Raw genomic sequence first — 288,358 nt, 5'->3', positions numbered from 1 at the left:
GGCTGCCATTGCTCATTAACTACGGTGGTTCGTCTCACGGGGCAAAATCGTTCCTCTAATTTGGCACAGTGATTACAATTTGCACTGCATGGTCGTCTCGAAAGGGCATCAGCATGTGAATGAACTCTTCTGGCCCTGTGTTCTATCTCATAATCATATTCTTGCAGTCATTCTAACCATCTTGCCATCTGGCCCTCTGGATTACGGAATTGTATGAGCCATTTTAGAGCAGCGTGATCTGTTCGAAGAAGGAACTTTCTGCCGTACAAGTATTTATGGAAATGTGCGCAAGCCTTCACTACACCCAGCAGTTCTCTTCTGGTAACGCAATAGTTTCTTTCTGGTTTCGACAGGACTTTGCTGAAATAAGCGATGACTTTTTCCTGTCCATCCTGGATTTGTAAGAGAACAGCTCCTATGGCACTGTTGCTAGCATCGGTATCCAAAACAAATTTTCCTGCCTGTCCCGGGTAGCTTAATATCGGTGCACTGATCAGAGCCCTTTGTAGTTGTTCGAAAGCTTTTTGACACTCCTCACTCCATGTATATTCTTTGCCCTCCTCCGTCAACTTTGTTAGGGGCTTGGAGATATTGGCAAATCGTTTGACAAATCGTCGGTAATATGTACATAGGCCAAGGAAACTTCTAATTTCATGTTTATCTTTTGGTACTGGCCAATCTTTAATTGCTTCAATCTTTTCAGGATCAGCTGTTACACCATTACTCGATACAATATGTCCCAAATACTTAACTTCTCGTCGAAACATGTGACATTTCTTCGGACTTAACTTCAAGTTCGCTGCCCTCAATCGTTGAAAAACTTCTATTAGATTCTTGGCATGTTCCTCAAAGGACCTTCCAACCACAATTACATCATCCAAGTAAACCAGGCATGTTTTCCATGTTAGACCTCTTAAAACTGCCTCCATTAATCTTTCAAATGTGGCAGGGGCATTACATAAACCAAACGGCATAGCCGTAAACTGCCAAAGCCCTGATCCTATCGAAAATGCGGTTTTCTCCCGATCGGCTGGCTCCATGTCTACTTGCCAATATCCACTTTTTAAATCGAGTGTGGAAAACCAAAGAGAACCGGAGAGAGTATCCAATGTATCGTCTATTCTGGGCAAAGGATAACTATCTTTTTTTGTTACCGCATTGAGCTGGCGGTAGTCGATACAAAAACGCGTTGAACCATCTTTCTTCTTTACCAGAACTACTGGTGATGTCCATGGACTGTTCGATGGTTCAATTACCCCTTGTTTGTCCATATCCTTGATAATCTCTTCGGCTTCATCTCTTTTCGCAAATGGAAGTCGTCTAGGCCGTTGTCTGATTGGCTGAGCGTCTCCGGTATTTATTTTATGCGTTACTATGCTTGTTTTGCCCTTATCCTTCGTGTCAATAGCAAAAACATCTTGATACTCTATCAGCATAGACGTCACTGTTTCCGTTCGTTCATGATCAAGATCTTGGCATCTTTCAATGATCATCTCAACAAGCTCTTTTGGATACTTCGCCTTCGATGATTTCTCATTGGTATTCACAGAGCAAATTGAAGCCACGGGAACACACTGCCCGATCAAAGCTCCTCTACTTAACTTGATAGCAGTTTCCCTTAAATTCATAACTCTTACAGGGATCACATCTCGAACTTTTACCAAAGTTTTCGCCGTTAGGAACTCGACATTATCCACATCTTCGACCATCCTTAAACTTTCCTCTCGGCAGTGTCCATCAAGCATGGTCATCAGAATTTCCTCACTATTACCGGGTATGGTTACGTCGCATGTAGTAAGTAAGCGGATGACATCTTTGTCGTCGTGAAAAGGCAACTCTTCACCATTGATCTTGAGAACTCCATTTTGAACATCCAATATTGCCCCCACTTTCCTTAGTACGTCCATCCACAATATGAATTCGTCGGAGATCTCGGCAATTAATACTTGATGTTCAACTGTGGTCTGGCCAATGGATACTGACATATTAGCCTCGCCATATGTATTAATTAGCTCACCAGTCGCTGTTCTAAGCTTTACTGTTGCAGGTGATAATTTATTATGGTCTCGTACTACATCTGGACGTGCGATAGTTCTCGTTGCACCTTTATCCACCAAAAATGATCTACATCTATTACTGATACGACCTTCGATGTATAAGTTGTGGATTTCACCGGAGGACGTAAGGTTGACAGTTACTATGGGGGCTCTAGTTCTCGAGGTCGGCAGTTGCCCCTTGGTGTCGACCCGCTCTAGTTTTCCGACGGCTGTACGATCTTCTTACAATTACGACGAATGTGGCCTACGTCTCCACAATTCCAACATCTAGGCTCGCTTCTCTTTGGCATCTGATTACTTAATACTCTCCGTATCATTTCCTCCAGACGTTCATCGTTGTGTTCGTCACTTTCTTCAATGGTTCTTACTCTATGGCCTCGTGAAGTTTGACTAGCCGTTTCGTGTTCCAATGCAATAGCAAGTGCTTCATCTAAAACTTTCGGCCTTGCTAGTCGTAAAGCTTTCTGTAGTTCATTATCTTTCAGCCCATTGACGAAGGTATCTACTGCAATTTCTTCTAAAACGCTGTCTGGCACCTCTGGATAAGCCAACCGCACCACACGAGCCACATCTGCTTCAAATTCTTGCAGATTCTCACTTGCTCGTTGACTTCTACTTCGCAGTTGTGCTTTGTATACTTGTTGTAGATGGGCATCTCCATAGCGTTTTTCTAGACGAGTGAACAAGGTCTGGTAACAATTTTCTTGACCCTTAGGAATTGATCTTAATATATCTGCAGCATCACCTCGCAAAGCAGCAGTCAAGGAAACAGCCTTTTCCTGTTCGGTCCAATGATTGGCGGTCGCAATAGCTTCGAATTGTCTAAGGTATATGGACCAAGAGGACTTTCCATCAAATGGTGGTAATTTGAATCTCATATTATGCGACATTTCGTCTCTCGGTAGTTCATCTTTCACTACAGGATCTAAAGCTACTGTATTAACTGACGGTTGCACTTTTGTATCGGTTATCATGCTTTCTAATTCTTTGATCTTCTCTTCTACGGCCAAAACTACTGCATTCACTGAAGGTAGAACTTTCGTATTGGTTACCATAGTCTCTAGTTGTTTGATCTTCTCTTCTAACGTTTCTTTATTGTCGTCTACACTTTTCTGTATCTTATCGAATGTTCTAGAAACTTCTTCAAATTTCTCATTGTTCTATTTACAAACTTCTTCAAGTTTTTCGTTGTTTTGTCTACAGACCTCTTTAAAAGTTTCATCAATCTTTTGAGAAGTCTCGTCGAATCTTTTAGCAACGTTTTCGAATTTCTCGTCGCTTTTTCTAGAAGTTTCATCGATCGTTTCAGAAACAGTTTTTAATTTCGATAAGATTGCTTGTTCTGCTGACTGGAAGTGGAACGTCTTTGGGTCTTCTCCGTTCTTCGTGAGGACATCCTCCAGTCGTGCTTGTAGGACTATCTTGAGCCCACTGCTGTCCAGATCCCGTTCCTCTAGCTGTTCACGGAGCTGTTTTACTGTAAGTTCTTGTAGCAACATCTTTGGTCGGCACACACGTACTTTCCAAAATGTCTTTTAACAGTCTTTCCGAATACCGAACAATCAACGCACTTTAACTATTCCCGACGAATAAAGTCCAAAAGTCTTTTAAAGTCTTTCCGAATATCGAACAATTAACGCACTCCGGTTATTCCCGACGAATAAAGTTCAAAAGTCTTTTAAAGTCTCTCTGTAATTCACTTATTTATATCGCACTAAGTTTACCGAACACCGACACCAACTGTAATAAACGAGCGTTCGGGTATTTATATACGACTTTATTATTTATTTATACAAGTCTACTTTACAAACTTTAGCTTAAGACCAAACTTTATTTACAAATATGTCCGTATTTATACCCAGTTGTTATTCTGGAACAATCGACGCCCATCTCTAGCTATCAGCGTGTTCCGCCTACGGGTCGTACGTTCGAGAAGTTCCTCCTCCTTACCGCCGAGGCCTAGATCATTCGATGACGTCATTCTCGAGGTGTTTACTGTTATACGGCGGTCGGCCAAGATTTCTCTTTTGTTACAATATTTTAAAATAATTGTATATGCTATGTACTTATAATATTGTAAATATTTTTGTAAATAAAAAAAAATTGTAAATATTTTTTTTTATTACATGCATATTTTCTAGATAAATATGCATATTTTTGCATAAAATACTGCATATTTATGCGCATATTTCATACTTTTTTATTTGCATATTTGCCTAAGTCTAGTTATGTGGATAGATGAAATCAGAAAAGAAGTCAAAAAGAAAGAATTGACAATGGAGAGCGCAAGAAACCTAACAAAAGATCGGAAATCATGGAGACAACAATGCGAAACTCAACTACACCAGCCCTACATCTAATGTGAGTAAGGCTTAGGACTAAGAAAGTAAGTATGAAAAAAAAAACCTAAGTATAAAATATATCTACCTAAGTATTTTTTCAGTTTCGAATTAGACGTTTATAAATCTGTAAATTTTTATTCTCATCTGAAATGACAAAACCGTCTGGAAAGATCAAAGGATGCGATGTGATATTAACCCTAACTAAGAAATTCTGTTTTTCCGTAAACAAGTACATAGCATTTTATGATCTCCAATAATGTGGTGTAATAATTTGTTATTGTTATATTGAGACCGTTTATTTCGATCGTGATAATAATGTGTTGTGCAAAGGATTGTAAAATGTGATTAAGAAAAACCCAAAAATGAAATGGAAAACAAATATGTCTAAATATTTATCGAGAAAATCTGTCACGATGTACTACCGCAGAAAATTGAAATACTATTGTAAAATAATATTTCAGTTAACTACACTCACCGGCAAAAAATTCCGCTACCCAAAATTTTTGATTAAGTTTGACAATCTATAACTTTATTATTTGTACTCCAATTTTCAATATTCTTGCACCAGTTTGTAGGTACACGTATTGATGTCGTTTGTTATTATTCCGGTAATAAAAATTTTTTTAGATGGCATTATAAGGGGTGAATGGAAGCGTTGTATTTTCTCCTAACTTTAAAAAATTCTGTGGAAAAATTGGAGGGCTGATTATGTTCCATACTCCTTTTGTGATATCCTGGAGGTATCACTAAGGTTTTTTTAATTATCCAAATATCGCTTTTATTATAAGAGCTGTAAATACAAACTTGCTTTGAAGGTTTATTTAATTAAAATTATCAAGCGCACTAAAATTAACAAAACAAAACGAAATTAACAACAAAACAAAACAGTTCAATAGCGGGTATGTCCACCCCTTGCAGCAACGACTGCTCGCAATCTGTTTCGCATGGAATAAGTATGTGTTATCCTTGCCTGGGGAATAGCTTCCTCTACGGCGGTCATGTCTGTACCAAATTTTCTTGAGGCCTAGGATGTCGGCGAATAGCTTTTTTTAATTCATCCCATAAATGCTCAATAGTAGTGAGATTTGGGCTGCATGCGGGCCATTCTAATCTTATCAATCCAACCTCTATTTTATGAGTCAATCAGTGTTTTTATTTACAAAATTTTAGTGATTCCTCCGAGATATTATGACAGGACTATAAAACAAAATCAACTCTTCCATTTTTCCACAGAATTTTTTAAATTTAGGAGAAAACACAACGCTTCCATTCACCCCTGTATAATGCCAGGAAAGCAAACTTTTTATGTTATCGGAATAATATAATACCAAACGATACCAATACATGTACCTACAAACTGGTGCAAGAATCTTGAAAATCGGAGCACAAATAATAAAGTTATAAATTGTCAAACTTAATCAAAAATTTTAGGTGGCGGAAATTTGTGCCGGTGAGTGTATGATAATCATCGTTTATGCTATACCTACTACTAGCCTAGCGCAGTCTCTCGGTTGTGAGTACGTATTATCTAAATCAAAAATATAAACGATGATGATCTAGATTTAGGCAAATCTAGTAAAGCGATCTAGATTTGGTACGGTCATACAGGGGCGTCATTTGATAAAGTCAGAGGGGAATTTTTCGGATGACATTTGAAAAATCCACCTATCTTCCTTTGACATGTTGTCATAAATTTTCAGGCACCAATCTGTCTAATCAGTTCATTGTAAACCTCTCACCTGATCACAACAACCTTGTGCAATTTCCGAGCAAGGATGACATACATCCACAAGTGATATTTATAATCTTAAGACATTGACTTAATGTCGACTACTATATAGTGAGCGGCCGTGGAGTAACGGCATAAACGCTGGCCTCATACGCCAGTAGACGTGGGTTCGAGCCCTGTCAAAGACAAACCATTTTCATTTCCAATAATGACACGAGCCCTCTCACCGTGCCTCGGAGAGCACGTAAAGCCGTCGGTCCCCCTGGGCTAGTGTACATCGGCACTAGTTACTTAAAACAGGGTTAAAGATGTAAATGGCGCCGGAACTATCCGAAAGTATCTCCCCGGCAAAAATGGCATACGATATTATTATTATACTATATAGCATATTGTAGCAATAATGTTATTTAGAGGTTTCTACACCTACTGAAGTGGCTAGTTTCAATTACTTGTACACTGGACGTAAGTAACCACATTTTCTATTTTAAACTGTCAAAATTTCACCCTTTTGCATTTCAATCTAAGTGGTTCACTTATTTCCAGGTTTACATTGATGATGGTCAGTTTGACCGAAAACGTTTTGTACTTCCACTCCCTTGTGGATAATTTTTAAATATAAAGAATACCATTGAGTTTTAATTTCAATATTTTTTAAATGCTAGAATATTCCACAGAGTGTTCCGAACTTTGAGGAAAAAACACAGTATTATTGTTACACCTGGTATATAATGACATTTAAATGTTCAGCAACAATATTACTAAATCGAGATTCTTAAAGAATAAGTCTAAAACATACTAAAAAATCACTAAAATCGGACAACAGGTTTAGGAGATTCGAGACATCAAATATGACCCATTTTAAAGTGTCCCAATTTTTTTGGTCAGGAGTATATGTTTAAAACAGTTTAAACATAGACATTAGGAGACAAATAGGAGACGTACTTTCGCAAAATAATTTTGAGTCGATGATTTTGCACCCAATTGTAGTATATTATTTTTATATTTATTCTTATTTTAAAGAGTTAGGCACAAAATCTTGGTCCAATGCTATTTAAATGCATTCAGTTTTTTTTCGAATCCTGAGAAAACTAATAAATATTTTTGAAAAATTTAAACACAGAATGAAAGACTATATTATTACCGAGTGCCGAAAGTCCCTTATAAACAAAATGTTTCTTTTGAATGAAATATTTGAAATTAAAAACCACACTAAATTTTCTCTTTCCCTTCACCCACTTCACCCCTATAACTTATTAAAATAAACAAACAAGTTTTCAGGGACTTTCAGCCCTCGGTCATAAAAAAACTATTAGTTTTCTCAGGATTCGAAAAAATAAATGCATTTAAATAGCAAATTGTCGCGCATTCCCCTTAATATTATGTTAATTCTCAAAAAAAAATCCACATTACACTAAAAATGCTAAACTACTAAATTTTGAAATAATAATAATATATTTTTATTTATGTTTGTATATATTTGTTATATTATTTTGTATGTACATATTTTTTTAGAATAAACATTTTGTGACTCACCACAATAAAGTTTATTATACTAAACCATTCATTTTGATCAGAGTGTAGTAATATTGTCAATTAATTAAAAAATATTTTATCTATCATTTTCCACAATTAGCTCAAAACACGCAACCGAAAATTTCATTAATAAAACAATTGAATATTACCAATAACTTGCTAATAGCATTCAATTATCTAGACATTTAAAATTCCTTCTGATAATGCGTTCATTATAACCTTCACTGTATTCAAACACTATCCAAAGCAAAATATTAAAAATAAAAATTTTACTTTTACTGTAAGTCTGCAGGTTAGTTTGAATTTGACAGTGAGTGTAGAGACAATGTTATATTATAGCCGAAATGTGTTAGTTATTAGTTTTTAATGGTATTGGTTTTAAAGTGCGGAAAAAAACTAACTGAATTAATGGTAAAAAGATTTTTATTTATAATGTATGATTACGGCATGGGCTTCATTTTATATACTGAAATACATTTTTCAGGCCCTATAGAAAAATAAGTAACTACTATACTAAATTTACAATCAAGATGCAGCAGAAATAAACAAACCAAGACACGTTAAATGCTACTAGGAGCACTCCCGAATCATAATTTAGAATGTATAAACTTTGGAAATCATGATTTGGGAATCATCATACAATGTGTACAGGGTGTCCCCGAAAATAGTGCGTTCCTTAAAGGTATAGGTAAAAGGCACAATGTAGAGCAAAAAAGTCTTATAAAATTTTTTCCTAAATTGATCCGTTTGACCAAAAAACGAAAATACATTTTGATATGCAAATTAAAGTCTGGCAACAACGCGCAACTCAAAAATCTAAAGAATAAAAAAGTAGGTTTGTAGGTCAGTTGCATCTGGTAGGTAAAATAATGTAAATATCAACCAAACCCATATCCACTATTTTGCAGGTAGGTACCTACAATGTCAACAACCCCAAAAATCACACCTCAAAGTAAATAAACAAGGGGTTATTAGTTAAATTTCCACAGTCACAGCAAGTTCTTCTAAGCTACGTTGCCATGTCGTTCAAATTTATGAAAATAGAAATTCACTTATATGGAGAACAATGTCATTTTTTTCTTGGAAACGGTCAACTTAAAAAAATGTTATAGAACTTTCTTGTTCCAAATTGTGTATTATATCCATACCTTAAAGGAACGCACTATTTTCGGGGACACCCTGTATATATTGTAAATTATGATTCGGGAGTGCTCCTAGTAGCATTAACGTGTCTTGGTTTGTTTATGCCTACTGCATCTTGATTGTAAATTTAGTATAAGTAAGAAACTAAAGAAAATTCACTTATTTTACCCAAGAAAAATGTAAAATATACCGGCTAAACCCGATTTCAGGACAAATTATATTCGCTTAGGCTAAACTAGTTCTTCCTATACACGACAGGATCAATAAGAATTGGTATAGAATAGAGTATAGACTATAGTCCGTATTATATGTTGTGCCTCTTTTTAAACCAAGAGGAGTAATTCAAATTTACCGCGCCGTAATGCTTGTTTATAATTATTGGTCCAACCTCAGGCAAATTTACTCCACCGTTATGAAATTTTGACACTAATCACATTTATGAAATTCTGACACTACTGGCATTTCATAGGTTAATTAAGTTATATCGGCGATTTTTTGTGTTTTCTGCGTTATTCCTTTAATTTTTAGCGTTTTAATTTACTTTTATATAAAAATTAGTTTAGACCTGGATCCCGCGTACCAAAAAAAAGTTTATTAATAGCGAGCTGAAAATTTGTTAATAGCTTAACAGTGTCTAGTCAGACAACATTTGATGTATGGGAACACTGGAACAGGAAATGTTTTAATTGTGGAACGTGGTTTAATTGTGGAACGTCTCATCCTGACAAGTTTATGAGTGTGAAAACTAACAGGTTGTTCTTAAGTTTATTCCATAGCAAACTTTATATAATATATGAAAAAATTTTTGCTCGACAAAAATATATTCGGCGTTTTCATAATAAGTCCGACACGTAGAACATTTCTAATGACAGGAATTATGCTGGTGATGACTAGCAGTCTGATTTTTATTGTATGAGAGTTTAATAAAAGGGTAACAAATCAATTGGAAGTTCTGTCCTATAAAATACATGGGAAGTTTTCGTAGTCTGACGTTCGAAACCTGTAACCTGTTCCACAATTAAAACTTCCCTTGTTCCAATGTTCCCCTTCATCAAAGTTTAGACATCGTTAAGCTATTAACAAATTTTCGCCTTGCTATTAATCAACTTTTTTTTTGTACGCGGTATCCAGGCCTAGTTATTTTTAGGACTCTTTAGCGACGTATTAGTATTGGTGTGAGTTTTTATTGAATCTCACACCAACAGTGGCGAAAAGTGTTTAATTATTACCTTCTGCCTAATTGGACATAGGTGAATATTTTAGGACCACACGCATATGTCCCAAAGCATAGAGTCCTTCGATATTAACAAACTAGTGAACTTTTAGGGCGAATGGTTCTGAGAATTTATTTGGTTTGGTTTTATAGTTATAGATGTGGATCCCGCGTATGAAAAAAATTGATTAATAGCAAGCTGAAAATTTGTTAATAGCTTAAGGGTGTCTAGTCGGACAAACTTTGATATATGGGAACACTGGAACAAGGGAGGTTTTAATTGTGGAACAGGTTAAAAATTTGGAACGGCCAGACCACGAAAACGGCACATATATTTTATCCGACAAACAGACTTAAACTCTCCGAACAGAGATCAAACTCTCATACAAAAATCAGACTGCAAAATTTATCACCAAATGGGCGTTTTAATGAGTGGAACATGTAGAATATGTCAAATGACAGGAATTATGACAGGTGATAAATAGCAGTCTGATTTTTGCATGAGAGTTTAATCTCTGTTCGGAGAGTTTAAGTCTGTTCTGTCGGACAAAATAAATGTGCCGTTTTCCTGGTCTGAGCGTTCCAAATTTTTAACCTGTTCCACAATTAAAACTGCCCCTGTTACAGTGTTCCCATATATCAAAGTTTATCCGACTAGACACCCTTAAGCTATTAACAAATTTTCAGCTTGCTATTAATCAACTTTTTTTTCATACGCGGGATCCAGACCTGTTACTAATAAACACGATAGAAAGGATTGTGCAAACAAGAAATAAAAGTGTTAAGCGAACAAAACATTTATTAACAACAACGAGTTTAACAAATGAGGATGGATTCGTGGACCTTAAGAAGGCATTCGACAGGGTCAAATTAAAGGAAGTTATCCAATTATTGTACGCAAGAGAGGTACCTCTAGGAATAATTAAAACGATCGAAAATATCTACCAGAACAACACAATAAAAGTAAAAGTAGATGATGAACTAACTGACCCAATTGAAGCTGGCAATGGGATAAGACAGGGAGATTCCCTGAGTCCTCTATTTATCAACCTGATCATGGACGAAATAATAAAAAAAGTAAGAACAAAAAAAGGATACCAAATGGGAGAAAAACAACTTAAAATAATCTGCTATGCAGACGACGCAATACTAATCTCTCAAAGTGAAGATGATTTACAACGTATGCTGCACGAATTTAATATAACCGTTAGAAAATTTAACATGTTAATTTCCCCAAAAAAGACTAAATGCATGGTTATAACAGCAGATCTAATAAGGTGTAAATTAGAGCTGGAGGGTCAAATAATAGAACAAGTAATGGAGTTTAAATATCTAGGCATCACACTATGCAGCTACGGAAAGCTCGAAACCGAAGTGGAAGATCAGGTGAATAAAGCAAACAGAGCCGCAGGTTGCCTGAATGAAACAATATGGAGAAATAAAAACATCGGAAAAGAAGTGAAAGCCAGAATTTAAAAAAACAGTCATCAGACCAATAATGACATACGCGGCAGAAACACGACCTGATACAGAAAGGACAAAAATAATGCTAGAAACAGCAGAGATGAAAACATTGCGAAAAATCGATGGTAAGACGATGTGGGATAGAGCTAGAAGTGCAGATATACGAAGGAGATGCAAGGTGGACAACATTAATAACTGGGTGAAAAGCAGAAGAGTAGAATGGAACGACCACATAAGCCGAATGACAACAAATAGAGTAGTAAGGACGGCGAGAGACGGTTCCCCAATAGGAAGACGATCAGTGGGAAGACCACGAAAAAGATGGAATGACAACTTACTGGAGGCACATTGAAAAACAGACAGAGTAATTTCTATATAAAAAGAAGAAGAAGAAGAAGAAGAAGAAGAAGAAGAAGAAGAAGAGTTTAACAGATATGCGGAATTAACGATAAATTTTCTTAATAGCGAAAGAGAAAGAGTATTTTACCTAATTATTGCGGAAAGCGTAACGTATCTGCACGGCGAAAAGAGGAACACACGCGAACAGAAGTGTCCACCGCTGAGAACTAAAAGGGACTGCTCCAATTCTTTTCAAAATCACTGCAATAAAATCTTAATTTACACTTTCCTGTCTGAAAAAGGGCGACACACATGTTTTTCTTAGTTCGCAAGTCAGACGTCTCTTCTAATGGCAACCACATGTGCGTTAGACTTGGTGCCTCCATAACACAAACTTTTGAGAGAACTAAAATATATTTTACCCACATACAGATTGTCCCAAAAATTTAAGAGCGATATTTTTTACATTAATGCGAATTAACTTAACTGTTGTTTTCACAACATACTCCCCCGCGTTGAAGCGCTGGATTTAATATAAACCTAACCTAACATAAATCAACTTATAACATTACTAAGCGAAAACACTAAACTTAACTTAATTTCAGCAGTCATATGGTAGAGGACACAATTTAATAATAGAGCGCTTGAAGACTCCATCTTTAGTTTTAACCGATGCAACTCTAACTCGGCCATCCTTTCCAGGAAAGACATCAATCACTCTTGCTAGAGCCCAGTAAAGAGGAGGAGTGTTGTTTTCAATCAACAAGACGGGATCGTTGGGCTCTAGGTTCTTATGAGGAAAAAACGTTTAGGGCGATCTTGGGGCTGTTCAAGTAGTCGATTGACCATTTTTTCCAAAACATTTGCTAGAGTTTAGAGAGATGTTGCCATAAACTTGATCTATTTTCGGGAATGTGGATCACATCCCTTTCAGGAAATGACGTGAGAGATTGTCCAATCAACAAAAGTCCAGGGGTAAGATAGGTTAGATCAGAGGGATCATTTGAGAGGGAGCAAAGCAGTCGAGAATTGAGCACAGCTTCAATTTGAGTGAGAACAGTGGTAAATTCTTCAATAGTGAGCTTAATATTACCCATGAGTCTACGGATATGATGCCACCCAGATGCCACTATGATGGGGGGCTCGAGTAACTATGGTTTTCCAGGGAATATGGGATGATGCCAAAAATTCATTAATAGAGCGAGAGTTTTCTTTTTCTTTTAAAAACTTATGAAGTTCAAACAACTGATTATGAGCACCCAAAAAGTTTGTAGCGTTGTCACTGCATATAGTCTGAGGGAGGCCTCTACGACTAATAAAACGTTTTAGAGCGAGACGAAACGTCTCTGTAGAAAGGCCGGACACGACTTCAATGTGAACAGCTCGAGTCGATAGACAAACGAAAAGAGCAATATAAGATTTTATCAAAGGAGCCTTGCGGAGTTTGGAATCCTTAATCTGAAAGGGACCGCTAAAATCTAATCCGACATGAGCGAATACTCGAGAGGATTGCAAACGTTTCTTTGGTAAATCTGCCAAAATCTGAATAGCGGGTTTGGTACTAAACCTAAAACAAACCATACATTGGTGTATGACCTTTTTGACTTCATATAGTCCATTTAAAGGCCAATATTTAAGTCGAATTTGAGATAAAGTATTTTGAGGATCAGAGTGACAAAGTCTGATATGTTCTCTGTGAAGAATGAGGCGTACTACACGATTTTGTGAGGAAAGGAGAAGACGATATTTTTGGTCAAATGTAACGTCTGAGTTACCAAGGCGACCTCCTACCCGCAGCATTTAATTTTCATCCAACAAGGGGTTTAAGCGTAAAAGAGACTTATTGGGTAGAGCTTTACCTTTCTTAATCTCAGAAATCTCAATCGAGAAAGAAGAGTACTGAAGCATCTTAACAATCTTCTGTTGAGCGTTTTAAAGTTCGCTTACTTTAACAGTATTTGATAACTTGCGAGAAGGCAATTTAGCATTACTGGCAAACCTGAATATAAATGCTAAATTTCTTACAAACCTTGAAAAATTAGAGAACTTATCAGAAAGACAGGCGAAAAAATATATTTGATCATTTCGAACGTGAAGAGCTACTTTCCTTTCTTCAGGTAACTTGGAGGTATAAACTTTTGCATTGTATTTCAATAAATCCAACCGAGATTGATTCAAAAATTGAGGACCATGAAACCACAAAGAAGATTTAAGTATTTCAGAGGGTAGCATTCCTCGGGAGAGTATGTCGGCAGGATTCTCTTTGGATCGTACGTGCCTCCAGTGAGCGTTAGGAGAATTATCTAAAATTTGTGCAACCCTATTTGCTACAAATGCGAACGAAGCCAAGCGAGAACAATTTCTGAATCCGACCACATATTTATAGAGTCTAAGCGAAAGAGTTTTTCTTCAATAATATCAGCAATTCTTGCTGTGAGCATACTACACAATAGCGCACCCATGAGTTCCAATCTTGGGAGAGTCACGGATTTTAGCGGAGCGACACGACTCTTAGATGCTAAAAGTAAACAAGATACTTGTTCTGATTTATAAATCACACGTAGGTAGATGCAAGCTCCATAAGCCTTTAAACTTGCATCCGAGAATGAGTGAATCTCAACACTAGTGATTTCTTGACTTAAAAAGAGATACCGAGGTATATTTAAATCCTTAAAATGCGAGAGACTGCGAACAAAATTTAGCCACTCATTCAACATATCTGCGTCTATGATATCGTTTCAATTAATTTTGGAAATCCAAATTTTTTGCATGATTAGTTTAGCGACAATTGTAACTGGGTTAATTAGGCCTTGAGGATCAAATATTTGGACAATCATTGAGAGTTTTTCTCTCTTGGTGTGTAAGTCCTTTAGGGTAAAATTTGGGAGAGAGATTGAGAAGGTGTCAAGAATAGGATTCCAACATAAACCTAAAACCTTATTGGAGTCATTATCTGGAGCTATTACATAAGTAGTGTTCGAAGAGACAGATGAGATATTTTTTAAAAACAAGTCTGAGTTAGAACACCATTTATGGATAGAAATACAAGCGTTTCCAAGCAAACTAGTTATTTCCTTATGAGCTTTAAGGAGAGTCTGTACATCAGCAGCGCCATAGAGAGTGTCATCAATGTAACAACTATTTTGAAGAGCATCACTGGCCAGAGTATACTCAGTCTGATGAGTTTGTGCCAGTTCCATTAAACAGCGAGTACTCTGAAAGTTGGCGCTTTTAGTTCCATACGTGACGGTTTGCAATTCAAGACACTCAATGTCTTTATCAGGGGAGTCACGCCAGAGTATGTTTAAAAGAAAGGTTTGAGAAGGATTTATTTTAACCTGTCTATACATTTTTTGTATATCAGTTGTGAAAACGAAGGAATACAATCTAAACCGTAGCAAAATGTCAAAAAGTTCCGGTTGAAGGGTAGGACCATTGAGTAGAATGTCATTGAGCGAATAACCACTAGAGATTTTCATCGAACCATCAAAAACAACCCTAAGCTTTGTTGTCAAGGATTCTTCCTTAAATACACAATGATGCGGTAGAAAGTATTTATTTTCTAACTTTCCGTTGGTTAGAGAGAGGCACTATTTTCGCATGTTCGAGAAGAAGATATTCATTAATGAAAGACTTATACTGAGCGTATGTACTTTCGTTTTTAAAGAGGCTATTTTCTAAATTCATAAATCTTTTAAGAGCCATTTTAAAAGATTCACCTAACATTTTATTAGCATTTTAAGAGATAAGTGGAAGATTTACTTGAAAGCGACCTATAGGTAACACAAGAGTGGTTTTACTAAATATTTGTTCCGCCAATTCTTCATCGGGAGTTAATTTACTAGCGGGGGGAACTTCTTCAATTTCGAAAAATTGTTGAATCAACTTATCCAACTTATTCTCTTCGGGTTCGGACTGAACAAAGAGAGAAATGTTTGACTGAGAGATAGCCAAATGTGAATTACGGTGAAAAACATGAGGATTAAGTGTACCAAAATTAACATAGACTAATTAAGTATTCTGAAGAATGGGAAGATTTTTTCCTAACCGTATAAATCCATCCGTCAATAATTCACTATAGATATCACCAGTTAGAAGCAAATCAATTTTACCCGGAAAAGAATACGAGGGATCTGCGAGATTGAGATCGTGTGGGACGTTTATTTTACTTCCATTTATAGTAGCTCTAGGAAGCCTACAAGTTATACTATCGAGTACAGCGAAGAAAGTTTTAAAATATCTGTCCTTTACATTATAGGGGAAAAATTCTAAATTTAACATTCCGTTTGAGAGTGAGGTGTTTTCGGATATGGTTGATATCTGTAACAGTTTAAAATAAGGGATGTGCTTTAACTTCTCAACCAAATCACGAGAAATAAACGAATGCTGGCTCCCATTATCTAGGAGCGCTCTGGCATGCATGGGTCTGCCGTCTTTCGAATAAACTGTTACTAAAGCGGTAGCCAACAATACATCAGTTTTAACTGATAAAGTGGAGAGAGACGTGGCTGCCTGAGAATCCGGAGATTTTTGCACATCTAAAGGAGGTCTGAGTGAGCTAGTAGAAGCTTCATTTTGGCTGCGATTATTAAAATAATTCTGAGTAGATATGGGAGCGACAATACGAGAAGCACCTTGAGAATTATGGGGAGTTTGAGCATTGCGTTCACGAGAGAGATATTGCCATTGATGTTCCTAGAAGAAGAGACATTTTCAGAGGTACCATGGAGGGATGAGTGATGACGACCCCCAACCGAAGTACATGATCGAGTAGAGTTGCAATCTTGAGAGAAATGTTTACTACCCAAACAATTAAAACACAGTTTCTTATCTTTTACAAAATTAAATTTTTCGTGTAAAGAGATGCCGCACTTGCCGGTATTTTAACAATCGTATTAGGTTACCTACTCATTGTAAATTAGTAATTTCAGAACTTAAATTATTTGTTTGATTCTGCCGATTAACGATTGCTCACAGATAGTATATTGGAATAATAAACGATTCTGCCGATTTTAGCGCTTTCTTCACTGTCATATATCTAATTAAAAAGTAAACGCTCTGTATGTCACACGTGAAGATCAATATTAAAGGAGTGAAAATATCTGACTAAAATTTAGTGTTCCTAACTTTTAGGATGTTTCCCAGTACAGTCCGTAAAATATAGATACAGTTGTACGTCATTATCTACGTCAGAGATCTAAGTTGATATTGTTGACCAATTACAAAAAATTCTTGAATTCATTTTAAATCAAATATATCACATAATTATTGCGAAGTCGATTATTAATTTTCTATGTAAATAAATAAAAATATTAGAAAAAGAGAACAAGAATTAAGTTATAATCTTACGTTAATGTATTATTATAAATAATAAAAACAACAAATGTAATGTCAAATAAACGTCAAACTGAAATTACCGATTAAAATCTGCTCCCAGTAAAATTAATTTTTCTGTGGATATTTACCGGCTCTTTCGTTCAGTACGCGTCAATTTTAATTTATCTAAAACCAATTTATTTATACTCAAAAGTTTTGGTAAATTTATAAAGTGAATTGTTCAGTTCACTATAATGGGGGAAGAAGATCCCCCTGAGGAATAGAGAACACACAATATGGACTTGGAAAAGAGTTTGGAGATCCAAAATATACCAAATAATGCTCAAGTTGAAAATAATGCTGTCGTTGATAAGGAGTCATCCAAAAAATTGTTTAATTTGCAGAAAGCTCATTTCTATTCTAATAAGGTGTATATTTTCATTGAAAAATCAAATAAAGAAGAGAATATGGATAAAATTCACGCAATGAATGTAGGTCACATTCTCCATAAGGTTCTTGCTGTCCAAAACATAATTAGCGTCAGTAGTGTAGGTAAGAATAGAGTAAGAGTTGACTTAAAATCAATAAAAGATGCTAATAAATTAATTCATGACAAACGTTTACAAGACCATAGTCTAAATGCTTTCATTCCTAATAATTTGTTGCACAGAAAAGCCATTATCCGAAATGTTGATAAAACTTTTAATGATAAATATCTGATTGAAAATATTATCTCTCCTATAACTATAACAGAGGTAAGTAGATTTAAAAGAAAAATAATCGTAGACGGAGAAAATGCCTATATACCAAGACAGATGATTTTATTGTATTTTGAAGGCAATGTACAACCTACACATGTTTTTCTTAACAGTGTTTCATGTGCAGTCGAATCTTATATACATAAAGTTGTTCAGTGCTACCGGTGTCTTGAACATGGACACATAACAAAAAATTGTCGCAGCACTAAAACTCTCTGCCTTAATTGTACAAAAGAAAAAGACGACAAACATGAATGTAGAGATCCGCAAGATAGTTTCTGCAAACATTGTAAGACTGACCAGCAGAAATCTATTTCTAAAGGTTGTCCTAGATTCATTGAGCAAAACAAAATTAAAACATTTATGGCGGAGCAAAGTTTAACATTTTTGGAAGCAAAAACTAATCTTCGGAATAACTACTCTTCAGTTTTAAATACAAATAATAGATTTGCAGTTTTGGATACACAAAACGTGGATAGCTTCCCTCCTCTTCCTTAAGTAAAAACAAATGCCTACAACTTCATTAATAAGCCTAGAGCTTCCTCCAAAAACCCAACTACTTCACAGCAGAACAAAACCACCACAGTTCCTGTGTATCCTTATTCGCAAACTACGGAACCAAGAATCTCGGCTAAAGGAAAGGAATTGTCTCCTCCTGTAGAAACTCCAATGTTCCCTTTTACGTTTGGGCCCAGTAAACCTTTGCCTTCAATTGATAAATCTAACCTTGAAATTAATTCTAATGATTTTGTGTCCATGTTTCTTTACATTTTTCAAAGTGTTTTAGATGATATTAATTCTTTTGATGATCTTAAAAACATTGATACTGATCTTATTCGCAACAAAATAGGCCACTTTTATGGAAATGGTTAACAAAGGAAATAATAAATTAAAATTTTTGCAATGGAATGCTCAATCAGCAGTTTCTAATAAGATAAGTTTAGTGAAATGTTTAGAAGGACATCAAATTGATATAGCTTTATTATCCGAAACTTGGTTTAGGTCTGACCGACAGATTTCTATTCGTGGTTACAATATTGTACGCAAAGATAGGGATAACGGTTACGCCGGTGTTGCAATCCTAATAAAGAAATCTTTTAACTATACTCTAGCTAATGTTCGTCAAAATTTTTCTAATGAAATATTAATGTGTGGTATAAGACGGTATAAAAGGAACTCAGGTATAAGACGTTCTTGAGAATACTGATCTAGTGCTTTTGAATACTGGAGAACCTACCAGATTTACAAGAAATAACATTAGATCTGTGGTTGACTTAACATTTTCGTCATCAGATCTTGCTATTTATTGTGAGTGGTATACACTTAAAGATGTGATGGGATCAGATCATTTTCCAGTTATTATCGAAATAGACAAACATTTACATCCAAATGATACAACTTTCAACCCTAAGACTAAATGGAATCTACGCAAGGCAAACTGGGATATATACGAAGATACAGCGTGTACATTTTTTACAGAAAATCATCCTACGCAATCTAAATACGATTTTTTAATAGAAGGAATTAATGCTGCGGCTTCAATAGCAATACCTATAAACAAGGCTCCTAGAAATAAATTTACAAAAGTTTTACCACCTTGGTGGGACAACGAATGTGAGACAGCTATAAAGAAAAGAAAATATAAATTGCATATTTCTAAAACAAATAGCACTCTGGAAAATTACATAATGTGCAAAGAAGTTATAGCCAGAGTTAAGAAGTATCTCAAAGAAAAAGCTAAATATAACTGGCGTATGTGGTGTGCGAATATAAACAAAAATACTCCAGCTACGTAGCTCTGGACCCAAGCAAAAAAAATGCAAAGACATACTAAATCCACTAAGAAATCTGGTAATTCTAACGATCAAGATCATTTTTTCGATATAATAGCTCCTCCAATGGTGTATAACAATATAAACCTTTTAATGACCAAGCGAGAAAAAAACAAGAAAAATCATAGTATATTTTTAGAGCCTATAGGTTTAAATGAAATTGACTTTGCTTTAGATAATAGAAAAAATACCTCTCCTGGATATGATGAAATTCGATATCCTATGCTTTATCATTTACCAATTAATGCTAAAATATTTTTAACCCAAGTAATGAACGACATTTGGATACGCGGTGAATGTATCGAAGAGTGGAAAAAAGTTATTGTTGTTCCTATTCTGAAACCCGAAAAAAAACCAGATGAAAGCGAATCATATAGACATATTTATTTGCTACCATGTATATTAAAAATGTTTGAAAGGATTGTCAAAAACAGATTAGAATAGTGGTTCAAGAACACAAATTCTTTTCCTCAAAGTCAGTACGGTTTTAAAATAAATTATGGCACTGGTGATGCTGTTGGTCAACTGGTTACAGACATACAGCTGTGTCTTTCTCGAAACGACTACCAAGCTTCATTATTTCTTGATATAAAAGGAGCTTATGATAGTGTAGACTGGACTATACTACGAAATAAAATGATCAACTTACAAATTCCAGAAGAATTAGCGGACACCATTTTTAAACTCTACATAAATAGATCAGTAGTAATCAGAAAAGACAACAGCATCATTTCTGAATATCGTTTGGTAACAAAGGGTTTACCTCAAGGATCGGTTTTATCACCATTACTTTTCAATATATACACCTATGATTTACACGATATTTCACCTAATGCAAATATTATTGAGTACGCTGATGATTTTGTCTTTTACACACATGCAAGAAGTTATGATAAAAGTTTACAAAGTTTGAATACAGCAGTTACACCTTTCATCCAGAATATAAATAATCTAGGTTTTGATTTATCTCCGCACAAATCAAAAGTGGTCATTTTTACCAGACACAATATTCCAAATTGTACGACCATACAGCTGAATGATAATAATTTTTCTTTAGCCAACCAAGTAAAATATCTCGGAATCACTCTAGCTAGATAAAAAATTAACCTTTAAAGCACACATTGAAGAAATTTTACAAAAATGTAAAAAGAGATTAAACTTCTTGAAATGTATTATGAGGACATGGTGGGGACGGATCCCCAAACAGCCTTGACTTTATATAAATCATATATAAAATCCATTATAGATTATGGCAGCTTCCTATATTGCAGTTCTAATAAAAGCTTATTAAAAAAATGAGATACTTTACAAAACAAAGCTTTGCGACTCTGCATTGGTGCAATGAAATCAACTCCAATTGAACCGTTAAGAGTAAAAACTCTGGAACGTCCGTTAGAGCTGAGAAGGCAATTATTGGCAGAAAAAATGATAATCAAGTGCAAAGTCAAAAATTCATCACTTACTCAAAAGATCTTCACCCTAAATATTCAGGACCTTACAGGATCATACTGGACTAATAGAAACTCACCTCCTTTATGTGAAGGATTTAGAAACACAATAGACTTCACCCCTACAACAGTTAAAGTCAGCTTAGATGTTTTATTGTTGAACATTCAGGTAATTATACCTGGATATTCTGAATTAAGATATTTTAATAATGAAATAATGAATCAGAACAAATATCAAATGTATACTGCTATTTACACAGATGCATCAAAAAATCCTTATGGCACAGGAGCGGCGTTTATTGTCCCACTGCAAGTATAACGCAGATTTAAATTGAGTAGAAAAACATGCATTTTTACAGCAGAAGCGTTTGCTATTTTGAAAGCTATAGAATTTATAATGGAAAATAACATTTCATACTCCATAATTTTTTCTGATTAACTTTCGGTTTTAAATAGTTTACAATCACATTTACACATCAACTCCGCATATAGTCATCCTTACAGAGCCAAAATAAAAACTTTGCTCTTTCAAATGCAAAAAACTAGAAAACTTATTTTTGTGTGGGTAAAAGCACACTCAGGTATCACATTCAATGAACAAGTTGATAAAGCGGCTAAAGAAAGCATACAGTTGGGAGAAGATGTTACACCCTTATTAACATTAGATGAGAGAATAAATATTGCTAAGGATAATTTATATAAAAAATATTCTAAACAATACAAACATTTCATTTTGAAAAAAAGCCCCAAGATATACATTGCTAGAACCCGATATTCGAAAAAATTATTGGTTTAAAAATTACGACTATCCGAGAAGTTCCATAACAACCATATCTCGGATGAAGTTTGGACATGCTTGCTATCCGGCACATTTATACAAAATAAAAATAATTGATAACAACTTTTGTGATATTTGCAATGAAACGGCAGACTTAGATCATATATTTTTTAATAATTGTAAGAAGTACACACATCAGTCGGACATTCTCACAAAAAATTTAAGAAGTTTAAACGTTTACGTTCCCTATAATGTTATGTGTCTTTTGGCTCTGAGTGATAAACGTATTTTTGACTTTATTTTGTTTTTCCTATATGACTGTAAAATTAAGTTATAGAAGACTAGATTAGGCTTGTAACCTTAAATGTCTTTCCTTTTGATTTCCTACATGCCTGCTTTACCGTGTGGGGTGGGTATGTAGGTAATCAAAATCAATAATTAATAAAAAATGATAAGAAAAACCCTTGGATGAGAAAAGTGTGACCCTTGTCCTTATCCCAAAATTTTTATTAAGTTAAGTTAACATATTAAATAATGTTAACATGTTAAGATATTAAGACATAAGATATTAAGATTAATTTAAAAAAAATTCACTTTGAAAAAAAATGTTTAATAATAATATATCTATTCTTAACAAAAAGTTCGGTCAGACTTAGATAACCTTAATTTAGATTACTATTTAGATAATTTAGATAAGATATATTATGTTAACTTATGTTTTGTTTATATTATGTATATTTGTTTTGTTTGTGTTATGTTTATATTATGTACTACTTACAAATGTTGCCAATTTATGCCAAAATGTCACCTTCCTTCGATCGCAGTTAGAGTGTAATCTGAACAAGAGTGTGCTTTATAAAAATGCTTTATATTCCACTTATACAAATTAAATGAAACACGTTAGGGTATGTTTCTTTAAATGTACATTAATAGAAATCTTCCAATATTATTTCTACGCGTATATAATAAAATATGTCTATACTAAGTTTACAATCAATATGCAGTAGAAATAAACAAACCAAGACACGTTAGATGTATAAACTTTGGAAATTATGATTTGGGATTTACAATGTATGTACATTGTAAATTATGATTCGGGAGTGCTCCCAGTAGCATTTAACGTGTCTTAGTTTGTGTATTTCTACTGCATCTTGATTGTAAATTTAGTATAGTTGTATAATGGTTATAATTCCAGTGGAGTCGGCTTAACGATTCTAAAAGGGAACACACCTAGGACAAATATTTTGTGTTGGTATCATGTGACGTCACGTGCTATGACGCGGATGACGTGCAACGGTATCTATATTGTACGACTGTACATAGTTTTGCTTATTTATTTACTTATGGCATATTTACTTCGAATTGTCATATTTTTGCAATATTTTACATACAATCTTGAAAAACATTATGAAAATTTAAGGAGACTCCATAAATTAAAAAACAAAAAGATAAAATGTGCTTATTTGAATATTGACGTTCATTAAATATAAATTACATATTTTAAAAGCACTTATACTTTACCCTTTTACGTCAGTAAATTTAACGAGATCACTCAGTACAATTAATTAAGCTTTTAAGTTAAAAATAGTTGTTACTGTAAATATCAGAAAATATAAATATGAAACGTCACCAAAAAGTGAACAAATTTCAACAATGGTCACTTTGGTGTTTATATTGTTAGTTATGTTGTTTCTTACAGTTGAGTGCAGGGTTCCTTACCCGTGTGTCATTAATACCTGGCTAGATATAACACGTACTTTTTACCTAGCATCATTGTCTTTCACGCATGAAACTAAAGACAAACCAGCTACTGCCTCTTATTAAGTAAAGACAGATGTTATTTTTATGAACGCTCTAGACTCAGTTGGGACGTTTTCAGATTTTAAGTACAATTTGTGACTTTTATTGTTTGTTTACTTACTTGTCACTATAAGTTTGTTGGATTTTTTCTGTTTTTGGTCGTGTTTTTACATTTAGGAGTTATTTATATTACACGAACAGTTGTCTTCACAACTAATTTTATATTGGAGTTTGAAATTTTATGGTAAGTGTATTTTATTTTGCATTAATTTACATACACAATTAATCTCATTCACAGTTAACGAATGGTTTTGTTTAAGTTTCCGCAAAAGTTAAATAAATAACAAAAACAAAATACAGGGTGGGGCATTAGTGTGACAAAGTCCAATTACTCGTTTGTCGTAAGAGACACGGAAAAAGTTATTAACGTAAAAGTTGGGACATGAATAGGACTATAATTTAAAAATATTTTCAGATATACAGGGTCACCCGTATTGACAGGGTGACACAAACTTATGTTTTTTTAAATAGAACACCCTGTATATTTTTACATTTTTGGATTCTCCTCGATGTCCTCTTTCTCAAAATATAGTGTTTTGTAATATTGTACGAGGTAGTTTAAAAGATAATTACCTTTAATTGTTAATTTCGTAGCAATATTCACACCCTGTAGAATTGTAGTAATTTGACATCAAAGTTTCTATTTATGGTCAAACGCTTTTTAATATAGTCTATTATGGTTAAACATTAATAATATAGAGAAAAGTTTAATATTAATATACAGGGTTGGTCAAAACTCGGAATGAGTATTTTCTGAGTTTTCTTAAATGGAACACCCTGTATTTTAGTATTCTAATGAAATGATATTTTATGGTACTTTTTTATTTCTTAAGCATTCCCTATACCTAACTGCTTTAATTTTTGAGTTATTCGTGATTCTTTAATCCAAACATTAATTGCAACAAAAATTACGTGAAATTTTATTAGGTGGCTGTGCAAATATTCAATCAAAAATAATTTTTCGAAAAAAAAGTAGATATTAATCTAGACTGATCCTTAATTTATTAATTTTGGATGAGATATCCAAATACCTACGTAGTCAAGATTGTTGGTGCGTAAAATATAAATAAAAACATACAAGATTCGACCTAGTTGGCTATGACAATAAATTTGCTAAAACATTTGACATTATACTATTTTTATAGTTCCAGTTGCTTGGTTACCATTACTAATATTAATTTTAACTGATGAGTAACTGATCAAAATGGTTTCTATGCTAGGAGAGTATAACAAAAATGTGCTACTAACAATAAGAATTTTTCATCAGCAATTCCCTGATAGACGAAAACAAAGAAGAGAATCTTTTGAAAGTATACTAAAACGGTTTCAATGTACAACTTAAATTACGAGAAACCTGATCGAATAAAACTATTGTAAATGAATAAAATGAATTAAATGTAATCCTTAGTGTAACTGAGGATCTGCATATTAGGAAGAACGTTCTTATAATATAACTATCTAGACCTAAACTGTTGAAATCGTGTTAGTGTACTTTAAAAAGTTTCTCTTCTTGGTTTTCGTCTATCAAAAATTGCTGATGAAAAATTCTTATTGCTAGTAGCACATTTTTTGTTGTACTCCCATAGCACAGAAACCATTTTGATCAGTTACTCATCAGTTACTCATTAAAACAATTAATATTAGTAATGGTAACCAAGCAACTGGAACTATAAAAATAGTATAATGTCAAATGTTTTAGTAAATTTAGGGTCATAGCCAACTAGGTAGAATCTTGTATGTTTTTATTAATATTTTACGCACCAACAATCTTAACTACGTAGGTATTTGGATATCTCATCCAAAATTAATAAATTAAGGATCAGTCTAGATTAATATCTACTTCTTTCCGAAAAATTATTTTTGATTGAATATTTGCACAGCCACCTAATAAAATTTCACGTAATTTTTGTTCCAATTAATGTTTAGATTAAATAATCACGAATAACTCAAAGATAAAAGCAGTTAGGTATAGGGAATGCTTAAGAAATAAAAAAGTACCATAAAATATCATTTCATTAGAATACTAAAATACAGGGTGTCCCATTTAAGAAAACTCAGAAAATACTCATTCCGAGTTTTGACCAACCCTGTATATTAATATCAAACTTTTCGCTATATTATTAATGTTTAACAATAGTAGACTATACTAAAAATCGTTTGACCATAAATAGAAACTTTGATGTCAAATCACTACAAATCTACAGGGTGTGAATGTTGCTACGAAATTAACAATAAAACGTAATTATTTCTTAAACTACCTCGTATAATATTACAAAACCTATATTTTGAGAAAGAAGACATCGAGGAGAATCCAAAAATGTAAAAATATACAGGGTGTTCCATTAAAAAAAACAAAAGTTTGTGTCACCCTGTCAATACGGGTGACCCTGTATATCTGAAAATATTTTTAAATTATGGTCCTATATGTGCCCCAAGTTTTATGTAAATAACTTTTTTTCGTATCTCTTACGACAAACAAGTAATTGGACTTTGTCACACTAATGCCCCACCCTGTATTTTATTTTCAAGTATTTATATTACATATAACAAATATTTAATATCACAAAGGAAGAGTAGAGGGGAAAAACAAGGAATGTCACTTTTTCATTAATTTTGGCTTTTTTCGCCATATGGTAGCAAAAACTGAGCACTATCGACTAGGCTATCGATTTAGGACAATAAACAGAAAGATCAGTCTATATAAATTTTCTAAGAATTTCTATCCATGCGAAGGACCAGGATTGTCCGCACGCCACTGAACAAAAATAAGGAGTGTTAGCAGTTTTTTGGTAAATACATTATTAAATAAATAAGTTAATGTATATTCATATTATATTAAAATTATAGAATAAAACTTGCTAGAAGTCTGCTAAGAATCTCCAAAGTAATTTTTAGATTTCATAAGAATTAAACCTTTATTGGTGTTTATCTCAATATGTATAAAATATGACATTCCTTGTTTTTCCCCTGTACTCTTCAAATGATATTAAAAGAATTTATTAAACTACTTTAAATGTAGCTGTAATTCTGCACCAAAATTTTGAAAGCAGAACTATCATGTTAGATTCTATTTTAATAACGTCATATTTTATAATATAATCCGTGATCGGTGCAATAGTCACTTTCTGTCACTTGCTGTTACGTGACATATATTTCCGATTTATTTTGTATGCTTTAAATTTAAATGATGGCGCACGGGTAAAGAATCATGGACTTAACTGTATTCTGGCTATTTGTTCTATTTTCTTATGGATTATTCATTTATCATTTTTTTTGTAAAATCCTTGGTCCTCACCTATCTCTGTTGTTTATTTATTTTTGCCTTAATTACTTCTGCTTTTCTCAGCAGGTACCTATAATGTATTTCTTTATATTTTTTTTTATCTCTGTTCTTGTAGATACTGTGTACTTTAATCCGTCAACTCAAGATTCTCTTTCGTCATCCAGGGTTTTTTTTGCTGTTTGTTGCATTCTTCTTTCTTTCAAGTGCATTGTCCGGTCTCTTTGACGTTAGAAATCACTATAGCAAGACTTGTTTTTTGTGTCATGGGGAAAAGCTGTTCAGCACTTATAAAGTCTGTCTGTTCCTTAATGTTTCGGAACCGCAATTTTCGTTTTCTTCAGCTTTAGTAAGTAATATTTTTCTTCTCTTAGTACGCCATTTTACGCTCAGTACATGTTCCAGAATATTTTTTTGTACTTTATTCTGGTCAATATATATTTTTTTAATATTACCCTTCTGTAGAACAACTGTATTATATACATGTTCTGCCTATTTTTTATATCGTTTTTAAAAACTGAATTGTAAATAACTAATAGATATTCTACGAAAAACAGATATTGACGATAAGGATATTTGGATTCTGGCAAATCCTGGGGATCACACAGCAATAGCAAAAATAGTCAATCAACGTACTGAAAGTATGGAGATCAAAAGAGGTGTCTGACAGGGGTATATCTTATCCCCACTTCTCTTCAATATTTAGTCCTAGGTGATATTTAAAAATGTGTAGATAATGTAACAAAGGGCATAAAAATAAATGAAGAGTTCAGAGACGGTGAGACAAGTTGATTATTTCCAGTAGCATAGATGCATTACAACAGGCAATGGAAAGGTTTAATGAAGTCAATAAGGAGCCTGAGTCTCAATTTCCAAGAAGACAAAATAGATGCTGATATGCAAAAAGCAACAATAGATGCTAATAACATACTAATTTGCCATGAAGGATCTTGAAGTTGCAACAAACCTTATCTATGTTTTCTCGTAACATGACCAAGATATTCTAATTTGCGCTCTTTGACTGTAATCTTGCATTTCTTGTTCTTTATGTATTTAAATGGGAGATATTCAAACTCATACAATCAATCTCTATCTATTGCCGTTCATTTGTCCAAAGTTGAACGTAGACCTCCCACTTATTTTTCCACTCTTTCTCGATTCGGTGCTAATGGTATCCATCTGATCCCTGCGTACCTTTAAGGTCATCAGACCATCTCATCTGTGGCCTGCCTCTTCCTGTTTTGTAGTCCCAAGGTCTCCAGTGAGTTATCACTTCATTCCATCTTCCGTCTTTTTGTCTGCTGTTGTGTCCTGCAAATTTCCATTTGAGAGTAGCTGCATGTTTGTTTACGTCCTTTACTTGGGTTTTATTTCTGATGCATGTGTTTTTCTTTCTATCACTTAGCTTGATACCCAGCATCTGCCTTTCCATTACCTTTTGAGTCTTGGCCATCTTTTTCATATTTTTATTTGTGAAGGTCACACATTGATTATATACTTTTGTGCGGAGGTATTGGGCATGTTTCTGGTTTTTCAGGATATAGCTCATTTTTCCAAATGTCACCCATGCTAGTATTATTCTCATTTTTATCTCTGCTGTTTGGTTTTCTTTCCTGTTTCATTATTTGCCCTAGGTATAATATATTTACTCCTTGACTTTCTGTATTGTACTTGTTCCTATATGCATAGTTTCGTTGGTGTGAATGTTTTACTGTGATTGTTGGTTTTTCGTAGATGCTTTTCAAAATCTACAAAAGCAATATATAGCGGTATTCTGTACTTATTAGCGCGATTCAATGAGTATTTTCATTGTTAGCAAGTGGTCTGTTGTGCTGTATCCCTTTCTGAATCTAGCTTGACATCGACATTGGTATCCGTCTAGCTTTTCTGTTAATCTGTTAATAATTTTTGTAAGCAGTTTATGCATGGTGTTCAGTAGTGTTATTGGTCTATAGTTGTTCAGATCACACTTGGCTCCCTTTTTGAATAGAAACACTGTTATTGCTTTATTCCAGTTTTCTGGTATTCTTTTCTCTTGAAGTATTTTGTTCAACAGTATCTCTAGGGTTTTTCTAACTAAGCTTCCTCCGTTTTTCAACATTTCCACTGTTACCCCATCTTGACTGGGTGTCTTATTGTTCTTCATTTCTCGGAGGGTTTTATCTCACTTTTGCTAATTTCGGGTTGCAGCTCAGAATTTACTTTCCGAATTTTGGGTGTAAGTTTTTGTTGTACATTTTCTGTATTTTATTTCCACAAATTCTATGGATTTTCGTTTTCCTTCTCTTAAAAGAATTTTTCTTTTCTCCATGAGGTACTCTGTTTCAGTCGATATAAATGTTTTTCTTATTTGGTTTGTCGTTGCTACTTGTTTAGTTGATTCAATCAAAGTTTTTTTTAGTTGTTCTGCAATCTCCTCTATATTCTTGCTGTTCATGTTTATATTTTCCATTTTTGTTTGATTTTTTTCTTGTATTTATGCTTGTTTCGTTTTAGTTGCTGCATATCTATCCTTTGGTTCTTGGTGTTTGATTGAGTGCAAATGCTTCTTTTATCCTCAATCTTGCCCTTAACTGTCGATGGTCGCTTCCCGTTGAAAATTCATTCAATACTGTAATATCTACTATTATTTCTTTCGTGGTACTTAAAATGTAATCTATTTCGTTCTTGGTTTTACAGTTAGTGTTTTACCATTAGTGATTTTACGTGTTCACTTCCTTTGTGGCTTCTTCTTAAAGAATGTATTTATTGCAAATCCCCCCTGCTGTTACGTTATCCATATCCAAATTTTCCAATTTTTGTTTTTTCTTGATTTAACTACATCCCGAGCTTAGCATTGGAGTCGTCGATAATTATAGGGTTAGGTATCTCTGTTTTTGTTCTACCATGACGTATGTGATTTGTTCATAGAATAGTTCCACTGTTTCCTCGCAGAGGCGTGCGGTCCATGGAAGCGGAGGAAGCGCCGCTTCCCTATTTATTCGTCGATATAAGAAAATATATTATTAATTAATATTTAATAATAAAATTTTTTCCCTAATCCAAATAATCTACATATTACCTAGCCAATAGGCATTGAAAAATATTAAAAATTAATCGCGTACTAACGAACTCAATATGCACACAATTAGCCCAGTAAATGAACGGGAAATTCGGTGATACCGTGTAATTTTCAGGGGCAACTCCGAATTGCATGAAAATTTGGATTTAGGTTCTACTTACCCTCCACTTCAAAGTTGAAATTGTGCCGTTGGTTGCTTTTACTTGGGGGGTGACAGTCACCCCTTCTCGGGGTTGAAAAAACATACGTTCAAGATAAGACCGGAAATTGATAAATTGGCTGATTTTAAGCAACTTTTGTTCTATAAAGTTTTTTAACTAAGTCAATACTTTTCGAGTTATTTGCCATTGAAAATGTTGATTTTTCGACAAAAGAACTACGTATTCAGACGGTTTTTCTCAAATAACTCAAAAAGTAAATATTTTATCGAAAAAAATATCCTTAGCAAAAGTGTATCTTATAAAAAGCCCAAAAAAATGGTGTATCATTAAAGTCTATTATTCAAATAAAAACAAAGTTGTAGCTCATGAAAAATACGTTCTTATTAGTCTAATTCCAAATCGAATATTTCAAGCGAAAAATTAAGCACTTCTCGGGAAAAACCCATTTAAAATTTTTTAAAGTGTTTATAAAAAGCTTTGTTTTAATTGTTAACAAAAGTTTTAGCATTAAAAATAAGTGAGTTACGTTCAAAATGAAGTTGGCCCTCTTTTTTTTTTGTAAAAAATCATGAAAATCTCGCCGTGTTTAGCTCCCCAAATGAAATTAATCGCTACCGCTTTACAAACAATTTATTTACCTATTTATTTTTTATATCATCTCTCAGTCTCACCGGTTTAAAGTGTTTATTTTTGAAAGGGTTATAATTAAGAAAGCTTGAATGGGTCACTAATCACGAGTGTATGCAAATTTGAACAGTCATATCTTAACCAATTTTTGTCTTACGGAGAAACAAAATAAAACTAGCATATTTATAATAGCAAAACCTACATTTTTTTACTCTTTAAGATTTTTCTTATCACTAATACTTTTTAAGTTATTTTGAAACAATGAAATTTTTCAAAAATTTTTAGAAATTTTTTTTTACTATTAAACCAAATGTTTTCAAAAATAAGCACTTCAAACCAATCAAACTTACAGACCATATAAACAATACACATACAGTTAAAATAGATGGTAAAGCCAAACGATTAATTTCATTTAGGGTGCTAAATAGGGGGAGGTTTTCACGATTTTCTTTACAAAAAAAAGGGGCCAACTTTTTTTCAGTGTAACTCGTTTATTTTTGAGGCTGTAAACTTTTGTAAAAACAAATAATAAGCATTTTTTCGATACTTTAAAAATATTAATAAGGTTTTCCCGAAAAACTCTTCTTTCTTCGGTGATTTCGCGTTGAATTATTCGATTTGGAATTAGACGAATAAGAACGTATTTTTGATGAGCTACAACTTTGCTTCTACTCAATTTGTAGACTTTACTGGTACACCATTTTTTTCGTTTTTTTATAGGCTACACCTTTGCTGAAAATATTTTTTTCTATAAAATATTTACTTTTTGAGTTATTTGGGAAAAACGGTCTGAAAACGTAGTTTTTTTGTCGAAAAATCAACAATTTAAATCGCGAATAACTCGAAAAGTATTGACTTACGTAAAAAACTTTATGGAACAAAAGGTGCTTAAAATAAGTCAATTTATCCATTTCCGTCCTTTTTTTAAAGACCCGTTTTTCACCCCTCGAGAAGGGGTAAATGTCACCCCCCAAGTAAAAGCAACCAACGGCACAAATTCAACTTTGAAGTGGAGGGTAAGTAGAACCTAAATCCAAATTTTCATGCAATTCGGAGTTGCCCCTGGAAATTACACTCCAAAACGGTCATTTATTGGGCTAAATTCAACTATTTGGTCCAGACCTGGCAGAAGCGCATTTCAAAATCGCCGCTTGTCATGCAGTTGTCCCTTTTAAAATTGGTCAGGGTTCAATGACCGCAGCCACTAGTCGCGCGAATTTTGGTATGCCATGGAAGCGCTCGTCGTATCGCCTTCCCGAAAGTGAGATGCTCCGACTGTTACTGCTGCTAAGGGGTGCTTAGCGAACGGCTCCACGAGCGAGAAATTGACGCTAGCAGTAGCAGTAAAATGAACTTAAGATTCCGCGGAACGGAATAGGAATAGCCGAACTGTACCGACTACAGGACTTGTGCGTAGTCGGTTCAGTTTGGCTATTCGCATTCCGTTCCGCGGAACCGTAAGTTCATTTTACTGCTACTGCTAGCGTCAATTTCTCGTCCGTGGAGCCGTAGCCTTAGGTGTTACATACATTCGCTTAAAGAATATTTCGATTTAAATTTTTTGCAGGGATATTTCCTTTTACTGATCTTTTATTTGACAGTTTACAGAAATCAAATGGTATTGCATTTTGTATAAGACAAATTGATGATTTTATTAATACGATAATTAAAAAAACGAGAGCAGTTTAAAAATATTTGGGATAAAACTAAACATATGGGGTTTGAAAGAAAAATAATGAAGATTGATAATTTCGGAGACAGAGAGACAGAGAAAACAGAGGAAACAAAGAGACCTTTTGATAATATTCTACAACAAATGAATTCTAGCTTTCAAAATTTTAACGATTTAAAATTTGTAGAATTATATATAATCTTAATATTTCTAATTATAATTCATCAAAATTTCGCAAAGAGGAATTTATGTCCTTACGATTAAATAATGAAAATTTTTTGATATCCCAGCTTTGCATTCTCAGTTAAGTATCATTTATGAAACAACTGACATGAATGATAAAGAAATACCCAGAAATCTGGGATTCCTTTATAACTACTGGTTTAAACAAGTCGCTGTGTGAAGTGGTCAAGTTGTGTGAATTAGTACTACTAACTATCCCAGCCACAAGTGCATCAGTGGAACGAAGTTTTGCAGTATTAAGATGCATTAAAAGTTTCAAATTAAGAGTTTAAAAGAAATTCAACAAGCGAAGACAGTGAAAGTTAGCCCTATTATCCATTAAAAAAGACTGCATTCAACAATTATCAGAAGTTGATAGGAGAATAGACCTCGAGTATAAATAAGTGTCATTTTAGTGAAAGTTGTGTGTTGTGGAAAATGCCTCGGAGTATATTTTTTTTAAATATGATTCTTCTTTAGAAAACCAAGCCCGGCGCGAGGACTCAAGGCCCGAGCTAGCAATACAGATCAATGATAGGTCACTAGTCACTAGAAATAGCGGGAATAGAGTGCCTCACGTGTCACGAATTTAGTGTGTGAGTCCTTGTACGCAGGACGTCTCACATAATTAAGTACTTTGCTGATAGAAAGCCCCTGCGCATCAGAGTGTTATCAGGTGGAAAGTTGCTCGACCCTCGACCCTTAAGAAAATATTTTTATATCCTTATTGAATCGCTTCCCCTTTCGAAAAAGTCACCGCACGCCACTGTTTCCTCGTCATATTCTGATGTAGGCGCGTATACTTGGATGATTTTTATGTTGTTTCTTATGAGTAGCATTATATACAGTATGGTGCAAATGCCAGGAATAATTTCGGTATTTCGTAAACTGGCGACTTTTGGGAGAAATCTCGAAACAGATCGACTTTTTTTAAATTAGAATATTTTGGCATATATTTTATACGAGTAACGTCATCCATATAGACGTGATGACGTAATCGATGATTTTCTTTAATAAGACTAGGGGTCGTGTGATAGCTCATTTGAAAGGGTATTCAATTCTGTATTCAGTAATATAACTATTATTCTGTTTTACACAGTGTCCAAAAAAAAATTTTTTTAATAAATTAATTGAAAAAAAGAAGAATGGTAATGTGCCGCCGTTACCGTAATGGACTTCACCTGTAACCCTAGGCAAGGGACCCTTCACCGGCACTAGCTCCCTAGCTCCCCAGGTCAGGAAACTCCTGGAATCTGCAGTAGGCAGGGATTGATTCAGTTTGCCTGAATAGGACTGTCCATGTGGAGTTCCTCCCCGCTACCTGTTTCAAACTTATACAATATTAAACTAGAAATGTAAAATATACATTAAAGTAATAAAAGAGGAAAGAAAAGTTAGAATCCAAAGATTATTGTTAGTGTACACACGAACGGAGACATGCCATCTGACACACTACCGTTTTTTATAAGAAGATATTAACCGCGTAAATCAATTTTTTAAATTTATTTATTAATATAGAACGTATACATCATAATATGTTGACGTATATATATTATGTTGATTAGATTTTTCTTCTTTCCGCGATGGAGGTCGGCAATCATCATAGCTATTCGCACTTTAGAGACGGCTGCTCTGAAAAGTTCATTTGATGTACGTCGGTACCATTCTCTCAGGTTGCGCAGCCACGATATTCTGCGTCTCCCTATGCTTCTTTTTTCTTATATCTCTCCCTGCATAATCAATTGGAGCAAGTTGTAAATATTCTGGTTTTGATGGTATTTAAGATTTTTATTTCTTTGGTTAAGGTCATACTTACAACATCGTAAATTCCTAGTAAAAATCGATAATAAGAAGTCATCTGTTTTTAATATTGATCAAGGTGTACCGCAGAGCTCCGTATTGGGACCCTTAATATTTCTATTACATGTCAATGACTTGATAATTTTTTTAACTGCAGATCATACAGTTCTCTATGCAGATGATTCAACAGTTTTAGTTGACGCTTCAACTGAAGTTGAACTCATATCTAAAATGAACTTGGTAGCACAGGAATTTACAACCTGGTGTAAAAGGAACTCTCTAATGGTAAATGCAAAGAAAACTGTATGTATGTAGTTTTACTCGCGCAGTAAGCCATCCCATGATTATAAGGTCACAGTTAGTTCTGAGGAAATACCTTTTAGTGATAAAACATTATTTCTTGGTAGCATTCTAGAAAGTAATATGACATGGGATGAGAATGTTACTAAAGTCTGCAAAAATATGACTAAGGGTTACTATGCAATCCTCCAGTTGAAAACTTTGTTTAATACCAATCAATTGGTAAGTGTGTACTATGCATTGGTTTACTCAGATATGGCCTATAATGTTGTCCTGTGGGGAAACTCTAGGAACTCTTCCAGAGTTTTTATAACTCAAAAGAAAATTCTTAGACTGATATTGAATATTGATAATAGACAATCATGTCGTAAATATTTTATTGAACAAAGACTGTTGACTTTCCATGCTTTATATATTTATAAGTGTATTATTCATGTTAAAACTAAATTTCAAAATTTTACCCTCAACTCTGATTATCATAGTTACCCGACAAGGCACGGGAGGTTGATAAGCGTGTGTAAACATTCCACAACTCTTTTTGAAACTAGCCCTGATTTTGCAGGATCTAAGTTTTACAACTGTTTGCCACTTGTTATGAGAAATGAAAATAATATTCAAAAATTCAAAAATAAATTAAAATCATGCTTGATCCAATTATGCGTTTACAACTTAAATGATTACTTTGACTTAATAAAAGACTACAGGGAATGAGGACCGACGGGGTTCAGAAACGCTCTATATTGCATATCTTTTTTTATTATTAAATTGTATTTTGTTGATTGTATTTTATTTAATTGTCCTATGTGACTTTTGTTTATGTTTTATGTACCTATATGACATGTCCTATATCACATTGTGATCGAATTGGATAAATATAGGTATTCTATTCTATTATGATAGAATCTCGAAACAAATGCCTGTGAATGAAAAGCCCTATACCCATAAAAATCAGGTTACTACGATGTTATATCTTTCCTATATTGTTGAGTCGTGGACTCTCACAGACGCCGCGCCACCTGCAAGAAAATTGAGGCTTTTGAAATGTTGCTTTCTCGTCGAATCCTGAAGATATCTTATACCGACCACGTAACTAATCAGGGTGTTCTGCTGAGAATACAAAAAGACAAAGATCTGTTAACCACAATAAAAACATCCAAAATCAAATACCTCGGTCGCATCATAAGGAACAGCGAAAGACATGGACTGCTGCAACGAACCTTGCAAGGAAAAGTAGAAGGAAAACGCGGACCAGGAAGGTGAAGGATTTGCTGCCTGAAAAATCTACGTATGTGGTTCAACATAACAACCATAAATCTTTTTAGAGTAGCAGTGTACAAACTACAGATTGCCAATTGATTGTACCTCTATACTCTGGGTATTGAGATTTCTGAAGAAAAGAACTGACGAACTATGGGTGAAATAGGAGAGAAGAGATTTAAGACAAAAATGAAGAGTGGCTTAGGTCAGAAGGAAAAATCAAAAGGGCAGAGAGACACTAAATCTCAAGTGAGTATTCGGGCTAGCTTCAATACACTAAATATTGTCTTTAGAGATATAAAATGATAGATGGGATAATGAAATGAGGGAGACAAGGAAGAAAATGAGACCTGTTAATACGAAAATTTAATACAACTAGATAAGACCACTGGAACTAGATCAATCTAATCGATGGTCACCAAAATCCAAAACGGATAGGCACTACAAGGTGAAGAACTGTGAGCTACTCTTTACACAAGTTTTTCTTGTGTGTGTGTGTGTGTGTATCAATATTACATTTGTACAAATTCATTTTTGGATCATACGATTTAAAAGTATCTTTTTTTTTATCTAAAGATATCACCATTTTATCACAGGTTTAATCTTTGAAGTACCGTTTGCAGATCTTAAAGATTATTTTTTTATTGACGACATCACTTGAGAATCGCATGTTTCTCGTTCGTTTATTATACAAGGTGTCCCAAAAGTAATGGAACGGTCTAATATTTTGCGAACCAAATATCGGATCGATAAACTGAAACATGTTTTTAATTATTTTTTAAAATCTATCCAATGACATCAAATACGATTTCCCACTCCACCTCTTGGAGGAAAGGTGGGGGGAAACTTTAAAATCCTAAATTGAAACCCCATTTTTTATTGCAGATTCGGATTACTTATGTAAAAGTAAGAAATTTTATTGGAGACAATTTCTCGAATTACGGATAGATGGCGCTAAAATCGGAAAAAACCATTTATTGTGGTAATATCATAGGTAAATTATAGAAACGGGCTAATATCTCGAGAAATGCACTTCCAAATGAGAAACCAAAAAATACGTTTTCAATATTTTTCAAAAACCTATCGGATAAAACTATGAACATGACCCTCCACCCCACCCCCTAGAGGTGGGGTGGGGGGTAATTTTAAAATCTTAAATAGCAACCTACCTTTTTTATTGCAGATTTGAATTTGTCATGAAAAATTACGTAACATTTACTTGAAACATTTTTTAGAATTGTTAATAGATGACGCTATGACTGGAAAAAGACGATTTATCAGCGCCATCTATCAACAATTCTAAAAAATATTTCGAATAAATGTTGTTTACTTTTTCATGACAAATTCAAATCTGCTACAAAAAATGGAGGTTGCTATTTAAGATTTTAAAGTTACATATTTTAAAGTTACAAACCTCTAGAGCAGTGATTCCCAAAGTGGTCCAGGTGGACCGCCAGGGGTCCACGAGAGACTCAACGGGGGTCTACGTTGGCGTGAAATAAAAATGGGGGTTCACAAGTTGTAAGTGGGGGTCCACGAAAATTTTATAGTGATTTGGTATTTATTTAAACAAATTTGCATTTTTTATCGTAAAATATCAATGGGAAAAAATGTTTTAATAGTAGGGATTTAAAAATGTCATTAAAATATATTATAACAAGTTATTTTGATTAAAAACAAGTTTTTGATCAAATTTTAGTGTAGAAAACTTTAAAATGCCGTTTTTTACATGGGTCGAAGGGTGCATGTTTAACAAGTTTTTTTTTTAATCAGTTTTAGAGTTTCTGGAAAGTAAAGATCCAGATTTAAAGGAAAACCTGATCAAATGAAAAGCAGACATCGCGTTTTTGACAGATTTGTTCAAAAAATTTAATGACATTAACTTGCAGTTACAAGGGGGTAACCTAAATTTAATAAAAACAAAGAGTGTAGTTTCGGCTCTTCTTGGAAAATTGAAATTTATGAAGCAAAATATTAGTGACGCGAATTCTCAGTTTCCAAACTTGTCACATACATCTTGATGAATATATTCAGACATACGTTCAATATTTAAATGCGCTGCATGATGACTTCAAAAACAGATTTGAAGATATTTTGATAATGGAAATACCACCATGGGTCATAAATCCATTTGATGAAACGGAAGTGGCGGATGTGGTATTACAAGAGGAACTACTAGAGCTCAGCACCAATGAAGAACTGAAGGTGCAATTTTAAAAAGGCTATCAAACATTTTGGCTGCAGGCAGAAATACCTGAAAAATATCCTGGGCTGTGGGAAATTGTGAGAAAACTTTTGATAGCGTTTACCTCGTCATACCTTGTCGAAAAAAGTTTTAGTGTCGTTACAAACCTATTAACAAAAAAAGGAGCACATTAAACATTACAGAACAGGGAGATTTGCGGTTAATCCTTACAAAACTGAAGCCAAATATTGATAATTTGCTGTCAGTCCATCAAGTACATATCTCCCATTAAAATTATGGGTATTTTTTTTTATTATTGATTTGCATATTTAAAGTTACATAACGTTATTAGTGTTTCATTTTAATTCTTTTAAGTCTGTTATCATTATCATTTTAATAAACAGATCGTAAGAAAATATACCTACTATTTTTTCTTTATTTTTACCATTCCGAATTTGTCACTATTTTCGAAGACGAAGAACAGGAGTTACCGATGTAATTTCCCGAATTGCCACCCTGAAATGGAACTGGGCCGTACACGTCGCCCGAATCAGTGATGAGAGGTGGACGGAGAGATTATTTGAGTGGAGGCCGAGATTAGACAAAATAACTAGAGGAAGACCACCTACTCGTTGGACTGACGATATCAAGAAAATGTCAAGAAATTGGATGCAAACTGCCAAAAATAGAGCACAATGGACAAAAATTAGGGAAGCCTATGTCCAGCAGTGGACGCAAAGAGCTGGGTAATGATGATGAATTTAGGGTTGGAACTCACCCGCGACTCCAATTTCCATCGTTAGATCTTCACATTTGGGACGAGTTTTGGGAATATGGTAAAAATGTAGCAGCAGGGGGTCCACCGAAACCAGTAAATTTTTAAAGTGGTCTACGAGAAAAAATAGTTTGGGAACCTCTGCTCTAGAGGGTGGGTTGGAGGGTCAGGTTTAGCGTTGTTCAATAGGTTTTTTAAAAATATTAAACACATGTTTTTTGGTTTTTCATTTCAAAGTGTATTTCTTGAGATATTAGACCGTTTCTATAATTTACCTATGATATCACACGATAAATTGTTTTTCCCACTACAACGCCATCTATCCATAATTCGAAAAAATGTCTCGAATAAAAGTTGCTTACTTTTACATATGGAATCCAAATCTGAAATAAAAACTGGGGTTTCTCTTTAAGATTAAAAAGTTACCTCCTACCCCACCTCTAGGGGATGGAGTGAAAGGTCGGGTTTGGTGTCATTCGATAGATTTTTGAAAATTATTGAACACTTATTTTTCAGTTCTTCGATACGATGTTTATTTCGAGAAATATTCTACCGTTCCGCTACTTTTGGGACACCCTATATATTTGTTATTTTAAGATAGTGGTATTTTTGTCTGTATTTTTCTTTGAATTATGGGTATATATTTACAGAGTGCGGCATCAGTGGAAATAAGTAAAATTTCTCATTTGCTGTAAGTGATGCGAAAAAAATTCTCAAGCTAAAAGTTAGAGCGTAGATAGGATCATACTTTGAAAATATTTCCAAATATACAGGGCCGTCCACATTGCGAGCTTCTCAACGAAAACTGTCTTGAACTTGTCCAGTAGTAGAATATAGCGTTTTAAATAATTTTGAAAGTGATACCCTTTAATTATTTAATTACTACTACTGCATTTTTTATTTAACTAACTTCTGTCAAGAAATACTAGGGGAGTCAATAGAGATTTTGACTACAAAAAAAATCAAACAAGATAGAACTTTTTGTAATTTGATTAAGAAATGTTTAATAAACAACATATCAAAAAGTTCTACTCCAGAGGTGGGTGCTTAATTTTTTATTAAACAAATGAACTGGGAAATTAGCTTTTTAAATAGCTCCGAAAATACAGGGTGTCCCGAAAAGATTGGTCATAAATTATACCACACATTCTGGGGTCACAAATAGTTCGATTGAACCTAACTTACCTTAGTACTAATGTGCTCATAAAAAAAGTTACAGCCCTTTGAAGTTACAAAATTAAACTCGATTTTTTCAATATATCGAAAACTGTTAGAGATTTTTTTATGGAAATGGACATGTATCATTCTTATGGCAGGAACATCTTAAAACAAAATTATAGTGAAATTTGTCCACCCCATAAAAATTTTATGGGGGTTTTGTTCCCTTAAACCCCCCCAAACTTTTGTGTACGTTCCAATTAATTCATTAATGTGGTACGATTAGTTCATCACAACGTTTTTAAAACTTTTTTGCCTCTTAGTATTTTTTCGATAAATCAGTTTTTATAGAGATCCGGCTTATTTTTTAATATATTTACATCAAAATTTTATGGGAGTTTTGTTCCTTTAAACCACCCAAATGTTTGTGTACGTTCCAATTAAACTATTATTTTGGTACCATTAGTTAAACACAATGTTTTTAAAACTTTTTGCCGCTTAGTGTTTTTTTGATGTCACCTTTTATCGAGATGTGGCTTCTTTTTCAAAATATACCTAAAAATGTAAATTATAAATAAATTTTCAGATTATTAACAGGTCTCTATAATCGTACTTACCATATACAAATATGTGGTGGATTCGACAAATATTCAAAATATCTCGATAAACAGTGGCTTATCGAAAAAGTCATAGGAGGCAAAAAAGTTTTAAAAACATTGTGTTTCACTAATGGTGCCACAATAATAACTTAATTAGAACGTACACAAAAGTTTGGGGGGGTTTAAGGGAACAAAACCACCATAAATTTTTTATGGGGTGCACAAATTTCACTTTAATTTTTATTTAAGAAGTTGCTGCCATAATAATGCCACATGTCCATTTTCAATAAAAAATCTCCAAGAATTTTCGATATATGAAAAAAAATCGATTTTCATTTTGTAACTTCAAAGGGCTTTAACTTTTTTTGTGTGCACTATTGTATATAGGTAAGTGAGGTTTAATCAACCTATTTTTGACCCCAAAATCTGTGGAATAATTTATGACCAATCTTTTCGGGACACCCTGTATAAATCTTAGAAAATATCTGACTTGACCATTGAAAAACATTGAAAATATTACAAAAAAAAACCTTGTATAAAGATTTATCTAAAATTAAATATATAGCTCCTATAATTTTTTATTTATAACGCTAAAGTCACCCTTCTCACAAACATAGACGCACTGTAAACTAGAGTTCGGCGAAGTGCACGGTTTAGTTATTTTAAGATAATTCTTCAACTGGTGGATTAAATGAAATATTACTAATTGGACATGAAAGAAAAACGATTGGGTTATCTTATGATAATAATAAAAAGAAATAAAATGTATGGGCATAAGTACGGTGTGGGCGGAAAATGAGACTTAAACGAATTTTGTTTAAAAATGTGTAATAGCTATTTGTATAACAAGGGAGTAAATTGCTACTTTTCCTCCCGAGAATGAAGTTTACTGCCCGACGCGTAGCGGAGGGCAGTAATCATTCAAAGGAAGAAAAGCCACTTTACTCCCATGTTATACATATGGTTTTTCCACCTTCCTCAAATGACAAGTCATTTTTTCATTTTTACTTAATTTATTTATGTAACTAACCAACAACATTTATTAGAACTAACACTAACAAGTAGGTATAATAAAACTGTCAACTGTCAAATATAAGTCTAATTATTAATGTAAACATTGTTAAATCAGAATAACAATTTACTGTTTTTTACCATTCTGCAAAATACAGAGTGTTTTTAAATAAACGTTAAAATGTATAGATACTTACGTAATAGAGAATAGATATTGTACAGGGCGTCAATAAGTTATATTCCATGAATGAAATACCATGACGTCACTTTTATTTTTCCTCCCTAGGGAGGAAAAATATTTTCCTCCCTAGGGAGGAAAAGTACAACTTTGCTCCCTACAATCAGATCCGGAAAAGTATACTTTCGGTAGAGGTAGGTGGAAAAACAATTTACATTATAACTATCAAATTTGCACAACTTACCTTTCAAATATCTTACTAAATGATGTTTCATTCAAAAAAAATCTCAAAAATTTTATTCAAATGCTACCACGTCTCAAAAAATTTAATTTTTGAAAACTTCGTAGTGTTACAGAATTACTACCACTGTAAGAGAGTATTACTTAAGTTTGAACATATACATTACAATTTTATCGGTGCTTTTTTAAAGCTTAAGATGCAGTCTTTGAAATGCACTACATTATTTCGCTTTAAACAACTGTTTACACCATAAGTTGCAGTGATACATTTTCAAAATGCCAGGAATTGCTCATTTACATTTAATATTACCAAGCAAAGACATTTTGCTTTTTCCAAATGATGAAATTTTCATACATCTTTGTTTTACGTATTGTTGTATGTTGTATTTACTCGTAAATAAAAATTAATATAATATTTGGCCGTCCAAACGTACAGCCCTAGAAAAATTATTGTTCCTAACTCATGCGGAAAGTTCTTTCCCGCACTCGAATGCTTGCCCGAACTTCGCTATCGCGTCGTCGGGTCCACGGCAGTCGCATGCTATCACTTTCCGCACTAGTTAGGTAAATACATATTTCCTAACATACTTACTCCGCGAACATACTTATCGTTATTGTCTATTGATTTGACTTTTAAATATTTAATGTTGTTCTGAAATATATATAAATGTATCTATATTTTTTAAATATTGTCAAAATAATTTTGTTTCATCGAATTATCGCGTTATTTTCACTAGTAATACCACTAGAGGTCAAATTATTTCCGGAAATTTTTTTGAAATCATGAATATTTTGAAAATTTCCCGAGTCGCAGACGAGGGAAATTTTCTAAAAATATTCATGATCAAAAAAAAATTTCCGGATATTAATTTGACTTCGCGTGGTATTCGGTAAGAAAATTCCACACCAAATTTGCATTTGAAAATCCATAGCTGCATGAACAGATTAATAGCGCGCCATAGCTTTGTCAGCAATTATTTAGGCTTTCAAATTCGTAATTTCTACTCATTGTAGTTGCATGGGAATACCATTTCAAGATAGAAAATAGTATATTCTTCAATTTTACATAAGTTTTGAGTAACTACAAGTGATAGAAAATTATTTTTTGGCGTTTTTAAAACTAAACTACGCAAAGTTGAAAGTACTGAATGGGAAAAAGGTAAATAAATTAGTGTCTAAATATTATATATATTTTATTAGACATAGAAACTTAATTGAAAACATTCAAAGTCCTGCATTTTCGCCATTAAGAAGAGAGGAGGTGTCCGAAGAATATAGAAAACATCTTAGCTTTGTAACTAAAATGAATCAAAACTAAATTATGTAAACAAATAAAAACCAGTCTGTCAAAAATGTTCTGTTATTGTAAACGTCAAAAAATTTCCACTATAATTCGCTGTTGGGTACCCCACGAGCAAAAAATTTCCGATAAAATACCTCCGTTGCCATGGTGATCTGTCAAAATAACGTATTTTGATTGGTTCAAAATTACAGGTGTGGAATTTTCATTAAAACATAAACACAATAAGATATAGACTAAGTTTTAAATCTAATAGCACATAAAATAATACTAAAAATATTACTCTATATCCCACCAGACTGAAAAAAATGGGAACCTTCTTTGGTTACACCTCCGAGGTTTCTAAAATTTGTAAACCATAACGGATGCTAAGACTAAAGAAGATGAGGGAATTTTACAAATTACAATTCACTTCCCATCTGCTCAGCGCGGTAAAGTTCCAACGAGAATGGTTCCCTTCGTACTCCAATCAGAGTAAACATGTAAATCAAAAATGAATAACCATTTTCAATTTCACATTGCAACACGAAATTACAGCCGCATCATATTCTAGTTCAATCAAAGAGTGCAGCAAGCACCTCATCAGGAGGCACATATGTTGCTCTCTCTGACCTAACCAGGACAAACCCCGGCGTGCAGTTACGAATTGCAACGAACGAAATGGCAGGGATGCCCTAGCTGCAACTGCTAGCAAAAGACTAACTATCTTCTTCTTCTTCTTATAATAGGCCTCTTCGCCTGTTCCTTACCGATTTTGAGCTTGTATTTGTAGCTGTGATGTTGACTGCCAGCTACCTCGCCACCTTTTAAAGGGCCTTCCTATTGGTCTCTTGCCTGTTGGCTTCGAATCCCTGGCTATACGGGCTATTCTCTCGCTGTCCATTCTCGTCACATGCTGATTCCCCTCTCGTCGTCTCTGTCTTCCCCACCGGACTATATCTTGTATATTACAGAGATCTCTTATTCTCTCGTTCGGTATTCTGTCTCTCAGTGTTTTCCCAGTTATTGACCTCAGCGTTCTCATTTCTGATGTTCTCAGTATCCTCTTGGTTTCTGGTGTGTCACATCTTGTTTCTATCGCGTACGTCATGATCGGTCTTACACATGATTTGTATATGCGTACTTTCCCTTCCAGCCTCATATCTTTGTTTCTCCAGATGATATTCCTCAGACTTCCTGACACGTAATTGGCTTTATTTACTTGCTTTCGGATGCTCTCTTTATCATCTCCATAACTACATATTTCGATTCCCAGATATTGGAATCTCGAGACTTGTTCAATTAGTTCGTTGTTAATTACTAATTTGCCTCTTATGGGTTTCCTTGACAGTACCAGGGATTTTGTCTTGGCTATTGATATTTTCATGTTGTAGTTCTTCGCCACTATATTGAAAGTTTGTGCCATTCGCTGTAGGTTATCCTCGTTATCCGAGATTAAGACTGCGTCGTCAGCATAACAAAGGATTTTTATTTGTTTTTCCGCCATCTTATATTCTTTTCCAGTACCTTTAATGTTTTCTATGATTTTGTCCATGACTAAATTAAAAAGTAATGGGCTCAAGCTATCCCCTTGTCTGATTCCCGAGTAGATTTCTACTTTCGATGTTAGTTCATTCTCGACTATTATTCTGGTTTTGTTCTTCGTATTAATGTCTTTATTTATCCTTTTCATCTTGTTGGGCTGATTTTTCTCCTTTAGCAATCTTAGCATAACTTCCAATCTTACACATTCGAAGGCCTTAGTCAGATCTATAAAGCACATAAATGCAGGTTTACTATATTCCAGTGCTTTCTCAGCAATTTGTCTGGCTATGAATATGGCGTCTATTGTGGACCTATTTTTCCGAAAACCTTGTTGTTCCTCACTAATTGTGTATTCTTTATTTATTTTATTGGCAAATATTTTTGTTAAGAGTTTAAGAGTTGTGCTCAGCAAGGTAATGGTACGGTAGTTGCTAGGGTCTTTGCTGTTTCCTCTCTTGTGTATAGGTATTGTTATACTCGTCCTCCACTAGTCTGGTACACGCTGGCTACATATTATTTCTTGAAAGAGGATCTCTATGTTTTCGACTAAGGTTTCTCCTCCGTATTTCAGGAGTTCATTTGGTATCCCATCGGGTCCTGGCGCTTTTCTGTTTTTTAATTTACGTATGTTATTCCTTATTTCTTCTTTTCTGATTTCTAGTTCTGTGTCTATGTTGGATTTGTCTTCATTTCCTGTTTCTTCCTCTTCTTCAGGTACTGTAGTATCTTCCTTATATAGTTCTTCTATATAGGCGGTCCATTGTTCTGCTTCTATTTTATTTAAACTTCTATATTCGTTAATGGGTTTTTGCCTATTTTTTAGTATTTTCCAAACTTTTCTTTGCGCCCCATACAAATCGTGTTCCATTTCTTTGGTAAAGCGTGTCCAATATTCCCTTTTTATATTTCTTATCTTAGAATTGATATAATTTCTTGTGTCTCTGTATTGTTGGTAATTGTTTAGTGTTTTGTTAGTGCAGTATTGTAGGTATGCTTTCCTCTTCTCATACGCTAGATCTCTTATTTCAGTATTGAACCAGGGCTTTGATATTTTTGTTGCATTCTGGTTAATTTTTCTGAACCCTATGCTTTCCTTTGCGGCTTGTAATATATTATATTCTATTTTTGCCCATGTCTCATTTACTCATTCACCTGTTGTTACTGGGTTTATCTCAAAACTTTGTTCTAAACGTCTTTTTTACAGCCATTTTGTGTTTTAGTTCTCTAGAGACTCAATGCTTGTTTTGTGGTATTTTGAACAAAAATTTTCCAAACACAATTTTATGGTCTGATCCGATATTATTGGGCGATGTTAATACTTTTACGTTTAGTGTTTGTTTAGGTATGACTTCTCTATTTGTAATTATATAGTCTATTGTTAATTGTTGGCCTTGCGTGTTTTGCCACGTGTAGTTGTGTTGGGGTTTGTGTGGAAAAAACGTGTTGTTTATTCTCAAAAAATTTTGGGTACAAAATTCAACAAGGTATTCTCCATTTCGGTTCAATGTATCTTCGTTAAATCGTTGTTTGATATTACCTATGCTGTCGTTCAATATTCTTGCATTAAGATCTCCAAGAATAATTATTTTTTCGTTCTTCTGTATCTTGTCGATTACATCCTGTAGTTTATTATAAAAGTCTTCGGTCTCCCCCTCGGGTTTACTTATATCTGGTGCGTAGACTGATATGATGTGGAGTTTAGTGTTTTCCATATTCAAAGTCGTCATCAGGATTCTATGGTTGATATATTCGATGTTATCTATGCTCTTTTCAAATTTCGTGTGGATTATAAGGCCCACTCCTGAGCTAGCATAGTCCCCCTTGTCTTTTCCGCTGTATATGAGTAGGAAATCTTGGTATTTTGAAGTTCCCTTTCCTTTCCTTCTGGTTTCGGAGAACGCGCATAAATCTATTTTGTGGGTGTTCAACTCCGTCTATCCGCTGTTGGGTGAACTGAGTAGCTCAGCAGCGGGTTGCCGCTCCCAAGACCGGATAAAGGAGGAGGGTTCGAGGGTGAGGCTAGCGACCTACCACGGTAAAAACGAAAATGCTCATAGAACCGACCACCAAGCCTCGGAGACTAACTATAGACTTTGTAAATCATGATTTGAGATTTATACAATGTATATACATTGCAAATAATAATTTGGGAGGCTCCTCGTAACATTGAAGTGTATTGGTTTGTTTATTTCTACTCTATCTTGATTGTGAATTTAGTTTACTCTCTCATCAGGAGGCACATATGCTGCTCTCTCTGACCTAACCAGGACAAACTCCGGCGTGCAGTTACAAATTGCAACGAACGAAATGGCAGGGATGCCCTAGCTGCAACTGCTAGCAAAGGACTAAGTTTTCAATCTAATAGCACATAAAATAATACTAAAAATATTACTCTATATCCCACCAGACTGAAAACAATGGGGACCTTCTCTGGTTATACCTCCGAGGCTTCTAAAATTTGCAAGTCATAACGGATGCTGAGACCAAAGAAGATAAGGGGATTTTACAATGTATAATTCGCCACTCATCTGCTCAGCGCGGTCAAGTTCCAACGAGAATGGATCCTTCGTACTCCAATCAGAGTAAACATGTAAATCAAAAATGAATAACCATTTTCATTTTCGTACGAAATTGAAAATTTTACGAAATTGAAAATGGTTATTCATTTTTGATTTACATGTTTACCCTGATTGGAGTACGAAGGGATCCATTCTCGTTGGAACTTTACCGCGCTGAGCAGATGGGACGTGATTTATAAATTGTAAAATTCCCTCATCTTCGGTAATATCAGCATCCGTTAGGATTTGAAAATTTTAGAAGCCTCGGAGATGTAACTAGAGAAGGTTCCCATTGTTTTCAGTCTGGCGGGATATAAATTAATATTTTTAGTACCTAATGGCTATTAGATTGAAAACTTAGTCTTTTACTAGCAGTTGCCGCTAAGGCATCCCTGCCATTTCGTTCGTTGCAATTTGTAACTGCACGCCGGGGTTTGTCCTGGTTAGGTCAGAGAGAGCAGCATATGTGCCTCCTGATGAGAGAATAATAAGTTTCGAAACCGGTAGAGGTGTTTGCTACACTATCTAATTGAACTAGAATATGATGCGGCTGTAGTTTCATGTTGCAACGAAATTGAAAATGGTTATTCATTTTTGACAATAAGATATATTTGAAATAAATGTGTAAATAATATCTAAATATTAGTTTTTCTATTCTCATACTATAATATATCAATTATGATGTCACTATCTGTATCATAATTAACTTCATTATGATACAGATTTTCATAGAGATACAGATTTTTAACCAATAGAATCGCGATATGGCATTCGCGATAAAGGTAGTACACGCGCAGTGATTTTGAACATTAATAAATTTGAATATGTTTTTTTTTTGTGAATGATCATATAAAAAATAGTTATGACATTTAATTATCATTATGTAGCTCGTACTCTATACAAAACTCGCCGCACACGGCTCGTTTCGTAACCCTCATACTCGCTTCATAATGGCCATCATTAAATGCTCGTCGGATAATATACTATTATTGCATGTATTATAATATAATTATTATAAAGCCATATTACAAGGTATTCTACTTTCCCACACGGGTGCCTTCAGAAAGGAAATGCGTGCGGGAATGTGGCTGTTTTAGCACGACCGTAGAAAAAATAAATATCTATGCGATTTTACTTTTTCTAACTACATAGTTTGACCAAAATTTGAGACACATCGAACTAATGTTCAAAAGTTATAACGAAGAGAAATTTCAGTCAAAATTCAAAAGTCGTCCTATATTATTCTTAAACAATGAGAGAGACACTCTGGTCATTTGTCATTCTCCATTTATAGGGGTTTCATACAAGATATATGTGTATGTACAGTTCCTCTTGACTTATCTTGTATAATATGTGATATGATTGGCAACTGATTCATCACAAATTATTATCTTATTTACACACCGAATTAGCACCAAATTCAAGAAATCGAAAAGTTTCCTATTCTCCATTATTGATGTAAGGATTTTTGTATAAGTCTATTATTAGTCCATTAGTATAAATAAACAAGTTTTCATTTTTAAATGTAAATTTACTAATCACTATCACCAGGTATTATTTCATTTAAAAAATTGGTTAGTTAAGAATATATAAGTGTTTAGAATTATAGAAGCGATTTTTATCTTGTAGCATACCGTACTTATTGTAAAGGGTATTACTAATGACGTCAATTGTCAAAATAAACGATTTAATTCAAGTTCAAGTAATTTTATAAATAATAACTGAACGATCACTGTCAAGTACTTTCGTGTAATGAACACTGTAAAAAGTACAGCGTCATGGGTTAGCACCGAGTGTTTGTTAACATTATCATTGGTTACGTAGATTTTTTCAAATATTCAATTACCTCAATTGAATGATAGCAACGATTACAAACTGATTTTTAGAAAAAACTGAACACAGCCCAGAAGCTGATGAATTTGAATGTGGCTAAATTGAACGAGATGGGTTCAATTTAATTGTGAAGACATGAATATGCACATTATGCACATTCTAAAGAAGAAAATGGTTAGGTAAATGATACCCGAAAACTGCCCTAATTCCCAGAACTCATTTTTTTTCGTTTTTTTACGTTCTATGGGGTTTAAAAATAATATTCAGAGCAATTTTAACCCGCCACGCTTCCACCCCCTATCCCCTACCAACAAAAACGCCATTTTTTCGTTTTCTATTTTTTTTAATACAATCAATTTAAAAATGTCAAAAAATTCACACGCATGGCTGAGGCTTTTACAAAACATAATTACAATTTTTTGTGAGGTCGATATTATCCAAGTTCTTCTTTTTTTATATAGACATGACTCTGTTTGTTTTTTCAATGTGCCTCTAGTAAGTTGTCGTTCCATTGTTTTCGTGGTATTCCCACTGATCCTCTTCCTATTGGGGAACCGTCTCTCGCTGTCCTGACTACCCGATTTGTTGTCATTCGGCTTATGTGGTCATTTTATTCTATTCTTCTGTTTCTTACCTAGTTATTAATGTTAACCACCTTGCATCTCCGTCATATATCTGTACACCTAGCTCTGTCCCATAGAGTCAGTCTTACCATTTATTTTTCGATGGGTTTTCATCTCCGCTGTTTCGAGCAATCTTTTTGTCCTATCTGCGTCGGATCGTGTTTCTGCCGCGGATGTCATTATTGGTCTGATGACTGTTTTGTAAATTCTGTCTTTTATTCCTTTTCCGATAATTTTATTTCTCCATATTGTGTCATTCAGGCAACTTGCGGTTCTGATTGCTTTATTCACTTGATCTTCCACTTCTGTTTCGAGCCTTCCGTAACTAGATAGTGTGATATCTAGGTATTTAAACTCAATCACTTTTTCTATTATCTGACCTTCCAGCTCCAATTTAAATCTTATTGGAACTGCTGTTATAACCATGCATCTTGTTTTTTTTTGAGAAAATTAACATGTTAAATTTTCTGGCGGTTATGTTAAATTGGTGCAGCATACGTTGTAAATCGTCTTCACTTTGAGAGATTAGTATTGCATCGTCTGCATAGCAGATTATTTTAAGTTGTTTTTCTCCCATTTGGTATCCTTTTTTAGTTCTTGCTTTTTTATTATTTCGTCCATGAACAGGTTTTACGATAAAGGACTCAAGGAATCCCCCTGTCGTATCCCATTGCAGGCTTCAATTGAGTCAGATAGTTTATCTTCCACTTTTACTTTTATTGTGTTTTTCTTGTAGATGTTTTTGATCGTTTTAATTATTCCTAGAGGTACCTCTCTCGAGTATAACAAATGGATAATGTCCTTTAATGTGACCCTCTCAAATGCTTTCTTAAGGTCCATGAAACATAAATATGCCGGTTTTTTGTATTCCAACGATTTCTCTTGAACTAACTGAAAGTAAATGAAATAAGCGTATTTTCTTATACCTGCGGAGGACAGTATCGTAATCAGCATTTTGCAGCCTAGCTATTATGGGTTGTTTAAAAAAATGTATCGTTTAAAAAATTTTATTATACATAAATTTCTAGAGTAGGGAATTTCTGTATTATATAAATCAGTTTACTCTATACATAGTAACATCTAAACCGCTAGAAATCAGTTGTATCTATGGAATGCCAGATTACTTTTCCGTTTTTTCAAAATACAAGAGAAACTAAAAATATCAAGGTCAATGATAAAAAAGTGTGTATAGTATGTATAGTATAGTATTTAAAGTATGTATAGTATGTATGTATTAGGGTGGAGTGAAAAAATCGACTTTCAAATAATAATTTGCCTATATGCGGAAAAGTTGTCTAGTATTGAATCTTAACGTGTGTTTTTTTTCTTAAAATTTTTGCTCAATCGGATGATATTTAGTGTGCTTTATATTCAAATTTGTGAATAGACGCTTTCTCTTCTCGGTCGGTCATGCGCGTGCTTATGAGTAAACCAGTTTGAGGTGGTCTAGCGTCAGTATTGCACGTATTTTTATGCAAACTGCGAAATCCTTAAATTACAACTTGTTTTGTGTTGTTTTTTGTGAATTAGTGGAAATTTAATAAAACAAAAAATGTAATTTTAATGTGTAAACATGGCAAACACTGGAAAAAAGACTGAATGTATTATATTTGGTGCCCCATCACAATTAAAAGACAATGTTTTACCTACTTACGCAGATGTATGAAAAAAAATTTTATGGATAAGACATTCATTAAAAGAAGCATCTCCAAATAAAGAAGAACCGTTATTAGGTAATAATTTTTTTAACTATAATAACGTACTTACTAAATTTGAACTATTGTTTGTTAGGTAATATAGCTACAATTTTAATGGCGGAAATCAAATTATTATGGACAAAAGCATCATTATCAATAGTGTCCGATCAACAAATACTGCATTTAATTAAGAAATATTTCGAAAAAGTACGAAACATCAAAAAACCTATTAAATCAAGAATAACAGATGCACTTAAAAAGAAAATAGCCCATTTTAAACAAAATGCAGAAAATATGTTATTTGACATTTGCGCTTGTAAATTTGTTAATTTTTCATGGTGTACTTGCAAACAAATAGTACCAAAAATAGAACGAAAGTTTTTGGAAGATCAAAGATCTGAAAGAAAAATGGCTATTGGTTCAATTGACCTTTTGTCGACTAAAAAAAGTGAAAGATCATTGTATAGAAGACAAATAGAAAGTTCTGCAACTTCTACGAGTACATCGCCAAAAATCAGTTTAACAAGTGGACATTTGACATTATCAAAGAGAGAAAATATCAAACCACATGGTTGTGTAACTTTAAACTAAGCTTAAACTAAGCAAATGCGAATTCGGTTACCAAGCTTAGCACAAGCATGTGACAGAACTGGCGTTTATGGCAGATCGACTGCTATTAAGTATAGTAAGTTCGGTTCTTCAAGATATCGGAATGGTAACAAATGTTGAAAATCAAAACATTGTCGACAGAAGTAAAATCAGAAGAGAACGAAAAAGAACTAGAAAATCTTTAATTTATAAAGAAGACCAGAATATTTTGCACGGTATCTATTTTGATGGTCGTAAGGATAAAACGTTAGTTCAAATCCAAGTTGACAATCGAGCACAAAAGAGAACCATAACCGAAGAACATATTGTGTTAGTTTCAGAACCAAACTCTAAGTATTTTGGACATCTTACTTTACAATCTGGTCCAGCAAAAATTATTGCAGACAATTTATTCAATTTCTTAAAATCGAAATGTGCCTTTTCGACTTTGGTTGCAATTGGATGCGACGGAACAGCGGTAAATACTGGCGTTCACAATGGTGCAATTCGAAAATTAGAACCTCAAATTAGGAAACCATTACAGTGGTTCATTTGTCTTTTACATGGAAACGAGCTGCCATTACGACATTTGATAAAGTATTTAGATGAAAGCTTTTAGAAACTTGTGAAATCCTACCTGTTTTTGAATTTCGAAAAATTCAAAGTGAACTTCCTGAATTAGATATGAATACATTACGTACAGACCAAAAATATTTGTACGAAATAAGCAAAGCTGTAAGTAATGGTACCGTATCAGAGAACTTAAAATATCGACAACCGGGAAAGATGGCACATTCGAGGTGGATTACAACAGCAAACAGAATACTGCGACTTTATGTAGGAACTTTCAATCAGAGTACCAATTTAAATATTTTGGCAACTTATCTGCAAAAGGTGTATGTTCCCACTTGGTTTTCAATCAAAGTAAAGCCAGAAGTTAAATATGGGTCAATTCATTTATTTAATATGACAATCCTTGCAATATTTACCACTAAGACTAAAGAAAATAGTGAACAAAGTCATTCGAGGTAATGGATATTTTGCACATCCAGAGAATATTCTCGTGGCCTTGTTGGGTGATAAACGACCCCACATCCGAGAGCTAGGTTTGAGGCGCATATTAAAGTCTAGGAACGGACAAGAGACCAAAGAAATTCGCCAGTTTAAAATTCCAACTATAAATTTTGAAGCTAAAGAGTATTTTGTCTTAATTAATTGGCAAACTACTGTAATATCAGAACCACCAATAACAAAACAATTGTCAACAGATGAACTTAAAAAATGATTGATGACTCTAGTTCAAATAAATTTAAAATTCTTAAATTTCCTTGTCATTCGCAAGCAGTGGAAAGATGTGTCAAACTAGTGACAGAAGCATCATTATTAGTATGTGGGGCTGAAGCAAGAGATGTGTTCATAAGAAATCGAGTTTTGTCCAGACAAGAACCTAAGTTACCTAAGATTGAAACAAAATCCGATTTTTTTGAAACTTAACAGTAAATAATTAAATAAACTATTTTGTTGTAAGTTCTGAGTTGTAAACAAGCAAAAATAACATTAATATAAAATAAAAAAGTTATGTTTATTTTTCAATATTTTTTTTAATTTGCAAATTTTTAAAGTTCTGGAGGCACCGGAAGATATGGTTCTATAAATCCCAAATTTTGGATAACATTTTGCAACTACATATATCTAAACACTTTTCCGCATATAGGACATATCAAGTTGTAAAAAAATTTTTTTTTCTTGTTTTTCTCCCCACCCTAGTATGTATACATTAAAAACCGAACAAAAGACCAAAACGGCGAAAAAATAATGTGGTTAAAGATAAAAAGATAAGATTAGTGAAAGGAGAACAAACACAATCTATTTGAATTATGACATGTCAAGAAACTTCATTCCTTTATTGATACTGCCCGGCAGTCAACAAGAAAAAAATAAGCTGAGTTATCAACTAATATAATCATGCTTATGTTAGTTGATAACAACTTAAGCAACTTTATGATGGAACTTCGCCAACTAGCATAGCAAAAAACAGATATGTGTTACAGATATTTGATATTATACGGAGTAGAGGCCTGGAGATTTTCCGAAGCTTCTTTGAGAAAACTCAAGGCATTCGAAATGTGGTGATACAGACGCATGTTAAGAATTTCGTGGGTGGATCGTGTGACTAATGTTGAGGTCCTACGTAGAATGGGCAAGGAATGCGAGATGACTAATACCATCAAAAGCACAAACTAGAATATCTTGACCATGTTATGAAGTTATGAGGAATGAACTAAGATATGGCTTGTTGCAACTAAATCTTCAGGGCAGGGTATTTGGAATGAGCGGACCAGGTAGAAGAAGAATATCTTGGCTTCAAAACTTGAGAAAGTGATTTAGTACATCGACAACCGGACTATTCAGAATAGCAGCAAGCAAAGTTTGGATAGCCATGCTGATCGCCAACATCCGGAACGGATAGGCACCATAAGATGAAGAAGAAGATTTGATATTAGGATGATAGCGGAGGAATAAAACAGGTGGTATATTACTCTGATGCCATTGGCATCTGACAACATCTTGTCAGAGCAATAATAATCTTGTCAGGCATTTTAATATGTCCGACCCGTAGAAGGTGTCAAATGAAAGGAATTATGTTGATGATAAATTAATAGCAGTCTCATTTTTGCATGAGAGTTTAATGAAAGGGTAACAAATCAATAGGGAACTTGGATAAATTTTTAAATTCGAAAAAAATGTTATAAATCACAACAGAACATAATTTAAAACATGGATCAAAGATAAAAAAGTTTTGTTTGTCTTTCGTTTGGCCCCTAAAGACGATTAAAAATTCAAATTAAAACAGGTGGTCCAAAATGCGTCGTGACGTCACTTGGTTTTACATGTACATTTTTCCAATAAAGTAAACAGAATTTTAAATTAGACGTTATAAACGTCAGTAGAAAATACATTTATGTGACGTTACAAGTGTTTTTGATCGTTAGACCTATTCATAGAAAATTTGTACTTTTACAAAATGGTTTTATTTTCAATAGTAAACCTTCGTTCCTTTCCTTCAAAAACAGTATAAAACTACAATTTTAATAAACTGGTATATATTATTACAATGATATACGATAAATGTCATTAGAATATAAATATTTTTGACTTATTCCACGACGATGAGCTTGCCAAATACCCAAGAAGGTGGAGGCCAATAAACTAAAGAAGGAGAAGAAGAATATACCTAAATATAAGGTTGTGTCTAGGTGTACGCTAACGTGTACGCAATTAAAAAAGTTAGTGTCAGTGATTTCTTATTTTTTATTTGTTTAGTGTTTGTTTTTAAATTAACTACGGAGTGTGGACAATTATTTAGTTCTTTTAATGAGTTTAAGAACATTTTAAAACAGTACGAAAAAGATAAGAGACTATAAATTAATATATATTTTTTTTAGTTATAAATGAAATAGTATTACCGTAAAAGATTAAAATATAAGGAAGACCTAAAGCTTTCACAATAATAATTAACTTGTTCTGAAGCTATTATTCTTGTGGCATTTTTGTAATCAACTATTCTAAATGAGAACTAAGCCACAATTTAACTAAAAAATTGATTTTATTAACGTTTCGACTTCTAAACCGGATGTCGTTGTCAAAATACAAAATATTATTAAATTAAACAAAAATGTTGTTGCTTAGTACAAAATTTTTCTAATAATTTATTTACTCTGACTAATTTTTGTATTTTGACAATGACATCCGATTTGGACGTCTAAACGTTAATAAAATATTTTTTTTAGTTAAAGTGTGGCTTATTTTGCATTTAGAATAGTTGATTATAATAATTCACTTACGTATAAAAATTATTTTAACAATATTATGTACCTACATGTCATGTAAACTAAATACATATAATTATTTTGCTAACCTAAATATATACTTTTATATTATACATTGATTTATTACAATTAAGTTTGAAACATCTCAATAGTTCTGCTTCCCTTCCCTTAACAAATATGTTTCTATCAAACAAACACTAAACATATCAAAATAGCATGTACCAAAATATATAGTCACTGCGCAAGCTAAATAATGACGTCACTGGCTTGATGAAGTTTAATTCGCGTCTACCTAACTTTTTTATTTGCGTACACGTTATCGTGTACCTAGACACAGCGAAATATAACCATAATAAAAACTAATGCAAAACTATGTGACGTCACGGGCCGTTTGAACTACTTTATACCGCAGAAGACTTTAAATATGTATTTCTAAGTTATTACGAGTTTTTGAAGCGTGAAATTTTGGAAATCTCATTTTTAAACAAAACTGAACATTATTATCTAATAAAAAAAATGTGCAAGTTCCCTATTTTGGAAGATGTGTCCGACAAAATAGATGGAACCTTTTCGTAGTCTGACGTTCGAAACCTGTAACCTGTTCCACAATTAAAACTTCCCCTGTTCTAGTGTTCAGCAGATGATATTGCAGTAAATGGACAACTTATAATCAATATTAGATATTCAGAGCATACAGTATTGGTGGCAGATTGTGCACAGGGGCTCCAAAGGATGGTGGATAATGTTGTAGAAGCATGTAACAAAAACTGCCTAAAACTAACGAGCTGCTGTGAATAGGGCTTTTCATCGGTTGTCATTTGTTTCGAGCTTCTGTCATATGATGTATAATCTGTGTATGATATTAATATACACGGATTATACGACATGTGTCAGAAGCTCGAAACAAATGACTGTGAATAAAAAGCCCTATGGAATCAGATGGGTCAATGTGGTCGCCAACATCTCCAGAAGATAGGCACCATTAGAAGAAAGCAGCTCGCCACGCAAGGTCAAATGTTATCCCGACTGAACTATAGAGTGCAAACGGGAAACAGTATATGCCATATCATATTTCGATTTATAAAATTTTTTTCAATTATAAATTGAAGACATGAGTTGATAAAGGTGCTATGTCCATTTTTTTTCAAAATATGACTTATTTGTATATTTGGTTACCTAAAGTCGTAATACAACCCCTGAATAACTCAAGATTCTTAAATTGTTAATAATAAGGATTATTTTAATTGATAAAGGTACTATGTCCTATGACTAAGTACCCTTTTTATTATATAAAGGTGCTATGTCCATATTTAAGGACATAGCACCTTTATCCATTAGATAGTGGGAAAGTTTTATTTACATGGTAGGTGCCATGTGACATTTTAAGGTTATGTTTGTTATTTATCACATCTTTCAACATGGGTTCGAGAAGTAAAAGAATGTTAGAATTAGTAAAAAACAAGAAAATATGTGTTTCAAATAAAGGTAAGTCCGAATAGAGAATTTTTTTGTAGATAGAAACTGTATTTTGTACTTCTCTAGAGGTCAATACCAATGCGGTGATTTTGGAGCAGCCAAGCACTAGTGGACTTCAAAAGAAGGTCAACTCTAAAGCAGGTAAGCATATTAAAAAATTTTTTACTACCTTTATTAATTAATCATCTCTTTTTAATAACAATTTACCCCCTCTGCGATTCAATTTTTTATTTAAAAAAATATAGATATAATATACACTACTTGAGTTATTATTACATACATACCTACCTATGTACATAAATTAAATTTTTAGACTATATGGATAATTGTACTGATGAAAGTGTTAAATCAGGCAGCGAATATTCCCCTTCCAGTGAAGAAGATTCAGAAGAGTTTCCCCTGATAACTCAAATATTTCTTATTCGACGAGTCTCATAAACAAATATCCGGATGTTGATAGAGTCAAATGTAAAATGTTTTCTGATAACCAAGAAATTAAAAAGGTAAAGCTAAAAAAAGTTAAGATTAAGAAATAAAAATAGAAATTAGAAATAAGTATAAATTTAATAAATAACTAAGATATTTTTAAGGTTCCGACAAACAGCAGGGAAACCCCGGATAGGATTGACGAAGTGCAGGAGGAAATACCTCGGGAAATACGTTAAGAAGACCATAACCAGCAATTCCATGTTACTGCCGATGAAATAAGTAGAAGAGAAATTGTTAAACCAGTTTTAAAAATAACTAAAAAAAGAGTCCGGAAACCTGATAATTGGAAACGAAATAAAGCTGCAAGGTTAAGACAACAAGGTAAAGAATATATTTCTCAAAAGACTGGTAAAGTGATGGAAGAAAAACAATTAAAAGAGATTTACTGTGTAAAGAAAAATGTAGGCTAAACTGAGAAGTTTAGTATTGCAAGCAGAGAAGAAATTCTAAGAAAATTTTATAAGCTAGATACAAATTCCAAAAATATTTTAATTTTTAAAAGTATTAAGATGCAGGAAGTTAATCGTCACCGCCCTCGTAATAATATAAAAACGAAAGCTTACAGCTTTAAATATTTTATTACGTGTGATAAAGAAAATACACTAGTGTGTAAAGATGCTTTCTGCTCTTTATACCGAATTGGACGAAAAAAAGTTTTTAAAGCTCAAAATGACTTAAAATCTGGCCAGGTAATGCCCTCACCACATAAGCAAGGGCATCACAACAATCCAAAAAAAATATCCGATGAAGTAATAAACTGCATTGAAAATCATATCAAGCAGTTTCCTTCAGAAGAATCACATTATTCTAGGACTAAAAACCCACATAAAAAATACATTTCCCCTTTACTAAATATTAACCGAGTTCATCAACTGTATATAGAGGATTGTCAAACAAAAAAGCTCGAAACTAAATATTTCGTAAAGGCCTCTTTTTACAGACATATATTTGAAACAAGGTTTAACTTATCTTTTGGTGTACCAAAAAGTGATACTTGCAGTTTATGCGATGCTGGAGAGAACTCTTTAGAGCACTCGAATAATTTTCAACTTGCTTTTGCGCAGCAGAAAGTTGACCGCGAAGCAGTAAAAATTTCCAAAGAAAAATGTTACATAACAATGGATCTTCAACAAACGATGCCTTTGCCAAAGCTATCAACGTCAAAATCTTTTTACTTAAGACAAATGTGGCTATACAACTTTGGAGTCCACTGTTTAACCAGTTCTGGTCATAAGTCCTATTTTTTTACATGGACTGAGGATATTGCCAATAGGGGAAGTAATGAAATAGCAAGTTGTTTGCTACGATTTTGTCTGCTTCTTAAAGAAGAAAATCCCCAAATTGATCATTTAATAATTTGGTCAGATCAATGTGGGGGACAAAACAAAAACTTCTCCATTATTAACCTTTTTCAATACCTAATATTAAATAAAATATTTAAGATCATTGACCATAAATTTCCCGAAGTTGGTCACAGTTACCTTGACTCTGACAGAGACTTTGGAAGAATAGAAAAGGTTCTTAGAAAACATCAGAATATTTATATACCAGACCAATATCGGGAAATTATTAGATCTGCGAGTACCAAACAAAGTGTATGCCTTAACATGGAACATTTTTTTTATTGCTTTGAAACTCTACCTGCAAAACTTCATTTAAACAAAAGACTCACTAATAGTCTTGACCAAAAAATAAATTTTCGAGATAAAGTGAAGTGGCTAAGAGTAAGTTGTTTTGGAAAATACTTTTACAAAACTAGTTTAGATCCGTTTACCCCATTTATTGAAGTTGACTTACAAAAAAAAAGAGAACTGATAGTACAAAGTAATCAACTTGTTTTACAAAAGTTACCTAAATGCGGTGGTTTGACTTCTGAAAAAATTTAAAATCTACAAGATCAACTTAAGTTTATTCCAGCAGAGTATAAATGGTATTATGGTATTGTTTTAGAAGAATGTTTGAAAAACCCTAAGAAAAAACGTAATTCATGTTAAATTTAAATGTTTCTGTGTCTTTGTTTATAAATTTTTAATGTATCTTACTTTGCTTTTGTTAATCTGCAAATAAAATTTAATTTCCAGATTATTTAATAGTTTTTTTTATTACTTTTTTAAAATTTAAATACAACATAGGTGACATAACACCTTTCTCTACTCAAGTTTATACCAACATCTGCATAAAATGTTGGTTGATTAAGGTGCTATGTCCATTAAAATTAAAATTACTAAAAAAGTTTAAATTCTAGGAAAATAAAAAATATTATATAAAAAAGTACAAAACGATTCTAATCTAACAAGATATTGGTAATTTTTATAAAATTTATTAAAAAAAATATATAAGTGAAAACGCGTTTCCTTCAATTACTCAATATCTGAAAAAGTGGACATGGCACCTTTATCATCTCATGTCTTCAATTATAAAATACCTATATCTTTTTTTACATTCCTTTACATTAGGTAAATAAAGTAATGTATCCGTTTTAGTCCAGAAAGGCACCGTGCATCCGTTAGGAACAATATTCTGATTCTAATTTTTTGCACAATCTTACTCAAAAAGGACTCCTTTTAATAAATTGGAATGTTGCCAGGACCAAAAGGTGGTCAAAAAATTTTTAAACGTTTTTTTTTGTTTTTTTCCTAATTTTTTTTGCATCGAACAAAGTTTTTTTTAGGTTTTTTGAATCATTCCAAACAGAAAAGGTCTTTAGTGACTTTTCTCTAAAAATGATAGTTTTTGACATATAAGCGATTAATAATTGAAAAATTGCGAAATTAGCCATTTTTAACCCTCAAAAACTATGTGAAAAACTGAAAATTTGAATGTTACCAAACTAAGTAGATATTCTTTAAACATCGATTGATGAAATCCCGAAGATTTTTTTGCAATACAATATTCAAAACTCCTTTGTTTTTTAATTGCTAATCAAGCGTGCGCGACACTATTCTCCACCGACAGTATGAATAAATTCGTTATTTCGTAATCCGGCGACTTTAAGGAAAAATCCCGAAACAGGTCGATTGTTATTTTTATGTTCTGATATTGTGGCGTATATGGTATACTAGTGACGTCATCCGTCTGGGCGTGATGACGTAATCGATGATTTTTTTAAATGAGAATAGGGGTCGTGTGGTAGCTCATTTGAAAGGTTTTTCAATTCTCTATTCAGTAATGTAAACATTTACATAATTATTTATAACAGTCCTTCTACTTCTTTTTTTTGTCAAATAATTTAATTTAATAAAAATTTTTTGGACACCCTGTATAAATAATTATGTAAATGTTTCTATTACTGAATAGAGAATTGAAAAACCTTTCCAATGAGCTAGCACACGACCCCTATTCTTATTTAAGGAAATCATCGATTACGCCATCACATCCAGATGGATGACGTCACTAGTATACCATATATGCCACAATATCATAACTTAAAAATAAAAATCGACCTGCTTCGGAATTTGTCCTTAAAGTCGCCGGTTTGCGAAATATCGAATTTATTCCTTTCATTTGCACCATACTGTCGGTGGAAAATAGTGTCGCGCACGCTTGATTAGCAATTAATAAACAAAGGAGTTTTGAATACTGTATTGCAAAAAACTCTTCGGTATTTCATCAATCGATGTTTTAAGAATATCTACTACCTTGGCAGCATTCAAATTTTCAGTTTTTCACATAGTTTTTGAGGGTTAAAAATGGCCGATTTCGCAATTTTTATATTGTTAATCGCTTATATGTCAAAAACCAGCATTTTTAGAGAAAAGTCACTAACACCTTTTCTGTTTGGAATGATCCAAAAAACCTAAAAAAACTTTTTTCCATGCAAAAAAAATAATTTTAGTAAAAAAAAACAAAAAAAAAACTTTTAAAAACTTTTTGACAACCTTTTGGTCCTGGCAACATGCAAATTTGTTAAAAGGAGTCCTTTTTGAGTAAGATTGCGCAAAAACTCCGAATCAGAATATTTTTCCCAGTGGATGCGCAGTGGCTTTCTGGACTATTTACAAACATCCGTTTCTCAAAATTCAGTAAACTTTTAAATCATAATAATTATGTAATATTCTTAAATCATCACGATCATTCATTTTAATAATTATTTCTCTGAGGTATGTCTACGATGCACTATAAAACCGAAAATATTTTGAAGCATTGAATTAACATGTTAATTTTACCACTAAGGGAAATACTGTTAATCGGAAAATCTCGTATTTTAAATCTTTATTAACATTCCGCCAGTTAATGTCTTGAATTATTCCACTAAATATAAAACGTGAAATTTACAATATCTGAATCAAGTAAAAAGATCTGATTTTATAAGGAAGGTATTTATTCGCAAGAGAGTCACTGTTTATAAAGGAATTTTGTATGTAAATAACCAAATAAATAATATAACTAAAAATGGCAAGTTTCCGAGACGTTTCAGGAATATTAAATAATTTTATTAATCTCACACCGATAAACGCAGGACTTTTAGATAAACGTATAATAGTTATTTTCCTAACAAGTGTAGAAAGTCATACCTTTCCGCACGCGACTGTAGTTTCCGCGGGAGTTCGGCAAGCGAGAGAGTTCGGCAAGCGGAAAAGAGAGTTTCTGCAAGAGTTAGAAACAATATTTTTTCTACGCGTCTTTAAAAAATGACCAAATCTTAATCAATTAATTTAATTAATATGAAAATATATACACAAATTAACTTTTTGACAAGGTTGTCAAAACCAAACTTTCAGCATAATTGGTTAGCATGACGACGATCTTGGTTTCCATGACGACGATTCAAAACCACTGTTATTGTCTACTGATTTGACTTTCGAATATTATGTCAAAATAATTTTACTTCATCGAATTGTCGCGTTAATTTCATTAAAACAGGAACACAATAAGATATATTTGAAATAAAATAGTAAATAATATCTAAATATTAGTTTATTGCATGTATTATAATTATTTTAAAGCCATATTTGAAATATCTAAATGCATTGTGGAAAAGTAGTGCGGAAAAGTAAAACGCGTGCGGAAAATGAAAACGCGTGCGGAAAAGTAAAACTTTCTAAACTAAAACGCGTGCGCGAAAGTAAACATTTTTGCACGCTCGTAGAAAAAAAATTTTCAGTTAGGGGAGTCAATATCAAAAGAAAACATGCATTGTTTCGGAAAAATTCAAACAAGCTTGTATTTTTCTAAAACTATTTTTGTTAGTTTATATTATATGTAAAATATTTTATAGTTAGTAAGTGACAGTTTATATGTTAAAGTAAAAAGTTCTATTCACAGATTTAATTTGTCCTAAATGTTTAATAATAATTGTTTAAACAATAACAATTGTTTTGTATAAATAATTTTAGAAGTAACCTTGAATTCATCATTTTACTTTGATCAAATATGTTTCTATTTTGTTTCTAAAATTCTTATACAGTAGCTCTTATACAGTATGTCTGCGTAGCTAGGAACCATATGGGAAACTTTTTTATTATCAATTTTACGAAAAACGTTATTCTTCATAAAATGCTCTACATAGTCTAAAATCTAAATCTAAATCTATCAAATTTTATCAATTTTATGCAAGGTATATCAAAAATATGAATTTCGTTAAAGAGTAAAGTACCTTTTTATTCCAGACAATCAAAAATTCTTATTATGAAAAGTTTTTTGGAATTAAAAACTATATTTTAATATACAATTTTACCCATCTTCGTTTATTTACAATTATGATAACTATTTTATTATCAGTCTTACGAATAAAAGTTATTCTTTATAAAATCCTGTACTTGGTCTAAAATCGAAGATACAACCATCAGATATCAAAATTTTTCAATTTTATATGAGGTATGTAAAAAGATATGTAAGTATTTCGTTCATCAATTAAGTGCCTTTATAGTTCACAATATTTCAAATAGAAGGATTTAATTGAACATTGAAACATAGTTCTTAATTCCAAACATCTTTTCTAAATAACAATTTTCGAAATTGTGAAATATAAAGGTACTTTACTCCTTAAGGCCTGTGAAAGCTGTGAAATATAAAGTGAAATTTATATTATTTATATACCTCATATAAAATTAATAAAATTTAAAATCTGATGATTCCACCTTAGATTGTATACGATGCAGAGTATTTTACAAATAATAACTTTTTTTCGTAAAACTGGAAATAAAAAAGTTATCAATAGGTTCCGAGTTACGCAGACATACTGTACTATAATAACTAAAAAAATTTTTTTGTTGAACATTTATTATTGTTGAAGCTTATTGTTGTAAATGTATTTTAGGTAAGTTTTACAGAATAAAATTTTTATCGCTTTGTATAAGCATTATTTTAGCTGGTAATTTTCGATTTTTGTATTACATGTTTTATATTCCTTAATTTGCTCACAAAGAGATTGTTTCTTTAATTTCAAAAGTAAAATAATTAAGTGCATTTCAAAGATTACATCCTAACCCTTAAAAAACAGACAAATTGTAATAAATCTGTTCAAACTAAATCTGTTAAAACTAATTTTGCAAAACTACAAAGTTTACAAAAATTACATTTTTTGAGACGTGCCATATCATTTGAATTAAATATTTGAGATTTTTTTAAAGAAACATCATTTAGTAAGAAATTTTTAAAGGTTAGCTGTGCAAATTTGAGAGCTTTGTAGGTAAAATTATATTAGTTACACACTTTTAAACCTTTTTAAACAAAATTCATGCAAGTCTCATTTTCCGCCCACACCGTACTTATGCCCATAAATTTTATTCCTTTTTATTATAATCATAAAATAGCTTAGTTGTTCTTCTTTCATGTCCAATTTGTGAAATTTTATTTTATCTTATAGTTAAAGAATTATATTAAAATAACTCAACCGTACACTTCGCCGAACGGTAGTTTACAGTGTGCCAATGTTTGTAAGCAGGGTGACTTTAGAGTTATAAATAAAAAATTATAGAAGCTATCGATTTACCTTTAGAAAAATCGTTATATAAGGTTTTTTTGTAAAATTTTCTGAATTTTTCAATGGTTAAGTCAATTTTTTTTCTAAGATTTATATTTTTGAAATTATTTAAAAAAACAACTAATTCCGCAGTTCATTTGTTTAATAAAAAATGAAACAACAACTTCTGCAATATAACTTTTTGATATGTTGTCTATTAAACCTTTATTAATCAAATTACAAAAAGTTCTATCTTGTTTGATTTTTTCCGAAGTCAAAATCTCTAGTGACTCCCTATATAGAAATTTACAATATCTTCCAGTAGGAAATTTATTCGTAAGGGAGTCACTCCTCATTAAGGAATTTTGTATGTTAGCAACATAATAAATAATTTAACTAAAAAAAGTTTCCGAGACCTTTAAGGAATATTAAATTATTTTGTCAATCTCATACCGATAAACGCAGGACTTTTAGGAACGGTATACATAAAGCCACTAAGAAAGCAAGTAAAGTAGGCAGGTTACTTGCCATAAGTCACTTGCCTTTTATAAACGTTTACTTGAGTCATATTTTACTTTCCTTACCTTATAATATGACTCAAGTAAACGTTTACAAAAGACAAGTAACTTGTGACAAGAAACCTGCTCACTTTACTTGCTTTCTTACTGACTTTTATATAAGACATTTATATTCGCACTTAGATAGGTACAAGTATAAAAAAATTACTGCAAGGGAACACTTAATCACAAAAAAATACAAGAAAACCTTGGTTGTTACAAGATATCAAAATAAAGGCACAAAAACTGAAGCACATTTAAATTAAAAAAGTATTACAAAACAAACCGGAAAATTATAAATATAAAAAATAAGGGCTACAACTAAATGAAAACCAACTTTTAAAGACGGAAAAAGCTGACATGGAGATTTATTGGATCACACATACCAAATAAGTGAGTTGATTATATCTTTGTGAGATCGGTACCCACCGGAGGGTGCGCAGACGTTCGGTTACAATTAGCGTCTCTTTGTAAAGACGATGAAGTCGACTTTACGAAGTAACAAAACATTTACTCAACACACACTACACATTACACTATCTGGCTTGGAAATCTCTGTACCATGCCAATGGCCGTTAGTTGTCGAGGCATTAATCTAAATAAAAAAAATATGTCAGTTATAGAAATAAATGACAAAGATTTACAAAATTACTGAAACGAGATTTAAAGCTCCTAAACGAACTGTTAATGTATGGTTGAAAGTTGAAATATATTCACTGAACAACTAAGAACATCCATTCAAAAAAATTCCTAAATACCGTACAATACCTAACAGTTGGCGAACAAGTACCTTGATAATAATTATTATCAGTGGTCCTACATGCCTAATTAAGCCTCGACGTTCCCCTTTCTATTTTTGCAGTCGTTTTGTTTATCGTTAACTTTGCCAGTTTGCTGCTTCCGGCCTTCCTTGCGTCATCGTACATGCCATCCATCTCAGCTCTGGTCTCTGGTCTACCCCTATTGTCATGTCGAAGCCTACCTATTTTCATAAAAGATAATAAAACAGAGAAGCGACACACGCCTTTGATCTTTCTTGGCCACGCCGCCAATGACCTTCAAACCAACCTGAACAACCAGCGTACCAATAGTCAGTGGGCATATCACACAATATAAATTCGTAAATAAAATTAAGCATTTATGTTGACTTTCAATAAATATAAAATATTACACCGAAAAAAAAGTTGCGTGCAGGGCCGACTTTTGTTGGCATTCTTTATAATAATGGAATTATTTTTGATTTACAAAAGGTTGCAAATATATCGCACAATGCAAAGTAATGGTGAAAATCATATTGATTGAAACCATAAATGAAAATACCTTTTTGTTTATCCTGATTTTGGCATTGAAAGACCAATAATAAAATATACCTATTTCCTACGGTAGGTGTGACATTCACTGATTGTTTTTGGCTTGGGCTGATACAAGATATAATTTGTTCGTCGGGGTATTTCCTAATAAATTATATTTTTTAATATAGGTTATCGAAAAATAACACAGCCATTGTAACTTCCACGGAAATGTCACAAACTCTGAAAGCTCCAATTCTCTTTGGGTGACAAATGTTCGTGATCGATAACAAAACACTTTATGTTGAAATCGAATGTCAATATTGTTATTGTCTTGGAAACCTATACCTTCTCTGATATATCTTTGGAGCAAAAGTATGAAGACATTTTACATTTAATTCTCTTCATGTTTCATAATTTAACAATGTTTCTTTAAGTGGAATTTTATCTCTGTCACCTGTAAATATTTTAAATTGGCTCTAAGCAGTATAAATATTGTCGAACGTCAAGAACCTAAAGATTGTCACGCACGGGAAGCTATACTATAATATACGGTGATGAGTGCGCTAATACCCGAAAAAATAACGCAAAAGACGGAGCACATAATACGTTGTTAAATGAAACACAAGACTAAAATATAATATCGATGTATTCACCTTTGTACCTTTGCATCCACAAAAGACATGTTAAACTACAAAACCGTCTATTTTCTTTGTTTCTAAAGATATCAGGTACATTCAAAAAACAAACTATTCAGAAAACAACACTACAATACGATTCCGATGTATACTCCGATCCATATATTATATAGTTAACCTTTGTTATTTATATTTAAATAATTAAAAGTTGGCAGACAATTTTTGTATACTGCAGTGCAAAAGGTAGATAAGTATTTAGTTTTTTCATAATTGAATGTAAGTTTGTTTATTTGCAACCATGTTTTTGCAATTTTGAAGTCTTGTTCTGCTATAATTTTAAGATTTTCTCAATTATCGGCCCCAATTATGTTTCCAACAATTTTTGTTTGAATCGTATTTTGTTTTTGTCGTTTAAATCAGAAATTATCGTGTATAGAACTCTTTATATATTTTTATTTCGTAAAAATAGGATATCTTGGAGTGCGATGACACACGGAAAACATCTGTTGAATTTTTGACCTGGCTGACCCTTCATAGACTTCCGTCTGACACCAAATGTAATATTTTTATTTTGAAATATCCCTTGCTTGACAGAGCGAAGTTTAGTTTTTTATGCATTACGTAGGGGTAATTAAATTCAAGAAAATGAATCACTTTCGTTATGATTTATTATCAATAATATTTATTCAAGTCAAATTAAGACTATTAGATACGTAATAACTAATACTTATGTAAAAATTACAAAGCAAAAGCAATAATAATTACCTGTTATTATTCTTAGGAAATCTAAATAAACTTATTCCTCTTCCTGTCGCAGATGGACATCCGTGAAACACATACGAGTAACAAGACATTTTAACTATTATAATTATATAAATGCTCAAACAAACTTTTTAAGTCGAGTATTTACCATACACGCCTACGGATTACCGTAAAACAACCAGGAGGGACAGGATTAGCATGTTGGTGATACTTAAAGCAACCAGGTTCGCGCATGCGTCTTCAAAAACGGTACACGTTTTTAGTGCAGTTGTGTCGTTTCTCTGTGGTCCTTGTTCTCTGATAAAACTGCTCGTCAAAAGTTAGGGATATAGAAAATTATGCTCATTTTCATAGCTAATTTTTTCGAGAACAGATTAACGGATTCCGCAATTTTTTTTTATTTTAGATCTTTCTGTAGTATTTACACAGTTGTGTAAAGGTTTACTCAAACTTCTTTTTTGTACTTATACCGGGTGGAAGAAAAGAAATGTTTTTCTTATGTTAAGTTTGTGCCACCCTGTAGGGACGACGGGGTACAAATGTAAGTATTCATTAAAATTGTGTTGTAGCCTTATGTTTTGTGAACATTTTGTTTTTTGAATTTCCCTGATATCTTTGGAAACAAAGAAAATAGACGGTTTTGTAGGTTAACATGTGTGTTAACTAAAACGAAAGTTTGAGACGCCTTGTAGGGAGGAAAAGACACAAAGGTACATCGATATTATGTTGTAGTCTCATATTTTGCGAATATTTTCTTTTTTCAATTTTTCTAATATCTTTATTAAGAAAGAAACCAGACGGTTTTATTCTTTAGTATGTGTTTTAACTGACGACATGCGATACGTGAAGAGAACATGTCTTGTTGAAACTACACTAAGATGAAAGTGATATAAGTTTTCACTAAGATGAAATTATTTTCTACATATAGTGCGAAAGCAACAGAGTGTTTAAAGAAAAAATCTGTGTAATGTTCCTGTCGCCATTTAAAGAGCCTCCACGTAGACACAAAATCCGTACTTACTCTCAAGGAAATTACGCCCCGAAAACATCACGGGGCCTCCATTAAACAATCTCTTCTCTCTTATATTACGCTGTGCATACCGCTTACCTGGTCGACAAATAACTCTTATAGGTGTAGATAAGGATTGTTTACCTTATGTGCCTTTCTCTTTGTTAACTGTAATTTTTTATTGTTAATTTAGTTTTGCTTCAGTTAAAATACATGTTAAAGAGTAAAACCCATAATTTCTTTGTTTCTAAAGATATAAAGGACATTCGAAAAAGAAAATATTCACAAAACATAAGATTAAAATACAAATATTCCGATGTATACTAACATTTGTACTTCGTTCTCCCTACAGGGTGGCACAAACTTAACATAAGTAAAACATTTCTTTTCTTCCACCGGTATAAGTACAAAAAAAGAGTTTGAGTAAACCTCTGTACCACTGTGTAAATACTACAAAAAATCTAAAATATTAAAAAAATTAGCGGAATCCGTTAATCAGTTCACGAAAAATTCGACTATGAAAATGAGCATATGATTCCATATCCCTAACTTTTGACGAGCAGTTTATTATATACTAAGGATTTTCTCAGTTTTCACTGTATTCATTCACTCAACCGTTCTCTCCAGCTCTTCCTGTCCTGCCAATTCCGTTCTTGTAGAGTTCTTCTCTCCATTGCTTCGTCCACTTCTTCTTTGAGGGATCTTCGGGGTTTACCTCTCTTCCTTTTTCCTATCGGGCTCCACTCTGTTATTCGGTTTATCCAACGATTTTGATCTGCTCTTCTAACATGGCCGTACCAGATTAATCTCTTCTGTTCGATGTAGTTTATTATGTCTGAGTTCACTCCCATTCCTCTCTTAATCTCTATGTTATTTATTCTATCACGAGCAGTTTATATCTCTGCTATTTACGATTTCTTTATACTTCTCGCAAAGATCTAAATTGTAGCTGCTTATCCAAATACCATTCCTATATGATATCGTTGCAGATGATTTGCATAATTGAAAGATAAATTAAGTAAATTTAATGAAAAATTCTTCTTGGTAAAAGGTACATTAACTAATTTAAGAAGCCCTTAAAAGGGATACAAATATAAAAACAAAACGTTTTCGCTCTGTAACAAGAGCATCATCAGTGTTACAAGAACATGTTGAGCCACCCAAAAATAGTAAGGTTAAAACCTTTTAAAAATAGACTAAATGTCTTATAAAAGTGTATACATAATTAAATCCAAAGGACGGATATAATTCCTATGGATATGGCCTTAGGGTAACATATGACTCCCACACGTGGTACGTGGGTTGCTGGGTAAGAATTAATTAGATCATTACCTAGCAATCCACGTACCACGTGTGGGAGTCATATATGTTGCCCTTAGGCCATATCCAGGGGAATTTTATCCATCCTTTGGATTTAATTATGTATACACTTACACTTTACTTTTTTAATACATTTAGGGCCGGTTGTTCGAACGCTAATCAACAAATGATCATTATCAAATATTTAATTACTGTCACAACTGTCAATGTCAACTTTGATTGGGTTGCTGAAGACATAATTCTTGATTGCAATTATGAAATTAGCTAATCAATTATGTTAATAATTGTTATGTTAATTGATTAACTAATCTTATAATTATAATCAATTATGTTTTCAGCAACCCAACCAAAGTTGACATTGACAGTTGTGACAGTAATTAAATATTTGATAGTGATCATTGTTGATTAGCGTTCGAACAACCGGCCCTTAGTCTATTATTAAAAGGTTTTAACCTTATTATTTTTGGGTGGCTCAGCATGTTCTTGTAACACTGATGATGCTCTTGTTAAAGAGCGAAAACGTTTATATTTGTAGCCCTTTTAGGGCTTTTTAAATTAATATACCTTTTACCAAGACGAATTTTTCATTAAATTTACTTGTAATTAATGGTATACAGCCAGCTACAGGAAATTCTTCCTCGTAGATAGTAAGATAAATTAATAACAATATAATTAATAATAAGAAAAACCAAAAACCAATATCTCAAAACAACTAAGACAAAAAACCTACAGCCAAGTCGCTATAGATAAGCTAACAATTAATAGAACTAACGAAAAAGAGGGCTCTACCATTGAGCTCTGCTACCTCTTTAGCATGTTCTGGAAACACTAATCAAAATGAATAGTCTTTTTTGGAATTATGTACCAGATTAGAACATAGCGCAACAGGAACTATTCCTAAAAGCTTTAATGTCAGATAGTCTAAGTATGGTAGAATGGAATGCAACTAAACTTCTGTAAGGTCAGCAAGAATTGCAAACTAGTCATATATTAAAAAAATTACATAATATATCTCAATGCTGAAACTCACTTTACAAATAAATCCTATGTTCGTTTTAAAGGATATAAAGTATACAATAAGTTATATTTTAATAAAACCAGAAGTGGTAGCGACGCCGACGTCACAATAAAATAAACTATTATACATTAGAAAAAAATAAACTACAAGAGAGAAATGTTTCCAGGTATTTCCGTAACTATTAAGATAAACATTTAAGAGCTAATTGTTACTAGGGGGTTACTATGAGGTCTCCACCAATACGTAACTTCGCAAAAATTCATTATTTAGAATACTTAACTCTAACAGAGGTATAATCTAACAGGTACGGTGCATGACAAAAGAGGTCCAGTAAGAAGAAAAATCCCCTGGTTGTATAACCTACGAAACTGGTTTAACTTGGCCACCTCCGAAATTTCTAGGGCATCATCATCATCATCATAGTCATTAACATCTTAGTAGATGTGTTGTGGTTCATAATTGGGCTTCAGCAGCTCGGACAATTTGATTGATAATATTTCTCCACTGGTCGCGGTCATCAGTTACATGTATTGCCTCAGTATACTGTTTGTTGAGAAGCTTTTTAGTAATGTCCGCCCATCGCTGTGGAGATCTTCCGCGTTGGCGTTGAGTCTGAGGCCTTCCTTGGACCACCAACCGCTCCATTTTGTGATCACTTCGATGGATATGACCAAAGAACTTTAAAATTCTAGAGTAAATGGTACTGGAGAGACGCTGATCCGGTTTAATTTCTTCCAGAACCGAGATATTTGTACGGCGAGCCGTCCATGGAATTCGAAGCAGGTGTCTCCATGTCCACATTTCAAAGGCGTCTATACGTCGTCTATCTGATTCTTTGACTGTCCATGTCTCGCATGCATAGTAAAATATGGAAAAGATCAGAGTTGAAACGAGTCTCTTTTTGTTTGTCATAGTAATGTGACGATCACACCAGACCCCGTTTAGTTCACTCATTGCTGCTCTTGCTAATTGAATGCGTCTTCTAATTTCGGGTTCACAACTGCCTGTGTTGTTAACTAGAGCTCCAAGATATATCATAGATAAGACTACCTCGCATCCCGCAATAGTTTGGGTTTCAGGAAACTGTTGTTGGCGATCAATAACCATGATTTTGGTTTTGTTGTAGTTAACCATGAGTCCAAATTTAGCACTTTCTACCTCGAGTTTTTTTAATAATTCAGTAATTTCTTCTGGAGTAGAGGCTAGAAGTGTAGTGTCGTCTGCGAAACGCAAGTTAGATATCTTAACACCACCTAGGTTTACTCCTCCCTCCCAACCATCCAAGATTCTGCGCATTATGAACTCCGAATAAATGTTAAATAATAAGGGAGATAAAACGCATCCTTGGCGTACTCCCTTCTCCAAAGTGCATTTGTCAGACAGGTATCCGTCCATTCGAATATATGCCAGGTTATCTTGGTACAGTTTGCTAATAAGGTGAGTCAAGTGTTTAGGTACACCCATTGTCGTCAATATGTTCCATAGTTTGTCCCATCTAACATTATCAAAGGCCTTTGTATAATCGAAGAAACATATAAATATCGGGATCTGGTATTCTCTGGCTTTTTCTATGATGTTTCTTACATTAAGGATTTGTTCTCTAGTACCTCTGCCCTTTACAAATCCAGCCTGCTCAGGTGCTATTTGCCAACTTATGAAGTTTTCTAGACGCCGTTGCAGTATGTAGAGGATCACCTTACTTTCTAGGGCAGTAGTTAATAAAACAAAATAGCCATAAACGTGTAACGTATCGGTTACATCAGAAAAGCTCTTATTGTACCGCTGAGCGATACTATTATATTCAAAATTAATTGCCTTTATGGTAGGGGAGCAAAGTATGCTAAATGTGCAGTCACTCGAGCGCTTTGGGGACCTATTGGGTTGTGAAGAGTAGGTCCTAAAACCAAAAAAAGTTAAGTAAACTTTTCAATTTTAGTGGGCGCTTGCCATTTTTTAATTTAATTTTCCATTTCCAACAATCGTTTTTTCCGATTATAACACCATCTATCCATAATTCGAAAAAATATTTCGAATAAAAGGTACTTATTTTTACGTAAGAAATCCAAATCTGCAATAAAAAATGAGGGTTCCCATTTAAGATATTAAAGTAACCCCCCACCCCACCTCCGTGGGGGGTCGTGTTTGGTGCCATTCGATAGATTTTTCAAAAATATTAAATAAGTGTATTTTACAGTTTTTCGATCTGTCATTCATTTCGCGAAATATTCGCTTTTTTCTTGTGAAACTTTGGGACTCGCCCATTTCCTTACGCCCGGCTCAAATCGTCAGATTTTTGAAATATACACTCTTTTGCATGTAATTAACTTACCTTATCTTAATCTGACAATTTCGAGTTTTTTAAGGATAGATTTTTTTTCGGGCTCCCCTTAACGAACTCCCCTGTGTTAAGAGCCATTATATGGTAGAGGTACATCTACAGGGTACCAGGTTTCTCCCCATATGATAATCTGAACGCGCTCGAGTAACTACAAAAATTCCCGCTTGGGCTCCCCTACCATTACAATTAGCTAATAGACTAAATTTGCCCATCTTAATAAAAACTATCGAGATTGGACCCACACAACAGGGAATTATTTAATTCATCAAGCCCAGAACAGAGAGAAATTTGCCATATTGATCGCCAACCTTAATTAATAAGGCACTTAAGAGGAGGAGGAATAAAAACTAACGACATACCTAATTCGGAAACCTATCGTGAAGAAAAGAGAACTTATAAATGTTAATTATAACGTGTTTTATTCCATTGGAGTCCCCAATTACGCATATCAGTATTCATAACACAATCGAGTATTTTCCATTTCTTTACATCCTCCGTTCCTGGGGATTCCCCAAAATAGTAATCGAATTAAGATATGAATGGGTTTCTAATTATATACTAATTGGAGGGAATAGTACTTTTAGTTTTGGTATTTTAAAAAACTAATGAGATAATTATTTTATTATTAAACATGTTTGTGGAAAGAATAATAATTTCTTGTGGGTGTAAAATAACGATAAGAATAATTAGACTATTAATATTAGTATAAGGAAAGGTCTAGAGAACAAAAAATATTTATTAAAATTTTTTTTGAAAAGTATCTACTTAATTTGGAGTTGCTACACGAAATCTTCATAGCCAAATTATTTTAAAAAGTAGTACTTATATACTTAGATTTAGATACGTATTAAATTTAAAATCGGTTTTCTTGTGATATCGGTACTGACCTGAGGGACCTCAGATGTACGGGTACAATAAGCGTTTCTTTGTAAAGACAATGAGTCGACTTTACATAGTAACAAGACATTTACTCAACACACACAATACACATTACACTATAATCTGATTGCGAAATCAACTGTACCACGGCAATGGCCTTAGTTGTTGTGGTATTTAAGCTAAATAAAAAAAATCGGTTTTACAGAATAACAAGGAATAATAGTGATATTAGCGTACTCTGTATAGGGGAATGCATATATATTTTTACTTCGGAAAAAAATCAAACAAGATTGAACTTTTTGTAGTTTCATTAGAAATGTTTAATAAACAACATATCAAAAAGTTCTATAGTATTTTTACTACAAAAACGTTATTACGTAGGTCAAAAGTTTTGACGTAAGAGAACTGTCAAAACATTAGAATGTGACTTTTCATTATTGGCATGTTTATAATAAACATGGCGATAATGAAAAGTCACATTCTAATGTTTTGACAGTTCTCTTACGTCAAAAATTTTGACCTACGTAATAACGTTTTTGTAGTAAAAATACTATACTCGAGAAGTGGGTGCTTCATTTTTTATTAAACAAATGAATTACGAAGTTTAATGTTTTTTTAAATAACTCCGAAAATATAAATTTAAGAACAAAACTGACTTATTGAAAAATTCAGAAAATTTTACAAAAAAAACCTTATATAAAGAATTTTCTAAAATTAAAGCTGTATCTTCTATAATTTTTTATTTATAACGCTAAAGTCACCCTTCTCACAAACATTGGCGCACTGTAAACTAGCGTACGGTAAAGTGCACGGTTGAGTTATTTTAATGTAATTCTTTAACTAATGGATCAAATGAAATTTGACAAATAGAACCTAAAAGAAGAATAATTAAGCTATCTTATGCTTATAATAAAAAGAAATAAAATGTATGGGCATAAGTACGGTGGGGTCGGAAATTGAGCCTTACATGAATTTCGTTTAGAAATTATTTTATGTGTTCCTTCTAAAACTCTCAATTTTGCACAACTTAACTTTCAAGCGTCTTACTAAATGATGTTATGTTCAAAAAAAACCTCAAAAATTTAATTTAAATGATATGACGTCTTAAAAAATGTAATTTTTGAAATCTTCGTAGTTTTATAGAATTACCACCAATTTAAGACGGTATTACTCAAGTTTGATTAAATCTATTAGAGTCTTATAAGTGCTTTTTTAAAGCTTAGGATGTAATCTTTAAAATGCTTTAAATTATTTTATTTTAGAAATGAAATAGACTATTTCTTTTTGAGAAAATTTAGAAAGATAACAAAAATGTAATACAAAAACCGAAAATTACCAGCTAAAAAAATGTTTATATAAAGTGATCAAAACTTTTTTCTGTAAAACTTACCTAAAATACTTTTAATAATAAACTTCAGCAATAATAAATGTTCAGCAAAAATTTTTTTTTTACCTTTTATACAGTATGTCTGCCTAACTTGGAACCTACTGATAACTTTTTTATTATCAGTTTTACGAAAAAAAGTTATTCCTTATAAAATACTTTGCATCGTATAAAATCTAAGATGCGATCATCAAATATCAAATTTATTGAATTTTTAACGAGGTATGTCAAAAAATATAAATTTCACTCAAGAGTAAAATATAGTTAAATTCCACAATATCGAAAATTGTTACTAAGAAAAGTTGTCTGGAATTAAAAAATTTGTTTTAGTGTTCAATTACATCCTTCTAATTAAAATATTGTGAATAATAAAGGCACTCAACTAAGAAAAATTCATATTTTTACATACCTCGTATAAAATTAAAAAAGTTTAATATCTGATGATTGTATCTTAGATTTTAGACCAGGAACAGCATTTTATGAAGAATAACTTTTTTTCGTAAAAGTGATAATAAAATAGTTATCATAATTGTAATAAAATGATGATAAGTATCCGTAATTTGAGAAAAAATTGAATAAAATTTTTCGATAGAATAATGTAATTGTATATTTAAACATAGTTTTTGATTCCAAACAACTTTTCATTATAGCATTTTTTGATATTCTGAAATATAAAGGTACTTTACTCTTTAACGAAATTCATATTTTTGACATAACTCGTATAAAATTGATAAAATTTGATATCTGATGATTGAGTTTTAGATTTTTGACTATCCAGAGTATTTTATAAAGAATAACTTTTTTTCGTAAAATTGATACAAAAAAAGTTTTCCATGTGGTTCCTAGCTACGCAGACATACTGTATAAGAGCTTCTGTATAAGAATTTTCAAATTGCAATGCCATATTCGGATTCAGTATAATCAAAAACAAAATAGAAACACATTTGGTCAAAGTAAAATGATGAATTTAACGATATCTTTAAAATTATTAAGGCAAAAAAAATTGTTATTATTTAAACAATTAATAAACAATTAGCGGCCAAATCCGCGAGTAGAACTTTTTACTTTAACATGTATATAAACTAACAAAAAAAGTTTTAGAAAAATATAAGCTTGTTTGAATTTTTCCGAAACAATGCATGTTTTCGTTCTAATTGCACTCCCTAGTAGTTAAAACAGATTTTAAAACTGGAATACTTCGCTCAGTACAAAATAGGAAAGCTTTTATGCTAGATACTTCATTATAGCCCAAGAGCCCGTGGCCGCCAGGCATTGCACATTTTATAAAAGCTGAAAGTTTCTCTGCGTACGTACCCAACACAGGTAAACAAGATCAGTGAGTACGGACTTTGGATCGTGGTTATTTGAGCAGGTAATAGATAGCAAATGTGTGTAAAATATTATATTACTTTCCTTAAAGTATAAAAGCTCAGCTAAAATTTTGTAAAGAGTTTTCCCCCTTATTGTTATACTTATTAATCATTACTTTTGAAATTAAGTAAGCTGTAATATAAAATTGTCATGTGCATTTTTTTATTTTAACTTCCTCTCTACTATATGTTAAGTAGGAGTACTTTTCAGATGTGCATTTAATTAAAATAATTTTCAGATTTAATAAGTTTTCAACAAACATTTTGTATTGAAACTAATGTAGAAAAGATAACAGGTTAATTATTAGCATTTTGTACTATGATTATTTATTTTAAATTCAACAGTTTCCTTTCTACAAAATTGAAAATGTCTAAAAACTTCCTCAGCATTCAAAATATAAATTCCTAATTTTTAAAATTTTCTCAGTAACAATTTACAATACGGCTGTTTTCAAAATATACTGATAATAACATCAAAACAATACACAATGAATTTATATTTTACTTATTGTACCAGGAAAACTTACAGAAAAGTATACAAAAACCAAAAAAAGTCAGATATTAGTTTTCCTTTCCACATTAGTCCATGTGTGAGGCCACTTTCATATGAAACGTGTGTCTGACTCGATTTCTTTGCGGATTCCTGTTCAAAAATGTCCCCTTTACACAAATCAGAAGGGTGCCGGGTGAAACAATTTTTTAAGCAAATTCAAAATTATTTTTTGCTTCGAAAAATGTAGTTTTAGGTTTCTTGGGTTAAAAACAATATATTAAAAATTATAAACAATAAAGGTCTCTTGTCATATTTCTGAAAAGTTGATAGTTTTCGAGTTATAAGCGATTTAAAATTTGAAAAACGCGAAAATATGCATTTGCGATGCTTGAAAACTCTGAAGTATTAATAAAATGACAGATCTTTTTTATTTAAGATGTTTAGAATTTGTTAAAAAAAATAGAGTCGAACCCGCTTATTAGAATACCTGTTACAGGAATATCCTGGTTTAAGGAATAGAAATTTGAGGTCCCACAAAGTTTTTACTAGGCACATTCGGTTATTTATTAGAATATCATTGTTATACGAATACTTTTGCTTGGCACGAAGGCTATTCCAATAAGCGGGTTCGACTGTATTAAACAATTTCTGCCCAAAAATTTCGCCCGGCACCCTTCTGATTTGTTTATAGGGGATATTTTTTAACAAGACTCCACAAAGAAACCGAATCAGAACAGTCAGACACAGGAAGCATAAATCCGGACCCCGCAAGTGTTATAGATTTTCGAAACGGACCCTCAAGGAAACTAATTGGTGACCCCTGCACTAGAGTACTAGAGTACATATTATATTGTCTCGCGCTTGTACCTACAGTAGACTTTCAAAGCGTCCGGCAAGGTGAAGAAACCATTGAAACTGTCCGGCTACTGAGATGTTATCTTTTGATAGTAGTCCAAGTTAACATAATATATGAAATTCAGCTTTTATACTTTAAGGAAACTATTACAATATTTTACACAACTTTTGCTACCTATTATCTACTTAAGCAACCACGATCCAAAGTCCATACTCGCTGATCGTTTTCATCTGTATTGGGGACATGCGCAGAGAAATTTTCAGCTTTTATAAAATGTGGAATGCCTGGCGGCCACGGGTTCTTGTTCTATTAATTATAGAGTTGTTGATTGAATATGGCAAATACGTTACAAAGCTACATCAAAAGTGGCTCATTAAACGTACAGATTTGTCAATGGTAATGTGAATATTAGCTACCTAATCTCAACGTATAACACCATTATGCCCAAAGGATGCCCCAGGGAAGAATTGTTTGTTTTCTATGAGATGTCCAGAAAACGGGCGAATTCTGGGGGATTATAACCCTGGCATGATCTAAGTGCACTGCTGCACTTCGCTTCAACATAATGTGAGAATAATAAAGACGAAGTTGCAGAAGCAATCTCCAACCTCCCTGAAGATGAAACCTTATGAAAAAGATGTGAAAAAATAATGAACATGGAGACCGAACAAAGAAAGAACCTAACAGAGGAGAAGATGTAAGAAATTTGAAACGGAGTAAGAAATATGAAACTCCAAGATGTGGAATTTGTCTCTAATCTATTAATAGATTTAATGACTGCCAGCTTCGGCAACATTTAATGATGCTATGAGATGGTTTGATGATGCATTTGTACAAAACCTCTCTCTATGCCAGGTCCAAATAAAAGATCTATAAGCTAGTGATGGGGATTTAATATACTTATATCAGCTTTGTCCCAACTCCCGACCAGTTAGACATTTCAATATAAAATGTTGGAAAATATTGGAGTGAACAAAATTGGGGAGTTTCTGAATAACTCGAGGTTTTCAGACGACATAGTTCTTATTGCAGACTGGGTACATCTTGCCTGCAAACTTCGTTAAGACCTTCTTCAGGGTTCTTGTACATGAGTTGGACTTAAAATTAACTTTTTTAAAACACAATACATAACAACCAACCTTGTACTGACCAAAACATTTCAACTAATGGCACCCAAATAGAACAAGTGTATACCAATAAGTATCTGGGCAAAGAGATTAAATTGTGAAAGGACAATCAAACAACAGAGTTACACAGGAGAATAGGACTAACATGCGCAGCTTACGGAAAACTGGGGGAAATATTTTAGGTTATCTATTCCGATGTGTTTGAAAATAAAGTCCTTTGAACAGTGTGTACTTCCTATTCTAACGTATGGTGCAGAAAAATTAGCAATAACCAGAAAAGTAATCAATAATATTGAATAGATACCTCAGAAACAGACTTTCAAATCAAATAAATAGGAGTAAAACTGGTGTTCCGGAGACAGTTAAAAGGATTACAACGCTGAATTGGAACTGGGCGGGATATATTTCCAGACTCAGAGATGGAAGATGGACCAAAACAGTTTTAGAATGGAGACCCAGACACGATACCTATCGTAGAAGAGGTCGTCTACCCAATAAGGTGCTCAGACGACATCAGGCGCATTCAACACAACTGGATTTAGGGTGCTTAAGATCTAATGTAATGGAATTATTTACGGGAAACCTATGTTCCATTAGTGGACTAAGAATTGCCAATTATGATGATAATGAAGTTAGTGCCCCTTAGGTGTTTTTATAATTTAAGATGCATATGTAAACAAAATATGCGGTTGGGTTTAACTGTCAATTTGCTTGCAGTAACGAAAACAAATATTTCCTATAAATTATTAACGTTGCATCTTTAAGATAATAATAACTTTCAAATTATTGTATGTGAAAAAGATCTTTATATCGGGGTCCGAAATAAGAATGACGTAACTGCAAAAAGCCAAGTTTCTCAGGAGAGCAAAAAAAAACGATATTTAATATTTAAAATAGGTATTAAATAAGATATAATCGCCCAGGAGCATCGATGTGGTGTTTATTCTTACAATGATGGCTTTTATTTATATCCCTGTTGGTTCGCATTTCATTATATTAATTTATTCCCCCCATTTTCAACACTTTTTACAGTTGCGTCATTCTTAATCTAAAAATTTTTTATATATATAAGTAGTGGGGTCCCTACGGTCTCCTCCGCATCCCACATTTCGCCCGCCATCGTTTTCTATCCACCCATTCGTTTTCGTCAATAGCTCTATCTGCCATAGACTGTTCTATGCCTTTCTTCCATGTTTCTGTAGGCCTTCCTCTTCTTCTTCTATTTATGGGTGTGTAATTTAATGCTCTTTTTGGCCATCTTTCCTCTGACATCCTCATAACATGACCATACCATAGCAATTTCTTTGTTTCTATATGGTCAACCGTGGAATATAAACTATTTGTCCTTCGTCTTATTTCCTCATTTGGTACATGTTCTAATCTAGATACTCTGCATGCTCTACGTAAGTAATCCATTTCCGCTACTTCTATATTTTTTCTTTCCTTTCCTGTGAGTTGCCAACACTCTGCTCCATAAGTTATAATAGGTTCTACAATTGTTCTGTAGAATGCTGTATGTCTCTTTTTGTAGTTCCTTCTTCTGATATTATGCTTCCTAAATATCTATATTCCTTACATTTCCTTATATTTCTTAACTCTAATTCCGGATCTTCGGTTTCCTCTCCTATTCTCAAATATTCCGTTTTCTCCATGTTCATACATAGGCCCCATTTTTCATATTCGATCTGTAACTTTCTTAGCATATAATCCATATCATGTTCATCGTTGGCAAGAATTACTTGGTCATCAGCAAAAAACAAAGTTATTAAGCAGTTTTCTTCAATCATTGTTCCCATCCCAGCAACTTAAATTTTTTTTAATAATTAAAATAGTGATTAAATAAAGAGTAACCGTCCGGAGCATCGGTATGACGTTTATTCTTAAAATGATGGCTTTTAGTTTCATCCCTATTGGTTTGAATTTTTTTTCTTAATTTAATCCCCCCCATTTTCAACATTATTTACAGTTACGTCATTCTTGATCTTAAAATTTTTCTGTACAAAAAATTATTTAAATATTTAGTATGCCGTTTATTCTAGATAGAGACCGATGGAAGAAGTTGGCAGAGGCCTATGTCCAAACGTGGACGATAGAAGGCTAAGAAGAAGAAGAAAAAGCCGTTTATTCTTACAGAGATGGCTTTTTATTTTCATCCGTATTGGTGCAAATTTCATTTATTTATTTATTTTAATTTAATCCCTTCATTTTCAACCATATTTACAGTTGCGTCATTATTCATCGGAAACAAAGTCTAAACTGGTGCGTATTTCAATAACGACGCAACTACCCTGTAGTGGCTCAGCACATAGTTACAGTTCTGTCGCTTTTGTATCACCTTTACACAGTATTTTAATTAATTACGCAATAAACAGGAATTGACAAAATTTGCAGTTAGGTATGTCATTCTTATTCCGGACCGGCGATATTATCTTTCCATCATTATCGTCTCCATTTTAATTATTGCAGGTTAGGTAAGGTTAGGTTAGCTCATAAACAACATTTTTGGGTAATAAATAGTTAAAATAAATATTTATATTTTAGTAAACTTGATCAGTCGAATACCAGTTATTTGTATCCTGGTAAGTTTTTACTATCATGAAACATTTTATTAATTTCTTTAACACTATCTATAAATGTTGTTCTGAAGCTATTTTCTTGTGGCATTTTTACAATTTTAACTATTTAGAATGGGAAATAAGCCACAATATTATTAAAAAATGATTTTTATTAACGTTTCGACGCCCAAATCGGGTGCCGTTGTCAAAATACAAAATACTATTATAATAATAATAATTAATAATCAATAGTATTTTGTATTTTGACAACGGCACCCGATTTGGGCGTCGAAACGTTAATAAAAATCATTTTTTAATAATATTGTGGCTTATTTCCCATTCTAAATAGTTAAAACTATCTATAAAATACAAAATACTTATTTGTTTTTTAAATACTGGTATGATGGTAGGTTTTTTATTACTATTCTGAAATTTATCGAGACCAGCTAATTATATGGCTGTTTAATCTTTTGGTGGAATGAATTACATAAAACCGTTTCATTATTAGCCCAATACTATTATTGAAAAGAAGAGTCAAGCTTCTTGGAAAGTCAAGTAACACAATTTTCCAGGTTCATTGAATCCCCTCTCTCTACAAATACTACCTATATTATATTATGTAAAAAATGTTATCTATAGCTGAAGTAGTGTTTGTGAATGAAATCTTGTGGTTGGTTTATAGTAACTTCGTGGTAAGTCGAGCTAGTGTGTTAGCTAATTTAACTAAGTTTACTATAAGGCATTACTGAGTTTTTATTTTTTATTTGGTCTTAAGTTAAGACTACTTACAAAATATTTACAATATTTGGTATCCTACAGACCTGTGGTCCGATGTGTACGATTTATTTAAGGGGATGGGTACGTATTTTCGGCTACAATGATATTCAAATGGGGATTCTTTTTTTTTCGAATCCTGAGAAAACTGATAAGTATTTTTTAAAAATTTAAACGCAGAATGAAAGATTACGTTCTTACCGATGGCCGAAAGTCCCTGAAAACTTTTATAATATTTATTTTAATAAGTTACAGGAGTGAAAATCTAAGAGAAAATGTAGTGTGATTTTTAACTTCAAATATCTCATTCAAAAGAAACTTTTTATTTATTCTAAGGGACTTTCGGCCCTCAATAATAATTTAGTCTTTCATTCTGCGTTTAAATTTTTTTTAAATATTTATTAGTTTTTTTCCAGGATTCGAAAAAAAAATGGACACCATGTCCGTGGTGATATTGTCCAAATCGAACATTCGCTATCTTTGTCATACGCACTGAGTCAAATAGAATATGATGACAAGACAGTGACAGTTTTTAATATTTCACATGGCATTGGGAATATTTTGAGTTGTTGATTAAATAATATTGAGTGTATTTGATAAATAATTGATTTTAGGCGTGAACTTAATAAAAAGTTATTTATTGTTTATTATTTACGGAAGATCCAAGAAGCAGAGAATATATTAGGATACATTCTGTGATCCAAGTATTTTGTTGTTAAAGATGTTTAAAATTGTAAGCGTTCCATAGTAACAATTTATTATTAAAAAATCACTTAACAACTTTCTCTAACCTAACTTACATTATAATAAATATATTTTCGCAAACTAAGAGTCGTTTTTACAACTCATAATGGAAGGGAAATTGGAAGGAAGAAGAGGTCCAGGAAGAAGAAAATACTCCTGGCTGAGGAACGTAAGAGACTGGACAGGCATGGATACACATTCGATACTAAGAACAGCTCAAGATAGATACCAATTAGCGTACCTTAACGTCTAATTTAAAAGGTCTGAATTTATTGATACATTGTACGATTTCTACTGAGAACTTTTAACAATTTTAGTTAATTAAAATTATGCTTATTTTGACGTTTCGGTTTCCACTTCTAAAGCAGTTGTATTGAGATGTCATGGGAAAAGAGCTTCGGAAAATTATTGATTTTTCAGAGTGTTACTGAATTTGTCTTATGTAGAGTCTGGAGGATGTTGATATTCTTATGTTAAGTTAAACCAACCGTTGTTCATGGCTGCTGACAGTTTTGGATATCGTCAACGGTTTGCACCTCTATATTTCTGTGAAGATCATTGTTATGATTAGACTTAAGCAAATATGCAAAAAAAAATTATGAAATATGCACATAAATATGCAGTATTTTATGCAAAAATATGCAGTATTTTATGCAAAATATGCATATTTATCTACAAAATTTGCATGTAATAAAAAATATTTACAATATTTTTTTATTTACAAAAATACTTACAATATTAGAAATACATAACATGTACAATTATTTTAACATATAATAGTTATTTAGGAAACAGTTCGTGAAGTATGCCTTTTGCGAACGCACGCGATTTTTAGAGCACGAGCGACAACGGAGCGAGTGCTATAAATCGCGTAAGTTCGCAAAAAGTACTTCACGCAGAGTTTCATACAATATTTTATCTGCGATAAACAAATAAAAAACCTGTAACTCTTCGTCACTGGAATTCATTTCTATTCTACAATTTTTAGAACTTAGACATTTAAAAATTCTAACTATTTTCAAACCACAAAACTGTCAAAACTTTTGTTGTAATTCTTTGCTCATATTGTCATCACCATGACAACGCGAAAGTTAAGGATTGTCACCATGAAAACGTGAAAGTTAAAATCAGTGCGAAAAAGTAAGTCCCATTTAAAATACATTGTTACTTCACGCACACTTTAAATCCTTCACGCACTGCTATCTATAATGACAGTTTTCACAAATTAAAAACTTATACATAATATGACATAGAGTAGATAAATATTATTTTGAATTGTGGTAACAATAGATCTATCAAATGATGTTCAAAATTTTCTAATAAAAACTTGTGGCTTCTTTCTGAATACATGTGTAAATAGAAAAACTTCTTTCGACATTAACTGATGTAACTGGGGCATTTTTTAAATTTACTATGACAGATGTTCCTAAATTCAGTGGTTCGGAAAATGTCCCAGCTAGTACTTGAACCACTTCAGAAAGAACCTTGTAACCACTATTTTTTTCCATGGTTATTTTAAATTTTAAAAAATTTCCTTTCCAATAGTACCTTTAACGTTTTGACACAATGACTCAAATTCTTTTATTAAAACTCTACTCTCTGACAATGGTAATTTGGAGGATTCTAATTGAGTTATAATTTTCTGGACAAAATTATAATTTTATTTTATGAATGACAGTTGCTGTTGGAGGATGTTATTTTGGAAGGCTTGCTTAGCTTCCAATAAATATTGGCAGCTATCATCCGTTACAAGGTTAATTAATATTTAATCAACAAAATTATCAGCATAGAAATTAGCTGCTTCCAACCATGTTCCCCAACGTGCTAAAATGGGTTGCGGTGGCAGTGGAACAGCAGGAAGCATATCTCTGTAACATTGTATTCTTACAGGTGATTTCAGGAATACCTTTTTGACGCTCGCTATTAAACTGTTAACTAGTGAAAATTTTTTTCTTACTTCCTCCGCAATTCTGTTTATTCCATGCGCTAAACAAGTGACATGTATTAAGTTTGGATAAAATATTTTTAAACTTTGTCCTGCTTTCACCATATATGGTGCGGCATCAGATAAAATAAGCAATAATGTATTTAGGCACAGCAGCAGGAAGAAAAAAGTTTGCTAATGCTTCCTATAGAAACCGTGATATTGTTAGAGCGTTGGTTTTTTCCGTTTGCTTACAGGAAATTAAATACGATTTTGGAAAAGTTTCATCGCTAAGTATACCAATCAATAAGTGAACAACGTATCTTCCTGACGAGTCAGTGGTCTCGTCCACAAATATGTAAAAGTAATTATTACCTACTTCGGCTTTTATGTAGTGGATAACTGAGGAGTATAACAAATTGACATTATTTCTCTTTAGAGTTCGTTCACTGAGAATGTTGTGTTTGCAATATTTTTTCAAAAAAGGACTGAAGTTTTCATTAGATAATTTTGAAAGCGGTATATTAGAAGATACTAAGGCACGACACAAGTCTTCGTTAAAAGTTTCTTGTTCGGTTTGTTTTTTAGAACTTGACTGCAGTGGCGGCTCGTCAGAGGAGGCAAGGGAGGCTCAGCCTCCCCATAAATTTTTTACACACTCTATACTGTTTTGTTTATCATGAATCGCGAAAACAACAATTACTCTCGCTATTATACAACGTGTAAATTCCATATTATCACTAATTATCCATACGTACGGAGCATTAGCATTAGAACGCATGATCGCGTCTCAGTTTTATTACATTATTGTAGGCAGGACCGTGGGTTATCCCGAGATGCACGAACGGAGCCGAGAAGCCCAGCTTTCTCCGTTGCTAATGCTCCGTGCAGCGCAGCAGGCGTTTAAGGAGGCCCGGTCTCCTAACAGTGGCATCTACGGCGCCATCACACGCTGCCCGGAGATATACCAAGGGAGGCAGTGTAGCTTCTCAGCTCCGTTGGGTGGTTGGGTGCGTCTCGGGACAACGAATTTTAGGGTCCTGACTAAAAATAATGAAAAATCTAAAAGTGCGAATTTTGTTATGAAATTTGGTATGTGGGGTTATAATAATATTTGGAACAACTTGCTCAAATAACTTTTTCCGATATCTCTAACTCAAAGCAAAATATCGGTAATTTATCGTGTTTTTGAATTCGCAGTAGGCCGCGTTTAGAATTAAAAAAATTCAGTTGAGTATCTTAAAAAATTTGAAGCTTCATTATGTATGGACTGCAAAACTTCAAATCTGTATTTATTTTGATATGCATAGGTATCTATTTACAAATAGATGGAATTTTTAACAAATAAACGACACAAACTTTGGTATTAAACTTTTACTATTAGACTAACTATTTTTAAAATGATGATATCATGAAATTATGAATTAGGATGATATTATGAAATGTAAATAAAAAATGGTCAAAAGATGGGGCCTTAAATTACATTTTTTGGCGCATTTTTTTGCATTTTGCTAGTGCAAATTTGTCTAGATATTTTACAGTTAGGTATAGCCTCCCCTATTGTAAAAATCACGAGCCGCCACTGCTTGACTGAAAGCACGTGGACACTGAAGGTTGATATTTTCCACCGGATGTGGTTTTTACTTTTTTAGCTAAATGTTTCGCGGTTCTGACATGCTGATCTATTTGAAAGTTTTTTTCAGATGAAATCTAAGATTGTAGAAATAAACTAAAAATGATCCCTTTTTGCATAACAATTAAAATACTTAAATTAAATCAAATAAAAATCGGTGTAGTAATCTTGAAAATGTCAAGAAATGACTGTGCAAGAAGGAAGAACCCCCAAATATTTACAAGAGGCTCTTGGTCTTTTCTGTTTACATTTAAAGAAAAATAGTGTGAGTATAAATTAAAAGCACTTAATTAATTAAGTCCAATATATATGTTTTTGTTTTTAGCAAAATTAAAGAAAACTATGCTAGTGTTAGAAAAGATATGTTAGTGACCTTTCAGTAGACTATTGAATGATTTGAATTTTAAATAGGTATCCTTTTTTATCACAAGGAGATTAAAAAATGCTTGAAAAAAAATACATGGATTTATTGCGACCTAGCCTTGCGTCGGTACTTTCCTTAAACTTAATCTCCAATTTTAAAATCTTGGTTTGTACCACTGTGTAAATTTTTAAAATAAAATAAAAAATAATACGTATGTACTTACGGTTGTGCCACAACATGAGCAATAAACTTTATCCATATCCATAGATAGCTCTTTGTAAGGTTTTATCCAATTTGAAACATTGCTTATTTTCGACGTTTTCAAAGCACAATAATTATTCACAATTAGAAATACACGTTGTTTACGCCTCCAATTTTACAACAAAATTTAAACCAAGTGAAACTGACCGTCAAAATAAAAATTTTTAAAAACACAGCATGCCTAATCATTTAGAAATTTTATTACGGAAAAGTATTATTAGTTTACATCTTAAGTCATTTAATACATATTAACTAATTCACGGTTTTCGCCAATAAAATTTCTAAACAATTAAAATATTTCTTTTAGGCTATCTGATTTTTTTACCACAAATAAATGAACAGAAAACATCCTCAGCGTTGCACCCGCCATGTTTGATATAGCGTTGTATTGTATATTTTTATAGAAGACGATACATTCAGGAAACCTATTATAGTGGATATATAAATATACACATTTTTAAAAAGGTACTTATATGTATAAAGTTCTACAATTTCTGAAAGGCCCCGCAGTTGGCCTCATTTCTTAATATTTTCTGAAGCTATATATTATATCATTCTGTCCAAGCTTTATATTGTGGCTTATTTCCCAGTTAGAATAATAAGCTCCTTTCTTTCAGAGTTGTCCATCATTACACCTAAAAAGCATGTAAAGATACTTTATGTTACTTTTATAACCACTCGGATACTCAACAATATTATGATAACATCTTAAATTACCCAATTTACTTTTATTTAATACCTATATATGTAAGTACCTTCAAAATATCCGTTAATTTTTAAAGAACACCAACAAATCCAAAATCCATCTACATATATGAACATGAACTAATATCACGCTATATTGACAAACACTGACGAATAAATCATAAATAGTTAATCTGCGTAATTTTTTTTGTGGAAGAAAATCTCTTTCCAAATAACATTTCGGCTTAATGATAAAGTTTTTATTTTATAACCACAGTTACTACAGTGGGTTCTTCTGAAGAATTATTTCTTGTGGTTTAAAATATTTATTTGATTGCAAGAAAATTTCTTGTTCACAAATATAAATATGGAGATCTTGGTACTAGGGGTTGTTACTCGCGATAATGGGGTTGATTTGTTAAAACACTATTTAACCCTGCTGTCCCGTTCGAGTCAACTACACAAATGTACTGTTCGGGTCAATATGACCCAACTATGGTTTACGCTCCTTAATCGAAATAAAATAAGCTAATGGTGATAAATAAAACTTTACTAACAATAAATTATGGTTAACTAAACAAAAATTATGTTATTAATGTAACTTAAACCTTCTTAACAAAAACAAAAGACATTTTTTCTTTCAAAAAAGCCTAGTAACAAATATCTACAAAAATTTAATTCAGCTTACAACTGGGACATTAATAAAAAGAATGGATTTTACAAATATGTTTGTGATGTAATCCAATATAACAATTTGTCTTGTCATCGTTTTTACGGCAAGTTTACAGCGTGTTCGTTTAGCAGGCGGAGTTAGATTTAATAGACGGTTCACTAGCATTTCCATCTTGTCTACTTGTTCATTCTCGTGTCCTTTTTGCCAGTTCGTAAGAGCCTTTAGTTATTGGTGTATTTTTTCTGGAAATGATGACTAGATTCATTAGTTTTTTCCCAATTCCTCAAGAAAAATTCGCCGTTTTCCCAATTGATTGGTATTCCATTGGATATTTATTGATGCCCATAATACGAACGCGTTGTAGGCAGAAATGTCCAGTAGATTATAAAAAACAATCATTGGCCAGCGATTTATCTCTTCTCACATATATACGTGCCAACAAGCTAATCTAGAGTATCCATTGCTCCCTTATTGGAATTGTAATCTAAAATAATTTGGGGCTTTTTTATTTGATGAAAATGATGCATGATGCCTCGATTCATGATGCAAAGTACTCATAAGAACAACATTTTTATCATTTTTGGGAATATTGTCAAATCTTGCATGAAGCAAAAAAGACGAGCTATGAACTTCTCTATTCGCGATTTTTGCTGAAAGCTCCGGTTTATTTTACTTATAATCCCAGGCGTTGTATCTACTTTGTTTTAGAAGAAATTTTCCCAAATTTTACGATGAAAAAAAAGTTATTATACACGTAATATTGTGGCATTTCAAATCACTACTCAAGTCACACATCACACGCATTTCTGTATAGATCTTCAATTTTAGAGCATAAGAAGTTTTACTGTTCATAATTACATAAACCCTAAAGTTTTGTGCCATATTTCGCTGGCTTGCTGGAATATACCATTTGAAGGGAGAGCGGTTGCCTCTAAAGGCAACTAGTTGCTTATCGACGGTAACATTTTTATCAGGGTTAAAAGTTCTGTTTACATTTTCTACCCATGTTTCATAAATTTCACGTATTGCCGCAAGTTTATCAAAACGTCTTCTATCCTGTCTAGTAGTTTTGTTATCAAAACGTATTACTGGCAAACTTTCTGTAAATAGATCAAGCGACATTGTTGATCTAAATATAGTACGACCCGTTTCTTCATTCCATAAACTTTTAGTTGATTCACCATGGGACTTATAAACTCGAGCTAAAAATAAAAAACCAATGTATGCTTGGAAACCAACTTTATTTATGTCTTTCCAGTTGGTTCCAAATACATGCTGTCTGTCCATGTTGGTCATATTTATAATTTGGTTTGCAACATCGTCCAGCTACACTACAGTTGATTTTACAAGTTTTAGCTTGCAGTAACCTGTTTTTATTTACAGACGTATGCGGCTGACAAACACACAGGTACTGCTAATATAGAATACTGCCAACTAAACACACATACACAAGTAATTTTTAACGGTTTAAATACTCGGGTCACATTGACCCGAACGTACCATAGGTAACAATTTCATTTTTATCAAAAAAATCAGGAAGTTGATTGTTTATCTCATATGCAATTGAAAGACCTCATATTAGGTAATAAAGTCACGAAACACCAAATCGTTACGCCGCGTAATAATTTGTAAAATAAGAAATAAATTATTTTTTGGGTCAAATAGACCCGAACAGGACAGCAGGGTTAACAGAATATATTTATTTAGAACACTAAATACGACAGTAACTAGGTGGTGAACAACGTATCTGATCTAACTACGTCGATGTCTGAATAATGAATAATCTCTTCTTTACTTTCTCCGTATCTATAAATAAATCATAATTGTTTTGTTATAATTGACTACACCTGAATGTGACCGTGAAAATACTAATAGTAACATACCTGCTGACTCCGTTGTTTTCAAAACGAGTAGCCTACATTGCAGAAGCAATGCCACCCATTTACGTAATGTAAACAGTACATGTAAATAATATTTGTGTGAAACTTTAAAAATTAAATCGATATGGATTACTCTTATTTTTTTGGATGCTAATATAAATCCTGTACATGAATAAACTTAACATTATAATTCTTATACTGCAAAATATTTGTAGTTTTCAATTTCAGAAACAAAAACTTTAGGATAATAAAATTAAATGTAACCATTAATTCATTTCTTAGTATTGAAAAAATTATCCGTAAGAAATTATTAAGTTGTGTTTAAAAAACTCCTTTCTTTATATGTGAACCTAGACGAGGCAACGAAGCATTAAACTTAGGAATTTTGTGCAGTAAAATGAATGGTCATGCAGCATTTTGCATTCGATTCGAGAGAGTGTCAGGCAATTTTGTGAACTAAATTGATCTCCGGCAAAAATTTTTGTGCATAATAAAATGCATTTTCAAAATGCACCTCGAAGAGATGGAAAATGAAAAATTTAGAACTCAGGAAATATTGACGAAAATGAGTTCAATTTTTATACCTGGGGTTTTGGAGGTCACTGAACACGAATTTTATGACAACGATGGTCACCGAAGTACCTGGTGCCCACTATGGAACTCGTCGCCTGGGACGATCGAATAATTCATGAAATAAAGATTGGATCGAAAAACTGAAAAATACGTGTTCAATATTTTTCAAAAATCTATCGAATGACACTAAACACCCCCTCACTCCATCCCCTGGAGGTGGGGTGGGGGTAACTTTAAAATCTTAAATGAAAACCCCCATTTGTTATTGCAGATTTGGAGTGCTTACGTAAAAATAGGCAACTTTTATTCGAGACATTTTTTCGAATTGTGGGTAGATGAGGCTATAATCGGAAAAAACGATTTATCGTGATACCATAAGTAAATTATAGAAACGGTCTAATATCCCGAGAAATTCACTTCCAAATAAAAACCAAAAAATACGTGTTTAATATTTTTCAAGAGCCTATCGAGTACCATCAAACATGACCCTCCACTCCACCCCCTGGAGGTGGGGTAACTTTAAAATCTTAAATAGGAGCCCCCTTTTCTATTTCAGATTTGGATTTCTTACGTAAAAATGGCGTTATGGATAGATGGCGCTATAATGGGAAAAACACTATTTATTAGCGCCATCTATCAACAATTCTAAAAAATGTTTCGAATAAATGTTACTTATTTTTTCATGAGGAATCCAAACCTGCAATAAAACATGGGGATTAATATTTGATTTTAAAGTTACCCGCCACTCCACCTCCAGGGGTGGAGTGGAGGGTCGTGTTTGATGTTATTCGATAGGTTCTTAAAAAATATTAATTTTTTATTTAGAAGTGTATTTCTCGGGATATTAGACCGTTTCTATAATTTACCTATTGTATCACGATAAACGGTTTTTTCCGATTATAGCGCCATCTATCCACAATTCAAAAAAATGTCTCGAATAAAAGTTGCTTATTTTTACGTAAACAATACAAACTGCAATAACAATTGGGGGTTTCCATTTAACATTTTAAAGTTACCCACACCCCACCTCCAGGGGTTGAAGTGGGTGAGCGTGTTTAGTGTCATTAGATAGATTTTTGAAAAATATTGAACACGTATTTTTCAGTTTTTCTAATCCATTTTCATTTCGAAAATTATTCGATCGTTCCGCGAATAATTCGATCGCCCAGGCGACGAGTACCACCCTGGGCACCAGGTTCCTCGGAGACCATCGTAGTCATGAAATTCGTGTTCAGTGACCTCCAAAACCCCTAAATATAAAAATTGAACTCATGTCCGTCAATATTTCCTGAGTTCTAAATTTTTCATTTTCCATCTCTTCGAGATGCACTTTGAAAATGCATTTACTTATGCACAAAAATTTTTGCCGGAGATCAATTTAGTTCACAAATTTGCCTCTCTCGAATCGAATGCAAAAAGTTGCATGACGATTCACCTTACTGCACAAAATTCCTAGGTTTTGGGCTTTTTAGTGTTTCGTTGCTTCGTCTAACCGGTATGTTTAAATTAATATGATACATGTTAAGTTTTAAGAAAGATGGCTCAAAGAAATCAGTGTTTTAGGAGAAAAGAAATTGTTTTCTGGGTGTAGACACAAACCTTATGTACTGATATTTCGTTGCAAATTATATCTTTAGTTTATTTCATATAGAAACATCTTCAACAATAAAGTCTCCAGATAAAACAAACAATATTAACAATTGAATAACGCACTTATAATATTGTCTATATAATACTTGTATAAGCCAATCTTATCATTTCACTCATAAATAAATTTATAGCGATAATAATCAATTGGCACTCTTTAGATAAAACCCTACTTTTTGTTATAGATAGACATCGTAACGATAAGTGTTATAGTCAATACGAACAATGCTGTTTTTATAGTTAATTTTTCTAAACAGCCGAGGCAACATGTCAAGTGTCAAATTCCTCTGCTTGGTGTTCCTGGCAGTTGCGTGTTCATCGTGTTGTGCAGGTAGGTGAAATAATTATTATTTTTTGATTTGAGTACTGAAACTATTAGCAAGTTTTTTTAATCATATTTATTCACTCGCAGTCATACTTGTTTGTCTATTAAATCTTGTTCTGAAGCTATTTCCTTGTAGACCAGGGCGCATCTGTTTTGAGATGGACGTTGAGAGGTGACTTAAATTTTTTTGCAGAAATTGCTTGAAAATATCTTAAATAATAATATTTGAGTTATCCTCCCAATAAAAATGATCCGAAACATTGTTTAAATAATCAAAATATCAAAATATGAAGGAAAAATTCGATTCTTTTATTGGTTTTTGATTATAACTTTAAAACTATTCATTTCTGAGAAAAGTTTTACTGTTATCAAAGTTGCGTAATTAAATTTCCTACAACACAGAATTGGTGAAAAATTTAAAAAATAGTCACCCTTGTTGCAAAATAGCAATAATTGCGAAAAAAAAAACATACAAAAACAAGTATTCGCATTTTACGTTTTTCAACCATTTATGCTACATTTAGGACCTTCATATTTTACTCAGAAAAACTTTATGATATAGTAAAATAACACTGTAAATTTTATTAAGATCAGTTAAATAGATTTTGCAATCCAGCTTTCGCAAATAAAATTCATTTTTTTAAATGTTGCAGGACTGAAAATAAAGCAGGTATCAAGTTAAATTTTTTTTTGCTTATAGAAGTGTACTGTACCTTTCATTTGCAATTTACAAAATTAAAATAGATTAATTACCACGGCGTCAGGAAATTCTTTAAATAAACATTAATTTTTGGTGCTACGAGCAGGACAGCGTTGTACGATTCACACAAGTTGATTTACACCAAAATTTCTTCCAATCTTTATCTAATATATTATTTTCTTACTGTATATTTTGTTGTATTTTATTATTTTATTTCCACAAAAATCAAACTAATTATATTATTGTTTGTGAAATATTGTTTAAACAATTGCATATGTTTAAAAATAATAAACTTTTATTCTCTAAGTTAAAATATATGAACAAAAAAGTTTTTGCTAAAAAAGTGTTATTTCAAAGGATAGAGTATGTGTTTTTATTTTGTCATAAAAAATTTATTTATTTATATCGAAATGTAATAAAAATTAAAATGTATCAATCATTATCAAAGGTCATTGGAATGCCCAATCAGAGCAAACTATCCGTTATCCTGCGCGTAGCACCAATAATTAATGTTTATTTAAAAAAATTACTGACGCCGTGATAGTTAAAAGATTTTAGTTTTGCAAATTGTAAATGAAAGGTACAGTACACTTCTATAAGAAAAAAAAATTTTTAACTTGATATCTGCTTTATTTTCAGTCCTGTAACATTTTGAAAAAATTAATTTTCTTTGTGAAAGCTGGATTACAAAATTTATTTTGCAAAATGTGTTAATCCGATCTTAATGAAATTTAGAGTCTTGTTCTACTGTATCACAAAGTTTTTCTGGTTAAAATATGAAGGTCCTAAGTCTAGCACAAGTGGTTGAAAAACGTAAAATGCGAATACTTGTTTTTATATGGTTTTTTCGCAATTATTGCCATTTTAAAACAAGGCTGACTATTTTTTAAATTTTTAACCAATTCTATATTGTAGAAAATTTAATTATGCAACTTTTATATCAGTATAACTTTTCTCACAAATGAACACTTTTAAAGTTATAATAAAAAAACCAAGAAAAAAATCGAATTTTTCTTTCATTTTTTGACATTTTGATTATTTAAACTATGTTCCGGACTTTTTGAGAGGGAGGATAACTCAAATATTATTATTTGAGTTATTTTCAAGCAATTTCTGCAAAAAAATTTGAGTCATCTCTCAACGTCCAAATGTACTAATATTTTACAGATGCGCCCTGGCCTATTGTGGAATTTTTATAAGTAATTAACTATTTGGATGGGAAATAAGCCACAATTAAACTGAAAAAAATAATTTTATTAACGCTTCGACGCCCAAATCGGGTGTCGTTTCGAAAATACAAAATACTACTAAATTAAACAAAAATGTTGTTGCTTAGTAGAAAATTCTTCTAATAATTTATTTAATCTGACTCATTTATATCAGCAATTCAGACATATTATACATTTTAAAGTAGAAAACTTTAAAATTATATTGCCAATATTTATGAGTTGCGTTCCTGGGACGACTTTACTGAAATATAGTTCATTCGATTACATGAAATCAACTCCAACTCAAGAATATCCGCCACAAAAAAATCATAGCATTTGATCTGTCTTTAAAAAGACAACCAAATGCAACGGGGACAGTAAAATTCTCGCGTTATAGATTCCATAGTAAATCACGAGGGAAAACCATGAGAAAAACCAGGAGATAGATCTCAAATATGTCAACACGCATAGAATAATGAACACAGAGTTCAGTGGAGAGATTCAAGTATGGTCCTGAAAGAAACATATAGTAAAAAGAGAAAAATCAAAGAAGCGGCTCTAATTATGCTAAATGAAACCAATTGTGTCGCAAATTCCTCGGTAGAATGCAGTAGGATGTGGTTACCCATACTGAGAGAGGAAGTCAATAAAAAGAAAATACTACGATTAGTAAGTCAATAACATATCGAGTTAGTATATATTTTATATTTTAGTCTTACTTATATATCTATGTATTATTAATATTATTTCTAATTTAAATAACATATTATATTATAGTATATATTAAAGCCAAAGTCAGAATTTGGTATTAGTTTTGAGAGTAAACTAAATGTAAGACCAAATGCTTACTTAATTTAGTAGTATTTTGTATTTTGACAACGACACCCGATTTGGGCGTCGAAAGGCTAATACCTTTTTCAATTTAATTGTGGCTTATTTCCCATCTAAATAATGAACTATTAAATCTTCTTCAACTATTATTTAATATTTTTCGGAGAATACTAGAAAATATGAACTAATAACTCCATATCATAAAAAATACAATAATTAATAGTCCATTTACTCACGGTTTTTGCTTTGAATTTTAAAGAACCCTTTGGATTGACATCAAATTTGGCATCCACACAACTATCATGTCAATGAAAAAAGTGATATTGTGTTGATGTGTGTTTTTGCCCTGGGGGCGACTTTTACCCCTTTTCAGGGGTGAAAAATATACGTTTAAAATAAGTCCGGAAGTGAATACTGCCTAATTCTAAGCAACTTTTTTCTATAGTGCTTTTTTTACTAAGTCAACACTTTTATATGTTAATTTTTCAACAAAAACAAAACATATTTTTAGACGGTTTTTTGCAAATAAATTAAAAAGTAAGTATTTTATCGAAAAAGTCATTGTTAGCAAAAATATTGCTTAAAAAGACGTTAAACAAATTATGCACTTATGAGGTCTCTGGACTCAGTAGAAGCAAAGTTGTAGCTAATGAAAAGTAGGTTCATATTCGTCAAATCTCAAATCGAATATCTCAACGTGAAATATCCAAAAATGAAGCATTTTTTGGAGAAAACTCATCACAACTTTTTTAAAAAAGCAAAAAGTGTTATTGTTTTTTAAACAGTTTCTAGCATCAAAAGTAAGCAAGTTACGCACAACATATAGTTGGTATTTTTCTTGGTAAAAAAAAATCGGGAAAATCACAAAATTAGCATCTTAAATAAATAATTCGTTACCGCTTCACAAGTTGCTTTACTTATGTATTATTTTTATAAAATCTGCAAGTTTCATCGATTCAAAGTGAAAAAATTTCGAAAAAATTTAATTTATAGTAAGATGTTTTTAATTTTGAATTAAAAAAAAATGTTTTTTTTGGAAATAACTTTAAAATTATTAGTGATACCAAAAATCTCAAAGAGTAAAAAAATGTAGGTTTTACTTTTCTGAAAAACAGTTAAAAACGTGGTTTTTTGGTTGAAAAATGAACATATTCACTCGAAAATTACTTCTTCAAAAGTATTAACTTAATGAAAAAACGCTACAAAATAAAAAAATTTTAGAACTATTCAGTTTATTCATTTCCGGACTTATTTTGAACCTACATTTTTTTACCTCCGAGTAGGGGTAAAACTATTCTCCAGGAAAAAAGCACACATCGGCACCATATCAATTTTTTTCTTTGACATTTTAGCTATAATATGCCAAATTTCATATCAATCTTTTAAAATTTGGAGGTTTTGCAATATTTTACCATGAATGAATGGAAACTCACAACCATATATTTGTTTAGATGTTAGAACTTCTTTAACTATTATTTAATATTTTTCAAAGAATAGTGGAAAATATGAACTATAATTCGATATAATAATTAACACAATAATTAAGCAGTGCTTAACTGTTTTCATATTAGCCCTAATTTATCAAGTAAAAAATCCTCCTAATTCCATAATCGTACAAATATTAAATGATTTTGATAACATAGATTTTTTTATTTTACAGATTTTTACATCCTCTATGTATAATTTTTATTAGCGATGTATATGTTACGGTCAATGTGATAAGTCCGGTCTGTATTAATAATTACCGGTAAATATTAATAGTAACCGTAGGAGTTAGTCAATGTGATTAATAATGCCTTTATAATTACATCTACCGGCTATTATTAATAGTTTCCTAATAATTCTGGTTAATGTAATAAAAACGCAATTTGGGCTTCACTATTGTTTATTTATAAAATTTGATAATAAAGTTAAACACTTAAATATAACTCATTAATCAAAAAAACCTAACTAGACATGCAATAGGTAAAAACAGACTCGTATTTGGTAATAAAGTTAACCTTTAACTACCCGCGCATCAAGTTATAACATAACTACACGCGTGGCGTACTTTATACGCCACAAGAGAATACACTTAAAAACAGCGGTTTTGTTTATTTTTTTTTTGAAAAAATACGCTTAGTTGTTTGTATAAACCTTATTCGTCATCAGTGAATACTTGGAGTTCCTTCTCAGTAAGCCAATTGGGATTTATAACTGGAATCATGGAATAACTGGATTCCATGATAAATAAAATTATTAATAAAAAATTTTTTGGAATGTGATTTTTTACAGGAGAAAAAGTATTGTTTATAAAGGAAAATATATTTTGTGCCATAATGACTAAAAAACAATTGAAATATGTACTTATATTAATATAATCGTGGTGTATATTGTCCACCACCGGAAACAACAAATAATAAACTGTAAATTACGATCTTCCCAGAACGCCGATTAGAACGAAACTAAAACCAAATTGTAAAGCACATTCCAGTCATAGGTTAGAGAGATAAACAAGGTCAAAAATTAAATTTTTAAATATATTTGCAGTAGAATTCTTATATCTGGCGTACAAAATACGCCAGCGCGTGTAGTTAAAGGTTAAACATTAAAACATAATTTATCAATAAAAAAACTCAACTAGATACCTAATAAATAAAAACAAACTCATACACACGCATTAGGCTTTTAGATACCGGACTATAATTACTTGCTTTTGCAGAAAAGGCTCTTGTGGCACTTAGAATAACAAAGAACGCTTAATTTGTTGCATTTGCAGCGTTTTTAATTTTTGCATTGGCCACTACAATAAAATTGCGGAATCCTTGACTGCCTAAATTCGAATCTTTACGAGCGCATTTACTTATATCTACTAAATTTACAATCAAGATGCAGCAGAAATAAACAAACCAAGACACGTTAAATGCTACTAGGAGCACTCTTGAATCATAATTTACAACATTGTAGTATAGACTGATCTCAGTATCAGGCGTTCCATTGACTGATATAAGTGTTTCCTTGCAGGTGGTAAATTCGTTTCTTGCATGAAGTTGGTTCAAAATGCCATGCTTATTACCTAGCTTGTACAGCTTTTCATCTTTAACAGAAATAATAACGGAAGTAAAGTTTCGGCTATGGGCCTTAGCTCTATCATCTTCTGGAATTCACCCTCTAATATTTTAACATACTTTTTCAACAGGAAATCTATCATGAGAATGGTTTAACATTTTGTCAGATTGTTTCACAAGTGACTGTTTAGGAAGATCTAGAGTCTCCTGAATTTTCTTTTGAAGTTTTGTCAATTGCAGTGCCATCTTCTTTGTCCTTCATTTTTTTAACGCTAATACTGGCATTCTCTTTCTCATTAACAGCAATTATGGCACACGCATTATGTTCCATTGGGCTATTAGTGCTATCTGTAGAGTCCGGATTTCTAAGCATAATGCTTATGGTAAATAATACAAGCAGGACTATTTTCTTTTTAAATATGAACGAAATATGCAAAAATAAGTCATTTTGACAGCCCCTTTTATGCTTTTTTTGATTTTTTTAAAGTATTATGCCTTTTTTGAATTTTTGTGCTTATTTGGTGCTTTTTTATATACTATTATCACTTTTTGCATTTGCGAACAGAAGAAATTTAATTTTGATCTATGTAGTGCAATTGTGGACTCTGATCTTCCATTAAATAAATTGCAAAATAAAAGTTTTAAATCATTTTTGGAAAAGTACCTACTATCGAAGACATGTACCGGATGAAAGTACTTTGCGAAAAAATATGTTAAATTGCATTTACAATAAAACCAGAAAAAAAGTAAAAACACTAGTGGGAAACAATAATTACATCTGGTTTGCTGTGGACGGGACTACGTATATTTGTGGAAGATACGTCGCTAATTTCATCATAGGCGTACTTCACGAAGGAATCTTGACGAATGGTTATTTAGTGTGCTCAAAAGAACTAGAAGCAATAAATAACAATACAGTTCCAAGATTCGTAAATGACGCTTTAACAAATTTTTATCTTCCCGAGGCTGTGCCTACCAACAAAATAGTATTAATGCTTTTCGACGCTGCACCATATATGATCAAAACAGCATGAAATCTCTAAGTGTTTTATCCAAATCTAACTCACTGTTAAACAGAACAATTTAAGAATTATGAACGGCTTCTTCCAGCATAGATGCATTCATAAATATACTCGGACCCAACCTACTGAGTCGAATGAAAATTAACGATGTAAGGGTTTATAGAGGAGCAACATGCGGCAGTGACCATCATCTTCTAAAAGCGGAAGTACTGTTCCCCGGAATGAAATCTCAAAAAAATCTAAATCCACGAGAACAAGGAGGAAACAAATTGGCACCAAAAAAGAAATACAACCTAGAAAGCTTACAACAAACAAGCATAAGAACGTTATACGAAAAGCGACTGGACGAGAAACTGAAAGGACAATATACATTTATAAATACGGAACATCTTCATACACATATAACACAATGTATACACGAAGCTGCATATGAGGCATTGGGGGAGTACAAAGACAACATAAGAAATAAACCATACTGGTGGGACTTAGAAATAGCCACCGAAATAGACGATAAGAGAGAAAAGTACCGGAAATATATGAGTACACAGAAAGATTCCGATAAGGTTTTATACAAAGAAGCACAAGCAAGAGTGCGGAAAAAAATCACACAGAAAAAAAAAACGAAACGTGGACAAACAAATGCAATCAACTTAACGCCTATATAGGGGGGACAAGAAACACAGAGAGCTGGAAATTCCTTAAAACGTTGAGAACAGATACCAAAAGGGATATAATAACACCGATTACTCTGGAAAAGTGGGATGGCTATTTCAAGCAGTTACTAGTAGAAAATAGAGAAGATTTTATTAAAAACGAAGATCACGAAAGTTTCAATGTAATTGTCAGTGGCTCACCGATTCGGTTAAGACTGGAAGAAGTACGAAATGCATGCAAATCCCTAAAAAATAGAAAAGCGTCAGGGCCTGGCGACATAGCACCAGAACTGCTCAAATACGGTAGCAACACCCTGTAGGAATACCTAAGAGATCTATTTAATAGATGTATGAATGGCGAAGTCATACCAAAAGAATGGCAATTGTCTGTAATTTCTACAATACACAAGAAAGGCAGTAAAAATATATGCGATAATTACCGGGGAATATCTGTCACAAGCACCATCAGCAGAGTTTACGGAAAAATTATCAAAAATAAAATAGAAGAAGAATACAAGGACTTAGAGGCCGAAGAGCAAGCCGGTTTCCGCGCTGGCAGATCCACCACTGACCACTTATATTGTGTAACACAGTTAATAGACAAACAAATAGCCTACAATCAAGAACTGCATTTAGTGTACATAGACTTAAAAAAAGCATATGATACTGTACCACAAAGTAAACTTTGGGAAGCCCTCGAAAAAACTAACATCAGTCTGAACCTCATTAAAGCTGTAAAAAATCTATACCAACATAATATAGCAAAAGTTAAGCTAGGCAAGGAAATCTCGTCAGGATTTGAAGTGAATAAGAGTCTTAAACAGGGCTGCTGTCTATCGCCGACACTATTTAAAATATATTTAGAGCAAGTTTTGAAATCCTGGAAAAGGAAATGTAAGAATATGGGTATACCGCTAAATGATGATAACGTGCTATACACTCTATATTTTGCGGATGATCAGATTCTTATGGCCCAGGATTATCACGATATTGAATATATGACCCGAAAAATCATAGAAGAGTACCGGAACTGAGGTTTAGAAGTGAATACCAAGAAAACGGAATATATGTGCGTTGGAGGTATACAGCAGGATCTAGCGTTGGAAAATGAAATAACTATTAATCACTGTCAGGAATATAAATACTTGGGTCTTACAATTACACAAGATGGAACGTTGGACAAGAATATCCAAGAAAGGTGCACACAAAACTCATTTTGGCAATCAACTTAACACCGTATCGTATACAGATATATCGCACCATACTAAATATTTTGTAGGATATTGCTCTTTTATATTTGATTACCAGAAATGCATAACCAATAAAATCATTTCATTCCTCTATTGTTATTCCAGGTAATAACAATATTTCTAAATATGCTTAAGTACAAATTAGAAAGTACTTACAAATTAGAAAGCTATTAAAAGGTAATTAGAAGGATTACGATGCCCGGGACTCAATTCGACCATCTAAATATTTTGACCCTTCTTAATTTAGGTATATGGGACTCAATTTACCTATGCCCGTATTAATAGTAACCGGTAATTATTAATAATTTCCAATTAATCATACTTACCGTAACATATAGATATTAATTGATTTATAGATATGCAATTTAATTTAAAGTATAAATGTCATGAAGATATTTTAATTATTGTTCGGTTTTACAATATGTCATCAAAGTTCTCTTCTTTTTTACTTCCTGCCACACCTGCTGTATATCCGCTGGCCCTGGTTCTCTTCAGCTGCCTACAGGGATTTTTATTTTCTTCTGCGTTAATCTTATTAGCGAGGCTACTGTTGCAATGTTATCTTGGTTTTAGTTTCCATGTTCTTGAAGTTCTACTCTATTTTCCATTAAAAGTTCTGTGAAATACTCTTCCCAGTCTTCAGGCTTTCTTCTCTCTATGTTTCTACTTTTTCTTATCTCAATTTTTTTTATAAACTTCCAGCTTTCTTTGCTGCTGGTTTCTCCTTGAAGAATATGTTCTCCAATACATTTTTGTATTTATTAAACCAGATTTCGCTTCACTTTATTGAAATGATTTGATTTAATGTATTTTTGTCGGACGTTGGTATTGCACTATTTACGATTTTATGTGTTGCTCAAATTATTGAGTAGGTACCTATTTTTTCCATGTCGGGACTAAATACATCGATAATAATTATTATTTAAATATTCAACAAATTAGCGGTTAATTTTATTATCTTAAAAGCATACACTTATACTTAACGGAAATTATGATAAGATCTCTTGCACCTAGCTGCAGCTGAATAGAGTGAAGTGCATTTTATGACTGTGGAGTGAGGACGAAAACAATACACGTCCGGGATTTTACTGTTCCTCCTCTTGTCGTTCTAATTCAAATGTTGTTCTTTTTATAATATCAGGAGGAGCTTGGAGGAGTAAGGGCGAACTGCAAAAACGATGTTTCGGGAAAACTGAGTTAAAGTTTACAAACATGTTAGAATAGTAAGGGCGAACAAGTGCTGTTACTAGATTATGCGGTTTATTGTCGCATTTCTACTATAGCATGCGGTCTACCGAGAGATACGGTGTATGATTTGTATTATTACAATGCCGACAAAAAATTTTTACAAAGTGAATAAAACGTGTAAATCTTATGAATTATTATTTTAATTTTACGGATTAATCCCAAATAAAGTAGTAAATTGATCTAATAAAGTATTAGCTTGTAAAATTACTATAATAATCTTTCTTATTTATGCCTTATATTCACTATGTAAATATGGTTTTTGTCGGTGTCACGTTCTATCGGTACATCGGCTCAGCATTACAATATTTTCTCAGAAGCGTTGAGCAGAATAATGAAAGGCGCCTTTGTAAGCGGAAAGTTTATCGCCAAGTACTAATAAAAATTACAATATACAATAAATTTTTGCAAACTTAGTTTCTCTACTATTATGCAAATTACTCCCTAAACTTTTCCTATGGTATGGAAATCCTTCAGGTAGATCCTTAAAACTTAAGAGGATTTTGCAAGATTTTTATGAAATAAAAACAGAGGTTTAATACTTTTTATTCTATAAAAATAAACATCCCTAGTGCTTTTTATAAAATTCACAAATAAAGCTTCAATTGAATTCAATTTGATTTTCATCGTCTACAGTTTCTTCGTCTTCTGTATCTCACGAATTAAAGCTACTAAGCTACAGAAACACCGGCGCGTTAAAAGAGGAGAAGGGGCGAACCTCGAACGGAAACGCAACGAAAGCCTGTGGGTTCGCCCTTATAGTCCAGAAAGCCACTGCGCATCCGCTAGGAAAAATATTCTAATTCGGATTTTTTGCACAATCTTACTCAAAAAGGACTCCTTTTAACAAATTTGCATGTTGCCAGGACCAAAAGGTGGTCAAAAATTTTTTAAACGTTTTTTTTTTTGTTTTTTTCCTAAAATTATTTTTTTGCATGGAAAAAAGTTTTTTTAGGTTTTTTGGATCATTCCAAACAGAAAAGGTCTTTAGTGACTTTTCTCTAAAAATGATAGTTTTTGACATATAAGAGATTAAATATTGAAAAATTGCGAAATCGGCCATTTTTAACCCTCAAAAACTATGTGAAAAACTGAAAATTTGAATGTTGCCAAGGTGGGTGGATATTCTTTAAACATCGATTGATGAAATCCCGAAGAGTTTTTTGCAATACAGTATTCAAAACTCCTTTGTTTTTTATTTGCTATTCAAGCGTGCGCGACACTATTTTCCACCGACAGTATGGTGCAAGTGAAAGGAATAAATTCGTTATATCGTAAACCGGCGACTTTAAGAAAAAATTCCGAAACCGGTCGATTTTTATTTTTAAGTTATGATATTGTGGCATATATGGTATACTAGTGACGTCATCCGTCTGGGCGTGATGACGTAATCGATGATTTTTTTTTAAATGAGAATAGGGGTCGTGTGGCAGTTCATTTGAAAGGTTCTTCAATTCTCTATTCAGTAATGTAAACATTTACATAATTATTTATACAGGGTGTCCTTCTACTTCTTTTTTTGTCAAATAATTTAATTTAATAAAAATTTTTTGGACACCCCGTATAAATAATTATGTAAATGTTTATATTACTAAATAGAGAATTGAAGAACCTTTCAAATGAGCTAGCACACGACCCCTATTCTCATTTAAAAAAATCATCGATTACGTCATCAGGTCCAGATGGATGACGTCACTAGTATTCCATATATGCCACAATATCTTAACTTAAAAATAAAAATCGACCTGTTTTGGGATTTTCCTTAAAGTCGACGGTTTACGAAATAACGAATTTATTCCTTTCATTTGCACCATACTGTCGCGTCGGTGGAAAATAGTGTCGCGCACGCTTGATTAGCAATTAAAAAACAAAGGAGTTTTGAATATTGTATTGCAAAAAACTGCTCGGGATTTCATCAATCGATGTTTAAAGAATATCTACTTACCTTGGCATCATTCAAATTTTCAGTTTTTCACATAGTTTTTGAGGGTCAAAAATGGCCGATTTCGCAATTTTTCAATTTTTAATCGCTTATATGTCAAAAACTATCATTTTTAGAGAAAAGTCACTAAAGACCTGTTCTCTTTGGAATGATCCAAAAAACCCAAAAAAACTTTTTTCCATGCAAAAAAAATAATTTTAGGAAAAAAACAAAAAAAAACGTTTAAAAAATTTTTGACCACCTTTTGGTCCTGGCAACATGCAAATTTGTTAAAAGGAGTCCTTTTTGAGTAAGATTGTGCAAAAAATCTGAATTAGAATATTTTTCCTAGCGGATGCGCAGTGGCTTTCTGGACTATTACTCTTCTAGACGATTATGCAGTTCAGTTTCTGACATGAATGGATTGGTATATTATATCTTAAAATTCTAAATTTTATGAGTATGAAGGGCGAAACATGGTGTTATAAAATACAGACGCATTCTTTAAAAGTATATGAGGAAGATGAGACTGTTTTTTAAATGACCATTTTTCGGGTTCGCCCTTACTCTTCCAAGCTCCTGATATGCTCGACACCTGATAATATTGTATAAGTGTTAAAATTTTGGATTTCTCACTTCAAAAGATCATTTTTAGGATTTATACTATTCTTAAACACTTACATTCGATTAATTGCTTATTATTAAGTAACTAGAAATATGAGATAAGTATATCGGATTTTTGCATTTTAAATATAGAGTCTTAAATTGTGATTATATTATTTAGGGGAATCGATATGGATTTTTACTTCGGAAAAAATCAAACAAGATTGATCTTTTTGTAATTTGATTAAGAAATGTTTAATAAACAACCTATCAAAAAGTCCTACTCCAGAAGTGGGTGCTTCATTTTTTATTAAACAAATGAACTGCGAAATAATCGACTTCCTATAAAATGAGTATTAGAAAACTAAAGCTTTTGATAACAAATTCACGTATTGATAAGAGACAAATGGAAATAAAAAAAATTTAGGGACGAAACCATCAAACACAGACATTTTTTACCTTTTGAATTTTAATGTGGATATAAAGAATCAGGCATAATTTCGGTGTTAAATTTAAATTAGAGTAAGGTAGCGTTACTCAACTTATTTCAATATAGTCTAATCGCACTAATGTAGTCTATCCTACTGATTTATACATAATGTCTCTTTGATGGTTTATGATTTCTCCGTTATGTGTAATTATTGTGGTCTTAATGTATAATGGACGTTTTAATATTAACGTGTTATTATTGTAATTTTTAATGGTATTCGGCATAATTATTTTAGTTTAACACAGAATGTCTTCACCACAGGTATTTATAGTTCACCAATGAAATAATATTAAATGGTCTCACAATTTCATAATAATGTATTCATTATATATCATATTTATTATAAACATTATCATATATCAACGTACTTTATTTAAAAAATTTTATTAGTTATAATATTTAATATTTATTATAAACATTAGCATAATATCGTTGTATTTTATTTGTATATATTTTATTATACAGGGTGTCCCAAAAGTAGAGGAACGGTCGAATATTTCGCGAACTAAACATCGGATCGAAAACTGAAAAATACGTTTTCAATCTTGTTCAAAAATCTATCCAATGACATCAAACACCAACCCCCACTACACCCCCTGGAGGTGGGGTGGGGGGTAACTTTAAAATCTCAAATGGAAACCCCAGTTTTTCTTGCAGATTTTAATTTGCTACATAAAAGTAAGCAACTTTTATTCAAGACATTTTTTCGAACTCTGGATAGATGGCGCTATAATTGGGAAAAACGATTTATCCTGATACCATAGGTAAATTATAGAAACGGTCTAATATCTCACGAAATACACTTCCAAATGAGAAACTAAAAAACAGATTTTTAATCTTTTTCGAAAACCTGTCGAATAACAACCAAACATGATCCTCCAACCCACCCCCTGAATGTGGGGTGGGGGTAGCTTTAATATCTTAAATAGCAACCTCCACTTTTTATTACAGATTCGGATCCGTCATGAAAAATTAAGTAACATTAATTCGAAACATTTTTTAGAATTTTAATAGATGGCACCTTAATTGGAAAAATTCGATTTATTAGCGCCATCTATTAGAAATTTTCAAAAATGTTTCAAATAAATGTTGCTTAATTTTTTATGACGAATCCGAATCTGCATTAAAAAGTGGGGGTTGCTATTTAAGATTTTAAAGTTACCCCCACCCCACATCCAGGGGGTGGGTTGGAGGGTCATGTTTGGTGTAATTCGATAGGTTTTCAAAAAAGATTAAAAATCTGTTTTTTGGTTTCTCATTTGAAAGTGTATTTCGTGAGATATTAGACCGTTTCTATAATTTACCTATGGTATCAGGATAAATCGTTTTTCCCAATTATAGAGCCATCTATCCACAGTTCGAAAAAACGTCTTGAATAATAAAAGTTGCCTACTTTTACGTAACGAATCCAAATTTGCAAGAAAAACTGGGGGTTTCCATTGAAGATTTTAAAGTTACCCCCCACCCCACCTCCAGGGGGTATAATGGGGATTGGTGTTTGGTGTCATTGGATAGATTTTTGAAAATGATTGAACACGTATTTTTCAATTTTTCGATCCGATGTTTAGTTCGCGAAATATTCGACCGTTCCACTACTTTTGGGACACTCTATATAATTTATAACATATTTATTATAAACATTATCTATCGTCGTATTTTGCTCTGTATTTATGTTGCGATCCGTCATCAAATTGATTTATCGCACTTATTCGCATATGCCTCTAGACACCTACTGCCATCATGTTAAACCTTGATTACATGTAACGAGTATTGTAGCGAGACAGTGTTGTCGGCCGAGTGCTCCTTTGGTATAAACATACTAACTAACGAGTACTTGGCCGAGCACTCGACCCAATCATATGGCGAGACAGTCACTCGGATCTTATTCTATTTACTAGGCCGAGTCTTCGACCTTCCACCCTTCAATCGGATACTCGCCAATCCACTCGGTATGTGTAAACAACACTCACTCTGTAACTGTGCATATTACCACTTCATCAGAGGAGAGGACTTGTGTTAATCAATGTGATTTGTTGGTCTCAAAAATAGTTAACAAATGGATTTCAGATATAACAATAAAGTTTAGTTCAATTTTATAGATAACTTACACCCGTGCTTATAAAATTTCAATCTTTGGAGCATAAATATAAACAAAAACGTGATGCAGCATATGTATCGATTGTAGAAGAAATAAATAATGTTGGTTTTAAAACTCAAGAAGTCAAATAAAATAAAAAATTTAAATTCGACCTATTATAGATAAGAAATCAATGAATCGAAGAAATCGGCAGCAGCGAGATTTGGTCTTCTTAAAATTCATTGTCTATAGTCCAAAGACGTTGATCTCCTTCTCATAATATATCCGTCAATTCTTGTATAAGCAGTGGTATAAGCCGTTTGATACATTTTTAATGTTAGCTTTACGATCTATAAGTACACTACTCCTTGTTTTTGTGAATCGAAACTGAACTGACTCACTTCCAAACTCAAAAATTCCAAATACGTATAAACGATCTCTCGCCCTCACCACTGTCTCGGCCTAGTAACAGTTTGCTGTCTCGCCACGATACTCGTTACGTGTAATCAAGCCATTAGTTGCAATGCGGGGACTAGCTGGCTGAAGATTTTCACTTGGGTCAGAGATAGCAAACCTATGCCTCCCTGATGATGCCTCTAATAAGAGGCATTGCAACTGAATAAAAATGGTATACATTTCTATTTTGAAAATTTATCATTAAATATACACAATTATTCACAGAAAGCTTACTGTTAGTTCAGTATCTTACCATATATTGCTTTAGCAAGGGTCTGAAACTGTTTTCTTGTGGCGTGTTTAACTTTTAATAATTTTTTTGCATAGGATTTCGTTCCAATCATTTAAGACGCTAAGTCACAATGACGACCTCTCGTGGATTTCAGCTCAACTAACTTCAAAAAGGTTGTTAATGTCAAACGCTGAGCGCACATGCATTTGAAACAAGTAGGTAATATTCAATATTTATTTTTAAATGCTTTTTTTTACAAATTTTATATAGGGTAGCAGCACCATTTTTGGCCATCTTAAGGAATTTCTTGGCCTTAATAAATCATTAAAAATCAAAAATTAGAGCTGCGGACTTGTAATTGAGCAAACGTATGACGTTAACTTTGTTTGATTTAATAGCCACTTACGTTTGAAGTTAAATTATAAGGACATTTTGTTAGGTATTTTTAATTCAGAAAGCATATAAAAACTAACTTTGTACCATTTGTGACCACTTTGCTCCTAATGTGGTTTATTCAGAAACCATTTGTGGCCATTTGTTTAATTCTACATAGATAAGGATGATAGTTTCTAGTATTTTTAGTTACCTAACACATTTTTTTACTAAAGGTAGAAAAATTATATTTAATTACTAGAAATGTTAATAAAATTACATGAAATGGATAGTAGTTTTAATAAAAAAAATTGTTATTACAACAGTTTTAATCAACACGAATTACTAAAATTTATAATATTTATTGATCTCTTCAACAAAAAAGTAACCCCTTGAATTTTTTTTTAAAGGTGGTTGAATTTCTTCCATTACCTCATCCTTTTCATACCAAATTTCATCCTTTTTTTGTGGCCACTTCCAATCATTCCCATAGTTTTCCATTGTGCTGATTAAAACCTTGCCATTTTTTTCGTCAGTAATTATTCCTGGGAAAAACTTACTTTCGTACTGTACAATTACGTATGTAGATACTTTGTCCGCAGTACATATGTCAAGAGGGTTCTCTTCAACTACATTCTGTATATTTTTGGCCTCCTCACAGACAGGTTCCTCCCCTTATTCTTGTGTGAGATTGGTCTTTTCTAACCCGTTTCCAATTACTTGTTTTACATCTTCAGGGGCCTTTACATTACTCACGGAAACTGTTTTGTTTATTAGTTCGGTTTTTTTTAGTCTCTTTAGATTTTATCTTAATTCCATTTTTCCTAGAAGTTTTTTTTAGATTCTCTTCTTTACAGGCTCTTTTCGCCTCTTTGTCTTGCTTCTTTTTTTCTTTTTTTTCCATTTCAAGTTCTTTTTCTTTTTCTTTAGCCACCGCAAGTTCCAACCATGTATTACATGTTAGCACAGAAGGTAAGATTTCACGCTTTCTGGTTTTCTTGGAAATGTTTTCGTCACTGGGATAAATTAGAATGTTACTTAATAGGTCTACAGGCCTTCTTTTCGGAGTATAGACAATGGTAGTACCAACAGATGAAGTCATTAAGTCAACATTTGAAGGTATAGGCGAGTCCGTCAATTTATTAATAACACTGCTATTTTCCAATAGATCCATCGATTCATTGTCCATAACCACATCAGAATTTTTTGCTAACTCTTTATCTATTAACATTTCTGTAGCATTGTCTATGAAACTGCTTTCTTTAAAGGAAGGATTATTATACTCTGGAAAGTCAAATTCTACAATATTAGAGACTGTTGGAGTTGATGTTAGTACATTATTATCTTCCACTTCAATTACAATGGAATTGTCTACCATATAATGGTTAGGAATTTCCTCAGCCGACAATTTGCTGACACTCTCAATAGGGTCATGTAATAAATCTTCTTCGTTTTTAAACTGTACCCATATATTGTACAATGATTCATCAAAAGCATCGTATTTGGACTGTTTGAATTGTTTTAAAACGTCGGGATGAATTTTAGACTCCAAATATTTTAAATGTGTCAGACAAGTTTTCGTTTTGCTAGAGACTACTATGGGTTCTTTCTTTAATGTGATTTTAGAATAATCTACGTTATTAGCAGAAAACGGAAAAAGTCCACATGTTTTAAACCCATTTTGTAGAGATTTAGTAAAATCAGTTTCATCCATAATTTTTTTAAGGAGTTGTGGAATGTCATGTTTTTTGACATCTCTGCCGTTGTGAAATCTGTACATTTTTACTTCAGTTTTCCACTTACTTTTTAACGGAAAAAAGAAACTGACATCCAACGGCTGAAGGATGTGTGTCGTATTTGGATGTAAACACACAACTATAATTTTATTCTCAATGCACAATGGACTTAAAGGCAAACTTAAATGCGAGGAATGTCCGTCCAAAAAAAAACTATAATCGGCAACGCAATATTACTTTCGTGAATAAAAGGAATAAACACATTTGAAAAGTATTCGTAAAAACACTTTGATGTCATCCATCCTTTGGGTGATTTTCCAACTCCCCAGTCTCTTGGAATATTTTTGCAGATCTTCTCAGGACGCCGATCATATTTAAAAAGTGTAAGGGGTGGTGCCATTTTCCCTAAAGCATTTGCTGTTATTAAAGTGGTTATATTTTCTTTGTCCGAGGAGGATGAAGTATTGTAAACTGGAAGACCTTTCTCCGCTAAAATTAAACCGCCTTTTGGACATAAATAGAAAGACGTCTCATCCATATTCCAGATTCTTGCCGGATCATCCAAAACATGCTTATCATCTCCAAGTAAATCCAAAGTTTCTTTGAACCAGTTTCGGATTTTTTCTTCAGTAATTAATGATCTGGCCCTATTTATGTATTCGGACTGCTTTAATGAGAGTTCTGGAAATCTACGCATAAATAGATGAAACCACTTCCTCCCAGGAGTATTTGCTTTAAAAGGGGTTTTTAGTTGACTGTCTTCTACCAATTTTTTTATTGAAAAATAAAGGCCTTCTCGACAAATAGGAAAACCCATTTTAGCTGTAGTTTTGATCCAGTGTACCAGCCGATCTTCTATGATCTTCCCTAAAACTGGACTTCTTCCGACTTTGCCTGATGTTTCTGGAGCTCTTCCACTTAACTTATTGCGTATTGTGGAACGGGGTACTTCATACAAATTACATGCTGTACTTACTTTCATTCCACCTTGAATAGCTTCCAATGCATTCTTTACTTGCTGAGGTTCGTATTGAAAAAATGTTCGCTTTGGTCGTTGTCGTACATTATTATTTTTTTTCTTGATTTCAATCTTCTTTTTACTCCATGCCATTATCTGTAATAATAACAAACATTTATAAATAAATTATTGGTTATATTTTTATGTACATGATGTTTTACCGGTAACGGTATGGTTTCTTATTTGTTTTAAATAAATGTCAATGTATAGTAAATGCATACTCCAGGGTTCTCCATAAAAAAATTATATTTTTGTTTTACAACCCCATTTTGGGATACCTTGATTATTACAAAATATTTTTAAATCATTTTGTTAACGAACGGTCCGTTGCGAGTAAACCACCCTGTAGAGTATAACTGGCTACTATGGGAACACGCGTGTTTTTAAAGTAGTCAGTAAATTATGTCATATGACCAAAATTGGATTTAACTGTTCCATTAGTAGCCACTATTAAACAGTTGCTGTGGCCACAAATAGGTCAGAAGTGTTCTAATAGTAGCCAGCAAATGGCCATTAATGGTGTGAATACAAAAATAAGTGTTCCATTTGTGGCCACCCAATTTAATAATGTATCGAGATAAAATAAGGAGTTTAAAAACAGATGAAATCGTAAAGAAATCATACCCAAAACTTAAAATCATACGTTGATCACAAAATTTTAATATTTGGCTTAAATACAGCTTAAATAAACTTACCTGTTTTCTTACGTATATCGTTAACATGAGGTCTAATACACAGTGTCACCTGCTTCAAGAATAAGTAGAAACTAACCTGTAAATCAGAATAAGTCGCAAATTGTAGAGCCATCGTGTTAGAACGAATATAGTCGAAATTCTTCCGATTTCCGTAAAGGCGGTAAACTCGGACCTTATTATATTAGATTATTGGTTTAGGTGGCCACTAACGGTGAAGTGGCCAAAAATGGTGCTGCTACCCTACAACATCGACGCCAACTTGTATTGAAACGCAAAGATTCCATGTTATTCATTTTATATTACCTAATAATTAATTTAAAACATGTAAAAATAAATAATGAATATAACCTAATTGTTTCAAATGCATGTGCATTCAGCGTTTGACAATGAAAACTCCTCAAAGCAGCCGAAATCCACGAGAGGTCGTCATTGTGATTTAACATCGCGAATTGGTGTAATGAAAATTATATTTTGAATTAAATAATGTTTTAAATGAAGTAAAGAAACACAGACTTACTCACAAACATTTAATTTATTTCGACGACCGGTTTCGACTCTACAATATACAGATCATCTTCAGGTCGGCGTTACAAGTGATTAAATGATGCCGTTACAAGGGATGCTTTGTAAGTTCATCGATGACATGTTTAAACGTCCAGATTATGCTAATAGGATAGCTAGGTCAGGGACTGGGTAAACGGACATGCTTCGTAGGTTAAAACACAGTGAAATGGAATAGATCCTGAAGGCAGATATGTGATGTGAAACAGTGACAGATGTATTAGTAATGAGAAAGACAACGTTCGGTTGGGAATGTTAATAGATGCAGCTAAGGTGTAAAATAACTTACTGTAAGCACTTGTACGATGGTAAAGTCTTTGCTCTTAGGTATTTTTTTTGAGCTATGTGCAAAGGTCGAAGTAAGGAAATAGACAAATAGGAATGAGTTGCAAAATACATTGTTCCCAGTCAAAAGACTAAGGGATGTCAGTTAGTTTGTATCATTGTAGGTGCCTGACACTAGGAAATCTATGAAATGTAGAGAATTATAAGAAATTGATTAGATAAAGAGAATGTCAAATTAAAATATTGGTTAAAAAACTGGAGATTATTAAAGGTGATCTGAGAAAAATGGGGTTTGTTTAAGCTATGTTATGATAGTGTATGTTAGAAAACATAATGAATTACTAATAATTACAGGGTGTAGGCACTTACATTGAGAATTTAAATAGATAAATAAATACATATCTATCTATTTATTTATATATTTATTTATTTATTTATTCATTTATTTATTTATTTATTTATTTATTTATTTATTTATTTATTTATTTATTTATTTATTTATTTATTTATTTATTTATTTATTTATTTATTTATTTATTATTTATTTATTTATTTATTTATTTAAATTCTCAATGTAAGTGCCTACACCCTGTAATTAGTATTTTATTACGTTTTCTAACATACACTATCATACCATAGCTTAAACAAACCCCATCTTTTCTCAGATCACCTTTAATAATCTCCAGTTTTTTAAACAATATTTTAATTCGACATTCTCTTTATCTAATCAATTTCTTATAATTCTTTACATTTCATAAATTTCCTAGTGTCAGGCACATACAATGATACAAACTAACTGACGTCCCTTAGTCTGTTGACTGGGAACAATATATATATAGGGTGAGGCAGATAACTGGCCTATTAGAAATATCTCGAGAACTAAAGGCAACAGAATCATGAAAATTGGAATAAAGGGGTTTTGAAGGATGATCTAGTAAATGAAAATATTTTAATCTTTTCATCATTTTCGGTTATACCGGAAGTTGCTTATAACTTTGTTTTGTTAAATGGGACACCCTGTATATTTTTACATTTTTGGATTCTCTTCGACTTCTTCTTTCTTAAAATATGAGGTTTTGTAATATTGTACAGGGTATTTTAAAAGATAATTACGTTTTTTTATTAATTTCGTGGCAATATTCACACCCTGTAGAATTGTAGTAGTTTGACATCTAAAACTCTACTTACGTTCAAATGATTTTTATTAAACTCTACTATTGTTAAGAATCATTACTACAGCTAAATTTTTAATTTTAGTATACAGGGTTGGTCCAAACTCGGAATGAGTATTTTCTGAGTTTTCTTAAATTAAACACCCTGTATTTTTGTATTGTAGTGAAATGATATTTTATAGTAATTTTTTATTTCTTAAGCATTCCCTATACCTAACTGCTTTAATTTGTGAGTTATTGATGATTCAAGCTAAACATTAATTGCAACAAAAAATACGTAAAATTTTATTAGGTTGGCCGTGAAAATACTCAATCCCAAATAATGTTTCAGAAGTAAATACATATTAATCCAGACTGGTCCTTAAAATTACCAATGATGGTTTAGCTATCAAAATACCTACGTAGTTAAGATTGTTGGTGCGATTAACAATTAAGCACAAATTAAAGCAGTTAGGTATAGGGAGTGCTTAAGAAATAAAAAAGTACCGTAAAATATCATTTCATTACAATACTAAAATACAGGGTGTTCCATTTAAGAAAACTCAGAAAATACTCATTCCGATTTTCGACCAACCCTGTATACTAAAATTAAAAATTTAGCTATACTAATTATTCTTAACAATAGTAGAGTATATTAAAAATCATTTGAACGTAAGTAGAGTTTTAGATGTCAAACTACTACAATTCTACAGGGTGTTAATTTTGCTAGGAAATTAATAAAAAAACGTAATTATCTTTTAAAATAACCTGTATAATATTACAAAACCTCATATTTTAAGAAAGAAGACATCAAAGAGAATCCAAAAATGTTAAAATATACAGGGTGTCCCCTTAAAAAAAACGAAGTTATAAGCAACTTCCGGTACAACCGGAAGTTGTAAAGAGATGAAAATATTTCCATTTAATAGATCATCCTTCAAAGCCCCTTCATTCCAATTTTCATGATTCTGTTGCCTTTAGTTCTCGAGATATTTCTAATAGGCCCTTTATTTGCCTCACCCTGTATAACTTGCAACTCATTCCTATTTGTCTATTTCCTTACTTCGACCTTTGCCCGTAGCTCAAAAAACACCTAAGAGCAAAGACCTTTACAATCGTACAAGTGCTTACAGTAAGTTATTTTACACCTTAGCTACATCTTTTAACATTCCCAACCGAACGTTGGCTTTCTTATTACTAATACATCTGTCTCTGTTTCACATCACACATCTGCCTTTAGGGTCCATTCTATTTCACTGTGTTTTGACCTACGAAGCATGTCCGTTTACCCAGTCCCTCACCTAGCTATCCTATTAACATAATCTGGACGTTTAAACATGTCATCGATGAACTTACAAAGCATCCCTTGTAACGGCATCATTTAATTACTTGAAACGCCGACCTGAAGATAATCTGTATATTGTAGAGATCGAAACCGGTCGTCGAAGTAAATTAAATTTTTGTGCGTAAGTCTGTGTTTCTTTACTTCATTTGAAATGAACTCACATATGCAACCCATTCAACATTTAAATAATGTTTTGTTTTCTTTTCCACTATGAACAAAGTTCTGATATTTCGAATCTATTTCCTTGCCTAATTCGTCGCCGGTCAACCTTAGCTATACGCTAAGGCTCATCTGTTGGTTCTGTAACTATAGCCTTTTTCTAGAGATGAGTACCTGGCCCAACGCCCAACTCCCTTTTTTGGAGAACCATTTCTCTCTTCTTTAACGGCCCTGATCCTACCTTTCACTGATGTTGGCTACCCAATCTCCCAAGCCACACTTCTTCGAGGAGAGGATAGAAATTAATTCGGATTGTCTAGAGGTTTTATCAGGAAGCATTAGCTTCTATTGCTCGTTACTACTCCTTTGGTCCCTAACTCTACTATACAACAAACTAAACAACACTTTTGGCAACATTTTCTGAGTTTTCCATGTTGTATATTATTGAAAAATACATTTTGTTATTTATTATGTACAAAAAAATTGCTAGTTTAAAATCAAGGAATAACCAAACTTTACATTAACATGCCTATTTACGAGTAGGTAGTGGGGTAGGTCATTAAAACTATTTAATAGTATACTTTCTGAATTTTTATCAATAGCAAACTTTCCTAACAACGTAATCTCACAACGCTACTGCAACCAAAAAAATATATTTTATCGCCAACCGTCACTAAAGTCATTCATTATTGTACTCATTTGCGGCAGTAACGTAACACTTTATTGTACTGAAAGAAGAATTTTACTTTACCTGCCGCGATTAATCAAATTAACCGAGGTTGAATGTAAGTGGTCGATGCCAGTAATCGAATGGCGAGTATTTGAGTGAACTTAAAATTTATTTACTTTAATTATTAAAAATATTGTACACAAAAAGTGAAATTCTGTAGTACTTTGCAATTATTCATATAAAATAAATTAAAACTTTACCGATTTAGTAATTAATAACCAGTGATAACTATCGGTTAAAAATCGAAAGCGGCCATCTTGCAAAAGTTATCTGTCATCACTGTCGTGAAATTGTTATGACGTCTAAAACTTAAAAAGTTCTTAAATTGTAAATTGTAAGTGTTAAAACCAATATCAAATTGTTGGCGATAAAATTTTGTATGCACCACGTCAGTAAAGACTCTTTGTCGAATTCGTTTTTTATCCGCCTCGCTCGCTACGCTCGCTCTGCTCATAATATCAGACTCGTTCGACAAAGAGTAACTTTACTGACTTGGTACATAAACAACTATTATTTAACCCGCCGTTACACGCGTCTTAAATTGTGACGTGGTTGCACGCGTATGAGCGTCGCCCTCACCTACATAAGTTCGACTTATTTCGAGGAAGAATGAATGTCAACATGTATAAATATAAAATGGGTTGTACTCACATATTATAGAAAGTCTCGTAAACCAATTTTTTTTATTAATTTAACAAAACAAAAGTAAAAATAATATACATAGATCAAAAGCAAGTTTTCTTAATTTTCAATTTCAGCAAGCCACTGAAGAAATTAACGTTCTTTACGCGAATTCATTTTACTAAAAATACAAATTAAAATTAACAACTGTTCTGAAGCTATTTCTTTGTGGTATTTATGTAATTAACTGTTAATATTTTGTATTTTGATAACGACGTCCGAGGTGGAATTCGAAACGTCAATAAAATCAATTTTTCAAGTTAAATTGCGGCTTATTTCCCAATTAGAATAGGTAAATTTAAAAATGGGTTCTTAACCAGTGGCGCACCTAGAATTTTCCTCTGGGGGAGGGGGGGAAAGGGGGTTAGCTTGGGCACCGAAAGTTTTTTGTATTATTTGTGAAAGACAAGTTACATTTTCCTAGTTTCTTTTATATATATTTCTATATGCTCTGGGTGGGATTTTAACCCCCAAACCCCCCGCTCGGTGTGCCACTGTTCCTAACCTAATCCAAACAATAATATTTTAATTAAACCTACCTAAATATTAAATAAAAACCTAAAAGTTTCTTTGAGATAACAGAAACGTGATTTCACCGTGATTGCACGCGCAGTGAGGAATTCCCTCACTTGAAGAGGGATGTCTCTTCTTTCAACTATCACACAGCACACTGACCGCCTGAAATATTCTATAACTTTTTCATACCCTCTCATGAACCATGCTAAAGGCATTCCTGGGTGCTTAAGGTTATCGTATTAGTTTACACAATTTCATTGGTTATAAACAAATATGGTGAGGGATTCCCTCATAGCGCGTGTAATGGCGGGTTAACGATTTTTTTCTACAACCGTGTAAAAATTTAATTTTTAGCATTTCATAGGAGCGTTAAAAATGCTACTTTGCGATCAACAGGTAGCAAAAACGCGTTCCAAGTTGCGGCTGTAATTTTGAATATTTTTTCGAGATATTTGGCACACGTATTCGTAATATAATAAAGAATGGCGCTACAGAGCCCAATTTGAAAAATATATTATTATGTGGAAATTACTCTGTAATTAAATACAATATTAAAAAAACGAGCCTGTACCGCCATTAAGAAGAACAAAAAATACACTTTCTTCAAATAAACTTTTTTATCCGATGCCTAGATTTTGTGTCATTTTGGAACTACTAAAATTTTTTATTTCATTAGTAGTTCCAAAATGACACAAAATCCAGGCATCTGATAAAAAAGTTTATTTGAAGAAAGTGTATTTTTTTGTTCTTCTTAATGGCGGTACAGGCTCGTTTTTTTAATATTGTATTTAATTACAGAGTAATTTCCACATATTAATATATTTTTCAAATTGGGCTCTGTACCGCCATTCTTTATTATATTACGAATATGTGTGCCAAATATCTCGAAAAAATATTCAAAATTACAGCCGCAATCTTGGAACGCGTTTTCGCTACCTGTTGATCGCTACTGTTTCACCTTAAGGCACTGCAGTTAAAAGTGAATTGTCAAATTGCGAAACGTCAAAATATTTATATTTCATTTATTAACATTAATATTAATAGTACAACTTGCGCAATTTGAAAAAAGTGGTTTAAAAGGTTTTTTAAAATTTAATTTAAATTTATTATTGCATTTTTAACACGTTTGTGGAAAAAACAAGTTTATGTAACGGTAGAATATATTTTTGCTAAGAATTTTTAGACATTCCCCTCGAGTGTAGATAACCAGTTCTAACTTTTACGCGTCATAGGTTTCATGGTTTCAGCAATTAAAAAAAATATTGTATTTTATAAATTTATAACTTTTGTAGAAAAAATATTGTATGATATACGTGTTAAAAAGTACATTTTTAAGGCACTAATGTGAATTGCAGAATTCGCTTCGCTCATTCTGCAAACTTTCACATGCGTGCCTTAAAATTGTACTTTTAACACTTATATCATAAGTAACTATTAAATTCCTACATTCATATTTTTCTCTTTGTTTTCTCTTTGACCTACAGCTAACTTTTTTAGATACTTGATATTTTGAATTTAATAACGAACCATTCTAGGTCTGGATCCCGCGTATGAAACAAAAGTTGATTAATAGCAAGCTGAAAATTTGTTAATAGCTTAAGAGTATCTAGTCGGACAAACTTTGATATATGGGAACACTGGAACAGGGGAAGTTTTAATTGTGAAACAGGTTAAAAATTTGGAACGGTCAGACCACGAAAACGGCACATGTATTTTGTCAGACAGAACACTCTCCGAACAGAGATTAAACTCTCATGCAAAAATCAAACTGCTATTTATCACCAAATGGGCGTTTTAATGAGTGGAACATGTAGAATATGTCAAATGACAGGAATTATGACAGGTGATAAATAGCAGTCTGATTTTTGCATGAGAGTTTAACCTCTGTTCGGACAGTTTAAGTCTATTCTGTCGGACAAAATAAATGTGCCGTTTTCGTGGTCTGACCGTTCCAAATTTTTAACCTGTTCCACAATTAAAACTTCCCCTGTTTCAGTGTTCCCATATATCAAAGTTTATCTGACTAGACACCCTTAAGCTATTAATAAATTTTCAGCTTGCTATTAATCAACTTTTTTTTCATACGCGGGATCCAGACCTATTCGATCAACTTGCAAAGAATTAATTCGCTTTTTATGCTACCGGGTGTCCACTTATATTTTCCCCCATTTTAACTGCCTATAACTTCTAAACGACTCAAGATAGAAATATGCGGTTTTCGCTGAAATGTTTTATTTTAGTAAGAGTTTTGTTTTGAATGCATTGAATTTTTTATATCGCTTTTAAATAAAAAATGACTGATTAAAAAAACATTGCCGACTTTTTGTATTGAAACCCAGTATATTTTTTGTAAGTTGAATGAACGGTAATTTACCTATCCAGCGATATAATAGTTATTTATTATATAAGTGTTAAAAGTACACGTTTAAGGCACGCATGTGAAAGTTTGCAGAATGAGCGATAGCGAGTAAATGTACTTTTTAACACGCATATCATACAATATTTTTTCTACAAACGTAATTACAGGACAATATCTACAAAAACTTTTACTTGAACTTGACTTATATTCCAATTTTATATTTTTTTGACATTACATCAAAATTGCATATACGGTCAATACGAACTGCAGTGGCTTAAAATTTTTTTAACGCACTAGTGCCTTAAAGTAGCATTTTTAACTAAAGTTGTGCTAAAGAGTGCTAAAAATTGCATTTTTAACACGGTTGTAGAAAAAGTTTTTTAAAATCGGTTGTCAAATGACTGAGCAATTAATTTTGAAAATGAGATAGCAAAGTGGAAATCACATAACATAATATCAATTTGCTTAATTATGTTATTTAATTATGTGATATCCACGTTGCACCTCTCATTTGAAAAATTGATTACTCAGTCATTTGACAACCGATTTTAAAAAACTTTATATTACTGGATAGGTGAATGACCGTTCTTTCAACTTACAAAAAAAATATACTGAGTGCTCATTAAAAAAAAGTCAACAAAGGTTTTTTTTCAAAAAGCCGCCATTTGTTTCTCGTAATTGAAAGCGATAAAAAACTCAATCCATTCACACAAAACTTTTGCTAAAATAAAACATTTCAGCTAAAACCGCATATTTCTATCTTGAGCCTTTTAGAAGTTATAGGCAGTTAAATTGGGGGAAAATATAATTGGACACCCGGTATTAAAAATATTAACCCGTGTTGAGCTGCCCCCCCCTTGCAAAAATCAAAAAACAAATAGCCCTGATTTATGAGCTATTTATGAGCTTTCATATTCCGCAAACTAAAAATTTTGAGCTCGTTTCACTGAGCAGGAATTTAATACTTTAGTGTGGGGGGCTTGGTCAGCCCCCCCACTACTTAAAAATAGGAATATTGAATCGGTCTTTGCGGCAGAATTACGAGCTATTTATGAGCTCTTGAAATTATATAGTTTCGATTTTTGAGCTCATCCCTTTCACCCCCAAACAACCCTTTAATTGATTTAACTTAAGAGAAAAATGCTGAGAAAACTTAAAATATATTGTATTGCGGATATAATTCCTATAGCTTATATACTCTAAGAATAAACTATTAAATCACGTGCATTTCGATTATTGAGCTACAACCCCTTCGCAAGAAAACCACCCTATCTTCCCGGCTTAAGAGAAAGTTGTACTTAAAATGCATTAAATTAATTATTTGGCGAATACATTCATTTAAAAATTTATAAGCTTCTAAATTACGCGCATTTAGATCAGTAATTTGCAATTTATTTTGTATAGTGCAGTCACTGAAGGTAAAAATCCACGATTACCTTCAATTTCGGTAAACCTTCATCAATTTTCACGAAAATTGGTCAGTGGCTAGAGGATACCTCAAGAAACAAAGGTGACATGGTACCACCTTGTGCCTTTACCCTCAGGGTGGATACCGCCCCTTCTCGGGGGTGAAAATTATTTTATAAAAAATAACTGCACAAATCAATAAAAGAACAAATTAAAAGCAAAATTTATTATATAAAGTTATTAAAATAAATTAATACTTTTTAAGTTATTAAAGATCAATGATTTTAATTATTCGTGAAAAAAATGCATGTTTTGAAGCGGTTTTTCGTAAATCACTGGAAAACTGTAAGTTTTTACAAAAAAGTTAATAGTAATTAGTTTAATTCGTATAGCTTATATTCTAAGAATAAACTCTTAAATCACGCACCTTTCGATTACAGAGCTACAACCCCTTCGCAAGAAAACCATCCCATATTCCGGGCTTAAGAGAGAGTTGTACTTAAAATAATTTAAATTAATTATTTGGCGACTACATATCGTTTAATAATTAATGAGCTCGCAAAATATACGCATCTCAATTATTGAATTGCCATTTTCTTTCTATAGTGCAGTCACTGAAGGTAAAAATCAACTATGACCTTCGATTTCGGTAAATCTCCATTCATTTTTACGAATTGACAATAACAACTTGCGGTTTTAGCCTGGGGTATATGTCACCTCTTCTCGGGGGTGAAAATTACTTTATTAAAAATAACCCCACAAATCGAGAGAGGGACAAATTCTAAGCAAAATTTGTTATATAATGTTATTAAAATAAATCAATAATTTTTGAGTTATTAAAGATCAAATATTTTAATTTTTGTGAAAGAAAATGCATGCTTTAAAGCGATTTTTCATAAATAACTCAAAAACTATAAGTTTTTACAAAAAGTTTTCATCACTAAAATTGAACCTAATAAAAAACATAATAAATTTATTACTTGAAAAACCCTTTACTGTTAATTTAAAGTAAGTTATTTTTTCTGCGACTGTTCAAATCTAAGGATTCAAGCTTAAATAACGGGAAAGAGATGCATTTTATAACACTTAGGTACTAAATACTTGTCAAAGTACTTAAAAATACCTATTAAAAATGAGCTCCAGAAAAAAAGTTGATAGCATCAAAATTTATACTTATAAAGTATATAGCTATAAAACTGTAAAACATTTAATCTTTCAAATATAGATTATTTTAGATCATATTTAAAATAATAACTCCAACAATACACGATTGACGTAAAAAATGATAGATAACGAAATTTGAGTTTTTTTATTAGCAAAGATTTCACTTGTCTTTTGATTTATGTATGAATCAAAATAACGAAGATAGAAACGTTTAAGCCTAAATTTTACTACGAGAACAATGTAAGTGGAGCCCTTTAACCTATTATCCTAAAACATAAAGTATTTAAAAGATTAAGCCGGTACTTTACATCTCGGTTGACAGCCGGTTAGTTAACCGGAGTTTAATCGGGACCTCTTTAGGGTCTCTTGCGTTGTAATAAATGCAATTACAAGTATTATTATGATTATAAATAAGAATAATAATAATACTTATAATTGCATTTATTACAACGCAAGAGACCCTAAAGAGGTCACGATTAAACCCCGGTGAACTAACCGGCTGTTAATCGAGACATAAACCATCGGGCCTAAATATAATACAGTTTTATAGCTCTTGAAATTACTTTTCAAATAGTTGGATGTGCCTGATATCATAAAAATTAACAGAGTGATTAAAAAAAATCATTTTTGAAAAAATTTTTAGAGTATAAATTTTGATGCAATCAACTTTTTCTGGATCTCATTTGATAGGTATTTCTAAGTACTTTGACAAGTATTTAGTAAGTGTTATAAAATACATCTCTTTCCCGTTATTTAAGCTCGAATCCTTAGATTTGAATAGTCGCAGAAAAAACTATACATTTAATTACCTATAACTTACTTTAAATTTACATTAAAGGGTTTTTCAAGTCAGCAATTTATTATATTTTTTATTAGCTTCAATTTTAGTGATAAAACTTTTTTGTAAAAACTTACAGTTTTTAATTTATTTATGAAAAATCGCTTTAAAGCATGCATTTTCTTTCACAAAAATTAAAATATTTGATCTTTAATAACTCAAAAATTATTGATTTATTTTAATAACATTATATAACAAATTTTGCTTAGAATTTGTCCCTCTCTTGATTTGTGGGGTTATCTTTAATAAAGTAATTTTCACCCCCGAGAAGGGGTGACATATACCCCCGCCTAAGTTGTTATTGTTAATTTTCTTTCTTGACGTATTCTCTATCGGCTCACCAATTTTCGTGAAAATGAATGGAGATTTACCGAAATCGAAGGTCATAGTTAATTTTTACCTTCAGTGACTGGCACTAGAGAAAGAAAATGGCAATTCAATAATTGAGATGCGGATATTTTGCGAGCTCATAAATTATTAAACGATATCTAGTCAAATAATTAATTTAAATTATTTTAAGTACAACTCTCTCTCTTAAGCCGGGAATATGGGATGGTTTTCTTGCGAAGGGGTTGTAGCTCAATAATCGAAAGGCGCGTGATTTAAGAGTTTATTCTTAGAATTTAAGCTATACGAATTAAACTACTATTAACTTTTTTGTAAAAACTTACAGTTTTTCAGTGATTTACGAAAAACCGCTTCAAAACATGCATTTTTTTCACGAATAATTAAAATTTTTGATGTTTAATAGCTTAAAAAGTATTGACTTATTTTAATAACTTTATATAATAAATGTTGCTTATAATTTGTTCTTTTATAGATTTGTGCAGTTATTTTTTATAAAATAATTTTCACCCCCGAGAAGGGGCGGTATCCACCCTCAGGGTAAAGGTGCAAGGTGGTACCATGTCACCTTTGTTTCTTGAGGTATCCTCTAACCACTGACCAATTTCCGTGAAAATCGATGAAGGTTCACCAAATTGAAGGTAATCGTTAATTTTTACTTTCAGTGACTGCACTATACAAAGTAAATTGCAAGTTACTGATCTAAATGCGCGTAATTTGGGAGCTTATAAATTATTAAATGATATGTAGTCGCCAAATAATTAATTTATTGCATTTTAAGTACAACTTTCTCTTAAGCCGGGAAGATAGGGTGGTTTTCTTGCGAAGGGGTTGTAGCTCAATATTCGAAATGCACGTGATTTAATAGTTTATTCTTAGAGTATATAAGCTATAGGAATTATATCCGCAATACGATATATTTTAAGTTTTCTCAGAATTTTTTTCTTAAGTTAAATCAATTAAAGGGTTGTCTTGGTCTCTCCGAAGATTTTAGGCTTGTAGGGACTGGTAAACTTGCTCGTACCCATTTTTTGAGGTTATCTGAAACCTGAATCCCGACCTGGCAACGTGCATTGTCATAATACGTTAATGTACATAATCGGCAATTACAGACGATCAAGCGCGAGCACAATTGTGTAGAGGGCATACTCGGCTATAGTTGCCCATGACCGTCTATGATCCCCCATCACTGTAGATGAAAAAGGTGTATTTTTATACTAAAAAGGTGATGCAAGCTTAACTATCCCCGTACCGTAAAAATCTCAATGCGATTGCAAGTCGTATTTTAACTGGTATGGACTTTCTGAAAGTAGTGTCTTGTTTTTCTAATAATGGGGATATTTTCCGTACCTAATACCTAATTAAATTCGCTCGGTGACATACGTATAAAGTTTTTGAATTCTCCAGAAGGTTTAACCAATAATTTAGCAAGCAGATTCTCGATAATTTTTTTGGAAAAAAATATATCTAAGTGTACAGTGATGAGTGAAAAATATGTTATCGAATTGCAAATTTTGATGTATCTAAACTCATTTGATGTTATCTCGAACAAGCCTGTCTTAAAGGTAGTTGTCAAAGACCACTCTTCTTTTCCTTCATTTTTTTTACAACTTTTCGTTGGGCCATATTGACATAATGGTTTTATAGCGCTATTAAATAAATGATTGCAGTTGCAACACACTGTACGTCCATCTTGATGGTTGTCGTTTAACATGCTACGGACGATTATGTGGACACTTGCACGATGATTGTGCCGATCATAGACAATCACATGATCGGCCATCATCGGCGATAATGAAGAGCAGGCATAAAGTTTTCACCAATCAACAGTGCGATAGGCATGACATAATTTTGGAGAACTTCTACGTATCTTTGATCATTCTTACACTTCTATCAAACACAACAAGATGAGTAGGAGTTTCATAAGAGATACCTCCCCAAATCATCATTGAGCCTCCTCGGTAAGCCGTTGTTTCAGTTATAGTGCAAACTTAATTTTTCACTTTCAGGTCTATCTGCTCCTCTTAGGCATATTCTGCTATATCATATAAGAACAGTATGTTCTTCCATTCCGCCACAGTCCAATGGGAAAATTCTCGCACAAAACCAAGTATAGCTCTACGGTGTTGTTGGAGAAGTTGTGGCGCGCGAGCTGGACGGAAAGCCCTCAAATTTATTTCTGCCAGTCTTCTTCTAATGGGACGTTCACTAACACTAACATGTAACAGCTCAAAATGACGCATACGAGCTTCATGAATGCTGAAAAACCGATTTCTCAACACGTTACTGACAACGAAGCGGTCATCTCGAATTGTAGTGCATCCGTGTCGGCCTTGGCCTAGTCTGCGGGTGTATGAACCTGTCTCCCGAAATCGTCTGATAGTATCCTGCCACGAAGTGGCTGCCGTAGAGGATTGGCACAATATCCCCAAACGGATAACTAGTAGTATGTATGATTGTTAAAATTAGGTTTGGTTGAATTTCCTTCGAAGGTTTTTACATTTTGTTGTTTTCTTTTCCTTAAAGTTAGTTTTCACCGTATTTTTCATAAAATATCCTTCTTTTTCTTTCTTTCTCATAAAATAAAATGTCTTTCTTTAAAATCTTCTGCAAATTGAAAGAAAAAGAAGGTGGGCAATTAATTTAGTATGCCGGTCAGTGCACATATTAAAACACCTTAATGCTTTTAACACAGCTATCTTAAGGTTTTATAATATTTTACCTATTTATTCTACCCATATAACTTATTCTTATCTTAACTTATCTACTGTATGTCATTTTATGTATAAGTTTTTAGTTTGTGAAAACTGTAATTATAGATAGCAGTGCGTGAAGTGTTTAAAATGTGCGTGAAGTAACAATGTATTTTAAATGGGACTTATTTTTCGCACTGTTTTTGACACACTTTCATATACATAATCAAATATCCTTAACTTTCGCGTTGTCATGGTGATTACATAATGAGCAATAAATTAAGACAAAAGTCTTGACAATTTTGTGGTTTGAAAGAAGTTAGAATTTTTAAATGTCAAAGTTCTAAAAATTGTAGAATAGAAATAAATTCCAGTGACGAAGAGTTGCAGATTTTTTATTTGTTCATCATAGATAAAATATTGTATGAAACTGTGCGTGAAGTACTTTTTGCGAACTTACGCGATGTATAGCACTCGCTGCGTTGTCGCTCGTGCTCTAAAACTCGCGTGCGTTCGCAAAAAGCATACTTCACGAACTGTCTCATAAATAACTATTTTGTGCTTACCAAAGTATTCGCTTAGATATTGATTTACCCTTGAATTAAATTAGACAAAAGTCAATCTTGTAGGAAACTAATGAGACGGTCAAGAAATTAAAACAACAAAACGGCAGATGATGAATTAGCTTCAAAAATCTATAAAGCTATATAGTGTATTTTATAATAATTATAGAAATATATATGCCTATATTCAGAGTAAATGCGAGCTGCAATGAATAAAACCGAATAAAGATTAAGCTTTATATTAAGATTCAGCACTAATGAAGATGTATGCAATATTTTGTTAAGAAGTAGTAATTTGATTGCAGTAATATGTTTAAATTTAAACTATATTGATGAAATATTTCCACCGAATTCACACACACGTTGCACTTTTCAGCACACTGACAATTTGGGACATCAAATTTGCTTTCTTTCAACCGTACTAGTGTAGGATCATAAAAAACAACAGTACCATGAGCAACTGTTTGTAGGGTTCGATGCATATTTGCGTGTTTTCAAGCCAAGTTTCCCGTCAATACACATTTGAGCGGTTTCTCGGGGTCAATACACGCCAGAAATAAATAGCTCTGCATCTACGTTCAAATCGATCGCGCGGTCAACGTATACTGAATGATTGCGCAGCATAGACTGCCAAACTGCATGACTTGTTTTCAAGCCGCGTGCATCTGGTGGCGTAGCAGAAACTGGCGTTCCTGCTACGCCGCCAGCCGTTCCACTGCACACTCGAGACACGGTGTGTACACTGCCGCGTGCACGCCGCGGCTTGTCTCGAGTGTGCAGTGAATAAATTAAACTCATGTACTGCTGAACCGCCAGCGATCGCACACAGTTTGAAAACATGAACACGCAAATGTGCATCGAACCTACTCTTTTAGCCACAGATGGTAGCTCTCCGAACTTCGCCACATTAACACTTTCCGTGCTCATCTTGAACAAGCTGGCTGGTACCACGTACTTAAATCGTTCATTTAAAGTTACACAGTACTTACTACTGACGCCACTTATGCGTCATCGGACAAAACTTTCGTGACGCTACTCTTGCGTCATGGGCACCGACCCTGTTAAAGCTCTTCTGCGACTAAAATCACAAAAATCTGGCCCTTCCTAATTTTTTGATGTACCTATTTGTCTAAATCTTTACTATAGCATAATTTTCTATATTTTATCTAAAAATATAAATTTATTTATCTTTATATGAGTAATCTTATTGTTTATTGTTTCTATGACTTATTGTTTTGTAACAAAATATTTGTTTTTCCAAAATAAAGGACGAATTAAAAATTTTTACCTTAGCCAACATTTGATTGTTTACTAAAGAAATTATATCTCGTCACATCAGAAATACTAAATAAAGATATGAATTTCTGTTCAAACAAAATAATACTGAATTTTGTATGTTTAGATTGCTTAATTTGTTTACCTGTGTTTTAGAGTATCATTTTTATGAGTTATTGGTAATTTGTCTAGCAAAAATACCCTAAAAAAATGCACGAATCTGCTCTTTTGATTATTAGTAGGAAAATTTATGTTTTCTTAAACGCCTCGTATAATACGAAGAATATGTCAACGTTCTTCAATATTTATAATAAATTCTAACTAACACTTATACCAATTTTAACTGTTATTTTGGTTTTCTTACGTGTTTCTTTCTCTTACATTTTATTTTTTGCAGTTTTTAACCACCATGAAATTTTTAATTTGAAATTTCCTTTCTAAGGATTATTCTCAAGTACAGTACATCTAATTATTTCATATTTTTCCAAATGGTATTAAGATTCCCTCCGATATTATTTGTTTAATCATCAAAGATCATTTGATTTTTCTCTGCTCCTCCCTGATATTATTGGTCTATGGTTGCTTCTCACAGTTATAATGTTAGCGTACGGATACACCGAAGATACATTATGGCCTCTTTCATCCTTTAGGATTTCGGTCGTCACGACAAACGGTCGTAACGACAGTTAGTCGTACATTCCATTAGTCCAATACAGCAATGTACGGAGCCTTCACACAGGACGACCACGACTAACTGTCGTGCCGTTGCTCCTCGCCTGTCGTCCAATGTCACAATGGACGACGCGCGACGGTCGTGTCGTGCCGTGCTATCAGGGAACCACGGGCATAAATTAGTGCTTCCATACTTAACGACAGTTAGTCGTGTAGTACCAGTGAATCCAGTGACACGTACATAATGACAGACAATATAGATGAGGAATTTTTAATTGCACTGGTACAAAGTAGACCAATGTTGTGGGACAAAACTTTGGATGTGTATAAAGACAGAAATGCGACAAGAAATGCATGGCGTGAAGTTTTAGTGGAGGTTAACTCTGATTTTGAAAACTTAGAGGACCAGGAGAAAACTAAGTTTGGTAAGTTGTACTTACTTTATTTTACATTTAAAGTAGACTCGTAGATTACAAACCTGAATTGCAACCCAGAGTTAAATCGAAAAAGCATCAGAAAATATAAATAAAATGCAAAAATCAAAAACCCAAATTATGATTGACGAGCTATTTCATGAAGTGTTATTGGCAAAAGGCTTCTTCCAAAATTCTAATTCTACTCCGAAAAATGGGTCCAGCTATTCATCCATTTTCACAAACAGCACATTGAGGTGACAAATTAAAAAAATTGTGGTGTCTGCTATGTGTCTATCCGGTACTTCAGCGCCAGTGGAATAATTTTTTCGCAGATGAAAAAGATGTGGTTTGACGATGGGGGGAGTGAGTTGTTATACAGTGATAATGATTCCATGATGGAACATGTCATACAGTGAGTCTTATGACAGAATTAAGTAAAACAAGAATATTCTGAAGAAAGTGCACTATAGTGAAAAATATTAAGCAAGAGTGAACGAATAATAAAACTGGGCAAATGTTTGGTGTTGTTTGTATTAGTTGTCCTTTACCTCTTTTTCTTTATAATAAAAAATATATTCAAATTTATTAATACCTATGTTTTCAGTTGTTAATAATTTCCAATTTGAAAAACGCAAATTAAGCGAAAAGCAAAACGAAATTGAGCGTCTTCCTCTTCTGCGTCCCGGTTTGGCTTCTTGTGGTAAGCATAATGCTTGGTATATGCGACCTCATAAGAAAATTATTGTTTGTTTTGACATAGGATGTGCCTACTTCCACCGCGCACAAGCGCACACCTATGTATCTTGGGTATGTTCGTACCCTTACACTTTCTAGATTCACGTAATCTATACTTTCCTATCATGAACATACTAGTACACTGTCATATACTGATAGCGGGTAAAAGACAATTATTCAAAAGATTTCCTATTTCGATAAGACTTTCATATCAAGATAGCTGCGTGTATAAGTGTATATAATTTTTGGCGATAAATAATTTTGAATATAATACGTCTCCATTATATCAGTACAGGTAAAAATAAAAAAAAATCCCATAACAATTTGGCAAACGTTACTAATAATTAAGTCAATGAAAGATTTAATATCAGATTACTGTAATCGGAAGATAAGTGTATCTTTTGTTATGAAACTAAATATAATCAATCAGATTGTCAATAGGGCATCCAATAACCAAACAATAGCAATGGGAGTATATACATGTGTAAAGTATAACATAGTAATCAAAGAGCAACGAAAACAGATATTATTCACATTTATATGAATAAGGCATAATATAGTGAACAAGTACAATCTGTACAAAAATGTATATCTGCATTCGTGTGCTCGTTGAACTCTCATGTAAAGTCCTTAAATCACTTTTACATAATGATATCATAATCTTGTTTTTAAAATTGACTGTATAAAGTTTTTACTTTTACGTTTTTAATAGTCTTCTTCCTGTTTCAAAAATTATTTTCCGATCGTTTCCTTGGCCTTCCTGTTAATATTTTTTAATCTACTCCATTATATTATCTATTCGATATTAGGTACTCTTCTATTCTCAGTAATTCGAATTATAATATGCCGATTTTGTTGTATTTCTGTTTATACAACACTTTATATGTTTATTACTTTTATTTGGCATATTATGTGTCTTATACCTTCACTCACTATCGACAGTACACCGTCTCTTAAAATTTTATTTGTGTTGCCAGAATTGCTCTACTTTTCGTTGTTTATGATCACATTTTCGTACTATTTATATAGGGCTTTTCATCGATTGTCATTTGTTTCGAGCTTCTGTCATGTGTCACATAATATTAATATATCTACGTCATACGTCTTTGGTTTGTATTATTGTATATACCAATAACGTATGTCGTAGATATATTAATATTATGTGACACATGACAGGAGCTCGAAACAAATGACTGCGAATGAAAAGCCCTATTAGCTAGAATTTTAGCGGCATGGGACATTAATAATTTAATCACAGCTTTATTAGTCAGGTCGCGGTCGTCTGGACTGGAAGAATAGCAATTTTGGGACCCCAAAACTGATGCAAAAAATTTTGCTACTCATGGATTTTCCGCTAAAACCCACTCGTAGGGAAGGAAAATGGAAAACATCGATTTACGGAGAATCTGTACGCCGCCATATAAAAAAAATATTTTGAAGAAGGAATGTAGCTGAGTTAATTTAAATAAAAATATTTTTTCTACGGCCGCACTAAAGCAGCCAGTTTCACTCACGCATTTCGTTTCCGAAAGTTGCACTTTCCCGCACGGTGTGCGTGAAAGTAAATCTTCCCTCACGGCGTGCGGGAAAGTAAAATACCTTGTAATATGGCATTAAAATATATTATAATAAATGCAATAAACTAATATTTAGATGAAATGAATTTCGACTCGATTCAAGTTCTCTGTTTACCCAGGTATAACCATACCGACAGGCACCGCTAGGAAAATATTCCACTTTGCGGTTCAGAGAACCCGTATGAAACGAGTCTGTGTACTCTATACAGAGTATGGCATTAGTAAAATCAGAAAATCTACTGTTTCGTTTTGATTAAAATCTGTCTTCCTCCATCCACCGATAGTACTATTTCTATGTCTACCTGTTGTCAAGGAGACCCTGAGGAACACAGATTTTTACCATCACGACCGTAGATCCTCGATATAAATTAAAACAATTATATTAAGTGAAATGAATAAGTGAAATGAATTTCGACTCGATTCAAGTTCTCTGTTTACCCAGGTATAACAATTTCACTTATTCCCCGTTAGAGGGCGTTCTAACCATACTGCTATATAAATTGTTTTATTCTATATCGAGAATCTACGGTCGTGATGGTAAAAATCTGTCTTCCTCAGAGTCTCCTTGACAACAGGTAGACCTAGAAATAGTACTATGGGGGGATGGAGGAAGACAGATTTTAATCAAAACGAAACCGTAGATTTTCTTATTTTACTAATTCCATACTTTGTAGAGTATACTGACTCGTTTCACACGGGTTCTCTGAACCGCAAAGTGGAATGTTTTCATAGCGTTGCCTGTTGGTATGGTTTTACCTGGATAAACAGAGAACTTGAATCGAGTCGAAATTTATTTCACTGATTCCCGTTAGAGGGCTTTGTAACCATACTGATATATAAATTGTTTTAATTTATATCGAGAATCTACGGTCGTTATGGTAAAAATCTGTCTTCCTCAGAGTCTCCTTGACAACAGGTAGACCTAGAAATAGTACTATCGGGGGATGGAGGAAGACATATTTTAATCAAAACGAAACGGTAGATTTTCTTATTTTACTAATAATTAGATATTATTTAATAATTTATTTCAAATTTATCTTATTGTGTTCATATGTTTTAATGAAATTAGCGCGATAATTCGATGAAATAAAATTATTTTGACATAATATTTAAAAGTCAGATCAGTAGGCAATTACAATGGTTTTGAATCGTTGTCATAGAAACTAATATCGTCGTCGTGGTAAACCATTATATTGAAAGTTTGGTTTTGACAACTGTGTCAAAGAATTAATTTGTGTATTTTCACTTCTAAATAAAAATTGATGTAACTCTATTTTTTGTGACTTTTTTCCAAACGTACGGCCTAGAAAAGATATTGTTCCTAACTTATGCGGAAAGTGTCTTCCCGCACTCGACTACTTGCCCGAACTAACTAGTGCGGAAAGTGATACTTTCACGCACGAGACTGCCGTTGACCCGAACGACGCGATAGCGGAGTTCGGGCAATCAGTCGAGTGAGGGGAGGACACTTTCCGCATGAGTTAGGAACAATATTTTTTGTAGGGCGGTACGTTTGGAAAAAATCCACAAAAAATAGAGTTATATCAAGTTTTATTTAGGAGTGAAAATACACAAATTAATTCTTTGACAAGGTTGTCAAAACCAAACTTCCAATATAATGGGTTACCACAACGACGATATTGGTTTCTATGCCGACGATTCAAAACCATTGTAATTGTCTACTGATCCGACTTTTAAATATTATGTCAAAATAATTTTATTTCATCGAATTATCGCGCTAATTTCATTAAAACATGAACACAATAAGATAAATTTGAAATAAATTAATAAATAATATCTAAATATTAGTTTATTGCATGTATTATAATATATTATAATGTCATATTACAAGGTATTTTACTTTCCCGCACGCCGTGCGGGAAAATTTATTTTTCGCACGCTCTGCGGGAAAGTGCAACTTTCGGTAACGGAATGCGTGCGTGAAAGTGGCTCTTTTAGCACGGCCGTAGAAAAATAACTATATTAACACTTTTTCTGTATTTCAGCTATGCGCGCGAAATCAATTTTTTTTAATGTGTATGAACTCAACGGTAAAAAAGCGATATCTTTTGATCAGCCAAATGTCCCATCAACAAAAATCAAATTGCGTTTTAAAGGTTAAGAGAGCAACTTTCTTACGCAATTTTTGATCTCAAAGTTTTAAATTTATTATTTTGAGCTGCCTCATATTTGTTGTTAAAACGCAAAACCCAAAATTTTGAAGATTACGCTATAAAAGTGGTATTTCCAGACCGACCTGTCAATGAAAGTATATAAATTTTATCGAACCCATGAATTCAGTGATCACAGCTTTGTAGAACCTGACTTAATTTGAGCCATAACAAAAAAATTACATAAGAAAGCTGTAGGTACTCTTCGGCTTTAAAGCTTCTTTTGATTTTGGCCGTTAGCGTACTGTGATAAAATATCTCGAATTTTTACCGTCTAGTTGATATTAAATTTAAGGCTGGGAACGAATTTAAAAATTTTGTCGTTCTGCGTAGAGAGCAGACATAGACAGTAGTATTCTATGGAGGAGTATCACTGAGCCGCCAAGCCCTTATCCCTTGTCGTACTGCTCCCCCATAGGTCGGTCAGACACCAGCTTATTCCAGACTAAGCAGTAGAATCTTAGAATTTTAGACTACTGCGTTACCCTTTTTATTTTTCTATTCACCGGGCCGAGTCTCGAATCTCGAACGCACATACACTAGATTTGTTGATCGAGCGTCTCAATCCGCTTGGCCATCTGATATCAAGAATACCATACCAACTATACAGGGTGTCCAGAAACTCTACCGACAAACGAATACAGGAGATTCCTCAGATAAATTTAAGACAATTGAACCAAATTCCCCTAGTCCGAAAATGCTTCCTACGGGAACTAGAGCTCTTTGAAGAGGGAGTCTTTTAATTAGTTTTTCTTAAATACCTCCAGAACGCTTTTAGTTAGAAAAACGAAAATTGTTACACGTATTTATATTCCAGAGATAAATCGATTCTATATATTGTGAATTTCTAGTACCACTCATAGGGGTCCGTTTTGGGTGGGGCAACGGTTCTTTTATCGCATAACATTTTTGTCTTTAACTTTTAAGAATTTTTGATACTGGATTATTAAATTGGGACGTATTCTAGCATTAGAGGTATGTTCTCTTAATTTAAGTCGGTAGAACACACCGTTTTCTAGAAAACCAATTTGAAAATTTTTCGTTTCCTGAATTTGAAAAAAGAAATAAAAAAAATTCAAAGAAAAGGGTGTATTTTACTAACTTAAAGCAAAAGTAATTTTTAGTACTGGAATACCTCATAATTTAATAATCTAGTGTCAAAAATTCTCAAAAATTAAAGACACAAATAATGAAGACACAAGATAATCCAGACACAAAAATGCTTAAAATTTAAAAACAAAAAAGTTATGCGATAATATAACTGTTGCCCAACCCAAAGCGGACGCCTATCACCGGTACTAGAAATTTGCAATTGATGAAGTTGGTCTGGAAGATAAATATGTGTACCAATTTTCGTGTTTCTAAATAAAAGCGTTCTGGAGATATTTAAGATATCATAATTACCAGACGCCATCTTCAAATAGCTCTTGCTCCTTTAGGAAGCATTTTCGAACTAGATGAATTGGGTTAAATTGCCTTAAAATTATCTAAAAGATCTCCTGTCTTCGTTTGTCGGTAGAGTTTCTGTACACCCTGTATATGTGCTCGTTTTTAAAAATGAAAACGTGAGTAGTACATTTATTAATAGTTCTTTAATACTTATTAAAATTATCTTGGACTATTTTATCTTATTTATTTAAAAATATTTCTATTATGAGATAAATTCCCAGATTAAATTATTGATTAAAAGTATTATAATGCATAATTTTTCGTTGGTAGTTTACAATCTACTTCAATATAGTTTTTTAAAATATATTATAAAGACTATCAAGGAAATCATCAAAATTATTTAATCAACTTCATCAAAGTAATCAATGACTCATGACTAACTATTAAAACTAGTTAAAAAAATCGTGAAGTAGGAGCTGCAGCCGATATAAAAGGGAATATGAGAATTATTGTGTTAGGATAGAATAGAATAGAAATAAATATGCTTTATTGTGACCTAATCAAGATAATAAAAAAGGGAAAACTTGAATATTTTGGGTATACAATGAAAGGTAGAATCTACAGGTTGCTGCAGTTAATAACACAGGCCAACGAAAAAAAAAGATTAATAAAACTTTTCTTGCAAATTTATATGAATCCCATGTATTTTTTGGTGCTAAAAAAATTTAAAATTATATTTTACGTATCACCCACAGTTTTCCCACAATATGGCACTGGTTTATTTTACAATATAGTAATTTGAAAAAAAAACGCAGAGTACCGAAATACATTAAAATGATACATTATTACTTATAATAATGATATATTAATAATACCGTTTATCTAATTCTTATCTTGTCATAATATACATCTCCATTCTCATGGGTGTGCATTTTATACCTACTGCCAGGTGTCAGTTTTTGTTCCACGGCAAGTATCCCTGCTACTCTCTGGGTATTGGCGCTACGAATACCCAGAAAGCATCCCCCATTCGCAGGGGGCCGCGCCTGATAGAAGAACTGACAAAAAACTCCCACAGGATACCTTTTATCTAATTCTTATCTTGTCATAATATACATAGGTCTGTACAATAATTTCAGGAGTCAATGCTTTTGTATTTTCTTTCCCTTTTTTCTATAAAACTACTCAAGTAGATTCTTCTCCTATTCAAGGCACTCTGTTGTTCCCGATGAAGTGACCAACAGTAATCACCCATCACCTTGCTATCCTGGTGGAAGCGTTCGCCTTGTTCTTCACTGACTTTACTCAGATTTTCAGGGAAAAAGTCAAGATGGTTATGCAAAAAGTGGATTTTGTGGCTCACTAGACATCCCAAGTCTTTAAACTTATCTAATAAATTAGATACTATATAATCCCATAGTTAGGGTCTTTCACATTACCTAAAAACTTGATTAAAACTTTTTTGAATGCAATCCAAGCTTTTTTTTCTTAGTAGTCATCTTTTTTTTCATCATGTAATTATGCAGTACGTTAAATTCTGAGAGAATGGTGGGCGATACAGCATTTTCAATATGATTTTCGGACTCAGCACACTAAAATACATAAGATAGAGGTAATGTTATCAAAAAAGTTTTTTCATCGTTGGCCTGTGTATCAACGGAAAGATCGAAGGAAAAAGAGGAATTGGCAGGAAGAAATATTCATGGCTCCAAAATCTTCGTCAATGACTGACTTATCAGCAGAACAACTATTACATGTGGCGCAAGATCGAGAACGATATCAGCAAATTGTCATGGAGGCTACCTTGAGTTTTTTGGAGCTTTTGACAATTTATGGTGGCCTGCATTATTCGAAAGACTTCGACAGATGCATTGCCCCAGAAACTTGTACGGAAGTTTCAGAAACTATTGTCAAGACCGATATGCCAGCTTAAGTTGTCCAATGGATAAAAAGACGAGGCATATAACTAAAGGTTGTCCACAAGGTTCAGTGTGCGGACCTATTTTTTGGGACATATTGTTAGAAGAACTGCTGGAACGGTTAGCTGTGGATCCTGAAGTTCTAGGGAGCATAGCGTATGCAGATGATTTGCTGCTTATCATAGATGCTAATTCAAGAAGAGAACTAGAAATAAAATCAAATGGAGTACTTGAAAATATAAATGACTGGATGAAAAAAGTTAAACTAACTATATCAGAAACAAAAACAACATATAGCCTTATAAAGGGAAGACTTGAAAGAAATCCAAGTATACAAATAAGGGGGAAACCAATAAAAAGAACAAAAATAACTAGATATCTTGGTATCATAATCGATGAACCAAGGCTCTTTACAAACCATATAAATAGCGTCTGTGAGAAGGCAGCGAAAGTCATGCATTGCATTGCAAGCCTAGCACAAAGGGAGTATAGAATTCCGTTCCAGCATATGCGTGTATACCTGAGTACGATACTTGCCTCAATTGTAGGGTACGGTGCAAGTGTATGGGCACACAGACTAACAAATAATACAAATATTGAAAAACTGAATAAAGCACAAAGAGGTTTCCTTGTTAGAATGACAGGAGCATTCAGTACTACAGCAACATCAGCTTTAACAGTCTTGACTGGTGCAGTTCCTATGCACTTGGAAGCACAAAAACGTGCATGTAGATATTGGCAAAGAAAAGAAAATTATGAAAAAATAATACAATTAATGGGAATAAAAATCAGAACAAAAAGAGAATTAGAAGATATATTAAATAGAAAATGGCAAAACGAATGGGATAATTCCCCTAAAGCAAGACGTCTCTATAATTTTATTCCAAATTTAAATAATATACCAAATTATTTTAACCCAAAAAAAGGATTAATACATTTTCTTACAGGGCACGGTCCATACCCTACATACCTACATAGATTTAACTTAAAAGACAATGAATATTGTGAATGTGGAGAAATAGGCACACCAGAACACATAGTATTTATTTGCGAAAGACAAACAAATACACAAGAACTACAAAGAATGAGAAGAGACGTTGTTGGCATAAATATAGAAAATATAATACAAAATGAAGAATTATTTAATACACTAAATAATTTAGCGGACATAATATCAAAGAAACAATTAGAATTATATAATATTAGACGAAGAAGAAATCAAGTAAATAATATTCAACCTCTATGAATTTGAATAAGAAATTATACAGAAAAAAAATTTTTAAATTACATATAAAAATATAAAATAAAATATTGGAATAATTAAATAAATATTTATATAATAAAAAATTAAAAATTATTATCAAATATAAAATAAAATAAAATAAATCAAAAACCAAAAAATGATTAATCAAACAAAAAAAATTAAACTAAAAACCTGAAATTTTAAAACTCAATGGTCTGAGGCTCACCGAAATACCATTGAGAATATCATAAAGTCGATTAGACCTGCACTTAAAATTATTCGTGGCTATTTTTAGATGAATAGTGCTGGCATTTCTCATCTGATAATGAGAAATGGGAGCACTTTTATAAAAATTATATGTTCCAAAAAAAAAAGTAATAATTTATCTTTTGTTTATTTGTTATTATTTGTTCATTAGAATTGTTTATTAGAATTGTTTACAATTTGTAGTTTTCATAATTAATAGTAGATTAGGGCTATTGTTAATTAGTCAAATAGAAAAAATTCTTAAAGTAATAATATTGTAATAACCTACTGTAATCTAATCAGGAAACGACCTGGATTAGTCACAAGAGTCCAGGTCTTTTGTATAGTACTATAAATAAATAAATAAAAAAAAATGGAGGCTACCCACGCCTAAAATTTGGGCACGGTACTTAAAGAAGAAGATATTTTATTGTCACTGAAGATTTTACAGTTTTATAAACAAAGCTTACATACAGTCAAAAAAACAACCATAACAAATAAAAATTTTTGAAATTAGATAAATCGGCCATATTAAAAGATAATTTACAAGTTAATAAAGTAAAGCAACAGCCAAACCAATATATGTACTGCAAAATTAATATAAAGGAAAAATCGAACATATACTACCACAGGCTGTGGGTGAAAAAACGTGTTATATTTCAAGATATTTATAACCTATCAGGTGTTATAAAGAACTATGTCAGGAATAACTTCTACTAAAATGTAAACAAAAATTTTAGGAGATTTTTGCAGCTTAGGATATTCATTTTAGAGAAGAACTTTTAAATAGAAACTTGTGGTAAATTAAAAACCTACAATTTGAACTATGAAAAGTTTAATTTCGTTAATTTGTTGTTGCAAAACAGCCTACGAAAGGTCCAAAATGGCCGTTTTTTGCAATTACGTTATTTATTGTAAAAATAAGTTTCTTGATTTTATAAAGATTTAAAATGAAGATCTTTCAATTCAAAATATAAAAAAATTCTAAAGCCCACTTGGTGACCTTTCATTTTTGGAATTTTAATGTGAATAATTCAACCTGAAATAATCAAAAAATGATTCACTTTTTGGAGAAAACTCATTACAATTTTTTAAAGTTATTAAAAAATTCTTTATTCTTGTTTTTCAAAATAGCTTCTAGCATTAAAATTAAGCAAGTTACGCTCAAAATAAAGTTGGTCTCTTTTTTTTATCAAAAAACTCGGTAAAGTCACCTTATGACCGTCTTAAAACAAATTAATCGTTACTGCTTCACAAGTTACTTTACTTATTGTATTATTTATATGATCTGTAAGTATCACTGGTTCAAAGGGCTTTTTTAAACAAAATAAGGTTTTAATTGAAAAAAAATATTTTTTCCAAAATAACTTGAAATTTATTGGTGATACCAAAAGTCACACGGAGTAAAAAAATGTAGGTTTTGATATTTTTAATATGTTAGATTTTTTGTTTTTCTGTAAGGCAAAAATTGGTTAAGATGTGGCTGTTCAAACTTGCATATACTCCTGATTATTGACTAGTTCAAGTCTTTTCATTTAACTGTGAACGTGTGAAACTTACAGGTCATATAAACAATAGATACACGAGTAAAGCAACTTGTGAAATGGTAACGATTAATTTAATTTAGGATGCTTATTAGGGGGTGTTTTCACGATTTTTTTGCCAAAAAAAAAGGTACTAACTTTATTTTGTGCGTAACTTCCGTACTTTGAACGCTAAAAACTTTTTGAAAAAACAACAATAAAGCTTTTTTTAATAGTTTTAACTTTTTTGATCGCTTTTTTTAAAAGTACATATTTAATTTTGTGGTTATTTCACTTTGAAATATTCGATCTGGAATTTGTCGAGTATAATCTTATTTTTTATTACTTACCTTTTACTTCGTCTAGGTATCTCATATATACGCAATTTTTTCACTTTTTTATGGGCTATATTTTTTCTAAAAATATTCTTTTTGCTAAAGTTGCTTAGCATTAGTCAGTTTATCCATTTCCAGACTTATTTTGAACGTATATTTTTTCACTCACCGTAGAAAGTTCAAAGATTTAACTTAATCAGCTCTTAAAGTACGCCTAACAAAATGTTACGTACACAGTGTACTATACTATAAAGTGGAATCATGGACGTCAAATGTAGAGACAATGAGAGACTTAACGCCTTTGAAATGTGGACATATAGAAGAATTATGAGGGTTTCCTGGGTAGATAGAGTTACGAACAATAAGGTACTGTAAGATACTTCAAAAACTGTATCAAACTCCAATCTCAACAAACTGGCATATATCATTAAAATGACATACGATAAATGTCATTATACAATATAATGATGTGACGTCACAAGTGTTCACGAGCTGTTTTTGTCCTTTGAAATGGTTTAAATACACAGAAGATTTTAAATTTGTACTTCTAATTTATTACAAGATTTTGAGGCGTGACATTTTGGAAATTTTATTTTTAAACAAAATCTGAACATTATTATGTAATCAAAACATGTGCAAGTTCCCTATTAGTTGAATTCGACAAAATTGAACTACGCCGCAGTACCATCAGTGGCGTTATAGATACGTTATGAATAGATAGGTTTAGAACGCTGAAATCGACAATAAGGATTTGCGCCGTCAATTATTATATTCAATTTGTAAATGTTTTGATATAAATTAAAGATCACATATTGCAATTTTTTACGCAGGTACCACTTACCTTGCGGTATTTAAGATTTTATAATTGATTTACTCAAAATAACATTTAAGAAGCCAGATATACGAGATTAAGTGGTGGATAACAATTTGTTAACAGTTAATTGCTTTTTATCGTGCTAAGCGACTGAGTTAACAAATATAAATTATAAGATTACATACTTATAAATTATTTGTACGACCAGTCACATATAGGCACGCATTGTTTATTTTCAATATAAAATTTAAATTGTGATGGTATAAACACAAGAATAATAAAAACCGTTAAAAACCAAATTGATCTAAATACTTGCTCAACGAACAAATAGCAATATTGTGACCAGACATATCGTAACGCGACAATTTGTAACCACACAAATGGTAACGTCACAATTCAATTATTCTGTTTATTTTTGTTAACGTGGAAACTAACTTATATTTCAGTTACAACTGAAATTAGGTTTCTTCAGGATAAACATTTTTAACACGTTTCATATTTCGTGGAGAAATAAATTTTTAAAATTGTCTAGATTGTCCATAACCACCCCAACCTCCCCTTTAAAATTGTCCATAACATGACAAATACACTGGAATGTCGACACAAAACCGACCTGATCCACCACCAAGTAAAGAATACATTGCAAATACTATAAGAAAAGAAAAACCCGATATATATCTTTGCACATTCTGTGAATGTTGTTATACATGCATCATAATATCGTAGCCTACTACGAGAAGTGCATTATTCAGCAAAACACCAGCATACTGTCCGCGTGTTTAATTTTTTTTTGTATTTTGTTTGTAATATAATTTTGCTGATATTTTTAGTAGAGTTTTATAATCCTTTTAATAATTTTTTGTAAAATAGAAGAATCATTTGATTTTTTGTAAGTGTGGTAAGCGATCAAAATTATTATGTCAAATATAGGTATCACTTTTTTTATCTATTTAAATTTTAATACAAGGTAGGCATAAACAAACAAAATATTTCCATCAGGGGAAAGAATGACCCTAGGAATACAAATAAAAATATTGTGTTTCAAAAATAAAAATACAGAATTATTTTTGGCCCCAATGCTCTCGTGCGGTCTTGTTATTATATTATTTCTATGTTAACTAACTATGTTAATATTATCTAATTAGTAATGTAAATTGTATTCATTATTATAGTAAATACCTACAATAAGCATAATCTGTTTTATTTGCTTTATTATTATTCACACTTATTTTACAACTTTAAAGAGACAATTCAAGATAAATTTTTGGGTTAATTCTTTAGTTGTCATATACAGGGTGTTTCATTAATAATTGTCCATATAGTAACTGGAGAAACCTTAGCACAAAATACGAAGATTTAACCTAAAGCACTTAAATAAAATGTGGTTGCTTACTGAGTTACAGGGTGTTTTATCTAAAAATTTAAAAACTATTTTTGCTCAGCATTTTAAAACTATTCGACGTATCCTTTTCGTATTTAGCAGGAAATATAGGTACTGTGCCAACTACTAAATTATCTTAAACAAACGTTTCTGTCTATTACCAGAGGCGTACGACGGGGAAAGTGAATGGTTGACCCTTCCCGAATTCTACGCCACTGACGGAATTGCTATTCTAGTTCAATTTTTGGATTCTCCAATACATTCTATGAAAATAATATACTCTTCATTCTTAACGATAAAGTCCTTAGTTTTCGAGATATTTGAAAATAAAAATGAAACCACACGGTTATTTGGATTAATGTATTGTGTCGCTTCATTTTTAGTTTCAAATATCTCGAAAATTAATCATTTTATCGTTACGAATGAGGAATATATTATTTACTTAAAAAGTATTGAAAAATCAAAAAATTACACTAAAATAGCAATTTCGTCAGTGGGGTAGAATTTGGGAAGGGTCAACCAGTAACTATCCCCTATCGTACGCCTCTGGTAGTAGCTAGAAACGTTTATTTATCTTAATTTAGTAGGGTGTACAGTAACTGCACTTTCAATCAAGTATGATAAAGATACGCCAAATAGTTTTAAAGTACTGGGTACAAATAATTTTTAAATTTTAATCATATGAATCATATCATAAATTAATCAAAATAACTTTGCCGTTTCATATTTAACTTCAAATATCTCGAAAACTAATGACTTTATCGTTACCAGAGAAGAGTATATTATTTACGTAGAAAGTATTGGAGAATCTAAAAATGGTACTATAATAGTAATTCTACTAGTGGCGTAGAATTTGAGAAGGGTCAACCATTCACTATCCCCTGTCGTACGCCTCTAGTAGTAGCTAGAAACGTTTGTTTATCATAATTTAGTAGGGTGTATAGTAGTCGCACTTTCTGCCAAGTATGAAAAGGATACGTAGAATAGTTTTAAAATACTGGGCAAAAATAGTTTTTAAATTTTTAGACAAAACACCCTGTAACTCAGTAAGGAACCACATTTTATTTAAGTGTTTTGGGTTAAATCTTCGTATTTTGTTCTAAGGTTTCTCTAGTTACTATATGGACAATTATTAATGAAACACCCTGTATTAACACGTTGATGGACATTGAGTCAAAAGTGTAAGCAAGTGTTGGGACACTATATTTATGTATTTTGCAATGTAGATTAGTGAAATTGCTGAATTTCTTAGTTTATGGAAACGATGAGATTTTAACATTTATTGGAAACATGTGGACGACGACCATGGACATCGTGTCACATTATGCATATGACAAAGAATTTTTGTCACAACTACATTTTAAAAAATGACGTCTATAGACGTTGTGTCACATTACATCAATGGACATTAGACGTCTATAGACGTTCTGTCCGTCAACGTTTTAACAAGAATATATGCAAAAATATTGATATAAATACATAACATGTGAAATCATTTGTTAAAAGAAAATAAATTTTGGCGTTACGAATATGTATAGTTACAGCAGTATAACTTGAAACAAAAATTGAACTCATAACTTCACATTTATAAAATTCGGTTGAGTATCTTCAGTTCTAATCAAGGAAAATATATTATGTATTTTTTTAATTTGGGGTACTTCTTTGTATCTATTTTAAAAATGTAATGTAAAACTAAATAATTCGTGAACTGTTTAAATAGACCAGTAATTTGTTTAGTTAATTTAAAATAAATATTTTTTACTACCACTATAATTCATAGAGTACTCAAGGAAAAATATTGAAAAATAAGCCAACGGTGGCAAATTTATAAAGACACCTCAAAAAACAATTAATTTTGCGGTGGACATCAGATCTCATCCTTGAATCATGGTAAACAAAAAATTCAAAAAGATTTTATATGCTTATGAGTTTCTCAAGGTAACGCTGTCGAGTTTTTTTAGTTTTATCGCATTTTGACTTTTTTATATCAATCAGAACTCAAAACAACGATTTTTTTTTGGAAAAAATGGTGAAAATCAACATATTTATTATTGTTAAACAAAAAATAAGCAAAAAACAAAAAAATATCACGTCAGCGTTACTTCGAGGAATTTCCAAAGAAAATATATATACAAAATTCCAGGTGGGTCGGCCAAGTATTTTTTGAGTTACAATTTCTACAGGTTTTGAAACAAGCAGTTTTGAGGAAAACGTTTAAAGTATTGTCAACTTTTATTTTCAATTTCTTTTTTGTCTGTCAAATCGTAAAGTGATGCACACGGGAATTTGTTTTTGAATCGCGGAGTAATTTAGAAAAGAGAATGAGAACACCTGTTGACCGTTGTTCACTACGCTCAAGCGCGCTGGTGCGAACCTACTGCACAGCGAGTCGAAGGTAGGGATATTCAACACTATCTTCCTATCTCCCTACCTTCGACTCGCATTGCAGCAAGTTCGCGCCAGCGCTTTTGAGCGTAGTGAACAACGGTCACCAGGTGTTCTCATTCTCTTTTCTAAATTACTCTGCGATTCAAAAACATATTCCAGTGTGCATCACTTTACCATTTGACAGACACAAAAGAAATTGGAAATAAAAGTTGATAATACTTTCAACGCGTTTTCCTCAAAACTGCTTTTTTCAAAGGCTGTAGACCTGGAATTTTGTGTAATATATTGTCTTTAGATCTTCCTTAACTTAACGCTTTCGAGATATTTTTTGTTTTATGCCTATTTTTTGTTTAACACGTTGACGGACAATGCGTCAAATGTATAAGCAAGTATTGTGACACTATATAATATGTATTTTGCAAAGTAGAATAGGGAAAACTGCAATTTCTACAGACGTTTTGTCACATTATAGGCTATTGATTATGTTCAAAATAAGAGAGCTAAAAAGAACTACAACGTTTATGGGATTTTATTATCTTATATGGTCAATGGACTTCTCAATTTAAAAAACCCCGGAGTGCTACCATTTAAATGCGTGCCTTTTTGAGAATGGGGTGAATTAGTCCCTAGGCACAGGGTGAATTAGGGTGAGTTCTATGCACTTTTAGTACAAACACGTCTACAGGAAAATTGTTCCAGGTTAAATTTACTATTGAAATATCACATTTTAAAGTAAAAAATATTTTTTTTTACAAAAATATACTCAAAAGAATAACAAGAAAAAAACACAAAAGAAAGCAGTTTTGTTTTTTGCCCCATAACTTTTTTACGCAGGGATATATGTATAGGCATTGCTGCAGCGAAAAATAACTACCATCTTTTCTCGTTAAAATGACGTTTAGTAGAGGTCTCTAGGATTTATAGTTTCCGAAATAAGATTTTTCAAATTTCGCCGCTTACAGCATTTTTGGGCCATTTTCCCCATTATGTCGCAAACACTGTAACTTTTTTCTACGCGTTTCTAGGTATATGCAATGGTACACTTAGTGGAGATAAATGTCTATTACCTTTGAAATGGTCTATTGTAAAAGGTTGTACGACTATTTTTAAGCAAGTTATGCTTTTTCAAGATTTTATGCTTTTATGATTTTTGATATTTTTTGTGATTATTTTTAGAATTTTTCATTATCACTTTTTTTCTTGTACATTTAGATATATACATTGTGATATTAAAAAAGCACATTTTCTCTACTTTAAAATGGTGTATTGCAAAAAATTTTAGGACTATTTTTAAACAAGATATTCATAGGATATCCAAGGGTATTCGTGATTTGAAAAATTTTTCATTGTTTTCAATTAGAAGAATATAATGGCGTATTATAACTTAATTTTTAATTCCAAATAACTTTTTTTAAGAACACTTTTGGATATTTTGAATTATAAAGCTACTTTACTCTTGAGCGAAATTCATATTTTTTAACATACCTCGTACACTATTGACAAAACTGTATACCTGATGATTGCATCTTAAGTTTGAGACTATGTAGAGCATTTTAAAAAGAATAATTTTTTTTTTCATAAAGTTAATAATAAAAAAGGTTTCCATAATTGTTCCCGCTTAGTGGGACCTATTGCATGTGTATGTGACATTTGGAAAAAGCATATCTTGTTTAAAAGTAGTCCTAGAATTTTCTAAAATACACAGTTTCAACGTAAATAAAATAAGTTTTTTTATTGCACAATGTATATATCTAAACAATAAAACAAGTTATAATGAGAAATTTTAAAATAATCGTAAAATACATATATCAAAAATTATTAAAATTATACAATTTTGAAAAACCATATCTTACTTAAAAATGGTTACACAGCCTTTTACGATAAACCATTTTAAAGATACTTGACTTTTATTTCTATTAAATGTGACATTGCATACAGCTAAAGCTGCGTAGAAAGAAGTTACAGAACAATGTTTCCAAGTAACAAGGAAAATGTCCCAAAATCGCTGTGAGTGGCGAACTTTTAAAAATCATAATTTGGAAATTATAAGTAACAGGGACTTATACCAAACGTCACTTTAAATAAAAAAGATGAAAGTTTTCTTTTCTGTGAAGCATTACCTATACCTATATCCCCATTGAAAAAAGTTTTGGGACAAAACAAAATTGCTATCTTTCGTGTTTTTTTCTTGCTTTTCTTTTGAATTTTTTTTTGTAAAAAATATATATATTTAACTTTAAAATGTGATATTTCTATAGTAAATTTAACCTGAAACAATTTTCCTGTAGACATGTTTGCACCAAATGTGCATAGAACTCACCCTAATTCGCCAGGTGCCTAGGGACTAATTCACCCTTTTTTCAAAAACGCACCCTTTTAAACGGTAGCACTCCGCGGTTTTTTCATACTGAGAGGTCCATTGACTATATGAAACAATAAAACCACGTTAACGTTGTAGTTCCTTTCTAAAATACATAATCAATAGCTTATTACATCAATGAAAATTTGAATGTGAATTTGAAAATGAAAATGAACGTCTATAGACGTTCTGTCAGTATAATAAATATATTGATGTTCACACTTTTTGCAAAAGAAAATCGTTGTTTTGACTGAGTGATATCAAAAATCAAATGTCGATAAAACTAAAAAAACTCAACAGCGTTACCTCAAAAAACTCATAAGCTTATAAAATCTTTTTGAATTTTTTGTTTACCATGATCCAATAATGAGTTCTGATTTTCACCGCAAAATTCATTGTTTTTTGAGGCGTCCTTAAATATTTTTTCAAAGCAAAGTTTTTCAATATTTTTCCTTGAATTTTTTCTTGAATAATCTCTGAATTATAGTGAATCAACCCCTACGCCCCCCCGTTAAGCATAGCTATAACACGATTTTGATAGGCAACAACTCATGCAAGTCATATTTGTCTATGTATGAAATTTAGTAAAAAAATATTTCATCAGATGGGTCAGCAGGTCGACCTATATTCGGATCCTGTACTATGTAGACAGGGCCAAGTCCGAGAACTTTATCGTACCGATCTATTATCGTTATCGTACTAGATACTGGCATTCTATAAATATAACGAAGTTACTCGTTATTTTGATATTTTAGAAACACCTTGTATACTTGAAAATATTTTATGGTTCTACGCATCATTAATTCCCGCATTTGAGAAAATGTTCGGGGACACACTATAGATTATTGCATAAATCAGTAGAATATTAGTGATACTTTCATTTCAAATTAGTCCATTTTTCTGAGAAATTAATAGTTAACAATATTTGCATTTTACTGCATGGATTGTAATGAAATTTTGGGAGTAGCCCAAAGCCCAATCTACTAATTCAAAGTTTATCCTATATACTATGGCGCTTTTATCATGGGGGTGGTTCTCACCACTTCTCGGGGATAGAACATTTTTATTTTCGAATTGCATGGAGCAAAAGGAAGAATTTTAAGAAAATTTAAAAATGCGCTCTATAATTTGATCTTATTTTTTTCACCCGTCCAACTTTTTGAAAGTAGAAATAACACTATATTAAGAGGTATTGCAAAAGAAAAACAATGCTTTTAAATTCTGGTGAATGAGGGGTTAAATCTATGTACTTCTCATTTTTCCTTAAAGTACATTAGTCATATATTTTTTTGCACCATATCTCGCTTAGTTTGAATGTAACCGACATTTAACGGTGCTCGTTTTAAAGGCCTTTTCAAACACTACAAAAGCATGAGCACTTTGAACATGCACCAAAAAACAAACTCTTTTTACCTACCATATCTTTTTTGTATTATAAATAGAAAATTTACGAAGGAACGAATCTCTTTGTTATTTATAATTAAAAAAAAGATTTATATAGTGTTTTTAGTTTGATGCATATTTTTAAGGTATTCACAAAAAACCGTCCGAAAACGTGTCATTTTTAAATGAAAATGGCCAATCTTCAACTACGCATAACTAAAAAGTATTGAGTTCCCAAAAAATAGTATAGATCAGTTTTTGCTTAAAAATAGGTTCTCTAGCCACTTCCATGCTTATTTTGACCAATAAATTTTCCACCCCCTTGAAAGGGTGGAAATTGCCCCAAGATAAAAAGCTCCATAGTATATAGGGTAGATTTTGTTTCTTGAGCTATTCCCTACTTACTGTGAAAATATTAAGTACATCGATGTAGTAGGATGGAATTCGGAGCCAAATACCCTCATTGACTGCCCTATAATAATGCTCTGCTATGATCGCGTGAGAGGGGACACACACAAGATTCTAGCAAAATTTCAATTTTATGTAACTTTTCGAGTTTTTGAGTTACAGCAACGAGTTTTATGTCATTGGAAAGATAATTTTACATTCTTTCAAAATATGTAAAAATATACAGGGCGTATGTAAAAAATTAAGATTTTTTTTCATTTCCGGTTAAACCGCAAGCCATATTGTGGGTAAAATTTATTGTTCTAATATATAACAAAGTACTATATATGACTGCCAAATTTCAAATTTTAGTTTCTATTACAGAAGTAGTTACGGGCACTCGAATATTTTTTTATAAAAAATCCATAACTCCCCTCCTATGAGGAGTTAAGAAATCTGACCAATGTTATTCAATTTACCGATAGGATATCAAAAATATATCAAAAAATAAACAAATTCCTTGGAGTCATTTTTGAGAAAATTTAGTTCAAATTTATGTCAAATTTTGACCCCTTAAATATAGGCAACCCATAACTTTTTCTGAAAAACGATAATATTCTTGTCATAGCCCCGTCTTTACGCTATACAAATTTTTTTTTAAATTAAATTTATCTTAAACAAGTTTTTAGATTGGTAGGGAAATGTATCGGATGGGCGGTCGGCCATGCTGGCCGCCATTTTGGATTTGGAAATGTCAAATTCCGCATATCTATTTACCTATCGATGAGCTAACTTTAAGTTAAATTTCATTCGTTTCGGTCAAAATTTGCAAAAATGGGCCCCAAATAACCCCCCTATTTCGGCCCCCCTTTGAGAGGATTTTTTCAAAAGCTTAGTTTCTCGACAAAATTCTCTTAAACTTACTCATACCGAATTTCATCGAAATCGGTCCACTAGTTTTTGCTGGGCGGTGGCGACATACGTACCTACATACGTACGTACGTACATACGTACATACTTCCGACATGTTTTTTTTATTTGCTTTTTAGACTCAGTGCGACTCAAAACGTCGAAAAAAAGTGAAATCTGAAAAAAAAATTTTTGCACGATCCTATAACTTTATCTATTATACTCATACTGCGTATGTAGTACGATAAAGTAAAAAACAAAAGCGGACTGATTCATAGCAACAAATGAATCAGAGAGCCTAAAAGGGCATCAAACACTGCGCCAGGAGTAAGTAAGCCATGATGATGATGATAATGCCTGTGCAATTGAATGTAACTATGAAAATTCTAAACGTACGGGATAGAAAAAGTTTACCTTGGAATTTCCACTTGATTTTGGTATCTAATCTAGTGACCATGACAAAAACCAAATAATGGTTTGTATCTATTGATATTTTTATACTTCTTTAATCACTTTTATTGAATAAGTAAACAGTATTACAATACTTGATAACAACTTTAAGTCAATGTCAGAACTATTCAAAAACTCAATTGCTGCTGCTAGGTACTTGAACTGTAAGCTTCCTGTTTATATACATTTTCTGACGGTTTAGACCCTACTAGACATTTCTGGGCATTTTGATGAAATACATAACACTCTACATTTTTAATACTTTTTCTTTTTCGTCAAGGGACTTTTTCTATACGGACTAAATCGTACATAACTGTCGTAACAATATATTGAGTCAAAATTATTCAATAAATAAGCTCAAAATATATATCGAAGTTTTCGACGATAGTCTGAAATTGGTAACTTGTTTGAAAAACAAAATTTTACCTGTAAATGATTAATAAGGTCTATTAGGGCAGTCAATGAGGGTATTAGGCTTCGAATTCCATCCTATTACATCGATTTACTTGATATTTTCACAGTAAGTAGGGAATAGCTCAAGAAACAAAGCCTACCCTATGCCGATGTGCGCTTTTATCTTGGGGGTGGTTCCCACCCCTTCTCGTGGGTGGAAAATGTTTTGGTTAAAATAGCCACGGAAAAGGCTAGAGAACCTAATTTTAAGCAAAAACTGTTCTATGATTATTTTTTGAAAACTCAATACTTTTTGAATTATTCGTGGTTGAAAATTGGCCATTTTCATTGAAAAATTACACCTTTTCCGACGGATTTTTGCGAATATCTTAAAAACTATGCATCTAACAAAAAAACTATATAAAATATTTCTGTAGGTTATAAAAAAACAAAAAGATTCGGTCCTTCATAAATCTTCTAGTGAAAATACAAAGAGGGATAGGGTAGGTGAGAAGAGTTTGTTTTTTTGCTGCATGCTCAAATCGGTGTATTCAACTTGAAATAACAGAGAAACTGTCGATTTTAGGTGTAAAATGATACTAATAACTTTTGTAGCGCTTGAAAAGACCTTTAAAATGAGCAATACTAATTGTCGATTACATGCAAACTAAGCGGGATATTCTTCAGAAAAGTTAATGACTAATGTATTTTAAGAAGAAATGAGAAGTAGGTATATTTAACCCCTCATCCATCAGAATTTAAATACATCGTTTTCCTTCTACAGTACTTTTTATTATAGTGTTATTTCTATGTTCAAAAAGTTGGGCTGAATTAAAATGAATGGTTTTTGAAAAAAATAAAATCAAATTATAGAGCGCATTTTTAAATTTTCTTAAAAATCCTCATTTCCTCCATGTAACTCGAAAAAGATAAGAGATACGAAAAAAAGATACCATACAAAAATGTAGGACTTTTTCAGATAAAAATCTCCTTTTTATTTTCCATTACTGTATCTCTTATCATTTCCAAGTTACATGGAGGAAAATGAAGATTTTTAAGAAAATTTAAAAATGCGCTCTATAATTTGATTTTTTTTTTTTCAAAAACAATTCATTTTGAACCCGTCCAACTTTTTGAACATAAAAATAAAACATTAATAAAAGGTACTGTAGAAGGAAAACCATGCATTTACATTTTGGTGTATGGGGGTTAAAATTACTTCTCATTTTTTCTTAAAATACATTAGTTATCAATTATCTTTGCAGCATATCTCGCTCAGTTTTAATGTAATGGACCTTTAATGTAGCTCATTTTAAAGATCTCTTCAAGCACTATAAAAGGTATTAGTAGCCTAAGATCTATTAGTACACCTAAAATCGACCGTTTCTCTGTTATTTGAAGTTGAATACACCAATTTGAGAATATACCAAAAAACAAACTATTTTCATGTACCATATCTCGTTTTGTATTGTGAAGGCAAATGTCTCTTTGTTTTTTTTACGACCTACAAAAATGTTTAATATAGTTTGCTTAGTTAGATGCATAGTTTTTAAGGTATTCGCAAAAAACCGTTCGAAAAGGTATGATGTTTCAATGAAAATGGCCAATTTTCAACCGCGAATATCTCAAAAAGTATTTAGTTTAAAAAAAAATTATAGAAAAGTTTTTGCTGAGAATTAGGTTCTCTAGCGAATTCCGTGGTAATTTTAACCAAAAAGTTTTCCTCCCCTAAGACGAGGTGGGAACCACCCCCAATATAAAAGCACACATGGGCATAGACTTTGAATTAGGAGATAAGTAGAGGCTAGGTCCAAAATTTCATTAAAATCCATGCAGTATGATAGAATTCGGAGGTAATATTATTATAATAATATTACATAATATTCTGGATAATTCTTGCTCCCATTCATGACTGGCGTATATGGAAAAACCCTTAGGTATATTATTTTGTCGAAAACTGGACGACCTTACGTTTTGGCATAAAACAGGATCGTAAAAATAAGAAATTTACAATACAGTAATTTGACCAACGGTAACATGCCAATATAAAACCTGGGTATTAAAAACATTCTTTATCTTTCACTTGGTAAAGTGGCCTTTCACTATAATATTGCGCTTTCACCCAATTAAAAAAAAAATATGAAAACGTCTTGTTTTAATGTTCACCAGAATAGTACAAGTATATACAATATAAACGTCCGGTTTCACGACTGTCTGTCCATCCGTATGTGAATATAACTCATCCGATAAGGCGGGTTGACATTACTAGTGAATAACGAACGTGGCTCACGCTTACGTATTTTGTCCGTACTATTGTTAGATATTTTATTATGTATTTTCAAAACTCGAGTAGTACATTTGTATTTATGCAATGCATAGATACAAATGTATCTTACGGACTCCAAATAAAAAACCACAGAAAAACTCCGTATTTGTGGGACGAAAAAATAGAACAAGAGATTAAAAATAAAAGAGAGAAGTATAAAAAATTTCTGAACACAAGGACCGACGCCGACAAGGTAGAATACAAGAGGGTCCAAGCTAAAGTGCGAAAAATGATATGCCAAAAGAAGAATGAGGCTTGGGAGCAAAAGTGTAACATGATTAACACACATTTAGGAGGACGGAGAAGTACAGAAAGTTGGAAAGTATTAAAATCGCTACGACAGGAAAAGAAAAGAGATATAATATCAGCAATCACACCGGATCAATGGGACGAATATTTTGAAAAACTCCTAAATGAGGACAGAGCGGAATTTTTAAATAACAGTGATACCAGCAATGTAAATATCTTAGCCTCACCATTACGGGTAACAACAAAAGAAGTAGAAGAAGTATGTAAGTTTTTAAAAAATAACAAAGCACCAGGACCAGGGAACATACCAGCTGAACTAATAAAATATGGCACAACAAAATTATATGAAAACCTGGCTAAACTCTTTCAAAGATGCATCAACGGAGCGGAAATCCCAGAAGAATGGAAGACATCATGGATATCCACCATACATAAAAAAGGCAGACGGGATCAATGTGACAACTACAGAGGCATCGCTGTAACGAACTCGATCAGCCGAATATACGGAAAACTGATTAAAAATAAAATCGAAAACGAATATAAAGATATAGAAGCTGAAGAACAGGCAGGATTCAGGGCAGGGAGATCAACGGTTGACCATCTGTTTTGTATTACACAGATTATTGAGAAGAAACTGGCCGTCAACCAGGAGGTGCATCTGTTATATGTGGACTTTAGAAAAGCGTATGATAGCATCCCACAAAACAAACTATGGGAAGCATTAGAGAAAACCAATATAAGCGCAAATTTAATAACAGCGACGAAACAATTGTATACCAAAACTGCATCAAGGGTGAAAGTTGGAAGCAGGCTATCGAGAGGATTCCAAATTAGCAAAGGCCTAAAACAAGGGTGCTGCCTTTCACCGACATTATTTAAGATCTACCTCGAACAAACTCTAAAACTTTGGAAACGCAAATGCAAAAACATGGGATTACCGATCAGCAACAATACAATATACACTTTGTCATTTGCAGACGACCAACTTGTACTAGCGCAAGACTACGATGATATAGAATATATGACAAGGAAATTAATAGAGGAGTACAAAAAAGGTGGTTTGGAAATAAACATAAAGAAGACCGAATATATGTGTATCGGTGGGACACAGCAGGACCTTACACTGGGGAATGGCGAAATTATTAAACATTGCGACGCATATAAATACCTTGGTATGACCATCACACAAGAAGGAAGCGTAGACCGGACGATAGAAGAAAGAAACAACCAGGGAAGAAAAGCAATTACCCTTCTCAATAGCATCCTGTGGGACCAGTCAATATCAAACAACAACAAACATAGAATATACAATACAATTGTTAAGAGTATAATCACTTACAGCAGTGAAGTATGGCAAATAAAAGAAAGATACAAGAGAAAACTTGAAGCAACAGAAATGGATTTCTGGAGGCGCTCAGTAGGAAAATCAAGATTAGAAAGGGTAACCAACAACAGAATTAGGGAAATAATGAATGTGAAACACACAATAGTAGATGACATTAGTACCAAACAGCTTAGATGGTATGGACACGTACAAAGAATGTCCGAAGAACGACTCCCGAAACAAATCCTAACGTGGACCCCTCATGGTAGACGAAAAAGAGGAAGACCCCGCCTGAGTTGGAGAGAAGGCATAAATCGAGAAATGAGAGAAAGAGAATTGGATGAAGACCTTTGGATGGACCGAAGTGAATGGCGACTAGGCATCGGAAGACGTAGGAGAACGTTTTAAAACCGATATATATATATATATATATATATATATATATATATAAATCCTACTATCAATTTGGCATCGATACATTATGCATTTACCATCAATTTGGCATCGTCTTGCAAAGTGGCATCTGTATATCGATGCCACTTTACACTACCTTAATAACTTTTTTCCTGTACTTGTTAGCAGAAGTCTAATCAACTCTGTAGTTAGAGATTTGATTCCTTGATGTTACTTTAATATATCAGCTTTCTTTGTTTATTCCTTACTGACTTATATAAGTTTATTCCATAAAATGTTTGAGTTCAAAATGATGGCACAGTGAAAATATTATATACATTTAGTTCAGTGTTTTACCGTTTTGTCGCTGCCGCTATATACATGAAAACGTATATCCCACTTTCATTATCAATCATTTTGGCATCAGAAATTTGGCATCACTGTTGAATACAATATTATCCACAACGAAAAATAGGCAATTTGAGAATGTATATATTATTTTCATCAACAAATCATTCTGGCATCAAGTTGTTTTCACCCAATTTTGAAAAAATGTGAAAGCTTATAATCCAAGGATGGTACTAAAGGTGAGAAATTTGACCTAAACTATCTGTCCGTCGGTCTGTCCGACCGCGAATATAACTCTTACGTCATTATACCAGGTAGAATGACAAATGAGGTGTCAAATGAAAGCGTATAATCCAAGGATGGTACTAAAGGTGAGATATTTGACTTAAACTTTCTGTCCTTCGGTCTGTCCGACCGCAAATATAACTCCTCCGTCATTATACCAGGTAGAATGACAAATGAGGTGTCAAATGAAAGCTTATAATCCAAGGATGGTACTAAAGGTGAGAAATTTGACTTAGGCTGTCTGTCCGTCGGTCCGACCGACCGCGAATATAACTCCTCCGTCATTATACCAGGTAGAATGACAAATGAGGTGTCAAATGAAAGCTTATAACCAAAGATGGTACTAAAGGTGAGAAATTTGACTTAGGCTGTCTGTCCGTCGCGTCGGTCAGTCCGACCCCGAATATAGCTCCTCCGTCATTATACCAGGTAGAATGACAAATGAGATGTCAAATGAAAGCTTATAATCGAAGTATGGTACTAAAGGTGAGACGTCGGTCCGTCCGACCGCGAATATAACTCCTCCGTCATTATACCAGGTAGAATGAAAAATGAGGTGTCAAAAGAAAGCTTATAATCCAAGGATGGTACTAAAAGTGAGAAATTTGACTTAGGCTGTCTGTCCGTCTGTCCGTCCGACCGCGAATATAGCTCCTCCGTCATTATACCAGGTAGAATGACAAATGAGATGTCAAATGAAAGCTTATAATCCAAGGATGGTATTAAAGGTGAGAAATTTAACTTGGGCTGTCTGTCCGTCGGTCCGTCCGACCGCGAATATAACTCCTCTACTATACCAGGTAGAATGACAAAAGAGGTGTCAAATGAAAGCTTATAATCCAAGGATGGTACTAAAGGTGAGAAATTTGACTTACGCTGTCTGACCGTCGGTCCGTCCGACCGCGAATATAGCTCCTCCGTCAATATACCAGGTAGAATGACAAATGAGGTGTCAAATGAAAGCTTATAATCCAAAGATGGTACTAAAGGTGAGAAATTTGACTTAGGCTGTCTGTCCGTCGCGTCGGTCAGTCCGACCCCGAATATAGCTCCTCCGTCATTATACCAGGTAGAATGACAAATGAGATGTCAAATGAAAGCTTATAATCGAAGTATGGTACTAAAGGTGAGACGTCGGTCCGTCCGACCGCGAATATAACTCCTCCGTCATTATACCAGGTAGAATGAAAAATGAGGTGTCAAAAGAAAGCTTATAATCCAAGGATGGTACTAAAAGTGAGAAATTTGACTTAGGCTGTCTGTCCGTTTGTCCGTCCGACCGCGAATATAGCTCCTCCGTCATTATACCAGGTAGAATGACAAATGAGATGTCAAATGAAAGCTTATAATCCAAGGATGGTATTAAAGGTGAGAAATTTGACTTGGGCTGTCTGTCCGTCGGTCCGTCCGACCGCGAATATAACTCCTCTACTATACCAGGTAGAATGACAAAAGAGGTGTCAAATGAAAGCTTATAATCCAAGGATGGTACTAAAGGTGAGAAATTTGACTTACGCTGTCTGACCGTCGGTCCGTCCGACCGCGAATATAGCTCCTCCGTCAATATACCAGGTAGAATGACAAATGAGGTGTCAAATGAAAGCTTATAATCCAAGGATGATACTAAAGGTGAAAAATTTGACCTAGGCTGTCTGTCCGTCGATCCCTCCGACCGCGAGTATAAATCCTCCGTCATTATACCAGGTATAATGGCAAATGAGGTGCCAAATGATAGCTTATAGTTCAAGCATGGTATTAAAGATGAAAAATTTTACCTAGGCTGTCTGTCCGTATGTCTGTCCATCCGCGAATACAACTCCTCCGTTATTAATACAGATAGAATGACAAATCGGGTGTCGAATGAAAGCTTTTAACTTAAGGATGGTATTATTAAAGATGAGAAATTTGACGTCGGAGTTCCGGTTTTAGAGTTGCAACCGTAAGTATTTACTATTTTAAAGTTGCCGAAAGAGAATAAGTGATATATTATTCAACGTGGCTTAGCAAGATGAGAACAAATGTAAAATTTTGGTTTTTACGTAATTTTCGCTTAAAAAGTTATAACCGGAAATGCCATTATTCGCGGTGTGCAAGTACTTGGAACGGATACGAGAAACGATCGTGCGCGAATAGCGGAGAAATATTGCAACTTTCTTAAATAATTCATATTGTCCATTGAAATTGTCAAATTGACGTACATTTCATACCTACTGTCATTGAAGAAGAAAAATTATATGTTGCTCTGCAATATTGATATTATATGCAATTATTATATGAAGGCAAATTAAATTAATTGTATTTTGCTTGCAGTACTGCATTTTAATAACTAATTTTATTTACTACATACAATTGTTTACGTTTTAATAACATAACCTGAATCTTATTTTTTCTTCTTATTATTTTTTTGGATTATGGCCTTGACAATTATCCAGTAACCAGGACTAATATAATTGGCCAATATAATTAAAAGTGCGAATAAAGTTGCAGAGCGTAGAAACCAGGTGTCGTTTTGCCGAACTTGCACGGTCCCAATAGACTCAGAAATAGTATACGAACACATAAATCGAAGCGTATTGAAAGGTTTGAATCTTTAGAGTTATTTCTGTGTAAACAGTTTAGTAAAAATGACTCAAAATTAGTAAATTTGTATATCAATCCACGCAAAGTTACACGAAGAATTCAAATATCGACTTCCAATTCTACTTTCGATTACTTTGGGTGAAAACCTAGGACTTACGAAGTCCAATTACTTGTTTTCTTTAAAAATAAGACATGTCATAAATATGCCTTAGGCATCATAGAAGACAATGACACAGAAAAATCAAACAAGCAGCAGGTCAAAAGGGCCTTAGTTATGTATCTTCGGTCCTATTGGTTCAATCGTGACGTACAGCGCCTGAAACGATGGGATTTAACTGGCAGAATACGATGGTGTAGACAAATGAAAATGACGGCATGTAATAACACTTTAAAATTGTAGAAATAAAATGGATTAACGCACATGGTATGACATATTATGTGAGAGTATTTAACAAATAGAATACGATTACATACGTCCAGTTTTTGACAAGCGACTTCTCTACATATGATAAACGCGAAAGGGCCCCAACGTTCACTGTTCGACATAGGCCTCCCGTTCACTGCATATACCCACTGCTTTCTGACGCTGTGACTTAAGAGGATAGGATTTAACGAATAAAACGACAAAGAAGACTAAACAAGGCAGATCACGGGAAAAACACAACTGTCCGTTTTATACTCCACAGGGAAGCATCAAATATTCAACGTAAGGATATATTATAGTATAACGGTATGATAAATCTTTTTCTTTTTTTTTTTTTCATTTAGTGCATTCCGTACGTTTTTTAAACATAATCAGGAGAAGTTGTTGAATTTCTGAAGTCTATAAAAGAATTTCTTAACAAACCTTTTTTTAATTGTGTTATGGATTATTTTTAAGAATGTGTTTAAAAGGTAGCTCATAGGCTTATTGTTCAATGGTCTTATCACTTTTAAACGCCTGTCTTTTTTGTAGGACTATTAATTGTGATTTCAAACATTCTAGCGGGACAATGCCTTTTGTGTAACTGAAATAAATATTGTTATCCATTTAATTTTTTTCCTCAATTAATTGAATGCCTCCTACTGGTGTTTGGTCTAAGCTTACCGCTTTTCCCCATTTAAGCTAAACTGCTCGTCAAAAGTTAGGGATATAGAAAATTATGCTCATTTTCATAGCTAATTTTTTCGAGAACAGATTAACGGATTCCACTAATTTTTTTTAATATTTTAGATTTTTCGTTAGTATTTACACAGTTGTGCAAAAGTTTACCCAAACTTTTTTTTGTACTTTTACCGAGTGGTATAAGTACAAAAAAGAAGTTTGAGTAAACCTCTTGTTAGGTATTAGTTACGTATCTTCACTCCCATTGGTCCAAACGTGTCGTACGGCGGCTCAAATGATAGGAATCAGTCAACAGAATACAATGACACAGAAAAATCAATTACAGTAAAATATTGAAAGGGCCTTAGTTACGTATATTCGCTGCTATTTTTCCAATCATGACGTACGGTGGCTAAAATGGTAGGAATTAACCAACAGAATACAATGACACCCAAATCCGGTGTCGGAAAGCTGGTCGAGAACACTTCGTCGACGGAAAATTGGTCGACAACAGTTGGTCGACAAACAGTTGGTCGAATGCACAATTCATCGAATGGACAATTCATCGACGAACATTTGATCGAATGGAATTTTCGTCGACAAACTGTTATTTATCTTTAGGATAAAGGGATTAATGGTGACAAACGACGGGTAACTGGAATATTGTATTATATATTTTTTTTTGGGTTTTGTTAATTTTGTACCTAAATCTTACCGGAGGTATTGCGCCTTTTATAAATGTGTAGTTGTGAATTAAGTTTTTGATAATAAAATCAAGAGGGTAAGAATCGCTTTACTTTTAAACTCTTCACTTTTGGCGCATCATGGACGGCTCGTTTTTAAAAGAATCGTTTTAATTTTTTTTTTGTATAAACATGCTCTTTCATTCGTTTAAATGTTGCTTTTCAAATTTTCTAATATTTATAAACAAAGCCCCGGTGAATTTTTGAAAAAAGTGGCTAACTCGGGTTTTAAGGGTTGTAGGGCATTAAATTTTTGTTTCAGTTTCTATAAGAATACCAACATGTCGAATAAAAAAAATTAACTTCCTACGTGTTGTTGTTCTGAAGCTATTTTCTTGTGGCATTTTTGGAATTAACTAGTTTTGATGGGAAATAAGCCACAATTTTACTAAAAAAACTGATTTTATTAACGTTTCGACGCTCAAATCGGGTGTCGTTGTCAAAATAAAACCATTTTTTTTAGTAAAATTGTGGCTTATTTCCCATCAAAATTAGTTAATTCCCACATGTTAATGCGGTTGTTATTTTAATTGTTTATTCGCGAACTCAATCGACTATAGGTGGCAGTGCAGTTGCATGAAAATGGCCGATGTAATTGGGATAATGCATTTTGATATAATTAATATTTTTATTGATGTAATTAATTAATATAAATAAATCATTCATTAAATGAACACACCAGACAAGCATTCAATCGACATTGATATATAGGTTAACGGATGTTTTGTTTAAATCTTCATCCCAATTCCTCTAGTTCAAAATAAGCGGCAGCACCCTCGCTTGAGTTCGCGAATAAGCTTAAAATAACACTACTTTTTCAAAATTATTTTATAATTATTTATAATATTTATTATAAACTTTTTATTCAAGACTTGATCTAATTTGATAAATTGAACCTTTCTCTTTGGTTTGATGTCTTTAGAATTTATGTTGACCTAATAGTTTATGCATAATAACGCTGTAGATAGAAGCTTTTTGGGATAAACAATTTCAATTTTGCAATAACTATTAGGTAAAACTTCTTGAAATTTTAACGGCTGAATACTTCTAATATTGTTCCTTTACTTACGCGAAAATAAAGCTTTTAGTGTATTTTTAGAAAAGTTATTAATTATTTTCAAAAAATCGACTTTTGAAGCTATTTTCCCAATAACTAAGCAACAAATTAACAAAAAGAACTTTCCAAACACTCATTTTAAAGAATTTTCTATGCTCTTCAGTAAAATTGTATCACCTTTCCATACAGCATACCGGTCTCCACCTTTAATATTTACAATCAAATAGCGATCTTTAATTGTTTATATATTGTTTATAAGTTAAAAAGTACGTTTGATTTTTTGCATAATTTTTATATTGGATACTGTTGTAACTAAATTTACCCTAATGCCATAAGCAGTTCTTAGATACCTGTATCAACGGATGTCACGAAAGAGGCCATTTATTTGCTAATTTCTCTGGTCTATCACACCCTTTCTTATCTGTGTTTACAATCCAAATCATTAAGCCACATAAAGAGGTAGGGCAATAAACTCACTATAGCTATAGAAATGCTTTTACTACAAAATTTTAAAAGATAAGAGTTATAACGGAACAAGTATGCATACCTGCATTTTAAGACCCAGGTAGATTTTTGGGGATGACACAATGACACTAAAAGATGGCTTTGCCGATGATTGCATTCAATTGAGATGGTAAGTAGGTATGAATCACCTCTAGTTATATTTTAATGGCTTTGTAATTTAACTTCATGGGGTACGAAAGAATTAAGAAACTTTTAAGAATTTGAAAAAACATAGTTTTTGGGGGGTTTAGGTGTTTTACACAATTTTTGAATATCCCTAAAAACTCAGTTATTTCAAATTATATATACGTAACCTATAAAAAACCTTGAGTTAGTCTATTTTGAAGTATATAAAATGGAGAAAATCCCAAAAAACTACCGAAAAAACCAGTTTTCCGGATTTTTGAAGATGGCGCACCTTACGAATAAATCTGAAAAAAGTCAGAAATACAGATTTTGATAAAATTCACAAAACGCAAAAAAATTAGACATGCAGCCATCGCCAAAAAAAGTTATACGTACCTATTAAAAAAACAAAAAACATTGAGGTTATGTACACTCGACCTTCGGGTCCATAAAAATATATGTTTTGTAAAAGCCTCAGCTGTGCGTGTGAATTTTTTGTAATTTATAATTTAATTGCAAACCAACTTAAAAAAAAATAAAATCGAAAAATTGACATTTTTTGATGTGGGGAAAGGGGAAGGGGGTGGTGGGCTAAAATTGCGGTGATTCTTAATTTTTTTAATCACATAGAACGTAAAAAAATAAAAAAAAATATTCAGGCTGTATCGACTTCAAAATAATACAGCATCATGCCAAAAGGGCCTTAGTTATGTATGTTCGGCCCTATTGATCCAATCGTGACGTACGTCGGCTGAAATGATAGGAACTAACCAATAGCATACAATGACATAGAGAAATCAAATACAGCCTCATGTCAAAAAGAATAGAATAAACAAAAATTTCTTTTGAATTAAATATTTGAAATAAAAAATCACACTAAATTTTCTTTTTTTTTTCACCCTTTCACTTATCAATATAAACATAAAAGTTTTTAGAGAGTTTCGCCCTCGGTTATAATGTAATCTTTCATTCTGCGTTTAAATTTTTCCAAAATTCTTATTAGTTTTCTCAGGATTCGAATAAACTGAATGCATTTAAATAGCATTGGTCATAATTTTGCGCCTACTCCCTCAAGGCTTAAAAAATGTAACATTTCAAAGGAATGGAGATATTTCAAAGATTCGCTGAGACTATAATTTTTATCTAATATACATATATCTGTAGTCCATCCACTCACGGTAAATATTGCAAAACCTCCGAATTTTAAACAACCGCTTGGATTGACATGAAATTGGGTATGCACATAGCTGACAGGTCAAAGAAAAAGTGATATTGTGCCGACGTGTGCTTTTGCCTTGGGAGTTAGTACAACCACTTTTATAATGTGAAAAGACATACATTCAAAATAAGTCCTAAAGTGGATAAACTGAGTAATTCTAAGCTAGTTTTTGTTCTATAGATTTTTTCTTAACATACTGTTTGAGTTATTTGCAAGTGAATATATTATGTTCGTTTTTCAACAAAAAAGTCACGTTTTTAGACGGTTTTAGAAAAAAACTCAAAAAGTATTTTAACGAAAAATATTCTTAGCAAAAATATAGCGTATAAAAAAGTGAAAACAATGGTGTATGTATGAAGTCTGTAGACCCTGTAAAAGTAGAGTTGTAGTTAAGAGGAAACAGTAGCGATCAACAGGTAGCGAAAACGCGTTCCAAGATTGCGGCTGTAATTTTGAATATTTTTTCGAGATATTTGGCACACGTATTCGTAATATAATAAAGAATGGCGGTACAGAGCCCAATTTGAAAAATATATGAATATGTGGAAATTACTCTGTAATTAAATACAATATTTAAAAAACGAGCCTGTACCGCCATTAAGAAGAACAAAAAAATACACTTTCTTCAAATGAACTTTTTTATCCGATGCCTAGATTTTGTGTCATTTTGGAACTACTAAAATTTTGTATTTCATTAGTAGTTCCAAAATGACACAAAATCTAGGCATCGGATAAAAAGTTTATTTGAAGAAAGTGTATTTTTTTGTTCTTCTTAATGGCGGTACAGGCTCGTTTTTTTAATATTATATTTAATTACAGAGTAATTTCCACATATTAATATATTTTTCAAATTCGGCTCTGTACCGCCATTCTTTATTATATTACGAATACGTGTGCCAAATATCTCGAAAAAATATTCAAAATTACAGCCGCAATCTTGGAACGCGTTTTGGCTACCTGTTGATCGCTACTGTATCACCTTAATGAAAAGCAGGTTCTACTTCGTCAAAATACAAATCGAATATTTTAACATGAAATAACCATAAAACGAAGCACTTTTCGGGAAAAACTCATGACTTACAACTGTTATAAAATGTCTAAAAAGTTTTATTTGTATTTTTATAAACGTTTCTAGCATCAAAAGTTAGTTAGCATCAAAATGAAGTCTCTTTTTTGTTAAAAAAATGTAAAAATCACCGCCTAATTTACTTATGTATTGTTTATGTGATATGTACATTTTTTACTCTTTGAGATATTTAGTATCACTAATGTTTAAGTTATTTTAAACCAAGGCATTTTTTTTCAAAATTAAAATTTTTTTATTTTAAAACCAATTTTTTTTAATAAGCATTTCTTGCCAATAAATCTTATAGATCATATAAACAGTATAATATAAGTAAATTAACTAGGGCGGTAACTATTAATTTCATATGGAATGCTAATTAGGTGGTGATTTTCACGATTTCTTTTAGCAAAAAAAGGGACATATTTTATTTAAAGCGTAACTTACTTTTGATGCTGATGGTGATAGAATAGATACTTTTTAAATAACAAAAATAAAACTTTTTTAAACACTTTAAAAAATTTGTGGCGAGTTTTCCCCGAGAAGTGCGTTATTTTTTGGATATTTTACGTTGAACTAGTCGATTTGGAATTCGACGAATAAGAACCAACTGTTGTTCAGCTCCAACTCTGTTTTTATTGTGTGTCCAGACTTCATACATACATAATTTTTTTACTGTTTTATAAGCTTTATATTTGCTAAGAATAGTTTTTTCGATCAAATACTTACTTTTTGATTTATTTACGAAAAACCATCTAAAAACAAAAAATACAAGGAATTTAATTAGTTTATCCACTTACGGACATATTTTTACCTATATTTTTTCACACTCGAGAAGGGGGTGGTACTCATCCCCAGAAAAAAGCACACACTGGCACAATATCACTTTTTTCTTTGACATGTTAGCTATGCTTATGTCAAATTTCATGCCAATCCAAGCGATTTTGTAAAATCCAAAAACAGTGAGTAAATTGTCCAATGATATCTTTAAAAAAGACTAGTGCATTTTACAAAAACTTAGGTCAATAAATAATATGAAAACAGCGGAATATCAACCAATGTTGAATGTTTTTACAAAGTATTGTTTATTTTTCGCTACTCGAAGGGGACAACTATTAAACTGGTTTCTTCCACTTCCAGACAATTTTTTAACCGCATATGACATCAAAACCAGAATTAAAAAAATTCGGTTTCGACCTCTTAATACACGTAAATTGATCAAGTATATTTTTCTGTGACTATGTGTGTCACTTCCGGGTACACCATTTTAACCGGAAGTGGTGTAAAACTAAAAAAAGTATTTCTTTGTTCTCATTTTTCTAATGCGCGTCAAATTTCTAATCGCTAGTAACATCTATGGGTTATAATCTTTCATTCAACCTCTGTGATTATATCTGACAGACGGACGGACAGACAGGCATAAAACCGGACAGGCATAAATATTTGTTCTCGTCTTTCTAAGGCGCGTCGAGTAATACATAGTTTGTACTATTTCTGCGAATTTAGAACAATACTTCGGGTTGCAACTCTTTATCCTGAAGTCGGAGGCCAAATTTCTCACCTTTAGTACCATCTTTGGGTTATAAGCTTTCATTCCACATCTAATTTGTCATGTTTTAACCCGGCATCCGACAGGTGAACTTTTTTGCCACTAACAGACAGGTGGGATGTGACAAACCCCAGCATTGAAAGAGTTAAAGAATCTCAAAAAATATCTCTACGTTTAGATTAGTTAACAGAAACAGTAAAGATGCAGTAGAAATAAACAAACCAAGACACGTTAAATGATACTAGGAGCACTCCCGAATCATAATTTACAATGTGTAAACTTTGGAAATCATGACTTGGAATTTACAATGTATATACTGATGTGATCTTGATTATTGATATGAGATAATATTCTTATATGTCACTTAATTTAATCAATGTATTAATACTAATCTAATTAATTAACCAGATCACATATCAATATGTTTTCAATCTCAGGGCGAATTATAAATTAATTACTTACTTTCGTGGCTTCTGAATATTTCTTAATGGTTCCTAATCGGGATAGAAAAGAAAAGAGTAAAAAAAAATACAAATATGGGTTACAATTATAATCAAAATATTTTTTATTTTATTCAAAAGGCAATCAATGCTTAATATTTGCTATTTCTTATTATTCTTAAACATAACATTTACAACTGGGAATTTTATTTCCTTTTGGTTTTCTATTGAAAGTTTTTATTAACATTTAACTATTAGGAGTTATTAGGGACAACTCTATTTAAGTTTGATGAAGCTTTTCTGATATTATTGATTATGTTATTCAATTTTTTATGTGGAATTTAATACGAAAAACCCATACATTCATGTCCAAACAAATGAGACTGACCTTTTCCTGGTGAACTGAAAATGTCCTCACACAAAACCCTTTCCTGCTATCCTTGGCTGCGATCAAACCTCGTCCTGGCTTCCAGTGATGTTCTCCTTTGAAAAACTAGCTCGAATAGCTCTCGTTCCTGCTTTTGTCGTGATGCTGTGTTCTACCTTTTTCGAAACTGCTATCAGCTACCGGGACACTCTGGGCTCAAGGAGGTTCTTTTACTCTCGACCTGGCCTACTTCTCGTTCCACGATAGATACTCCACACTCACGGAACTACCGGCTTTCTCACTCCTCGAACACTACCGTCTACTACTCGACTTCACTTCTCGACAGCTCAAAACATTCTGATCCCACTTTGTCATTCATTCACCTACTTTCTCAATATCCCTTCCAGATTCACAAATCAACCTTCCACCACCAACTCTCATTCTCAGTATTCCTCAAAAACCAATTTTTAATCTTTCTAAATATGCTTAATGGATTTCAAAAGAAAATATTTAATTCCCATTCTAAAATCACTTTCTACTATTTACAAATTTTAATGACCTATTCTCTCTTTCAAATGAGTCTTATTTAGCATAGGCTAATGATCGAAACCTTCCGCGAAAAACGATAATGAACTATCATCTATTTCACTGAGTTTTATTTAGCATAGGCTAATGATCGACCTTCCGAGAAGAACGATAATGGTACGCGTCATTCACTTTGTTTATTTTAAGCGCACTGTCCCGAGTTCCGTCTAATCACTTCTTAAAATTAAATATAACAATTTGTTGTATACAGGGTGTTCTAAATTTATATGCCCGTGGTTGAGAAAATTGAAAATATTTTATATTAAATTGAATCCTGTTTACAACCATCAAAATTTAATTTTCATATCAAATAGAAATATAACAATACATTGTAAATAATTATGATTCGGGAGTGCTCCTAGTAGCATTTAACGTGTCTTGGTTTGTTTATTTCTACTGAATCTGGATTTTAAATTTTGTATAAATTTCTACGTATTATGACTGTTTCTTGTTGAGAATAAAGAAAAAGCTTCACCAATTATGGTTTCATTTCGAAAACAACGCACACATCTTATGGAAAATATAATGTCACTCAAATTCAATAAAATTTATACGAATAGATCCGTTTTAATTTACCGATCAAATCTTATCATTGCGCCAACTCTCTATTTTCAAAAATAAGAGCAGAAATTGATACAAATAAATCTGAAATCAAATGGGTAGGTACATAAGTTAGAGAGAGAAAAAATATTTTAAACTACCCAGATTTTCGGTACTCCATAAATCAGCGGATTAGTTTCACTAATCCGCTTAGGCCCAGCGGGATTTAAGCTCTTATGAATAGCACTCGGAGCAATAATGATTGTAACTTTAACACTTTTAACACTTTATGGACTCCAAAAATGTGATTTCCATAAACTTTAATTGCAATTTGCGCCGTAATTAATCATAATTAAGAGTTGGCGCAATGATAAGATTTGATCGGTAAATTAAAACGGATCTATTCGTATAAATTTTATTGAATTTGAGTGACATTATATTTTCCATAAGATGTGTGCGTTGTCCGTATTATGACTGTTTCTTGTTGAGAATAAAGAAAAAACTTTACCAATTATGGTTTCATTTCGAAAACAACATAAGTCCACAAACTTTAAAACATAATATCAAAAAAATAAGCAACATTTAAACTTTTTTGGTCTTTCAGATATAGGTCTGGATCCCGCGTATGAAAAAAAAGTTGATTAATAGCAAGCTGAAAATTTGTTAATAGCTTAAGGGTGTCTAGTCGGATAAACTTTGATATATGGGAACACTGGAACAGGGGCAGTTTTAATTTTGGAACAGGTTAAAAATTTGAAACGGTCACACCACGAAAACGGCACATGTATTTTGTCCGACAGAACAGACTTAAACTCTTCGAACAGAGATTAAACTCTCATGCAAAAATTAGACTGCTATTTATCACCAAATGGGCCTTTTAATGAGTAGAGCATGTAGAATATGTCAAATGACAGGAATTATGACAGGTGATAAATAGCAGTCTAATTTTTGCACGAGAGTTTAATCTCTATTCGGAGAGTTTAAGTCTGTTATGTCGGACAAAATAAATGTGCCGTTTTCGTGGTGTGACCGTTCCAAATTTTCAACCTGTTTCACAATTAAAACTGCCCCTGTTCCAGTGTTCCCATATATAAAAGTTTATCCGACTAAACACCCTTAAGCTATTAACAAATTTTCAGCTTGCTATTAATCAACTTTTTTTTCATACGCGGGATCCAGACCTAATAGATGCATTTATAACCCATAATACTTATATAAAATATAGTATTACTATCAGAATCTCTAACTACTAATGGAAAGATTTTTACGTTTCCTGAAAAATTTACACATTGTAACATACAGTGCTTCCATAAAGTAACGCATAATTTCATTATTTCGTAAACCGGCGACTTTAATGAAAATTTTCGAAACAGGTCGATTTTTATTTTTAAATTACAATTTTTTGGCATATTACATATCATACTAGTGATGTCATCCATCTGGGCTTGATAACGTAATCGATGAATTTTTTAAATGAGAATAGGGGTCATGTGATAGCTCATTTGAAAGGGTATTTAATTCTCTATTTACTAATACAAACAATAACATAATTATATATACAGGGTGTCCAAAAAGAATTCTTTAATTAAATTAATTGAGACAAAAAGAAAAATGTATGTAACTTATTTAATTCAAAATTCGTTTTACTTTTGTCAGAAAATTAAATGTTAGAGCTGCCATCCACCTGCCTCTTGGAAGTTTAAGATTACGCTTAAGCGAAAATCAATATTTAGGTTTTAAATAAAACATTTTTATGTTTGCTGGCACCAATAAAATATATTTAGAATTAAACAAATTACATACATTCATCTTTTTATACCAATTAATTTAATTTAAATAACATTTTTTGGACACCCTGTATAAATAATTATATTAACAATTATATTATTGAATAGAGAATTACATACCCTTTCAAATGAGCTATTACATGCCCTTTATTCTTATTTAAAAAAATCAACGATTACGTCATCACGCCCAGATGGATGACGTCACTAGTATGATATGTATGCCAATAAATTGTAATTTAAAAATAAAAATCGACCTGTTTCGGTATTTTTCCTGAAAGTGTCCGGTTTGTGAAATAATGAATTTATGCGTTACTTTATGGACGCACTGTATATTGTTTCGCAATGACCCATTAAATTATTATAAATGCAATTAACCATTGACCATGTCATGAAAATGGCAATATAAAATTAATTTTTCAAATGTCAAACTTTAAAATTTGTTTTTGTTAACAAAAAAATAATTTAAATATCTATTATGAAATTCGTTACAAACAAAATCTGATATTTCAACTAAACGAAACAAAATACACAATAAAAGTGAATTATTAAACTCATTCAGGGACCCGTTCAGACAAAAGAGCCTACAACTGGTTTTTACCTGAGTGCGAGTGGAAGACTTGTAACGTGAAGCGATCGATATTATGTATCTAACTAGGTACTGTCTTTTCCGTAAAAATGTATATCTTGGCAACATCCTGTTGTTGCCAAAGTGATGTTTAAGCAATGTTTTTGACCTACGGGGGTCAAATTGTCGTTATAGTGTAAGGAATAAAATATATAAATAAATCGGATTACTGAAAATCCGACAACGGTGCCAAGCTTAAAGAAGTGTACTAAGCGAACATTCACGGATTATACCTAGAAAATGATAGCATTTCTAGGTGATGCCAAATGACTGCAACGTGAAAAGATGCCAATTTAATAGCGGGATGTATATATATATATATATATATATATATATATATATATATATATATATATATACAGGGTGGTTCATCTTATTCGCCTCGGTCTCTGTACGGAAAACCGCTTGATATTTTAAAAAAATTTCTTCACAGAAATATACAGGGCCTTTAATACTACAACCTAAAAATAATGTGAATTATACAGGGTGTTCCAAAAAAGAGTGGTATATCAAAGTTATATTTTTTCTTATGGAATGCCCTATATCTGATGACATTATTGAATTGACCTTAAAAAATAAGCTATACTTTCATAAGGGTTCCCTATACCTAAATACAGGGTGTTTTGATTTATTTCGATTTTTATAAAAATGTAAGGTTTTAGAAAAAAATAAATATCTACGAATCTAAGGAGGAGTAACAAATTCTTTCTTGTATCATAATAATAGACTATTTAGCATACTTAAACAGATGCTGATTGCAACAAAATTTCGTACAGGGTGGTCAAAATATGAGATTGTTCTATTAACAAATTCAAGCTGTAATAACTTACTTATTTTAAATAGAACACCCTGTATCTTACTAGTCTATCGTGTAGAAAATTTGCTTAGCTTTCAATTTGTATTAGGGTTTCCTATACCTATCTTTTTACAGGGTGGTCAAAATATTAGATTGTTCTATTAACAAATTCAAGCTGTAATATCTTACTTATTTTAAATGGAACACCATGTAGCTTACTAGTCTATCGAGTAGAAAATTTACTTAGCTTTCAATTCTTATTAGGGTTTACTATACCTATCTCCCTTCATTTTTTAAATATTTATAGATTTCCTAATTTGTAAGCTTTAAAAATTAGAATTACATAAGTACCTATGTCGTGTTTATGTACAACACATCACCAACACCGGCAATATACTTAGACAAGATACTGTCATTAATAATAAAATTTTCATTGTTATCATGTATGTAATCACACAGAGTGTTGTATTATTTTAGTTGATTTTGGCCTACATGTGAAATTAAATAATATGTTTATTTTAAACTGCATACCCTATATTAGATGCTGTATTCTGGAAGATATGTAAATTATATTTCATTCCGTATAAGTATTTTTCATATCTTAACCCAACGCTTATTAAGTAAATTTAAGAACGCCACTTTTTGTTTGAATCTTTAAATCGCAATTACAAACAATTAAATGCAATGGCTACTTTGACGAAAACGAGCCTATTGTACAAAAATATGTAAAAATGGGTATTTACAGAATCACATGGGAATTTATATTTACAGAATAACATGTGTATTGAGAATGTTAACATGGAATTGAAGAGATTTTAAATATCTTCCATTATAAAGAATAGAATATCGAGTATGTCATTTAAAATAAGAACACTCTGTGTGATTAAATGATAAAAATGTGAATTTTATTAATGAAACTATCTTGACTAAGATATTTAAGTATATTGCCGGTGTTGGTGATGTGTTGTAAATAACCAGGACATAGGTACTTAATTCTAATTTTTAAAGCTTACAAATTAGGAAATCTTTAAATATTTAAAAAATTAAGCTAGATAGGTATAGGAAACCCTAATAAGAATTGAAAGCTAAGTAAATTTTCTACTCGATAGACTAGTAAGATACAGGGTGTTCCATTTAAAATAAGTAAGTTATTACAGCTTGAATTTGTTAATAGAACAATCTAATATTTTGACCACCCTGTAAAAAGATAGGTATAGGAAACCCTAATACAAATTGAAAGCTAAGTAAATTTTCTACGCGATAGACTAGTAAGATACAGGGTGTTCCATTTAAAATAAGTAAGTTATTACAGCTTGAATTTGTTAATAGAACAATCTCATATTTTGACCACCCTGTAAGAAATTCTGTTGCAATAAGCATCTGTTTAAGTATGCTAAATAGTCTATTATTAAGATCCAAGAAAGAATTTGTTACTGCTTCTTAGATTCGTAGATATTTATTTTTTTCTAAAACCTTACATTTTTATAAAAATCGAAATAAATCATAACACCCTGTATTTAGGTATAGGGAACCCTTATGAAAGTATAGCTTATTTTTTAAGGTCAATTCAATAATGTCATCAGATATAGGGCATTCCATAAGAAAAAATATAACTTTGATATACCACTCTTTTTTGGAACACCCTGTATAATTCACATTATTTTTAGGTTGTAGTATTAAAGGCCCTGTATATTTCTGTGAAGAAATTTTTTTAAAATATCAAGTGGTTTTCCGTACAGAGACCGAGGCGAATAAGATGAACCACCCTGTATATATATATATATATATATATATATATATATAAATCCTACTATCAATTTGGCATCGATACATTATGCATTTACCATCAATTTGGCATCGTCTTGCAAAGTGGCATCTGTATATCGATGCCACTTTACACTACCTTAATAACTTTTTTCCTGTACTTGTTAGCAGAAGTCTAATCAACTCTGTAGTTAGAGATTTGATTCCTTGATGTTACTTTAATATATCAGCTTTCTTTGTTTATTCCTTACTGACTTATATAAGTTTATTCCATAAAATGTTTGAGTTCAAAATGATGGCACAGTGAAAATATTATATACATTTAGTTCAGTGTTTTACCGTTTTGTCGCTGCCGCTATATACATGAAAACGTATATCCCACTTTCATTATCAATCATTTTGGCATCAGAAATTTGGCATCACTGTTGAATACAATATTATCCACAACGAAAAATAGGCAATTTGAGAATGTATATATTATTTTCATCAACAAATCATTCTGGCATCAAGTTGTTTTCACCCAATTTTGAAAAAATGTGAAAGCTTATAATCCAAGGATGGTACTAAAGGTGAGAAATTTGACCTAAACTATCTGTCCGTCGGTCTGTCCGACCGCGAATATAACTCTTACGTCATTATACCAGGTAGAATGACAAATGAGGTGTCAAATGAAAGCGTATAATCCAAGGATGGTACTAAAGGTGAGATATTTGACTTAAACTTTCTGTCCTTCGGTCTGTCCGACCGCAAATATAACTCCTCCGTCATTATACCAGGTAGAATGACAAATGAGGTGTCAAATGAAAGCTTATAATCCAAGGATGGTACTAAAGGTGAGAAATTTGACTTAGGCTGTCTGTCCGTCGGTCCGACCGACCGCGAATATAGCTCCTCCGTCATTATACCAGGTAGAATGACAAATGAGGTGTCAAATAGAAGCTTATAATCCAAGGATGGTACTAAAGGTGAGACATTTGACTTAGGCTGTCGGTCCGTACGACCGCGAATATAACTCCTCCGTCATTATACCAGGTAGAATGACAAATGAGGTGTCAAATGAAAGCTTATAACCAAAGATGGTACTAAAGGTGAGAAATTTGACTTAGGCTGTCTGTCCGTCTGTCCGTCCGACCGCGAATATAGCTCCTCCGTCATTATACCAGGTAGAATGACAAATGAGATGTCAAATGAAAGCTTATAATCCAAGGATGGTATTAAAGGTGAGAAATTTAACTTGGGCTGTCTGTCCGTCGGTCCGTCCGACCGCGAATATAACTCCTCTACTATACCAGGTAGAATGACAAAAGAGGTGTCAAATGAAAGCTTATAATCCAAGGATGGTACTAAAGGTGAGAAATTTGACTTACGCTGTCTGACCGTCGGTCCGTCCGACCGCGAATATAGCTCCTCCGTCAATATACCAGGTAGAATGACAAATGAGGTGTCAAATGAAAGCTTATAATCCAAAGATGGTACTAAAGGTGAGAAATTTGACTTAGGCTGTCTGTCCGTCGCGTCGGTCAGTCCGACCCCGAATATAGCTCCTCCGTCATTATACCAGGTAGAATGACAAATGAGATGTCAAATGAAAGCTTATAATCGAAGTATGGTACTAAAGGTGAGACGTCGGTCCGTCCGACCGCGAATATAACTCCTCCGTCATTATACCAGGTAGAATGAAAAATGAGGTGTCAAAAGAAAGCTTATAATCCAAGGATGGTACTAAAAGTGAGAAATTTGACTTAGGCTGTCTGTCCGTTTGTCCGTCCGACCGCGAATATAGCTCCTCCGTCATTATACCAGGTAGAATGACAAATGAGATGTCAAATGAAAGCTTATAATCCAATGATGGTATTAAAGGTGAGAAATTTGACTTGGGCTGTCTGTCCGTCGGTCCGTCCGACCGCGAATATAACTCCTCTACTATACCAGGTAGAATGACAAAAGAGGTGTCAAATGAAAGCTTATAATCCAAGGATGGTACTAAAGGTGAGAAATTTGACTTACGCTGTCTGACCGTCGGTCCGTCCGACCGCGAATATAGCTCCTCCGTCAATATACCAGGTAGAATGACAAATGAGGTGTCAAATGAAAGCTTATAATCCAAGGATGATACTAAAGGTGAAAAATTTGACCTAGGCTGTCTGTCCGTCGATCCCTCCGACCGCGAGTATAAATCCTCCGTCATTATACCAGGTATAATGGCAAATGAGGTGCCAAATGATAGCTTATAGTTCAAGCATGGTATTAAAGATGAAAAATTTTACCTAGGCTGTCTGTCCGTATGTCTGTCCATCCGCGAATACAACTCCTCCGTTATTAATACAGATAGAATGACAAATCGGGTGTCGAATGAAAGCTTTTAACTTAAGGATGGTATTATTAAAGATGAGAAATTTGACGTCGGAGTTCCGGTTTTAGAGTTGCAACCGTAAGTATTTACTATTTTAAAGTTGCCGAAAGAGAATAAGTGATATATTATTCAACGTGGCTTAGCAAGATGAGAACAAATGTAAAATTTTGGTTTTTACGTAATTTCCGCTTAAAAAGTTATAACCGGAAATGCCATTATTCGCGGTGTGCAAGTACTTGGAACGGATACGAGAAACGATCGTGCGCGAATAGCGGAGAAATATTGCAACTTTCTTAAATAATTCATATTGTCCATTGAAATTGTCAAATTGACGTACATTTCATACCTACTGTCATTGAAGAAGAAAAATTATATGTTGCTCTGCAATATTGATATTATATGCAATTATTATATGAAGGCAAATTAAATTAATTGTATTTTGCTTGCAGTACTGCATTTTAATAACTAATTTTATTTACTACATACAATTGTTTACGTTTTAATAACATAACCTGAATCTTATTTTTTCTTCTTATTATTTTTTTGGATTATGGCCTTGACAATTATCCAGTAACCAGGACTAATATAATTGGCCAATATAATTAAAAGTGCGAATAAAGTTGCAGAGCGTAGAAACCAGGTGTCGTTTTGCCGAACTTGCACGGTCCCAATAGACTCAGAAATAGTATACGAACACATAAATCGAAGCGTATTGAAAGGTTTGAATCTTTAGAGTTATTTCTGTGTAAACAGTTTAGTAAAAATGACTCAAAATTAGTAAATTTGTATATCAATCCACGCAAAGTTACACGAAGAATTCAAATATCGACTTCCAATTCTACTTTCGATTACTTTGGGTGAAAACCTAGGACTTACGAAGTCCAATTACTTGTTTTCTTTAAAAATAAGACATGTCATAAATATGCCTTAGGCATCATAGAAGACAATGACACAGAAAAATCAAACAAGCAGCAGGTCAAAAGGGCCTTAGTTATGTATCTTCGGTCCTATTGGTTCAATCGTGACGTACAGCGCCTGAAACGATGGGATTTAACTGGCAGAATACGATGGTGTAGACAAATGAAAATGACGGCATGTAATAACACTTTAAAATTGTAGAAATAAAATGGATTAACGCACATGGTATGACATATTATGTGAGAGTATTTAACAAATAGAATACGATTACATACGTCCAGTTTTTGACAAGCGACTTCTCTACATATGATAAACGCGAAAGGGCCCCAACGTTCACTGTTCGACATAGGCCTCCCGTTCACTGCATATACCCACTGCTTTCTGACGCTGTGACTTAAGAGGATAGGATTTAACGAATAAAACGACAAAGAAGACTAAACAAGGCAGATCACGGGAAAAACACAACTGTCCGTTTTATACTCCACAGGGAAGCATCAAATATTCAACGTAAGGATATATTATAGTATAACGGTATGATAAATCTTTTTCTTTTTTTTTTTTTTCATTTAGTGCATTCCGTACGTTTTTTAAACATAATCAGGAGAAGTTGTTGAATTTCTGAAGTCTACAGTCCATTCACTTTACAAATTCCCAACTGTAAACAAACGCACGTGGAAGCTAAACAGGGCCGTACTGAGGTGTATCATATGTTTTTTTAAAAATATTTACTTTTGAAACTAATACCGTAAGAATTGCTTGAAATTTAATTGTAAACAAGATTTTGTTCTTTTTAAGGGGAAAGGCGCAAAATATCGGCTGTCAAAATTTTTAATGTGTTTTAAATTGTATTAATTTTTTTCGATTCGTGAGAAAACCAATAAGCATTTTTGAAAAATTTACACGCAGAATAAAATATTACCTTATTACCGAGGGTCAAGAGTCCCTTAGAATGAATAAAAAGTTTCTTTTTAGTGAAATATTTGCAATTAAAAATCACCCTAAATTTTCTCTTTTATTTTCACCCCTGTAACTTATTAAAATAAACATTATAGAAGTTTTCAGGGACTTTCGGCCCTCAATAATAATGTAATCTTTCATTCTACCTTTAAATTTTTCAAAAATATTTATTAGTTTTCACAGGACTCGAAAAAAATGAATACATTTAAAACACATTGAACATTGACAGGCGAAATTTTGCGCCTATGCCCTTAAGAAAAATGTGGTAAAATAAAATATTTATTAACTGAGATATACATAACAGTGTGAACATTTTCAATAAAGTAGCATCATATTATAAGGTTATGTTATTTATAAGTTATGTTTTTGCTAAGAATGTTTTTTCTTCGATAAAATATTTACTTTTTGAAATATTTGCAAAAAACCGTCTAAAAGCCATCCATCCATTTCCGGGCTTATTTTGAACGTGTATTTTTTGCCAGGACCAAAGCACACATCGGCACAGTATTACTTTTTTCTTTGACATATTAGCTAGGTATATGTATGCCAAATTTCATGTCACGACTATAAAACATAAAAAACTATAAAACACGACCAGTCTTAATTAATAATTCAACCATAACTACTGTAAAGTACAATAACATAACACAAAATAATATTATCTTAAAAACCAACACGCTAAAAAATACAATTTGAATTTGCAGATGCAGACTGACAAGTTAGGACCTGTAAAATGAGAAACCGCCTCGTTTAGGGCGATAAATTATATTTAATAGCTTCTTGACGAATGAGTGGACGAATCGTTAACACGTGCGTTTGTTTATGTTGGGAATTTGCTATGTGAATGTGGTGTATAAAAGAATTTCTTAACAAACCTTTTTTTAATTGTGTTATGGATTATTTTTAAGAATGTGTTTAAAAGGTAGCTCACAGGCTTATTGTTCAATGGTCTTATCACTTTTAAACGCCTGTCTTTTTTGTAGGACTATTAATTGTGATTTCAAACATTCTAGCGGGACAATGCCTTTTGTGTAACTGAAATAAATATTGTTATCCATTTAATTTTTTTCCTCAATTAATTGAATGCCTCCTACTGGTGTTTGGTCTAAGCTTACCGCTTTTCCCCATTTAAGCTAAACTGCTCGTCAAAAGTTAGGGATATAGAAAATTATGCTCATTTTCATAGCTAATTTTTTCGAGAACAGATTAACGGATTCCACTAATTTTTTTTAATATTTTAGATTTTTCGTTAGTATTTACACAGTTGTGCAAAAGTTTACCCAAACTTTTTTTTGTACTTTTACCGAGTGGTATAAGTACAAAAAAGAAGTTTGAGTAAACCTCTTGTTAGGTATTAGTTACGTATCTTCACTCCCATTGGTCCAAACGTGTCGTACGGCGGCTCAAATGATAGGAATCAGTCAACAGAATACAATGACACAGAAAAATCAATTACAGTAAAATATTGAAAGGGCCTTAGTTACGTATATTCGCTGCTATTTTTCCAATCATGACGTACGGTGGCTAAAATGGTAGGAATTAACCAACAGAATACAATGACACCCAAATCCGGTGTCGGAAAGCTGGTCGAGAACACTTCGTCGACGGAAAATTGGTCGACAACAGTTGGTCGACAAACAGTTGGTCGAATGCACAATTCATCGAATGGACAATTCATCGACGAACATTTGATCGAATGGAATTTTCGTCGACAAACTGTTATTTATCTTTAGGATAAAGGGATTAATGGTGACAAACGACGGGTAACTGGAATATTGTATTATATATTTTTTTTTGGGTTTTGTTAATTTTGTACCTAAATCTTACCGGAGGTATTGCGCCTTTTATAAATGTGTAGTTGTGAATTAAGTTTTTGATAATAAAATCAAGAGGGTAAGAATCGCTTTACTTTTAAACTCTTCACTTTTGGCGCATCATGGACGGCTCGTTTTTAAAAGAATCGTTTTAATTTTTTTTTGTATAAACATGCTCTTTCATTCGTTTAAATGTTGCTTTTCAAATTTTCTAATATTTATAAACAAAGCCCCGGTGAATTTTTGAAAAAAGTGGCTAACTCGGGTTTTAAGGGTTGTAGGGCATTAAATTTTTGTTTCAGTTTCTATAAGAATACCAACATGTCGAATAAAAAAAATTAACTTCCTACGTGTTGTTGTTCTGAAGCTATTTTCTTGTGGCATTTTTGGAATTAACTAGTTTTGATGGGAAATAAGCCACAATTTTACTAAAAAAACTGATTTTATTAACGTTTCGACGCTCAAATCGGGTGTCGTTGTCAAAATAAAACCATTTTTTTTAGTAAAATTGTGGCTTATTTCCCATCAAAATTAGTTAATTCCCACATGTTAATGCGGTTGTTATTTTAATTGTTTATTCGCGAACTCAATCGACTATAGGTGGCAGTGCAGTTGCATGAAAATGGCCGATGTAATTGGGATAATGCATTTTTATATAATTAATATTTTTATTGATGTAATTAATTAATATAAATAAATCATTCATTAAATGAACACACCAGACAAGCATTCAATCGACATTGATATATAGGTTAACGGATGTTTTGTTTAAATCTTCATCCCAATTCCTCTAGTTCAAAATAAGCGGCAGCACCCTCGCTTGAGTTCGCGAATAAGCTTAAAATAACACTACTTTTTCAAAATTATTTTATAATTATTTATAATATTTATTATAAACTTTTTATTCAAGACTTGATCTAATTTGATAAATTGAACCTTTCTCTTTGGTTTGATGTCTTTAGAATTTATGTTGACCTAATAGTTTATGCATAATAACGCTGTAGATAGAAGCTTTTTGGGATAAACAATTTCAATTTTGCAATAACTATTAGGTAAAACTTCTTGAAATTTTAACGGCTGAATACTTCTAATATTGTTCCTTTACTTACGCGAAAATAAAGCTTTTAGTGTATTTTTAGAAAAGTTATTAATTATTTTCAAAAAATCGACTTTTGAAGCTATTTTCCCAATAACTAAGCAACAAATTAACAAAAAGAACTTTCCAAACACTCATTTTAAAGAATTTTCTATGCTCTTCAGTAAAATTGTATCACCTTTCCATACAGCATACCGGTCTCCACCTTTAATATTTACAATCAAATAGCGATCTTTAATTGTTTATATATTGTTTATAAGTTAAAAAGTACGTTTGATTTTTTGCATAATTTTTATATTGGATACTGTTGTAACTAAATTTACCCTAATGCCATAAGCAGTTCTTAGATACCTGTATCAACGGATGTCACGAAAGAGGCCATTTATTTGCTAATTTCTCTGGTCTATCACACCCTTTCTTATCTGTGTTTACAATCCAAATCATTAAGCCACATAAAGAGGTAGGGCAATAAACTCACTATAGCTATAGAAATGCTTTTACTACAAAATTTTAAAAGATAAGAGTTATAACGGAACAAGTATGCATACCTGCATTTTAAGACCCAGGTAGATTTTTGGGGATGACACAATGACACTAAAAGATGGCTTTGCCGATGATTGCATTCAATTGAGATGGTAAGTAGGTATGAATCACCTCTAGTTATATTTTAATGGCTTTGTAATTTAACTTCATGGGGTACGAAAGAATTAAGAAACTTTTAAGAATTTGAAAAAACATAGTTTTTGGGGGGTTTAGGTGTTTTACACAATTTTTGAATATCCCTAAAAACTCAGTTATTTCAAATTATATATACGTAACCTATAAAAAACCTTGAGTTAGTCTATTTTGAAGTATATAAAATGGAGAAAATCCCAAAAAACTACCGAAAAAACCAGTTTTCCGGATTTTTGAAGATGGCGCACCTTACGAATAAATCTGAAAAAAGTCAGAAATACAGATTTTGATAAAATTCACAAAACGCAAAAAAATTAGACATGCAGCCATCGCCAAAAAAAGTTATACGTACCTATTAAAAAAACAAAAAACATTGAGGTTATGTACACTCGACCTTCGGGTCCATAAAAATATATGTTTTGTAAAAGCCTCAGCTGTGCGTGTGAATTTTTTGTAATTTATAATTTAATTGCAAACCAACTTAAAAAAAAATAAAATCGAAAAATTGACATTTTTTGATGTGGGGAAAGGGGAAGGGGGTGGTGGGCTAAAATTGCGGTGATTCTTAATTTTTTTAATCACATAGAACGTAAAAAAATAAAAAAAAATATTCAGGCTGTATCGACTTCAAAATAATACAGCATCATGCCAAAAGGGCCTTAGTTATGTATGTTCGGCCCTATTGATCCAATCGTGACGTACGTCGGCTGAAATGATAGGAACTAACCAATAGCATACAATGACATAGAGAAATCAAATACAGCCTCATGTCAAAAAGAATAGAATAAACAAAAATTTCTTTTGAATTAAATATTTGAAATAAAAAATCACACTAAATTTTCTTTTTTTTTCACCCTTTCACTTATCAATATAAACATAAAAGTTTTTAGAGAGTTTCGCCCTCGGTTATAATGTAATCTTTCATTCTGCGTTTAAATTTTTCCAAAATTCTTATTAGTTTTCTCAGGATTCGAATAAACTGAATGCATTTAAATAGCATTGGTCATAATTTTGCGCCTACTCCCTCAAGGCTTAAAAAATGTAACATTTCAAAGGAATGGAGATATTTCAAAGATTCGCTCAGACTATAATTTTTATCTAATATACATATATCTGTAGTCCATCCACTCACGGTAAATATTGCAAAACCTCCGAATTTTAAACAACCGCTTGGATTGACATGAAATTGGGTATGCACATAGCTGACAGGTCAAAGAAAAAGTGATATTGTGCCGACGTGTGCTTTTGCCTTGGGAGTTAGTACAACCACTTTTATAATGTGAAAAGACATACATTCAAAATAAGTCCTAAAGTGGATAAACTGAGTAATTCTAAGCTAGTTTTTGTTCTATAGATTTTTTCTTAACATACTGTTTGAGTTATTTGCAAGTGAATATATTATGTTCGTTTTTCAACAAAAAAGTCACGTTTTTAGACGGTTTTAGAAAAAAACTCAAAAAGTATTTTAACGAAAAATATTCTTAGCAAAAATATAGCGTATAAAAAAGTGAAAACAATGGTGTATGTATGAAGTCTGTAGACCCTGTAAAAGTAGAGTTGTAGTTAAGAGGAAACAGTAGCGATCAACAGGTAGCGAAAACGCGTTCCAAGATTGCGGCTGTAATTTTGAATATTTTTTCGAGATATTTGGCACACGTATTCGTAATATAATAAAGAATGGCGGTACAGAGCCCAATTTGAAAAATATATGAATATGTGGAAATTACTCTGTAATTAAATACAATATTTAAAAAACGAGCCTGTACCGCCATTAAGAAGAACAAAAAAATACACTTTCTTCAAATGAACTTTTTTATCCGATGCCTAGATTTTGTGTCATTTTGGAACTACTAAAATTTTGTATTTCATTAGTAGTTCCAAAATGACACAAAATCTAGGCATCGGATAAAAAGTTTATTTGAAGAAAGTGTATTTTTTTGTTCTTCTTAATGGCGGTACAGGCTCGTTTTTTTAATATTATATTTAATTACAGAGTAATTTCCACATATTAATATATTTTTCAAATTCGGCTCTGTACCGCCATTCTTTATTATATTACGAATACGTGTGCCAAATATCTCGAAAAAATATTCAAAATTACAGCCTCAATCTTGGAACGCGTTTTGGCTACCTGCTGATCGCTACTGTATCACCTTAATGAAAAGCAGGTTCTACTTCGTCAAAATACAAATCGAATATTTTAACATGAAATAACCATAAAACGAAGCACTTTTCGGGAAAAACTCATGACTTACAACTGTTATAAAATGTCTAAAAAGTTTTATTTGTATTTTTATAAACGTTTCTAGCATCAAAAGTTAGTTAGCATCAAAATGAAGTCTCTTTTTTGTTAAAAAAATGTAAAAATCACCGCCTAATTTACTTATGTATTGTTTATGTGATATGTACATTTTTTACTCTTTGAGATATTTAGTATCACTAATGTTTAAGTTATTTTAAACCAAGGCATTTTTTTTCAAAATTAAAATTTTTTTATTTTAAAACCAATTTTTTTTAATAAGCATTTCTTGCCAATAAATCTTATAGATCATATAAACAGTATAATATAAGTAAATTAACTAGGGCGGTAACTATTAATTTCATATGGAATGCTAATTAGGTGGTGATTTTCACGATTTCTTTTAGCAAAAAAGGGACATATTTTATTTAAAGCGTAACTTACTTTTGATGCTGATGGTGATAGAATAGATACTTTTTAAATAACAAAAATAAAACTTTTTTAAACACTTTAAAAAATTTGTGGCGAGTTTTCCCCGAAAAGTGCTTTATTTTTTGGATATTTTACGTTGAACTAGTCGATTTGGAATTCGACGAATAAGAACCAACTGTTGTTCAGCTCCAACTCTGTTTTTATTGTGTGTCCAGACTTCATACATACATAATTTTTTTTACTGTTTTATAAGCTTTATATTTGCTAAGAATAGTTTTTTCGATCAAATACTTACTTTTTGATTTATTTACGAAAAACCATCTAAAAACAAAAAATACAAGGAATTTAATTAGTTTATCCACTTACGGACATATTTTTACCTATATTTTTTCACACTCGAGAAGGGGGTGGTACTCATCCCCAGAAAAAAGCACACACTGGCACAATATCACTTTTTTCTTTGACATGTTAGCTATGCTTATGTCAAATTTCATGCCAATCCAAGCGATTTTGTAAAATCCAAAAACAGTGAGTAAATTGTCCAATGATATCTTTAAAAAAGACTAGTGCATTTTACAAAAACTTAGGTCAATAAATAATATGAAAACAGCGGAATATCAACCAATGTTGAATGTTTTTACAAAGTATTGTTTATTTTTCGCTACTCGAAGGGGACAACTATTAAACTGGTTTCTTCCACTTCCAGACAATTTTTTAACCGCATATGACATCAAAACCAGAATTAAAAAAATTCGGTTTCGACCTCTTAATACACGTAAATTGATCAAGTATATTTTTCTGTGACTATGTGTGTCACTTCCGGGTACACCATTTTAACCGGAAGTGGTGTAAAACTAAAAAAAGTATTTCTTTGTTCTCATTTTTCTAATGCGCGTCAAATTTCTAATCGCTAGTACCATCTATGGGTTATAATCTTTCATTCAACCTCTGTGATTATATCTGACAGACGGACGGACAGACAGGCATAAAACCGGACAGGCATAAATATTTGTTCTCGTCTTTCTAAGGCGCGTCGAGTAATACATAGTTTGTACTATTTCTGCGAATTTAGAACAATACTTCGGGTTGCAACTCTTTATCCTGAAGTCGGAGGCCAAATTTCTCACCTTTAGTACCATCTTTGGGTTATAAGCTTTCATTCCACATCTAATTTGTCATGTTTTAACCCGGCATCCGACAGGTGAACTTTTTTGCCACTAACAGACAGGTGGGATGTGACAAACCCCAGCATTGAAAGAGTTAAAGAATCTCAAAAAATATCTCTACGTTTAGATTAGTTAACAGAAACAGTAAAGATGCAGTAGAAATAAACAAACCAAGACACGTTAAATGATACTAGGAGCACTCCCGAATCATAATTTACAATGTGTAAACTTTGGAAATCATGACTTGGAATTTACAATGTATATACTGATGTGATCTTGATTATTGATATGAGATAATATTCTTATATGTCACTTAATTTAATCAATGTATTAATACTAATCTAATTAATTAACCAGATCACATATCAATATGTTTTCAATCTCAGGGCGAATTATAAATTAATTACTTACTTTCGTGGCTTCTGAATATTTCTTAATGGTTCCTAATCGGGATAGAAAAGAAAAGAGTAAAAAAAATACAAATATGGGTTACAATTATAATCAAAATATTTTTTATTTTATTCAAAAGGCAATCAATGCTTAATATTTGCTATTTCTTATTATTCTTAAACATAACATTTACAACTGGGAATTTTATTTCCTTTTGGTTTTCTATTGAAAGTTTTTATTAACATTTAACTATTAGGAGTTATTAGGGACAACTCTATTTAAGTTTGATGAAGCTTTTCTGATATTATTGATTATGTTATTCAATTTTTTATGTGGAATTTAATACGAAAAACCCATACATTCATGTCCAAACAAATGAGACTGACCTTTTCCTGGTGAACTGAAAATGTCCTCACACAAAACCCTTTCCTGCTATCCTTGGCTGCGATCAAACCTCGTCCTGGCTTCCAGTGATGTTCTCCTTTGAAAAACTAGCTCGAATAGCTCTCGTTCCTGCTTTTGTCGTGATGCTGTGTTCTACCTTTTTCGAAACTGCTATCAGCTACCGGGACACTCTGGGCTCAAGGAGGTTCTTTTACTCTCGACCTGGCCTACTTCTCGTTCCACGATAGATACTCCACACTCACGGAACTACCGGCTTTCTCACTCCTCGAACACTACCGTCTACTACTCGACTTCACTTCTCGACAGCTCAAAACATTCTGATCCCACTTTGTCATTCATTCACCTACTTTCTCAATATCCCTTCCAGATTCACAAATCAACCTTCCACCACCAACTCTCATTCTCAGTATTCCTCAAAAACCAATTTTTAATCTTTCTAAATATGCTTAATGGATTTCAAAAGAAAATATTTAATTCCCATTCTAAAATCACTTTCTACTATTTACAAATTTTAATGACCTATTCTCTCTTTCAAATGAGTCTTATTTAGCATAGGCTAATGATCGAAACCTTCCGCGAAAAACGATAATGAACTATCATCTATTTCACTGAGTTTTATTTAGCATAGGCTAATGATCGACCTTCCGAGAAGAACGATAATGGTACGCGTCATTCACTTTGTTTATTTTAAGCGCACTGTCCCGAGTTCCGTCTAATCACTTATTAAAATTAAATATAACAATTTGTTGTATACAGGGTGTTCTAAATTTATATGCCCGTGGTTGAGAAAATTGAAAATATTTTATATTAAATTGAATCCTGTTTACAACCATCAAAATTTAATTTTCATATCAAATAGAAATATAACAATACATTGTAAATAATTATGATTCGGGAGTGCTCCTAGTAGCATTTAACGTGTCTTGGTTTGTTTATTTCTACTGAATCTGGATTTTAAATTTAGTATAAATTTCTACGTATTATGACTGTTTCTTGTTGAGAATAAAGAAAAAACTTCACCAATTATGGTTTCATTTCGAAAACAACGCACACATCTTATGGAAAATATAATGTCACTCAAATTCAATAAAATTTATACGAATAGATCCGTTTTAATTTACCGATCAAATCTTATCATTGCGCCAACTCTCTATTTTCAAAAATAAGAGCAGAAATTGATACAAATAAATCTGAAATCAAATGGGTAGGTACATAAGTTAGAGAGAGAAAAAATATTTTAAACTACCCAGATTTTCGGTACTCCATAAATCAGCGGATTAGTTTCACTAATTCGCTTAGGCCCAGCGGGATTTAAGCTCTTATGAATAGCACTCGGAGCAATAATGATTGTAACTTTAACACTTTTAACACTTTATGGACTCCAAAAATGTGATTTCGATAAAATTTAATTGCAATTTGCGCCGTAATTAATCATAATTAAGAGTTGGCGCAATGATAAGATTTGATCGGTAAATTAAAACGGATCTATTCGTATAAATTTTATTGAATTTGAGTGACATTATATTTTCCATAAGATGTGTGCGTTGTCCGTATTATGACTGTTTCTTGTTGAGAATAAAGAAAAAACTTTACCAATTATGGTTTCATTTCGAAAACAACATAAGTCCACAAACTTTAAAACATAATATCAAAAAAATAAGCAACATTTAAACTTTTTTGGTCTTTCAGATATAGGTCTGGATCCCGCGTATGAAAAAAAAGTTGATTAATAGCAAGCTGAAAATTTGTTAATAGCTTAAGGGTGTCTAGTCGGATAAACTTTGATATATGGGAACACTGGAACAGGGGCAGTTTTAATTTTGGAACAGGTTAAAAATTTGAAACGGTCACACCACGAAAACGGCACATGTATTTTGTCCGACAGAACAGACTTAAACTCTTCGAACAGAGATTAAACTCTCATGCAAAAATTAGACTGCTATTTATCACCAAATGGGCCTTTTAATGAGTAGAGCATGTAGAATATGTCAAATGACAGGAATTATGACAGGTGATAAATAGCAGTCTAATTTTTGCATGAGAGTTTAATCTCTATTCGGAGAGTTTAAGTCTGTTATGTCGGACAAAATAAATGTGCCGTTTTCGTGGTGTGACCGTTCCAAATTTTCAACCTGTTTCACAATTAAAACTGCCCCTGTTCCAGTGTTCCCATATATAAAAGTTTATCCGACTAAACACCCTTAAGCTATTAACAAATTTTCAGCTTGCTATTAATCAACTTTTTTTTCATACGCGGGATCCAGACCTAATAGATGCATTTATAACCCATAATACTTATATAAAATATAGTATTACTATCAGAATCTCTAACTACTAATGGAAAGATTTTTACGTTTCCTGAAAAATTTACACATTGTAACATACAGTGCTTCCATAAAGTAACGCATAATTTCATTATTTCGTAAACCGGCGACTTTAAGGAAAATTTTCGAAACAGGTCGATTTTTATTTTTAAATTACAATTTTTTGGCATATTACATATCATACTAGTGATGTCATCCATCTGGGCTTGATAACGTAATCGATGAATTTTTTAAATGAGAATAGGGGTCATGTGATAGCTCATTTGAAAGGGTATTTAATTCTCTATTTACTAATACAAACAATAACATAATTATATATACAGGGTGTCCAAAAAGAATTCTTTAATTAAATTAATTGAGACAAAAAGAAAAATGTATGTAACTTATTTAATTCAAAATTCGTTTTACTTTTGTCAGAAAATTAAATGTTAGAGCTGCCATCCACCTGCCTCTTGGAAGTTTAAGATTACGCTTAAGCGAAAATCAATATTTAGGTTTTAAATAAAACATTTTTATGTTTGCTGGCACCAATAAAATATATTTAGAATTAAACAAATTACATACATTCATCTTTTTATACCAATTAATTTAATTTAAATAACATTTTTTGGACACCCTGTATAAATAATTATATTAACAATTATATTATTGAATAGAGAATTACATACCCTTTCAAATGAGCTATTACATGCCCTTTATTCTTATTTAAAAAAATCAACGATTACGTCATCACGCCCAGATGGATGACGTCACTAGTATGATATGTATGCCAATAAATTGTAATTTAAAAATAAAAATCGACCTGTTTCGGTATTTTTCCTGAAAGTGTCCGGTTTGTGAAATAATGAATTTATGCGTTACTTTATGGACGCACTGTATATTGTTTCGCAATGACCCATTAAATTATTATAAATGCAATTAACCATTGACCATGTCATGAAAATGGCAATATAAAATTAATTTTTCAAATGTCAAACTTTAAAATTTGTTTTTGTTAACAAAAAAATAATTTAAATATCTATTATGAAATTCGTTACAAACAAAATCTGATATTTCAACTAAACGAAACAAAATACACAATAAAAGTGAATTATTAAACTCATTCAGGGACCCGTTCAGACAAAAGAGCCTACAACTGGTTTTTACCTGAGTGCGAGTGGAAGACTTGTAACGTGAAGCGATCGATATTATGTATCTAACTAGGTACTGTCTTTTCCGTAAAAATGTATATCTTGGCAACATCCTGTTGTTGCCAAAGTGATGTTTAAGCAATGTTTTTGACCTACGGGGGTCAAATTGTCGTTATAGTGTAAGGAATAAAATATATAAATAAATCGGATTACTGAAAATCCGACAACGGTGCCAAGCTTAAAGAAGTGTACTAAGCGAACATTCACGGATTATACCTAGAAAATGATAGCATTTCTAGGTGATGCCAAATGACTGCAACGTGAAAAGATGCCAATTTAATAGCGGGATGTATATATATATATAGATACAAATGTACTGCTCGAGTTTGAAAATAGATAATAAAATATCTAACAATAGCACGGGCAAAATGCGTAAGCGTGAGCCACGTTCGTTATTCACTAGTAATGTCAACCCGCCTTTATTTATACAGATAGAATGACAAGTCTGTCGAATGCAAGCTTATAACCCAAGCACGGTATTAAATTTGACCTCGGACTTACGGTTTTATAGTTTAAACTGAAAGTACGTTTTAAAATTACCGAAAGAGCATAAGCTATATATTATTCGGCGTGTCTTAGCAAGAAGAGAACAAATGTATACTTTTGGTTCTTATATCATTTTCTTTTAAAACTTATAACCGGAAGTGCCCTATTATAGTCGCATACATAGCATTTCCGTTTAAACAATTATGACTGAACGTTTAGTAAAAATGACTCAAACTTAGTGAAATCGTATATCAATCGACGCAAAGTTACACTATGAGTTCAAATATCGACTTCCGGTTCTACTTTCTATCATCATCATCATCATCAATCAGCCCTTTGCATCCACTGCTGGTTATAGGCATCCCCTATTTCCGTCAACTTTCTTCTGTCGTGGGCGCTTTGAATTCAATTTCGGTCACTTTGGGTGAAAACCTAAGACTTACTAGCCTACCTAGTAAACCTAGTCCAATTACTTGTTGAGAAATACTTAAAAGGAACCCAAAATGTTATTAGTTTCTAGAAGCCACAGAATTAATGACGAAGTAGAGTTCAATACTAGGAAATAAATAATCCTTTTATCTAATAATTAAATATTTTTTTTGTCTACAATGGCTGACTTCACTAAATAAATTAATTTTAATTCATTTTTATCGATAACGTTTAGTAAAAAAATATAATAAAATTAAATTTAATGGAACCTAAAAATATTGTTTAGTATGATAAAATTGATCCAAAAGATGGCATAACCCAGACATCCAAAGTGAAAGTTATCAAGCAAGCAAGCAAGCAATTTGATTTAACCCGACCTGTGGGATTTGTTCACCCTCTCGAAGGAGTACATTCGGGTGTAACAAGTCATTGGGGCGAGGTGTTTTGACCCGAGTTATACAGGGATCACCCCACCTCGCTCCAATGCCCCAGGCCATCCCTTTCCCCCCCATAGCACGCTGATGCGCGATGGAGGCACAACTATCGTAGCCAAATGCTCTTCACAATGGAACCCTGGGTAATAAGATTCCACTGTGGTACCCTAATCGAATGCAAAAAACTAGGCCCAGCGTGATGCGCTCTATGCCTTTATCTTCTTAATAACTTATCCGCGGTACTAAAAATTGCTTGCTTGAGCCCCGAGTCATCGTGCCGAGCCCTGTTGGGCCCTGCTGGGCCCCGCCCGATGAGTCGATGCTCTAATTTTTATGTGTTTTTGGTTTTTTTTTAATTTTTTTGGGGGCTTTCGCCATTTTTTATTTTATATAATTTTTTTGGGGGCTTAAGGCCCTTCTAATTTTCTAATATTTGCTTACCTTGGAGGTGGTCGTGGTACATGGACTTCGTGGGTAACGCTATCTTCGGCACTTGTTTCGAGCTACGAACACACTACTATCACTTATCACTTTTAGTTTATCCTATAATTTGTTGTTTCGGGCGTCTGTGCTTCCATCGGTGGAACTCGTCGTATCTTAGCGTCTCTCGCAGTATGTAATTTGGGTGATGTTCTAACTCTGCGAATTTGACCCTTGCCTTGTCTGTCATGGTTTCTGTGACTCTCACCTGTTGGAGTTCTCTGAACAGGAATCTTTCAGCTACATATCTTGGGACTCTGACGGCCTCCCTCAAGCTGTTGTTATGGACTGCTTGGATCTTCTTCTTGTGTGTATTACATACGTGTCCCCATGCGAGAGACGCATAAGTTAATACCGGTAGGATTATACTATTTATCAATCTTAACCTTGTTTTGAGTGTTAGTTTACTTTTTCTGCCTGTGAGTCCTCTTAGATTCGCTCTTGCTATGTTGGCCTTCTGGACTGTGGCTTCTACGTGTTTTTGGAAGGTTAATCCTTTATCCATAATGACTCCTAGGTATTTGGCTTCGTTTTTCCACTCGATAGGCCTGTTCTGCACCCTCAATTGTTCCTCTGGCTGCTGTCTCCCTTTCTTGTATAGAACCGCTTGTGTTTTCTCTGAATTTATGGCTATCTTCCATTTGATACACCATGCTTCAATTTCTTCTAGTGCAGTTTGTAGGTTGGTCACTGCTATATCTGCGTTTCTATGCTTGGCCGCTATTGCTGTATCGTCGGCGTAGAGGCTCATGAGGGTACCTGGTGTTCTAGGTACATCTGCGGTGTATATCGTGTACAGCAGGGGTGACAGGACCGCTCCCTGTGGTACTCCAGCCTCCGGGATTCCGAGTTCGGACAGGACTTGTCCTATCCGAATCCTGAACCTCCTGCCGCCCAAGTACGACGAGATTAGCCTCGTCATCGCTCCGCTGTACCCGTAATCCCGCATTTTGAATAGGAGCCCCTTGTGCCAGACTCTGTCGAATGCCTTGCTTACATCCAGGAACGTTGCTCCAGTGTACTGCTTATCATTGAAACCGGCTGCTATGTACTCGGTTAGCCTGAGGACTTGTAGTTCGCTGGAGTGCTGTGCTCTAAATCCGAATTGAGCCTCTGGGATGATATTTAGTCGGGTTGTTTCCGCTTGCAGTCTGCTGAGGATGATTCTTTCCACTATCTTGCTGATCGCTGGAAGTAAGCTGATTGGCCTGTAGTTCTGTGGGAATGTGTGATTCTTGCCAGGTTTTGGAATCATGATGACACGGGCCTCTTTCCATCTGTTTGGGAATGTCTTGAATCTTAATATTGCGTTTATAATATTTGTGAAATACACTATAGCTTTTCTGGGCAAATATTTTAGGGCTCTGTTGGTTATTTCGTCGAGACCAGGCGCCTATTGTTTATTCTGCTTTCCAACCCTTGTTTGCAATGTCTCAGAAAATTCAATGAAATCAAACTTCCTGAGTTTCACCACATCCAAGAGGTTGGCTTTTGCCTCTGCTTCCACGTCTTCGCGTCTAGCGAGAGCGAGCGCTCTAGTGTTGCTGTGCTTACATTCACAGCCGTACTAAGAAGTACGTTACACTAAAGCACTTCCCTCTCCTCGACTTGTTGCGCTGCTACTGCTGCTCGTCCGCACTCTGCACGTCTTGTCTCTTCGGCGGCTACCGAGAGACTGCTACTCTAACTAAGTGAAAGTTATCCTCCTACACCAAATTGTTTTATATGGTCTACATAATGTTCAGAACAAAGGCACACCATTTTGAGCGTCGGGTTTGGCGGGGGGGGGGGGGGGGGGGAGAAATCGGTAAATTCGTAGTTTTTTACGTTTTTCGTCAATATTTCTAAAACTGTGCGGTATAGCATGAATAACCTTCTATACAAAAATGTTCTACATTAAATTCGAAATAAAAAAGGTCCTATCCATAATCCTTCTAAAATGAACGGTTCCAAAGTTACGGAGGTAGTATAGAATAATTGGTTCAAAAAAAGGGCTAACCCAGACATCCAAAATAAAAGTTTTCCTCCTACACCAAATTGTTCTATATGGTCACGTGTTCACATATGGTTCAGTAAAAAGTTACACCATTTTGAGCGTCCGGTTTGGGGGGAGATGGGGGAGAAGTCGGTAAATTAGTAGCTTTTTTTACGTTTTTCGTCAATATTTCTAAAACTGTACTTTAGCGTAAACAATGTTCTATACAGAAATGTTCTACATAATATTTAAAACAAAAATAGTCCTATACATAATTGTTATAAAATCAACAGTTCCAGAGTTACGGAGGGTGAAATTGGAGGTTTTCGATACTTTTTATATTTTTTGGGCAATTGATAATTTTGGGTGGTGAGGTTGACGTTTCTTCAAGGGCTTACCACTAACATACCATCGGCCACTGAAATAGCAAATTTGATTTATAAAACCCAATCCTGTTAAAGAAAATCAGTAGGGGATTGCCCAAAAAATATAAAAAGTATCGAAAACCTCCACTTTTCACCCTCCGTAACTCTGGAACTGTTGATTTTATAAAAATTATTTGTAAGACCTTTTTTATTTTAAATTTTATGTAGAACATTTTTGTATAGAACATTGTATACGCTAAGGCATAGTTTTAGAAATATTGACGAAAAACTTAAAAAAACTACTAATTTACCGATTTCTCCCCCATCTCCCCCCAAACCGGACGCTCAAAATGGTGTAACTTTTTACTGAACAATATGTGGACCATACAGAACAGTTTGGTGTTGGAGGAAAACTTTTACTTTGGATTTTTAGGTTAGGCCTTTTTTGGACCAATTATAATATACTATCTCCGTAACTTTGGAACCGTTCATTTTATAAGGATTATGCATATGACCTTTTTTATTTCAAATTTAAGGTACTAGTACACTTTAGAAGACCAAAAATAAGCATTTTTTCAAGATTTTTTTTTCTCAGAACCTTTATTAAAAATGAACATAAAACTGTTTACATATTAATATCTATTTCTTAAAGAATACAAAAAATATATCTTTTTTTATTTGTGTACTTACACTAATATTGTAGAGGGCGCCAAAGTCGAGGCCTCGAAAAAAGTAGCTCCGATGGCGGACAGTTAATCTCAGGATTGGGATCTTTTAAACAGAAAAATCGTACAGCATTTGAAAAAGGAAGGTTTCTTACGTGACAATTTACCACTGTTAGTGAAAAAATCCGCAAAAGAAAGATTTTACGGAAATTTGAAAAATTTTTGTGAAAAAATCGCCCGTTTTTCTTCAGTTTTTCATGGTTAAAAATATTTATCTTTTATTTTTTGGTTAAATTGTGGTAAATTGTCACGTAAGAAACCTTCCTTTTTCAAATGCCGTACGATTTTTTTGTTTCAGATATCCCAATCCGGAGATTAACTGTCCGCCATCATTTTTAGAGGCCTCGACTTTTGCGCCCTCTACAATATTAGTGTACGTGCATAAATAAAAAAAATATATTTTTTGTACTCTCTAGGAGTTAGAGATTAATATGTAAAAAGTTTTATGTTCATTTGTAATAAAGTTTCTGAGAAAAAAAATCTTGAAAAAAATGATTATTTTTGGTTCTGTAAAGTGTACTAGTACCTTAATGTAGAACATTTTTGTACAGAAGGTTGTTTATGCTAAATCGTATACTTTTAAAAATATTTACGAAAAACCTAAAAAACTACGAATTTACCGATTTCTCCCCCCTTTCCCCCTTAAACCCGACGCTCAAAATAGTGTGACTTTTTTCTGAACATTATGTGGACCATATAAAATAATTTGGTGTTGGAGAATAACTTTCACTTTTGGATGTCTCGGTTTGGGTCTAGTTATACTCTACTAGTTGTCTATATTCATATAGGTACTTCACAGTAATAAATGCAAATATTGTCTTACTTTATTTGTCCTTTTTTTGTTATATTTTATTTTATTTTATTGTTTTCAGAACCTACTCCTTCACAATCAACGGCAAGTTTCAAATTTGAGAATAAATATATCGATGCTTCTTCTGTTACTAACACCCGCCACAAAAGACGAATATTTTTCATACCGTTCGCCAAACCGTTAAAAGGGTAAGTGAAACCCAGTTTAGTAATATGTAAAATATAGTAAATTCCGGGGAACAAAAATACAATTTTTGAATTTGCAATTATTTATGAAACAATTTCTAAATCTAATTTAATTTTATTAGTGGAATATCTTCCGTTTGCAATATCAAAATTGCATCTTCAGCGCAACAGAGAATTTTAATTTCATTGTTACCTACTATGTTTTTTCTTCCTTTATTAACGTTTTTATGACTTCATCCATGATTACATTGAATACCTTAGGACTATTAAATGTAACGAGAACTAGCCTAGGACCATTTAATGCAATCCCCCTGTAGCCCATTATTTTATTCCATTGCCTGTATCTATAGGTTCCGTAAATTTTTCATGTATCTTGACTTATTTCTAACGTTTTAATACTCCTTGGATAGACGCTTTCAATTGATTTTATAATACCGAAATTATAATGCTTTTATATTAGTGAAATTTCTTTATTATACAAGAGATATATTACAACTTTAAATCTTACTTTGTCATCTGCTTTCTTCAAGTCAATAAGACATGGAAATACTGGTCGATTATACTCTAGCGATCTCTTAGTAAGTTGCGTTATGACGAATATTGTCATTTACCCCAGGCTGTGGGTGAAAAATAGGTCGATTTCAGGATATAATTCAGGATTTTTTGAAACCTATCAGGTGTTGTAAAAGACGATGCCAGGAATAACTTCTACTAAAATGTAACCAAAAATATTGTGCGCTTTTTTTTATATTGCGATTTTCATTTGTTAAATTTGCAATTTTTAAAGATTTTTAATTTTGCAGCTTAGGATATTGATTTTAGAGAAAAACTTTTTAACAGAAAGTTGTAGTAAATTAAAAAACCTACAATTTGAGCTATGGTAGGTTTATTTCGTTTATTGGTTATTGCAAAACAGCCTGCGAAAGGTCCAAAATGGCCGTTTTTTACAATTGCATTATTCATTGTACAAATTATTTTTTTTATATTTTTTAAAGCTTTAAAATGAAGATCCTTCAATTCCAAACATAAAAAAAAATTGTAAAGCCAGATTAACGAATTTGTTGCTTAGATATTATAAATTGTTTATCCCAAGAGGTCAAATGTCGAAGGCTATAACTTTTTGAAAAAAAATCATAGAGAGTTGGTGAAACATCCAATCTCCTTCTAAAGAGTTATGTTTTCATATTCTGATGTAAATAAATGCGTAAATCATTTTTAAACCTCTAATTTTTGTGTTTGAAAATAAGGGGGCAAATTTCGTTATAAACATTTAGAGCTGAAGCGGCCCTGTACATCCTATGAGTTTTAACTTGCAGATTAAAGTTGCTGAAGACGAAACAAAGATTTATAAAAAAAATAAAAATTTTCTACAACCAACTGAAGCCGAGATAATTGTTTTTTTTTCTTAATTCGTAGTGCATTTATTTATAACAATTAAGAAATTATTTTACAGTCATTGACTAAAGAAAGACTTATGTTATGTTAAAATAAAAATTATTATAAAATATAATTACATTTTATTATTAAAAATTATTTTTAAAATCGGTGCTTTTGCGAACGGCCGAATTTTGCAAATCGCCCGGCTAGCTTCAAATCCGCGCGCTCGGAAAATTTTTACGTAACTTGTATTAAATTTTGACAGAAAACAATTTAATAATATTACCATTATAATATACAGTCTGTTTACCACTGTATTTGTTTTTCTTGATTAACTTTTATATGTGAAATCTCATTTCTGAAGAAATAATATTACAAAAATGATACATATAATAATATATGAAATATATAACTATATTTTAATTTTTTCATTGTTATATAAATATAACAATAATAATGTTACTTCTTATTATACAATATAAAACTTTTTCTTCTTGTAGTGACTATCCGTTTTGGATGTTCGCCAATATCCAAAACGGATAGTCACTACAAGAAGAAAAAGTTTTATATTGTATAATAAGAAGTAACATTATTATTATTATATTTATATACCAATGATAAAATTAAAAATATAGTTACATATTTCATATATATGTATCATTTTTGTAATATTATTTCTTCAGAAATGAGATTTCACATATAAAAGTTTATCAAGAAAAACAAATACAGTGTTAAACAGACTGTATATTATAATGGTAATATTATTAAATTGTTTTCTGTCAAAATTTAATACAAGTTACGTAAAAATTTTCCGAGCGCGCGGATTTGAAGCCCGCCGGGAGATTTGCAAAATTCGGCCGTACGCAAAAGCACCGATTTTAAAAATAATTTTTAATAATTAAATGTAATTATATTTTATAATAATTTTTACTTTAAGATAACATAAGTCCTTCTTTAGTCAATGACTGTAAAATAATTTCTTAATTGTTATAAATAAAGGCACTACAATTTAAGAAAAAAAAAACAATTATGTCGGCTTCAGTTGGTTGTAGAAAATTTTTATTTTTTTAAAAATCTTCGTTTCGCCTTCAGCAACTTTAATCTGTAAGTTAGAAACTCATAGGATGTACAGGGCTGCTTCAGCTCTAAATGTTTATAACGAAATATGCCCCCTTATTTTCAAACCCAAAAATTATCTCGGCTTCATTTTGTCGTAGAATTTTTTTATTTTCTTATAAATCTGCGTTTCGTCTTCAGCAACTATAATCTGTAAGTTAAAAACTCATAGGATGTACAGGGCCGCTTCAGCTCTAAATGTTTATAACGAAATTTGCCCCCTTATTTTCAAACTCAAAAATTAGAGGTTTAAAAATATTTTACGCATTTATTTACATCACAATATGAAAATATAACTCTTTAGAAGGAGATTGGATGTTTCACCAATTCTCTACGATTTTTTTTCAAAAGTTATAGCCTTCGACATTTGACCTCTTGGGATAAACAATTTATAATATCTAAGCAAGAAATTCGTTAAGCTGATTTGACAACTTTTTTTTATGTTTGGAATTGACAGATCTTCATTTCAAGCTTTAAAAAATATAAAAAAATGATTTGAACAATAAATAATGCAATTGTAAAAAACGGCCATTTTGGACCTTTCGCAGGCTGTTTTGCAATAACCAATAACCGAAATTAAACTTACCATAGCTCAAATTGTAGATTTTTTAATTCACTACAAATTTCTATTAAAAAGTTTTTCTCTAAAATGAATATCCTAAGCTGCAAAATTAAAAATCTTTAAAAATTGCAAATTTAACAAATGAAAATCGCAATATAAAAAAAGCGCACAATATTTTTGGTTACATTTTAGTAGAAGTTAGTCCTGGCATCGTCCTTTGCAACATCTGATAGGTTTCAAAAATTCCTGAATTATATCACGTTTTTTCACCCACAGCCTGGGGCAATTGTACACGACCTTTCCGTACGGAAGCCTTTTAGCTTATCTGTTAAATTTATAAGCTGATTTATTCGTTTTCGCAAAATTTTAGTTGAACGTTTCAATACAGTATTTAGCAAGTTAAAACCTCTATAGTTTTATGGCTCTTTCTGGTCAACCTTTTTCAATACTAGGATTAGCTCGCCTGTCCTCCATTCTTTTGATATTTTGGAACGGTACTACTATTACTACCTACATGTCGGTTTATAACGTTCTTCGACTTTTTCCGACTTCCAATCGCCACTTCGTCCTGTTGTTCCATAGGTTCTCTTCTATGGCCCTTTCTCTCAGCTCTTTATTTATTCCTTTGCTCCAAATTTTTCTCGGTCTACCTAGTTTTCTCTTTCCTTCTGATTGCCATTTTATTATTTCCTTTGGTAATCGTTGTTCACCCATTATTTGTATATGTCCAAACCAAATAAGTTGTTTTGTTGTTAGGTCATCCGTAATTGTTCGTTTGATTCCATTGTTCGTTGGTAATCCTTTCTCTTCTAGATCTTACTGCGGCTCTTCTCCAAAAATCCATTTCCGTTGCTCTTAGCGTTGCCAGTGTTCTTTTTTTTTTAGTGGCCATACCTCACAGCTGTATAAAGTGATACTTTTTACTGTAGTCTCATATATCCTCTTTTTATTTTCTTTCCTGATGGATTGGCCCCATAAAATGCTGTTTAACATTGTGATGGCTTTTCTCCCTAACGTATTCCTCTCTCTTATGGCTTTGTCTAATGTTACATCATGCGAAATAGTGATCCCTAGAAACCTGTAGTCACAGCATTGCTTTATCGTGGTGTTATCGTCTAATATGACATATTTTTGTTCTCCTCCAATGCACAAGTATTCGGTTCTCTTTTTATTTACTTCTAGACCCCATTAAACATACTCTTGAATTAAAATTCGTGCCATATAGTTTAAATCGTCATAATCTTGAGCTATTATTACTTGATCGTCTGCAAAGTTGATCGTATATACCATAGTGTTAGTGAGTGCTATCCCCATTGTTCTACATTTTTGTTTACATATTTTTAACCCTCCGTTAGTCGCGCGGTCTACAATCGTAGACGACTCTCGCCAGTCGCCAATTGCAGAAAACTGCACATTCGCCCCCATCCCGCTTAGTGGGTGTCATTAATACTTCCAACTTACTCTTAAGTTTGCTAAACGCCGCCGATCTCTTTGCATTATTTTTTCACCATTATTCAAAGAGCACTGGTCTACAACCGTAGACCGCGCGACTAAGCGCGTTCCAGTTTTGAGTTGTATATATAAAGCTAATATGTAGCCTGGTGTGTATATAAAGCTAATAACCTAAATGAAAAAGTTTCAAGAAGCGACTTCATTGAAAACTTAGCATGGGAACTAATCAAACCGCAAATTGAATATGGATCAACTATACCTTCCCTGCTAAGAAAACCTAGACGACGAGCTCGCGTACTGCTCGGAGTTCAAGAAGTAATGTATTGCTCCCCTAATATTCCAACAAATTACGTGGGACGATGTTGTATTTGTGCACGAATTTTCAATATGTCAACAAGAAGGGCGTGTCAAAGATGTGACAAATTTGCTGCAAGGATCATCTCAGGGATATTTGCACTGAATGTTTGACGGACCAAAAAAGGTGCCACTTTGACCATTTAATAGTTTTTTTCTTTTTTTACTTTTTAGTTCTATTCTGTATTATTCATCCCTATTGGTTATGCTATAAGTCCAAAGATAAAAAATATTTGTGTTTTTTACTAAATTGAGCTTATTTTTGTGACTATTTTCATTTACTTGCGAATAAAGAACCAAAAAATCATGACATCGTTTTTAATTTTACCACTATCAAAATAAGAAAAGCCAAGGAACAAAACATATCTAATATCAAAGTACGGACACAAATAAACATGTTATTAACCATTAATTTGTTAATTTTGTCAAAATCCGGTATTAAACGACAAAAAACTCTTGGTCTACAATAGTAGACCGCGCGACTAAGCACGTCAGTAATAACCGCGCGCCTAACGTAGGTTTAAAGCACTTTCGAGGTATATTTTAAATAAAGTGGGAGACAGGCAATCCTTGGTTTTTTAATCCTTTTGATGTTTTAAATCCTGTTGTTATTTGTGTCCCTGCTTAATTACTTTCTAGGAATTAATTAATACCTAGCAACCCACGTACCACCCGTGGGAGTCATATGTTGCCCTAAGGCCATATCCATAGGGATTATATCCTTTGAATTTTTTAATGTTTCCATTTATGTAAAGGGTCATTCCATTTCAAATCATTCAATTTTGGAGCAAAAAAAAATTTTGGACCTCCGATTTGTCTGAAAATTGGTATATAGCTTCTGCGGGACGTAAAAATAAGATATTTAAGGTCAAAAAATCTTCTTCTTCTTTTTTTTCTCAAAATGTTATTTTATGCGATTTTACAGTAATTTGGTGTTTATTGATACAAATTTTCATTTTCTATCGTAAAGTATCAATGGAAAACATAATATTTTAATAGAAGGGACTCAAAAATGTCATTATATGGCATTATAACAAGTTACTTTGATTCAAAATAAGCTTTTGATCAAATTTAATAGTGTAGAAAACGTTAAAATACCGTTTTTTTACATTTTTCTCCATTCCCAAAATACATCATAATCGATTTGGCTGAAAATTTTCCCACAGATAGACAAAACATAGGACTTTAAGTGGTGAGAAGGATTTGAATTATATTACAATTCCAAAAAAGTTACATGCAATATTATAGTCAAAAATATAGGAGTCTACTGTAAGTACAATTAACTCGAAAATATCGACCTCACGATTATTAAAACATAAAATATTGACCTCATGAAAAATTGTTAAAAAGAAATTGTAATAGTTATAAATACGATTTATTTGGAACAATTTCAGTTCCTACCATTTTTGTCGAAAAGTTAAAAATGGCGGAGATATTGAGCAAAACAGGTTCTCCTTTAAAATCAAGATGGCGGCTAACGTAACGGGGGAATTCATTCGTAATTTTAAATTTAGGCTACTATTGACTCCTCTAAAGATCAGAAAAATAAAATTTTGGGCAGCTCGGCATTCAACTTCAAATGCTATCCCGACTGGACTAATATATACTTTTGAGTCTGATATTACTGCATGTAACTTTTTTGGTATTGTAATATAATTTAAATCCTTCTAACCACTTAAGGTCCTATCTTTTGGCTATCTGTGGGCAAATTTTCAGCCAAATCGTTGATGATGTATTTTGGGAATGGAGGAAAATGTAAAAAACGGTATTTTAACGTTTTTTACAATATAAAATTTGATAAAAAACTTGTTTTTATTCAAAATAACTTGTTATAATGCCATATAATGACCTTTTTGAGTCCTTTCTATTAAAATATTATGTTTTTCATTGATACTTTACGACAGAAAATGCAAATTTGTTTAAATAAACACCAAATCACTGTAAAATCGCATAAAATAACATTTTGAGAAAAAAAGAAGAAGAAGATTTTTTGACCTTAAATATCTTATTTCTACGTCCCGCAGAAGCTATATACCAATTTTCAGACAAATCAGAGATCCAAAATTTTTTGCCTGAGTGATTTGACATGGAATGTACCTAAAACATTTAGGCTTTGGCCACACGGGCGGTTTTTGACGGCGCGATAATTTAAGGCGCCCATTGGTTTGACTACCTCCTCCACCAATTTTAGATGAAATCATTTCATCTAAAATTGGTGGAGGTAGTCAAACCGTCAAACCAATGAGCGCCGTAAATTATCGCGGCCGTAAAAAAACGCCCGTGTGGCCAAAGCCTTAGTCTAATTTTAAAACGTCTTAACCTTAGTATTTTTGGGTGGCTTAGCATATTCTTGTAACACTGATGCTCTTGTTACAGAGTGAAAACGTTTTGTTTTAATATTTGTAGCCCTTTTATGGGCTTTCTAAATAAATATACCTTTTATCAAGAAAAATTTTTCATTAAATTTAATAGGATATTAAGTAGTTATATAACTTAATTTCGCAGGTCCGGAAGAAGAACGACGTAACTGCAAAAAGTACTGACGTAACCAAATTTCTCAGAAGAGCAAAAAAATTATTTTGAAATATTTAAAATAGGGATTAAAATGAGAAGTAATCGTCCAGGAACATCGGTATATTATGGCGTTTATTCTTACAATGATGGCTTTTATTTTTATCCCTATTGGTTCGAATTTCATTCATTATCTTAATGTTCTTCTGAAGCTATTTCCTTGTGGCATTTTTAAAATTAACTATTTAGATGGGAAATAAGCCACAATTAAATTGAAAATAAAATTTATTAACGTTTAAATAATTAAATTAATTATTAGAAGAATTTTTTACTAAGCAACAACATTTTTGTTTAATTTAGTAGTATTTTGTATTTTGAAAACGACACCTGACTTGGGCGTCGAAAAGTTAATAAAATTATTTCTTTTCAATTTAATTGTGGCTTATTTCCCATCTAAATAGTTATTTATTCATTATCTAAATTTAATCCCTCCATTTTCAACCCTATCTACAGATGCGCCATTATTCGTCTAAAAATTTTTAAATATTTAAAATAGCGATTAAAAAAAAGAGTAACCGTCCAGAAGCATCCGCAATCCGCATGGCGTTTATTATTACAATGATGGATTTTAGTGTCATCCCTATTAGTTCGAATTTCATTATCTTAATTTAATCCCCCCATTTTTATCCCTATCTACAGTTGCGTCATTCTTCATCTTAACATTTTTCTGTACAAAAAAAAATGATTTTTAATGTTTGGTAAGCAATTTGTTCTTACAGCGATGGCATTTATTTTCATCCCTATTGGTCTGAATTTCATTATCTTAATTTAATCCCTCCATTTTAACCCTTTTTACAGTTGCGTCATTATTCATCTGAAATAAGGTCTAAAGTGGCGCGTATTTCAATAACAACGCAACTACCCTGTAGTGGCTCAACACATAGTTGCAGTTCTGTCGCTTTTGTACACGGTATTTTAAAAGTTAATTACGCAATAAACAGGAATTGACAAAATTTGCAGGTACATCATTCTTCTTCCGGACCGGCGATTTGGTTCTTTCCCTTACTATTTGTCTCTTCAAGTGTAAGAATATCAATATTTTTCTTATTAAGTTTTTTAGTTTTTGCTTGTTTCCTTGTTAGACCAGGGCGCATCTGTAAAAATATTAGTACATTTGGACGTTGAGAGGTGACTCAAATTTTTTTGCAGAAATTGCTTGAAAATTAATCAAATAATAATATTTGAATTATCCTCCCTCTCAAAAAGGTCCGGAACATTGTTTAAATAATCAAAATGTCAAAAAATTAAGGAAAAATTCGATTTTTTTCTTGGTTTTTTGATTATAACTTTAAAAGTATTCATTTCCTAGAAAAGTTGTACTGACAGAAAAGTTGCGTAATTAAATTTTCTACAATATAGAATTGATTAAAAATTTAAAAAATAGTCACCCTTGTTGCAAAAATAGCAATAATTGTGAAAAAAACATACAAAAACAAGTATTCGCATTTTACGTTTTTCAACCATTTATGCTACACTTAGGACCTTCATATTTCACCCTAAAAAACTTTATGATACATTAAAACAATACTGTCAATTTCATTAAGATCAGTTTAATAGATTTTGCAAAATAAATTTTAAAATCCAGCTTTCGTAGAAAAAATTCATTTTTTCAAAATGTTACAGGACTGAAAATAAAGCAGATAGCAAGTTGAAAATTTTTTTGCATATAAAAGTGTACTGTACCTTTCATTTGCAATTTTTGCAAAATTAAAATAGATCAACACCACGGCGTTACAATTTTTTTTAAATAAACATTAATTATTGGTGCTACGCGCAGGACAGCGGATAGTTTGCTCTGATTGGGCATTCCAATGACCTTTGATAATGATTGATACATTTTAATTTTTATTACATTTCGATATAAATAAATAAATTTGTTAATTGCAAAATAAAAACACATACTCTATCCTTTGAAATAACACTTTTATTAGCAAAAACTTTCTTTGTTCATATATTTTAACTTAAATAATAAAAGTTTATTATTTTTAAACATATGCAATTGTTTAAACAATATTTCACAAACAATAATAAAATTAGTTTAATTTTTGTGGAATTAAAATATTAAAATACAACAAAATATGGAGTAAGAAAATAATATATTAGATAAAGATTGGAAGAAATTTTAGTGGAAATCAACTTGTGTGAATCGAACACCGCTGTCCTGCGCGTAGCACCAAAAATTATTGTTTATTTCAAAAATTTTCTGACGCCGTGGTAATTAATCGATTTTAATTTTGAAAATTGAAAATGAAAGGTACAGTACACTTCTATAAGCAAAAAAAAATTCAACTTGCTATCTGCTTTATTTTCAGTCCTGTAACATTTTGAAAAAATGAATTTTTTTTGCGAATGCTGGATTGCAAAATTTATTTTGCAAAATCTATTTAACCGATCTTAATGAAATTTATCGTATTGTTTTACTGTATCATAAAGTTTTTCTGGGTGAAATATGAAGGTCCTAAGTGTAGCACAAATGGTTGAAAAACGTAAAATGCGAATACTTGTTTTTGTATGTTTTTTTCGCAATTATTGCTATTTTGCAACTAGGGTGACTATTTTTTAAATTTTTAACCAATTCTATATTGTAGGAAATTTAATTACGCAACTTTTATGTCAGTAAAACTTTTCTCGAAAATGAATTCTTTTAAAGTTATAATCAAAAAACGAAGAAAAAAATCGAATTTTTCCTTCAATTTTTGACATTTTGATTATTTAAACAATGTTCCGGTCCTTTTTGAGAGGGAGGATAACTCAAATATTATTATTTGATTTATTTTCAAGCAATTTCTGCAAAAAAATTTGAGTCACCTTTCAACGTCCATCTCAAAACAGATGCGCCCTGGACTATGTGGTTAATGATTTTACTATCCATGTCCCGATTCGAAGAATATTTTTCATTTTCCTTTTTCTAGCAATACCTAATCATTCCGTAATCATTATCGTATAATCCGTGCTGTTCCGAGGCATAACCCTGTCTTTAGTATTCTAGTATATCTATCTAGTCTATCTAGTCTATCAGTCGGGTGCTAACCTGGCTGAAGACTCCCTCCTCCTTTATCCGAGCATGAAACCGGCTACAACAGTGTTGTTAAGCTACTGGGCCCAGCCAACCGCACTTCTAGCGGAGTTAATAATGTAATCGAATTTGTTATTTCTTCCTTAGCCCATTTCTATCCAGCTTTGGACATATGCCTTCCCCAAATCTTTCCATATCTGTCTGTCCTTGGCTGCGCTTTTTCAGTGAGTTCCTGCAGCTTTTACAATATCGTCCTTCCATCACATCTGAGGTCTTCCTCTTCTTTCTGTCCACGATCTCCAGTTTTGTATTTAAGCCTTCCATCTTTTATCTTCCTCTCTCGCATTGTGGCCCGCATAGACCAGGACGCATCTGTAAAAATATTAGTACATTTGGACGTTGAGAGGTGACTCAAATTTTTTTGCAAAAATTGCTTAAAAATAAATTAAATAATAATATTTGAGATATGCTCCCTCTCAAAAAGGTCCGGAACATTGTTTAAATAATCAAAATGTCAAAAAATGAAGGAAAAAATCGATTTTTTTCTTCGTTTTTTGATTATAACTATAAAAGTATTCATTTTCGAGAAAAGTTTCACTGACATAAAAGTTGCGAAATTAAATTTTCTACAATATCTATACAATTAGTTAAAAATTTAAAAAATATTCACCCTTGTTGCAAAATAGCAATAATTCCGAAAAAACCATTCAAAAACAAGTAGCCGCATTTTACGTTTTTCAACCATTTATGCTACACTTAGGACCTTCATATTTCATCCAGAAAAATTTTATGATACAGTAAAACAATATTATAAACTTCATTAAGATCACTTCAACAGATTTTGCAAAATAAATTTTGCAATCCAGCTTTCGCAAAAAAAATTCATTTTTTCAAAATGTTACAGGATTGAAAATAAAGCAGATAGCAAGTTGAAATTAATTTTTGCTTATAGAAGTTTACTCTACCTTTCATTTGCATTTTGCAAAATTAAAATCGATTAACTAACGCGGCGTCAGGAATATTTTTTAAAAAAACATTAATTATTGGTGCTATGCGCAGGACAGCGGATAGTTTGCTCTGATTGGGCATTCCAATGACCTTTGATAATGATTGATACGTTTTAATTTTTATTACATTTTGATATAAATAAATAAATTTGTTTATTGCAAAATAAAAACACATACTCTATCCTTTGAAATAACACTTTTTTTGCAAAAACTTTCTTTGTTCATATACTTTAACTTAGAAAATAAAAGTTTATTATTTTTAAAGATATGCAATTGTTTAAACAATATTTCACAAACAATAATAAAATTAGTTTGATTTTTGTGGAATTAAAATATTAAAATACAACAAAATATGGAGTAAGAAAATAATATATTAGATAAAGGTTGGAAGAAATTTTGGTGGAAATCAACTTGTGTGAATCGAACACCGCTGTCCTGCGCGTAGCACCAAAAATTAATGTTTATTTAAAATGTTTCCTGACGCCGTGGTAATTAACCGATTTTAATTTTGCAAATTGCAAATGAAAGGTACAGTACACTTCTATAAGCAAAAAAATTCAACTTGCTATCTGCTTTAGTTTCAGTCCTGCAATATTAAAAAAAATGAATTTTTTTGCGAAAGCTGGATTTCAAAATTTATTTTGCAAAATCTACTAGACCAATCTTAATGAAATTTACAGTGTCGTTTTACTATATCATAAAGTTTCTCTGGGTAAAATATGAAGGTCCTAAGTGTAGCATATATGGTTGAAAAACGTAAAATGCGAATACTTGTTTTTGTATTGTTTTTTTCGCAATTATTGCTATTTTGCAACAAGGGTGACTAATTTTAAATTTTTAACCAATTATATATTGTAGGAAATTTAATTACGCAACTTTTATGTTAGTACAACTTTTCTCAGATATGAATAGTTTTAATGTTATAATTAAAAAACCATTAAAAAAGTCGAATTTTTCCTTCATATTTTGACATTTTGATTATTTAAACAATGTTGCGGACCATTTTGAGTGGAAGGATAACTCAAATAATATTATTTGAGTTATTTTCAAGCAATTTCTGCAAAAAAATTTGAGTCACCTCTCAACGTCCATCTCAAAACAGATGCGCCCTGGACTTCATTCCCTTAAAAAAATCAATGCCTTAATCTTAATAATTCTAATCAATTTAAAACATTTTTTGAGCGCAGGCGTAAAATTTCGGGCTAATACTTTTTTAATGCATTCATTTGTTTCGAATCTTGATAAAACTAATTAAATATTTTAAAAAAATTTAAACGCAGAATGAAAGTTTACATTATTATCGAGGTAATGCCTCTGAAAACTTCTATGTAGGATGTTTATTTTAATAATTTACATCAGTGAAAAAGAAAAGAAAATTGAATGTGATTTTTAATTTCAAATATCTCACTCAAAAGAGACTTTTTGTTTATTAAAGGGACTTTCGGCTCTCGGTAATAATTAATATTTGTAAATATTAATAAATCCAATATTTCATTCTGCCTTTAAATTTTTCAAAAATATTTATTAGTTTTTTAAGATTCGAAAAAATGAAGATATTTAAAAAGAATTTTTCAACAATTTTGCGCCTATGCTCTTAAATAATTTTATTTATTTTTTTAGGAATGGTACAGACAATGCAACCAGCGCATGCAAAGCCGACGATGGTGATGATTTTCCATATTTCATGTCGGAAAAAACTGTTCTACATGGTGGTGTAGTAGTGGTTATTTTAATTGGCATCTATGGATTTTCTCTGTTAGCTGTGGTGTGCAATAACTATTTCTTACCCTGTGTAGAAACCATTTGTGAGAGGCTAAACCTTACGCCAGTAAGTTTAAATTTATCTTGATTAATTAAGTATGTTTCACAAGCATTAAGGTGATACAGTAGCGATCAACAGGTAGCAAAAACGATTTCCAAGATTGCGGCTGTAATTTTGAATATTTTTTCGAGATATTTGGCACACGTATTCGTAATATAATAAAGAATGTACAGAGCCCAATTTGAAAAATATATTAATATGTGGAAATTACTCTGTAATTAAATACAATATTAAAAAAACGAGCCTCTACCGCCATTAAGAAGAACAAAAAAATACACTTTCTTCAAATAAACTTTTTTATCCGACGCCTAAATTTTGTGTCATTTTGGAACTACTAAAATTTTTTATTTTATTAATAGTTCCAAAATGACACAAAATCTAGGCATCGGATAAAAAAGTTTATTTGAAGAAAGTGTATTTTTTTGTTCTTCTTAATGGCGGTACAGGCTCGTTTTTTAATATTGTATTTAATTACAGAGTAATTTCCACATGCTAAAATATTTCTCAAATTGGGCTCTGTACCGCTATTCTTTATTATATTACGAATACGTGTGCTAGATATCTCGAAAAAATGTTCAAAATTACAGCCGCAATCTTGGAACGCGTTTTCGCTACCTGTTGATCGCTAGTGTTTCCTCTTAAATGTGTTTTAACAATTTTTCATTTGTTATAATTTGATAGAATATAATATACAAATAATTCATATTATAGGGAAAATATTTAATGAATATAAAAAAGTCAAATAATAGTAATAGTACATTATTTCACGGTATTTGCTGTAAATTTTAAAGAATCTTTTGGATTGACATGAAATTTGGCATACGCATAGCTAACATGTTAAAGAAAAAAGTGATATGGTGCTGATGCGTGTTTTTGCCCTGGGGGTGAATTTCACCCCATCTCGGGGGTGAAAAAGTATATGTCCAAGGCAAATCCCGAAATGGATAAACTGACTAATTTTAAGCAACTTTTGTTCTATAGAGTTTTTTCACCAAATCAATACTTTTCGAGTTATTTGCAAGTGAATATGTTCATTTTACATCAAAATAACCACGTTTTTAGACGGTTTTTCGCAAATAATGCAAAACGTAAGCATTTAGTAAAAAAAAAATATTCTTATCAAAACTGTAGCCTATAAAAAAGTGAAAAAAATGGTGTATATATTAGGTCTCTATACCTAGCAAAAGCAGAGTTACCTATAGCTAATGAAAAATAGGTTCATATTCGAAAAATTGCAAATAGAATAATTCAATGTGAAATATCCAAATAATGAAGCATTCTTGGGGAAAACACATTACAGCTTTTTTAAAGTGTTTAAAGAAAGAATTATTTCTGTTTTTATAAAAAAAAATTCTAGCACAAAATGTAAGCAAGTTACGCTCAAAATAAAGTTAGTCCCTTTTGTTTTGGCAAAAAAAGAATCAGGCAGATCACCCCCCAATTAGCAACTTAAATAAAATTAATCGTTACCGCTTCACATGTTACTTTACTTATGTTGTGTTTATATGATCTGTAAGTTTTATCGATTCAGAATGCTTATTTTTGAAAAAATTTGGTTTTAAAATATAATTTTAAAAAATTTTAATTTTGAAAAAAATGTTTTTTTTTTTCAAAATAACTTAAAAATTGTTAGAAATACCAAAAATTTTAAACAATAAAAAAGTCAGCTTTACTTTTCTGAATACTTTGTATTTTTTTGTTTTTCTGTAAGACAAAAATTGGTTAAGATTCGGTGTTTCTAAATTTGCATACACTCGTGGTAAGTGACTCGTTCAAGCCCATTTAACTACAGCTCTTTCAAAAATAAGGACTTTGAAACGATGATACTTACAGATCATATGATCAATACATACACGAGTAAAAAACTTGTGAAGTGGTAACAATTAAGTTCATTTGAAATGCTAATTAGGGGGTGATTTTCTCGATTTCTTACAAAAAAAAGGGACCAAGGAGCGTAACTTGTTTACCTTTGAGGCTAAAAATTTTTTAAAAAACAAAAATAAGCATTTTTTAAACACTTTAAAAAAGTTGAAATGAGTTTTTCCCAAAAAAGTGCTTCATTTTTTGGTTATGGCACGTTAAAATATTCGATTTGGAATTTGACGAATATGAACCTATTTTTCATTAGCTATAACTCTGCTTCTGCTAGGTCTAGTGACCTAATATATACACCAAGTTTTTCAATTTATTACGTGCTATATTTTTGATACGAATTAATTTTTCGACGAAATACTTACTTTTTGAGTTATTTGCGAAAAACCGTCTGAAAACGTGGTTATTTTGTAGAAAAATTGACATATTCACTTGCAAATAACTCGAAAACTATTAACTGGGTGAAAAAACTTTATAGAACAAAAGTTGCTTGAAATTAGTCATTTTACCCATTTCCGGAATTATTTCGAACATATATTTTTCACCCACATAAGGGGGTCAAACTCACCCCTAGGGCAACACCACACATCGGCGCAATATCACTTTTTTTCTTTGACTTATAAGCTATGTGTATGCCAAATTTCATGTCAATCCAAGCGGTTCTTTAAAATTTAGAGGTTTTGTAACGGTTTTGTAACGATAAGTAATGGTTTAACATAATATTTAAATGATGAGATAAGTAGAAAGTTCTACAATAGTTTAAACATAACAAAATTTATCTACTTCTTTTTGTATTTAAAAAAGTCTACTCCATATAGTGATTTGTGATTTTGTAACTTTATCATATGTGATATCAAACATAACTCTCAACGAAAACATAGATGCACTAAACCAACGTATTACGCAAACCATTGGAGAAAGCATGAGAAAACACTGTCCAATAAATAAGAACGAAGAAAAACTTAGTACTAACACCAGGAATTTAATGAGACAAAGAAATCTTATTACAGAAAGAAATGATCCAAATGGAGAACAAAAGAGAGATAAAGAGAGAAGTCAAGAAAGCAATAAGAAAAGACTTAAGAAAGTATAATACACCAAAATTCGAACAAACCATAGAAAATAATAAAGGCCTAAAAAGTCTGCGAAAAAAACTGAATAATGGAAAAAGTCAGATTATTAAATTAAAAAACAAAAAGGGTGAAATAACAACAAATAGAGAGGACCCTTTAACAATAGTAGAAGACTTCTATGGAGAACTTTATAAAAGCAGACGGATGAACCAAACAAAGCTAAAAGATGCAATAAGCAAAACAATATTAAATCAAGGCTCTGAACTCATGCCAGAAATAACTCTCAGTGAAATTAGACAAGCGATGAATAAAATGAAATCCAATTAATCACCAGGAGACGATGGAATAATGATCGAGGCTGTTAAGAATGGCGGTGAACATCTAATGAGAAAAATAAAAGATCTCTTTAATCTATGTTTGACAAAGAAATCCATACCATCCGAATGGAATAGGGCCAACACAGTTCTTCTGCACAAAAAAGGAGAAAAACTGATCTGGAAAATTACCGACCAATCAGTCTGTTAAAACATCTTTATAAAATTTTCACGAGAGTAATGACCAGAAGATTAGATAAGAAATTATACCTATATCAAAGTAGAGAACAAGCTGGATTCAGAGCAAACTTTGGAACCAACGATCACCACCAAAAATAAAACAACTCATCGAAAAATCCATAGAACATAACAAGCCCCTAGTTTTAGCATTCGTAGATTTCCACGAAGCATTCGACTCAGTAGAACTCGACAGTCTTATAGAATCACTAAACGAGAGCCGAATTGATAGCCGATATTTGAGGCTAATATGTAATATATACAGGGTGTCTGCGTAACTTGGAACCATATGAGAAACTTTTTTAATATCAATTTTACAAAAAAAAGCAATTCTTTATAGAGTGCTCTGCATAGTCTAAAACCTAAGATGCAATCATCAGATATCAAATTTTGTTAACAGTATACGAGGTATGTCAAAAAATATGAATTTCGCTCAAGAGCAAAACTACCTTTATATTTCAAAATATCAAAAAATTTTATTATGAAAAGTTATCTGTAATTAAAAACCATATTCAAATATGCAATAACAGCCTTCTACTTGAAAAAAAAAAATTTCTGAAATTTTCCTAAATTACCAATCCCGAACATCATTTTTATTTATTAGACATGTAATAACTCTTTTATTAATAATTTTAGGAAAAAAGATATTCTTCATAAAAATCTGCGCATGGTCTAAACTTCAAGATGCAACCCTCAGTTATCCAAGTTTGTTAATTTTATACGAGGTGTGTCAAGTAACATGAACTTAGAAAGAATTTCTAAATTCGTTCTAAATTCATATTATTTGACACACATCGTATAAAATTAACAAACTTGGATAACTGATGGTTGCATCTTGAGGTTTAGATCATGCATAGATTTTTATCCAGAATAACTTTTTTTCCTAAAATTATTAATAAAAGAGTTATTACATGTCTAATAAATAAAAATGATGTTCGGAATCGGTAATTTAGGAAAATTTCAGAAATTTTTTTTTAAGTAGAAGGCTGATATTGCATATTTCAATATGGTTTTTGAATTACAAATAACTTTTCCTAATGAAATTTTTTGACATTTTGAAATACAAACGTAGTTTGCTCTTGAGCTAAATTCATATTTTTTGACATACCTCGTATACTGTTGACAAAATTTGATATCTGATGATTGCATCTTAGGTTTTAGAATATGCAGAGCACTTTATAAAGAATGACTTTTTTTCGTAAAATCGATATTAAAAAAGTTTCCCATATGGTTACAAGTTACGCAGACACCCTGTATAAAAATGGGACAAGCTCGATACAACTACACGCTAACAGCAACCAAATAAAAATCCAAAGAGGTATCCGTCAATGGGATACGTTGTCTCCTAAACTTTTCATATCGGTTCTAGAAAAAGCAATCAAAACCATCGAATGGGGTGATAAAGGAATAAATGTGGACGTAGAGATGCTACACCACCTAAGCTACGCAGATGATATAGTCCTGATTGCAGACAATTTGGGACAAATAAAGAAAATGTTGGAAGAACTTAGTACAACATGTCATAAAGTAGGCTTTAAAATGAATATAACAAAAACAAAATATATGACGAACTTAGTACCAAGTAAACACCTTGAAATACAAAATGAACAAATATAACTGGTAGACAAATATATTATATATGTATGTATCTGGGTCCACAAAATTAAAATAGGTAAGGATAATCAAACGACCGAAGTATCTAGAAGAATAATACAAGGATGGGCAGCATACAAAGCTCTTAGGAACATTTTTAAGAGTGACATTCCAACTAACATGAAGAAAAAAGTTTTCGACCAATGCGTGCTACCGGTGATGACCTATGGTGCAGAAACATTATAGCTCGTAAACAAAAACGCATAAAAACCAAGAGTAGCGCAGAGAAGAATGGAGCGATCAATGATAGGGGCCACTCTGCGAGACACGATTAGAAACGAAGATCTACGAGCTAAAACCAAAGTCATAGACGTCATTGAAAGAAGCTGTAACTTAAAGTGGGGATGGGCTGGACACGTTGCCAGAATGAAGGACGGAAGATTAACTCGCAAACTAATTGAATAGAGACCAAGAACCGATAAACGTAGCAGAGGAAGACCACCAACACGATGGCAAGATGACTTACGAAAGACAACAAAAAACTGGATGCAGAAAGCACAAGATAGAACACTTTGGGGAGAAAAACAGGGGAGGCCTATGTCCAGCAGTGGATTGAGAGAGGCTGATGATGATGATTATTTGTGATTTACTCTTCCAACACTAATTGTATAAGTAAACCTTTACAATTATTATTTTTGTTCTGTGGATAATATTTAAAAATTTGTTGTAAACAATGATTTACTTATTGACCCTTTATTGATCTCCACAAGAGAATACAGAATGGGGAACAATGAAATTAAAATCTTTTGTTATGCAGAAAATGCAATATTTATAGCTCAAAATAAAAATAGCCTTCAGAAATTAGATGTAATACAAGAGCAAAAGAATTTAATATGACGAATTCAACTCAAAAAACTATAATATTGGTAATCAGTAAACAACCAACAAGATTCAGACATCAAGTCGATGGTTAGCATTGAACAACTAATGTAAATACAGTACCTAGGGATTACACTCTCTATAACAATGAAGACGTAGAAAAAGAAGCAAAATATCCACAGAGCCAATAGACTGGCAGGATACCTTAATAACACGATATGGCATAATTTGTATATTAACTGTGGGATCAAAAATCTATATCAAGGCCAGTATAAGACAAAAATAATGATGTACCCATCAATAACAATAGCCGATATAGCAAAAACAAAGAGAATACTCTAAACAAGGGGTTCCCAACCGGTGGTACGCGTACCACTGGTGGTACGCGTGAAGGTTTCAGGTGGTACGCGTAGCGTGGGTGAAACAGGCGATTACGATGGGCTTTTGGCTACGGAAGAGCCAGTGCGTCTTTTCATCCCAGCACAAGTTTTCGCGCGTTTCTTCAAACTGAGGTCAGAAGTTTTAATGCTTTTAACTGAAAAAAATAATGACAGACTCAACACGCTGAACATGAGGCTTCAGAGAGCAAACACAGCATCCTTCGCAGCCAATGAGAAAGTAAACTATTTGGTAAACAAGGATGCCTCTGCATTTCCGACGCTGTCATCATTTTTTGACGAAAACGAAATATATCCAATACCAGATGTGGTTGCTAATATAATTCTTTACTTGGAATCTATTCAAGAATGTTTTAATAAATATTTCTCTGAAGATTATTCCAAACTTGACTGAATCAGAAATCCTTTTGCAGGAACACCACCAAATGAGTTAGAATTACAGGATTTACAGGAAACATCCATCGATTTCACAGAAGACAGTTTTAGAGAAATCCTTAATTGTCTGACTTCCACGCAGGTAGGCCTGGGTTCGAAACCCAACGCCGGCGAGAACATCTAGACATTTTTGAAAATGTCTATAGGCCCTAGGTCGACTAAGCCTGAGTAAAAATAAAAAACTTTATGTAAAAACCAGGGGTAATTATAGGCGGTTGAAGGGTAGCACTGGCACTGTTATCTGTCTTGTACACCGTAGGCCCTAGAGATAGCAGACTACCCTGCTATACAACAATAATATTTACCACCACTACTGAAAAGTTTTGATACCTCTTACGTAGTTTATTAGGTGTCGATGGTCGACTTCAACAATGAAACTTGGCCATCGTACATTGTAAATTTACTACACACTATTCAATATCGGTCCATAGATAAACAGGAAGGAATAAGTTTATTACAGCACTGGCCTCGGTAAACACACATATGTTGGGCATTCCTGTATACAGGTAGTTGGGGTATTTATTTATAGCCATCACCACGCCAACAACAGGTAAAGAAACATATTCTTCGATTTCATGTTTCCTCGTTATAACCAAATATGCCTCGTTATGAGGTGATATAGTTCAATAAAAATTTCATGGGATATCTAGTGTACCTCGTTATAAGCGAAACCTCGTAATACCCGTGTTCGTTGTAAAGAGAGTCTACTGTATTATAAAATGAAACAAACCAATGGACATATTTCTGATAGCAAATATGTTTTCTAAAAAAATAGGGGCGCTTCCTTCCATTCCATGGCCCCTCCCCCCAAAACCGATGTTTGGTGGTACGCCAAAATCTTCAAAATATATCAGGTGGTACGCAGTTGCTAGAAGGTTGGGAACCTCTGCTCTAAACTGTAGAAATAGAAATACTCAGAAGAATTACATGGAACACACTGAGAGACCAAATAAGAAGTGACAAGATCAGAACAAATATAATTTACAGGGTAATTATTTACTAGTGGATACTCAATAAAAAAAAAAAAGAATGAAACATTCATAATAGTAGAGTGGCGGCCACAAGCAAGTTTTGAATTGAAAGTTAAGTCGCCAGCCTTTTTTGAGATAAAAGCTTCAATAACCAATTCATTAAAATTTGTAATTTGTTGAATAATTTTTTCAATTGATAAGATTGAGAGTGCATTTAGTCGATACTGGCCCATAGTACTTCTAAGGAAAATGTTAACATGTTTCAATGTATAAAAACATCGTTCTGCTTCTACATTTGTGTCATTGGCCTCATAACAAGTGCTAACAAATAAGTTGGCCCTGCAAGGGTTTAAGCACATCAAGCTTAAGATCTGCTGGTGCAACCAGGCATTAAAGGATTCAAATTATTAAGTTCTTTAAAATTGGATCTACAAATAATTTTCAATTCAGTAATTAATTTATTTTTGTTTAAATGTAAGAAAAGAGCTGTATGTTTCAAAATTTTCAAATGAAAATAATTTTGCTACTTCCAATTGTCCTGCAAACAAAAACCTTCTTTTGATTTCAAATAGTATAGTATCACAAACTTCCTTAGCTTGATTTATAGTGGAGACATAACAATTATTTCTGTCATCTTTTTTGCGTCGCTTCCTGGATTGACTATCGTCAATGCCTTCTAACTTGGTTTCTATGGTGTGAATGTTGTCATGTTATATTTCATATTTAATTTTTCTTCTGAATGTTACTTAGTTAATGTTAATATTCGACACTAGCATTCACAAATCTCCATTCTAATTTTTTTCTTAACTTATTAGCAAAAAATTTAAATGTACTTGTTCCGTACACGTTACAATCGAAATAGGATATAAAATCGCAGCGAATTTGTGAACATCGTCTACCTAATAGTCGGAGAGATAGGAGCGCATTTTGTGCGTGATAAGTAACATGAAAAAACTATACGGGGGTATGTTGCATTAGTTGTGTAAATGACTTTCCGAACGGCCGGAAACCAGAGTGGTGGACAAGGGTAGTTATAAGGGGTCAAATTCGCGGTTTTTATTATTTTTTTTGTGACGCTCATGATCGAGATAGTGCACCAAAATTTGGGAATAAGTAGGTCATGACGTAACTAAGTAAAATCTCTGGGGGCGGAACGCTGCGTGGTCGACAAAGGAGTGGGGGTAGGGGTGAATATAAAAAATATAAAGGGTTTTTTGCGACATTCGTGATTGAGATAGTACACCAAAATTTGGGAATAAGTAGACCATGACATAGCTAAGTAAAATCCCTAGAGCCGGAAACCAGAGTGGGGGACGAGGGTAGTTATAAAGGGTCAAGTCACAGTTTTTTATTATTTTTTGTGACGCTCATGATCGATATAATGCACCAAAATTTGGGAATAAATAGGTTATGACGTACCTAAGTAAAATCTCCAGGGGCGGAACACTGCGTGGCCGACAAAGGTATGATAGCAGGGGTGAAGATAAAAATTATAAGGGATTTTTTGTGACGTTCCTAATCGAGATTGTGAACCAAAATTTGGGAGTAAGTAGATCATGACGTAACTAAGCAAAATCTCCAGGGGTGGAAACCAGAGTTAAGGATGAGGGTAGTTTTAAGGGGTCAAAGTCGCAGTTTGTATTATTTTTTTGTGACGCATTACAACATTTGTCCCCCGCGCAGCGTTCGGCCCCTGGATATTTTACTTAGTGTCATGATCTATTTATTCCCAAATTTTGGTGCACTTTCTCGATCACGAACGGCAAAAAACCCCTTATACTTTTATACTCACCCCTTCCTACCTCCCCTTTGTACCCCAAGCAGCGTTCCGCCCCTGGAGATTTTACTTAGTTATGTCATGACCTACTTACTCCAAAATTTTGGTGGACTATCTCAATCATGAACGTCACAAAAAAAAAATAAAAACCGCGACTTTTACCCCTTATAACTACCCTTGTCACCTACTCTGGTTTCCGCCTATGGGGATTTTGGTTAGTTATGTCATGGTCTACTTATTCCCAAATTTTTCTTGCACTACCTCAATCACGAACGTCGCAAAAACCCCCTTATATTTTTTATATTCACCTCTGCCCCACCCCTTTGTTGGCCACGCAGCGTGCCACCCCTGGAGATTTCACTTAGTTACGGCATAACCTACTTATTCCCAAATTTTGGTGCACCATCTCGATTATGAGCGTCACAAAAAAATTAATAAAAACCGCGAATTTGACCCTCTATAACTGCCCTCATCCCCAACTCTGGTTTCCGGCTCTAGGGATTTTACTTAGTTATGTCATGGTCTAGTTATTCCAAAATTTTGGTGCACTATCTCAATCACAAACAGCAAAAAACCCTTTATATTTTTTATATTCACCCCAACCCCCAACCCTTTGTCGGCTACGCAGAGTTCCGCCCCTAGAGATTTTACTCAGTTACGTCATGACCTACTTATTCCCAAATTTTGGAGCATCACAAAAAAATTAATAAAGACCGCGACTTTGACCCCTAGTAACTACCCTCGTCCCCCACTATGGTTTCCGGCCGTTGGGGAAAGTCATGTACACAACTAATTCAACATATCCCCGTATAGTTTTTGCATATTACTTATCACGCACAAAATCCGCTTCCAGCTCTTAGACTATAACCGATGGACTATTAATTGCGGTGGGGTTGGACGTAGGGTAAGTGGTATTTGAGCCTATGAAAATTCATTGCTATAAGAGCACATCACAGCAGTGCACGGGAGATTGCATCTAATGGCTCGAACCCGTGAAGTTTACGCAGGTCGATATAGAGTAAAAATAAGTTTATATTACCTATTACTAATAAACTGTTCGGATCTATGATTTCTGATTCCAATTACTGTATATTTAGATAAAAATATTATTTATAGATTGATAAATTATAGATATAAATGTTTGTATGAAAATGATTGTGACATTGCACATGAAGGAACCGTCACTGGTCATTTCCTAGAAATAAAAAACACTCGAATCTACCTCCTGTTGTGTAATTTTTAAATTACAAAACTTTCCTGGTAAATAATTCAACAAATAAAAGTCTCTCGCTCCCTGCTGAATCGATTTATTTAGCAATTTATCAAGATTTTTCCACTTTTTAACTTTCTTGTTAAGTTAATATTTGCACGAGTATGACAAAGTGTTTCTACTGGAACCCAAAATTGTTCTTTAATATTGAAACACGAGGGCAAACGAGGGAAGTGAAAGTTGACGTTTAATGTGTCGTTTATTTTGCAACCCTCATCTAGAAATAAGCGTTCCATTTCGATTTTTAGAAATGATTTAAAAAGTACACAAAAGGTTTTGTAGTTTTCCATAAAATATAAATTTTTTTGGAATACTACGAAATAAGGAGTCTAATGCTCATAATCTTTAAAAGGTTTTATTAACTACAGTATGTGGGCGACCGGTTTCGGCATTTACATTTTGTATGCCATCATCAGGCCCTCAAAAAACAAAGATATCAGTACAAGAAGTATACAGTGTACAATTTGTCGTTGGAATAGTGACAAAACAGCCTTTGTGTCATTACAGATTTCAAACTCATTAGGTCTTCAATATGTTTTATAGTTGCTTAGGTGTTATAGAATAGTATCTCCCTCTATTCTATAACACCTAGGCAACTATAAAACATATTGAAGACCTAATGAGTTTGAAATCTGTAATGACACAAAAGCTGTTTTGTCACTATTCCAACGACAAATTGTACACTGTATACTTCTTGTACTGATATCTTTGTTTTCTGAGGGCCTGATGATGGGATACAAAATGTAAATGCCGAAACCGGTCGCCCACATACTGTAGTTAATAAAACCTTTTAAAGATTATGAGCATTATTGAGCATAAAGATTGAAAATAATCATTTCGTAGTATTCCACAATGTGCTCATACCAGCAGCCAATTTATCATAATTTTTTTTATTAAAAGCGGAAATTTTAATTCCTTGCTAAAAAGGGTGGACATTTAGATATACATATCTGAAAATATCTCAATTAGATAAGATTTAAGCAAAAAACCCCGAGAAAGCTCGATAAATCAACTTATTTTTCATACGCGTGATCCAGACCTATAAACAATTGGTGACTTTTTCCTGGGCAAAAATTTTTGTCATTTGAAGCTCTTTCTATGCACAAACTTTAATAATGTTTGAGAATCACAAATACCTTAAAAAAACTTTTTCCTAAAATAAAATACTAATTATGGAGCTGAGAAAAGAATTAAATCTAACTTTCAAAATGGAAAAATAAAAATAATTTGCATTATCTTAGGTTCTAGTGAAGCGATTTTTATCATTTTTTTAAACCGATCTAACTCGAAGCGAAAATCACAAATAACGTATTGATAAATGTTAAGTTTTAGTACATTTCGATACAAATAAATAAATCTCTTTATTGAATAATACAAACATATATTCTGTCCTTCGAAATAATACTTTTTTTAGCAAAAACTTTCTTTGTAAATTGTTTAAATAATATTTTTTTAACCACTTAAAAAAAAGAAAAATTCTTTCGTTTATAAATGAAAATAATGATTAAATTATGTAAAAAATGTGTATGAAATTGCAACTATATTTATTATTATTATTATAATGATTATTGATTTATTCTTGATCAAATTTCTGATTTAGGATTTAGATCTTCCGTAATAGTGTAGTCACTGAAGATTTTCACCTCCGATTTCGTTGAACCTTCACTAATTTTCATGAAAAATGGCGAGTGACAATCGAGTGGCGAGCGAACAAAGGTGACATGATGCTAACTTGCGCTTTTACCCTGGGGTGGATGCAACCCCATCTCGGGGTAAAAACTTCTTTATTAAAAATAATACCATAATTTGATAGAGGGACAAATTCTAAGCAAAATTTGTTATATAAAGTTATTAACATAAATCAATACTTTTTGAGTTATTAAAGAACAAAGATTTTATTTATTTTTTCGCAAAAAAATACATGTTTTAAAGCTATTTTTCACGTATATCTCAATAACTATTATTATCTTTTGCAAAAAAGTTATTATTACCAAAATTGAAGATAATAAAAAATTTAATACACTACTCACTAAAAGAACTAATTTAGTTCTTTTAGTGAGTAGTGTATTAAATTTTTTATTATCTTCAATTTTGGTAATTTGGTAATTCAATTAGTTTAAAGCTAATGTTAATTCAAAGTGAGTTATGGGTAATTTAATGTATATTTTTTTCGTCGAGTACTCAAATCTAAGTATTCAAGCTTAAATAACGGGAAAACGATGCATTTTATTAAATATACCTTTTAAACACTGTTCAAAGCACTACAGAGTACCCATCAAATGAGCACCAGAAGAAGTAAATAGCTTCAAAATTAAACAAGTTGTGATGAAAATAAGAGAACCCTTTCGAATTTTTTAGAAAAAAGTGAAAAATAAAACATATGCCATTTCCATAAAAATTATAATTTATTATAATCCTCACAAGAATTTCTTTATATTAGCATAAGTAATCATTTTAACAATTTTGACAAGTTTAGAATGCATATTCTTGAAAAAAAGATATGACAAAAAAGAAGAATTTTTAAAATTATCGTAATTTTTATTTTCCTTTGATAAAAACTCCAAAAATACTCAATATACGTAAAAAATGATATAAACCCAAATTTTAGTTTTTTCCATAAGAAATATTCTCTTTACTATTTATGTAGGGTAAAAATTAACTGAGATAAAAACGTTTAAAGCTCAAATTTTACTGAGAGAACCAAGTAAAGTGAGAAAAAGTAAGGGGTCTAAAAGAATAAATTTAACGTGGCTTAATAGTCCTTGGAATTAACTTTTAAATGGTGGTTAGGTGAATCTGATATCGTAAAAATTAACGGAGGTATTTAAAGAATACAATAACATTTTTGGAAAAATTTTTAAAAGATAAATTTTGAACAATTCTCTTGAGCATAAATTTTAATGCTATCGACTTATTCAGAAGCTCATTTGATAGATATTTCTAAGTAATTTGAGAAATGTTTAATAAGTTTATGTCATAAAATGCATCATTTTCCCGTTATTTACGCTTGAAAATTTAGACTTCGGTACCCGCCGAAAAAAATATACATTCAATTACCTATATAACTCACTTTTATTTAACATTAAAAGGTTTTTCTAGAAAGAAAGAGGTTTTTTGGAAAAATTTTTAAAAGATAAATTTTGAACAATTCTCTTGAGCATAAATTTTAATGCTATCGACTTATTCAGAAGCTCATTTGATAGATATTTCTAAGTAATTTGAGAAATGTTTAATAAGTTTATGTCATAAAATGCATTATTTTCCCGTTATTTACGCTTGAAAATTTAGACTTCGGTACCCGCCGAAAAAAATATACATTCAATTACCTATAACTCACTTTTATTTAACATTAAAAGGTTTTTCTAGAAAGGAGTTTATTTCATTTTTTATTAGCTTTAATTTTGGTAATTATAACTTTCTTCTAAAAGCTTAGAGTTTTTGAGTTATCTGTGAAAAATCTGTTAAAAACCTGCATTTTTCTAACGAAAAATTAAAATTTTTGATCTTTAATAACTCAAAAAGTTTTTATTTATTTTAATAAGTTTATATAAAAAATTTTGCTTAGAATTTGTCCGTTTATCGAACTAGGGGGTTATTCTTAATAAAATAATTTTTATTACCGAGAAGGGGTAGTGTTCATCTCCAGGGTAAAAGCGCAAGTTGACACCATATCACTTTTTTTCTTTGAGGTATCCTCTAACCACTCACCAATTTTCATGCAAATCGATAGAGGTTCAACGAAATCGTAGGTAATAACTCAAATCCACCTTCAGTAAGTGCACTATAATGCAGACTCCTAAGTATTTTATTTTGTCCACTTGTTCAATATCTTAATTTTTTATCTGGACCCTTGTACTACTTGTATCTACTTTACCCCTCTTACTTATAACCTAAGTTTTTGTTGTCTTTATGTTTATACATTATTAACCCAAACTGTTCTTTAAATTTAATAACTTATTTTTTCCATAGGATGTGGCTGCAGCCACATTTATGTCTATAGCTACCTCTACTCCCGAATTTTTTACGAATGTAATAGGTACATTTGTAACGGAATCTGATTTGGGTATTGGTACCATTGTCGGTTCTTCCTTATTCAACGCTCTTGGAGTGCCAGCCATTGGAGGATTATGTAGCCCATTCGTAAGTACTTCTTTTACGTAACTTAATTTTAATACATACAAGTAATTGATTAATTATTGTAAATAATATTCATTGTAATGTGTATTAAAAAATACAACTCCAATATAGGAAAAAAACGGTTATAAAGGGCCTAGCCGGCTAAGATGATGAAAAATGCCCCTAACTCGATTCGAATTCTATAAATATGTAAGTCACCGTTTAGCACATTTAGAGAAACTCACTTTCTGGGATTTTTAGCCCACTAGGTGATCTGAGCCGCATCGAGAGCTAGCGAAAAAGTTTAAATAAAAATGTTGTAGGTTTCAAAAAGGTCAGTCAGAAAAAAATTTTTATTAAGCAAACCTCTATTGCTTTTCAGTTTTTTATCTATCCTAGTGACGGTGTTACCTTTTTTTTAAACACCCTATATAAAGTTGTATCAAAAGCAAAAAAGTGCGGTTTTTTATTTTTAAAAGTACGTTTTACCAATTTAAAAAATCTGAAAAAATTCAGGCTGATACATTATGCAAAAATACACGTTACATTTTTTTTCGTGAGAACGAATGTCTTAGATATTTTTTTATACTCATTTAAAATTTTAAAATCTTCCTAAAATTTAAATTAAAAAAAATTTCGGACAGAACTTTTTAAAACTTACAACTTTTTTATTTAAAGTTTTTCGCTAGTTCTCGATGCGGCTGAGATAAAAAATAAAAGCTTAAAAAGCCTAATTAGACTCTAGGTGGGTCACGTGACCACCTAGGGGGCTTAAAATTTTAGAAAGTGAGTTTCTCTATATGTGCTAAACGGTGACCTATATGGAATTCGAATCGAGTTGGGGGCATTTTTCATCATCTTACCCGGCTAGGCCCTTTGTTGTATCTCAGAGTGTGGTTTACAAGTGTGGTAAGTAACCTGCGCCTATTATGCACTAGTGAAAAAACTAGTGGTAGGGGAGCCCAAGCGGGGATTTTTGCAGTTACTCAAGCGCGTCAGATTATTACATGGGCAGAAACCTTGGTACCCTGAAAATGTACCTCTACCATAAAAATGGCTCTTAATGCAGGGGAGTTCGTTAAGGGGGAGCCGACAAAAAATCTATCATTAGAAAAACTCGAAATCGTCAGATTACGATAAAGTAAGTTATGTACATGCAAAACAGTGTATATTTCAGATATCTGACGATTTGAGCGGCGTAAGCAAATGGATGGGTTCCCAAAGTTTCACAAGGAAAAAGCGAATATTTCGCGAAATTAATGACAGAGCGAAAAACTGAAAAATTCGTGCACAATATTTTTCAAAATCGTTTCGAATGATACCAAACACAACTTCCCAGAGAGCGGGGTGGGGGGTAAATTTAAAATTTTAAATACGAATCCCGCGATATTTCGCGAAATGAACATGAGATCGAAAAACTGAAAGATACACTTAGGACCAAAAATTTCTCATATCGAGTTCAACTCCAGTTTAACCTGAACTTCTAGTGAACATCAGTTTAAAGTAAAAATCGTCTTTCTTAGTTCACGTTTAACCGATGGCAGTTTAAACTAGGTACGTTCAACTTGAACGATGGAATTCGGCCGTTCAAAAATTTCAGAACCCAGTTTAGATGATTTCATGGATTACGCATGCGTTGTATTAACGCGAAACGCTTCTTCTTCAGGTGCCATCTCCGCTACGGAGGTTGGCAATCATCATAGCTATTTTAATTTTTGAGGCAGTAGCTCTAAATAGTTGTTTCGAGCTGCATCCAAACCACTCTCTCAGGTTCTTCAACCATGAAATTCGTCTTCTTCCGATGCTTCTTCTGCCATCTATCTTTCCCTGCATTATGAGTCGTAGGATGCCATACTTCTCGCCCCGCATCACATGTCCGAGATACTGTAGCTTCTTTTCTTTAATTGTAAGTTCAACTTCCTTTTCTTTACCTATTCTTCTCAGTACTTCATTGTTTGTAACTCTATCTACCCAGGAAACCCTCATAATTTTTCTGTAGGTCCACATTTCAAAGCGATTTTCAGCGAAACGCTGTCATACTATAAATATAACCTATTTTATTATATTAGGCCTAACGATAAACGATAACATTATTTTTGTTTTTATTACATTTATTTATAATTATTAAAATGGCTATTTGTCTATAAATACTTAAATTTAATTTTATTCAAAAACAGCATAAAAAAGGTCGTCCAAATGGCGATAGTTTTTTATCTTTTGCCATCTATTGGCATTTCTCGAAAGCTGTAAAACGTTTACTGACAATTATAAATGCATTCCAAACAAAACCGAAGTTCACCGGTGAACCTCAGTCAACTTAACCATAGATTAACGCAGAACGCAGGTATGAGAAATCGACCCTTATTCAATATTTTTGAAAAATCTATCGAATAGCACCAAACACGACCCCTTACGAAGGTGGAGTGGGAAGTTACTTTAAAATCTTAAATGGGAGCCCCCATTTTTTATTGCAGATTTGGATTCCTTACGTAAAAATAAGTAACTTTTATTCGAGACATTTTGTCGAATTATGGATAGATGGCGCTATAATCTACAAACGATTGTTGGAAATGGAAAATTAAATTAAAAATGGAAAGTCCCCACTAAAATGGAAAATTTTACTTAACTTTTTTTGGTTTTAGAACCTACTACTCTTCACAACCCAATAGGTCCCCATAACGCTCGAGTGACTGCACATTTAGCATCGAGTGACTGCATACATCCAATTCACAGAACACTAATGTGAATTGATGGTAGGTAGTGATTATGGTTGTAGTAGGTACATATAAAAGTTTCAATTTATACTTTTGTTTTTATTTTAAAATGCAAGATAACAACGACGCTAGACTCAGCGCTAATTTCTCATAGACAAAAACTCTACAATTCATCACATAATGATTATATAGAGGTAAAATAAATCGAAGAAGATTTTCACTTCGGTGATTAGATCAAATAAAGCGCACTCCCTGTTACCATCACTCTCTGAGGCAGCAGACTATGCGCAAAGGAGAGAATAATGGATAGCAACCATGCATTGAAAACCATAATATCACCACATTATTATCAAAGATAGAGGATAGAGGACGATGAATAATTACATATACATTTATTGGCCTTTAAAATCTGTAGTTAATTGAACTTAACCGTTAACTTTCGCTTAAGTCATACACTTTAAAGAAACTTCAACCTTTTTTTAAAGAATCTTGTAGTTAGGCTCTATTTTTTTTTTCATGATATAGATGTATTGCATACTAAAGTTATAGTCAATATAGAGACATTTCTGATTAAATAAACAGAGGTCAAACTTTATCTTAAAACAAGCAAATATACTTGTTCAGTCATATGTTTTTACCCCATGTGACTTGAAGTAGAACCTATATTTGAATAGAGCCTATATATAAACTTCCTGTAAGTCTGCGTCGATTTATATACTATTTCTCTAATTTTGTGTAATTTTTACGTTACTTCCGGTAATAAATTTATAACCGAAAATGACATCAAAACCAGAACTAAGTATCCGACCTTGACTTGTCAGTATGCATCGATTGATATAATCATAATGTACTATTTCTCTGGCTGTATTGTGGCACTTTCGGTTACAACTTTTTCACCGAATGTAATATGAAAACCGGAAGTAGAGGTCCCTTCATTTGGGTAGGCACCAATTTGCATATTATAGCGCATCTAAAATGGTTTAAGACAGTGAAATTTTACTATTGAGGCTAACGCGTGATGCTTGGGCGTGGCTTAGGAAGAAACTTCAAATTTTGACTTCTATACAAGTAAAATAGTATGCAAATTAGCGCCTTCACAAACGGCCGGACCTCTATTGTCCTCTATATATATTTGTTCTCGTCTTACTAACAAAAGCCCAGTCGGGATAGCATTTGACCTTGCATTACGAGCTGCCCCAAATTTTATTTTTCTTATCTTTAGGAAGGATCAATATTAGTACAAATTTAAAATCTCGACTGAATTCCACCGTTGCGTTAGCCGCCATCTTGATTTTAAACGAGAACTGTTTTTGCTTAATATCTCCACCATTCTCAATTTTTCGACAAAAAGTGTAGAAACTAAAATTGTTGAAAATGCGATTTTCTATAATTTCATTTATTATAATTTTTTTCGTGCGGTCGATATTTTCCGAGTTATGAGGGGAAAATAGTGACAGTTGGAGCATAATTGTTGAATTATCTCGTTTAATATTAGTTTTACAACAAATATGTACCTAGACAAAAATGAAGAGAATTAAATTTTGTACAATTTTGATGTCGTTCATTTTTTTGATAAAATCAATATTTAAAGTAGTACGTTTGCGGTAAAAGTGCGAGCGTAAGACCAGATTGATTTTATAGCAATTGTTTTTGTTCAATATTTCTGCCATTTTGAACTTTTCGACAAAAAGTGTAAGAACTGAAATTGTTGAGATTACGATTTACTACAATTTTTTGAGAGAACCAGTGGCGGGTCTACAAGGGGGGGTGGGATAATTCCCCCCAAGAGTTTCCAAAATTTAAAAAAAATTGTTGAAATGTTAAAATATATTAGCTATGTAACATGAAACTTAAAATATCGACAGAAAAATTGAACCAATAAAACCCGCTAGTTAATAAAATTAAGTGAATTTAATGCATATACGTTATTATTTGTCTTTTAAATACTTAGTTTGGTTGATGTTTAATTGGAAGTTTCAAAAATTGTATAAAATATAATATTATTTATTTTTGTTTATGTATAATTATGTCGTAAAGTTAATAATAAATGAGAAAATTCGAAAATTATGCTTCCCCTCCGCTTTCACTATTTTCCCCCTTAACTCGGAGAATATTGATCGCATAAAAAACTGTGCAAAAGAAATTGTAGGAAATTTAATTTCCAACAATTTTCTCCCATTATTTTTGTCGAAAAGCTGAAAATGGGGGAGATATTAAGCAACAACAGTTCTCATTTAAAATCAATATGGCGGCTAATGCAACCGCGGAATTTAGTTGAGATTTTAAATTTACACTACTATTGATCTCTCCTAAAGGACATAATTATAAAGTTTGGGCAGCTCGGAAACAAGATTCAATTCAATAATTATGCTCCCCCCACCACATTTTACTATTTTCCCCATGTAACTCGGAAAATATCAACCGCATGAAAAAAATTTCTAAAAAGAAATTGTAGGAAATTATATTCTGAACAATTTTAGTTGGAAATGGTGTAGATATTGAACAAAAACAATCGCTATAAAATCAATCAGGCCTTACGCTCACGCCATTACCGCATACGTACTACCTTAAATATTAATTTTAGCAAAAAATTAACGAGATCAAAATTGTGTAGAATTTAATTCTCTCTATTTTAGTTAGGAACATTTTTGTCGTAAAACTAATAATAAACGAAATAATTCAATAACTATGCTCTAATTGTCAATATTTTCCGCCATAACTCGGAAAATATCGACCGCACGAAATAATTGTAATAATAGAAATTATAGAAAGTCACATCTTTACCAATTTTGGTTTGTATACTATTTGCCGAAAAGTTGAAAATGGCGTAGATATTGAACAAAAACGGTTCTAGTTTAAAATCAAGATTGCGACTAACGCAACGGCGCAATTCAGTCGAGATTTTAAATTTACACTACTATTAACCCTCCCTAAAGATTAGAAAAATAAAATTTGGAGCAGCTTCTAATGCAAGGTTAGGCCTGTTATTCGTCTAACCCGACTGGACTACAAGGTGTGTCGGTTAATAAATATATTGTTTGTATTACCATTTCGGCGACTTTAAAACAGTACTTACTGTTGCTATTATGAAACCGGAAGTTCGAGGTCAAATTTTAACTTTAATACAATCTATGGATTATAATATTTTATTCGACATCTCACTTACCATTTTATCTTTTCTAATAACGAAGGAGTTGTGCTTGTGGACAGATAGACAGACAGACATGGAGAATTCAAGGTTTTCACATTTTAATGTTATAAAATGAGTAAAAACAATTTACTTTTTCAGTATAATAACTAAGTTCTAATAAAAAATTTTTATTTTATTTGCAGCCTCTCAAATTAGATTGGTTTCCTTTAACCAGAGACTGCATTATCTACCTTATCTCAGTAACAGTTTTAATTGTTATCACATGGGACGGAAAAATCTTCTGGTACGAAACACTAATACCTCTTACAGTTTACATAACCTACTTCGTTATCATGTTCAATAATAAACGTATAGCTAAATTCGTCAAGAGCAAAATCCGACGGAATACAGTTAAGATTAATTCAGAGATACCGCCGGCCACAGAAAGCGCTAACGGCGATATAAGAAAACTTAGTGAGATTTCTGAAAAGAAGTTAAGTAGTAAGAAACACAGTGTTGATGAACATGACGCTCCAAAGCACTCAATTATGTCAGCGTATGGTACGTATATGGAGGGTGTCGATAATCCTGCGTTTGAAACGGAGCATCAGAAAGTCCTTGAAGCAATTCAGGAGGAAGCGAAGAAAGGTAAGTCATCAAATCTTACGTTTAAGCATTACTCCATTAAAATGTTACAATTTTTTTAGCCATACCTCGCATTTGTTAGAGGAGTCAATTTTATTTCTTTAATGTGTAAAGGGGATCAGTAGAAGCTTAAGTTCAAGTTTTTGGGATCGCCACCTTTGTCCCCCGGCCGTCAGTTTGGAAATGGGGTGCAAAGGGGTTTTGCGTTATATCTCGTAAACTACCAAAACTACGGAAAATCTAATTCAACATAAAATGTAGCAAATTAAATTTTCTACAATTTTGTTTCTATTATCTTTTATCGTCAAGTGACCAACAAAAAAGATATAAACAAAAATATGTAAAAAAATTTTAACAAGTTTCCTTTTGGAGGTTATAACTTTTTTTCAGTTCATTTTAAAATAAAATAACATTATAGCAATTTTGTAGAGGGTTTTTCAGCGAACTATTTCCACTATCAACTTGTTTAATTCTATTTATTTATATAAATTAAAACAAAAGTTAGGCTTACTTTTCTATCTATATATATTTTTTCATACAATTTATTATGATTGTAATATTCCTATGCTATTATTAATCTGTTTTTGACCTTTCTCCCCACTACAAAACTTATAACCCTAAGTATATATAGAAAAGGCCCAAGAAGTTATTTGAGGAAAAATTCGCCGGTTCAGAAGAAGAATGACGCAACCGCAAAATGCAAAATTCTTAAGAAGAGCAAAAAAGGAATTGTTGATATCAAAATCATAAAGTATGATCAAAATTAGCCATTCACCACACCGTGGTCAGGATCTCGAAGTATAAGCGTTTTTTGGGGTGTGCCGCTTGTTAATGGAGTAATATACCTTTTTTCCTATTGTATATTTTGACTTAAAATTTTCAAAAAAACTTCTTCATGAATTAGGTTTAAGGTGAAACAGTAGCGATCAACAGGTAGCGAAAACGCGTTCCAAGATTGCGGCTGTATTTTTGAATATTTTTTCGAGATATTTGGCGGTACAGAGTTGCGAGATATAAAAAATGGCGGTACAGAGCCCAATTTGAAAAATATATTAATATGTAGAAATTACTCTGTAATTAAATACAATATTAAAAAAAACGAGCCTGTACCGCCATTAAGAAGAACAAAAAAATACACTTTCTTCAAATACTTTTTTTACTACAACTTTTTTATCCGAAGCCTAGATTTTGTGTCATTTTGGAACTACTAATGAAATAAAAAATTTTATTAGTTCCAAAATGACACAAAATCTAAGCATCGGATAAAAAAGTTTATTTGAAGAAAGTGTATTTTTTGTTCTTCTTAATGGCGGTACAGGCTCGTTTTTTTAATATTGTATTTAATTACAGAGTAATTTCCACATATTAATATATTTTTCAAATTGGGCTCTGTACCGCCATTTTTTATTATATTACGAATACGTGTGCCAAATATCTCGAAAAAATATTCAAAATTACAGCCGCAATCTTGGAAAGCGTTTTTTGCTACCTGTTGATCGCTACTGTTTCCTCTTAATTGTTGTGTTGGTAAAGTTTGTCACTCAACTTTTTTAAGTAAACATGAAACTAACGAAATATGAAGACACAATATTTAAAAGCTAACAACTCCTTTTTTAATCTGTTTAAACATTTTGGACAAATTTCATTGTTATCTACATACTTCAAAGATGATACAGTAAAATTTTCAAAGGAAAATATTTACAGCGACCAAAGATACAGTGAGGTAAATTTGAAAAATCATCAAAATTGATTTTCGGCATTTTTGTATAAAATTTGATTTTTGAACATGTTGCACCAAATCTAGATAAAAATAAACTTTATATTCAGATTCAGCGACCTCGAAAACATAAAAATAGACCAACATTGGTCATTCACCTTGAATTTGATTTTCGTGGTCGGCATAACGATTGCTGCCGCTCGACTAATATAAAGTATTTTTTTATTGTATTCCTATGAGAATTCGAGAATCTGGTCAAGATTGGAGCGCCGTAAAACCTAGATAATAAATAAAATTAAACAACTTTATAGTGAAAATTGTTCACTGAAAAATCCTCTACAAAATCGCTATGATGGTATTTTATTGTGAAATGAACGGAAAAAAAGTTATAACCTCCAACAGGAAACTTCTTACAAAATTTTCTCATATTTTTGTTTATAACTTTTTTGTTGGTCACTTGACGATAAAAAGTAATAGATATAAAATTGTAGAAAATTTAATTTTCTACAAGTCATGTGTAATTAAATTTTCTGTAGGGCTGCTAGTTTAGGAGATACAGCGCGAAAGCCTTTTGCACCACTTTTTCCAATATGGCGGCCGGGTGACAAGGGTAGCCACCCCAAAAACTTGAACTTAAGCTTATACCGAACCCCCCTACACACTAAAAAAATAAAATTGACTCCTCTAAGAAATGCAACACTAAATGTAACATTTCAATGGACTATGAAGATTTTTTCTAGTATTTTTTTGAAGTATGTCTAAACATACTCTTATCCTATAATCCTTTCAATTCAATGAGGGCTAATTCATCAATTTTATTATATTCTATTTTTGTTTTATTTTAGTCTTTTAAGTAACCATCTTTAAGTGTTTTACATCACAGTTAGCCAAAAAAATCTTACAAAATTAACATTCATTGGAATTTTTCTATCATATTCAATTATTATATTTTTTCGTAGATGTCTATCATCTGTAATCAGAGCCCTTTTCTCTTAATTCTTGGAGAGTATTAGGTCTTTCGTGATCAATTGCATAGTTTTTGGACTTTATAATATATCCCCACATAAAAAAAATAACAAGGTGCAGGTGATATTGAAGGCCAGAAAACATCTCCTTGGCCACTAATAACTTGTTTAGGAAAACTCTTCTTCTTCTTCTTCTTCTTCTTCTTCTTCTTCTTCTTCTTCTTCTTCTTCATCTTCAAGTGCCCTGTTCGTTGCGAACGTTGGCTATTAGCATGGCAATTTTGATCTTGCTTGTGGCACTTCTGAATAGTTCTACGAATGCGAGTCCAAACCACTTCCGTAAATTTTTGAGCCACGAGTGTCTTCTCCTGCCTGGCCCTCGCTTACTGTTTATTTTATCCTGGACAAACAAGGAATGTCACTTTTTCATGAATTTTGGCTTTTCTCGCCACGTAGTAGTAAAAACTGAGTACTATCGACTAGACTATCGATTCAGAACAATAACCAGAACGATCAGTCAATATAAATTTTTTAAGAATTTGTATCCAGGCGAAGGACCAGGATTGTCCGCACGCCACTGAACAAAAATATGGATGTGATCTGTTTTATGGTGCATTATTAAATTAATAAATTAAGATATATTCATATTATATGAAGATTATAGCATAAGAATTGCTAGAATTCTGCTAAGAATCTCCTAAGTGGTTTTTAGATATCGTAAGTATTAAACCTTTATTGGTGTTTATTACGCCCACATTTCAAATGCTTCTAGTATTTTCGTGAGCATCTCTGTCAGCGTCCATGCCTCCACATCATATAGTAAGATAGGAAAAATGTAGCATTTAACTAGACGTAGCTTTAGGGGAAGAGATAAATCTTTGCTTATAAGGAGATTTTTCATGCTGTTAAATGCTACCCTAGCTCGTTCTATGCTCGCCTTAATTTCAGTGCCCTGATCCCATTTTGCATTTACGTTGGTGCCAAGGTAAACATAAGATTCTGGGACAGTTTGTGTATTAGTGCACCCTAATATGTATGTGGCGTATTTTGGCATTGTATCCGAGCTTGACATGTAACACCGTTGCCATATCCTCTATTTTTTCATACTAAAGCACTAACCCAGGGGTTCCCGACCTTTTAGCAACTGCGTACCACCTGAAATATTTTGAATATTTTGAATATTTTGGCGTACCACTAAACACCGGGGGCATGATATTAAAGGAAGCGCCCCCCCCCCCCATCCCTAATTGTTTTAGTAAAATATTTACACTAGGTAGCCTATTTTATATTTTTTTATGTATACAATAGTTCAGAAAAACCAGTCTCACATCAGTAACTAGTGACAAATTTCATTAAAAACAGCGTAGCTTGTCCAATCAGTCTAGCTAAGTCAATTAAGGATTCCTCTTTAAAATTGTCCTTCATAGAATTGTCTTCTCTTAGATCGATGAATATTTCCTGTAATTCCAACTCATTTGGTGAGGTTCCTGCAAAAGGATTTCTGATCCTGTCAAGTTTGAAATAATCTTCAGAGAAACATTTATTACAACTTTCTTGAAAAGATTCCAAGTGAAGAATTATGTCATCAACCAAATCTGATATTGCAGTTATTTTGTTTTCTTCAAAAAACGACGACAGCCTAGGAAATGCAGAAACTTTATTTCCCTTTATTTAAGAACATAAAAGAACCAAGTTTTTCTTGAAAGTTTATTTTCTCATTGGCTGTGATGGGTGTTGTGTTTGCTCCCTAAAGACCCATGTTCAACGTGTTGAATATGTCAAAATTGTCAGCTAAATACGCCAATCTTGACAATCATTCGTCATCACAGAACAAGTTTTTCATGTCATGATTTTTTTCAGTTCAAAGCATTAAAATTTCTGACGTCAGTTGGAAGAGACGGGTGAAAATTTTCCCTCGAGGTAACCATCTCACTTCTACATGCAACAGAAGAGTTTTGAACTTTCCACACATATCTTCACACATAAAGGAGAATAACCTTGAATTAAGAGCCCTAGCCTTTATGAAGTTAGTAACTTTCCTAGCATGTGATGAAACGGAGATAATATTTTCCGGGATACCTTTAGCAGCTAATTTTTCTCGCTGTATGACGCAATGTGTACTTCGACATTCAGGAGCAACTTTCTTTATTTTTGCTGCTAGCCCTGTCAATTTTTCTGACGTAGCTATTGCTCCATCTGTACATACACCAATACACTTTGACCAAGGAACGCCTATTTTGATCATATTATATACTCATTTATTGTATTAAAAATGCTCTTCACATTTAACAAAAACTCTTCTATAACTTCTTTATGACAATTAAATCGTACAAATACGAGTAGTTGTGTAGCAGCGTAATCCCTTGTTTCACACACGTGACTCTTACCACTTGAAACCTTCCCGCGTACCAACCGGTTGGGAACCCCTGCACTAACCTTTGATAATTATTGACTGACAAGAGTGTATGGTACATCTCAAATCATAGCATTAATTATTCTTTTCAATAATTTAATTTTGGATTAAAAACTACTACTAATTAAACTGTTTTTATTTACATTTGCTTTATTGTCTTTAAGTTTTACTTTATGCGAAATTAAAAATATGCCAATGTCATGTTAATGTCATACGTATAATTATGGCTGATTAGCTCTGAAGCTAAATTAATAGGTTTCTATAGATAATTTCCCACCTCTACTAGTTTCATTTCTTTTTATTTCACAACGTATTATACTTTTGCCGGTTCTATACTCAGTCATCACTGTATATAAATTTGAGCAAGAACGTTAGAGATAATATACATGAACTATATAAAATAAAACACAAATAGTTATCGGTATGTCGATAATATTTTAATAGATACTTAATTTTATTAAACATTGCCTCTTGCATTGACTAATTTTCTTTTTTTTTCTTTTTAGAGGCCAAGAAATCTATATTCAGGATACCAACAGGAAACGCTTTTAAACAGGCTTTGTTCTACTATACTTGGCCAATCAAACTCATCCTCCAATATACAGTTCCCAACCCCCAAACTCATCCTAACTTGTATCCTGTTACATTTATCATGTGTATCGTATGGATAGGAGTCAACTCCTATGTTGTATCGTGGATGATTAGTATTATAGGTGAGTGATTGGATTTAATTAATTTTCACGAGTTAAAGCTGTTCTAAAGCTATTTCATAAGTTATTAACCCGGCACCTGCCACGTGGCTTTGCAAGGCGCCAACTGCCACGTGGGGTGCTCACAGCACCCCTTAACAATTGTCTGTGATCTACTTGTTTAAAAAACAAAATAATGTGTTGAGTAACACAAGAATATAAATAAACATGTTTTATTAACTTATTAGCCACTAATATGTTATAAAAGTTGAAAAATAAAATGAAAAAGGTGTTATAAGCAAAGCAAGTACCAAGTCATAATAAATGAAGTCAAGTAAAATATCTAAAAAAATTAAGATTTATTGAGTATAGAGTCTATATTAATAATTTAAATCAGTTATTTCAATAAAAAATGTAAATTTGACCTGTTTATCAAAAATACAAAAAAAAATTTAAAACTTAAAGTGCCAGATGATGACACCCCAATTCGACTTTAGAGCTATAAGTTCAGAATGACACTAAATAACCACTTCAAACAACTAACACATACATGCTATATAATATTATAGAAAGCTACTATGACGCACAGCTCGGTTACCAAACTTGAAATACCAAATATTTAATAAAAATGTCTTATGGGGTGCTGGTAGCACCCCACGTCGCAGGTGCCGGGTTAATAAAGTTCTTAATTCTCTTTTAATTCTCTTAAGTTCTTTTGTACCTCAAACTTTATTAAGTAACTAGAGAAAACGTAGGTACTATTTTCTTTAAACATGCTGACCCAAAGATGCCTTTCTGTTAAACGAGATTTTTATGTATGATTTATAGGCTACAACAAAGCATTCGATAAGGTAAAGCATGACCGACTTATAGAAGTACTTAAAAACAAGGATCCGGATGTGAGGGGTGTAACATTGATATTCAGTTCTTACTACAGCCAACGAACAAATATGAAAATTTGAAGAGAAGTGTCAGAAGAACTGGAGATCAAAAGAAAGGTCGGGCAAGGTTATTATACTGTCGCCGTTATTGTTTAATGCTTATTTTGAAGAAATCATACAAGAAGCTTTGGTAAACGAGACAGTTGGCATACAAATGAATTACAGTTTAATTAATAATATTAGGCACGCCGACGATACAGTTATAATAGCCGACGATTTGGAAGACTTAGAAAGAATAATGAACAAAATATTAAGATATGTACCTACAATAGTGAAAAATACAGACTCTCTGTTTAACCTAAAAAAACCAAATTTATGAAAATTAGCAACAAAAACAGTAAAACGAAATATTAACGGTAGGCGCCCAGCAGATTGAGGGAGTAAAAAGTATACTTACTTGGGAACGATAATCACACAAAATAACGATTATACTACAGATATATGTAATTAACTGAAAATAATACACTGTAATAACGAGTGAGAATTGAAAAAGCACATGCCAACTTCGAGAACATGGAAACGACTTATTGCAGCAAAAATCTAACATTGACCCTTAGGATAAAGCTAATTAGATGTTATGTACACAGTGTGCTTTACTATGGAGCTGAATCATGGACATTAAAACAAAATTCAATAAATCGACTTACCGCGTTGAAATAAGGACATTTAGGAGACTGTTGAGGATTTTATGGATAGATAGAGCCACAAATATAGAAGTTTTAAGGAGAACAGGCAGATAGAGGGAAATGTAACACGCAACAAAAGAAAGGAAATTTCAATATCTCGGACATGCGATAAGAGGCCAAAGATACAACATCTTGAGACCCATAATTCAAGGAAAAATAAAGGGTAGGAAAAGTCTAGGAGAAAGACGAGTGTTCTGGTTGAAGAACGTGAGTGAATGGTTTGGTTGCAGCTCAAGGCAATTGTTTAAAGCAGCTACCTCGACGGTCAGAATAGCCATGATTATTGCCAACCTTCGTCGCGGAGATGGCACTTAAAGAAGAAGAGGAAAATGTAAAATAAAATAAAATGTCTATTATAAAAGTTTTGTTTGTGATTATTTGGGTTTTCCAACTCGATACAAAACCGTTCTTAAATCGTTACGCGCATGCGCAATGACGAATAATTATGCGCAGTAACACATTTTTCGTTACTGCGCATACTCGTAACCGTTCAAGAACGGTTTTTGTGACGGGTTAGAACAAACCTTTTGTCATAAAAATATTATGACCAACAGATTGACTTCCATTAACTAAGTCAATTGGTAAATTTTATCAATACGTAAACTTTTTATGAGTAAGTAAACTTCTATAAGTAATTGACATTTATTTTGCTTTTTAGGGACAATTACTAAATTACCTGATGCACTTTTGGGCATGACTTTGATGGCAATTGGTGGATGTTTACCAGAAACAGTATCAATGACGATTATTGCTCGAAGAGGTGAGTTTTATTAGTAAAAGTTATTTGTTATTAATAGGGAGCGGATTTATATGCGAGCAATTTTGATGAAATATGCGCATATATATGCAGTAAAAGATTACGAAATATGCGCAAGATATGCACAACAATTTAAAAAAATGCGCATTTTAAGAAACCAAATATTTATCTACAATAAAATGAATGTACCGATTTTCCACTATTTTCTTGATTTTTTTTATGGCATCGTTGTAAATTTCTGGTACGTATTTTTTTTCAATGAACTTCCATCGGTCACCCTTTTCTTGCAATATATTTCCAAAAAAACCTTTAATCATACGATTTTCCAGTTTTTTTAATCCGGCTTAAATTTATATTGTTCATTGGATGAAGTCATCAACCAACGATTGTCTACTGTCAATGGGTAACTGATCAAAACTACTTTCGATTTGCTCATCTTCTTGCATTTTGACTTATGTAGTTCTGTCCCGACGTGTTGTGTAACCGAACATTTTCGCTAAGGTGGTATCTACGGCAATATCACATACCTTTTCAAACTGTTTAAACTTGTTGAGGAATCAGCCAAATATTATCTATTAAAGAAGAAAGAGGAAGTAAGCAATCTTAAACTCACCATTCTATTACATGCTTTGCAGAATAATTTCCATTGGTGTAAAGAAGCTGGGGATAGATTCTGATCTGGGAATAAACCAGGCTAGAATCTTTCGGTATATTGCACTATTCACAAACAAAAGTACCTTTAAACAAAAACTAAACATTCGCATTAACTGACTAAAGGTAACTAATTGTACTGATTTACGGGATCTGATTTAAATCATATTTTAATTTCCGTTAGAGAATCGTAAAACGATGTTTAGAGGGTAATTAAACGATGTTTAGAGGTATTCTCTTAACAATAGGGTATTTAACATCCTACAATCATTTTAGGACAGCGTACTAGACGCACATTGTGGGAAAGTGCGGTGTCACATTATGCGTTTTGACCGGATGCGGTGGAAACGCAACCGGACCTATCTGTCACACTATGCGTTTAGTCTGGTGTCTGGTGCAGTTTGTAAGCGCGTGACGATGTCTCAAAACGCATCCGTTTCCAACGCAACCGGACCGACCTGTCACACTATGCGTTTTGACTGGATGCGGTGGAAACGCATCCGGTCAAAACGCATAAGGCCGATGCCACATTATGCGTTTTGACCGGATGCGGTGAAAACGCATCCGTTTCCAACGCAACCGGACCGACCTGTCACACTATGCGTTTAGCCTGGTGTAGTTTGTAAGCGCGTACCGATGACTCAAAACGCATCCGTTTCCAACACAACCGGATCGATCTGTCACAGTAGGCGTTTTCACCGGATGCGGCGGAAACGCATCCGGTCAAAACGCATAATGTGGCATCGGCCTAATGTGGCATCGCACCAAAGATCAGGAGTTTTCTAAGAAAAACCGAAAAGGTAGTGAATGAGCCGACTTTAGGTAGTTCTCGAAAAAATATGACATCATGTGCGGGGGAATATTTTGTGTCGAATTGAAAAATTTTAAAATTTTTTCGTTTGGACAAAAATGTTTTCAAAAAAGCACATAATATGCAAGTTTCTTTAAAAATATGCAAAATTTGGTAAAGTTCTCAAATATGCGAAATATGCAAGCAATATGCATTTAGCATAAAATCCGCTCTCTAGTTATTAAACACACCCAATTAAAGAAAACTAAATATCATTAAATTAAATGTCATTAACAGTCATGAATTTAAAGTTCTGAGAACTACATTGCGTAATAAAATATCCGGAAAGTCTCCAAGAGATTGAGTACACTGTGGGTTCGAGTCTCCATTTGGAAAGGAAGCTGAAGATATCCTAGTTAACTGGATATTAACTTGTGCGTAGATGGAGTTTCCACTTGATAAGGACGGGTTATTGCGTTCAGTACAAAAACTTGTTCGATAGACAAATATTAAAACTTCTTCAATGATCGACCAGGCAAAGAATAGTACTAGATCTTTCTTAACAGACACAACCAAGTTTCCCAGAAGAAAGCAGAATACATTCACGATGGCAGAGGCGCAGTAACTGAAGAGAAAACACGTAAATGATTTGACGAGATGTCTACAGTCGGAAAAATGAAAGAATACCCATGAACTCACATATAAAACACGCTGTATTTTCCTGTCACCGTGTCACACAAAAAAATTGGCCAACGCAAGTACATGTAATAATTATTGTTACATGTACTTGCACTGGATAATTTTCTTTGTGACACGGTGACAGGAAAATACAGCGTGATTTATATGTTCATTCATGGGTATTCTTTCATTTTTCCGACTGTATGTATATAAGCTATATGACTGTTACCAGTATAATAGATAATCCGAAAAGGAATTAAAACATGTTTCTGTTTAACCCCAAAAAGTGGTACTCTATTGGACCTCGAGGAAAAAACATATGACGAACGAGCCTTATCAGATTAGAAAAATGTAACTAGGCTTTTCACAGTTAATGTAGAAGGAAAATTCACTCCCCCTTAAATATTTTTAATGTTTAATTGTAATGTTTAATTTTTATGTCCGGATTTTATCCGCTGTGTGTAAAGCAGCTTCTAATGATTGGGAGTTAGGAAAAAGTCAAACAAGCTGGTTGATTGCAAAATATTATTTTTTCAGTATTTTTCGAAAGTTTTTGTACCCGAAATAAAATGCCTGTCCTAAAATAAATATGTTGCCAAAATTATAGAAATCCTTTCTTCATAAGGGTATGAGATAAATGTTTAAAAAGTGCTAATGAAGAGGAAACTGTATTTTGTCCTATAAAAAATGACATTTGCAATATAGATAAAGGCGACATTTAGGGAAAACTACCCAGCCTATTGTCCAGGAACAAGGAAAAATTTTAAGACTATTTTTCTAGGACAACTAGACATTTATGAAAAAATATGAAATCGCAAACACTATTTACAAACTTTTTTACGCTTTTTACTTATTTTATAGTTCAATAAATATTTAAGCATACTTATACATATATTCATATCAACGTCTAGGTATCTCTCTTTCTCTTTTTCAACTAGTTTTTCGGTGGCCAACAGTGGAAAAACTCTATGGCCAAATGTAGAAATAGATGGCCAAAAGCAGCGATTTTTGTAGTTCAAAATACATTTTTGTAGTTCAAAATACAAAACAATTATTAATTTAATTTATATTATCAGTTGATCTAGTAGAGCTGAGCCGAAAGTAAAAATGGCATTAGGCGTAAAGATTTTATTCGAATACATACTACATGTTTCTCAGTAGAAAAATAATAAAAAAATAATACTTAAAGTGGCCGTAAGTGTTGACTGAACCATAACTTCTCAGTATTTAGTCAATCGAAATCCACGATAAACCTTATATCCGACATGTCGGTTTAAATTTAATAGAATAAGCTGATAGAATGAGAAGAAGGAATAACATGTATGAAGTATTGAACTCTTTGGGTATACCCGTAAAGCTGATAAGGTTAGTAAGAATGATTTCGATCATCATCAAATCATGTAGTATGGAGAGGTTTCTCATCGGATGAATTTGAAGTGAACAGAGGTCTTATGGAGATCTGTTATCCACAGTGCTTTTTAACTTAGTATTTGAAAAAATAATAAGAAATAGCCGAGTTAACAGAGTTAAATAACCGGATCTGACCTTGGCTGATGATCTAACGGTTCTAGAGAAAACAAGAAAATAATTAAAAAACTTTATGAAAAAATTATAAAAGCAGGGAAAATATTTTAATCTAGAAATAAATCAGGAAAATTTAAACTATGTGATACTCGGAAATACAGAACAAAACAAACAGGGGCAATTTGCTTTTGAAGCAAGGGAATATAATTTCAAGAGAAGATTCATTTTACATATCTGGGAGTTATTATAGATGAGAACGATTAGCACAGTCGGGAGGGATAGCATTTGATCTTGCATTACGAGCTGCCCTAAATTTTATTTTTATAATCTTTAGGGGGCGTTAACAGTAGCATAAATTTAAAATCTCGACTGCATTCCGTTGTTGCGTTAGCCGCCATCTTGATTTTTCCGACAAAAAGTGTAGAAATTGAAATTGTTGAAAATCTGATTTTCTATAATTTCGTTTATTATAATTTTTTTCGTGCGGTCGATATTTTCCTAGTTAGTTAAGGGGGAGAAATAATGACAGTTAGAGCAGAATTATTGTATTATTGAATTATCTCGTTTATTATTAGTTTTACAACAAATATGTATCTATAGAAAAATGAAGAGAATTAAATTATGTCCATTTTTAAACTCTTTCATTTTTTTAATAAAATCAATATTTAAGGTAGTACGTATTAGGTGAATGTACGGGCGTAAGAAATTATTGATTTTATAGCAATTGTATTTGTTCAATATCTCCTCCATTTTCAACTTTTCGACAAAAAGTGAAAGAACTGAAATTGTTGCAGTTACGATTTACTACAATTTTTCGAGAGAGCCAGTTGCGGGTCTGCAAATGGGGGAGTGGCGGGGGGGTGGAATTCCCCCAACAGGGTCTAATTTTCAAAAAAATTGTTAAAATATTAATATATATTAGCTGGCATGAAACTTAAATTATCGACAGACAAATTCAACCAATAAAGCCCGCTAGTTAATAAAATTAAGTGAACTTAAAACGTATAAGATATTATTTATTTTTTTTATGTTTTTATGTACTTAGTTTGGTTAGTGTTTCATTGGAAGTTTTATCAAAAATTGTATAAAATATAATTCTATTTATTTTGTTTATGTACAATTATATCGTAAAGTTTATAATAAATAAGGCAATTCAATAATTATGCTTCCCCTCCGCTTCCACTATGTTCCCCCTTAACTCGGGGAATATTGTTCGCAAAAAAAATTGTGCAAACGAAATTAAATAAAACTGCATTTCCAACAATTTTAGTTCCTACCGTTTTTGTAGAAAAGTTGAAAATGGCGGAGATATTAAGCAACAACGGTTTTCCTTTAAAATAAATATGGCGGGTAATTCAACCGTGTAATTCACTCGAGATTTTAAATTTACACTACTATTGATCTCCACAAAAGGATAGAATTATAAAATTTGGGGCAGCTCGGAAACAAGATTAAATTCAATAATTATTGCCCCCCACCACTTTTTACTATTTTCTCACTGAACTCGGAAAATATCAGACGCAAAAAAATTGTTAAAAAGAAACTGTATCAAATCATATTTGGAACAAGTTTAGTTGAACACGGGGTAAATATTGAACAAAAACAATTACTATAAAATCAATCGGGTCTTACGATCGCACCATTACCGCATACGTACTACCTTAAATATTAACTTTAGCAAAAAAATTAAAGATATTTAAATTGTGTAGAATTTAATTCTCTCTATTTTTGTATAGAAACATTTTTCTCGTGGATCTAATAATAAACGAGATAATTCAAGAATTATGCTCTAACTGCCACTATGTTCCTCCATAACTCGGAAAATATCGACCGCACGAAAAAATTGTTGCAATAGAAATTATATAAAACAACAATTTTGGTTCTTATACTTTTTGTCGAAAAGTTCAAAATGGCGGAGATATTGAGCAAAAAGATGGCGGCTAACGCAACGGCGGAATTCAGTCGATATTTTAAATTTACACGACTATTGACTCCCTAAAGATTGGAGAAATAAAATTTGGGGCAGCTCTTAATGCAAGGTCTGTTTTTCATCTAACCCTACTGGACTAGATCAGGAAAAATGGGAACTGAATGCCAGATTAGCAAAGGGAAATAAAAAAATGGGAAGCCTAAGACCACTGATAAAATCCAAATATGTACCGAGAAAAACAAAACTCAGGATATGTAAAACGGTAATAAGATCCACAGTGATGTCTGGTAGCGAAGTATGGACAATGAGAAAAGCAAATATGGAGAAATTGGAACGATGGGAAAAGAAAATGCTCAGAGCTATATATTGAGACCAAAACACGGAGAAAGGTTGGGTACGATGAACAAACAGGGAGTTAGAAGAACTGTATATTCCGATGGTGTGTGTTGACGGAATTAATTAAAAATAAGTGTAACAACGAATAGTAATATATTTATTTATTTTGGGTAAACAAGCGTGGTGTTTTGCTTATATCTCGAAAGCGTATTGCTAGCGAGAGATGGAGTATGTCTGAATAGTTCGCATGCTGTGTAGAGACTGGCTTGCCGGACCACCAACTATTATGTCAACTGGTTTGCGGTATTGTGATAATGGCCAGAAGGGCCATAAATTGCTGCATCTGCCTTTTAAAAGATGAGAACCTTTTTGTATTTTAAGAAGTTGACATGAAGAGTGTGGCAATCTGGCATCGTAATCAATTAGTGTTTCCTTGAAAAAAAAAAACATTAATTTTATAAAATCTGTTTAGGAATACATTTTCGTTTCTCGAAATCAACGGCCCTTGTTGGCATATGGTTTGTGTATTACATGTAAATTTTAAATGACTAACGTTGTTTCGTTTTGAGAAAAGTTATTAAAAATTAAGAAAATAAAATTAGCAAAAATAGTAATTAAAGCGTATCGCTATATGTATAACGAACCAGTCGCTTCATAAAAGCATAGATAGTGAGATAAATATGACACGCGATGAGAATGGAAAGGAAGAGGGTGCCAAAGATAATGCTAAAACGGGGCCCAAAATTGCGAAAAGCAGGAAAGAAAGGCCCAGAAAAAGATGGTTTGATAGTTTACAGAAAGAACTCAGTTATTGGTTGGGAAGAAAGAGTAACCAACAAGGACAAATAAAGGAGAATTGTAAAACGATTGAGTGCGCAAGGAACATGATTGGACAAAAAGCCACCCCACCTGATATAAACAAGTGTTTAATATATAGCATTATTTTATTAAATTATATCAATTATTGTATTTTTAGTCCTTGACCTTTAAGGCCTGTTGATCTTTTTAAATAATAATAAGCTGATAGTTAAACTTAAAAATATAATCTACAGTCTTAGTTTGATTTTACGACTCATTTTTGGCATCCAATGAACATCTGGTTATTTGGACCGTGCAAGTTCGGAGAAGCGACACCTGGTTTCATAGCTCAGCAACATTGTTAGCACTTCTAATTATATTAGCCAATTTTATTAGTCCTGGTTGTTGGACAATTGTCAAGGCCATAGCCCAATAGCCCAAAAAAATTGTAAGAAGAAAAAGTAATATTAAGGTTATGGTATTAAAAGGTAAACAATTGAAGACTCTGATGCAAGAAGGGGATAAGTAGCAATATATAAATTTTACAGGAGAAGCAAAAAAAAGTTTTATTTTTTAATTTAAAATTTATGTTGTTCATGAAGTAGGGCCGAACTAATACAACAGGTATATATGATTTTGTCAAACAACAACAATGCTATTAAGGAAAAAAAAATTGGTGCAATAATAGGATAAGTTTAAGCCTTTTTGTACTGTAGTTTACAGCAGGTGCAAAAAGGGGATAAGTTACATTAAAACCGATTTTCTGAAGAAATACTTTATTATTAAATGTGGAGTACTTATTAATAAAAATGAATATAAAATAAAGCAACGCAAATTTCAACAGAAAGTCTATTTCCTATTACCGATATTATTTCCTGCTTTTCGATTTCTGAAAGTTTTTATATGCATTTCTTACTTTTACACTTTTCCCGTTGTCGTAGATTTATAAGCTTCACCTCTAGCTCTTTTTATTTTCTGCACATTTCTTTTCCAGCTCTTGGGATCTCTTGTTTTCTTTCGTCCATGTCTATTATTTGCAGCCTCTTTATCAGCGAAATCCTTCTCTTCATGTAAATTATTTTCAGATGCACCAGAATCATTCGAAGGCAGAAACTCGCTGCCTGAACTTTGAAATGGTTCATCCTCACTATTTGAACTCATAATAATATCCTATGATCTAGTAATAATAAAAAAATCCTCGATATTTTACTAAACCGTACCTCTCGCACTAGCACTATGTTAACTCTCCAACGGTTTCTCGGTGACTACGTAACTTAGATCGCGTTCGTGGCTCGTGCAGATACCGGTACCTTACCCAATCGCGGCAAGCCACCGGTGCAATAGTGGGACAGAATAACACACATATAAAAATTAATTCAAAATTTGGTGCAAGAACGAGATAAGTTACACGTTACACATTTCTTATACTGTTCTTGCACCAGACCATACCAGGGGATAGTAGTTTTCTCTTATAATTTCAGTATTTATTGCCTGTACATATCCTATATTTGCGCCAGGCAAGAACAGTTACTTTTCAACCTAAATAAGCACCTATCTCGCTTTTACAGAGTTTGGTACTTATCCCCTTCTTGCACCAGGTTCTTCAATTGTATGTAACTACTATGTATGTATTAAAATGCACTACTACAAGCAAAATACATTTAATTAAATTTACTTTTATATAATAATTGCATATCATATCAATATTGTGGAGCAACATTATAATTTTTCTTCTTCATTGACAGTAGATATGAAATATAAGTCAATTTGACAATTTCAATTAACAATGAATTATTTAAGAAAATTGCAAGATTTCTCCGCACGATCGTTTCTTGTATCCCCTCCAAGTACTTGCACACGGCGAATACGTAAGTCTATATTATACGTCATTTAACGCATTCGATAAATCCTAATTTATTTCAAATATCACATTAAAGTCGAAGCAAAATCATAGTTATTTCCAAAAATTAATCTTATTTTTTTAGAAATAATTTATTTTTTACAACAATTTTTTGGATTGAATTATTAATTCAGCATTGTAATTGCCTCAAAGTCGGTTTTGTGGCACTGAAATATCTTCTTTTTCTACGGCACTTCAGCTCAAATTGAGCTTTGCCTCCTTTATTTTTTACCTCCATCCTTGTTTGTCTGTGGCTGTGACCTGTGACTGTGTCTTCTACATACACGGACTCCTAAAAGTGCTTATGTGTCGCTGCTTACTGTGTCTTCCCAGTGCTTTCTTGGCGTCTTAACCGGTCACTTTCTCTGCATTCTAGCCTTCAGTCCTCTTTTTTGGTAGCCTATCCTCTCCCATTCTTATCACATGCCTGGCCCATTGCAATCTTTGTATTCTAATGAAGTTTGACAGGGTGTTTCCTTATAAAATTGATAAAGCTCGTTGTTTTATCGAATTCTGAAGATTCCGCTTTCCCTCGCAGGTTTTTGGATGTTTCTTTCAGGACCCATGCTTCACTGCCATAGCATGCTATTGGTAGAATTAAGGTTTTATAGATTCTCATCTTTGTATTTCGGTGCACCTTTAGACCTAAATATATGGGAGAGGGCAAATATATTTTTTCTTCAAACGTCAAATAATGATGACATTACTTATCTAACTTGATCCTGTCAAAGTTTGATGTCTCCGCCGGCAGCAGTTTTTTTTCCCATTTCTTTACGGCGGAGGGAAAAATGTTGTCATGGCAACAATATGAAACATGTCACAAAGCAACAATACAAATGTCATTAACAACAATTAAACATCATTTTTATTTATAGTGATATTAAAAGTACAATTAGTTAATGAGGCATTTTCAAAATTGAAACCGTGCAAAAATGTTCCCGACTCTTGATACGCATTGGTAATTGTTGATGATACTGATGGTCGAGCACAACTTTCAGCAATCATTCCCGATGTTGGCGAGTCATGAGGGTTTAAAATTTTTTGAGCATTATCGTTCTTATTTCTTATTGAATCCTCTATATATCCTTCGGCAACCGTGCTTGATTTCCAGCCCCCATGTCGTTTGAGGCATTCTAGATTTCCGCCTCCATCAATTAAAAGTGTTGCTGAAGTTCGTCGTAAAGAGTGACCCGTGTATGCGCTTGCATCGTTTAAATTTAAATAACTAGCTACTTTTTGGGCTACTGCGCTGATCGAATGTATTCCCATGACGCTTCGGTAACACTTTCTATTTTGGTACTTGATAAAAATCGGTTTTCTGTGAAATTTTCAGGTCGCAGTGATGCATACTTTTTATACAGTTTAATGTAGTTTTGACCAATTATCGTAAAAGATCTAATTTGTCGTGTTTTACTGTCTGGGATTTTGATAATTATTACATTTTCTTTATCCTCAATGTCCACAGTCTTCATTTTTACCATTTCGTCGCATCGACAGGCGCCGGCAACCCCAATTAACAAAACAATCTGAAATATTTTTATAATTTAGTAGAGTATACTACATGCTTTGCAATATAATTTTTTTACCTTTAATCCTAAATACAACTTATCTGGCGCTTCAAACAAAAATTTATCAAACTCGTCTTTAGTGAAAACTTTAGATTTCTTTGCAGTATATCCTTCGCTTGTCTTTTTCAGAAAGGCACGTAACTTTAAAAATTTGCTTATATCCACATTTTTTCTAATAACTAACTCGGATTTTATCATAGAGTATCGTGACCACATTGTAGAAGATTTCCATTTATTTTCATTTTCCATTATATTAAAATATGCCAGTAAAACGTCTTCGGTAACTTGCCGTACTCCTCTTGTATCGCACCACTCTTGGAAGTGCTTGTACGCTAACCGATACTTTATTCCGGACTTGGAGGGCCCCAAACGTGCTACTGCATCATTAGCCGCGGACTCAATTTCGTTTAGGTTTTCCATTTTCGCACTAAATTTGCGCTTGCGGTTGCAACAACAATAAGCTGTCTTTAATAACTGCAAACAACTGTCAAACAACTGTAACCAGGGAGACGCAAATCCCACCGACGACTTAATTATTTTAATTTCTAACATCTAGACGACTTTGATAGTTGTCACAGTTAATTTCGAGTAAAAATAGCGTATGAATTGTACTATTTATGGTTGAAAATTGCTACGTTTGAAGAAAAAATAGTATACTTTATTCGGCAATGAAGCGACTTTTCTTGACTTGCCCTCTATTACGCGCCTCACTTCGTTCGGCGCGTAATATCGGGCGCGTCAAGAAAAGTCATGCTTCTCCGCCTCATAAAGTAATATACTATTCTACTCCCAAGTATGTAAACTTTCCAACCGTTTCAATGTCATCTTCATGTATAATGTTTTGTGGGAATATAATTTGTTCCCGTCTGTATTATTATTTTTGTTTTTCTCTGTTAATTTCCATACCTAGCCTTTTTGTTTCTGTGTTTAACTCTGTGTGTTTCCTGTGCTCCTGTTGATGTTCTACTCATAATATCAATATCATCGGCACAAGCGGCCAGTTGAACCGTTTTGTTGGTCAGTAGGTTTTCTCGATCAGTTTGCATTTTCCTAACCGCATACTCGTAAATCTACGTTATATTATACGTTATCTAATGTATTCGATAAATCCTATTTTATTTCAAATAACAGATGAATGTCGAAGCAAATTCATCGTTATTTCCAAAAATTAATATTAATTTTTTAGAAATAATATGTTTTTACAACAATTGTTTTATTAATTCAGCATTGTCATTGCCTCAAAGTCGGTCTTGTGGCACTGAAATATGTATGAATGGAAATAACAAAATACGGATATAAAACCTCAAACGTTACTTAAGTAAATACTTCTTAACAATTATTATTTTTATTGTTTTCTTGGTAGAAAAACCAGAATATCTAATGCCTATATTATATAAATAAACGAACAATAAAATCAAATATCCCACGACATACATAATATAATAATATTATTATGTATCTAAACTTTTTGTTATATGGAATATTAAACAGGTTTTGTTTTATGCAATGGAGGCGTGGACAATGACCGCAACATTAACCCGACGCTGATATAGCCACTTTACACCATTCAACTAATTGCGCAATTAATTGCACAATTTCTTGCAGCAATAGAAATTGCATGGTGTCATACGCGAATTGCACATAAAAGCTGCAACTTCTTGCAGCAATTTCTTGCTGCAAGAAGTTGCAGCTAGATAGAACATGTCCTATTTTTCATGCAATTTTTTCTGCAATTTGGGTATATTTTTAGTAACTTTTAAGGCTACACTGTTTGTTTTGACATTCTGTTATCCTAAATTTCAAACTAAACAATTTTTGACAAAACTAGAGGAACTTTTTACCAATTTCACGCTTCACAGATAACATTATTCTGGGGGATAACTTTAATTATGCAACATAGGCATTAAAGAAACTATATTCTATTTTTATTTCTTTTGTATTTAACAACTTGTTTCCTTTTGTAAATGAATAATGTATTATAGGTATACTTGCATTAGGTATTTATTGATTTTGTTATACATAATACATATTATACTTTTCTCAAATTATAATCCAACATTTTCAATCTAATATATCTGATAACTCTACTCAAAATATTACATTTTTAATTTATAAAAACAACATAACCCAAAATTTATGGTATGTCAAAGTTTCTGTCCATTTCATGTCAGTTTATGCAATTACTTGCATCGTGTAAAGTGGCTATTACGGCGAGGAAAAGTTACATCGGTACTGTGGGGTAGGAGGTACCTGCCCCAAATTTAAAAAATCATATACAATATCATCTTTTATAGTTTAATAATTTCAAGTAATTTCTAATAAAATTTTAGTGCTATTGATTGAGATTAATCAAAAAATAACTAAATAAAATACAGTATGTAGTCAAAACCAACTTTACTCAAATTTGATAATTTTCAAAATCAGGTGGTTTCTTAGTCAAAAAAGGTTTCTTAGTCAAACATGATATTAATAACATAAAGTTAAAGCTTTAAATAAAAAATAATAATAACAATCATCTTAGAAAACAGATTTAGTCCATTCGTTCACGGTTTTTGATGTAAATTTTAAAGAACCGTTTGGATTGACATGAAATTTGTCATACGCATAGCTAACATGTCATAGAAAAAAAGTGATATGGTGCCGATGTGTGCTTCTGCCCTGGGGGTGAGTTTCACCCCATCTCGGGGATGAAGAAATATATGTTCAAGATAAGTTCCGAAATGGATAAACTGACTAATTTTAAGCAACTTTTGTTCTTTTTTCACCAAATCAATATTTTTCGAGTTATTTGCAAGTGGATAATATGTTCATTTTTCAACAAAATAACCACGTTTTTAGACGGTTTTTCGCAAATAACTCAAAACGTAAGCATTTTGTCGAAAAAAATATTCTTAGCGAAACTATAGCCTATAAAAAAGTGAAAAAAATTGTGTATATATTAGGTCCCTATACATAGCAAACGCAGAGTTATAGCTAATAAAAAATAGGTTCATATTCGAAAAATTCCAAATAGAATAATTCAATGTGAAATATCCAAATAATGAAGCATTTTTGGGGAAAACACGTTACAACTTTTTTAAAGTGTTTAAAAAAATATTTATTTCTGTTTTTATAAAAAAAATTGTAGCATCAAATATAAGCAAGTTACGCTCAAAATAAAGTTGGTCCCTTTTGTTTTGGCAAAAAAAATCAGGAAGATCACCCCCCAATTATCAACTTAAATGAAATTAATCGTTACCGCTTCACAAGTTACTTTACTTTTGTTGTGTTTATATGATCTGTAAGTTTCATCGATTGAAAGTGCTTATTTCTGAAAAAAAAATTGGTTTCAAAGTAAAATTTTAAAAATTTTAATTTTGAAATAAATGTTTTTTTCCAAATTAACTTAAAAATTGTTACAGATACCAAAAGTCTTAAACAAAAAAAAAAGTAACCTTTGCTTTGCTGAATATTTTGTATTTTTTCGTTTTTCTGTAAGACATAAATTGGTCAGATTCGGTGTTTATAAATTTGCATACACTCGTGATAAGTGACTCGTTCAAGCCCTTTTAACTAGAGCTTTTTCAAAAATAGGGACTTTGAACCGATGAAACTTACAGATCATTTAAACAATACATACACGAGCAAAGAAACTTGTGACGTGGTAACGATTAAGTTCATTTGAGATGGTAATTAGGGAATAATTTTCCCGATTTTTTTACCAAAAAAAGGGACCAACTTTAGTTTGAGCGTAACTTGTTTACTTTTTATGCTAATTTTTTTTTAAAACAAAAATAAACATTTTTTAAACACTTTAAATAAGTTAAAATGAGTTTTCCCCAAAAAAGTGCTTCGTTTTTTGGTTATGTCACGTTAAAATATACGATTTAGAATTTGACGAATATGAACCTATTTTTCAATAGTTATAACTCTTCTTCTACTAGATACCGTGACCTAATATATACACCAAGTTTTTCACTTTTTTACGTGCTATATTTTTGATAAGAGTTTTTTTTTTCACCAAATACTTACTTTTTGAGTTATTTGCGAAAAACCGTTTGAAAACGTAGTTATTTTGTAGAAAAATTACCATATTCACTCGCAAATAACTCGAAAAGTATTAACTTACTGAACAAAAGTTGCTTAGAATTAGTCATTTTATCCATTTCTGAACTTATTTCGAACATATATTTTTCACCCCCGAAAGGGGGTGAAACTCACCCCTAGGGCAAAAGCACACATCGGCACAATATCACTTTTTTTCTTTGACTTATTAGCTATGTGTATGCCAAATTTTATGTAAATCCAAGCAGTTCTTTAAAATTTAGAAGTTTTGCAATATTTTACCTTCATAGAACGTACTAATTTGATATTCTATGTGCTATCGGATGCCTGATAATCGTCTCAAATATAGCTACAGTGGTCCATGAAAACAAAATGCCTGGATGTTTGTCAAATGTAAAATGACTTTCTGTCGGATTTCCTGGCAAACATGACGTCGTGAAAATTTCTGATTTCTTAGAGGTTTCTTAGAACCTTCTGATAATTAAAACGTTGGTTGCCATACTCTTAAAAAAAGTGAGCCCCTACGGCCACGAGTCTCCCATCCTCCGTTTCTATGCTTTTGAGAAAACTATGGTATGTCACGCGGCTAATATCAACAACATATTAGTCCAGTCGGGTTAGACGAATAACAGGCCTAACCTTGCATTAGGAGCTGCCCCAAATTTTATTTTTCTAATCTTTAGAGAGGGTCAATATTAGTATAAATTTAAGCGAAATCTTGATTTTAAACGAAAACAGTTTTAGCTCAATATTTCCGCCATTTTCAATTTTTTGACAAAAAGTGTAGAAACTGAAATTGTTGAAAATACGATTTTCTATAATTTCATTAATTATAATTTTTTTCGTGCGGTCGATATTTTCTGAGTTATGAGGGGAAAATAGTGAGAGTTTGAGCATAATTATTGAATTATTGAATTATCTCGTTTATTATTAGATTTACAACAAATATGTACCTATACAAAAATGAAGAGAATTAAATTCTACACAATTTTGATCTTTTTCATTTTTTTGCTAAAATTAATATTTAAGGTAGTACGTATGCGGTAATGGCGCGAGCGTAAGACCGGATTGATTTTATAGTAATTGTTTTTGTTCAATATCTACGCCATTTTCAACTAAAATTGTTCAAAATAAAATTTCCTACAATTTCTTTTAAACAATTTTTTTTCATGCGGTTGATATTTTCCGAGTTACATGGGAAAATAGTAAAAAGTGGTGGGGGAAGCATAATTATTGAATTCAATTTTGTTTCCGAGCTGCCCCAAATTTTATAATTCTATCCTTTAGCAGAGATCAATAGTAGTGTAAATTTAAAATCTCGACTGAATTCCGCGGTTGCATTAGCCACCATATTGATTTTAAATGAGAACTGTTGTTGCTTAATATCTCCGCCATTTTCAACTTTTCAATCTAAATGGTGGGAAAGAAAATTGTTGGAAATGCAATTTCCTACAATTTCTTTGGCACAATTTTTTTATACGATCAATATTCTCCGAGTTAAGGGGGAAATAATGGAAGCGGAGGGGAAGCATAATTATTGAATTGTCTTATTTATTATTAATTTTACGACATAATTGTACATAAACAAAAATAAAGAGAATTATATTTTATACAATTTTTGAAACTTCCAATGAAACATCAACCAAACTAAGTATATAAAAGACATAAAAAACATTATATGCATTAAGTTCACTTAATTTTATTAACTAGCGGATTTGATTAGTTGAATTTGTCTGTCGATATTTTAAGTTTTATGTCAGCTAATATATCGTGATATTTCAACATTTTTTTTTAAATTTTGGACGCTGTTGGAGGGAATTTTCCCATTCCCCCCCCTTTGTAGACCCGCCACTGGTTCTCTTGAAAAATTGTAGTAAATCGTAATTGCAACAATTTCAGTTCTTACACGGTGATGGCGTGGGAAAATGGCGGGGATATTGAACAAAAACAATTGCTAGAAAATCAATCAGGTCTTACGCTCGCACCTTTACCACATACGTACTACCTTAAATATTGATTTCATCAAAAAAATGTACGGCACCAAAACTGTACAAAATTTAATTCTCTTCATTTTTGTATAGGTACATATTTGTTGTAAAACTAATAATAAATGAGATAATTCAATAATTCAACAATTATGCTACAACTGTCACTATTTTCCCCTCAGAATTCGGAAAATATCGACCGCACGAAAAAATTTATAATAAATGAAACTATATAAAATCGTATTTTCAACAATTTCAGTTTCTACACTTTTTGTCAAAAAATTGAAAATGGCGGAGATATTGAGCAAAAACAGTTCTCGTTTAAAATCAAGATGGCGGCTAACGCAACAGCGGAATTTAGTCGAGGTTTTAAATTTATACTAATATTGACCCTCCCTAAAGATAAGAAAAATAAAATTTGGGGCAGCTCCTAATGCAAAATTCTATCCCGACTTGGCTACATGAGACACAGCATTTGTGTCTCCTGGCAGCCAACGATTTAAGCAATTTTTCACGTAGTTTTCGTCGAATGCCCGGATTTTGTTGCTTCTCAAACGTGTTTTCCTTTTTTAAGTGTAATTTCCAGTTCTTTCAAAAACTTTTGGCGGGTGATAGTTGTACCTGCATTATTAAATATCCAGATCACCAAGACGTTTATTGCAGCGGTATTTAGGAGGGAGTAAAACAATGTAAGGAGCCATCTTCTACTATGTTTCATCAATATCATCATCAACAACCATCATCAACAACGTCCACCCCTGCCTTTGTGAAGTCGTAGAAACTTATTATGTATTTCAGATTTCTGTAGTTCTCCTATATTCAGATCTATTTAATGATCGTGATGAATATAAAAGAAAAGCAGAACATCTTTTCGTTTCTTGGGGATATAAGAGACAAGAGAAATGTCTAGGCGAAAAACGTATTTCGAACTTCTTTCCGGTCTATCTCTAAGACTTAGAGATAGACCGGAAAGAAGTTCGAAATTCGCTTTTCAAATAGACATTTCTCTTGTCTCTTATATCCCCAAGAAACGAAAAAGAATGTGTGTGTACTTTGTACGCACGTAAGAAGTTATACTTCTACTACATATTATGTGATTTTTAAGACAATACCAAAAATTAAAAAAAATAAAAGAATAAAACGCACACAAACACATTGAAAAATGTCACAAAGAAAAAGTTATTTCTGAACGATAATAATTGTTGGCAAAAATTTTAAATACGCATTTTCTGAAAAAAAAATTATATAACAAATATACTTACAATCATAAAATGCATAAAAAAATAAAAAAATAAAAACTTGCATCGGGAATCGAACCCGTGAATTTCGGGGCGCTTTGATTCGTAATCGAAGCCTAGACTCACTCGTCCAATTCCACATTATTTGTCATGTGGAAAAATAGGGTAACTGAACGTTTTACTGTTTGACACTTGTTTTGAATATAATTAAATTATGTAATTTAAATTTTGTGGAAGAAAATATTAAAATATAACAAAACAGTAAGAAAACAATATATTAGATGAAGATTGGTAGAACTTCTGTTGGTAATCAAATTAAGTATGTAAATCAAAGCATTACATACCTACTAGATAAATAAATCTACGCCAAAAAATCATAATTTAAAAATAAAAATCGGACCTAATTTGGGATTTCTCTCTAAAATCCCCATTCTTGAGAAAATAAATGTATGTATTCCAACCTAATCCAAATGTATAATTACAATATGATTATAATAAAAACTACTTACCAAATTAGAATGAGTTTTCCTTGTCCAAAATAGTCCAAAAGTCCAAAAATATAGATATATGAAAACTATTTAAAAAGGCAGTATAACTATTAACTATAGTATTTTTACTACAAAAGCGATATTACGTAGGTCAAAATTTTTGACGTAAGAGAACTGTCAAAACATTAGAATGTAACTTTTCATTATTGCCATGTTTAAATAAACATGGCAATAATGAAAAGTCACATTCTAATTTCACAAATAATTCAAAACATTAGAATGTGACTTTTCATTATTGCCATGTTTAAATAAACATGGCAATAATGAAAAGTCACATTCTAATGTTTTGAGTCACATTAGAATGTGACTTTTCATTATTGCCATGTTTAAATAAACATGGCAATAATGAAAAGTCACATTCTAATGTTTTGAGAGTTCTCTTACGTTAAACAAGCGTTAAACATGGCAATAATGAAAAGTCACATTCTAATGTTTTGACAGTTCTCTTACGTCAAAAATTTTGACCTACGTAATATCGCTTTTGTAGTAAAAATACTATAACTTTGTTTCTTTTCCCACAAATTTTAAAACGCAACACCCATAAATAATCAAACTACGTACAGCTGTGCCACAGCCGCCATATTGAATAATTTTTGACATGTCATTTGAACATCCAATCAGAACAAAGTTATAATGCGCATGGGCCAGGATCATAGGTTTTAACATATAAAAATTCACCCTCATATCGCCGGTAAAGAAGTATAACTTCAAAAAGAAGTGCTAATATATATGGAGATATATCTCGTTTATTTTTATTCACAATACAAACTAAAGTCAGATTGTACGCTCTGTCAGAAACCGTACAGTATTACTGATTTTCCCAGAATAATGACACATATCCCACAATAGTTTGGCTGAACAGTCTCGGCTAAAATAAAGTCTTCGTACTATTTATTGTACCCTAACAGCATCTACGATTTATAATTGGGTTAGGATAATCCTAGCGAACAAATGCGGACTGAGTCTGAACTATTTTGGACTGAGTAGACATATGAGAAGCAGAAATTTAAGCCAAAAAACAAAAATAACGATATACAAAACCCTTATACAACCAGTGTTGACATATGGATCGGAGACATGGACCATCTCCAAGGCAGAAGAAAACCTTGCTTATATTTGATCGAAGGATCCTGAGAGGAATATTCGGTGGCATCTGTGAAAATGGTGTTTGGAGGAAGAGGTACAACTACGAGGTATACCACAGATATAAACATATATTTGGTGGTAAAGACGTAGTATCTCCTATAAGAATACGAAGACTAAGATGGGCAGGACATCTAGCAAGATCACAGCATAAAAACCCTCCTAGAAGAATCCTTATGTCACAACTTGTGGGAAGTAGAAATAGGGGTAGGCCAAAACTTAGATGGAAGTATGGTGTAGATGAGGATGGGAGAAAAATAGGCGCAGCAAACTGGCAACGGTTGGCAATGGATAGGACTGATTGGCGTAATAGACCTGGGAAGGTCGAGGATCTTTCGTAGGGCTGTAGCACCATTGATGATGATGATGATGGCTCATCATCATTCTCTACCCTGGCGCAAGCTTCGTGAGCCCAAAGTCGACATTGCTCACACATTTGATTTGGAATACAGTTCCGAGCAATAAATGCAAACTTCGTCTTCGTTTTCATCATCTGAACTGCTATCCCTTTCGTTTCTTTCTCTTTTTTCCTTTCTTGGTTTTGGAACATATTTCTTATTTTTTCCTTTGCCTTTCCAACTTTGTTTTTCTTCCAAATTTATTTTGGTTTCTTGATGAGCTTTTTACTTATAGACCTCTCCAGTTCTTCTTTATAAGGTGTTGAGTTAAGTTAAGCTGCTGCATATGACATTCAAATATAGATTAAAATTCTACTTATAAATAAGAATACTGTACTTTCTTAGTTATTGATTAAGAAACTCTGCTATTGAATAATATGGTCTTTCAGATAAATAGGCTTTAGTCAATTTACGAAACTTGGGGACAGATGTTGCAGATTTAAGTTGTGGAGGGAGATGGTCGTAAAGTTTTTTTGCAGAATATAATATAGATTTCGTTACTAACTCACTGGACGGGATCGGTAAATACATGTCAAAGGTAGAATTTCTGGTGGAATAGTCATGTCTAAGTCTTGCTGGAAAGACATGTAGATGTTTACGAATTATTATGCAAACAGTTTCTAAAATATATAAAGAAGGTAGTGTTAGAATCCTGTGATCTTTAAAGTAGCTTCTGCAATGTGTTGTTCTTCTGATGCCAAACATATATCTTATTGCTCTCTTTTGTAATTTAAAAATAACATCGGATTGGGCAGCCGTACCAGAACCCCAAAAATGGAGACCATATCGAAGATGGGACTCGAACAAAGAAAAATATGTTATGTTGGAAGAGGCTAAATTCATTTCCTTCGAAACATATCTTATTGCAAAGCAAGCTGAGGATAGTTTTTTGCTTAACACATCAATATGAAGGGACCATTTAAGGTTGCTATCTAAAAAAATACCAAGAAACTTTACAGAATTAATCAAATTTTTTTGGTAAGCGGGATCCAGACCTAATACTAATGAACAATTCCTGTACAAAAAAGGGGAATCAAATATTAATGGCATTGCTTAATTAAAAAAAAAAAAAGTAATCAAACATATCTTGAATATTATAAATTCTTATTTTCACATCTAGAAATAAAAAAAGCATAATTTATCTTCGTTATTATCCAAATATTTTCAAATGTAGTAAAGTATTCGGTAACTTCAGGAACTATATTTTAGTTCTATTAATAATATTATTTTTCATTCATTTTTAGGAGAAGGAGCCTTTGGAGTATCTAACTCACTTGGAGCGAACACAATGAACGTTCTGTACTCACTCGGTCTTCCGTGGTTATTGAAGAGCATAACAATGGGCCTAACAACTAAACATCCTGTATTGATCCAATCTGGTTCCATAGAATATACCATAATGTCTCTAATTTTTGCTGTTTGCACTTTGTATATAGTACTCTTAGTTAGTAAGTTTAGGTTATCAAAACTTTCAGGCAGCATTTTGGGAGTGTTCTATGTGAGTCTTGTAGTGCTGGCTATAGTATCTCAAACGGTACTATTTAAGCAGCAATGCTGATAAAGGTTTTGTAATAATAAGATAAACTCAAACTGATGTGTAGTACAAAAATTATTTTTGTAAGAAAACAGTGTCAAGAATGTTGGTTTTATAATATTTTATAGAGCTAAATGTGACGGCTTAAGAATAGAAGTTATAGTCTGACCAACTATCTAAGAGATGTATTATTAATATTTATGAGAGATTTTTATTATCGTGTAAAACACATTATTTATGGACAATTGGCACTTTCATCTTCTCCTCTACATGTCCTTTACGGTTTGCATTCATCATAGCGATTCGACTCTTCGATGCCGCTCCTCTGAGCAGTTCTGTATAACTGCAGTTAAAATAGGTTCCTACATTGTTCTTTCTAATGTGATAGTCTTGAGTAGTCTTTTTTGGACATAGAAGAACTATGTCCTTCCAGCCTATTTTAAGCATTCTTCTATAAGCCCGCATTTCAATAGCCTCCTATGTATCGATGATCTGTTTCTTTAATGTCCTTGCTTCCACTCTCTACAGTGGCTCAGAGAACACGTAACACCTCAAAAGTCTGTTCATTGTATCGACAACTCGGTTCCACAACTCGATTTACTGGGATCTGTAGATATTAGAGGCATTCCGCTATCAGTACCATACCACCAGCGTTTTCAGTTCACCAGATATACAGTGTTTAATTTATACCGTGTGTTTTCTCTTAAATTAGATATAGGAGTACACCCAATACATGCCAACACTGCTTCCCCGCTTCCCACACCCGAGTCGCGCGGATTTATTCAGTCATTCTCGTCATTTTACAGTGGCAATGCAAGTGATTATCATAAGCAATGTTGCCGATTTTAGCGCTTGCTTCACTGGTTTATATCTAATCTAATGGTAAACAGTCTATTTCGATCTGCAATATTATCAGTTAATCGGAATGTTCAAAAGACTGGCCGATGTTAAAAATATTACAATAAAATAACAAAGAAATTGTTCTTTGACCGCTACTTTTTTACTGTAATTTCTAAATTATGTTTTAAAATATATTTGTTCCCGATATTTTTATTTCTCGATATTGTTTCATTCAGACATACTGCGGCTCTGTTTGCTCTATTTACTTGATCTTCCAGTAAAAAACTACGAATTTGCAGATTTCTCCCCCTCTCCCCCCAAACCCGACGCTCAAAATGGTGTGACTTTTTTCTGAACATTATGTGGACCATATAGAACAATTTGGTGTTGGAGGATAACTTTCACTTTGGATGTCTGGGTTTGGGTCTAACTATACCATACTATAACCACAAATTATGCTGTATCTGTGCGTTATACAACTAGATTATGGATACTATGTATAGTAAATGTGGTCACATCTTAGCTTTGAGACTTCTATAAATAGAGTAATTGCCACATTAGTAGACACACGAGTACCTAATTTCTAGGCTTGGGCTAATCTGGCCCGTTCTCACCTGTTACTTTCATGTCTGTCCTGTCATATGACTGTCATGAAACTATTCAAAGTAATTGTTTTTCAATACAAAAAATATGTTTTTGCACGATTGATCATTTTTGACTGTTTACCGTGACAGATTTTACGTCAGTAGGTGACATTTACTAGCAACTCGACGGTAAGTAATCCAACTCGACGGTAAGTACTCCAACTCGACGGTAAGTAATTCACTTACCGTCGAGTTAAAAAATCTTTTAATTTTAATTTATTTTTTGAAAGAATAAAGAAAACTAACGAATTATTTATTAATATTGAAACTTATGGTACAATTTGTTAAATTATTTAATGAAATCCCAATTGTTTGCTCTGTGGTTTCACTTCTAACAGAAACTCCTGCAGAATCGCATACATTAGTAGTATCCAATATTTTTTCTCTTCAAATACGCGATCAAAGTTGAAAACTTGTATATATCAATGCCATCATAAAGAAAAACGATGGATTTAATCATTGAATATTCTGCCCAGAGGCTTCCAGGAGCTTTCAACTGCATATGTCTTTGAACGAAATATGCCAATAGAGTCTTTTCTTCGATTCTTAAATTCTTGCCTTCGCACCATTTTTTAAAACATTGGTAGGTATTTTGATAACGGATTTTGGATTTTTCGGTAATAATTGTGGAACACCCTTCTTCCCAAGCCCGTTCAATTTCTTCAAATTCACTTTCGCTTATATTTTAATTTATAATATTCAAAATTGTACATAAAATTATTGACAACTAAATAAAAACTCAATTCTCCATTGTTGTTATGCACCCTAGTTACTACCTGCCAGCCATGCCACATTGTTTGATTTGCTTGTCTAGATAATGTTTAGAAGAAATGCGTTCAATGTGCTTCCCCGTTTAGGATTTTGTCCTCTTCAGGGTTTGAGGTGAATGTATTGTGTTGGCAGCAAAGCAAACAGTCCGAAAACCACACCGGGGCAAGCGCCGTGTCCTGGTGTTCTTGGATCCTGGGTTATGCCAGACGGTGTTGTCCAGAAGGCCAGAAGTCAACAGAGAAGAAAGTTTGATGGATTGTTGTTGGTTCCATAGACATTTACGTGTACTGTCCGTGCTTTGCTTTCGACCAAGCTCCCTAGAAACCATTGTACAACGACAGGCGAACCTGCGTCCCTCGTCGGCGGTCAGGAGGTGGCTTTGAGCGCAGCGTGGACAGTGAGCGTTCGAGTGGAGAAAATAGTTGCGGCTATTTTCTTGGGACGAACAGGTATAATTGTGCAATGAAGTTGGGAAACCGCAAAAAACCAACTTCTCCCTGTTCGGGGTAAGGAAGAGGAAATGTTAGAGGTGGGTACGGAAGGCTAACGGGGTAGCCTCAAGGATGTTTTCGTACTCTACCGGGAGTTCGTCAATGCATGTTTGCATTAGAGCGGACGGTACGTGAATCTTTTTGCGTTTGGGCTTTCGGTAGAGTACGTGGCCGGAAGATGAACAGGAACATTTGAGAGATTCTTGTGTGTCGGAAGGGGGGCCGTTGATTACTTTGATTGTGAAGTTCCTGTTCAGAGAGTTTATTCTCTCGGTGATTTTGGGGATGTTCGAGATGTTATGGATTTCGTTTGAGGGATATCGCCAGTGCTCATAGTTACATCTACGCAAGACTCTGCGCTCCGTCCTCAACAACCTCTCTTGTTTTTGTCTTGAGCAAAGAGAGTAGATACATGATTTGTACTCCATGACGGGTCGAATAAAGGTCTTGTAAGTGTGAATGAGAGTCTTCTTGTGTGTCTTGCCAATTTTTCCCGAGAGAGCGTTGAGAAGTCTGGCCCTGTTCCTTACCCTATCTAAAGTTGCCTTTAGATCTGCGTCCCAGTTGAGAGTCCTGGTAAACAGTACTCCCAAATAGTTCACAGTCGGGCTAACAACAAGCCTTTCTCCCAACAAACTCAGAGGATATTGGTCGTCTTCATTGCGAATGATTCTATTTGACACAGTAGGGGCGCGAAACACAATTGTTGTTGTTTTGTTCGCGTTGAGCGTGACTCTCCACTTACAACACCATTCGCCGACACCGTCCAACAGAGCCTGTGCTCTTCTGAAGAGGAGTCTTGGGTTGTATCGAGAGGTAGTTGAGAGCAGAGTCGTGTCGTCTGCATAGAGAAACAGCCGAGTACCTGGGATATTTTGGTTAGTGATGTCGCTGTTGTAGATGATGTACAACAGCGGCGCTAGGACTGAACCCTGGGGAACTCCAGCTTGTGGAGTGAAGGGGGTGGACTTTTGATCGCATATTTTCACTCTGACAGTACGGTTGTGGAGGTAGGAGTGTACAATTTTGGTAAATTGCAATGGAAGCCCGATGTCCAGAAGTTTCCGAACAAGCCCGTCGTGCCAGACCTGGTCGAAAGCCTTCTGCACATCCAGAAATGTGGCTATGGCGATAGAACCATCGTTGATGGTTTGAGTGACTTTGGTAGTGAAATCTATTAATGCATGTTTGGTAGATTTACCTGACTGGAATCCATATTGGAATTTTGGTATGATATTGTGGTTTTCGAGAAAGTTATTGAGCCTCTCCTTTAGGATTAGCTCAAGAACTTTACCCAGAGTATTGATTAATGAAATTGGTCTGTAGGATTCCACGTCGGTTGGGGGTTTGCCTTTTTTCAAAAGCATGATGGTGTTGGCCACTTTCCAAGGAGTAGGAAAATGGCTGTTTTTGAGACATGCATTGAATATTTTAGTTAGAAGAGGGATGATACTCTCTGGAAGTTTTTTGAGGCACCTTCGGTTGATGCCATCAGGTCCGGGAGCGCTGTTTTTGCCGATTTGGCAAAAGCTCTCCGTTTCCCTGTCTGTGAGGGGGTCCATGATAGGATCATAGACTGGAATGTGGTGGTTGAGAGTAACATTTACAATGTATTCTGTGTTGAATTTAAATATGCGATCAAAGTTCGGGTTATCTGGCGTTTGAAAATTGTTTTGAAGCGAATTTTTGAATGCTTCGGCTTTCCCTTCTGGGGAATTGACTATGTGATTGTTGACCAACAGATGAGATGGTTGAGATAATTTTTGTTTTGTTAGGACTTTGAATTTTTGCCAGAATTTACCTCCGTCTCTGTAGTCCAGTTTTGAGGTAGTCTCTTCCCACCGGCGAGCCGTTAGGACAGATATCTCCCTCTTTATCCTGGCACAGATTCGGTTGTACTCTGTTTTGATTAGTGGGTTTCTGTTGGCCTTGTATTGACGTAGAAGACGTCGTTTTTGTTGAATTTTGGCAATGATGTATTGTGGAAGTGCCGGTGATGTATAAGTTATTTGTTTGAGTGGAATTGCGTGCGTGATCGCCTCAGTGATGAGGTTCTCGATATTGGTTGCACTGGTGTCGATACTATCGTTAGTATCGAGTTCGCCTAACATTGGGAGATTTTGTGTGATGAAGTTTTGGAATTCAGTCCAGTTAGCGTGACGATAGTCTCTTATAGATCTTGGAGGGTTTGGTTGTTTTGGAGTGAGAATGTCGGTGTCGACAAGAAGAGGTACGTGGTCTGACGTTATCGAATCGCCTATGTGGCATCTATCCCCGAACCGATCCAGAATGTTACTAGTAACTAGGATGTGGTCGATAATAGAGGCCCCATTGGCGTTCAAAAACGTGAATTCAGTGTTGGTGATTCTTGAAATGGGAAGGTCTAGTAGATAATCCGTGAGGCGGATGCCTTCTGGGTTTTGATGGTGATCACCAAACTGTGTATGTCTACAATTTAGGTCACCCATCAACACAGCCTTGCCGAGCCTCGAAAAGTACTCTAGCAAATGCCTGTTGAGTGGTTGACCCGGGTGTTTGTAGTAAGAGACTATCGTGAGGGTTTCGTTGTTGGGGATGTGCACGTCAATTGCCAGGAAGTCCACATCAGGTGGACGAAAATTTTGTGGGAATGTGTGTGTGTTGTGCGGTATTCCGTGTTTCACGAGAATACCATTCCCACGTGAAACCTGACAGCGGCTTCGATGGATGATCGAATATCCTGCGAAGTGTGGATCGTTTTTCGACAGAGTATCTGTGAGTGCGAGGATCTGGATGTTATGCTTCGACAGGATATTCTTGATGAGGGGTCTCTTTTTGGAGAGACCCTGACAGTTGACTGTGCCTAGGGTGAAATCCATAAAGGGAGGGTGTTTAGTGGTTGGAGCGGAATGTCACCGTGACATTGCTCCCGTACCCGTGGACCACTGTCGAGTGGTCGTAGACTTGGCTAATCAGATTAGCCGTGATTGCAGCGATATGCTCACGAAGTTCAGGCAACAAGTTAAGCAACAGAGCGGTCTGAATAGACAAGATGTTTTTTGTTTCTGTAGGGAGTTCGAAAGGGGGGAATGATCTTTCGATCGTAAGTGGCTGAATTTCATGTTGGGCGGAGGGGATGGTGTGTCTTTGAGGACACTTGTTGGAATATGCGGGGTGGTCACCGCCGCAATTCGGGCATTTTGGTTCCTGCTGTTTGGTGCAGGCGCTGGATTTATGGTTGCCGCCGCAGTGGGGGCAGACGAATGCTTTTTGTGGGCATTCGTCGATGGAATGTCCGTTGATGCAGCATTTGCTGCAATATTTTGGAGTGGGTATTGTAGGGTTGGAGCCATGAGGGAGTTCGGCATTATAGATCTCGCCATCTAGAGTTATGCCTCGGCTCAGTGCTGACGTGAATTTTTCCAAGGATTTGGTCACCACCTTGATCACTTTGGAGTCCTTGCCTGTTTTATAGGATTTGACTCTCCACAGTCTTTCGACTGGGAATTGCTGTTCTGTGAGCAAGTCGGTGACCTCCTGCTCGGAGTAATCCACGTCGATTCCGGTTATGCAGAGGAGATAGGTGGGCTCTTTTGCGGAAGTGTTTGCATTTCTGCTACGGCTATGGACCGTAACCATGGTTTGGCCAGTTGCTGTGTGGATTGCTTTCTCGATATCCCCTGCATTTATAGGATTAAAAAGTCGAAGATGTGCGATTCCATGTGAGAGGACTTTGCAAGAGTGAATTTTGTTGGACAAAAGAGTGGTGGCATTTATTTGCCGAAAGAAGGTACGTTTGTTACAAAGATCTTTTGGGAGATCTTTGATTAGATATTCGGACAGTGTGGGATCGTTTATGGCGTTGATGACGTTTTGATTTCTGGCTTGGGTTTTGGGGCGTGGATTGGCTGCGGCATTGGCGTAAGACATTTGTCTTATTTGTCTTCTCTGGAAGACGAAATCGTTGGGTTCAGGATTGTTTGCAGTGCTGATGGTTGCTTGTTGTTGTTGAGAAGAGGGTTGCTGTTGAGAAGATTGTTGTTTCGATTGTTTGGGTGCTTGTTTTGATGGTTGAGTTGGGACTTTTGGTATTGCACCGTGAATATTCCGAGCGCTCTGAAGTTGAGGACCAGCCTGTGCTGGTGTTCTTAGTGGCGGAAAATCGTTAGCATATCGCTGCAGAAGGGGGTTGGAGGCGTCGTCCTGCTCGATGCGAAGGTAGGCCTCGCGATACTTGTTGCGGACGATTTGCATCTCCGCGCTAAGCGTCTCGAGGTCTAGCTCCGCCGTGAGCCGGTTGTAACCTCTGGATGGGGGCACAGTGCCTTCCTGATGCAAGGAAGAGAACTGGTTGGCTGTAGTGGTGGTGGTGGTGGTGGCAACGCTTGTCGCGGTCGTCGTCCGAGGACGAAGCGACCGGGTGGAGCTGACTGACCTTACAGAAGAAGGCATTACAAATGGGTGAGGATGCAAGTCTAGCGATCGGAGGGCACCTCAGCCTCAAGGTGTTCTGGGGGGTAAACCCCAGGGATAAAGGTGGCTTGTCCACCCCTCCGTGCTTTTCCGGCGTAAGACAGTGACTATAATTACCTGGTGGGTGCAGTTTACCCTGCCGCTGGTGGGTCCCTCGTTGAAAGCCTTTTTCGCAGTTAGTTTGGCCCCCTTACTCGCACTTGTTCTTGTAACCGTATGTGAACACTAGGTAGAGTTCGGGGCGAGCGTGCTCGCTCGAGCCCAGGGCCAGAGTATTCCTCTGAAACCCAGTAATCCGTCTACCTTTTGGTTTACACGGCCAAGCGTCGTTGGTTTTTCACACTGGTTCCAAACTAATAGCTTAGGGCTAACCGTGCGCCGCTTCTTCAGCACTTGGTGCTCTCAGGCTTCTCGCTGTTCGTCGGTAAGAGTGGGGTGTGCACGCAGTGACCTTACTCTTCGACGTCCGGGACGAGAATGATCTAGTTACTACCTAACAACCAAAGTATCTATCTTGATAAAATGAATGAAACTAGTCAATCGTAGCAAAAGTATCAATCGTGCAAAAAACGTTATAAGCATGTCGAACGTTAAGGGTAACCGATCTCAGACAACAATTGGAGTCGTCGCTCCGCTCCTCCTCCAAACAATTGTCTTCGATCGGTATAAAACCCTTACCGTTCTCCATACTTATTATACTATAATTGGAGGCCCCTACAGTGGAGGCCCCTGGGCAGAATTGTTGCGGGGGCCCTACGTCCTACCATTAAAAAATGTTGATCTATTTTTATAAATATATATATTATTAAATACAGTAAAATCTAAAATTAAAATTTGTTACAGTAAAATATTAAAAATAAACATAGTAGGATGTAGGGTTGAAGTCCTGATACTTTTCGAGATTTTTTACTTGAACATTCCTTGACTATGTCGGACATGTCTTATTGCTTTAAGACATCGTGTTCAATGCTCATTATAGAGATATGATTCAAACGCTATTGGCCTATCATAGACCGAAGTCAATTTTTAATTAACTTAGGTTTTGAGAATTACATACCTACCTCTCCCCACTACAGTTAGTTGGTATCAGAAATATAAACGAAGTATCACCTTAACATTTGGAAACGCATCATTAAAATTCTTTTCTTGTAGCAATCGGTACATTTAAATTTCTTTGCTTATATTTAATGAGCAGATATCCTCTTTGAAAAATTCTACAAATTGTATTAGTTCGACACCTAAGATTTCATCTAAATCATTGCTACAGATGTCAGTACCTGAGCTTTGATAGCTCTGAAGCTAAATGATGTCTTCTTCTTCATGTGCCATGCTTGATTATCGAGCATTGGCTATATTAATTTTGTTCACGGCATCGTGATCGTTTTGATCGGAAAAGGGATGTAGAGGATCTGTTAAACCATTCTCTCAGGTTTTTAAGCCATGACGTTCTTCTTCGACCTGCACCTCTTCTTCCGTCTACCTTACCTTGTATTATCAAATGAAATATATTATATCTCTCTGGGTGTCACATATGGGATATGCAGACGACACCGCGATAATGGCTGAAAATATCGAAGATCTTCAATTCCTCATAGATCGAGTCACTAGGGAATGCTCCAATGTTCATTAGGAAACATGGCGCCTCAGAAGAACGGTCGTGTTTACGACTCGGAAGTTAAGTGTTGTAAAAAGTGTTATAAAGTTGCACAAAGTGGTCTATTATGTGCGAATTGTGGAACGTTATCCCATAGTGGCTGCCTGAAGCAACTAAAATCGATCAAATATATCGATGATGAGACAGTTATATGCTGTGAGGAGAGTGTGAGGTTAAGTGATCCACCAAACAAAACCTTGGATAGTGAGGCTGACGATGAGGATCCGAGACAAACTGAAATAAGGTACTTAAAGAAAATTATTAATCAGAATGAAACAATAATATCAAATCAACAAATTACGATAAATTTATTGAAGGAACAACTAGATTTATTTAAATATATGCAAATAGCTGATCAGTCGCCATCTACAAAACAAAATACGAATTCAATCAACCATTCAAACAGAGACCCAAATTTTGAACGACCGAAACAGTCTAGCAGTAAAATATATCCAAAAAACGAAAACACTACACCCGCAAAAAATGTTGCTGTAAATGAAAGTCTAGTTGTTGATAAAGAAAGGAGTTCCCCAACAAAAACTCTATTTAAAAATAGTACCAATAAAAATAAACAAGTTGTTTCCTTAATCGAAAATAATAAACAATTATCAGCTGATATTTTAAGAATACAAACGGAGGCAAAATGTTCAGATATCATTAATTTAACAAACGATGAGAATTTGATAAATACTGAGAGTAAAAATTCGGTTCCAGTTCCAAATAATAATGGGCAAGAATGGAAAACTGTTAGGTATAAAAGAAGGAATGGACCTATTGTTATTGGCAATAATGAAAACTCTGAAATCAGTGGTGTCCCAAAATTTAGTCATCTTCATGTTACTAGGGTAAACCAGCATACAACGGCAGATAATCTTAAGAAGATGTTAGAAAAACACTTTCCAGAAGTGATATGTACGTCCTTAACGGCTAAGCATCCCAACATATATTCATCCTTTAAAGTCTCAATTTTTGAACAACATTTTGGTTTAGCGATGGACCCAAAACTATGGCCCGTAGGCTCTTATGTAAGCAGGTTTTTTATGAAGCGTCCAACACATACTCAAATAAAATGAAGGATGAAGAAACGACCGTTAACCCTCCATCAAATTTTCAAAATAACCTAATTCAACAAGGCACGGTAAGCATGTTTCATGTCAATTTACAGTGTATATCAAATAAAGTCGATATGATCAATGCTTTTCTTGCGGATAAAAAGTTCTATGACGTCATATGTTTTTCAGAGCACTGGCAAACTGAAGAAAATCTAAAATTAATTAACATCTCCGGCTTTTCACTAGCTAACTTTTTCTGTAGGGTTGAAAAGAAGCAAGGTGGCGTTGCAATTTATGTAAAAGAAAATCTTATGTATTCTTCTCTTAATCTAAATGAATATAACGTAGAGCAAACTTCAGAGTTTTGTGCAATTTATATACCTTCAATGAGAACCAATGTTTTAACTGTATACAGATCAGGTAATGGTGACTGTGACTTGTTCTTGGTGAATTTTGAGAATGTTATAGCATTCTTACTTAACAAAGCAGACAAACTGATTATACTTGGGGATTTTAATATAAATTTTAAAATTAAATCTGACTCTTCTTATGATATTCAAAATCTGTTAATGTCTTTTGGTCTAGAAATAACGATAAACGATTATACTAGAATCACATCTCAATCCAGTAGTTGCATCGATAACATTATGACTAACTTTTCTGAAAATATCTACAGGGTGGGCGTATTTGAACCTTGTTTCTCTGACCATCGAGCACAATTTATATCTATTGATTCTGATCTTAAAGTTGTTGACACTAATCAATCACTTCAACGGTCTATTACTTCTTCTGGTTTGCAGAAGCTTAAATATGCACTAGCTAGTACAAATATGGACTTTTTCTATGACACCAATAACGATCCCGATGTCTTGATGTTCTTTTTAACTGAAACTTATAACAACTTAATATTAAAGTTTTTTCCATTAAAAAAAGTACGACAAACTGCTAAAATAACACCCGTGCAATGGTTTAATGACGAATTAAGGTCTTACAGATCTAATCTTTCTCTCATTAAACACATTGCAGATGTCACTAAGGATCCCGATATTTTCAAACTATATAAACAACAAAAATATGAATATAATCGGCAGTTACAAAATGCTAAAAATTCGGCTTACTCTGGTTTTATTACTAACTCCAATAATAAACCTAGAGACTGCTGGAAAATATTAAACTTCGAAAGAGGCAATACAAGATCCAGTTCGGTACAACCAGATCTATCTCCAGACGAAATAAATCAATTTTTTATTACAATCGCAGAGAATATAATTACATCCCTTCCGACTATTAATAACGATATCCTCTTCAGTTACAGAAACTATCCTTCCCCGAGTAAGTCCTTTTGTTTCCGACCCGTTGTGGAAGATGAGATCTCTCAAATAATTAAATCTCTTAATAATTCCAATTGTAAGGACGTTCACGAAATTAATAGCAAAATTTTAAAAGAAACTTACCAAATAGTTTTAACACCTTTCACTCATCTTATTAACTTAATTTTATCAACTGGAGTATTTCCAGAAGCACTAAAGTACTCAAAGGTACTACCTATCTATAAAAAAGGTGATTCCTCGAAAGCTGACAATTACAGACCCATAAGCATTGTTTCTACATTCGGGAAAGTGATTGAAAAGGTGATCAAACAACAATTATATTCTTATTTTGAGTCTAAAAGTTATTTTAGCAACTCGCAATATGGATTCAGAAGTGCTCGTTCTACTACAAAAGCGGTATATAATATTGTGAGCGAGGTGATTGAGGGGCTTGAACGTGGCAATCGCATAGCAATTTCTCTCTGCGATTTGTCGAAGGCTTTTGACTGCGTTTCACATGACATTTTGCTCCACAAATTAAACTATTATGGAATCAGAGGTATCCCTCTTAAGCTTATCTCTTCGTACCTATGTGGTAGACACCAGGCTGTAGTGTCTAAAGGTTATCTCTCCGATTTTCGACCCGTAAAACATGGAGTCCCACAAGGTTCGGTCTTGGGACCTCTTTTATTCATTATATATGTCAACGATTTGTCTCATTTCATATCTCCGTACAAATCAGTACAATTTGCGGATGATACGACATACATAATATCAGGTAATAAAAATGAGGATTTAAAAATGGCTTACGAGGAAGTCTCTGATAAATCTAGCACATGGTTTGCTGCGAACAAACTAAAACTCAATACTGAAAAAACGCAGGACTTGATTATATCTGCAAGTGGTTTACATGGCGATCCAGATGACAAAGACACTGCTAAACTATTAGGAATAACCATAGACAATCGATTGAACTGGTCGGCTCATATTTCACAAGTAAAGGCGAAGCTGTCTAGTTCATTGTTTCTTATTCGTCAACTAGCAAGGGTTGTCAACTATGAGACATTGAAGGTGACATATTTTTCTTTATTTCACTCACACCTAAGCTATGGATTAATCTTATGGGGCAATTCAACAAATGCTCTTCAAATTTTCAGGATGCAAAAGAAAGCTATCCGGATTTTAGCAGGGGTTAGTTATCTGGAACATTGCCGACCTCTCTTCATCAAATTAAAAATTATGCCGCTACCTACTCTGTTGATATATCAAGTTCTGACTGAAATTCACAGAAAAAGGTCCCATTTAACAAAGCAGTCTGATGTTCACGTTCACAATACGCGATACTCTCACTATTTACGAACAAATCGCTCTAGATTGCGTCTTTCAGATAAAAATTGTCTTAATTATAACTACTACAATATTTTACCAAAAGATATTAAACAGCTAAGCTGTAACAGTTTCAAAAAAGTAATAAAAAGGTATCTGTTGAAACATTGCTTTTATTGCTCGGAAGAATATATGACTCATTGCAGAACATCTACTGAAATGCTTACCGTGACACAAAATATTTTTTGTTAATCTATATTCTTGTTTGTGATACATATTTATAAGTTGTGTTTTATATTTCTGTTTTATATACCTTGTGATTTTATATACCTTGTAATTTTTATATTCCTTATTTTGACTTTGTAATTTTGACTTGCTACAAACAATTTTTTTTGTAAAGTAGTTAAATAAATCTATCTATCTCCAATAACGGACTTAACATAAATGCAACAAAGACAAAGTTAGGTTAGTAAACAAGACGTCGGCCCTATGCAACTAATTTTCAGTGATGAATTAATAACAAAAGTTTGCATTTTAAATGCCTAGGATGTTGGATAAACGAGACACTAAATCCGGATGAAGAAATTAAAACTCGTATAGAAATTGCAAGAGGAGCATTTATGAAACTTAGATCTATTCTGAGCAAATCTCAGCTGAACTTACAACTAAGAATCAAGTTCCTAAAATGTTATGTGTATCCTGTATTACTATATGGATGTGAAACCTGGATCATGAAGATTAACATGATGAACAAATTATAAGCCTTTGAAATGTGGTCGTATCGTAGAATGCTCAGAATATCTTGGGTTCAACGAATTTCAAACAGAGAAGTCTTAAACAGAGTAGGTCAAGGCGACGGTAATGAAGATGATAAAAAAGAGAAAACTTGAATATCAGGGGCATATATAATGAGAGGTAGCAGATACAGGATGCTGCAGTTAATAGTCAATGGAAAGATCGACGGAAAAAGCGGAATTGGTCGAAAGAAATACTCATGGCTCCGAAACCTTCGTCAATGGACTGGTTTATCAGCAGATCAATTGTTACATGCCGCACAAGATCGAGAACGATATCGGCAAATTGTTATGGAAGCTACCCACGCCTAAATTTGGGCACGGTACTTAAAGAAGAAGAGGGGTGTCACATAACATGGCCAAAATATTGTACATTTATATGCATGACCAAAATATATCTAAATGATGTAAAAATCAAAAATTTAAATGAATGCATTTATATGCAGAGAGCCTCTGACTTAAAGAGGTAATGAGGTGATCTATAATAGCGATAAAATTTTGAGTCCTTTTCTCTGATTTTGTCATTTCAGTTTCTTGAGATGTTCCATAATCCAGTGGAGTCAGTCGAATATTCCGTAGTCATTTTCTATGTGTCGAATAGTCTTGACTTCCGCTTACCATCGCGCCTCGCCTCTCATATGTTTTAAAATTGTCACGTTTTGACTGTATAAATTCTTTAAGTGATCTAAATGCCCCAATACCACTCTAAATACCACTCCTGAATTAAGGACAATGTTTGGATCTTGGAGAATAATACGACTTGGACTGTTTGTTTTCTCTAACAATTCATTTCAAAATATTGCAAATATTCCTGTTTACAGTAAGCACATCCAATTTGTATCACTACGAGTTTTAAATTATTGCTTCTGAAATTTTGGATAAGTCTACTTTAGTCAGATTATAATCTTTAACTAGAGCTTTTGCGGTATCACTTTTGGATAACCATCTAGTAGTATTTACTCTTTTAGGAACACTAATATTTCTGCCACGGTCTGCGTTGCTGTCGCTTAAAGATGCAGCTTTTAAACATTTGATTAACAAGTTGTATCTATATGTAGAGGAAGTGAAAACACATATAGTTCTTCTAAGAAATCGGATAATGCTGTAGCAGAAGAACAACACTCAGCTGCAGCTTTTGCAACTAAATTTAAAGAGTGGACGGCAAAAGTGTTTGTATAAAACAAAAATAATGCTATGTGAAAAATTTGCTGATATTTTTTGCGTTTGAGGCTTTGTGAGGGCCCCCGGAATGTGGGGGATCCGGGCAGCTGCCCAGCCTGCTACCCCTTAAATCCGGCCCTGTTTAAAAAACTATTCAAACACCAACAATATTACAATACTTTATAACTTTTACAACTTTATCACAATGACAACTACAAACTTCAAATAAGTTAAAAAACAACAACAGTTGGAAAATGAAAGTTTACCCACGAACGATCACATCAATCACATATTTTGTATTTGCTGTCTTTTTCCATAAATATCAAAACGAGAGAGAGAGAATTATTAATAGGGAGATAATTATTAATAATCTGAATAACATGTGATTGATATGATCGTTCATGGGTAATCTTTTCATTTTTCCGACTGTATGTTCTATAAACTGTCAACTTTCTGTGTTTACATATATTGGTCCAGGACTGCATTAGCTCAATGAACCCGTGTATCTAGTAGCGTGGCGGTTACTGTATATTAAACTAAGGCTGCTAGATAAGCTATACAGAGATTGCTTGACGAATTTCACATCAATAGATTTCTGACAGGATACGTGATTAATAAATTAAAGTGGTATGGGGTGACGACGGAAGAAAATTTCATATATTTTTTATATTATCTATAGTAATCTGTAATATTACGAAATGCTAGACCTGTTTATTTACAGACTAATCTAGAGATCCACGTTAGTATATATGTTTGTATACAGTGATGAGCGCACTAATGACCGGAAAAATAACGCAAACGATGGAAAACATATGAAGTTATGAGATAAAAAGAGATGAACTTAGTGGAGGTGTTAACTTTAGCGATAGTAACTTATAGATTGACAATATATTGATTGTTTCCAACCTTTAGACGTATTGGACGAATTTGAGAAATGCCACTGCCACAGTGACAGTTTTAGTTGACATACTCCTCTGATACGTCTAAAAGTGGGAAACAATCAATATAATGCCAATTTATATGTTATTATTGCTAAATTTAACCACTCTACTAGTTTTATTTCTTTTTATCTCGCAATTTAATATGTTTTCAATATTTTTCGCTATTTTTCCGGTTATTAGCAGGCTGATCACTGTATTTGATGGATTGTTTGAGACTGTTCAAATTGCAACCTGATTAAAAACACTGTATAATACTAATTGTCAATACTCCCAAAACTTACTAAAGGTAGATATTATACTTGTGATGTTTCTAGTATATTATAAGGAAATAATATTTATTTTGTATATATGTGTAAATATGTTATTGTAAATTATATTATGTTTATTTTAATAAAATAGTGTTTTATTTGGTCCTAGGTTTATTCGAAGGTAGAAATTGACGAAAAAATTCTAAGGTGGTCTGAAAAGTACTTCCAGCGTTGCCCAACCGGGTCGCGGACAGATTTCAGGTGGGTCGCGGTGTGGCTCTTACAGTAGGTGAGTGGTATACAGAGTACAGAATAGCGTATCATCATGGGTGAGGGATGGGTCGCGAATATGAAAAAATATCAGAAGGTGGGTCGCCAGACAAAAAAGGTTGGGAACCATTGCACTGACTTAGCCTTTTCGCCCGATGGCACCACCCTCGCAAGAGAAATCTACCATCGTGTAATACTTTCTTGTAGACGGCCTGTGCCAAAATATTAGCCAAATCAAACTCACACTCACAGATTTGTTTTGACTGCCTGTCTAAGCGGGCGTGTTTGGAGATTTTAGAAAAATGAAAAATTGGTCATTCGACTCTTGTTTTTAGAAGGGAATTCCCGTAGCGAAATAAAAAAAGCGCTTGAATGCTGTAAAAGCTGACCCTTCTCCTTCGACGAAAGCTGTCAAAAATTGGTTTAATGAGTTTCAACGCGGTGGCCTGTCGGTTTTTGATAAGTCACTCCCAGGTACCCTGAAAAGGCTACGGCTGAGGATAGCGTGAAAGAAATCCACGATTTCATATTGGCAGACCGCCGACTGCCGACTGAAGTTGCGTGAGATAGCTGAGACAGTTAGTAGGCAAGCATCTCAAAAGATCTCGTTGGCCACATCCTGCAAGAAATTTTGGATATAAAAAAGCGATCGGCGCCGCATTTTCTAACTCCGAACAATAAACGCAATCATGAGACTATTTCAGAGCAGTGTCTGATGCTGTTTAAGCGTAATCAAAATGCGCTTCTACGTTATTTATTCATAGCCGCTGACGAAACATGGTTCCACTGGTACATACCAGAGACCAAGGAACAGTCGATACAGTGGACGTTACCCCTCGAACGTGCTCCGAGGAGGGCGAAGACTCTCCAACCGGCCGAAAAACAATAACCACCATTCTATGGGATTCACAAGGTGTGATCTATATTTACTTCCTGGAAAAGAGCAAAACGATCAGCTTGCTTTACTATGCCGCATTATTGGCCCATTCGATGCCAAATTTCAGAAAAAAAACAGCTCCAATTGGAGAAGAAACTACTCTTCCACCATTATAACGCTCCGGCTCACACCTCCGCCATCCCCGTCTATACCTCCGTCTACAAACTGATTTTATATCCAACATATTCTTCAGATTTGGCCCTGTACGACTTCTTTTTGTTATATATGCCAAACCATGCCATGCCATATATGCCGTGTTTTGTTATATCGGCCAAACCCGATTTCAGGACAAACTAGTTTGGCCTAGGCCTAACTAGTTTGACCTAAGCGCGTCGCGTCAGGATAAACTAGTTTGGCCTAGGCCAAACTAGTTTATCCTGATATTAAGACGCACACTTCAGGCCAAACTAGTTTATCCTGAAGTGTATATTTTTTATATCAGGGTAAACTAGTTTAGCCTAATCTAAACCAATTTAATCTAGTCGAAAGTAATTGATTACAGATTGGTTGCTGATTTAAACGTAAGTTTAGAAGACACTATTAAGAGTTGTAAGACTTTTATGTATTTAGGGTAAATAATAAACCGAGATGGCACTTGTATGAAAGATATAGAAATGAAAATAGTATATACGGGGAAAACAAGACATGAAAGCACTCCATGGACTGATATGGGAGAACACTCTAACTAAAGAAAACAAAAAATGATTTTTCAGGGCGTAGTGCTGAATATTACCCTACAGGAGAGGAAGAATGGCCAGTGACAACAATAACACGCAATAAAATACGAACAGTTGAATTGGAGTTTATGAAAAGGTGTCTACAAATTACTAGGTAGGATAGAATAAGAAGAGAGGAAATATGAAACAGAATAGAAGTAGAATGCTCAATTACACAAAAAAGTTGTGGTTGTTAAAGTAGAGCCCTGAAATAATACGGGCATGTACAAAGAATGCCGGAGCACAAGTGGTCGAAAAGATTATTGGACTGGGATCCGCGGGGAGGAAGACGGAGAAGAAGACCTGCTATGAGATGGAAAACTCACATAGGAAATGCTATGACAGATAGAGACCTCAGAGATGGCTACTGGGAGAATGGAGTGCTATGAAAGACGACTACGGCAAAGTCATAATGGGAAAAGCCAAGAAGAGGAAAGTAATTCAGCTAACTAGTACGGCTTAATATAAATAATAAATTGAATAAAATACTTTGTTCTTGGAAAAATAATCATTTTTATTAAAATTATAATTATTCGTAACAAACAAACAATAATATTGAGTTATATTAGCGATCGGACGGACAGACAGCCTAGGTCAAATGTCTCACCTTTAGTACCATCCTTGGATTATAAGCTTTCATTTGACAGCTCATTTGTCATTTTACCTGGTATAATGACGGAGGAGTTGAGTTCACTGCAGACAGATAGACGGATGGACGGACGGACGGACAGACAGACGGACGGACATACGGACAGACGGACGTGGATAATTAAACGTTTTTACATTTTTTCAAAATTGGCGAAAACAATATTAATTCGTACTCGATTTTATTTGTAAGTGTATCCTTTCTTTTAATTTTTGGACAAAAACCTCATTCTTTTATTTATTATTTTTTATATTATTTAATTATACAAGATAATATTGATTTATAGCATGTATCAATATCTTCATTCGATGTATCATATGATACAATATATCGATGTATAATTTTTTTGCCATCCCTGTTGGGACGTGACTTGGGAATTCCCCGCATGTTAAAGTCCTTACATGTTCGCTAAATTACTTTCGACTCGGCTAAATTGGTTTAGACTAGGTCGTACTAGTTTATCCTGAAGTGAGAGTCTTTATTATATCAGGATAAACTAGTTTGGCTTAGGCCAAACAAGTTTAGCCTGAAGTGTGAGTATTTATAACAGGATAAACTAGTTTGGCCTAGGCCATACTAATTTATCCTAATTCGCTTACGACAAACTAGTTTGGCATAGACCAAACTAGTTTGTCCTGAAATCGGGTTTGGCCGGTAATATATACACCGTTCTTAGGCGTCAACGCCCTTCGGTAGGGATCTATGAAGATCTCTTATCCCGTGCCGTATCTTATCCCTTGCCGTACCGCTCCTCCATAGGCCGATCAGATGCCAGTTTATTCTAGACCAAATCGTGGACTCTATTGAGTTTTATACTACGGCGTTGGCCTTTTATTAATTTCATGACCTAGTTGAGGCTCGAACCAGTGATCGCAAATCGCAAATCCACTAAACTTGTTGATCAACTGCGCCACCTCAGCTAACTGGACCGTCAAGACCGACCTTCTTTTTGTTTTCAAATTTAAAAAAGTCACTCTTGGGGCAGAAATTTAAGTCAAGTTGTAACGTTTAAGTTTTCCCAGTGTAGAATTTAATTCAGTTTTCATTGCTTCATGGGTTTTAACTTATTTCCCTGTAGATTTCAGAATCTCTAGTGCCATGTTTTTCTCAGAATAACATATGTGCTATCGATAGAGTCGAATGTTAAACTTTAATAGCTTTCTGGTGAATGATGTCGGCCTTGCATCCCATAACTCATTTTAAGTATTAGGTTTGCTAAGCCCTTTACGAGTGGTAAGGAATCTGTTTTTGAATATGTCTCACAGTTTTCCATAATTTTGATGGGTTCAAAACCCCACCCCTTACAAAGGACGCCAAAGGTCCATAAAAAGCACCAATTCTGAAGAATCGGGTCATTCTTGTGAGTTAAGTTCATTATGTGAGATCAAGTGAGATCGTGTTTCGTGAACCCCGCCGATTTGGCAGGGTTCACCTTCCACCTAAATTCGCATCATACTCCATCTTGATCTACCACATCCCCCTCTTATTCTATTACGCTGATCTACACCCCGTTATGCTTCGGTGGGGGCCCATTGTCACGCTACCTTTAGCTACTTGTACCGTCTAATGGTGTCGATTTATGTTTTGCAGTCACTTTTCTGCCAGTGTGGACAGGGCCTAATGTTTCTGAGAGGCCAGCGACCTTGTCAGATGGTCAATATTACCTATCTCCAAAAGGAGGGAGGTTAGTAAATATTTTAGTGTATATTTTGTGACAAGGGTTAATTCTTATCGGGACATTCAGTTTCATTCGATTTATGTGAATATTGACTATACTTTTATTTCAAAGTAGATGAACATTTGAACATGTAAGTAAAAGACATTTCGAGTTTGAGTTTAATGTGCGTTTACTAACCTTTTCAGATTTTTTTATGTAAATTTACATTATGAGTATTATTAAGTATTAGATTTATGATCTAAGCAAAGAGCTCTTTCCTTTCTATTTTGTTGTAGGTGAACGTGAAAGATTTTTAGAATTTATTTAGAGTATGGATTTTTTTATTTTTTCGAGTAACTTCAGTTCATTTTTTTGAGTTAATAATTAATAGTTATATAGTCGAGGAAATGAAGCTGAAAAAGTGGCAAAACCTCGCAATTTTTTCGTCCAGCATCGATTTGTACAAAAATTTGGGATTAGGCTCATTTCACCCTCTAGTTCATTTTCTATATTGCGCCGTTGTACGCTTTTGGTTCTTTAAGGGTGAAAACTACCCCTGATTGTAAAAAATTATAAAATAACATTTTAAACTTTAATATTGTTAACATTAGTTTCTAATTAGTTACATATAATAAGTGTTTTATGCTTTAAGATATACTATCACAATATTTCAACCCTTAAAACCACCCTTCTTGGAGCTATATATAAAAAATCACTTATCCTAAAAGAATAATTTCGGCTTGCATCGATTTACATAAAAATTTGGGATTAGGATCATCTCACCCTGTACTTTATATTCTATAACATGCTCAAGGGCGCCGGTTATTTTTAGTGGTGTAAACTACCCTTATTGTCAAAAATTATATAAAAACGTTGTAAACTTTAATATGGGTAAAATTTGGTTTGATTGGCTAAAAATAATGTTTGTTTTATGCTAGTTATAGTACAACGACCGCTACCATCCAGGATATTCTACCACGTGGAATCAACACGAGGCTACGCCGCTTCGCAGCGTTGAAAATTCTGGACCTAATTGCGACATATTGGACAGCAATATCAGCAATTATAAAATTATAAAACACCATGTAAAAATCAATATTTTTCAGTCTGATTAAAATCTCTAAATAAAAGTCTAATTTAAATGTTAAAGTAAAGTCTGATTTTAAATTATTGAATTGTATCTAAAATCTTTGTTTGTCGAAATAAAAGTTTTAATTGTGAAGTTCAGTTTTTAAAAAAATGTTTTTCCAAAGAACATTCATAATTGGCGCAGAGTCAGTACGGAAGTGGAAGAGTCTTTACAGATCCTCGTCACTTTTAAGTGCTTGTCCACTGTTCCAAGAACCAGCCCCAGACAAACCGTTGCAGAGTTCACCCGAGGGAATTAGCAGTTAGAAATAGAAGTTAGGAGCCTTCAGGAGCAAAGGAATGCACATCGGCATCGTCTTTATCCTGTAAGCGATTTTTATTATTACTTAGAATTAAGAAGATTAATTTTTGAAAGAGATATTATTAAATCAGACTCCTCTGAGTCCTTAGATTGAATCAGAGCTAGATTAAGAAGATAAAAACAAAGATTTGAATAAATTGATAGAAAGATTAAAATAATTTAGAAATATCTCCTCTAAGTCCTTAGATTGACTTTAGAGCTAGATTTAGGAACTTATTTAAAGAAAAATTTGAATAGCTTAATAAATACTTTATATTAATAAACACTAGAGATTAATAGATAAGTAATAAGCAGTTTAAGATTGATATATTTGAAATTACTATACGTATTTAACTATTGACTATATATATTGAAATTTTTTTAAATATGGCAGTTCCACAATTTGACGTGAAAAATTTATGCATTCTTCCAAATTTCGACGGAAACCCAAATGAATTACATGAATTTTTTAAAATTTCTACAATACTTCTAAACCATTATTATGATAGACTAAATGCAGCTAATATCCAAAATAAATTTTTGCTTCATGGTATTATAAGTAAATTAACAGGTAGAGCCAAAGAAGTTACATCTGTATATGGATGCGAAACTTTTGAGGAAATAAAAAATGCATTAATTCAAAATTTTGGAGACCAAAGAGACGAAAATTCGCTTACAAGAGACCTAGTAAATTTAAAAGAAGGAGCAACAGAATCTATCATGCATTTTTACGAAAAAATAATGGGACTTTTAAGCTGTATTAACAATTACTTAGAATTACATACTGTAAATGCCGACATTAAAAGAAGCAAACAGGAATTTTTCCGTCAACAAGCTCTTACAACATTTTAGCAGGCCTACGAGAACCAATGGGCTCTGCTATCAGAGCAATGAGACCAGGAAGTTTAGCTACGGCGATACAATACGTACAGGAAGAAAATAATGTTAGATATCTTCAAAAAAATCAAATATGTCAACCTTCAACATCAGGAAGAAGCGAAAATTATCAAGAACGCCGACCTCAGAGACAGCAAATGCCTTTACCTGTCCAAAAACCATTTTATCAACAGCAAAATTTTGCACCTCCGCAATGGCAGCAACCAATCAGGCAATTCTACCCACAGAATCAGTTTCAACAACCACATCGACAACGAAACTTCAACCAATTTAGACAAAATTCAAACCCTCCAGCATTCAAGACCCAGAACCAGTCAAATGTATGGGCACCCAAAACCGGACAGCCAAAGCAGCCTGGACCAACACCTATGAGTGGAATATCAGAAACCACAAACGGAGGCCGTCAAAAATTTACACCAAATTACCGAGCACAACCAAAATTCACCGTAGAAGAACTTTACAATATACAATGCCACGGAGATGAGCAAGAAGAGAATGCCGACTACAATGATTACTACGAACCCGAATACGACAATTTTCTACAAGATACATACGAAAATCAACCAACCGAATACGAAGAAAACGTAAATTTTCGAGAGGACCCACCAGAAGCAGCCGAAACGTAATTGAACTTCATTCATTTCCCGACAAGAAGGAGCTACCTTACATTGAAATTTCTGAGCCTTCTTTACGACTCTTAATCGACACAGGATCCACAAAGTCATTTCTTAATCCAGAAATAGCTTCTTCATATTTTCCAAATTATATAAAACACGAACCCTTCGTCGTCACATCAATTTTTCAAAAATTTTCCAAAAATATTGTGCTGAAATTCCTTCATTTGCAGAATTTAATTCTGACAGCAAAATGAAATTTTATCTCTTCAAGTTTCACAAAACTTTCGATGGTCTTATTAGCCTCGACAATCTAAAACTTTTCGAAGCCCTATTAAACTTTCCTAAATCACTTCTAGTTACAAAAGATTCTACAATCCCTGTCAAATATTATGAAACAAACAAAAAACAATTTTATTCCATCCATTTGGAACCAAATTGAATTAGCCAAGTCAAAATTCCAGTCAAAGAAGAAAAAGGAACCATCATTATTCCAACTCAAAAAGTACAAGGCGTCGTAGTACGAGAAGCCCTTACTAACGCCGAGAACCACCTCTCCTGGACCGAAATTGCCAACTTCACGTCAGAACCCATTCACCTTTCTCTTATGGAACAATATCCTTTATTGCAATATCCAGATTTTTCCAAACCGTTTAACCTCACAACAGATGCCAGCAATTTTGCTATCGGAGCAGTACTTTCCCAAGGACCAGTTGGCAGTGATAAACCAAATGCCTTCGCTTCCAGGACACTAAATGAAACTGAGACCAAATACTCAACAATAGAAAAGGAAATGCTAGCAATGGTGTGGGCAACTAAGTATTTCCGACCCTACCTATTTCGAAGGAAATTTAAAATACTTTCAGACCACCGTCCCTTGCAATATCTATTTTCCCTAAAGGAACCCAACTCCAAGCTAGTACGTTGGAGATTAAAATTGGAAGAATTCGACTACGAGGTAATTTACAAAAAATGAAAAGCTAATACCAATGCGGACGCACTGTCTCGGATCGAAATTCACACAAAGGAAACTAAGGACATCGATTCGCAAATTAAGGAAGTCTTTGACGACTTAGTAGACATGGAAGACGAAGGATGGTCAACGACTAATAATCCAGATGCAGATCGAATAATCGACGAGATTGTAGAAGAAAAAGCAACAGAATTAATCCAAAAAAACATCCCGGAAGACACTGTTGAAAACGAAGGTCAAAACATCCAAGAAGACACTGTTGAAAACGAAGATCAAAACATGGATGAAGACGGAAATGAAACAATACATACAGCAGTAGAAAACCCAATTCTTGGTATACCTATTTAGGAAAAACCACTTAACTTCTACAATAACCAAATTATAGTCAAAATCGTCAACTACCATCCACCACCTCCAGTAATTATACAAACATTTCCGAATAAAAGACGTTATCATATCCAGCTATCGAAAGATCAGTTAAAAGCTGATACCATAAAAATTTTTAAGGAACACCTCAACCCGAAAAAGAAGTATGCAATTTTATTTGAAGCAGAAGAAGAAATGTTTGCAGAAATTTGCAAAATTATCAGAAAAACTTTTAAAAACAACGCATATGACTTAGTAAAATGTAATCTTTTATTGGAGGATGTTAACCTAGAAGAACAACAAAAAGAAATTATAAAAAACTATCATGAAGGTAAAACGAACCATAGAGGAATAGCTGAAACAGAAAGCCAAATAAGAAGAAAATATTACTGGCCTAATATGAAGAAAGACATAGAAGATATCATAAACTTCTGCGATATATGTCAAGAAAATAAATATGACAGACTTCCTCCCAAACTAAAATTTATGGTTACACCAACTCCCACTAAACCACTGGAAATAGTTCACATCGATTTATTCCAGGCTGATGGACAGAAGTTTCTAACCATAATAGACGCATTTTCGAAGTATGGACAAGCCTATCCAATAAATGGAGGAAACGCAATCAATGTACTCAACAATGATAGTAGCCGATAATGGTACAGAATTCAAAAATGGAATACAATAATACAAGAATTTGTAGACTCTCATAAAATCTCAATCCACTATACGACACCAGAGAATCCGCAATCCAACGGGATGATTGAGTGATTTCATTCTACATTAATCGAACATATTCGAATCCTAAGGAACACCAAGGCAAAGCTCCCGATAAAAGAACAAATGCTATACGCTATAATTAGGTACAATAATTCCATACATTCCGCAACGAAGTTACGACCCATTGACATATTAAACGGCCATATCGACGCAATAGATCCCTTTGACGTTGACATACAGAAAGTAATACTGAATAATTATATTCAAAATCATAGAGAGATAACAAGGGAATTATACAAGGAAGTAAATCAGCATATACAAGAAAATAAAAATAAAGTCATCGAAAATAGAAACAAATCGAGACAAGACCCTAATACGTATAAAACAAGTACAAAAATTTATACCCGAAAAACAGTCACTAGGAATAAATTACTTCCACGATATTCTGCAAAACTTATAAAGAAAAATAACGAAGTTACTGTAAAAACATCAAAAGCTACAGTACATAATAAGAACATAAAACATCAACCTAACTCAAAAACTAATTCGGAACCTGCCCCACAAGATCAGCCAGACGATAGGAAAGAAATTAAAGATAAAGAAACTGAAAAACAAACCAGAAATAATTCCCCTCAACCTGGGACAAGCAAGGATTTAGATTACTAACAGACAACAAAAAAAAATGATAAAGAAAAAATAAATAAATTTAACTTTTCAAAATATCCAGAGTTATTAAATTCGAGAGCAAACGTTCCAGATAAATCGCGAATACTTCCCAAAAATTAGGACTACAGAAATTCAAACCATTCAGAATAGACCACATCCCTTTAGAAAAATTCCATAAACTCTCCGAAGGAAGAAGAACATCCAGAAAAAATAACCCAAAATTATGGAACCATAGCCATAGCCATTTTTTGGTTAACTCCTGTATAGATTTTTATTAAAATTATTTGCCTTGTATATGTTACAGATACAAAAAACAAATTCTAGCAACGAAATTCCAAGAGATGCCAATCCAAAAGTTTTGTTCATCCCTTACAAAACTTCTTCAGGGGATGGAGTAGTTATAGTACAACGACCGCTACCATCCAGTATATTCTACCACGTGGAATCAACACGAGGCTACGCCGCGTCGCACCGTTGAACATTCTGGACCTAATTGCGACGTATTGGACAGCAAGATCAGCAGTTATAAAATTATAAAACACCATGTAAAAATCAATATTTTTCAGTCTGATTAAAATCTCTAAATAAAAGTCTAATTTAAACGTTAAAGTAAAGTCTGATTTTAAATTATTGAGTTGTATCTAAAATCTTTGTTTGTCGAAATAAAAGTTTTAATTGTAAAGTTTTTAAAAAAGTGTTTTTCCAAAGAACATTCATAATTTGCTTTAGGATATAATATATAATATCATAATATTTCAACCTTTAAAAACCACTCTTAAGAACATTACAATTTTTATAAGTAGATAATTTAATAGATCTATACAGAAAAAAAGTAGAATTAATGAACTACAAAAACATTTATTTACACAAAAATACGAATTTACAAATATGTAGAAGTACAAATACAGATAGTTTTTAAGTCATCTTCCAGTATACGAACCAGATCTGTGGTGTTATACACGCATTGAAAATGTTCCATAAGCGGACTATTCGAATATTTCGAAAAATAAATTTGTTTTATAAACATAGCTCCTTCATTTTTGGCGATAAAAGGTTTTTTCGAAAATAATTTTGTAGGATTTTTGAAGAACTATAAGACTGTGTAAATTAAATTCCGTTAGATCCCTTACTTTTTAATTGGGGTGGGTCTAAAGGGTTCGAATAAGGCGGTGTTTGCTCGTAAATAGAGGTTTAAACAGGTATATCTCGCTTACTATTACCTGTAATGCAAATATATGTACAATATAATTGTAGTTATTAAAAAGTCTATAATTTAGTAATGTATCATTTTTTCGTACCTCCAGCATTATCGGAGGTATTTTGAATTAAAAGGTGAAAAAAACGAAATCGCAAAAAACCAATTTTTCTTTAAACTCCAATTTTTCTAAAATTAGGCCTTTTAAATAGGTCAAACTTCTTGGGTGCATTGACAATACAAATATACAAAGAATTTCAGAAAGGTGAAGACCAGTTTTTAATTAGGAGGGTAGTTAGGGGGTTATTTCCACCGAATTTTTCGTAGAGAAAAGCAGGTACCGAACTTTTGTGATCATAAGTTGCTCCATTTTCACGTTAGAAATTTTTTATTATTATTTTTTGAAAGATTTAATTATATACTTGAAAAAAGATAATTTAAGTTTTCTTCGAAAAATGCAAAGTTTTCCCGTTATTTGGCTTTGAATATTTCAAATTATGCATTTGACGAAAAAAGCTAACTAGTCCAGAAAGCCACTGCGCATCCGCTAGGAAAAATATTCTAATTCGGATTTTTTGCACAATCTTACTCAAAAAAGACTCCTTTTAACAAATTTGCATGTTGCCAGGACCAAACGGTGGTCAAAAATTATTGAAACGTTTTTTTTTTGTTTTCTTCCTATAATTATTTTTTTTGCATGGAAATTTTTTTTTTTATGTTTTTTTGGATCATTTCAAACAGAAAAGGTCTTCAGTAACTTTTCTCTAAAAATGATAGTTTTTGACATATAAGCGATTAAAAATTGAAAAATTGCGAAATCGGCCATTTTTAACCCTCAAAAACTATGTGAAAAACTGAAAATTTTAATGTTGCCAAGGTAGGTAGATATTCTTTAAACATCGGTCGATGAAATTCCGAAGAGTTTTTTGAAATACAATATTCAAAACTCCTTTGTTTTTTAATTGGTAATCAAGCGTGCGCGACACTATTTTCCACCGACAGTATGGTGCAAATGAAAGAAATAAATTCGTTATTTCGTAAACCGGCGGCTTTAAGGAAAAATCCTGAAACAGGTCGATTTTTATTTTTAAGTTATGATATTGTGGCATATATGGTATACTAGTGACGTCATCCATCTGGACGTGATGACGTAATCGATGATTTTTTTAAATGAGAATAGGGGTCGTGTGCTAGCTCATTTGAAAGGTTCTTCAATTCTATATTCAGGAATATAAACGTTTATATAATTATTTATACAGGGTGTCCAAAAATTTTTTATTAAGTTAAATTATTTGACAAAAAAAGAAGTAGAAGGACACCCTGTATAAATAATTATGTAAATGTTTACATTACTTAATAGAGAATTGAAGAACCTTTCAAATGAGCTACCACACGACCCCTATTCTCATTTAAAATAATCATCGATTACGTCATCACGCCCAGACGGATGACGTCACTAGTATACCATATATGCCACAATATCATAACTTAAAAAT

At 33.0% G+C, this 288,358-nt stretch overlaps 1 protein-coding gene across 2 annotated transcripts; it reads left to right on the top strand.

The window, feature by feature from the left end:
- Positions 1 to 94,078: 94,078 nt before the first annotated feature.
- On the top strand, positions 94,079 to 261,139 carry LOC114327733 (sodium/potassium/calcium exchanger 4). 2 transcript variants are annotated; one of them, XM_028276437.2, is made up of 8 exons: positions 94,079 to 94,243; positions 196,035 to 196,161; positions 209,234 to 209,441; positions 224,224 to 224,394; positions 230,418 to 230,862; positions 236,461 to 236,667; positions 238,929 to 239,030; positions 259,803 to 261,139. In XM_028276437.2, the coding sequence occupies exons 1-8, from the start codon at positions 94,180 to 94,182 to the stop codon at positions 260,114 to 260,116; spliced, it is 1,638 nt and encodes a 545-aa protein (XP_028132238.1). In that variant the 5' UTR covers positions 94,079 to 94,179; the 3' UTR covers positions 260,117 to 261,139. The 2 variants fall into 2 exon arrangements, with proteins under 2 accessions (XP_028132238.1, XP_028132237.1); XM_028276436.2 differs by lacking the exon at positions 94,079 to 94,243 and adding an exon at positions 130,764 to 130,962.
- Positions 261,140 to 288,358: the final 27,219 nt, after the last annotated feature.

Source organism: Diabrotica virgifera, chromosome 1, assembly GCF_917563875.1.
Source record: "Diabrotica virgifera virgifera chromosome 1, PGI_DIABVI_V3a".
NCBI lineage: Eukaryota > Metazoa > Arthropoda > Insecta > Coleoptera > Chrysomelidae > Diabrotica > Diabrotica virgifera.
Note: the sequence above shows the minus strand (reverse complement) of the source record. Positions and strands in the feature narration are given on the sequence as shown.

Excerpts from the sequence above, each read along its gene's own strand:
- LOC114327733 (XM_028276436.2), top strand. The coding sequence starts at position 130,782 with ATGACAGACAATATAGATGAGGAATTTTTAATTGCACTGGTACAAAGT. Across the intron at positions 209,442-224,223 it reads AGAGGCTAAACCTTACGCCA|GATGTGGCTGCAGCCACATT; the intron begins GTAAGTTTAAAT and ends TTTTTTCCATAG. Across the intron at positions 236,668-238,928 it reads GTGGATGATTAGTATTATAG|GGACAATTACTAAATTACCT; the intron begins GTGAGTGATTGG and ends TTTGCTTTTTAG.